General features: G+C 55.0%; 7 protein-coding genes, 1 long non-coding RNA gene and 1 pseudogene across 26 annotated transcripts; 2 read left to right on the top strand and 7 right to left on the bottom strand.

Moving 5' to 3' along the window:
- Positions 1-4,594, bottom strand: part of LOC132372130 (DNA polymerase epsilon subunit 3-like) — a 7,465-nt pseudogene extending 2,871 nt beyond the window's left edge.
- A 13-nt stretch (positions 4,595-4,607) lies between these two features.
- On the bottom strand, positions 4,608-15,658 carry POLM (DNA polymerase mu). The gene is given in 17 exon segments (XM_059932540.1): positions 4,608-7,751; positions 7,982-8,065; positions 8,134-8,194; positions 8,196-8,338; positions 8,341-8,408; positions 8,493-8,531; positions 8,534-8,586; positions 8,712-8,844; positions 10,182-10,300; positions 12,075-12,148; positions 12,778-12,955; positions 13,052-13,143; positions 13,871-13,917; positions 13,920-14,025; positions 14,027-14,060; positions 15,364-15,556; positions 15,649-15,658. Coding segments are annotated over 17 exon segments (1,530 nt in total). The 3' UTR covers positions 4,608-7,655.
- A 122-nt stretch (positions 15,659-15,780) lies between these two features.
- On the bottom strand, positions 15,781-16,932 carry LOC132371610 (uncharacterized). Its single transcript, XR_009504890.1, has 2 exons — positions 16,860-16,932; positions 15,781-16,392 (listed from the first exon to the last, which is right to left on the bottom strand). It is a non-coding gene; the product is annotated as an uncharacterized LOC132371610 (long non-coding RNA).
- Positions 16,933-32,755: 15,823 nt separating this feature from the next.
- On the top strand, positions 32,756-45,107 carry AEBP1 (AE binding protein 1). Its single transcript, XM_059934227.1, has 23 exons — positions 32,756-32,858; positions 33,472-33,571; positions 34,156-35,599; positions 37,247-37,603; positions 38,143-38,205; positions 38,333-38,404; positions 38,554-38,688; positions 38,766-38,831; positions 39,532-39,609; positions 39,747-39,830; positions 39,942-39,995; positions 40,634-40,743; positions 40,822-40,961; positions 41,299-41,383; positions 41,483-41,627; positions 41,730-41,815; positions 41,978-42,101; positions 42,370-42,566; positions 42,658-42,837; positions 43,050-43,401; positions 43,482-43,621; positions 43,769-43,868; positions 44,081-45,107. The coding sequence occupies exons 3-23, from the start codon at positions 35,347-35,349 to the stop codon at positions 44,686-44,688; spliced, it is 3,429 nt and encodes a 1,142-aa protein (XP_059790210.1). The 5' UTR covers positions 32,756-32,858; positions 33,472-33,571; positions 34,156-35,346; the 3' UTR covers positions 44,689-45,107.
- Positions 45,072-52,811, bottom strand: POLD2 (DNA polymerase delta 2, accessory subunit). Of its 2 annotated transcripts, none has more exons than XM_059934228.1 (11): positions 52,710-52,811; positions 51,178-51,451; positions 48,366-48,487; positions 48,053-48,176; positions 47,651-47,765; positions 47,288-47,486; positions 46,917-46,997; positions 46,622-46,779; positions 46,291-46,418; positions 45,690-45,791; positions 45,072-45,337 (listed from the first exon to the last, which is right to left on the bottom strand). In XM_059934228.1, the coding sequence occupies exons 1-11, from the start codon at positions 52,788-52,790 to the stop codon at positions 45,177-45,179; spliced, it is 1,545 nt and encodes a 514-aa protein (XP_059790211.1). In that variant the 5' UTR covers positions 52,791-52,811; the 3' UTR covers positions 45,072-45,176. The 2 variants fall into 2 exon arrangements, with proteins under 2 accessions (XP_059790211.1, XP_059790212.1); XM_059934229.1 differs by lacking the exon at positions 52,710-52,811 and adding an exon at positions 51,541-51,563.
- A 13,258-nt stretch (positions 52,812-66,069) lies between these two features.
- MYL7 (myosin light chain 7) lies at positions 66,070-68,716 on the bottom strand. Of its 2 annotated transcripts, XM_059932899.1 has the most exons (7): positions 68,526-68,716; positions 68,180-68,293; positions 67,918-67,993; positions 67,484-67,588; positions 66,991-67,069; positions 66,730-66,778; positions 66,070-66,243 (listed from the first exon to the last, which is right to left on the bottom strand). In XM_059932899.1, the coding sequence occupies exons 1-7, from the start codon at positions 68,526-68,528 to the stop codon at positions 66,142-66,144; spliced, it is 528 nt and encodes a 175-aa protein (XP_059788882.1). In that variant the 5' UTR covers positions 68,529-68,716; the 3' UTR covers positions 66,070-66,141. The 2 variants fall into 2 exon arrangements, with proteins under 2 accessions (XP_059788882.1, XP_059788880.1); XM_059932897.1 differs by lacking the exon at positions 66,070-66,243 and having other exon boundaries at positions 66,551-66,778.
- Positions 68,717-70,619: 1,903 nt separating this feature from the next.
- Positions 70,620-126,686, bottom strand: GCK (glucokinase). Of its 3 annotated transcripts, XM_059934232.1 has the most exons (11): positions 126,573-126,643; positions 118,350-121,483; positions 81,299-81,461; positions 80,567-80,721; positions 79,401-79,520; positions 77,686-77,781; positions 77,383-77,482; positions 74,069-74,252; positions 72,760-72,915; positions 71,974-72,207; positions 70,620-71,715 (listed from the first exon to the last, which is right to left on the bottom strand). In XM_059934232.1, the coding sequence occupies exons 2-11, from the start codon at positions 118,392-118,394 to the stop codon at positions 71,571-71,573; spliced, it is 1,398 nt and encodes a 465-aa protein (XP_059790215.1). In that variant the 5' UTR covers positions 118,395-121,483; positions 126,573-126,643; the 3' UTR covers positions 70,620-71,570. The 3 variants fall into 3 exon arrangements, with proteins under 3 accessions (XP_059790215.1, XP_059790214.1, XP_059790216.1); XM_059934231.1 differs by lacking the exon at positions 118,350-121,483 and having other exon boundaries at positions 126,573-126,686; XM_059934233.1 differs by lacking the exons at positions 77,383-77,482; positions 77,686-77,781; positions 79,401-79,520; ... (2 more) ...; positions 118,350-121,483; positions 126,573-126,643 and adding an exon at positions 77,063-77,235.
- A 5-nt stretch (positions 126,687-126,691) lies between these two features.
- YKT6 (YKT6 v-SNARE homolog) lies at positions 126,692-137,272 on the top strand. The gene is made up of 7 exons (XM_059934234.1): positions 126,692-126,985; positions 129,446-129,528; positions 130,741-130,841; positions 131,876-131,980; positions 132,270-132,335; positions 134,612-134,713; positions 135,540-137,272. Exons 1-7 carry the CDS (start codon positions 126,882-126,884, stop codon positions 135,573-135,575), a joined length of 597 nt encoding a protein of 198 aa, XP_059790217.1. The 5' UTR covers positions 126,692-126,881; the 3' UTR covers positions 135,576-137,272.
- Positions 137,273-139,710: 2,438 nt separating this feature from the next.
- CAMK2B (calcium/calmodulin dependent protein kinase II beta) lies at positions 139,711-235,346 on the bottom strand. 15 transcript variants are annotated; one of them, XM_059934236.1, is made up of 25 exons: positions 235,199-235,344; positions 234,807-235,079; positions 200,252-200,346; positions 182,630-182,689; positions 175,523-175,577; positions 171,723-171,788; positions 165,799-165,871; positions 162,324-162,426; positions 162,152-162,235; positions 161,354-161,448; positions 161,056-161,178; positions 160,513-160,596; positions 159,745-159,787; positions 158,745-158,819; positions 153,740-153,777; positions 153,502-153,573; positions 151,972-152,016; positions 150,360-150,408; positions 148,832-148,945; positions 148,409-148,489; positions 147,400-147,513; positions 142,376-142,451; positions 142,177-142,271; positions 141,770-142,004; positions 139,711-141,562 (listed from the first exon to the last, which is right to left on the bottom strand). In XM_059934236.1, exons 1-24 carry the CDS (start codon positions 235,321-235,323, stop codon positions 141,772-141,774), a joined length of 2,271 nt encoding a protein of 756 aa, XP_059790219.1. In that variant the 5' UTR covers positions 235,324-235,344; the 3' UTR covers positions 139,711-141,562; positions 141,770-141,771. The 15 variants fall into 15 exon arrangements, with proteins under 15 accessions (XP_059790219.1, XP_059790218.1, XP_059790220.1 ...); XM_059934235.1 differs by having other exon boundaries at positions 153,740-153,780; XM_059934237.1 differs by lacking the exon at positions 151,972-152,016 and having other exon boundaries at positions 153,740-153,780; positions 235,199-235,346.
- Positions 235,347-270,245: the final 34,899 nt, after the last annotated feature.

Here is a 270,245-nt window from a genome sequence, read left to right on the forward strand (position 1 = left end):
CACTACCTTTCAACCTCCAAGCACTCAACTTAGAGACGAACAAAAAAGTGCTTGAAGCACCAAATGGAAAGAGAAGAAAACTAGGAAAGGTCAACAGAGATACTTCAGAAGCAGTTAAAGGGGATGGATTAGGGGAGGAATTAGATTCCTGAGCATCATCAGATTTCCCTTATGGTTCAGAGAGGTTTACAAAATCATTTTTAAAAGACATGAGATTAGAACTAGGGAATCAGAGGAAACCACGCTTTGGGATATTAAGCAGGTCATCCAAGTTTCTGGATTGGCAGAAGTGAGAAAAAGAGGGACAGAGAAAGTGGGAATGGGGAGCAGAGGAGAGGCAGAACAGAGACAGGAGGTGAGAAGCACAGAGGGAGAAAGTTGTGCCTAGAAGAAATAAAGTCTGGAACTTGTCATGAATTGGAATAATGAAAAGCCAAGCCACAAGTCTATGAGATGGACTACAAGAAGAGAAAGCCTGGAATTTTATACCTTCCAGGAGGTGACAACAAACCCTGAAGCTGTACAGTCACAGGCAGAGAGGTGCATTTAAGACTAAACCATCTGTTTTACAAGAGTAAGACACTGGCAACCTTGCTTGACTAACTGTACTCTGTTGATTTAAAAGTGTTATGTGCCAAGAACATTGCCACCCAAGCAGGTAACATGCCTATAGGCAGTATAGAAGGGGTCCAAGCCAAGTGGGTCTGTAGAAACCAAAATTCAATTAATGCTACTGTCAAGTGAGGAGGCAATAGAACAGATTTCATTGTTCTCTCGAACCCTTATAGTAATTTCCTAAAGCTAAGCCATTCTGATCACCTGAAATAAGCTAGTATTGCCAAATACTGTATAATCAAATAGGCTGACCATGATCAAACCCCAATTTTTCCTGAGCTTTGACTCCCTCTGTGATCTGGAACACAGTCGGCAGCATGGAAGTTATGATTACTTTTTGGGGGGGTGGGGAGGGAACTGGGGATCAACAACTGCCTAACTATACGTGTAAGTAAACAAGAGAGATCAAATTGACCAATTAAATTGGCTGTTCAGAATCCCTCTTGCCAAAAAGTCACAACCTTGAGACTGATTAAGCAAAACAGGATTCCACTACTCAGATGCTCCGAGTCTGGGAAGCGCTGGTTTTGATGATAATCCTGATGATAATTCAGTTTTTATTTCGATCTTCTGCCTAAGACTACTCTGCCCAGCATGAAAAAGCTTCACACAAACGTGTACGGCGTTTCCGAGTGGAACCTTCCGAGCTGCGTCTCCCCATCCTCTTCAGTTGTCCACTTCCTCCTCTTCATTCTGTTCTTCTTCCTCCAGCCTTTCCTCATCTTCATCGTCGTCCTCATCCCTGCTCTTGTCTTGCTCTTCCGAATCTGTTTTTTTGTCTTTGTCTTTCTTCTTTTGCTCTGAAGCTTCCTTCTTGCCTTTTTTGCTCCCTCCTGTAAGCTTCCAGAGCTTCTTTTAAAGGGGTCATGAACCACTGCAACTCCATCTCCTGCATGGCGGAGAGCACATCGCTGGCATTCAGTGTCTTGCATTTCCCTTTCATCGCGAAGCTGTTGGCACAGGATGTGGCACACAGCACGAAGACGCTGGCAGCGCGGGAGATGGCGCTCCGGGCCTCCTTGGAGGTGCTGACACCGTCTGGGAGCGCCTCCTTGATGATCCTGGTGATGACAGCATTGGGCAGGTTTAGGTCCTCGGGCCTCTCTGCCATTGCCGCCCCTCATGAGAATTTCTAACTAAATGGACCCACCTCACCAAAGGCAATCTAGAATATCGATGGCCATTATGCGGAGCTTACTTTTCTTAAAACGGAATTGGACTGTCAGGGCCCTAAAATTTCCAAAACTGAATGGAATGCTTATTTTGATTGGTATTTTGAGGCTTCCAAACGTTATCAGCAGCCTAAAATTGACTTTCTGCAAAATAAGACTTTGAGGCAAACGAATGATTAAAAAGATGGAATTGCTCCCAAAGCCTCAGGCTCTTCTTCCTCGGCTGCTTTGTCCCAGGCTCCACCTCCAGCAACATCCTGTCTCCCTCCCTCAGCCCCTCGTGCTCAGGCCATGCCTCCAGTGCCATCTTCCTGCTCTTCTGGGCCACCTACACCTGCTCTAGCGCCTCAGTTCCCCATACTAATTCTCTCACTGAGCTTCCCTTTTTCTCTAAAACTCTCCCCACTCGCTTTTCCTCTAAAACTCTCCCCACTCGCTTTTCCTCTGAACTTATCAGAACCTGTCCCTTTAAAATTAAGCCTCCTAAGAATCCAGAGACTTACACCCTTAATTTCGTATATATATACGCCCTGGACTAAAGGTGAACTGTGAGCCACAGTCAAAGATTTTTCCAAAGTAACTGAAAATCCTCACAGACTTGCTGAGGAATTTAATACAGTCATTCAAACTCAGCAACCCGGTTTCTCTGACTTACGTCAGCTAGTTCATACGCTTGTCGGTGAAGGCCAGGCCCAGCATGGGATGAGAACTGCTACTTGGGAAAACCCTAAAAGGCCTTTAGAGTTACAACCGGGAGACCACCCTGCTAATTCATATGATCAGCCTCAGGCAATTGCTAGGCGACTTTATGGGGCAAGTCCTGTGGCTTTTCCAAAGCCTGGTGATTGGAACAAAATGCAGGCTTGCACACAATAATCTAATGAATCTGTTCATGACTATTAACAATTGACTTCAGATTGCTTTTAAAGAAAATTCTGATCTTCCTTCAGATGTTAATTCTACCCAGGCAGCTTTTAACTCTATGTTTACTAGTGGGCTGAAGCAGGACCTTTCCCTTCTAGCAAAAAGGAACAGGATGGAATGAAAAACTGTGTCCACTCCAGATTTAGTTAATCTTGCAAACCAGTTCTCTCACTTTCTTAGAGGAGTCACCTAAAAGGGAGACAGCTGAAATCCTTTATCTTCAACTCCAGCAAATGAAGGCTCCTAAATGAAACCAAAACCCTCCTAGTTTCTGCTATTATTGCAAAGAGCCAAGACTTCGGAAAAGAGATTTTACAAATTTAAGTGCTTCAGGCACCTTCAGTCTTCTAACCAGCTTTTCCACCATCCTCCCAATTCTCAACAACGGGGCTCTTCTCAATCCTCCCTCTTAACTGGCTTAGAGAAACATTTCTCCAGATTGGGTGGCGAATCTCTTCCAGTCCTAATTGACACTTGGAGCCACACTCTCAAGGCTCAGCCCCACTACTATAAAGCAGCCCCTGCCTCAGAGTAAACAGTTCAAATAGTGGGGATCGCCAATGAACCTCAACAGGCTCCTGTCTCTGAACCTATTCCACTTTGTTTAGGCCCTCTGAGAGATACACACACTTTTCTTCTTAGTTCCTCTACCTCTATCCATTTATTATGCCGAGACTTCTTAGAGAAGCATCAGGCCAGAATTTCTTTCTCCCAAAAGGGGGAAATAATTCCAGAATTTGACAGTAGTCATCAGAGTAAACAACAACGTGAATTAAACGACTCTTTGATATCTTTTATTTGCTCCATCTCTGATGATACTAGAGCTGATTCTGGAAACACAGATCATTTGTCCCTATTGAATCAGCTACCATCCTTTTTATGGGCAAAATCTCCACTGACAGTAGCAAAATTCACAGCACATCTCCCATCGAGATTCAAACAGATCTCTCAAAATCTCTTCCCAGAATTGACAATGTGTAAGTAAAGAAGCCATCCCAGGCATAAAGCCCATAATTGAAGATTACAAGGTTCAGGGCCTCATTAGTCCTTGTACTAGCCCCTGTAATACTCCCATTTTACAGATGAGGAAACCTAAAAGCCAAGAGTGTAGGTTTGTCCAGGACCTCCAAGTAATAAACAACATAGCTATCCCTTGACACCCTGTTGCTCCTTTCATACATTCCTAACAGTCATTCCCACAGGAGGTAAATTCTTTACTGTAACTTGATTTATGCAGTGCATGCTGTAACATTCCGGTTGAACCTAGCGAATACCTTTTTGCCTTCACTTGAGAAGAAAAACTATTCACCTGGACAGTAATACCTCATGGTTTTACTGAAAGTCCTTATTTCTCATAATTCCTGAAGGCTGATTTGGATGATACAAAGTTCCCTAGAGGTTCTACTTTGCTGCAACATGTGGATGATTTGCTTCTTTGCTCTTTCTCAAACCTCCTCACAGGAAGTCATCATCCACCTGCTAACGCTTTCAGCCTTAAAGGGACATACGGCAGTGAGGATAAATTGCAGTTCGTCCCAAACCCAGGTTCATTGTTTACGGCATCTGATATCAGAACAAGGGCTACACTTAGTTCCAGACAGACTTCCTGGTGTCCTAAGTTTCTCTAAACCCAAAACTAAGCACCAACTGTGAGGTTTTCTTGGGCTAGTTGGTTATTGCCAAAATTGAGTTCCAAATTTCTCTCTCATGGCCAAACCTCTGTATGTTTTACTGAAGCACAACTCCAATCCAATTTTATGGGAAGAACCAGATGACACAGATTTTAAGGACTTAAAGGAGAGTTTGAAGGACCCACCTGCCCTTAGGCATCCCAATGATCAGATTCCCTTCTTGTATACGAAAAAGAAGGGAATGCCCTTGGGATACTCACCCCAAAACATGGAGACCACCGTCGACCCACAGCGTATTATGGCCAGCAACTGGACCCTGTAACACGGAAATAAATACCCCTCTCGCCTAGAGCCATCACGGCCACCGCCCTTGTGGTTAAGGCCGCTGAGAAAATCATTGTGGGATCTCCTTTAATCATTTCTGAACCTCATGCAATAGCCCTCCTGAATTCTCATCACACTCAACTTTTCTCAGTCAGGCGTCTCACCTCCTTTGGAGTCCTATCGTCAGCTGGTCTTCACATAACTCTTCTACGTTGTAATAACCTTAACCCTGCTACTCTTCTCTCCTCTGTCACTGAGGAAGTCCCTCACAACTGCTTAACCCTGACAGACCACCTCCTGACTCCTCATAATGATCTCTAGGAAATTTCAGTCGGTAACACTGACCTCACGTTCACTGATGGTTCTTATTTAAAAGGGGACAATGGCAGATATTGTGCTGGGGATGTTACTGCAATTCTTTTGATGTTGTTGAGGCAGCATCTTTACCTACGGCTACTTTGGCCCAACAGGCTGAATGATATGCTCTCACACAGGCTTGTACTTTAGCCAAGGACAGAACTGCCAATATTTATATTGATAGTAGATACGTTCTCGGAGTAGCTCGTGATTTTGGAATGTTGTGGAAGCAATGTGGCTTCCTTATTTCCAGCAGAAATAAAATTAAAAATGGCCCCCGTGTTCAGGAATTATTGGATGCAACACTTTTATCCACCCTTGAGTTATCAGTAAGATTCCAGGGCATTCTAAACTGGACTCTCTGGAAGCTAAGGTAAATCACCTTGCCGAAATTTCTGCAAGGAATTCCACCTTTAAAGGAACCACAGCAGCTAAACTTCTGTCATGGTCCAAAGGGATACTTCCTCAAGTGATTCCTTTAAAAACTGGCTCGAGAAGCCCAAAAACTGGCCTCAGGAAAAGAAAAACAAGATTGGAAATTCAACGACTGTTGGTTTGATAAAAAAGAGAAAGCTCTGGTTCAGACCAAGTAACAACCCAGTTCTACCGGAGACTGTAAAATTCCCACTCCTCACTACTGTACATGCATTAAACCACTGGTCTACTGACAAGATGATAGCCTTCATGAGTCAGTATTGGTGGGGAAACACTAACAAGGCCACAGAAAGTACCTACTCATTGTTCCCCTTGTCTGAATTACAACCCAGGGAAGTCTGTTTGTACTGCTCCTGGACATTTTAAATTGCCTGATGGATCATTTGAGATCTGGCAAATGGATTTCATACAACTTCCTCCATTTCATGGATATAAGTATGTTTTAGTCATGGTATGTATGTTTTCACACTGGACTGGAGCTTTCCCTTACAGATAGGTTACTACCTCTTCTGTGACTGAAGTGCCTTGGATAAGATTATCCTACCTGGAGAACTCCTTTTCAACTTCATAATGATAGAGGAACCCATTTCACTGGCCAGGTGCTTCAAAAAGTCTGTGCTGTTTGGCCAGTTTTACAACACTTTCACTGCACTTCCCACCCTCAATCCTCTGGTTTGGTCAAACACACTAACAGCATTATTAAGACTCAACTGGCAAAACTTGTAGAGGCCCTCCAAATACCTTGGTCAAAAGCATTGCTGTTGGTCCTTCTAAATCATAGACCCACCTCTTTTGGAACTTTTACACCCTTTGAGGCAGTCACAGGATGCCCAGTGCACTTGGCTCCTGCCTCTTTTGACCCACAACTAATAAAAAGAGAGATACTCCAATACTGCAAAGGCCTAATTGCCTCTATTAAAAATAACCATGTTTTGGTAGGCAACCTTTTCAGAGTGCACTCTTGGGAGATGAAGACCTTAAACATCACACCTTGCAACCTGGAGATTTCATCTATTGGAAAAGACACCTCCAGAAGGACTCTCTTCAACCTTGCTGGAAAGGCTGCTATCAGGTACTGCTAACCAACCCTTGTGCTGCAAAACTCCAAGGAATACAACTCTTGGATTCACATGACACACCTAAAGAAAGCACCAAACCCTGTCTGGACCTGCAAATCATCTGGTGACCTGAAAGTAAAGATTTCCCTGAACTGAAGCAGACGACATCCGATGAGCCAGCTTTCCAAAGATATTCAGACTAGGCCTGTTGGAATTTTGTCACCAAACCTTTGATTACATAAGGCTTCAGATAATCTCTACCATTTAGGATCTTGGTAACACAGGGACTTTAGATAAAAAGTGCCTAAGAGTTGTCCCTCCTACTCCTCCTTGTTACTTAAATATGACCTCAATAGATCTCCAGTCTGTGCACTTTCCCTCTGATGTGGGACACTACACCCAGGAAAGGTCCTTCCTTGTATTGAGAGACAAAAAGACCCTGAAACTGGAAAGCCTGACTCAGATTAGTGATGCTTTCAGAGAAACATCTTGTTCGAAAGGGGGAGTGTAAAAAGATTAATAAACAGAAACCTCAAGAGTTGGGAGACCAGAAGGGGGAGCGCTCGTGCCCTGTGATGATAGCAGAGCCCAACAGAAAGAAGGATCTCCTCTTCGTTCCTGATGAGGACTCAGCCAATGAAAAGCCATGGACTCTTGTTTACTATAGCCCTCCCAAATTCCTTTTCCCCTCTGTAAAAGCGTTTTCCTTTCCATTTTTGCTGGGGACTTGCACATGGCTTGCCATGGTTGCAGACCCATTCTCTGCTGATCCTGAATAAACCCGTTTTTGTTGGAGAAATAACTGGAAGTCTATCTGTCTTAGGTCCACATCCCCCGCCCTCACCAGCACCCTGTAGCTGACCTCTGGGCAGAACCAATACCTATGCTCCCTGGTCACCCACACCAGCAACACATTCAGAAAATACAGCTTAGTTTGTTCCACGTGCTCATTTCATGACACCTTGAACTGGGTGTCTGTGGGGGACTGCTGGTCCACACAGACAGGGCTCCCGCTTGGGAGGCGTGAGGACTTGGGGCAGCAGTGCATGTTCCACCTGGAAACATTCAGGGACCACAACACCCATAGCGTCTGGCTCAAATGGCACCCTCCATTTCCAGAGAGTGGAAGTGGGGGCCAGCTAATAGGACCAGGCATTTCTCTGCTGGGGGGGAAGGTACTCAAGGCCCAAGAGTCTGAAGATGTCTTCCTCTGAAGCCACGTGGAAAAACGTCTTCTGCAACAGAGTGCAAGCACGAGCGCCTGGGAGCCACTCCACCACGGCGGCAGCTTCCTGGAGACAGGTGTGGCGAGGAGGCTGGAAGGGCAGGCAGGGCCCAGCCCCGCGGTGGGGTGCCTCTTGAGGGCCCTGTGGGTCCCAGGCTGGAGGGCCCCGGGGCCGATGCAGACTGTGGGCTGGGCAGAGAGCCGTTTTCCCCGCCCAGGCCTCCCGTCCCAGCAACACACCTGCCCCGGATCAAACAGACCACGGCTGTTCAGCCAGAGCCCCCTCTCCTTCCGGCTGAAGCGGCACAGCTCCCGCTCGAAACGCTGGGGGAAGAGCGACTGCATCAGCAGGGCCACCAACCCCAGACCCCAGGGTGGCCTACACTCCCTACCTTGGAGCCAGTCCAGCCGAGTAGCGCAAAGGGGAACGGGCTGATGGGGGTGACCACCAGGTGGTCAGGGTGAGGCAGGGCCTCTGGGCGCCCCTACAGCATCCCCTGGGGGTTGTGGCGGGTGGAGAATGCAGAAAGCCCCCTCGAAGGCATCCATGGTGTGGCTCTGCCGGGGCAGGTGGGTGGGGTCGTCTGCCTGCCGTCTGCCTGGTGCTGGCGGTACAGGACAAGGCCCTGGGGGGAGAGCAGACATGGCCGGGTACCGCCACGTGGGGCTGGGACAGGAGCCAGGATCCCGGCAGGACCGTCAGCGAGGGGAGCAGGAAGCCCCTCGCCTGCTTCTTCAGGCAGCACGGCACTCGGCAGCAGCCCGGCCTCCCGGCCCTCCTGGGGGTGGTGATGAGGAAGTCCATGTCGTGGCCCTGCAACTTCCCCCGGAGGGGGCCAGTCTGACTCTCAGCCTCCGTGTTCTCCCGAATCCCTTCAGTGAGGGAAGGCCCACCTTGGTGGTCCCGCCTCAGACGCCTTCACTGGGAAGGGCCTGGAGCTGAGCCGGAGGGCACGTGGAGCCCCGTTACCTCCGGAAGCCGCCGGTCAGCGCGACGGCGGCCCCAGGAAGGGCCTGCCCCCCGGCTGCCTCCACCGCCTGCTGCAGGGTCTCCACGTCTGACGGCAGGATCGGGGTGCTCAGGTCCTGGTGGTGCTGGAGTCCTGTGGGCAGCACAGCTCTCCTGACCTGCCCAGCCCGGCCCTCTCTAGCTCTCTCCCACTACCCCCTCCTCTCCCTTAAATATCAAACGCTTATTTTGAAATAATTGTAGGTTCACGTACAGTTGAAGGAAATAACAGAGGTCCCCTGTGCCCTCTGCCCAGTTCCCCCCAGCGGTAACATCCTGCAGAACTACTGTAGGTCACACCAGAATTCTGATGTTGACACAATCAAGATACAGACTATCCCTTTCAACGCCTCGGTTTTCCCATCCATAAAACGGGGCCGGGAGGTGATAAAGAGATGCGAAGAAGAGGGCTCCGCCGCTTAACAACACCTTGCTCTAGCCCACGTCCACCTCCTCCCCTGTCAGAGGGATCGCTGGGCCTTGCACACACACAGTTAGGAGAGGTTTACGTGTGGGAATAAATGGCCCCGGGCAGGATGTGCGCTCAGTCAGAGCTGCAGGCCTCTCCTCCGGGGAGAGGAGACTGAGCGGAACCGATGGGTGTCACCATAACGCTCCACTGGACGCACGGCTCTGTGGTCTCACTTCCTGCCGACCGACCAGGCGACTCTCCCAGGACCCCCAGCTGGCCTCCCCTCCCCCAGCCCCTGGGAAGATGTTCAATGAGGCAGTGAGTGCCAGGCTGTGGGGCTCCTTCAGCAGGGTCCCCAGTCAGGCCACACGGAGAAAAGTCTGCTCAACACCTGCGACCTGCTGGCTTCACGCCAAGGAGCTCACGGGATCCCGTGCTTTACAGAGAACGTAATTCAGGCTCAGAGAAGTCAAGACTCAGGGCCACGGTCTCCTACCTAGTAAGCAGCAGAGATGGGACTCAAACCCAGGCCTGACAAACTCTCAAGTTCACGTTCTCTCCACTGCTCGGCGCCACCTCCCCCTAGCAGGTTCCTCACTGAGCCTCTCCCCGCTGAGCACAGGTCCCCATGCCATCAGCCAGTGGGCCAAGGCGCCAGGCAGCACACGAGCAAGCGTGCCCGGGGCCCGGGCTGCTCTGACAGGCCCTCCCCTCTGTGGAATCAGGAGTAAGGGGTGCATGCTGGTCCAGGTACAAGTCTAACCGGGAGATCCTGAATGTCACGGCAGCTACTCTGACCGTTATCGTTCACTGAGAAGGGCCTGCACTGGGTCCTGACTCCACTGGGTCAGGAAGCCCGCCAAATAAAGATGCCCGTCTTCACACTCACCCCGCTCCCTGCCACACAGGCAGCCACGAGCACATGCCGTGCGTCAGAGCTAAGGGCTCCATGGTGTGGGAGGCTTTCAGGCACAGGTGCTTTGGGGAAGCCCAGGGCCCAGCGCTCTCAGAGGGCTCACCTGCTCTCTGCTGCTGGGTCAGTCTCTGGGGCTGCTCTCGGAGGTCGTCCAGCGTCCGCAGCCCCTCCCGGTACCACCGGTCAGCAGTCCTTACCCCGACCCCAAAGATCTGAGTGAGGTGCCGTTCGGAGGATGAGCACAGCGTGGTCAGGAGGCAGCTCTCACAGCGAGATGCGGATGACGACACTGAGCCGTGCAAGGCGTGCCCCAGGACAGCACCACTGCAGCGTCACACAAGTGGCCTCATTAAGTCGTCGTCTGGCCGGGCAAGTGGCATCCCACTCTCATCCTTCAAGTTTAAGCAACCTGCTCAAGGCCACACAGCGAGTGCACAGGCAGGACTCCATCCCCGAGCCTGGCCTACACAGCCCACCCTCACAGGGGACGGCAGGGAAAGAGCCCACGTGCTCCCTCCCCAGGCCTCGGTCCCCTCCTCGGCAGGGTCTCTCCCCAGAACTTGTACAGTTCTAGCCTATGATTCCAACACCACCAAAGCAGGCATCCTGACAGTCCGTGCATTCACCGGGAACACCATACCACCCCCACCCCACAGCAGCTAGGACTCATTACTGTGGCTCTGCCTCTTAACAGGCAGCAAAAACGGGCAGTTAACAGCCAGGGGGTTGTTTTAGCAGGATCTGGAAGGAACGGGTTAGGGCTGGCTGGGGCTCTGTTCCAGGCTCAAACACGACCATTGCCACTGCCTGGCCACGGGTCAGCAGAGACGTCCAGGCCAGTGGAAACTAACTACGCTGCTGGAGCTGACCTCTCGTGGGGTGGCCAGCTGCCCTCACACGGGCACCCCACACACAGGGTGGGCGCTAGCAACTCACCTGTTTCTTCCCTGACTATAGCTCGTTGGACAGGGGTGGGCACTTGCCCTAGGCCAGCCACTCAGAGCCCCTCCCCCGGGACTTCTGAAACAGAAGAGCAGGCCCAGGGGAGGAAGAACAGCTGGGTGGCACTCGTGTCCCTGAGCCCCGCTTCCTGCAGACCGGCTGTAGCCTGCCCTTTTGGGACTGTGCTGGCCATCCTTCCCTAGATCCCCTGAACCAAGAGCATGAACTGGATGGGAAAGATGCTGAGAATAACCTAATCACGTTGTTTATAACAGTAAACTTCTAATTGTTCACGTACTTCTCTCCTGGCCTGGATGCCTTCTGGGACTCAGGGCTACCCCGGGGGAGGTAGCAGATGGCTCTGCCCTCTCTCAGCGCTTCTCCAGCCACTAATTCCTTTGTTGCCTCCATACCCCTAAGCCCCCTGCCCCCCATCCTTCACACAGGGCTCCTCTCCCTTTTTGAAGCCACCCCCCACCCCCGACCAGTCGCTGATCTGACAACCTCCAGCCACAAAACCAGGGTGTCTAAGGAGCCCGACCGAGGCATCCACAAGAGCTCTGGCGGCTCCGTTATCAGACCGGAAATGGGCGGGACCAGCAGGAAGGTGCGCCGTGGACACAGGCAGGACGCCACCAAGAAAATGAGTACATGAGATCAAAGGTGGAGACACTGCGAGGGTGAGCAGCCCCACAGATTTAATGGTCCCCGTGGCACCCGGAAAAAGGTTCTGTTTTGTTCAGTATGCTCTGTGTAAAGGGCCAGAGCATGTGATATACTTGAGAATATGCCATCAATAGTCAAATAAGAACAGATGGTGCCGAGTGATCTAGAAAATTCCCTGTGCTCAAAACAAGCTTCTCATCCACCTCCGTTTGGCTGCCTCGTGTATATCGGGTGTCGGCTGAGCTGCCAGATCCTCAGTGAAACCTTCTCTGACCCCGGGTCGGGGGGGACCCACCGCCCCCCTTGCCGCCTGACATGGCGTGAACCGAGCTGTGGCTCTGGGGGAGGACCGTGGAGCTGCGTGCCCCTGCCGGGGGCTGCCCTGCGTACCTTCATGGCCTGGTACCTCTCCGAGAGCCGGACTCTCTCCCCCTCCTCACACACTCCGTGTTCCAGCAGCTCCTGTGGGAGAAGACAAAGCCTGACTGGAAAGAGGAGAGCCGGGGGCCCAAGGCCCAGCAGGGGGGCTTTGTGGAAGCAGGATCCCGGGGGACTTGGAAATGAAGACTGTGCCCAGGGAGCCTCCAAGCCCCTAGGGCGGGGAACATGGGCCACCTCTCAGATAAATAACAAGCCCCGGGATACGTAAACAACTGCTTTTAAAACATAGGTGAATTCAACAAGACTTCATTTAAAAGCATAAGTGAATTCAAAAGTCTCTTTTCCATCACGATATATTCGCTCAGTGTAAGTGTACAAAAGGACAGCTTCACATTTTGGGTCCTCAAATACTTCGCATTGTAAAAAGAGGTGCTCATGCCCAGGGGTCCTCTTCCACCATCCGGGACGGTCTGAGCTGATGCCAGTGGTGCCAGCTACCAGCCCGCCAGGCTCCCGGCAGCTCCCTTGGCTGAGTCCTCTCAGTCCCCCTAGGGCAGGTGCTGTGGCCCCAGTTTACACGTGAGGAATCTGAGTGAAGAGGGTGGCTGGCCGCCGCTGGGCTCTGAGCCACCAAGCCACCTGCCCTGGCCAGGCCCTGCGGCCCCCTCGCCTCCCCCCACCCAGCCCTGCTAAGTGCGGGGAGCACCGACCTGGACGACCCTGCGCGAGTGTTCTCCAAAGCGGGCCAGGCCACGCAGCTGGCTCAGGGCCGTGACCGGGCTGGGAAGGGCCTTGAGCACTGAGGCCGCTCTGCACAACGAGAGTTGGCGGCCCTCAACGCCGGCGAAGCCCGCGGCCTCTGCCAGCGTCTCCAGAGCCTCCTGCAGGGAGCGGCCCTTGGTGAGGGGCAGGGATGGCGGGGTACCTCACCCCCCCCCCCTCCAAGGCTGGGACAGGGGAGGGCCTGGCCCCATCCCAGGGAGGCCGGCGTCGTGGTGCGTGACGGGTGTGGGATGCTGGCAGGCACAGGGCAGCCCCCATGCTGGGCGTGGCGGCCCCTTCCTGCACACAGCCACCTGGGGAGGAGCAATATACAGGCCGCTTCGAGGCTGCAGGGTGGGCAGGAGCCAAGGAAGCCCCCCGGAGCCCTGCCTCTCCTGGGTGGTCACCTAGGGCTCTCGGGACAGAAGGGGTCGACTCTCAGAGCAGAACTGCCAGAGGCACGGGGCAGAGGCGGTGTCGCCCTGCAGAGGCCAGAGCAGCAGGAGTGGCACCACCTGCCACCGCACGTGTTGTATGTGCGCCACGTCCCGGAACCCTCTCAAGCAAGTGGGCTGGGGTGCCTGTCATCCCCACTTCACAGACGGGGACACCGAGGCCTCGTGGCTCACAGGCAGAGTCAGGATTTGAATGCAGGCAGCCCTGCTCTGAGCCCACACCTGAAGCCCCCAGCTGTGCTCACCCAGGAAGCACTGAGGTGGGCGGAGGCCATGAACCTCACAGCACCCCGAGGACGGCCTCCTGCTGGCCTCACTTGGGGTCACGGTCTCATCCACTTGATAAGCAAGAAAGGCCTAAAGATGCTAAAAATAACTGGATCTCAAGAGAGTCTGCACCCATGGTGAGAGGAGAAGCAGGAACGGCCTGGCTTCCCAGGGCCCCTTGGTGGTCTGGGCTGAGCCCTCACCGCCCACCTCACGTGAAGGACACTGAGGCACTGCTGCCGTGTCACCTGTCCCAGCTGAGCTCCGGCCTGCGCTGGGGCCTTCTCTGGGGCCCCACCCTCATCTTCACCCGGCTCACCTCCAGGCGGTGCCGGCACTCCACAGGGACAGGCTGCCGGCCGCCGTGCTCTCCGTGAACCAGCTTACATCTAAGAGCACTGGGCGGGTGCATCCTGGGTGAAGGGCCGCCGTCCTGCGCTTCTGCTCCTGCCGGCAGACGGCCTCCTCTGCTGATGGTCCCCTCCATCACGACGTGTGTCACCTCCGAGCTGGGCGGAGGGAAGAAGAGGAAGTGGGGCCCGGAGCCCTTTCCCAGACCTGCCATTCTTCCTGCTTCACTCCATGCCTCCAGGCCTTTGCTGTTACTATCCCCTCTGCCTGGTGACCACCTATTCATTCTGCAGAAAGACCTCCCAGCCCCTCCTCCTGGCAGACAAACATCTCCACCACGCCAGCATCTGCAGAGCTGTGTGTGGTTCTCGGCTCTAGCTATGATAAGACCAACCCTTTTTTGTGTTAACATGTCTGTCTCCCTCTCCCCCCAACCCCAGAGGAAGGAGAGGCCAGGGGCACAGGGGCCAGGACCAGGAGGGGGTCTTCATCGAAGTGCTGGAGACAGACTACTTGGGTTTGAACCTCAGCTCTGCCACACACTTGCTGTGCGCCCTTGGGCACATCACTGATCTCTGTACTTTGATTGCCTCATCCACAAAGCAGAGATAATAACATATCTACTTTGCAGGGTTGCTTTAAAGATTAAATGAGCTAATAAGCAAAACGGCTTAGATAGTGCCCAGTACACTCTAGGCCGTGGTCATCATCCTCTCCTGAGTGGGTCTGCTGCACCCCTGGGAATGGTTAACTAAGCTTTAGGGGGACTGGCTTCTGATTCACTTGCTCTTTCAACTTCAAAACCATGGGAACCCTCCTCCCTTACTTACAGCATTGCTTCTGTAGTGGTTTTGTTTTTGTTTGGTTTTCTTCTACTCTTTGAAGTAGAAGAAAAGTCACTTTCTCAGCCCTGAGGAGAGAAATCAGTTTAGCTAACAGGGCAAGATGAATTCACCTAAGGAAGGACTGTTAACCACCGCTACACTCACATGGCCCTTTATAAAGCCTCCGCCATACATTCTCTCCTTGTCCTACAGAAACGCTCCTGGCCCTAACTGCTAACACCCTTTTACAAAAGAGGAAATTGACAGGAAAGCTATATGACCATGAAGTGCCAGGGCTAACTTGGAATCCAAACACCTCAGGTGCCCCTCCGCCCCGGGGTCAGCTGCGTGGGAGTCGTTTCAGATCTCAATATCTTCAGCAGTAAGGAAACACCGTATGTGAAAGTGGCTGGTCAGCTGCAAAGTTCCGAGCACGGGCATCTGTGCTCAGGCCATCACGCCACTCAGCAGCGTCCCCCGGCCCACCGGGCGCGACGGCATGGTGATACCTATACGGGCGTGCCACGTTCCCCGGTGAGGCGAGGCCGTGGGCGCCGGACCCGCCCCGCGCCCCTCGGAAAGGTCGGCCCTAGGAAGGTGGCCTCGCCTGGCGGCGAGCTTCGCCACGACCGCGCACCTGTAGGCGTCCAGGACGCGGAAGCCCTTGGAGAGAGCCAGGCGTGTGAGGAAGGCCCGGCGGCTGCGGCCCATGCGTGGCTCAGCCAGGTAGACAGTGACCCCAGGGAAGCGTGCAGCGGGCGGCGCCCGACGAAGGCAGACGGAAACTGGACAGAAGCCGGAAGGAAGGCGGGCGGAAGGCGGGCGGAAGCCTCACGGAAGCCGGAAGCTAGCGGGCGGAAGCCAGCGGGCGGAAGCCGATTGGAAGGGGAAGTGGCGCCCGGCCCCACTCAAAGAGGCAGGCCCCGCCCCATGCAAATTAAGTCTCTGGGCGGATTTCGCCCCCAGGGTCGTTTGGAGCGAGGTAGAGGTCCCGGGGTTTCACCTGATTGGGTGTTCCGGCCTCTCAGCGCCAGAGTCCCCGCCTCTATGCAAATAGAACCAGAGCACACACCTTTTATTTAAATTACCCTCGCGGAAAGTCCCGTCCCATCGTTGGGACCACCCGGGAGGAGAGACTGGGGTGGGGGGTAGGGGGGTGGGGTAAAAGGGGTGCGGGCAGGAGCTGGGAGGGAGGAGGCGGGCGGTTAGGGAAACCTCGGCGCGGGCTTGGGGGCTTCGTCCTCGGAGGCTAAGAGGGGAGATCGAGGTGGGGGTATCAGGGGATCCGTCCTCGGCGCGTGGGGGGGAGGGGGATGTTAGTGGTGGGTCCTTGGCGGGTAGGAGAGGGATCCGTTCTCAGCAGGAGAGGAGTATCCGCCCCAGCCCCTGCTCTTCGCCCCTGCTATTCGCTCCCTCCGACTGGATCGGGCTGGACCGATGGGCCCCGGAAACCTGGCGGCGCGGGGCCCCTGGATCGCGGGCCCGGGCAGATGCGCGATTGAGCGTGCTGGTGGAGCGACCGCTTCAAACCCCTGGAAAGGGTTTTCAGTCTTTCTCAATCGAATGGCGTTAGGACGACTGGCCGGCCGTTTGGAAAAATGGAAGTTGGCTCCCTCCCTTACTGCTTAACACGGAAATAAAATCCAGATGGATCAAATATTCAAATCTAAAAAAGAAAAAAAAAATGTAATGGGGAGTCGATGAATGTTTTTATAGTCTAAAGTATCACAATAAAGCTGGAGACACTAAAGGAAAAGAATGATAAACTTGAAGACATACAAATTTAAAATGTATTTAAACATTAAAAGGCAAACCAGGGGAAGAGTGTGACACATTTGGAATTTAAATCTAATTCCTGTAATTATGAAATTGTCCACAGATTAATAAGGAAAAGACGACAAGCAAGAACACCAGTAGGCAATTTACAGAAGAAATGCTACTCAAAAACATACCAGATTGCCTGACTCGTCCAATCAGGGAAGGGCAAACTTAAATGAGAGTATCTTCACTTATTGCATTATCCGACACGTTTACAAAATTGATCACACATGAGGGAACTGGCAGATTGTAGGAGGGACTTTTTGGAAGCCAATTTAGCAACCATAGGCAACAAAATGAAAACAAAAATCTCACCCAGCAATTCCTTTTCCAAGATTGGTATTGTGTTGAATCCCAAGACCAGGTTGGGAAAGCTGACATCTTGACAACATCGAGTGTTCCTGTATGTCTCTCATATCTTCAGGCACTACGCTTTGGAATCTCTTTGTTATGCTATGTGATCTCCTCAGTCTTCCCTGGCTGCGGCACAGGGCTGAAGCAGGCTGGTGCCTCAGCCCAGGCCTCCTCTCAGCCTCCACACCAGCTCCCCACCTGCCCTCCCGGGCCCAGGACACACACTCTGGCTGGTAGGCCTGGGATGCGTCCCCTCTCTCATTTCCTGTGCTCGTTTCTCCTCCCGCCATCTGGGAAGGGGCAGCTCCCAGGCTCTCTGTAAGGAGTTGGAGTTCCCCATCTGTGGGTTCTGCCTTTCCTCAGAGAGCAGCAGCCTATCCCCTGAAACCATCTCCATTCTTCTTGATGGCCTCTGTCTCCATCCCGGGCACCTGGGTTCTCTCTTGGGGAGGCAGAGGCAGCTTTTAATGACCCATCGTGCCTGAATACTTAAAACACTGGGCAACTTGCAAAAATGAGGATTTCCACAGGACCAGGGAGGTTTTGTGAGGGGTGATCCTCAGTGCCCACTGAGTGGAGGCCTGGGCACAGGTGGGCAAAACCACAATATCGATGGTTGGCGTGCTCCTCTCCTCCCCTCCCTGGACCACCAGGTCACTGTCCAGCCAGCTGGGAAGCGGAGACCTCAGCCCTCTATCTCCAATAAACCTGGCTTGGGGTTCCCAGATGTCTAGGTCCCCAGCCCCCTGCTGCCCACGCTGAGACCACCCCCCAAAAAAAGTCAGAGTCTGCACAGATGATCTCCTGGCTGGGCCCTCTCAGCTGCCCTGGGGGTGGCAGTTCTCCCCTGTGTTCTGCACTGTGCTTTCTCATGCTGTGTTTTGGATTAGTTTTACCCAGATGTATGAGCTTGCATTTTTCCAAGATGAATCTCATCTAGCTATTTCCTGTTCCCACTTCCAGTTCAGAAAAGGCCCCTGGGGGTGATTTTTCAGTCCTCGTGACCTTCATAAAACCTCCCCATGGAGCACCGTCTTTGAAGTCCGCTTCAGTGCTGTTGGCGCCTGTCCTTGGCCTGTGGGGCCGGGACTCTGCCTGGCTCTGAGGCCCAACCCCCCACCGATTCCCGTCTCCTGCGGGTTACTTGCCAGCTGCATTCCGGAGGGTGTGCGGTCAGCCTGCTGATGCTGTCGGACTGGGGCTCCTGAGGGCCACTGGCCCAAAGTTCTGGCCTCTAGTGCTGCTCCCTGGACCTTCCTGAGCTACCCACTGCATCACTGTGGGTTTGGGCTATCTGGTGCCTCAGTCTGCTCAGGCTGACAGCACAAAATACCACAGACAGGGCAGCCTAAACAAAAGAAACATTTCTTATTGTTCTAGAGGCCGGAAATCCAGGATCAAGGTGCTGGCAGGCAGCTTTCATTCTGAGGCCTTCTCTCTTGGCTTGTAGGCGCCACCGTCTCTCTGTGTGCCCACACGATCTCTTTGTGTGCTCGTGGAGAGGGAGAGAAAGAGATCTCTTCCTCGATCTCTTTGTGTGCTCGTGGAGAGGGAGAGAAAGAGATCTCTTCCTCTTCTTATAAGGCCACCAGTCGTATCAAATTAGGACCGCACCCCTGTGACGTCATTTAACCTTATTACTCCTAAAAGCCCCTTCTCCAAATACAGTCACATTCGGGGTTAGGGCTGCAACATATGAATCTGAGGGAACACAATTCAGTTCATAGCACCTGGTGTATTTGGTCCTGTGCTGCTGTAACAAATTACCACAAACTGGGGGCTTAAAACAACAGAAATTTATTCTTGTAGTTCTGAAGCCTGGAATTCTAAGATCAAGGTGTTAGCAGGGCCGTGTTCCCTCTGAAAGCTCTAGGGGAAGATCCTTCCCACCTCCTCTAGCTCCTAGTGGCTCCTGGCATTCCTGGGCTTGCGGCTGCATCCCTCCAATCTCTGCCCCATCCCCAATGGCTGCCTTCCCTCTGTCCCTTCCCCTTTTCTTATATATATATTTTTTTTATTTTTTAATTTTTAATTTATTTTTACTTTCTGGCCGCGCTGCATGGCATGTGGGATCTTGGTTCCCCAGCCAGGTTCGAACCCGTGCCACCTGCAGTGGAAGCACAGAGTCTTAACCACTGGACCACCAGGGACGTCCCCCCCCCCCACACCTTTTCTTATAAAGGCACCAGTCATTGAATTTAAGGCCCACCCTTAATTCAGGATGACCTCATCATGAAATTCTTAATTACATCTGCAAAGACCCTTATTCCAAATATGGTCACAGTCTGAGGTTCCTCATGGACATGAATTTGGCGGGGGGCGGGGGGCACCATTCAATCCACTACCCTGAGTCCACACCTCCGACCCAGGCTCAGCTCTGGACTCTGCTGACAGGTTCCATGGCCCATCATGGATCTCTGCAAAAATCCATTAGAGCTGCAGGATTTAGTTTCTGATAGGAATAGATGTGCTCGTGCCAGGGACTGTGGCTTGCCATGGGCCTGCCAGGTTATGTGACCAAAGGAGATGCTTTATTTTTGAGAAACTATACTGTCTTTTAAGGAAGACGTGGGTCCCTGTGCTTTTTGGATGGTGTCTAAGTCCGGTCGGGCAGCTATAATGAATACCACAGACTGGGTGACTTGAAAAAAACAGACATTAATTTCTCACAGTTCTGGAGGCTGGACATGTGGAATCAGGGTGCTGGCAGATTCAGTGTTGGTGAGGGCCCGCTACCAAGCTGCAGACTTTTCACTGTATCCTCATATGTCAGAGGGGGTGAGACATGGTGCCTCTTTTATAAGGGCACAAATCCCACCTACGAGGGCCCTGTCCTCATGACCTAATCACCTCCCGAAGGCCCCACCTCCTAACACTAGCACCTTGGGCATCAGGATTGCAACATGTGGATTTGGGGGAGGCGGGACACAAACAGATGGGCTCTGTATAAGAAGGAGGTGGGGGGATTGGAGGCCTGGGGCAGGATCTGGAGCGGGAAGACTGGGCCAAGGAGTAGAGAAGAATCCCTGACTCCCTCCCACCATGGGGACTTGGCCTAAGAATGATGGAAAAGAGATAGATGTGTCCTTAAAATGAAGGCTCTTAGCGTTCATTTTTCCAACCAGCCCTGACTCAGCATGGTTGGTAATCCCTGGGGGAAGGGCTAAGTGGTCTGGAAGAACTACGAGAAGAGGGATGTTTGCTGAACTAAACTCCGTCACAAATTGACACAATTATCTACTCTTTCCACCACAGGTAATTCCATTGATATTAAGGCAGAATATGACATTATTACATTCTTGAGTGAACAGACCCAATGTCATTTAGGTATTTTCCAATTTACTACTGTTATTGAAATAAAACACAGATATGACCGTGGGGAGTTCCAGCTTATCGGCTTCAAGGAGAGCCCTGGGCTGGAAAGTTTGGCTGAACGCCCAAGGTTGTCATGGATGGTGGCCCACGGGGTGGAGGGTATTGAGAGGCCAGATACGGAGGCAGCAGCCTGCCCCAGGATATGGGGCAGGTCAAGGTCAGAGTCTGTCCTTCACTGGAGGAAAGGTGGGGGGAGCAGCTCAGGAGGGTGTCCGTGGTCAGGGCCACATGCAGATGGAAAAGGATGGAATCTGGGTATAGTGGGGCAGGGGGGATCCTAGACAGTACAACTACTGACATTTATGGAGGGCTTGGTATAGGCCACGTATTGTGTTAATTATTTGTTCTATTTCATTTTTATTCTCTTCCCAGTTGTATGGAATTGGTACTGCTATTATTTCCCCCATTTTACAGATAGAAGAACTGAGGCCTAGAGCCAAAGTACTCTTTCCAAGTTTACAGTGCACACAGAGGCACAATTATGATTTAAACAGTGGTTGTTTGACTTCTGAGCCAGCCTCTCAACCATTGATTCAACAAAATTGTGTTGCGCGCCAAGCCCTGCCCTAAGTGCAGGGGGTACAGCATATAAGACGCACAGAAGGACCTGCCTTCATTTCATTTTTGTAGAGGCAAGACAGACAGACAAATAAGGAGAATGCACATGGTGCCGGCTGGTGCCATGGAGCACAGAGGGCATGGCTGAACCAATCCCTTAGGCGTGCACACCCTTCTCCAGTCGTGCCTCTGATGCTCTCCCCGGCAAGAGGTGGGGTCTATCCCCTCCTCTTAATGGGGGGCCGGCCCTGGGACTTTCTTGGACCAACAGAAGGCAGCAGAAGCGACATTGTGGGATGCGTGGGCTCAGCCTGACGAGGGCTTGCAGCTTCCATTTCTGCCCTCTTGGAAGGCAACTGCCACGGAAAGAAGCTCAGGCTGCACTGTGGGTGCTGAGAAACACGTGAATAGAGAACCAGGAGCCCTTGGGACACCAGCTTCCGCTGACGTCTTAAAGCAGCGGTGCTAGATCATTCCTCACGATTCTGTGAGCAGACTCCTGCACGTGACATCAGCTGACTCCTCCCCCATGCAATGGCTCACAGAATGGTAAGGAATGATGTAGCACCGCTGCTTTAAGACAAATCAGCTTTGGGGCATTTTTTCACACAGCCACAGATAACTGAGAGGACGGGAGAAGGGCAAAGTGCCATGGAGAGAACTAAAGTCAGGGCGGGGGGAACTTCCCTGGTGGCGCCGTGGTTAAGAATCCACCTGCCAATGCAGGGGACGTGGCTTCGAGCCCTGGTCCGGGAAGATCCCACATGCTGTGGAGCAACTAAGCCCGTGCTGTACAACTACTGAGCCTGCGCTCTGGAGCCCGCGAGCCACAACTACTGAGCCCACGTGCCACAACTACTGAAGCCCGCCTGCCACAACTACTGAGCCCGCATGCCACAACTACTGAGCCCACGAGCCACAACTACTGAAGCCCGTGCGCCTAGAGCCCATGCTCCACAACAAGAGAAGCCACTGCAGTGAGAAGCCCATGCACCACAACGAAGAGTAGCCCCAGCTCTCCGCAGCTAGAGAAAGCACGCACGCAGCAACGAAGAGCCAACGCAGCAAAAAATTAATTAATTAATTAATTAATTAAAAAAGAAAAAAGAAACGTGGTTGAGAGTTATCATTCATAACATAGGTTATGTTGGAGCGAGAGAGAGGGATTGAGAGGCAAGCAGAGGGAGTCCTTTCTTTTAAAAGTACACAGTAAAATATTTCCCGGTGAAATCATATGATGTCTGGGATTTGCTTCAAAATCATGTCGAGGCAGAGGAAAGGGTGGGACACAGATGAAACAAGATGGGCCTTGAGTTGAGAACTTTGATGACAGAGGTGGAAAGTTCGGCATATCACCTCTCCACTTCTGGATATGTTTGAAATTTCAATAATAAAATGTTTTTTTTAAGCACGTGCACTTAAAATGAGATCAGCGCTCTCTGCCAGGAGCAGTTCTAAGCACTTTACACGTGTCAGCTCATTGAGGCCCAGGACATTCCTGTCACTGGATGACATACATGTTCCCATCTTGCTGGGAAGGAGAGAGAGGCACAGAGAGGTCAAGTGACTTGCTGGAGTTTGCACAGCTGGTGAACAGCAGCCTTGGGGTGCTGTCTTGGAAAAACACCCCTGTGTTCTTCTTTATTCTCACATGACACTTCTGACACTAGATGTGTGGGTTTTCCACACCCAGCAATTCTCCAGCACCAGCTGGGTGTCCTAAGTTCAACCCAATTCTGACACTGACCAGAGTTAGTGCAGACCCCCCTGGCCCCACCTCCACTTCAGATGCCAACATTGAGTCCAGGTTGTCACCTGTGCTTCTGACCAACTGGCCATAAGCTGGGGTTCCCATGAACCCCTTTCTCCAATTTGATAATTTGTTAGAACAGCTCACGGGACTCAGGAAAACAGTTTACCTACTAGATTACCAGCTTATTACAAAGGATACTGAAGGATATGAGTGAACCGCTAGGTGAAGAAATAGACAGGGCAAGGTCCAGAAGGGTCCTGAGCACAGGACCTTCTGTCCCCGTGGAGTTGGGGTGAGCCCCCATCATATGGATGTATTCACCAGCCAGAAGCTCTCTGAACCCCGTCTTTAGGGATTTTTATATAGCCAGCTTCATCACACAGACATGATCGATCATTAATTCCATCTCCAGCTGGGCTGAAAGTTCCAAGCTCCTTATCATGGCTTGATCTTTCTGGTGACCAGCCCTGATCCTGAAGCCATCCAGGAACCCACTTAGAGTCACAGAATTAGAACAAAAGATCCTCCTTCCACCCAGTAAGTTCCAAGGGATTTAGGAGCTCTGTGCCAGGAAGTGGGTTCAAAGACCAAATATTAGAACAAAAGATGCCCCTAGTGTTCTTATCACTTAGGAAATTCCAAGGGATTTAGGAGCTCTGTGCCAGGAACCAAGGGCAGAGACTAATATATATTTTTTCTATCATTTCACAGATGTGACCCAAAGAGCCTAGCTCCATCACAGAACTCCTGATCTATGTGCTTCCAAAACTCCCGGATGATTATGTCACAAACTGTTACTTGTTCTCTCTGGGGGATCAGACAGTTTGAAATTCAACAAAACTTATCATAATCAGTTTGTTATTTTGCCTACTTGTGTTTTCTAATTTTCCTGCAATGAGCACACACCGACTGCATAATAAAGAGATTTGTAATAAGAAGAGTTTTCTTTTGACCGTGCCACGTGGCTTATGGGATCTTAGTTCCCCAGCCAGGGACAGAACCCGTGCACCCTGCAGTGGAAGCTCGGAGTCCTAACCACTGGACCACCAGAGAAGTCCCAAGAAGAGTTTTCGATAGACCTAGAACCAGCAGCAATGAGGCCCGGTAGGGGTGCTTAGCCCAGGGCTCCTGACCGCAGGGGTGCAGGGGTGGGGTGGGAGTCACCCTGAGACTTCCCAGGCCCCACCTCTGTTTCCAGTGGCTCACAGCTGGCAGGGTTTCAGACCCAGCAGCCAGGTCGGCAGGACCGCCGTGTGTCCACCCCGGCACAGGCACTCGGGGCCCACCTGCAAGCCCTGCACGCCCCGTGAGGAGCACAGACTCATGTTGGGATGTGGCATCTCAAGGGGCAGGGGTCAGGGCAAAGTGGCCACCATCACATAACATCTGATCCTTTCATCAAACCTGGAAGGGTGGGGTCGCCGCTGTCCCACTCCCCACGCACTCCCTGGGTGCATCTGCCCTTCCCCTTCACCCCTCTGTCACTCCCACATCCACACAGCCAGGTTCACGGTCCCGGTTCCAGGACCGGGTGACCAGCTGTCCGAAGGGCAGGCCCCCATGCTGGTCTACCCCTCCTCTCCCTGTACCTACTTTCCTGTGGGCCTTCCTGGATTCCCACCCACCAGTTCCCAACCAGCAGTCTCGCTGGCTCCTCCGTCATCCACTGGGCCCAGGTCTTGCGGGTCCTGCCCCAGAATCTTCTCCCGCTTGGCATCCCTGCCCCTCATGGCCCCTCTGCCCTCCCCATCTCCACTCGGCTGCACGAAGTCCCACTGCCCACAGCACAGAACCCAAGTGCAAGTTGGCTTCCAGGGGTCTGCTGACCTACCCGGGCCTCACGCTGCCCTCAGCCCCCTGCCCACACTGTGCCTGTCCTGAGCTCCCCCCGGCTGTTCCCCTACAGCAGGGTCCTGGGTTACCGTCCCCTCCCTGCAGGGACTCACCTAGCGCATCCCACTCACTCTTTCCTCCAGAAGCCTCTGCTGGTCCCCAGGTCCGGGTTGGGTCCCCTGCATGTCCCCCAGCCCACCGGGCTGGAGCATCTGTCTCCTCTGCTGGAGAGAAAGCTCCCAGGGCACGGGCCCCCCCTGTGTGGACTTGGGGTGGCCATGCCCGCACACGGAGCCAGTCTACGAACACTTTCTGGCTGGGCGAGTCTTCCTGGCACTAAATGCGTGCATCCTATTCTTACTGCCCTCAGCAAGCGCTTCTTACTAGGAGATGACCCTGTGCCCGAGGTGAGCCTGTGAGGCCCGGGGCTGGCTCGACTGAGCTCATACATCCCCATGGGAGACCCTGAGGGCCGGCCTCGGAGGCCCATGGGATGGTGATCTCCCAGAATCCAGGTCTTTGGGGTTCTAGACATGGAGTCTGAACCCTTCTCTCTTTGGGATGGTGTTTGTGCAAAGAACTACCAGTGGATGATTTAAAAGGGGCGCAGGGGTCTGGGCCTATGGTGGGTGAGGGCTGCGTGGTGTGCACTGGGAGGGAACCTGTGCTGCAAAGGCCCCCACCATGGAAGCAGGGGAGGAGGACGACGAGCCAGCCCGGAAGGAGGTCACGACGGGGCCTCTGGTGGCTCTGGGTGATCCCTGGGGCCTGGTGAGAGTGCCAGGTGCAGGAACAGTTCCCTGGGACTGAGGAAGTGGAAAAATGAGTGTGAATAACTTCTTTGAGAAGCTTGGCTCTTAGGAGGAAGATCAGGATAGAGACAGCAGCTATGGGTTTCAACACAGAACTCTGGGCGCTGCAGCAGCCTTGGGGGCGTTCTGACACTCCGCGCTAATGGCAGGGGTTGAGGAGCTGAGGACGCACATCTGCTGGGGGTCCCCTTCCTCCTACAGAGCTGGTCAGCACTTCTTGGTTTTGTTGGCTGGGCTTCTGGCTCAGGTCTGCAGACAAATATGCAAGAATGTGAATACCTTACACACAAACTGATTACAAAGTGGCTAATACCACGATGTGTTTCTTATTCTTATACTTTCCTGGGATTTCAGCTTTCACACCTTCCTCTACCAGATGCTAGTTTTTTTTTTTTTTTAAACACCTTTTTAAGATCTTAGTAATCTTACCAGACACAAAAGTGAAAATAATATCAGCTGTAGCAAAGACTGTTAATTATTCCTCAGTATTTATTATCTCATTCTTCTTTAATAACAGAACTGACATTTAGCTGGCACAAGGCTGTCAGAAAAAAGACTACACTTCTCAGCTTCCCTTGCAGCTGGGTGTGGCCGTGACTGAGTTCTGGTCAAGGCCAATGGAATGAACTTGGAGCTTTGTGTGAGCTTCTAGAAGAAGTTCTTAAAGGAAGAGATTGTGCTCTACTATTCCTTTCTACTGGCTGGGACGATGCAATGATGACTGGATCTCCAGCAGCTGTTTTGCATCATGAGATGGAAGCCAGATGCTGAGAATAGAGGAGCAACAAAATGAAAGGAAGGGGACTCTGAGCTGGTCTTTGTCTTGAAGCTCACAGACAGGACCTGCATCAGTTATCGAGACCCCCTTGGTGCTCACCCACTGCCATTCTCTTCACCAGTGTCAGTACCACCCTCCACTCAGTTCTGACCAGCTCAAGGACTGTTATCTGTCTCACAAGATTCTGTTACGGTATTTATCCTGTATTTAGCCATTTAACAGATATTTACTCAGGGCCTCTGTGGGCCAGAGAGCTGTAGTAGGAAATATCACAGCCCCTGATCCCTTGGTCTTGTGACGCTGGCACTACTGGTAGGGAGACAGATAATAAACATCTGAGATAAGTGTTAGCTATTGCTGAGTAACCAACCACCCAACTCAGCAGATTAAGACAATCACATTTATTAGCTCACCTGCCTGCCAGCTGTCTGGGCAGCTCTGCCCATCTGAGCCCAGCTTGGCTGGTTTCGCTGGTCTCCCTCTTGTGTCCCGCTGGCTATGGCAGCCTGTTTTGCATGGTCTCAGCTTTCCTCCCTGTGGTCTTATCCTCCAGCAGGACAGCCCAGGTGTGCTCTCGTTGTTCTGGAAGGTTGTGGGGAAGGGGAGAGAGGATGCTTCAGGTGTTTTTTCAAGCCTCTCCTTGGACCAAGTTTGTTCCTGTCCAACTGGCCAAAGCCATCACATGGCCAAGCCTGTAGTCAGAGTAGGAGGGGCCTACAAGGTTACAAGGCACAGGGCAAAGGGCATGGGCACCAGGAGGCCACTTAACTGGAGCCATTAGCACCATCAGTATAGCCCAATGGGTCAATATGTCAGAAATAAAGTAGGGGAGTGGGATGGTTTGTTTTGGCAGATATAGGAGAGGGCTGAAGTTTTACGAAGGGCAGCTGGGGATGCTTCAGTGAGAAGCCGGGAAGGACACTGCAGGCAGAAAGAACAGCAAATACGTCCCCTGAGGCAGGACGTGCCCACCTGTCAGTGGGATTTCCTCCCACTAAATCAGGAACGTGTAGTATTAGTCTGAGGGCGGGGGGCCAGGGGAGGCTTTCTCAGGGGCTAATGCAGCACCTCATTCCCCGAAGTCCCTGTGGACAGGACGGACATCCCAGGCTCGTCACCTCCAGAGTCACATGCTTCACCCACCTTGAGGTCACAATGCACCTCAGGACAGGAGAATCTGTCCTCGGAGTGGCAGAGGGGTGCAGATGTTGGGGCACATGCTCATTTATGAGGCTGCCATCCAGTTTCCCGAGAAGATGAGCCCAGGGCCTACCCAGGCCTCGGGTCCTCTTCTGGCTGCGGGGGAGGTGGCCGGTGCAGCCACGTCTGGGCACACGGCCGACCCCTCCGGCAGCTGATTGGAATAAGGTATAGGGTGGAGTCCAGTTGCCTGGTCCAAGTCCCCTCTGGGAAATGCATCGAGCTGAAGTCCAGCCTGAAGTTCTGGGGTATGGAGGGGTCTGGGTGAACAGTGAAGGCTGGGCTGCGGGGGAACGTGGAGGCCCTCTGTCCTACCAGGCACCTGTGGGATTGCCTGTCAGGGCTCAGCTGCTTTAGAGGGTGTATCAGTCAGGAAACAGAACCCGCAGGATACATATACATGTATACAGAGAGACTTACTATAAAGGATTGATTCACATGATTATGGAGGCTGCCATCTGCCGTCTGCAAGCTGGAGGCCCAGGGGAGCCGGTCGTGCAGTTCAGTGCAAACCCAAAGGCCTGAGAACCGGGAGAGCTGATGTCCGAGGGCAGGAGACGGACGTCCCAGCTCAAGCAGAGATTGGGGCTACCCGCACTGGGGGGGGCCATCTGCTTTTCTCAGTCCACTGATTCAGATCAGCGACTCTTTTTCGGAAACAGCCTCACGGAAACCCCCAGAAATAATGTTTCACCATTGATCTGGGCATCCCTTAGCCCGGTCAGGGGACACACAAAATTACTCATCACAGTGGGGTTCCCGATCTCTGCAGCTGAATGATCCTGCAGGACAGTGCTCAGACAGTGATTTCCTGGTACCGCCTCCACCAGGAGGGTTTTTTTTTTAAATAATTTTATTCATTTTATTTTTGGCTGCGTTGGGTCTTCGTTGCTGCGCGCGAGCTTTCTCTAGCTGCGGTGAGCGGGGGCCACTCTTCGTTGCGGTGTGCGGGCTTCTCATTGCAGTGGCTTCTTTTGTTGCGGAGCACAGGCTCTAGGCGCGCGGGCTTCAGTAGCTGTGGCTCGCGGGTTCTAGAGCGCAGGCTCAGTAGTTGTGGCACACGAGTTTAGTTGCTCCGCGGCATGTGGGATCTTCCCGGACCAGGGCTCTAACCCGCGTCCCCTGCATTGGCAGGCAGATTCTTAACCACTGTGCCACCAGGGAAGCCCACCAGGAGGGTTTTAATCTTTGGGAATTTGATATTGGAGAAGTACTACTTAGTGTATTTTAATTAGCATTTGCATAATTTTTCATGAGGTCAACATTTTTGCATATGTTTATTAGTGGCATGTGGGATCTTAGTTCCCCGACCAGGGATCGAACCTGTGCCCCCTGCAGTGGGGGCGTGGAGTCTTAACCACTGGACCACTACGGAAGTCCCCACTTATGTTTCTTCTTTTGTGAATTGGCCTATATCTCAGGGCTCACTTTTAAAAATGGAAACAAGGTCAAATTAGCTTTAAAAATGTAAAGAATGTTTTCCCTTTATCAAAGAATTACTATTTTTCAGGCACAGCTTTCTAGATTCATCTCAGTGAATCCTTGTGCCCTTTTCACAAGGAGCGATAGTGTCAGTATTATCCCATTGTATGGAGGAGAGAAACTGAGGCTTGGAGAGAGGCTCTGAGGCCACGGGCAGCTCCTAAAATGTTCGCTTTCTGACCTAGGGGTTGTGGATCTATTTCCAGTGTTTTGTTTGCCTGTTAATTTCATTTTGAGGATATTTTGCTAGCACTTTTACGCAACCACAATTCTCCATCCTTCTACAGTTTCTGCTTAGAAAAACTTCCCCCACGAAGATTATAAGCACAGATTTCTATGTTTTCTTTTACTACTTTGATGGTTTCTCTTTCAACATCTACATCTTCAATCCATCGGAGTCAATTTAGATGAAGGTGGGAGGGATGATCAGCACACTTTTTTCCACTAGAGCCTGTTTGGAACCGGACAACCCTGGCTGATTGTCACATGACACTGCCACACGTGGCCCTTGTCCTCATCCCAGTCTGCGGGCTGCAGAATTACTCAGGCACGGGAAGCCCGCCTCCCGCCCCTCAGCCCATCAGCCCCCCTGCGGCTGCGGTGACCCCCCAGTCTCCCGGGGGCTGGGTCCTGCGGTGAGTGGAAGGAATTCGGGTGAACTCTGCTCACTCAGCAGTCCGGGCCTGGGGAGCTGGGCGGGGGCACCAGACTATGGAAAATCACATGTGGTTTTCAAGTTGTTGGAAACTTGAAAATCATTCTGCCAGTTGTGCAGAGAGCTAGACACTGTCTGGGAGACCCCAGGTCCCATGGCTCTGGGAACCACCCTCCTGGCGAGCCCGGGCAGACTTATCCCCTGGTAATGTCCAAACTGTAGACAAGAGGGCGTTTCCAGGGGCCTCCCCTGAGAGGGAGGAGCAGAGGGACCGGATGGGCCTGGGGCCTTCTCGCTTGGTCCCTTGAGGCCAACTCAGGACTCCAGGAGACTGGGAGGGGCTGGTGTCCAGAGGCCCGGCTTCCAGAGCCTTCCAGTTGCAACTCCGGCCCCCACCTCAGCACACACACTCATTTTGGCCAGCTGGGTCGTGTCTGAGCTGCTGCCTCGGAGGCCACGGGCGTCTTGGAGGAGCTCTGCCGCTCCTGCTCCTGGTCCCAGTGTTCTGCGGCTGCCCCAGTTAGAACTGGGACACACTGGTCCTTTTGGCAGGTGAGTTTCCCACCTCTGCCCAGGCTGAGGCACCAGGGTGGCTCCTGGTGATATTCGGGCCTCAGCAGGAGGGGCTGGTAGCCCCGTGGCCCGGTGGCCCGGTGCCAGATGCTGTGTAAACCGGGTGGAAAAGAGCATTCGGTCTGGCCTCATAGACACGCCATCACTGACATGCTGTGACCTGGACACATCACTTCTCCCTGGGCCCAGGTTTCCTTACTTGAAAATGGGGAAAGATGGCGTATATACTCTACAAGCATTAAAAGCACCATCACTGCCCAGCCCACCGTCCACGTGCTGGGGCCTGAGATGCAGGCGACTGACTTGAGGAGTCTGAGCCCGGGGGACAGGGTCTCCCCCGCCGGGATCCCCCTTCGCTTTCTCCCACAGGGCAGGACTCCACTTCCCGGGGTTCAATGCCCTCCCCTGTGCCCTCCTTTCCAGAGGTCCAACCACTCACATCCTGTTCCCTCTGGCCTGAACATCTTCAGAGGAAGGATACCTCCATGATTGCTGGGTCTCTGGGCCACGCTCAGGGCCGGACCTCGTTGAAAGCTCCGTGGAGACCTGCCCAGTGAACAAATGAGCCGCAGTCAGGGACACACACCCACAGACACGTGCTTAGATCGCTGGGGACCCAGAGTGAGGGGGCTGGTGCTGTGGCAGGGTAGGGGCGGGCTGGGGACTCGGAAGTGGAGGGTGATGAGATCATGGACTTTCAGGCTACAGTGACATGGGATGAGGCAGTCTCCTGCCGACGTGGCTGGCAGTCCTCGAAGGACGGCCTGGGGGCATCTTTTCAGGCACTCAGGAAGCTGAGGTGTGGTGTCCCTGGGTGCAGAGACTCTGCTGGAACCTTTAGAATGGATGAGTTCCCTGAGAGTCCCAGAGCACGGCTCTTCCCATTAGGGCCTGTTTTTAGGGAGAGGCCACCCAGGGTTCGGGGCACCCTCCTCCGGGGATCCCCTCATTCCCTGGACACGGAGAGTGAGTGCTCGGATGGGGCCACTCCATCATCTGTCCATCTCGTGTGGAGGTGTGGTCACTAGGTTTGTAGTGACCTCAGGGTTCCCACCCTGAAGTCTGGTGGGAGAGGGGAACAGGATCAAGGTCACCTGGGGCCCACCCAGGGACGAGACTGACCCTCATGCCTCCCAAGGCTCCAGCCAGAGTTGCCTCGAGATACAAGCTGTCTGATCTGCAAAGACAAGAGGCAAACCTCGCTTGACCAGGCCTGTCTGAATGGGAGACCCTTCCTAACAGGGGCGGGGGGCTGCTAGTGGTCATGGAGTCATTCCCCGCCCCCCCCGGCCTACAGCCTGAGAAAACCGAGTTATTCAAGGTCATAGTTTTAAGTGTGGCTTCTAGGATGGGCAGAAGGAAGCCGGAAAGCCCCTCTCCTTCCTGCTCCAGGTCCATCTTGGGTTCTTCTTTTCATGCAGGAAGCTGTCACATCTGAAAGCATTAACAAGGCAAGCCCGACCTACGCCGAAGCTTCGATGTCTCATCCCTGTGGAACTGACCCCCCCCCACAGTGGGAAGAGGGTAGGTTCCATTTCTGTTGAACCTGCTCAGCCCCCTCCCAACGCGGGAGCTTCTGGCTCCCCGCCCACCCCTGTCCCGCTGAGGGCATTACTGACAGGGGCAAAGCCCCCATGTGACAGCTTTGCCTACATGTCCGCATTCCCCAACCACCGTCGCCCCCCGCACCCCGCCCTTCGCCGCAGCCCGCAGGGCCTCTACACTGCACCATTCTTCCCAGATGGGTCTCTGCAGACCTCTGCAATGCCCCTGCTCCTGACCCCAAGCACGGGCACCTCGGCCCTCAACCAGGTGTCTCTCCTGGGGACCTCCCACCCTGGCAGGCAGCCCTCCTGGCATATGGTTCTTTCTCAATGGCCCTCAGAAGTGAGCTCTTGGCCCATGAGCTAAACAGGAACGACCCCAGCCTGGTCAGAAGTGAGAGTGCAGGCCACGCCCCCTCGTCTCCCCACCCTTGCATCTGTGGGCTCCACCAGCCTGACCCTCACAAGGCTGCAGGAAAACTCCACACGCACACACACACACACACACACACACACACACAGCCCATGTCAGGCTCCCCCAAGAACTCTGCTCCCCAACTCTGGAAGCAGCAAGGGTAGGTCCACCAGCGTGAGATGTCGCCTTGCCTCTGCCTGTAAGCCCAGTCCTGCTGCAGCCCCTAGGGTAGGCCTCACTCAGAAGGAGGGAAAGGCCCCGCCTTCTCTTAGGAAGCTGGAGGTGAGGGGACCCAGGACGTCCAGCAGACTCCCAGACTAGCTCAGGAGAGCCCTTGGACGTGGGGACAGACACCCCACCCGCTGGCAGGGGGCCGGAACCCCAGAAGGGTGAAAGGCAGCCACAGGAGGCTGCAAGCTTCCCACCTCTTGGCCTGCCTCTTCCCGGCCTGGGCTGTTGCCCTTGGGGAGTTTGGTTTAGATGACAGGTCCTGACGGGCCTAGGTCTGCGGGATTTCCAGAGTGCAGGTCAAAGCTAAGCGGAATGCCAGCCCTGCCCACCGAGGGAAGATACTGGCCCAGCAAAGAGAACAGGCACTGCCCCCCTCCACCTGCCCAGACTCTTGGGGGGGGGCCCCCAACTCCCTGCCCACCCCACCCCAGGCCCAGCTCCCCACAAGGCCTTTGCTCATGTTTCTGTTGGTGACTCACTGTGACTGAGGAGAAGGCTCTTTCTATTTCTTTCTAATGTTCTGAGGGCTTCTATTTTCCCTGGCAGAGGATGTGGAGCCCAAATCTGATCCATGTGTGAGCCAGCTGAACTCGGGAGCTGTTCCCAGGGAAGTGACGTTCTATAGCCGCCACCGCCCACCCCCCAGCCTTGGGCCTCCCTATTTGACACACTCAACTGGGGGCAACAGAACAAATTCCAAGACAAAAGTTTCAAGAGCGATGATTCAGAGGCTCGCAGAGGACATTTATGGGTAAGAGCTTTCTTCGTCCAACTGCTGCCAGGACCAGCCTGGGTACACACGGCAGGGCGAGACAGCGCAGGGACAAGGAGGCCCAACTGGGGGGTGGGGGGGTGGGGGGGTCGTGCTCCGAGAGCCCAGGTGGGTCTTGGTCTCCTAAGGGAAGTGACAAGAACTGGGAGCTGCTGGGTTGAGAGTGCGGAAATTGCGCTCGGCACAGCACGTGCAAAGTCCCTGTTTGGTGTGCGGCAGTGAGGCCGCGGGGAGCGGTGAGGTTACTTGCTGTGATCAGATGGCCAGGGGGGCGGAGCTGGGATTTGACTGTAGGGACCAGCTCTTGACATAGTCCCACTGCCTTTCTAAGTACAAACAACTGAGCCAGTGAACAGCGAAGGAAGGGCCTTGAAAGAAAGTGGTGAGAGAAGGCAGAGCCCCCTGGGTCCTGTCCCCAGTCCCGGGCTGAGCCAGCAGCTCCCACGACGCTCCCTGGCTGCTGCTTGTTCATCATCTCAGGCTCTCCCGGGTTTTCCCAACTGGGCCAAACCCTCAGACAACGTTGGCTCAGGGCTGACTGCTGCTAAACTTGACCCATGGGCTCCAGATGTGCTTTTTCTTGCTTCCTCAGCCCATCAAGGAGGAACGTTCTGGGAGCTCTGGCCTTAGGTGTCATGCCCATTTGGGGCCAGCCAACATTTGCCCTTGGGGAAGACTTAAGGAAACACCAGGTACACATGGCATAACTCCCTAAGCCAACACCCATGGCAGACATTACTAATCGAGCCTGGGATCCTCTGACTACCCAATCTACATGCCCCGGTTGCAGCTGGTCCATATGGTAGCTGGAGCTACAGTAAACACAGTTTTAAAAAAACTGGGTTCTGGTAAGAGGAAGGAGAGGAACGTCTGTTTGTCCTGGTTGGGATCTCAGCTGTTTGGAAAGCAGTGTATCCCTAGAGGTGAAGAAATGTTCGTTGCGGGGAAATAGTAAAAGAAACCGTAGGGGAGGGGAACCGACCGCAAACATCTGTGGCTCCTATTTGGGTGGTGAGTGAACTGTTCCTGTGGTAGGTCCCAGCACCCAGGTTCGTTGGGTTGAAGGTACCCATCCTCTCTTGCCAGCTGGCCCATGTCCTCAGGGGTAGTGTCTGATCTCCTATGGCTTTGTGGCCCCTACATCTTCCACGCGGAGCGGGGCTCACACGCACCGCCCCTAAAATGTTCCCTTGATCTGACCTGGCTTCACCTGAGGCTGTACCATCTGCTAGAAGGGGGCCACATAAGCCAGCCGCTGCCTCCCACCTCCGTGCAGGGCTCTTCATCTGGGATCCCTCCCTCTGTTGCTGGGAGTGTGGGGGAGGACAAGAACCCCCAGAGCTTGTATGGAAATTGCTGTGTGAGTGCTGAGTCCCTCCACACCCCTGACAGTCCATTCCTATGAATGACCCATACAGTTTAATACAACTTGAAAGGCATCTCGTCCCTCCCTGCTCCATCTCTGACCCCACCTCCAAACTTGACCTAGTATGTCAGTACCTTGGGAGGGGAGGGGCAATCTTACATGGGGGCTCATACCCCCAGCAGAGCAGTTAGCCTGCCTTGAGGGGCGGTTTTGCACCTGTCCCCCTCACTAGAGAGTGAATTCCCAAAGTGTGGTCCCTCCCAGGGGGACCAGCACAGGGCCCGGCTCTCATGGACCTGGGAGGTTAGCTGGATGTCTGAATGAAGGCTGGTGACAGTTCGCAGAGCTGCCAGGCCAAGGCTCCAGAGAGAGGAAAGGATAGGTGGGGACACTTCTGCGGGTCCCGAGATGGGGAGGGTCCCCGAGGCCTGAGTTCGTGGCTTGGCTCTGCCATCAGGGGTCCCGCTCACCTCCAGCCGGTTCTGGGGCATCTCGCCTCCAGTTCCCGTCCGGCTTGGGGGCGGTGTCGCAGACGGCGCGGGGCAGGGGCGTCGGAGCGCTCCGACCCGCACCCTCTGGACCTCGCATCCCCTCCGACGCTCCCTCCCTGCGGCCTTCCTTCCAAGGCGCGGGCCCCGGCCCGGGACACAGCCCGCAGTTCCCACTCCGGGAAGTGCCAGGCGCGCGCGGCGCCGGGACTGCTCGGCTCCCCCCGCAGCCCCTCCGTCCACGCCCGGCTCCTCCTCCTCTTCCTCCTCCTTCCCCGGGGGTGGGGGGAGCCGGCTCCGGAAGCCCCAGCACCCCCGCCCCGGCCGCCACTGGCGCTTTGGAGAAGGCGGTCCGCGCGCGGGAGCGCGCCACGCGGGACCTGAGCTCCCAGCCGCCGCCACCGCCTCGGAACCCCCAGACCATCCCTGAGCCCACACCGACCCCTGAGCCACTGCCCGTCCCGGAGCCCTCAGCGCCCCACCCCGGAGTCCCCTACCCACCCCGGAGCACCCCCCCCCACCCCTCCCCGGAGCCCCCGCCCGCCCCTCCCCGGAGGGCCCCCCTCCGCCCCTCCCCGGAGGGCCCCCCCCGCCCCCCGTGCGGGCCGCGACCATGGCGGTCCTGCGCGGGGCGCCCTTGCTCGGCTGCCTCCTGGCGCTGCTGGCACTGTGCCCCGGGGGGCGCCCGCAGACTGTGCTGACCGACGACGAGATCGAGGAGTTCCTCGAGGGCTTCCTGTCAGAGCTGGAGTCCGAGCCCCGGGAGGACGACGTGGAGGCCCCACCACCCCCTGAACCCACCCTTCCCGTCCGCAAAGCCCAGACAGGGGGCAAGCCGGGGGTGCGTCCGGGGGTGGCCTCAGAGGGTAAGAGCACCGGGTAGGGGTGGCCCTCGGTGTGATGGGGGGCCTCGGGGAGCCCTGCACCTCAGGCGAGGATGGCGGGCCTCGGTGGTGTCTGGCCGAGGTCCAGCCTGCCCAGCCTGAGGAATGGCTCTGTAAGGCACAAGAGAGCCCAGATATCTGGCGGGACACTGTGCCAGGCAGAGGTCATTGCTGGCTTGGAGCCCTTTGGGTTTGGAGACGCATCCAGCAGGTCCACTGCCCAGTGGAACTGGGTCCTCCCAATCCGTCACGCACAGCCCCAAACCCCCAGAGGGACTAGACATGAACTAACTGGGGACTTTGCTGCCCCCTGCCCAGGTCAGTTTGAACGGGAACGGCCCTGCCGTTCTAATGGGGCCACTCAGTCTGATTGTGGCACACACTGGCCATGCCCACACCACTGCCAGAGTCCCAGCCTCCAGCCTTCCCTGGGAAGGACCCCCAGCACCCTGCTGCCTGGCCTCCTACTCCAGGAGCACAGAGCCGGGGGAGGGCGTTGCAGAAGACCCTCGTCTCCACAAGGCTTCCAGGAGCACTGGGCAGTAGTCCTGGGTTACTGTGAAAATTAAACGAGGTGATGCATCCCCAAAGCATTTAGCCTAGTGCCTCTTATATAATCAGTTGTCAATAAATCTTAGCTGTTTATTGTGACCTTCCGGACGGTGGGCAAGGGTCTTGCTGATCTCTCTCCCAGGAGACTCCAGGGCACCATCCATCATTCCTGAGGTCAGCAGCCCCTCCCCTTCATCCTGCTCTGGATCTTTCCTGGCTCCTCCCTGGGACCCATCTCAGCCTCCCCCGCCATTCCGGTCGAGATTGGTGTCCTGGCCTCTTGCACGCTGCTGTGGCAGCTCTGTTTCTCCTGACTGTCTGCGTTTTGTAGATTTTCCAGTATTTCGGTCATGTGGCCCCCACTCCATTACATTTTCAACAGGATTTGCTCAGGGGCCTGGAGGATTCCTACAGGCAGCCCTAGGTCCTGCCCCTGCTTCCTCCCTCCCCCAGACTCCGAGATGGGCGAGCAGCTGCAGTGCCCACCCATCCCTCTGTCCTCTGTGTGGCCTCAGGACCCCCTATGGTTATGGCTTCCAACCCACCCCAGACTCCTTACCCCTGGATAGGGGATAGCCCATGAGTGTCCCTTTTCTTTGAAGCTTTTCTAGCTTCAGAGAGGCCCCGGGCCCATGCCCTTTACTTTGTGTGGCAGTTGGCAGGGATGAGACTGCCTCCCCCTTAGACGGGGCACTCTCCCCAGGCCTGGATGGCTTAGTCACCTCTCTGCCCCTTCTGTGCCCAGCACAGAATAGTGGGCCCTGACTGGCCAAGGGGCCGTACGGTGAAAGAGTGGATTGTGAGATGCTCCTCTGGAGGTTTCGGTAGATGGGAGGACGAGGGCCTACCCCCTGGGAAGCTGAGCCACCCAGGCCAAGGTGTGGTGGTGACAGAAAGCCACTCCCAGCTCTGCCATGACTGCAAGTGGCTTAACCTCTCAGTTTCCCCCATCTGGGAAATGCAGGACTAACAGCAGCCCCTCTGCCCAGGTTGTAGGCACCCTGCGGGGTGGGGGGGGGCACATGGGGCATAGAGGGGGTTCTTCATTGATTTTACCTGAGTCTGCATCTTGAACAGCACCTCCAGGAAAAGCCAAAGACAAAGGGAAGAAAGGAAAGAAGGACAAAGGCCCCAAGGCGACCAAGCAGCCCCCGGAGGCATCCTCCAGGCCACCCAAGAAGCCCAAGGAGAAGCCGCCCAAGGAGAAGCCACCCAAGGCCACCAAGAAGCCCAAAGAGAAGCCACCCAAGGCCACCAAGAAGCCCAAGGAGAAGCCACCCAAGGCCACCAAGAAACCCAAGGAGAAGCCACCCAAGGCCACCAAGAAGCCTCTGGCTGGGAAGAAGGCCCCCATCCCAACCCCCTCCGAAAGCCCGAAGTGGCCACTGCCCCCACTCACCAGCCCCAGCCTCGAGGAGCTGCCCCAGGAGGGAGGTGTGTGCTGGCTCTTCTGAGACTGTGGGGCTCTGACCTGCTGGGCTGCAGGAAGAGGGGGCTGAGGGCGGGTCCCTGAGGCCCTGCCTCTTGCAGACCCTCAGAGCCCCCAGACCGGGTGGGCGCTGCGGCCTCGTTGTTGTCCCTCCCTCGGTGCCGCCCCTCCCCTGGGGAGGGAGTGCTTGGCAGCCTCGTTGGGGGGGCTTGCCCTCCACCGTCCTGGGATCTGTCCCCTGGGCCCCATCCAGAGCCACCTGCCCACAGTGTCGCTGGGCTCCAAGCCTGCAGGTTGCCCGCCTGCTGGGGCAGCTTTGCGGCAGGTCCTCCCAGACAGCAGGGCCCGGGCTCCCCAGAAAGCCGCCCAGCTCTCTGGCCCCCTGGGAGCGCCAGCAGGGTGCTGAGGGCTGAAGCAGCCCAGGCCTCCCGGGAGTGAGCTGTTCAGGGGGCGTCGGCAGGGCCCAGGTCTCGTGGAGGCTCGCTGTGCAGCCCATGGTCAGGGCAGGCCTCCCGTCCACCTGCTCCTGGGGTTTGTGTTGCAGACGGGCCCCTCCCAGACCCCTGGCAGGGTCCAGCAGGAGAGACCGACGTGGAGCGCCAGCCTGGTGAGTGGGCGCCAGCCACCTGGCCTCAGGGTACCAACCGCCCTGGCTTGCTGGGTTTGCAGGGTGGGCCTGGGTGGCGGCGGCGGGGAGCATCTTCAATGAGGCGGCCACAAGCGCTTTCCCTCAGAGCCGGAGGAGGAGACGGAGCAGCCCACGCTGGACTACAACGACCAGATAGAGCGGGAGGACTACGAGGACTGTGAGTAGGGCCCTGCCCTCGGGGAGGCCGCGCTGGCCCCGCCTCCCCACCTGGGCCCCGCCCCTGGCCCCGCCTCCCCACCTGGACTCCTCCCCTGGCCCCACCCTCCCTGGCCTCGGCCCGGCTCAGAGCGCCCCCCTCTCCCCCAGTTGAGTACATCCGGCGCCAGAAGCAGCCCAGGCCGCCCCCCAGCAGGAGAAGGCCGGAAAAGCTCTGGCCTGAGCGCCCTGAGGAGAAGGCTGAGCCGCCCGGGCCGGGGTTCGAGGCCCCGGAGGAGAGGATCGGTAGGATGCGGGCAGACTTGGGGGGCGGGGTGCCAGGCGAGGGGGCTCTGGCTCACCCCTGCCTCCCACCTCCACAGAGCCGCCTCCGAAGCCGCTGCCACCCAACTATGGGGAAGGCTACGTGATCCCCGACTACGACGACAGTGAGTGCCTAGGGCCCCTGCCCTCTGCATTCCAAGGTCGGGCTGCCTGTACCTCCAGCTTGGTGGCAGTTACCTGGCCGCCCTCATCTGATTTCCCCCCTCAGGCTGGGTCTTCCTGGCTCCCGACTTCGCTCTTCCCCCCCATTGCCCTCTCTTCTGGCCTCTTCTTCCTGAGCCCCAGTGGGCTTCACTTTCGGGCCCTCCTGAGCTCCGGTCCTGGCCACCTCTCGCCCCTCGCCCCTCGGGACTCCCATGCCGCCTTCCTCTCCCTCCTGCTCCCGGTCCCTTTGGACCCCATTCCCCTCCTCCTGGCCTCGGTGCCCATCAACCCCTTGGCCCCAGCTCAGCCCTCCAGACCCCCGTTCCTGCCACAGGTGCCAGTCGTCCTTCAGGGCATGTCCGATGTCCATGCCCCACTCCCTGCCCAGCCTTTCCCCACCTTTCTCCGGGCCGCGCCCTGTTGGGGGGCCAGGCTGGTGACTTCCCCGGGGTCTCGCTCACCCCACCTGTGCCCAAGCAGCCTCCCCCTCCAGCAGGACCCTCCCTCCTCGTCTCAGCCCATCTGGACTCTTTAAGGCCCACCCTGATCTCACCTCCTCTCCTTGCGCGCCCCGTGCGCGGTCTGGCCCACGGGGCTCCTGTGGACCTAGGAGCCCCGGCTTGTGGTGGGCCATCTCATCAGGGCTCTCCCTCCCCACAGTGGACTATTACTTCCGGCCTCCCAGGCCCCAGAAGCCTGACCCTGGCCTGGAAACAGATGAGGAGAAGGAGGAGCTGAGTGAGTGGAACCGGGGAGCTGGCCCCCACCCCCGGCCCAGCCCCCCGGGCAGGCCTGACCCCCTCCCCACCTGACCCCTGAAGCCCCCCTTAGCCCGGGGCTGAGCCGACAGGCCCTTCCCACCTTCCACCCTCCAGAGAAACCCAAAAAGGAGGGCAGCAGGCCCAAGGAGGAGGAGACGGATGACAAGTGGACTGTGGAGAAGGGCAAGGACCACAGAGGTGTGTCTCTGGGGGCTGGGCCCGCACAACCTGGATCCCCGTGAGAGGTCAGCCAGGCCCCCGGCTGCTCTGGGGCCCTCAGCACCTCCTCCCTGCCTTTTTTGCCCCCAGGGCCCCAGAAGGGTGAGGAGCTGGAGGAGGAGTGGGCTCCCGCAGAGAAAATCAGTGAGGCACTGGGGGTATGGGGACTGGGGGGCTTGGGGCAGCGGGACAGGTGTGGGGGGCTGGGAGTGGGCGTAAGGGCTGCGAGCGGCGGGGGTGCCGTGGGCGTGTATGGAGGCTGTAGGGCGGGTGTGACGGCTCTGGGGCCGTGCCAGGGCCGCAAGGTGACGGTGATGGGGCACGTGACCCACCTAAGGCCACACATTGGTCCCAAACGCGGATTTCCTGTTGGCACTCCAGGCCTCCAGAGCCCCTTCCTGCTCTTAAAGCCCTGTGACGCGAAAGGGAGAGGCCCTGGAGTGTCTCTGTCCTGGGCCTGACCCCAGGGGACAGAGCTCGGGGCACAAGGCAGGTGTGCAGATGGCCCCGATGCAGACAATGCCTGGGACTGGCCAGGCCCTGGGGTGGCTGTCCCTGTGATTTCATGTGAGCCCCACGGCCCCTTGGAGCCTGGCATCATCAGCCCATTCTCCAGAGGGGGAAGCTGAGGCTCAGGGTGGGGAAGCACAGGCTGGGGCACAGCTGCCCTGACTGGTGCCCCCTGATGTGAGGGGAAGTGGGCGCTGGGCTCCTCCGTTCTGAGTTCGGTGGAGGGAGGGACGGAGCCAGGGGGCCACCAGCCTGGGGTGCCATATCCCCAGAGTGCCCCCCCATCGGGATGGAGTCGCACCGCATCGAGGACAACCAGATCCGGGCCTCCTCCATGCTGCGCCACGGCCTGGGGGCACAGCGTGGCCGGCTCAACATGCAGGTGGGTGTCGGGACGGGCCCATCTCCCAGCTGGGTAGGGGTTCCCTGCCTGCTCAGCCCCCCCTGCTGTCCCCGACAGGCCGGCGACACTGAGGACGACTACTACGACGGGGCGTGGTGTGCCGAGGACGACTCTCAGACCCAGTGGATCGAGGTGGACACCAGAAGGACCACCAAGTTCACGGGCGTCATCACCCAGGGCCGCGACTCCAGCATCCAGTAAGTCCGCCAGGCTCACAGGCACTTGGTGGAGGCAGGTGGCTCCAGGCACAGCTCTGAGTCCCGTTCAGAACCTTCCAGTGGGCCCTCCAGGGTCCCCCCCCCCCACCACCCGCCACTCCTCGGTTATGGCCGGTCGGTTCCCTGGGTCCAGATAAGCAAACCAATCGCCCACAGCCACGCAGTGGGCATAGCAGCCTCTCCCGACATGCGGGCCAACGCCATACACCTGCTAGCTCTTAGGTTCTTGGGCCCAGAAGAGGGGGCTCAGGCCGCCTGAGGGCCTGGACCTGGGGCGGGGAGAGCAGCCTTACCCTGACCACCATCTGCTCCCCAGTGACGACTTCGTGACCTCCTTCTTCGTGGGCTTCAGCAATGACAGCCAGACATGGGTGATGTACACCAACGGCTACGAGGAAATGGTGGGCACCTGAGCCCTCGGCTCTATATGTCCCTCGTCTGAACCACAGGTGGGCTCCCGGCTGGGGTTGGGGGCTGCTCTGAGGCCTGCCTCTTCCCAGACCTTCCATGGGAACGTGGACAAGGACACACCCGTGCTCAGCGAGCTCCCAGAGCCGGTGGTGGCCCGTTTCATCCGCATCTACCCACTCACCTGGAACGGCAGCCTATGCATGCGCCTGGAGGTGCTGGGGTGCCCCGTGTCCCGTGAGTGCAAGGGGCTGGCAGGGGCATGGATGGGCAGCTGGGGCAACCCACGGTGGGCTGGCAGGTGGCCAGCTCAAGGCCCTGCTTGCCCACCCTCTGCAGCTGTCCACAGCTACTACGCACAGAACGAGGTGGTGACCACCGACGACCTGGACTTCCGGCACCACAGCTACAAGGACATGCGCCAGGTTGGGGTGTTTGTCCTGAGCCCAGGGACTGGGCTCAGGGCTAACAGGGGAGCCTCCCCATAGAGCAGACCCAGGCCGTGGGAGAGGTGTGGTCACTGAGGGTGGGCTGGGGGTGGCGGGAGTAGGTGGGCTGCGTAACTCTGTGTCTTCTCTGGCACCCAGCTGATGAAGGTGGTGAACGAGCAGTGCCCCACTATCACCCGCACATACAGCCTAGGGAAGAGCTCGCGTGGGCTCAAGATCTACGCCATGGAGATCTCGGACAACCCCGGGGATCACGAGTTGGGTGAGGGCCCCGACAACTCCCTGGAGGCCTGGCCCTCCCCACGACCAACAGATTATAGAGGCAAGGCCCTGGCACTGCAGCTGGGTCTGCGCCGTTGATGTTTCCAGCTCACCACCTCCCACCTGTCTTTGGAGCCCCTTGCTGGGCCCTACAGTCCTCAGCCATCCTCACCCACCCTGGGGATGAGGCCGGTTTGGGTCCTTCCTCAGATCCCCTGGGCCTCAGGCCTCGGGAGGCTGGTTGGTTGCTGAGGCTCCTGCCCTTGCAGGGGAGCCTGAGTTCCGCTACACAGCTGGTATCCATGGCAACGAGGTGCTAGGCCGAGAGTTGCTGCTGCTACTAATGCAGTACCTGTGCCGCGAGTACCGAGACGGGAACCCGCGCGTGCGCAGCCTGGTGCATGACACGCGCATCCACCTGGTGCCCTCGCTGAACCCTGACGGCTACGAGGTGGCAGCGCAGATGGTGGGTGGAGGGAAGGGGGTCAGGGCGGGGCCAGGGTGGGGCAGGGCTGGGGGGGTGGGCTGCTGATGCTGACCCCCACCGGCTCCCCCAGGGCTCAGAGTTTGGGAACTGGGCGCTGGGACTGTGGACCGAGGAGGGCTTTGACATCTATGAGGACTTCCCGGATCTCAACTCTGTGCTCTGGGGAGCTGAGGAGAGGAAATGGGTCCCCTACCGGGTCCCCAACAACAACCTGCCCATCCCTGAACGCTACCTGTCTCCAGACGCCACGGTGAGGCTGCAGCCTGGCCAGCAGGGCCTGCGGGAGCAGCCCAGACCCTGGGGTCCTGGAGCTCGGGACCTGGGGGTGGGCTGTGGGTTACCCAGCCCGGGCGCTGAGACTGCAGGGCCTTGGAGGGACTGAGGGGGCGTGAGTACCAGTATGGGGTCTACATGGAGGGTGATGGAGGCTGTGGCCCACACCTCACATACTGGCCACCCTAGGTGTCCACGGAGGTCCGGGCCATCATTGCCTGGATGGAGAAGAACCCCTTCGTGCTGGGAGCGAACCTGAACGGCGGTGAGCGGCTCGTGTCCTACCCCTATGACATGGCCCGCACGCCCAGCCAGGAGCAGCTGCTGGCCGCGGCCATGGCAGCCGCCCGGGGAGAGGACGAGGAAGAGGCATCTGAGGCCCAAGAGACCCCAGACCATGCCATCTTCCGCTGGCTGGCCATCTCCTTCGCCTCTACCCACCTCACCATGACCGAGCCCTACCGGGGAGGGTGCCAAGCACAGGACTACACTGGCGGCATGGGCATCGTCAACGGGGCCAAGTGGAAACCCCGCTCTGGGAGTGAGTCAGCCTGGGAGGTTCGGCGGTGGGGCATCTGGTGTGGGCAGGGGTGACTGCGGCTCTGTGTCTGCCCTGCCCAGCTGTCAACGACTTCAGTTACCTGCACACCAACTGCCTGGAGCTCTCCATCTACCTGGGCTGCGACAAGTTCCCGCACGAGAGTGAGCTGCCCCGAGAGTGGGAGAACAACAAGGAAGCTCTGCTCACCTTCATGGAGCAGGTGTGGGGGCTGCCGGGGGGCAGGTGGAGGAGCGGGGCAGCATTTGGGGAGAGGGTGGTGAAGGGCGAGGGGACCCCGTGCACGGGGCCGGGCAGCAGCAGGCCCAGTGGGCTCTCCGTGTGGACACCCGGCCGGCCTCCCCTGCAGGTTCACCGCGGCATCAAGGGGGTTGTGACGGACGAGCAGGGCATCCCTATCGCCAACGCCACCATCTCCGTGAGCGGCATTAACCATGGAGTGAAGACAGGTACACAAGTGCATACCTCTACGCCGCTCCGCTTCCCGAGGTGGGGCACTGAATCTGTACGTGCCGTTGGCAAGGCAAGCCTGGCCTGCCCAGCACGTCCCTGCTCCTCTGGAGCCCCCCAGACAGAGGGAGGGGTAGGGGGATCTCGGACAGGAGGACTGGAGCCTGGGAGGGGGTACTCCTAGGCAGCCGAACCCGTCCTCCCTCTGCAGCAAGTGGTGGCGATTACTGGCGCATCCTGAACCCCGGGGAGTACCGCGTGACGGCCCACGCGGAGGGCTACACCCCGAGCTCCAAGACCTGCAACGTGGATTACGACATCGGGGCCACCCAGTGCAACTTCATCTTGGCTCGCTCCAACTGGAAGCGCATCCGGGAGATCATGGCCATGAACGGGAACCGGCCCATCCCGCGCATCGACCCGTCGCGCCCCATGACCCCCCAGCAGCGGCGCATGCAACGCCGCCGCCTGCAGTACCGGCTGCGCATGCGCGAACAGATGCGACTCCGGCGCCTGAACGCCACCACCAGCCCCTCCACCGTCCCCACGTCGCCCCCCACCCCCCCGACACTGCTCCCCACCCCCTCCTTCGCCCCCTCCGCCGCCCCGAGTTCTACCCTGGGGCCCTGGCACTTTCCACCCGAGACCACAGCTGACTGGGAGGAGTCAGAGACCGAGACCTACACGGAGGTGGTGACGGAGTTTGGGACAGAGCTGGAGCCCGAGGAGGGGGAGGAGGAGGAGAGAGAGATGGTCACGGGCCAGGAGATCCCCTTCACCACAGTTGAGACCTACACAGTGAACTTTGGGGACTTCTGAGAACAGGTCTGCCAACGCGCGAGCTTGCACCAGTAGTCACATTGCCTTGGCCTGCTCAGCGGCCATCAGCAAACAGAAAGACCCCCGGTGTGGACCCTGCCAGGAGGGGGCATGAATGTGATGGAGACCTAGGAGCCAGGGTCTGTGTCAGGCGTCTGCTCCACCTGCCGCTCTGCTGCAGGGCCGGGGTGGGGCAGCTTGAGCGAGTCCAGGGGAGGGGGGGCAGACGTCTCAACTATCTGCTCAGGCCACACCAATAAACCAAGCTCACGGCAGATGTGTCACTGACCGCTTGCCATCCTGACCAGCTGGGAGAGGGGAGGAGGAGGGAGGCTCCCTCCACAGGAGTGCCCTGGCCCACCACCAGCTCTGCCCAGCTCAACACCAGTAAACACTCACGGTTTATTTACAAAGCAAAAGCTGCCATGGTGCTGACGCCACGGGGAAGGAATAGCCGGGGCCTCTCTGGACAAGGCCGCCTTTGTGAGTCAGGGGCCCAGATCCAGGCCTCCCAGGTCCTCCTCCTCTGCCCCGAAGCCTGAGAAGCTGATGGGCTGGCATGCCAGGCTGCGCAGGTTCACAAGGCAGGCGGTCTGTGTGGCACTGAAGTCCGGAACAGCCACCAGCAACACTGTCTGGTCCTCGGGGCCTGCAAAGCAGCCACGTGGGAGCGCACCTTAGGTTCTGGGTGAGGCCTGTCTCAAAGGGAAGTCACCAGAAGTAAACAGGAGCGCCCCCATCAGCACCATGGGAGCGTGGACCACAGAGGCTCCTTGAGACCAGAAACGAAAAGGGCCAAGGACACCTTAAAGGTCCAAGGCTAAAGCCACACTGACCAGAATGAGCTCTGGTGGGGACAGTTTCAGTCCCTGCAGAGCCTGGGCTGTCCACCCGTGGGCGCCTGGACACTCCAACACAGGCTTTCTCTGAGCCTTGGCCCCAGCTGAGAGCGTGTCACTCGCGTCAGCCCAGGCCTGGGACCCCCAGCAGACAAAACTTACCTCGGATGATTTTGGAGCCAAAGCTGAGGGTGTTGCCACAAAAGTAGACATGAGGGCACTCCAGAAAGATGAACGGGTCGGTTTTATAGAAAGGGTAACAACCTGGAGAAAGAGGACCTACAGCTGAGAGTGGGGCTTCTCAGCCTCAGCACGGGGGACACCTACACATTTGGGGTAGGGCTGTCCCGTGTAGGATGTGGGGTGCCATCTCACACACGTGACCCTGTAGCAGCCCTGCAGCTGTCACAACAAAAACATCTCCAGACATTGCCACGTGGCCCCAGAGGCAGGGCAGTGTGCTCTGCTGCTGCCGCCTTCGCCCTTCTGGATGGGCACCGGGGCAGGGTGCAGTGCTCTGACCGGCCCTAGCTCCCAATATGCTCCCATGGCCTTCCGCCCTAAGCAGGGCCTTGGCCACGAACAGACGTAAGATTCCAGAGTAGCTCCCAAAACAAACGTCAAGCTTTGGGGCTTTTCCTTAAGACAGGTCACGGCTAGGCTGCTGGGTGCAAATCCAGGCTGGGAACCCTCCGAGCATGATAGGAGCCCCTTTGGCCTTCCCCGGCCCTTTGCTCCACACCACGTGTCTGAGTCCCAGTACCTAGGGTGTCAGGGGCTGTAGGGCTGATGTGACGGACTTGCAGGGTCCACTCCAGGATCTCCAAGTGGTCCTCCATGCTGCTGTACCGGAAGATGTCACTCACGTTCTGTCCCGACGTCCCCAGGAATCTGCAAGGCAAGGCTCGGCTGACCCCACCCCGGGGGGCCACCGTCTGCACTCCTCCCACGGCTGCCGGCCCAGAGATCACCTGGCACCCTCACAGGGAGTCCCGAGCCCGACTCCAGGTGAGCCCTCCACAGCCCTGGGCCCAACCCTCCCCTCCTGGTGCCACCGAGGCAAAAGGCCAGGGGTCAGCCTGGAGTGTGGCTACCTGACTCCGTCGATGGTGGCCTGGTAGGGGTTGGTGACCAGCTGGAGCGTGGAGTAGGCAGTGGCCAGTGGGAACATGCAGGGGTGCAGGGGCTGCTGGGGGAGCGTGTAGTTTGTTGGGTCAAATTCGCCTGGCATCACATCCACGGGCACGGAGGCCTGGAGGGCACAGGGGCAGGGGAGCTCGCAGGGCCCAGCTCCCTCCATACGCACCCCGCTGGAGCCCACCTTCCAGTGCCCAACTGCAGTGCCAGAGACCCCGATCCCGAGCCCTGGCCTGCCCCCAGCTCACTCACGCTCAGCTGCAGGAGGATCTCGTCCAGCATCTTGACAGCCTCCACGCTGGCTGCCTGGGTCTTCTTGGTTAAGTACTTGGCCTGGGAGTAGAAGCCCATACACAGGCTGTCAGGCCCCAAGGGAGGCTTCGATCAAAGGGATACCCAGTGCCCCCTCCAGGAGGGCTGAGAGCAGAGCAAAGCCCCACCCGCAGGGGGACAGTAAGAGTTCTGGGCCTCAGGCCCCCACCACCGCCCTCAGAAAGCAGGGCCTGAGGACAAGGCCGGGCCCCCAGGCACAGGAGATTCCTGGGTCACTAGACCTGCGAGACCCCGTGCCCGACCCTCCATGGGGAAGAAGGGGCTTGAATGCAGGCAGGGGGGTGCCATACCTTATTGATGGAATCCCTGCTCTGGGTGTTGTGGCTGAGGAGGTTGCCGGCGAGGATGACCCGGGAGACGTGGGCGGCGCTGCACTGCTCCCCTTCATCCCCAAGCTGCCCCGTCACCACGTCCACCAGCAGCTGGGTGCCCAGCAGGCTCTCGCCCCCGCCTCCACCCAGGCCCAGGCCGGACACCAGCAGCACAAACCTGCCGGAGAAGTCGGGGTCTTCCTGGGTGCTGGGAAAGCAGGGGGTCCCCCAGGAGGGCCGTGTGGAGCTCCTGGTGGGGCTCTGTCACCATCACAGGGGAGCAGGGGCCAGCGAATGTGACTCCCCTGGACCACTGGCCAGACCCGGGCCCCTGCTCCTCACCTGTCCGTGTCGAGGGGGCGTGTGGGCTTCTGAGGAGCAAGCCCTGCAAAGCAGTGGTCCTCCACCAGGAACTTCCCGTTGTCTCCTGCAGAGCCCAGCACAGCCAGGACCGTCCCTGGGGAGCAGCAGGGTCAGGCCCAGGAGGGGGGCCCGAGGGGCTACCACCCGCTTCCAGGCACCCAAATGACAAAACCAGCCAGCTCTCCTCTGCTGGTGAATTCTCACTGAGGACTCAGGACTGGGCATCTGCTTCCTGGAGTCAAGTGCCTTCGGGCGGAGGTGGGAAGAACTGACCCCTACCTGGGTCTCACCCACCACCTGAACCCAAACCCACGGCTGAAAGAATAATGCAGGTGCTCGCCAGCACCCAGAGGTGCGGGCCACCCGCTCCCCACTCCCCACCTGTGACCAGCTTTGCCACGTCGATGGTGCCCGCCAGTTTGATACGCTGCAATTCATCTTCCAAGATCAGTTCATCGTCTGCGTGGATGTATTTGCTCCGAGGAGGCTGGGGGAGCAGGTTGTGCTGGAATTCAAAGATGGGAGTGGTCATGGGGCCAGAGCCCACTATGGCTCCGGTGCCACATCAGTGAGATGGCCCTGCAGCCCCCTCCCCCATGGGCAGAGGCCCAGCCCTGATTCCCAGGATCCAAGGCACGTGGCCCCATCAGTGCCCCCGGGGAAGTATTCTGGGGGCAGCCCGTGCGGGCCTCACCTCTTCGCTGACCTCCCGCAGGATGGAGGGCTGGAGCAGCATGGCCTTGAAGAGGGTCCCTACCACACAGCACTTCTCCCCAGGCTGCAGCTCACACAGCTTCTTAACTAGGACTCCGTTGCCTGCGGCATGAGGGGTATGAGCTCAGAGACGAGCCCCCCTCCACCCCCTCACAGCCACGGAGCACTGCGGCCCTGGGGCCCTGGCCTCCACTAGGAGGGAGAGAACGTCAAATGCAAGGACCCCTTAGACCTAAAGGATCACTTGGCCCCAGGGGCACAGAGGGACTCTGAATGTGCCTGGGCTCTGGATGCCAAGTGTCCTCGCAGGAGAGGCAGACATGCAGAGAAGGCGACGTGAAGACGGGGCAGAGACGGGAGGGATGCAGCCGCGGGCCCAGCTGTGCCGGGGCAACCACCAGAAGCTGAAGAGGCAAGGAAGGACGGGAGGGAGCGCGGCACTGCCGACACCTGGCTTTCGGACCCCTGGCCTCCAGAACTGGGAGAGAATCAATTTCTGTTGTTTGAAGGCACTCAGTTTGTGGCTTTGTTGTTTATTTCAATGGCCACGGGAAGCTAATGCAGAGTTTCTTCACTTATACCTAAATTGTAACGCTGATCCTTAGAAAGAGGTATGCCAAGTCTCAGCACAGCCCTGCCCTAACAATATTACAGTTTCCTTTGAGAGTTTGGATTCTTTCATCCGCCCCACAAATGCCTCGTCATCTGAAAACAGACATACCCCAAATTCAAACTTCATATCCCCACCCACCCCATCCTGCTCCCTGTGGAGTCACCAGAGGGCCTGGGATCCCAGAGAACAACACACAGGAAGCATTAGGGACGGGCAGGAAGACAGGCTTGGGAGAGGGGTGGTATGCAGGGGTCACTCGGCTGGGCAGGAGCGAGGAGCCAAGTCCCAGAAGGCCTGAGGGTTTGTTAGTACAGACCCCAAGCCTGGAGAAAACGCTAACAGGAGGTGATGGGATAATGTGGACTCGGGACCAGCCCTTTCCTTAGCCCGGTGACTCCAGCACATGTCCCTCCTGCCCCGGAATAACCAGGAACATCCCACAGATCCACGCCCTAGGGAGCGAAGGGGAGTAATTCAAAATAAGATGAGGGCGCCAGCACTGGATAGAAATGCCAGACGCCAACAGAGACAACAGATGCCAAAGCCACAATGTCCACCAAGCCCTCACTCAGCCCCAGGTGGCCATGCCAAGCCCTGCGCTTGGAATTCTTCCACCCCCGACAACACGCCATTGGAGATATTATTACCCCACCACCTGGCTGAGGAAACTGAGGCACAGAGAGATTAAGGAACATGCCCGAGGCTACCCAGCTGAGATCCAGTGTGCATGTGTGAGCACCAGGTAGAACCACACAGCCCTGTGCTGAGGGCGGGACATCTGTCCATCTGGGCGGAGTGTGGGCGCCAGGCCATGCGCCAGCACCCAGAGTGAACCCGAAGGCCCATCCTTGCCCTCGCTGAGCTTCCGGCGCAGAGGGAGAGGCAAGAGCAGGAAACGCGGGATCTGCCGCTGGGACAAGTGCTGCGAACAGGCAGGAGTGAAGGCAGTAGATGCGGAGAAGGCCCTGCTGGCCCAGGAGGCCTCTCGAAGCACAGGATGTTTAAGTTGAGGTTGTGAAGGAAGCCTGGGGACAGAGTGTGCCGGGGACAGAGCGTGCCAGGCGCAGGGAGAGCCAAAGGTAAGAAAGAGCTTGAGGTGTTCAGGAAACTTGTGAGTGGAGAGGGATGAATTCTGAGATGGACTGAGCTCTGGGGAGGAAGCCTGGCCACGCAGAGAAGCCACGTAGTGAGTGAACGATGCTGCCTACTGTCAATCACCCAGCAAAGGCCCCATTCATCGTGGGCCCCACTCTGTGAACAGAATAAAATGGCTGCTTTCTGTCCCTGGGCAGCTTTGTTAGAAGAGAAACCTGGCGCGGATACGTATATACGTGTAGCTGATTCACTTTGCTGTACAGTAGAAACTAACACAACATTGTAAAGCAACTGTACTCCAACAAAAATTAATTAAAAAAAAAAGAAGAAGAAGAAGAGAAACCTGGTACCACAGCAGATGCTGCTGTAAAGAATCTAAAAGATGACATTGACCTTAGGCTCGAGGAGGGTGTCCTCGAGGACTTCAAGGAAAGTGAGCGAAAGGCATTGGGAGCCAGAGGAAGGAGACCCTTGTTAATGTGGCAGAGAAAAGGTGAATAACACTTTTTGGATAGGCCTGGGAGCCAGTGCTTCCCAAAGCTTTCCCAGTGGTTCCAATGTGCAACCTGGGCTGAGACCCAGCAAGCCTGGTGCTGGGCGGGGGGGCAGGCAATAAAAATGAAAAAGGCACGGTCTCACCCACAAAATTTCAGTTTAAAGACATAACAGATGAATTGAAAACTACGTGGAAAGCCACCCTTTTTGTTTTGGAATTTTGTTTGTTTGTCTGTTTGCACCGTGAGGCACGTGGGATCGCAGTTCCCCAACCAGGGATCGAACCCATGCCCCCTGCATTGGAAGCGAGGAGTCTGAACCACTGGACCACCAGGGAAGTCCCAGAAAGCCACTCTTATAAATAGTAACAATGGGGTGATGGGGCATCACCCAAAAGTTGAAGGTGGTGGGGGTCCTGCTTCATCACGAATAACTTAAAGCAGGAAAGATCACCAAGGAAGAAATGGGGAAAAAAAAGAAAAAGGCCTGCACTGCCTGGGCCACTTGATTAGGAAAGACAGACGACCCTAAGGGTCTGGAGATTCGTGCCCAACAAACCCAGAAGCACTTCCCCAAACTCATTACTTACCCCAGCGCTGCTGGGCCCGGCTCACCAGGAAGGGCCTCATCTGGATGAGGCGGGTGGCATAAATGTGGGCATACTGCCGGCTAAAGCTGCGCTCCCCCAGCCGGAAGGGCTGCGAGGAGTTGGTGTAAGTCACCACGGGCACCCGGGCAAAGGTAGCGTTGCTGGCTGATGGTGGGGACAGCAGAGTGTGGGCCCTCTGGGCAGCCTGCTCAGAAAACATGTCCGCGCTTGATGTGTCCAGACCGCTGTGGCTGGGACAGGGAGGAGGTGGTCCCTGAAAGAACACAAACGCAGTCCTGCAATCCCTGCAACCTCCACTGCACCCACAGGGCACTGAGGGTGGGGGAGACTTGTAGTGCACACCAGACTTCGGCCAGAACGGCACCTGGAACTCGACTGTGTTGGATACCAGTGTCTCACCCTGTAACCTGCAAAAAGGGAGATGAGGAAAGCTAGGAAATGCTTCTCCCACCTGGAGCTCTCCAAACCCATCTCAAGTGTCCACTGCCTGCTCCACACCTCAACCTGGACAATTATCAAAGGTCTCAAATTCCATGCCCCACATGGAATTCCTCATCTGCCTCCATCCAGCTCCCTGGCACCTGCCCCATCTCAAGGCATGAGGCCAGCCTTATTATTACACAAGCCTACCATAAAATAATTAGCCTATGATTAAAAATATAAATAAAACAAAACATAAATCAGTCACTTCTCTGCTCGAAACGCTCCAAAGGTTCCCCATTTCACGGAATAAAACCCCAAGTCCCTACAGTGGCCTATGAGATCTGTCCCACTGGTCCTGCCCTCCTGTCCCCCCCACCAGGAGACCTGCTCTTCTCCCTCAGGTCCCTCAAGTCTGCTCAAACCTCACCTTCTCCACCTGCAACCCTCCCCCGGCACTTCTTCTCCTCCAGTGTTTATTGTTTTCCATGGCATTTACCTTCCAACAAACAATACATTTTAAGTTTATTGACTGCCTCCTCTGACTAGAATAAAAGCTCCAGGAGAGCAGAGGTATCAGCACCTGAGCCCACTTTCCAGAAGCAGCCCGGAGCCCCACTGAGACGTACTGTAGACGTCAGATCCACAGCAGGTTCCAAGATCAGTGCGTGGAGCAGCTCAGTCATTTCTTTACATGCGTACAGGGACGATAATAGTTTGCATGGGATGGGTTAAAAAAGACGTGGCACTAAAACCGATTTCTTCCTCCCGCCTTTTTAGCACAGCTATTAGGTGGCTTGAATTCTGTCCCTATAGAACAGCTCTGGGCTGGGACGGTATCTGAATCAACTTTCTGCCCCAAAGTGCAGAGCGGGGGCAGCGCTCTGGCCGCAGTCTCGAAGGAGTCCCGTGGCCTGAATCCCCAGGCCACGGCCCCGGCCCGCACCCTGGGGCCGTCTTGGGGGATACAGCAGAGAGCCTGCTCAGACCTCCCTCACGAGATGCCTCTTAACCCGCCGCCACGCGAGGACACCCAAAGAGCCAGCCCCCCAAAGCATCCACGCGGCCCGGGGAAGCGACACCCCACTCACCTCGCCGCACGCCGCGTCCCCGCCCACAGCCGCGCGCCATCTCCCGCCAATCCGCGCGCCTTGCCCCGCCCACAGAGGCATCCCGCCAGTCACCGCGTGTTCCACCATGCTCATCATCGCGGGGACCGCCCGCCGCCGCGCGCCGCCTCCCGCCACTCCGCGAGCTTCGCCCCTCCCATGCTGCATCCCGCCAATGACAGCGCGCTCCACATGCTAATCACCCCCCCCGGGCGCGCCCACAGCCGCGCCCCGCCCCGTTCATTGACGCGCGCCCCGCCCCTGAGCTCTGCGCGTGCGCGGGGTCACGCCCCCGATTCCAAGGGAAACGCGGGGCGGGGTTGCAGTTTAGGGACTGGTGTGCACGCGTGTGCGCCGTGACGCCCCGACCCGGCCTTTCCCGGAGGCCTGTCCCTGAGGTCGCTGCGCCTTCCCGAGAGTTGGCGCCCCTTGCACCACCCCAGGACCCCGCTGGGTGCCCGCCTCTGCGGTGGACGGTGGGAGGGCTGAGGACGATGGTTGCACCGCCCAAGGGGAGCGGTTACTCTGCCGCAGGTCCGAGGACAGGGCCGGGCACTGGGATCCAGGACAGCGGGGGAGGGCTTAGAGTTAGGGTCAGGGAAGCAGACTGGCTGTCTGAGGCCCTCCGCACGGGGCCAACAGCCTTGCCAGCCTGCACCCAACACTCCCTGGTCTCTGTTGTCCTCACTGCCTCTCGTCATCCACACTCCTCCCTACCCACCAAGGATTTCTCGTGCCGTCCCGCACTTCGTGGGGGCTCTTTTCCACATCTCCACCAATCCACATCGCTTGGAATTCCTAAGCGAGCCCTAGTGGCCCTTCCCCATGACGCTTCCTCTCCACTCCCACCAGCGCCGGGATTCAGTCTCTTTAGCACATGCTGTTCTGCTGGTTCACTCTGCATCTGTTTCCCAAGTCCCAGTCTTGTCTCCGCAACAAAGTAGATAATAGTTATGGATAACACATAAAAGCCCTTGCTATGGACCTGACACTGTTCTAAATTCTTGACACATACAAATTCAGCTAATCCTCCAATAACCCTTTGAAGATGAGGAAACTGAGGCACTGAGAGGTCACACGGCTAGTGAGTAACAACTAGGATTCACTCTGAGGCAGCGTGACTCAGCCCTGACATTTATGTGTGCTGGCCCTCTGCATATGCAGGTCAGCTGAACTGCCCATCTAATTACCCATTACTTCACTTTTGTCCCTGCCGTTCAGACATTTGTCAAACATCCAATTGGACTGGATTGGATAAGTCTGCCCTCAGAGGATGTGCGGGAAGCTAGTCTAGTTCCCTTACCACAGTGCCTGGCACATGGAGACTCCCAGTTCAGCCTGTATTTGTTGAATGAATAGATGAGCACTTTTCGGGGGGCGGGCGGGGCATGTAATGTGCGAAGTGTCTCAAGAGCATTATCTTATTGAGTCTTACCATAGCCCTGTGAGGCAGGTACTATGATCTCCGTTTTACAGAAAGATTTATAGTTGCACAGGGTCACATAGCCAGGGAGCCGGGGGCTGGAATTGGAACCCACCTGCCTGATACTCCTACTCAGACATGAAGCTGGGCAGCCTCTCCGCTGAGGTCGGCTACTGGCAGGCCTGTGTCAGGCACGCACTTGGGGCAGGTGAGGGGGTGTGGGACAGACCCAGAGGCTACAGTCATAGTAGGAATGATGGTGGCTGGGAAAGGGGGGGCTGTGGCCAAGTGGGTGTGCTTCCATGGGCGGGACATCCTTCCCTAACTCTCTTCCCCTGGCTGTCTGCAAGGATGGAAAGGCTTAAGTGTTGACTTTCCCAGCCTCCCTGGCAGCCAAGGGTGATGATGAGATCAGGTCTGGCAGAGACGTAGGGGAAGTCTGGCAGGGATGGGGGCGGGGTGGGGGGGAAGGTTGGGTTTCTGAGAAATCCGGTTTTGTGATAAGAAGGAGGGGCACAGCCTACTGCCTTTCCCCGTTCTTTCTGTAGCGAATACAGTGCCTGGTAGTGTCCGGCAAAGATGCCAACCCGGATACCACTTAGCTACTGAACTAGGACCAGCAATTGCTAACTTCTTATTTTATTTTAGAAAAGGAACCCCTAATTTGTTTTCCCCACTTTGGATTTTCTGAACATGAAATGAAACATGTTTTTTTGTTTGTTTGTTTGTTCTTTGGCAGTACTGTGTGGCATGTGGGATCCTAGTTCCCCATCCGGGGATCAAACCCGCAGCCCCTGCATTGGAAGCACAGAGTCCTGACCACTGGGCCACCAGGGAAGTTGCCCAAACATGTTCTTAAGTTAAGTATGTAGGTATATAAAAGAGCAGAGGGGTCCCAAAAGGCTGAAGTGGTGTCTTTGGGATTGGGCCCCTCAAATAAGTACTAGTTTCCATTGAAAATAAGGGCTGGGTGGAATGGCATTACAGGGAGAGGGCCTTCTATGATGCTCACTAATGTGTTTTTATTTAAAAAATTTTTTTAATTGTGGTAAAATATATATAACGTAAGATTGACCATTTTAACCATTATAAAGTGTACAGTTCATTGGCATTAAGTATATTCACATTGCTGTACAACCATCACCACTGTCCATCTCCAGATGTTTTTCATGATCCCCAACTGAATCTGTGTATCCACTAAACGATAACTCTCCATTCCCCCTACCCTAGCCCCTGTTAACCTCTAATCTACTTTATGTCTCTGTGGATTTGCCTATTCTAGGTATCTCATATAAATGGAATTATACAATATCTGTCCTTTTGTATCTGGCTTATTTCCATTAAAATATCTTCAATGTACATCCATGTTGCAGAATGTATCAGAATTTCATCCCTTTTTATGGACAAACAATAATTCAGTGTATGTATAGAACACATTTTGTTTATTCGTCCATTGATGGACCCTGATTTGGGTTGTTTTCATCTTTTGGCTATTGTGAACCATGCTGCTGAGAATGTGGGTGGACAAGTATCTGTCTGAGGCCCTGCTTTCAATTCTTTTTGCTATATACCCAGAAATAGAATTGCTGGATTAAATGGTATTTCTATGTTTAATTTTTTGAGGAACCATCATTCTGTTTTCCACAGCAGCTGTACCATTTTACATTCCCACTAAGAATGCACAAGAGTTCCAATTTCTCCACATACTCACCAACGCTTGTTTTCTGGGGTGTTTTTTTAAAATATACATTTATTTATTTTATTTATTTATTTTTGGCTTCATTGGGTCTTCGCTGCTGCGCACAGGCTTTCTATAGTTGCGGTGAGCGGGGGCTACTCTTCATTGTGGTGCACGGGCTTCTCATTGTGGTGGCTTCTCTTGTTGCATAGCACAGGCTCTAGGCATGCGGGCTTCAGTAGTTGTGGCTCATGGGCTCTAGAGCGCAGGCTCAGTAGTTGTGGCGCACAGGCTCAGTTGCTCCACGGCATGTGGGATCCTCCCAGACCAGGGCTCGAACCCGTGTCCCTCGTATTGGCAGGCAGATTCCCAACCACTGCACCACCAGGGAAGCCCTTTGGGGGTTTTTTGATAGAAGCCGTCCTGATGGATGTGACATGGTATCTCCTTGTGGTTTTGTTTTTCTGTTGTTTTTTTTTTTTTTAATGATGCTGAAAGCTTGATGGTATTCACATTGCTTAATCTGTGTCATGCTTTATTTATTTATCTATTTATTCATGGCTGTGTTGGGTCTTCGTCTCCGTGCGAGGACTTTCTCTAGTTGTGGCAAGCGGGGACCACTCTTCATCGTGGTGCGCGGGCCTCTCACTATCGCGGCCTCTCTTGTTGCGAAGCACAGGCTCCAGAAGTGCAGGCTCAGTAATTGTGGCTCACGGGCCCAGCCGCTCCGCGGCATGTGGGATCCTCCCAGACCAGGGCTCGAACCCGTGTCCCCTGCATTGGCAGGCAGACTCTCAACCACTGCGCCACCAGGGAAGCCCCTCTCCTTGTGGTTTTGATTTGCATTTACCTGTTGATTAGTGATGTTGAACATCTTTTCATGTGCTCGCTGGCCATTTGTATATCTTTGAAGACATTTTCATTCAAGTGCTCTGCCCATTTTTAAAAATTGGGTTGGGTTTTGGGGGTTGAGTTTTAGGAGTTCTTTATATATTCCAAATATGAATCCCTTATTAGATATGTGATTTGCAAATATTTTCTCCCATTCCCTGGGTTGCCTTTTACTCTGTGGGTAGTGTCCTTGGATGCACAGAAGGTCTCAGCAGTGTAAGTAGGCATTGCAGAAATCAAACAAGCAAAAGCAGTAACTCTCTGAACACTATACGAACATTCCCCATTTCCTGTGTGGTCTAAGGGCAAGATTGAATTTCTTGACAATGATACTTGAAAAGTTGTTTCTTCCATAGAAACATGAAGAAATTAACATGAAATGAAGAAAAGTTATCACCATTGTATTGAAACATTTTTGTACTGGAGTGGTATGAAGTGGGAGCAGAACTGGATACACACCTGGCAGACTAGGTGGCCCTTGGCTTCCCCAGAAAGACAGGAGTGTCACTTAGAGGACACAACAGGCCACAGTAGGAGATAGGCTGGTTTGATGTCTGAGCCACGTGACAGGGTGTATAGGATGGGGCCACATCGCTGGCCAGGGCAGCCCAGGAGCCACAGTGGAGTAGGACGAGCAGAGGAAGAGCCAAAGCAAAGGTGAAGGCCCAATGGAGCAGGACTAGTAAGCCTGGAGGTAGAGGGCCCAGACGGGGAAATCTGGGAGGTGAGGTGGGGGACTCTGAAAGCCAGGATGCTTTCAGCCATTCTTTGGTCATGAGAAACCTGGCTCAAGGCACAGTGGGCATAAGACCAAGATGGTGGCCACCCTCATGGATGTGGGATGGCACACCCTGCAGGGGACTGAGGCCTGAAATGACATCCGGGCCCTCAAGTTGGGCAGACCCAGCTGCAGTTCAGTGAAGGTCAGGTGTATCACATGGTCGTGGCCAACTTAAACCAAAGGTAGGGGGACTTCCCTGGTGGCGCAGTGGTTAAGAATCCGCCTGCTGGGCTTCCCTGGTGGCGCAGTGGTTGAGAATCTGCCTGCCAATGCAGGGGACACAGGTTCAAGCCCGGGTCTGGGAAGATCCCACATGCCACGGAGCAACTAGGCCCATGAGCCACTACTGAGCCTGCGCATCTGGAGCCTGTGCTCCACAACGAGAGGCCACGACAGTGAGAGGCCCGCGCAACGTGATGAAGAGTGGCCCCCGCTTGCCGCAACTAGAGAAAGCCCTCGCACAGAAACGAAGACCCAACACAGCAAAAAAATATTAATTAATTAATTAATTAATTAATTAAAAAAAAAAAAAGAATCTGCCTGCCAATGCAGGGGACACAGGTTCGAGCCCTGGTCTGGGAAGATCCCACATGCCGTGGAGCAACTAAGCCCGTGCACCACAACTACTGAGCCTGCGCTCTAGAGCCCGCGAGCTGCAACTACTGAGCTCACGTGCCACAACTACTGAAGCCCGTACACCTAGAGCCCATGCTCCGCAACAAGGGAAGCCACTACAAGTGAGAAGCCTGCGCACTGCAACGAAGAGTAGCCCCCGCTCGCCACAGCTAGAGAAAGCCTGCGCGCAGCAACAAAGACCCACCCAAGCCAAATAAATAAATAAATAAAATTAAAAAAAAGAACACCAAAGGTAGTTGATTAGTTGGATATCAGTATCAGGGAGACACAGCATCGGTGGGAGGTTGGAGGACTGGGTTTGGGAACAGATGGGAACCACAGGAGGGCCATGAAGCTGGGAGCACAGCAGTCATCTCCTGTCTGGAGTTCTCTGATCTGATGCCAGCCCCCAGGGTTCCCTCTGCCCTTGGATTACTTGCTCATGAAACAGTCTGGGTAAGGTAGTCCAACTGGCTGGCCCAAGGGCCTGCTGCCTGCTGTGCAGATGAGGTCTGAGCCCCTCGCCTCTGTAGGGTTGGTTACCAGGAACTACCCCCATCAGGGCCACACACATTCTGAGAGAAGTAATTCCCCATGGGAATCAGTGCTATTAGAAGGCGGACAAGCACTGAGCTGGGAAAATGACCCCTGTCCACTGCAAGACAACCCCTTGCACTCTGGAAGCAGAAAGCTGTGGACATTTGCAGGGAGGGTCTCGGGGGTCAGGTCAGGCCAGCAGCTGGAGTCAGAGAGGGCAGGAGGATCAGGCTGGAGCTGGGCTGACCAGGGCACCTGGGGAGGCGCTGGGGAGGGCAGCCTTGTAGGGGCGGGAGGAGGAGGAAGTGGAGAGTTAAGGAGCGGGTCCGGGGGAGGATGGTGGGGGTGTTGCTGACGGCAGAGCAGGGCCGGCAGGGTTGATAAGGCTCTATTTTGGAGCTGGGTAGCTCTGCGCGTCAGCAGAGCATCCTGTGGGCAGGGGCAGGGCCAAGGCGAGTTGGCAGGTGGGAGGTCAGAGGCTGTTCCAGACCCCTGGGGTAACGCAGACGGGCACTGAAGGGCAGCAGGTGGCAGAGCTGGAGGGGACAGTGGGAGAAGAGCTGCCCCTTTTCCCTGCAGCCACAGCTCCTGCCCCTTTCCTCCGTGCTGTCTCCTGTGGCCGAAGGCCTGCCTGGAGAGAAACCGCACAGACCCACAGAACCTACAGAGCTTCCCGGGCTCAGGCTCCAGGAGTCGGGAGATTCATAATATCGCGATAATCATTCACGAGACATTCCCTGAGCACCTGCTATGGGCCAGGCTTGGTGCTGGGGATGGGATGATGCACGTCTCTAAGCTTGTGTTGCTGAAGCCGGGAAGCTGGGCTGACCTAAGGGTGGGCTGGACAAGCCGTAGGTGGAGCATGGCCCAGACCTGTGTCGGGAGATGGCTTCCTAGGGAGGTGGTACCTGTGCTGGGGCCTGAAGCCCAAGGAGGCCAGAAGGCCACATATGGGATCTGTGAGGGGGCGGGCACAGCCCTGAGGACCACCAGAGCTGTTCCAGCACCTTCTGGCTCAGCTCCCTCCAGCCTGGACTCTGAGCACCTCCATGCCCTGTGTCCTCCATCAGAGGAGCTGGTCTCAGTAAGTCTGTAACCAAAAACCATGGGTGCCTGGGGTACCAGTGAGCTGGGAGCCAGTTGGAGTGGGCCTTGTTTCCTGTAACCGAAGGTCAAAATGAAGGAAAGAATCTCAATTGTCAGTTAATCTTTCTTAAAGTTTTGGCAGTGCTACTGTTGGGACTCAGGGTGGGCCCCCCCAAAATACACCACAATGGCATATCGATTATTTTGAATTAAAGTTACTTAAGAAATGACCAATGCAGGAGGGACACCCTGAGCCTCCTTTCTGTCTCCCTGGCAGGAAATCATCTCTCTTGCGAAAGGTGGGCTCCCTACGCCTGGAGGGAGAAGGACACCCTTATTGCTAGAGATGGGAAATTCGGGCGAGAAGCCTGTATGAACACACCTTGTGACTTTTTAAATTTACAACCCCAAACCCAAATTCTGTTTAGATTCTTCCCCAATTGAGCCCTCAAAACCTCAGTTTCTTCGTGCTGTCAACTCCTCCCAAATTGGTTTCTTTGTCTATAAAGTATAAAAGATACCTGCTTTGGCTGCTTCTTAGGTCCCATTCCCATGAGACCTCCATGTGCAGGAATTAAAATGTGTTTCTTTTTCTGTTGTTAACTGGTCTTGTTCAACTTTATTATTGGTCCAGCCACAAGAACTCAAGAGGGGAGAAGGGAAAATTTCCTCCTCCTTGACATTACTTCAGGATATAGATAAGATGATGTACCTCTTATCTATGACAGTAAAACAAACCATCCCAAGTCTTACTGACTTAAAGCAACAATTTCCTATTTCTTGTGGTGCAGTGGGTGCCCCGACATCTCGTTGTCTCTTCCTGCCTGAGGTTGGACATGGCCATTTGACAGCGGCTAGGGGTCCAACAGTCTCAGTTCCAAGTCCAGCCTTGGGTGGGATGGCCGAGGGCCAGGCCTCTCTCTCACGTGACCTTTATCCTGGGCTCTGCCTTGCACAATGACCTCCCGTTCCAAGGAAGTGAGGACAGAACCACAGGCTGCTTGAGGCCAACGAGCTATGGGCCAGCCCAGATTCCAGGGTGGAGAAACAGACATGGCCTCCTGATGGAGCAGCTCTGCATGACCTTGACACACAGAAAGCCTTGAGTATGGTGTGATTGCCCCACTGTGGTGTGCAGACGAGCTGTGGCTCGCAGGGGCTCTGTCACCTCAAGACAGACGACAACTCCTCCAGCTTGCCACCCTTTCAAGGCCCTCACCACCTCCCCTCCCCCCTCCTTCCTGCTAGGAAACTGTCAGGTCACCTGTGCAGACAGCACCCATTAACTGTCTGGGGTACCAGCCTACCCCCAAGACATCTGCACTTTCCTCCAGCTGCACAGTGAATCAGAAAAACAAAATCAAGTGCTGCAGTGGCCCCCGCCCTGTGGATATGCCTGGTGGTCCTGAACTAAAACTAGTGTCTGTTGCAAGGGTCTTACTCTGGGCTGATCTCAGAAGAAGCTGGCTGGGTGTGGGTGAGTGCTGTTAAGAGGTATATATCAATAATTCACATGTTTTCATTTTCAACCCCTGGGTGTGTGTGGGGGGCCTGAGGATCTCCACGTGTGAGGACTCAGCCCGTCCATGGGCTCTGTGGGGCCACCTGTGGCCAGTTTATTGTCCTGGAGAGGAAGACCCAGACTTATAGCCTTAGTGCCACATGCTCTGCTCTGGGATCAGTCTGCACAAAGATCGACAGCAGATTCAAACTTGGCTGTGCCACCTCCAGGCTGTGTGTGGCTCTGAAAAGTTTGTTTAACCACAGGGTGCCTCAGTTTTCCTGTCGGTGAGGTGGGGATAATGGCCATACTGTGTTGGTTAGGACTAGGTTCTGCTATAAGTATAAAAAAACTCCAAATAATAGGGCTTTGATCACAGAGAAGGTTTTTTTTTCTTTTTTTATAAATTTATTTTATTTATTTATTTTTGGCTGCGTTGGGTCTTCGTTGCTGCGTGCGGGCTTTCTCTAGCTGCGGTGAGCGGGGGCTACTCTTCGTTGCAGTGCGCGGGCTTCTCATTGCGGTGGCTTCTCTTGTTGCGGAGTACGGGCTATAGGTGCGTGGGCTTCAGTAGTTATGGCACGTGGGCTCAGTAGTTGTGGCTCGTGGGCTCTAGAGCTCAGGCTCAGCAGTTGTGGCACATGGGCTTAGTTGCTCCGCGGCATGTGGGATCTTCCCAGACCAGGGCTCGAACCCGTGTCCTGTGCATTGGCAGGCGGATTCTTAACCTCTGCGCCACCAGGGAAGCCCGATCACATAGACTTTTATTTCTCTTCTTGTGGACAGGAGGTCTAGGTGTCATGTGGTGCCCCCAAGTGTCAGGGACCCAGCTGGGTCCACCTCACGCCCCCCCAACAGCCCTGGGGATCGTATGCCAGGAAGGGAGGTAAAGAGGGGCACACATCTGTCTCTTAAGGGCAAAACTGATACCCACTGGGTCACACCTACCGGCAAGGAGGCTGAGAAGTGTAGACTTTACTCTGGGGCTAGAGGCTGGCAATGAGGAGCCCGCCACGTGTGGCCCTGGAAGGTACCTCCACAGTGCCTGGTACAGGAGTGCTCAACAAGCATCAGGTGCTGTTCACATCCAGACCTGCCTCTCCTTCACAGATGAGGAAACCGAGTCCCAGAGAGGGAGCAGGGGTCGTTCAAGGTCACTCACCTACACACAGTGAGTGTGGCCCCCTGACTCCCAGGCTTGCTCCTTTGCTGCGGAGAAGGCCTCCCCCAGCACGGTGCCTCCCTCTGCATCTCCACATTCCTGGCCTTTCAGACCAGAAGAGTCTAGAAGGCTCACTGCAAAGGAGAGGCAAGTGTATGTAGACCTATTATTTACTAGCCTCTCCAGCGTAACTGCATCCTTGCTGCAGTGAAATCAGAGCAAAGCACCGACACTGAGATCTCTCGGATCCTCTCAGTCAGCCTGCTGGGAGAGGGCCTGGACCAGAGGGTGGGCGAAGTGGGCTATGAGGACAGTGACAGCCCACCAGGCCCTGTCGGCTAATTCTCCGGAGAGGCCACATCTTCTGGAGAAGCAGATGGATCGCAGATGTCTCATGCCAGGGCAGAACTGATAAAAGAGCCTGTCTCTAACTTTATCAGTGGTGTCAAAATGGCTAAAGAAAGAATGTGAGCCCTGCCTCTGAGATGGGGTGGAGGCAGGGCAGGGACTGGGGCCCGGGCTGGGGGCTGAACAGTCTCAGGGTAAAATTAGAAAATACAGCGAACAGGGGCCTGGACCCACCCTGACCATGCGCCGCACACCTGGCCAGCCCGACGAGGCCACTCTGCCCCCACCCTCCCATCCCCCCACTCCCCACCCCCTCCAGCGAGGCTGAGGCTCCGGTGGGATGGAGCTTCAGGCGAAGCTGGGGTGATAATTCAAAAAGAATCTCCTGCCAACCCGGAAAACCTCTCCACCAAAGTCACAAGAAAGAAGAGAGATGCGTTACTGAATAAGCACGAAGCCAGGACTCTGTGCTCGTCACAGAGATGGCAGAGCAGGAAGTAGTCTCACCCCTTTCATGCCAGTTCAACCCATCTGTTCTCGTCCTCAAGAGAAACAGAAGCCAGTCCTGAGTGAGAGGCCTGACAGCACTGTCCGTCACCCAGCTCACCCGCCGCCCACCCGCCCCGCCCCGCCCCGCCCCACTGGGGCTGAGGGGGCCGCCTGCGTTTGCTAACTGCCTTTATCCGGAGGAAAAGCAAACTTCTCATCTCTTTACAACTGGAAGCAGGCTTGCAAGCCAGGCCATAGAAATCAGGCTCCTACCGCCCAGGGCATCTGGGCGAGGGGGGTGCAACCTCTCTCCAGAGAGATGCCCCCAGGTCCTTGGGAGACGGTCCAGCGTTGTCAAACTGGCAAGAGCCTGATTTAGCTTTTAAACAGATTTACGCACACACAAAAAAAAAAAAATAAAAAAAGAAGGGAAAGAACTTACAAGTTTTCTAAAGGAAATGCTCTAAGGAAGGGGAGGAAAGTGTTTACTTTCTTTGCATCAGGGAGTATTAACTTTGTCTCATTTTTAATTTGCATTTGCCTTTACAGCCATCTCTGCTTGCACCACTCAAAGCCCAAGGGACTCAGCAGCACAGCGGGCCGGCCCTGGCTCAAGGCCCTCCTGCGAGTCTTACGGAGGACCCTAGCCTGAGAGACAGCTGCTCCGCGAGCTCCGAGGAACTGCTCTGAAGAGGAAGGGGAGAAGCCAGTTTACATACGATTTTTTTGGCCAGGAAATACGTGTAGTCAAGCGTACATCTTGGTAAAAGATTACTCCTAGTCACAAAGGACAGACATCTCAAGTGAATGATTCTAGTGCTTTTCAACGTATGGGAAGATGCAGGAATCTGGGGTTATTGGAATCCTTCCTGAGATATGCATCTAACTATCTAGGGCCGGTTATCCAAAGCACAGAATGCTCCCTCCTGTCTTCCATCCGGATGGTGGGCGACTGCAGTGGGCTGTGACTTGTAGAACTGGGTGGTGAACGACGCTTTTTGTTCTTTGTTCGCATACCCATGATCTTTTTGGTCCGTTTCAGAGTCTTTCACAACTTTTCCTTGAAGAGGCTTGAATTATAAAATCATCCCTTACTTCTTTTTTTTTAATTAATTAATTTTTAAACTTTATTCTTTTAATATTTGGAGCTTTTTATCAGTCATTTTTCTACAGTTATCATGGTTTATTTTATTTTAATTATTTATTTTTGGCTGCGTTGGGTCTTTGTTGCTGCGCGCGGGCTTTCTCGAGTTGCGGCGAGCAGGGGCTACTCTTCCTTGCGGTGTGCGGGCTTCTCATTGTGGTGGCCTCTCTTGTTGTGGAACATGGGCTCTAGGTGTGCAGGCTTCAGTAGCTGTGGCGCTCAGGCTCAGTAGTTGTGGTGCATGGGCTTACTTGCTCCGTGGCATGTGGGATCTTCCTGGACCAGGGCTCGAACCCGTGTCCCCTGCATTGGCAGGCGGATTCTTAACCACTGTGCCCCCAGAGAAGCCCCATCCCTTACTTCTTGAAATCAGTTTGTTGAACAAGCAGAACTCATGAGCTAGAATCATAACACCTGCTTGATGCTTGACCTTTGTTTTTGTTTTGTGTTAGTGTGTGGGTGTGCTGTGAGGCTTGCAGGATCTTAGTTCCCTGACCAGGATTGAACCCGGGCCCCAGCAGTGAAAGCACCAAGTCCTAAACACTGGACCGCCAGGGAATTCCCAACACCTGCTTGATCTTGTTCACCCATCTTCCCGGCAAGCATGCCGCGGGGGGTAGGGGGCAGAGTCGGGGAGGCTGCCTGCTCGCTGGATGAAAACTCAGGCAGTGCCATGACGTTTGTGATCACGAATAAGTAATAGAAAGCGCCATGATAACTTTAAATCTCAACGCTCAATGTAGTAATTAAAATTGCCAAGTCCCAGGTAAGCATCAAAACTGAACACCTCTCGGGTGAAATGCCTTTCCTCTTGCTTGCCTTCTGGAGGGAATGTGGTCAGTTCCTCCTTTCTCCCTCACCTCCTCCCACCTCCCCAGCTTGGGGATTGCAGCAGGGCCTGGAGGGAGGGGAGGAGGGGAGGCAGAGAGCTCTTACTCAGCGTTCCGGTTCCTGTCCAGAGAAGGAGTTCCTGTGTTCTGGGTCTTGCCCAGGTTCAAGCTGTCTCTCCCCACTGCCTCTTCCCTCCCCCTCCCTGCCGTGGGTGCTCTGGAGGTTGCCCTGCTCCCCCCCCCATTCCCCGGATGAGGCTGGGTGCCCCCCAGCTCCTGGTTTCTGTAGGTGAGGTGGGGAATGGGACACTAACAATGCCCTCCAGAGACACCCTCTCCCTCTCTCCGGCAGCCTGGTCCTTTCACCCCCGAGGCATGAGGCCAATTCCGGAGTATTTCCTTTGGAAGTCTGCGTATACTCCAGCCCCTCCTTTGGTGACAAGGCACCTCACCTGTTGTGTTTTCAAATGGGTCCCTCAGTGCCTTTCACACAGGGCCCAGCACATCACACGTGCGTGCAGAGAGGCCCACCTGAGCCCATGTGCAGAGATGGGGTCCCAGGAGGGCAGAGTCCCTGGGCCATTGGCAGATGTTTGCTGAGCAGAGGCCCATCGCATGGCTCGATCTGGGCCTGGTGGAGACGGGCATAAAGCTCTGGGTTTCCTCTCCTAGAGGAGTGGCCCTGGGCACCCTCGCAGGCCTCAGCGTCCTCATCTGTAAGCTGGGCACATCACGGTTCATATGTCACGGGACGGTGTGGGGTGAACGGAGGGGGCCGGTGAGGGCCGGGCTGGTTCTTACGGCGGTCCCCGTGGCTCCCCACCCCATCTGTCACAGACAGGCCACCATTGCGGATCTAATTCAGAAATAGCGTTTATTGAGGTGTCCCCACAGGCCGGCCCTGAGTCCCAGCCGCTGGCGCCTCGGGCTCACTCCTCCTTCTCGTCCCCATGGGTGATGATGTAGCACAGGGACTTGTAGTCGATGTTCCCGGCCAGGTCCATAGGCGTCAGGGCGAACATCTGCTCCACCTGGGGAGGCACTGGTCAGACTCCGCCCAGCCAGGGCGTCCTGGGGGCCGGTGCCTGTGACCCGAGGGAGGTCTGCGACCCTTCGCCCCGCCCCTGGGGCTGTACGCTGCCCCTTAGCATTTGCAGCCGGAGGTTGGGGCAGGAGCGAAGGGTGCCGTGGGTCACAGGGCCCACCCTGGCCACGGGCCCGGCCCCCCTCCCCCTCCCCCTCCCCCTCCCCAGCGTAGGAAACCTCTTCCAGATCCTGAGGTGCACTGCACTCCCACGCCTGGGCCTCTGCACACACAGCTCGCCCAGCCTGCACCCTCCTCCCTTTCTGATTCCATGTCCTTCACCCTCCAGATCCCAAGAGAGACGGCACCTCCTCCGGAAAGCTGGGCTCTAAGCCCACGAGGGCAGTGGGTCACCGAGACCTCCCCAGGGCCCTGCGGGGTGGGGGCCCTGCGAAGGGGCCTGGAGGGGTGTTGAAGGAGCCAGAGTCTTCACCTCGGCCAGAGAGAACTTGTCTGCCTGGGTCAGGAGAAGCTGCTTGAACCTGGAGGAGGTGGGGAGCAGTGGGGAGGGCCTGGCAGGGGCGGCCGATCCGGGAGGGGAAAATGGAGGCTCCCCTGGCCCAGGTGGCCACCCCCCCCAAGAGCAGAGAGGTCCCCAAGGTACAGGTGGCCACCCTCACAAGGGGACCCTCCGCCCTCCCTGCTTCCGTCCAACACGGTGCCCCCCGGCACTCGCCCTGCTGCTCCCACTTACTCGTCCCTGTTCACCACGCCCTTGCCGCTGGGATCAAACAGGCGGAAGGCGCTCAGGATGGCTTCCTCGGGGTCTGTCCCTGGGAGGCCGAGGGGGCCAGCTAAGCAGCCACACAGCCATCGTCCCGGTCCCACCCGGGAGGAACCCAGGGTGCAGGGGGAGTCCTCCAGTCCCAGAGAAGCGAGAGGCTGTTCCGACAGGAAGTGCCCCTCGGGGCTCAGAGGCGCCAGGACCGGCTGTCCTTCTGAGGTGGGTGAGCCTGGCAGGGAGACCAGGACTGGGAGCTGAGGGCGTATTTCCCAACCCTGAGACTCGGGCTGATCAGTGCTCATGGGTCTGGAATGCAGAGGTGGGCCCTACAGCCTCTGGGTGGGCAGGGCCAGGTACGGTATGGGAGGGGTCTGGGTGGGATTCAGGCCGGGTCCAGGCAGGGTCCAGGTGGGGTTCAAGCTCGCTGCCTGGCCAGGGGGATCCAGAGCTGCCCCAGGCTCACCGTTGAGCTTCTCTCCAAATAGTGTGAGGAAGACAGTGAAGTTGATGGGCCCCTTCCCTTCCTGCAGCATGGCATCTAGCTCCTCTTCTGGAACATTCACCTTCCCTGGTGGGGCGGGACGTGAAATGGACACAGGGACCTTGAGTGTCCCTGAGTAGGGCCTGGGCTGCTCCTCCCTCCTTCCCAGGGTAGAGAGTGAGAGGCAGCTCTGGGTGGGGGAGGTGAAGCGGAAGGAAAGTGTGATGGGGGAGGGGGTGTGATGGGGGAGGGGTGTGAGAGGAGGGGGAGGGTGAGCCGGGAGAAGAATACAGGCCGAGCGCTGCCTGTTGAGAGCCTGCCCATCCCCTCTCAGCGGGCTCCCCACAGCCCAGCAGCTCTGAGCAGGGACCCTGGTGCGAGCAGGGCAGGGCCGGGTGGGAGGTGGGCGCCCTCACCCAGCTGGGAGTAGGTCTCTCGGAGGTCCGACTTGCAGATGATGCCGTCACGATTCTGGTCGATGCAGCTGAAGGCCTGTGAGGTGCGGGCCACAGTCTCCAGGTGGGAACAGTCCCCACTCAGGGGAGGCGGGAGGTGGGGGCATCCTGGGTGGTGGGAGGAGCAAGGACAGGGGCCAGGACCACTGACCTACAGAGAAGAGGGGGGTACTGGGGGCAGGGTGCAGGACGGGTCCCAGGCTGTTGGGGGTAGGGCACTCACTTCCTTGAACTCCTGGATCTGGGCTTGCTCAAACATGGAAAAGACGTTGGAAGAGCCTCGCTGGGCCTGCTTGGTGGCCGCAGTCTTGCCCCGTGTCCCCGCCTTCCTGCTGGCCTGCAACACAGTGGGTGCGGAGGGGTCCTCTCCCCAGCTCCCCAAGGACTCCCTGCCACGGACCTCCCCAGAGCGTTCCCGGGAGAGCCCGGGTCAGGGTCCTCTTCCTGGCCCTGGAGACCGTCTCTCCGGGCCCAACACAGGCACAGAAGTCACTGGCTCCGCTCCCCCAGCCCAAAGGACAGCACCTGGGGGGCCGCTGGCCTTCAGCCCCCCCCCACCTGGCACTCACCATCGTCTCTCTCTGCAGCAGCCTAGTTGCTGCGAGGGGCCCACAGCCCCCTTTATGTCTCAGCCTTATCACCTGGAGCGCACCAAATAAGGACAGGAGGAGAGGATAGGCCCAAACTTGGCAGCCTCTGCCTGGGCTGGGGGAGGACAGGGCCCCCGAGCAGATTCCAGCCACGTTCCTGGCGACCTTCAGGCCCCCCCGACCTGTGACATCCGGGTGTCTACCCACCCTGACAGCAGCGGGTGAAACGCCTCCTGAGAGCAGAGTCGCAACTCTCACCACTCTCATGCTGAACGAGGGGGCCCCTGTAACCCCACCTGACCGTCCTTCCTGCAGTTCCAGCCCAGAACCCGCTCAGGCCAAGAGGACAGCAGCGGTGCGGGGGGCTGGCCCGGGGCCCCCACTGGGCTTGGGAGGGCAGTTGGTGGTTCTGAGGATGGTCTCTGGCCTGAGACCCCTGGGGATTCCCAGAGGTTTTGGTGAAGATGCTTGGCCCTGGCCTCTGGCCCCTCTGACCGAGGGGCAGAAGGCAGCCCTGAGCTGGCTGTGACCCCAAACAGAGCCTCCATGTGATGCTTTTGGAGCACGGAGCACTGCCTGGACCCCAAGCATCCCCTGGGATCCCCATGAAAGTGGGTCACGAGCCCTTCTTGCGGGGTTCAACCGCAGAGTGAGGGGCCCGGGCTCTGTCCTCTGTGCCAGAGCAGCAGCCTCGAGGCTCCTTGCGGGCCCGGGGCAGACAGGGGCTCCCTGAACCCGGAACAGGAGATGGCCCACCGGGGTGAGGAATGCAGGGAGGCCAGCTGGGAGGGCAGGGTTCTCATCCAACAGCCCCAACGTCCCTTTTGTATAGCAAGTAAGTATTTTATAACACCCCTTTTACTCTCCTGAAACGAAATTCATAGGCTATACAAGCTACCTCCATAGAGAATTGTAAAAAAAACAATACAATGCCCTGAACCATAACATGAAGGACAACTAGGAAATAATTTATGGTAAAATGAGATCAAATACTGTGGCTGAATGGTGGAACACGAGTACATTACTACTGATAATGAAGTCATCAGATGCTCACACAAACTTCTGATGCATAATTTAGACTCGAGAGAACTAAAGAGATCAGAAGTAATTCCACATGAGGCATACCAGAAAACGAGAGAGCATCTCAAGGAGGATGTGACAACTCAAAATCACAACTTTGGGTTAAGTTCTGAATAAAACAACACAGTTATTCCAGATTTGCTGGATAGTTTCTCTCATTGAAAAGTGAGTGGAATACACACTACTATATACAAAATAGATAATCAACAAGGACCTACTGTATGGCACAAGGAACTCTACTCAATACTCTGTAATAACCTATATGGGAAAAGAATCTGAAAAAGAATGGATATATATATATATATATATGTATAACTGAATCACTTTGCTGTACACCTGAAACTAACACAACATTGTAAATCAACTATAGTCCAATATAAAATAAAAATTAAATTTAAAAAAGATAACATCCAAAAACCTGAAAAAAAAGTGCGTGTATGTTAAAATCTTACAAATACGTGTTCATAAGTAACTGGTCTTAGGCCCTAGGCTTGGCTAACCTGAAATAGGCATTTCATTCAGGACCAAATTGGAAGGACCGCAGAAATCATGTGACTTCTTGTAATCCTGGCCTCCCACTGCAGTCACTGTCACAACCCAAGTGGCTCCAAGGATCCCCTGTTGAGACCGACCTGCAGCAGGACCAGTCCCAAGAACCAGCCGTCCCCCTTCCCAGAGCAACCCCACTCCTTCCCAGACACTGCCTTGGAGCTCTTGGAGACCTCAGAACCACACCCCCCATCCCACAGGCTGGTGGGCAGAGGCCTGGGCAAGTCCAGGACCTCTGACCACACCCCGCCACGCCACCCCATTCCTGTTCCTAAGGCCTGGTCTGTCACTCTTCACACTCCCCGGCATGGCTCTGTGGAGAGGATGGAAAATTCCAAAACACGCCTAGGCCTGCAGAGTGTCTGTGTACATGTGACCACGTCTATATGTTTATTGTCCCACAGTCTTATACACAGAGATCAAAGAACGGTGGACAAGGTCATGTTCTAAACTTTTAAAACTTTTAATTAAAAAAACCCACACAGTCCCAGGTTGGGCATGGAGAGGTTGGTGTGGTACATGGAGGTCTGGTGAGAAGAAAGAGGCCTGGGTTGTCCCTTGGGGGTGTGCTGAGTGCTGCTGGGGTTTCTGAGTGCCCAGCGCCGTGGGAGCCGAGGACTCGATCCCGGAGATGCTCCCAGGCCTGTCTGTGGGTAGGGGGACTCCTCCTCTTCCTGGGCCCCTCTGGGCAGGGGCTTTGGGGACTCTGTCTCTTGCACTTCCTGTGAGGGTCCATCCCAGAACCAGAAACCACTCAGGGATGGCAGGATGGGAGGGAAAAGGCTGCCATCTCCAGGCCTCGGGGTACCCACAGCCTCCAACATGGAGCTGGTCCCTTCCATTTCCCAGGCCTGGGTGATCAGCAGCTCCCCGGGGCCCCCTGTGGAACCCAGGTCTAGGTCTGGCCAGGTCATGAGGGCTGCCTCCCCATGTGGGTTGGGTTCCCAGGGAAACCAGGCCACAGTAGGGTCCAGAGGGCACCCCCTTCCCAGAGCCAGGGCTGAACCAGGCTGAAAGCTCCAAGAGGCAAGCAGTGCAGAAATGCAACAAAATCCTGAGTTAATAACTCCCTTCTGGGCCCTTGATTGCAGCAAGAAAGGCGAGGTACTTTGGGGGTTCTCCATTCCTGTTCATCTCAGCCCCCAACCCAGTCAGGGCCCTAGGGCTATCCTACCAACTGACCCTGAGAGAATAGGCCTGCCCAGGGCCTCACCGCATCCCCAGAGAAGCTCTCCCCATTTCCTGGGGTGACAGCGGGGATGGGAGGCATCCAAGGTCCTTACAAGGAGAAGCCTCTTGACTGGACCAGGTTGGGGGGACCTGTAGGGAGTGTGTCCCCTGGAACCCAGGTCTAGTAGCGGCCACAGTCTCCTCCTTGCCTTGCAGCCTTTATTCTCACTGGCCCAGCATGCAGGCCTTCTTACAGGCCACCGCGGAGATCAAGGCGGCACCCCGGCCGCTGCCCTCCTCCGACTCGATGAAGGTGATTTCACAGCTGGGCGTCAGCCTGCGCACGCTGGCGTGGAACCGCTCCTTGAAGCTGAGCAGGGGGCAAGCGGGGCTGCGGTTAGTTAACGCGCTGAAGGCAGGGCAGGGGGTAAGCCAAGGGGAACCTTCCCCTGAGTCTGTGGGCTTAGCGGGAGCGAGGAGATTAAGAATCCTTGGGACCTCGGAGAGCATCCGTTTCGGCCTGCATATCATAGATGGAGACCGATGCCCGGGCTCTGCCCTTAGGAGGCGAACTCACAAGAGGGAGGCTGGACCCGGCGGGGAGGTGCAGACGGCCGAGCGGGCCCACCTGGGGTGCAGCTTGTACACTGAGCCGTCCACGCCCACGGTGATGCGCATCACGTCCTCGCTGCGGCTCTCGCGCATGCGGTTGATGACGCCCGCCAGCCCCGCGGAGCACATGCGCGCGGCGCGGGTGGACACGCTCTCGCAGGCGCGGCGCACGATGTCGCAGTCGGTGGCCGACGGCCTCAGCCCCAGCGTGCTCAGGATGTTGTAGATCTGCTTGCGGTCGCCCGAGTCACTGCGGGGCGGGGACAGGAGGGCGTCGCGGGAGGGTCGCTTGGTCCCAGACCAGCCCGATCCCCACAGCGGCGGCCTCTTCTCCTCCCCCTGCCCACCTCTCCCAGGCAAAGCACTTTTGGGGCTCTGGCTAGCGAGCAGAGCGGGTCTGGCTCCGCCAGGGACCAGCAGTAATCTGGTCATTACTCCTCTCTCTAAACCCAGGGTTTCCGCCCTAACGTGGGTGACACTGCCGTGCCTCGGGGCTGTTGTGTGGATGAAGTGAGACGAGGTCCACAGCGGGTGGGGAAGCACACAGAGGACGCCTGGTCTCCGTCAGCTGCCCGACGGCGGGTTCCCCTGGGGGCTGAAGGCTACTCCCGCCGCCGTTGCCCCACCCCAGAACCTTATCCGGTCCTGGACTCCTGCCCCCTGAGTCCGGCCCCCTGACCTCACCAGGGTCCCGCCCCTGCCCTCTGAGCCCCGCCCCCACGCCCCGTGGGTCCGGGTCCAGGACCCCTCCCCGCGCACGCCACCACTGTACCCCACCCCTCGCCCCCGCGCGCCAGCGCACCTCTCCACCTGCGACACGAAGCGTGTCTCAAAGGCGCCGCGCGTGCGCAGCTTCTCCGAGGCCTCCCCGTGGAAGAGCAGGTTCTCGTCCACAAGCTTCAGCAGCACGAGCCGCACCAGCTCGCCCATGTACTTGCCTCCGATGAGCTTCTCGTACCTGGACAGAGAGCAGCCGGGTCATCCCCAGCAGGGAGGTCCCCACGAGCAGGCAGAGGCCAGCCACCCCCCCCCCCCCCCAGTCACGGCCACGAGGAGGCATGTGGGACGCTGTGACCACCCCCCGCCTTGGCAAAACCGGGTTCATGCCCGTTCCCGCATTTATCAACAGGGGCTTTGGGGCCTTGGGAGAACGCTCTACTGTGGGGCCTTGGTTCAGTCCCTCTGAGACCATCCTCAGGAAGGACCCTTGGGCCCACTTGGGTTTTCCCACAGCTGTGGAACGAGTGCTGTTCTCATCACCCAGTGTCAGTTGGGGAAGCTCAGGCTTAGAGCGGCTAGTGACCAGCCTGGGGCGGGCCTCTGCTCACTGGCTAGGGCTCCTAGGTCCCTGCGCTCCTGGAATCCACGGAGTTGGCCCGGTGGCGCTAGAGTCTGTAAACCTCCGTATTTTCATCTTGTAGTACATTGAATACTACCGACCTAGTAGAGGCTTATGAGAGCCCGAGAGGAAGCTCATGAAAGAATTAGCACGTGCCTGGTGCGCCGCAGAAGGCGGCTGATAAAGGAGAGCCCTGACTCAGGACAAGCTCTGGCTCTCCAGCTGTCCGCGAACCCGCAGCATCCCCCCAAATACTATGATTCATTCTGTGAACGTGTTCAGAGCTGTACTTTGGGGAACTCTGGGCTAAACCCAGTTAACGTTGCTGGGGGGCGTCTCAGAGCCTTCCTGTGCCAGGGGTCACCTGTCGGAAGCGAGGAGGTTCCCGCTCCTCTATCCACAGACCCTCTTTTTTTTTTTTTTTTTTTTGTAATCTTAGTTTGGCCACGCTGCGCGGCATGTGGGATCCGACCAGGGATGGAACCCACGCCCCCTGCAGTAGAAGCGCGGAGTCTTAACCACTGGGCCGCAAGGTAAGTCCCCATAGACCCTCTTTTTAAAGACTAATCCTTGGCATCTCTCACTGTTCCCGGTTCACAGAGGGGCACACGCGTACGAGCTGAAGGAAGAGAAGAGCCAGCTTACGAAGGGATTGTCAGTTTGCTTTTCCCCAGAGCTGTTTAAAAACAAGCCCATTATCTGCGGGCAGGCCCCATCTGCCGCCAGAGCGGGGCGGGGCCGGCGTGGGGGGAGGGCGAGGGGCGGTCCTTACAGCTGCTGGCCGGGGTTCAGGGAGTTCTCGTCCACCACACGGTCGTACTCCAGCAGGAACTCGTCCAGCTCGCCCGAGTCCCCGAAGGCACCCCACTCGGTGTTGACACACATGCGGCCCTCGTCCCCTTCCACCAGCTCCACGTTCTGCATCTCCTCCATGTAGCAGGCGTTGCAGCCCGTGCCTGCGAGAGGCCGCAGCGTCAGGCCCCACCTGGCGCTGCGCTTCCTGGGATGCCCCCCGGATGCATGGGTGTCATGCATGCCGCAGTGAAGATTCGGCTGGGTGCATCCCCCCGGCAGGAAGCCCCGTGTGGCCCTGTCTTCCCAGCTTCCTTGAGCCCTCCACCCCCAGCACTCCCTACATGCCCTGGAGCAAAGGAAACCAGCTCTCCCAAGAGCTGGAAGACCTGGGTTTGCGGTGTGACCTCAGGTAGATAAGCCCAACTCCCTGGGCAGTTCCTCTTCCCCAAGAGGGGTTGGTAACACCTACTCCTCCTATTACCTGGGTAGTTGAGAGAAGTGAGGGAAAGAACATGTGTCACAGTGCTTTGCCAATTAGAGATGGGTATGGGATGTTATGATTTTGTCTTGTCTATGCACCATCCTTGTGTTCTGGCACTTTCTAAGCATGTGTTTGAGCTTCTCTGTCCCAGGCTCTGTTGTGGGGAGGAGGCGGGCACCCAGAGGTGAGTAAGTCACAGTGTGGGCCCTTGGGAGCAGCACATGGGCCACTGCAGGCGGGCCTGGCTAAGGAATTTGTAATTTGTAGGGTCCCATGCAAAGTGAAAACATGGGGTCCTTTGTTCATAAACTGAGAGTTTCAAAATGGTGACAGCAGAGCTTCAATCTGAACGTGACTGCACACCCCTCAAGCCATCAGGGACAGCAACTCAGTCATGCCAACCTCACACCAGCAGTGGAGCTGCCTGGAATTCGGGCCCAGTGATGCCGGGCCTTCCAAGTTTTTGTGGGGAAAAAACAAAGAAATCCAGACTTTGATGTGGTTTCTCCCAATGTTTAGCTCTTGGTAATTATCATAAACATGTTTCTAAGCACATCAGGGCAGATGCGACCACGTGCCACTCTGCCATCTCTGCTCCAGATGGGGCAAGCCCAAGGCAAGCGGCTGTAGAGCCCAGGTGGTGGTGTCTTGGGGAACCGGAGAGAGCCAGGGGAGCACTGCCAGGGCCCCTGGAGCTCCTGTTTAGGTGTGGACTTAAAGAACTTTCCTAACTAACTCTTAGAGGAAAACATAGGCAGAACACTCTATGACATAAATCACAGCAAGATCCTTTTGACCCACCTCCTAGAGAAATGGAAATAAAAACAAAAATAAACAAATGAGACCTAATGAAACTTAAAAGCTTTTGCACAGCAAAGGAAACCATAAACAAGACCAAAAGACAACCCTCAGAATGGGAGAAAATATTTGCAAATGAAGCAACTGACAAAGGATTAATCTCTAAAATTTACAAGCAGCTCACGCAGCTCAATATCAAAAAAACAAACAACCCAATCCAAAAATGGGCAGAAGACCTAAATAGACATTTCTCCAAAGAAGATATACAGATTGCCAACAAACACATGAAAGAATGCTCAACATCATTAATCATTAGAGAAATGCAAATCAAAACTACAATGAGGTATCATCTCACACCGGTCAGAATGGCCATCATCAAAAAAATCTACAAACAATAAATGCTGGAGAGGGTGTGGAGAAAAGGGAACACTCTTGCACTGTTGGTGGGAATGTAAATGGATACAGCCACTATGGAGAACAGTACGGAGGTTCCTTAAAAAACTAAAAATAGAACTACCATACGACCCAGCAATCCCACTACTGGGCATATACCCTGAGAAAACCATAATTCAAAAAGAGTCATGTACCAAAATGTTCATTGCAGCTCTATTTACAATAGCCAGGACATGGAAGCAACCTAAGTGTCCATAAACAGATGAATGGATAAAGAAGATGTGGCACATATATACAATGGAATATTACTCAGCCATAAAAAGAAAGGAAATTGAGTTATTTGTAGTGAGGTGGATGGACCTAGAGTCTGTCATACAGAGTGAAGTAAGTCAGAAAGAGAAAAACAAATATAGTATGCTAACACATATATATGGAATCTAAGAAAAAAAAAAAAAAAGGTGATGAAGAACCTAGGGGCAAGACAGGAATAAAGGCGCAGACTTACTAGAGAATGGACTTGAGGATATGGGGAGGGGGAAGGGTAAGCTGTGACAAAGTGAGAGAGTGTCATGGACATATATACACTACCAAATGTAAAATAGATAGCTAGTGGGAAGCAGCCGCATAGCACAGGGAGATCAGCTCGGTGCTTTGTGACCACCTAGAGGGGTGGGATAGGGAGGGTGGGAGGGAGGGAGACGCAAGAGGGAAGAGATATGGGAACATATGTATATGTATAACTGATTCACTTTGTTATAAAGCAGAAACTAACACACCATTGTAAAGCAATTATACTCCAATAAAGATGTTAAAAAAAAAAAAAAAAAAAGAACTTTCCATCCGAAAGGTGAGAATGGAAGGAGGAGATGTGAGAAACTAGAGGAGAGGCAGAGAGCAGGCCCGCCCCTTAGAACATGTTCATGCAAGTGGAGAGGGGTCCTAAGAACACAGAAACCCTCAGGGCTGGCCCTGAAGAGGCCGTGGAAGCAAACAAATTTAATGCTGACTTTCTGGGAACCAGGGCCCAGAGAGTCCAGGGAAATACCCGCTCGCCTGTATGTCCAGTAAACACTCCTCAGTAAACACTCATTGTAAAGCCTTGGGAACTTCTGGGAAAGGCCCTCGGTTGGTGGGAAAGGGCCACTGGGGCCAGTGCTGCCTCCTTTCCTGGTACCTGCCTCCACTTCGGGCAGGGCAGACGGCTGCCCTGGGGTGTGGTAAGACTGTCCAGGGAGGGATGACACCACTCTGGTTTATCCTCTTCCACTTGGACAAATCTGTCCAGGTCGGTCAACTTACCAGATAAGGTGATTTAATTAAATCCTGATGGGCCAGGTGGACGTGCAGCTGGTACACCATCTGAGGCAGTGACTTGTGAGTGTTGAAATGCTTCCTACCAATAAACAGCACCTGTTTATTGGTACACCCAATACCAATATACATTGGTATACTGTCTTTCGGGACACCCCTGCTGCTCCCTAAGACCACCCTGGGCTCCAGCACCTCTGGGGTCCATGACTGGCACAGAGGCCATGTGCAGCCTGCTGAAGACGGGAAGCCTTGGCCCCATCTTTGGTGGTGGCCCAGTCCCCTGGGTCAGGCAGGGAGCGCATCCTTACCCACAATCATGCCAACCTCACACCGGCGGTCTTCGTAGTAGCAGGAGATCATCGTGGCCACAGTGTCGTTCACCATCGCCACCACGTCCATCTCAAAGTCCTGCCAAGAGGCACAGAGGCAGTGGTGATGGGGCTGGGCGGGGTGGGGGGGGGGATCTCAGCCTGCTCCAGGCCAGTCCAGCCAGGCGCAGAAGGCAGAGACCCCTTCCTGGGGGGACGCCCAGAAGGCCCTCCCTGGCTTCCCGGCAAGAGGTGGTGAGGGGGAGGGGGCCCAGGGCAGGGGCAGGTGCAGGTGCTACTCACCCCTCTCCGTTTGATGGCATCTCGCAGGAGCCCCACGATGTTGTTCCCTTCCGCTCCTGAGGCCTTGAAGCCCTTGGTCCAGTTGAGAAGGATGCCCTGGGGGGAGAGGGGGGCCTCGGTGGCTGCTGGATGCTGGGGGCAGGCGTGAAGGGACGGGAGCTAACTCGGACCACAGGGATGTGTACCCACTTTATAATTAACCTTTCTTTTAAATTAATTAATTTATTTTTATTTATTTATCCGGCTGCACCAGGTCTTGGTTGCAGCACGCGGAATCTTCGTTGCGGCATGCGAACTCTTAGTTGTGGCACGTGGGATCTAGTTCCCTGACCAGGGATTGAACCCGGGCCCCCTGCACTGGGAGTGCAGAGTCTTAGCCACTGGACCACCAGGGAAGTCCCTGTGCACCCACTTTAAAGCTGAGGAAACTGAGGCTCAAAGCAGCCATATAAGTTCAAGAAGTGTTGGAGATAATTTTCTACCAATATCTCATATTTCTGCAGGGCTGGGTCCCAGCCAATTTAAGAATGCTTGTGTAGTTAAGCCCAGAGTCGTCATCCCAGAGTGACGATGAGGTCCAGAGGGGTGCAGCCAGTATAAGAGTGGGGCTCCTCTCCTGTGCGCACCCTCTGCGTGCGAAGGTCCCACCTGGCCCTCAGTGCCCAGCGGGGACTGGGGCTTGGAAAAGCACTGTGAGATGCAGCTCCTGCTACTGCTTCTGCCAGGAGTACTGACCTGGCTTCCTCTCTGACCCAGAGGGCCTGTGTGTTATGTATAACTGTGCGTATGTTTGGATCATTTACACACACATGTACATATGTATGTATATTCAATGTGTGTAGGTGTGTATGTATCGTTGACCTGTGAATATATGTATGATTGACATGTGCATATATGCAAGCATGTATACTTGACATGTGTAAACATGCATGTGTAATTTACACATTTATATGTATGTATACTTGATATGTATGATTTACATGTATATATGTATGTATGATTGGCATGTGTAGATATATATGAATATATAACTGGCCTGTGTATATATATGTATGTATAATTTATGTACGCATAACAATATGCATGTACAATTTGTGTTTATATGAATGTATAATCGACATGCGTGCATGCATGTGTATAATTTAAATGTGCAGTGTGTACATTTATGTGTACATGTGTACAATTCACATGTATAATTTATGTGCATACATACGTATAATTTACACGTGTCTATGTGAGCATGTATAGCTGGTGTGTGTGTGTGTGTGTGTGTGTAACTGTGACAGGCTAACTTGCCAGCTGGAAGGCAGGGTAGACCCTCAGCCCCGGCACACTGCCACCTCTGCCACAGGCAGCGGTACAGCATAGAGATGACACACAGGTGTGTTGGAGCCTGTTTGCCTGAGTTTGAGCCGCAGCACTGCCACTTCCCACCATGGGCAAGCTGCTACACCTCAGTTTCCTAACCTGTAGTGGGGGTGATAGGCACGCCTCACAGGGTTGTGGGAGGCAAATAGTAAGAATCAGCTAATACGATCATTTCCCAGAGTCTCACGAGAGGTAAGAGATGGAGCCAGTTTGAATCCAAGGCTCTTTCCCAACAATGGGAGCTGCATTTGAAGGCAGCACAGGGCAGAGTTCATGGGTGCCTTTCTCTGGGGTGTCTGTCCATCCGTCCGTCCACCTCCCCCCACCCACTCTACACCTGGTCCCACCTTGTCGATGTCTTCGTGCCTCACAGGAAAGGAGAAGGTGAAGCCCAAGGGCAGCTTCTTGTGCTTCATCTGATGCTTGTCCAGGAAGTCGGAGATGCACTCAGAGATGTAGTCAAAGAGCTGGAAGATGCACACCGAGGTGGCCATCAGCTGCAGAGGCGAGCCTCCTGCCGAGGTGCTCCTCAGCCCTCGCTGAGCCATAGGGCCCCAGGGAAGCGTGGCCTCCGGGCCTACCCTCAGTCCCCACCTCCTCATCACCACTGCTTGTCGGGACTCAGGCCCTGAGCCCTGCCCCATGCCAGAGTCCCGCTGACAGCAGCCCTCGGGACAGGGCAACGCCAGGACGACGGGGTTGGTCCCTAGCCCAGCTGTGCTCTGTTAGCCTGGCCCTCCCAGCTGGACCCAGTGGACTCCAGTCTCAGGCTTTGGACAGAGGCGCATCCCTGGCGATAACTACGATTTCTGACTCCAGCATAGAGTATTCTTTGTTGCCTCCAAGTGTTCTGGCCGCCCCACCCTGGCCCTGCGAGGACCAGCTGCCGCCCCATTCACACAGGCCTATCCACAGACCTGGGCGTTACAGAGTGCCCTGCTGATTGACTAAGCTCCCTGATGGGCGCCAGCGTTGCTCCACGCCCAGACCCACGGCACGCGGGGGTGCGGCGAGGACCAGGCGGCCACTGGCCTCCTACCTTGAAACCCTGCCCCTCGCGGGGATTGGCTCTGGCTGCTCCCCACCTCCGCCCAGGGCTCATTCTACTTCTGTGGTCCTTCCCGAGTCCTCCCCGTGGTCAGATATTATCATTGCAGTCATGCCACTTGGCATCCATGCTGGTGGAGGGTGAGGGCGACACGTGGGGTGGAGATAGAACGACGGGCTGCGAGCCTGTTGGAGCAGCGTGTTCTCTTGGCTGCCCTGCCTTGTTCCAGATCCTTCTGGGAAACTGGGCAGGGGTGCGACCTTCCGGGGCCACACCCAGTGGCCGTCCACCTAAGCCTCTCAGCTCCCTCCTCCTCCTGCAGCAGGGTCCCCTGAGGCTGGGCCCACAGCTCCGCCCGCCCCTGGTGGACAGCTGGGCCCTCCCGCCAGGACTAGCCAAGCTCCGAGATCCTGGGTGGTCCTGACCGAGGCCCCTGGCCCCCCAGCCCTAGCCCGAGCTGCTCACCATCTCAGCAGTGCCCGTCATGGCGTCCTCGGGGATGGAGTACATCTGGTGCTTGGTTTTCACACTCCACTGTCCCTCCTCCCCTTCCCCCACCTTCACAAGCATCACCCTGAAGTTGGTGCCGCCCAGGTCCAGGGAGAGGAAGTCCCCGACTTCTGCAGCCACAGAGAGAAGCACATCAGTCTCATGGGCACCGCCTGGCAGGAGCCCCCAAGACTGGGAGAGGAGGAGGGGAAGGCATGGTGGGGGGACCAGAGAGCTGGACAAGGGGCCCCTGATGCCAGACATCTGGGGGACCCCAGGATAAACTGTGGCAAGGGTCAAAGGTGAAGTGGGGAAGCAGGAATCCCTTGCCTTGGGCCGAAGTCACCCCCAGCCCAGGGCCCACCTGAAGACCGAGGAAAATGGCCCAGACTCAGGATTGGGCTGGGAGTCCCCCAAATGACTGTGGGAAACCAGTGTCTCATTGTGAGATGAACAAAGCCAGTGTCCCGAGGCCAGAGTGAGCCTGATGGCCCCAGGGCTGGGCCAGCGGAGCAGAGGGTGAGAACTGGCTGGTGTCTGGGGCACAGCATGTTGGGGAGCTGACTCGGGGCTGCTGGGGACAGTCAGGGCGGTTAGGAAGGGGCTGGGGCACTTCTCCCTGCTGGGGCCAGGGGACAGCTGCCTCTGGATGAGGACCTGCTGGCTCCCATGTGAGCCCCATCCCCGCCCCGCCCCGGACCGCGGTACCTGAGCCTTCCGGGGTGGAGCGCACGTAGGTGGGCAGCATCTTCACACTGGCCTCCTCGTGGGTCTCCAGCCTCAGGCCTCGGTCCATCTCCTCCTGCATCCGCCTCATCACCTTCTTCAGGTCCTCCTCCTGCAGCTGGAACTCCGCCAGGATCTGTTCCACCTGCAAAGGGAGGGAGATGGGGAACAGTTGGGCGGAGGAGGGGCTGTGCAGTACGGGGAAGGGGGACCACAAAGTGGGTGTTTCCCCCACACACCGACGGTCTCCTTTTGCCCCCTGACCCTGGGTCCAGGATGACCCATCATTTCAAACTACCACAGTTACAACCAGTTGAAAAATTAAGACAGCACAGTTCCAACACCAGCTTCCAAACAAATGCAGCTTGGGGCGTGTTGGAGGGTGAGGGGCAGAGGGCAGACGTGGCACCTCCCTTGGTACCCCTGATCCAGGCCAGGGGAGGAGGGAGGCGCTAACCAGGAGAGTGAGTGAGACACAGGCTAGAAGAGCCCGTCTGGAGGGCGATGGGCAGCTGGCGTTACTGTCTAAAAGATCCGGTCATTCTACCTCTAGGAATCTATGCTAAGGGAGTTAGTGGGCCAGTGTGTACACATGTTCGTAAGTGATGGTCAAGACACGCTACTTAGAGGTGAAACCAGTTAGTTAGAGGTGTCTGGTGGACTAAAGCATGGCAGTCCATAGCCTGGAAGGCGCTGAGGCCCTCAGAGGGAGGAGAGGTCCCTATACATTGACGGGAGGGAGGCTGGCACACAAAGCTCAGGTTCAATACCGCCATTCCCGTGAGTATGGACGGCCTGGGTTGGGTTCTCCTCCCGCACCCTCTGGGGGAGTGGCCGCTTGCTCATCCCTTCATGGTGGCATGACATTGGGCTTAAACACCGTGCCCATGCCCACTAGTCCCCAGGAAGCAGGGACCCTGCTCTGACCTTGCGTGTGGACACTGGTGTGGCCGCCCTTTCCCCTTTGCACAATAGCACGTGTTCATGGAGAGAAGGCCACTTCGATTCCCTATATATTTGGACCAAAAAGGAAAGGGAGGATACTCGAATAAAAGCCGTGGGTCCACTCTTCGAAAAACTCATACTCTCTCGCTAGCAGTCTTCCATGTAAGCTCGGGGCAGGGTGGAGAAGCTCTGAATTCCAATCAGGAGACAACAGAGCTGCTTGCCCCTTCTTCCTCAGTTTTTTTTTTATTTTTTTTTTTATTTTTTTATTTTTCTTTTTCTTTTTTTTCTTTTTTTTTTTCTTTTTTCCTTTTTTTTTTCCTTTTTTTTTTCTTTTTTTTTTTCCTTTTTTTTTTTTTTTCTTTTCTTTTTTTTTTTTTCACACACACACCTTCCTCAGTTTTTAGAGCACACATTTTGGTGGGGGCCTGGGGAGCTATCACATCAAAGGAAGACAGCCCCTTCCCAGGCCCAGGGGACAGCCCATGACTGGGCTAAGCCAAGCCCAGCTATCTTATCCCCTTTTGCTGGTGATTTTGTTTAGAGATGGGCATGTGGCCCAGTTCTGGCCAGTGTCAGGTGAAGGGAAGCCTGATTTTAGCAGGAGGGGGGCCTTCTGGGAAGGTCAGTGCGCCTCTAACTTTGTGAACACAGCTGTATAAGGGTGTGCTGACCGGCACTGCAGCAGCTATCCTGAACCACGAGGAAACAAGGCTGAAGAGAAAAGGCTGTTAGCATATTATAGATGGCAGAGAAGAGAGACAGAGTGAGCCCAGCCCTGATGACATCACTGATGTGCTGAGCCAACCCTGGACCCACCCACCTCCAAGTACCGGTTGTGGGAATAGATACTAATCACTTAAGGCCACAGTCAGTCAGGCTTTTAGTTTCCTGCAGCCCAAAGCATTCCTAATGCATACAGATCCTTACTTAGGAGCAAATTCTCTTACCAAGACCTCACACTTAGAATTTAAATCCAGGGAAGGTCACAAAGGGATGGGGCTGACAAAGTCTACGACAAGACACACAGAATCAGACACCAGTGTTTGCTAAGCCATTCTGTAGCTCTGGGGTGAGCTACAGCCCCAGATGGGGTGAGGGTGCAGCCCAGCCCAAGGCTGTCCTGGCAGGACATACCCCCAGAGAGGCCCTCATGCTCTGTGAAACAATCCAGGCTGTCCTTAGAGGCCCATGCCTACAGCCTGGCCTCGTCTCTGTTTCTTTCACACGCTTTCAAGTAAAATGTGCCAGGGAGGAACAGTAACATTAACACTTGCTGAATCCTTCCAATATGGCAGGCTCTGAGCTGCGTGTGCTACACAAGCTGCCTTTCACCCTTGACACAGCGCGGGGGAGGGGCCAGCACCCGCTCATCTTCTAGGTGCAGCCACGTGCAGCCAGCGCACAGAGTGAGGCCAGCACCCAAAGCCATGCACTCAAGGGCCGCTGTCAGAAGTCCTCAGGAGGCTGCCCGGCGTCTCTCCCAAAACAGAACTGTAAGACATCACGGGCTCTTAACAAAAGCGATGCGGAGCCTGCAGAGGTCCAGCCCTCAGGCCCCGCAGGGCTCCATCCCCCCCCCCCCCCCCGCCTCCGTCATGGCAGCCCAACCAGTGGCCATGAGCCTGGACTCATGAGGGGCCGTGACCCAACGGCTTCACCCTCTGTGTCCAGGCCCATGTGGGCACAGTTTGGGAAGGGTGCTGGAAGGTTCCGTGGCTGCAGTCCAACACTCCAGGCGGCCACAGGCTGACACGGGCCTCCAGAAACCCTCCCCCGTGGCAGTGGGGAGCGTCCTCCATGGTGGGTGCGAGCCCCTTTCTCGGGTGCATTGGGGCCTGCAGACACCACAGTTAGCCTGCAACCCTGAGAGGAGGCACTCCGACCTCACCCCCCAGGCTGCGTGTCTAGGCGGACGCCAGTGGGGTTCAAGTCACGGGGCAGAGGTCTGCCTCACAGACCCCGTGGGAACATCCCCAGAAGCAGGCACCGTGCACCAGGCCCCGCTTGGGGCATCCCCAGTTCTCCCTTACGCTTAATCCCCCTGGAACCCAAGCATTTTATTATCTCCACTTCCTTTCCAAGGCCACAGATCTAGACAGCTCAGAGCTGGCTTTGAACCCAGGCGCTGGCTCTGAGCCCACCTCCCCTTCCTACCCCGCTGGGCTGCCCAGCCCTTCCCGGAGCCCAGGCTGGGTGTCCGTGCAAGCTGGCTTAAAGGTCTTGCCGAGCAGCCTAGGAACTGCGGGGTGCTGCTTGAGGAACCCCAAGAAGCCACCTGTCCCCCCAGGTCACAGAAGAACAAAGCACAGACAGAGTCTGTCCCCCCAGCCCTGCCCCCATAGCTGCACCCCTGCCTGCTCACCAGGAGGTCACAGGACACAGCATCAGGGCTCACGGCTGCACCCAAACATGGTGGGAGGGGGTCTCCTCCCGGAGCAACTCTCTTACTCTCCAGGCAGGGCCACTGCCACCCCCTGACAGTGCCACAGCCCCCCAGGACTCCGGCTTCTGGTGCCCCGGCCCGGGGCTTTGCAGAAGAGCCAGACTGTCCAGTGCCCTCTGGCTCTCCGGGGTCTCCCATCTTGGCTCTCCTGGGATCCTCCAGGAGGGTCTGAAGCTGGCGGGCTGGGGACCCACTTCCCCAGGAGTATGTGGCAACGGGCCCAGGGTCACCCACTGTGTGTACACAGCCATCCAATGGCCGCAGCTGGACCCACGCAGGGCTCATACTGCCCTCCAGGACACTGGGATGGGTTCTGGAGCTCACGGGGCACCCAGCGTTTGCCCAGGGGCCCCATGCCTTGGCCCTCTGGGGCCTTCCACTGCTGTGCAGGTGTGGGAGGCCCTCTCAAACCTTTCCCTGTCTCCTCATCTGTCAAATAGAAGCCCCACAGGATGTCCTGCCATCTTTCCTGAGCCCTTGGGGCAGGGTCCCAAAGCACTGACTGTGGCATAAATGGGGCAGGTGTCCCCAGCTGAGCCCCACCAGCCCCCGTCATCCCTGCCCGACCAGCTGGGCCCCTCGCACTTTGCTTCCAACCTGTACAGCCCATGGCCTTGTCCAGACCCGTGGCCTTAAGAACTGTCCTCATACTGATGGCTGAGTCCTAGGAGGGGAGGTTCTGCAGACTGAGAAGGGGTGGGTTGGGCTGGGGAAATCCGCCTGGTCTCTGCAGGCACGTTGGCGTGTCTGTTAGCCAAGGGGAGATGGACGCCAAGTAGCAGTTGAATAGTGAGGCCAGAGCGCAGGGGATAGCCTAGCACTGTCAGCTCCAGGAGCAAGTCCCCTAGAAGACGCTGTCCCTGGAGACCCCTCCTGGAGAGGCTGGACAGTGGGCATTGGGGGGGACCCGCTGCCTCATAGCCTCCGCACCTCTGTGCCTCCTTCCAAGGGGTCCAGAGTTGCCCCTAACCTCCACTCCACCAAACCACTTGCCCTACCCACACAGGAAGAACCTGCCCCAGCCGTGGCCCCGGGGACCACTCACCCTGGCTTTGGGGTGACCCTTACCAGATTCAAAGCTGTCTGGGCCCAGCTCCTTGTGGCCTCCATCACCATCTCTCTGAGGGGCCGAAAGGTAGGTTTGCGGGGAGGGGGAGACACTCCTGTCTGCGGAGGCGCAGGGCCGGGCTGCAGGCCGGGAGTCTGAGGCCCACCCGTGCAGGTGCGGGCCGCCTAGCCGGGGAGTTGCCCGCACAGGCCGCCCAGGGCCTCTGCCGAGAGCATTCAGCAGCTGGCTGTTGAAATACTCTGTCTACCGCCACCGGGTCAGGCAGGGCCAAAAGGGCAGAGGAGGCCTGCCTGGAGTGAGGGGTGACAAGAGCCACGGGGGGAGGGCTGTGGGGTGTGCCCCATGCCTTCAGCCCACCGGGGTGGGGATTCGTTGCCCAGAGTTTCTGCGGAGGGGGCAGAACCATTCTATACACGCTCCAGTCCTTGGATGTGCCAGGGTGGGCAGTCATCATGCTGCTCAGGTCAGGAAAGCACATTGACGAGCCGGGCAGACAGGGAGGGGCTGATGAGGGGCCGGCCCCACGCAGGATGGAGGGCTGGGCTTGGTCTCGGACCACGGGGATCCCTGGCTAATTTTCTCCTGGGGCCTGTCCTGTACTTGGGAGGGGAGAGACAGGCTGGTGGCTGGGAGGCCAGGCCCGAGGCCCTGAGCAAGGCAGACTCCTCGTGAAGCAGGGGTGCGGAGGGCAGGGACCTCCTGGGCTGCTCCTCTCCTGAGCCCTCAAAGGCCTGCCGTGTGGCCAATCAGGCTGCAGGATTGGTTGCGGGGGTGGGGGCGGGAGGGTGGTGGGGGTGGGTGGGCGGGGCAGGGTTGGGGGTTGCACAAAAGACCTCGGTTGGGTCATTGAGAGCCAGGCTCAGGCCCTGGGCAGAGGCGGGACTGGAGGGTGGGGGTGAGGGTTGGTGGTAGGTGGGGGATGGGGGTGGGGCCAGGAGGTGGTGAGGGGGAGGGGAGGGGGAGGGGTGGGGGAGGGGAGGGGAAGTGAGGGGGAGCAGATGGAGGTGGGGCACCACCTTGATGACTGGCCCCACCCCCACCCAGGGCCATCTGCCCCCACCAAGTAGAAAATGCTTGTCTTCATCAGGGGTCTTCAACTGTAAATCGTCAAAACCTGCCTCAAAAGGCAGGGAAGGTTATCCTTGGGTTTTGGGTCTGCAAAATCCAGGCCAGAGCTCGCTTTGAGAACCATTCCCCTTCCCCACTCCCAGTTCCCTGCCTGGGAGTGAACTTGTCCTGCCTGGACCTGCCAGAAGCTGCCAAGCCCTGCTAAAATTAGCAAGAGCTCAGGAGTGGGTGGGGTTGGGGAGTGGTAGCTTGACGGAATGCCAGGCTCTCCCGCCAATGGCCAGTGTGGCCATCCCTGAGGAAGACCTTGACATGATTGATCCCCTTCCCAAAATAGAACCAAAAGGGCTTCACCAAACCCACATGTGACAGGTCACTGTCCCACCAGCCCCTGGCTCTGAGCCTCTGTTTGCACAGGGTGGGCAGGGCTCACCCCTGGGTTTGGAGTTGGGGGCCTTCTGGACCAGCCAGGCCAAGAAGCAGCTGCTCTTCTCTTGGTCCAGGCACATAGCACCTGAGAAGACGATCAGAATCCTCCAGCTCTGTCCTCTGGGAAGTGGGAGAGGACAGGGCTGGGCACAGATCAGTGGGCCCCTTTCTTGTTTGCTGGACTTCCAGTGTCCTCTCTGGCTTGCACTTCGACCAGCAAGCACCCCTCCCCAGAGCCCTTTCCTGGGGCCGCCTCCTTGCATTCCCCAGCACCTGTGAGGGCAGGAAGGAAGGCGTCCAACAGCCCCACTTCCCCATACTAGTTAATCCTCCGGAGCCAGACTCTCATGCATCATGCTAGCTCTCCTGTGCTCCCACCACAAGAGGTGTGCCCTGTCTCACCGTTTCCTCTTTAGGTGAGGGAGTGACACCAGAGGGTCAACACTGGGCTGGAGTCAAGGATCCCTGTAGCAAGGGATAGACCTGTCCAGAGAAGAGGGGCCAGGAGAGGGAGGGTCTCAGAGACAATGGCTCCAGAGGGATGCCCAGAACATAATTAGAGTCTTCAATATCTCAAGGGTTGTCCTGAGGAGGTTGGATGAACGTGGTTTCTGCTTAGACTTTCCCCCCCAAAAACCCAGAACTGCACAAGAATGGGCTAGGATGTCTCAGCAGATAGTGAGCTCCCAACTTAACAGGGAGAGAGAGATGTGGGGCATCTGAGAGCAAGACCAGAGGGAACTTTCTCCATGTCCCAGTTGGTACCCTCATCTTGGTTGCTCAAGGAGCTGATTGACAGGCATGATTTAATTTTCTTTGTCATTTATCTCTAGGAAATAATCTGACAAATTCAGAGATGGATATTCCAGGTTACTCTTTCTAGGATCCAAAAATGGGACATAATCCTCACACCCAACCTTAGGAAATTGTCTAAATAAATTATGCTACATTTATATGCAGTCATTTAAAATGGTAAGATTGATCTGCCTCTAATGGCATGGAAAGATGTTCACGACATCCTGTCTAAAGAGAATGTGGTGGCTACCCTCCAAGAGGGCCTCCAATGAGCCCCATGTCTTGCATTCAAGCCCCCGTGTAGGCTCCACCCATGCTGAACAGGTCTAGCCTATGTAACTAATAAGCTAGTGCAGAAATGACGGAGTGTGACTTGTGAGGCTAGGCCATCAAAGACACTGAGGCTTCCGCTTTTCCCTCTATTGGATTCTTTACTCTGGGGGAAGCCAGCACCAGATCATGAGGACATTCAGGTTCTATTGGGAGGGCCACTGAGAAAAACTGAGACCTCCTGACAATGGGCATCTCCAACTTGCCAGGCAGGTGAGCGAGCCACCTTGGGAGCAGATCCAACAGCCACCGTCGAGCCTTCAGATGATGCCACCCCAGGCAACATTTTGACTAAAACCTCAGGAGAGACACCGAGCCAGAACACCCTAGCTGAGCCACTCCTGGATTCCTGACCCACAGAAACAGTGTGAGATAATAAAGGTAGGTTTTTTCAAGCCACTAAATTTCGAGGTAGTTTTTTACATAGCAATAGAAGACTAATAGAGAGGAAAAACAGTTATAAAATATAGCATGATCCCTTTTTGTCATGTATATGTATATTATATGTAATATACACATGGGAGGAAATATAGAAAAATGGTAATAGTAGTTATCTTGATGATGGAAATATGAGTGACTTAATTTTCCTCTTTGCTTATCTGTATGTCCTAAGTTTTTCTGCAATGAATGTGCATTAATGGAGTACTATTTTAAAATCAAGCTAAAAAATAAAAAGGTTGGGCCTTACCTGCTATTTTGCACAGAGGCTCTGATGCCCAGACTCTGAAGGATGCAGGCTCAGAGTTAAATGTGTCAAATTGCCGGCCCCCATATTCCAGTGGGAAAGAAAGTGGGGCTGGGAGCTGGAGAGCCCAGCATGCCAGCCCCTCCCCAATGGCCTGACGGCCCTCAGCACCAGCTGGGCAACAGTGTGGGCACTCCCTGACCTGATGCCATGGGGCCTGGAGGTCAGCATGGTGTTGCATGTGTTTGCCTACAGCAGGGTTGACTGGAGACTGGCTGTGCCCTTGTGTAAGGGCAGGCCAGGGGCCCGGTGGTGAGAGGGTGTCAGGCAATGTGGCCATGTCAGGGATAGAGGCAAGGGGGAGAGGAGCCAAGAGACAGCAGAGTGGGCTGGGGTCATGATGACCACAGCTAGTGGGTACCCAGTGGCTTCCACATGCTGGCTGCTGTGCTAGATGCCTATGTGGATCACAACTGGCCTGCAAGCCCAGGGCAGCCATTTTAAATGTGGGGAAACTGAGGCCCATGCGAGTTAAGGGAGTTCCAAGATACCACAGCCATCAGTGACTTAGCCAGGATTTGCCCACAGCTCAGCCTGACTCCAGGTGTACTGGAAGATGTCTTCCTGACTAGAGGGGGAGGGCTCCTTCAGGGCCAAGCACATGCTGAGGGTCAGGAAATAGCCTCTGGAGCTGCTTCCATGCTGGAGATGTTCAGAGACCTCAGCTTCAGCTGGTGGGGCTGGGAACAGCAGCAGCCGCCAAGGTCTGCATTGCATGGTGCTTGCCTCTGACAGTAGGTGGGCCTGGAGGCCTGGGGCCAGGTTTCAGGGGGACACCTAAAGGCTGTGGCCATGGGAGGGGCAGGGGAAGAGGGTGGGTGAGGAACAGGGAGTGTCCTGCACATTGGTTGGGGAGGGGGAGGCAGGCTGTGGGATCATCCAGGACCCAGGCAAGGAAGGCAGGATAACGCTGGGGTGACACAGGAGCATGAGGTCACCAGCCTGAGTCTGAAAACTGCAGTTCACTGGCCGTAGGACTTGGGCAAGTCCCTTAATTTCTGGGCCTCAGCTTCCTCATCAGTAAAGTGGAGGTAACGACTTACCTACCTCACAGGGCTATTGAGGAGATTCAGTGGGATAATGTAGATAAGACTCTTGGCAATACAAGTTGTTCAATAATTTGTAGCTATTTTTACTACCAAAGGATGCTTTAGCCCCTGGGTCAGAGTTTAGAATACAGGCCGTCCAAAGCTCTAGATCTATAGCAGGTCCTAATCCAAACTCCCACCCCCATGCCTGCTGATTATTCTGGTGTTCTAAGGAGACAGACAGGTGCCACAGCCTCTTGGATGCCACTCCCACAGTAAATCAATGAAGCTTATTGTCTGAAAAGAAGATGCCATCACAGAAAATGGTGGAGTAGGAAGCCCCAGAGATGAGTCCCTCCACCAAAACAAACACTACACTAGAAAAAAATGATCAAAATAAACCTGATTGGACACTTATAGCAACCAGGGGAGTGCCTGATGAAAGGAGAGTTTGCTGATGGCTTGTAAGTGAGCAGTGGACACAAACCAGCTACCACTCCCATTCCCCACCACGGCCATGGGAACGGCACCCATGTTCCTTGGGCAGTCAGGACCTTGGGCTGTGTATTTTGGTTGATCTGGTGGTTCCCTGAGGGCTCAGTACAGAGCTTGCCTTTGTTTCATCCTCCTCAGGCTGCAGCAGCCTCCCTGGTGGCATTTAGCAGAAGAGTTAAAGAGACATACATAACAGTTTGAATTTTTTTGTTTTGTTTTGTTTTTTGGATCCAGACATTTAAGGATTTCTCTGTCAGGTCACAGGCTGACTGCAGAGAAATCAGAACAGAAACCTCAGTGAACATATACAACAAGAAATACAGATTGTGCAAAAAAAAAAAAAAATAGCTTGGATAAGTCACTATACAGATGAACAACTGCAGTCCTCAACAAGCAACAAAACCAATCTTTACAGAAAGGGAGAATCTGACTTCCAGAGTTACCACAATATAGTACTCAACAAAAAATTAGAAAGCATCCAAAGAAACAGGAAAATATGGCTCATTCACAGGAAAGAAAAAATCAATAGAAACTATCCCTGAGAAAACCTGAACATTGGAATTACTAGTCAAACACATTAAATCAACATTGGAATTACCAGTCAAAAAAGTTAAGTTAAACATGCTCAATGAGCTAAAGGAAACCATGGATAAAGAACTAAAGGAAATTAGAGGAACAATGTATGAAAAAACAGGGAATGACAATTCCCTAGAACTTAAATTATAGAAAGGAACCAAATAGAAACTCTGGAGCTGAAAAGTACAATAGCTAAAATGAAAAAAAAAAAGAAAATGCTAGAGGGCTTCAACAGTAGTTTTGAGCAGGCAGGACAAAGAGTCAGTGAACAAGAAGATAAGGCAGTTGAACTTATCCAATCTGCCTAGCAGAAAGAAAAAAAGAATGAAGTAAAATAAGCAGAACCTGAGAGACCTGTGGGACACCATAAAGCATTCCAACATAAGTATTGTAGGAGTTCCAAGAGGAGAAAAGAGATGGAAGGAGGCAGAAAAAGTATTTGAAGAAATAATGGCTTAACAATTTCCAAAAGTATTTAAAGTATATTCCCCAAAGAGTTAAAAATAGGGACTAAAAAATATATTTGTATGCTAATCTTCATAGTAGCATTATTCACAATAGCCAAAAGGTAGGAACAATCTAACTTTCCATTAACAGATGAATGGATAAAAGAAAAGTATTATTAAATATAATGGGATATTATTCAGCCATAAAAAGGAATGAAGTTCTGACACACTACAACATGGATGGATGTTGAAAACATTACGCTAAGTGAAATAAGCCAGACACAAAATGACAAATATTGTATGATTCTGTTTACATAAAATATCAAAATAGGAAAATTCATAGAGACAGAAGGTAGAATAGTAGCTACCTAGGGAATGGTGGGGAGGAATGGGGAGTTACTGAGTTTTCTGACTGGGGTGATGAAAAGGTTTTGGAAAAAGTGATGATAGTTGCACAATACTGTGAATGTAATTAATGCCACTGAATTGTACACTTCAAAAGTGGTTAAAATGGCTAATTTAATGTTTTACATGTTTTGCCACAATAATAAAAGAAAGAATACTAACAAGCTGTTTATTTTTATGGTAAAAGCAAGTTTTTTACTGCCCCAAATGGAATCACCACTCAATCACCCTTGCACATTCATTCATTCTTTCAACAATGTTTACCAGCAGGTGCCTTGCACACTATATGGATGTGATATGGCTTATGAATAGGGTGAGGGAAGTGTACCTCTGGATTCCCCCCAAACTGGACATAAGCCTGAAGAAGGTTTTGAGAAGTCCCATTCAGTCATTTCTGTAAACAAAAGGACTCAGCCCTGTGACAAAGATTAATTCTCACTGTGATCTGTTGTTTTGGATGCCACTAAGAGGGGAATAGGGACTAAGAAGAAAGACAATATAAAAACCATGTCGAGGAGAGAGATTTCGGTTGTAGTTACTGCCACCATTTGTCTATGAGCAAATAGATGCGATGCCCTAAGTTTTTGAGGAATTGTATTGCTAAACCCCCCATGAACTTGGCCTGAAAAAGCTTTTGATGCTCAAGCCACAAGATAATCCTTGGGCCCCCAAACTTTATCAGAAAGAAGTAGGCTGTGAAAGGGTATTACGTCATAGAGGATAGTGGTCAAAGAAGAATCTCCCAAAGGGTGGGCCCTGGGGCTGCAGAGTCTCCCCCAGAGGGCAGAACTGGAGTCCTATGGAAGAACATGTCCCCACCAGGGCAAGGTCTTCCCCGACCCTGCCTGGTGAGGTTTCATCATCACTATGGATGTGACTTCTCTGTTTTCCGTTCTTCCCCTTTCCCAATAGGAATGTTGACTGTGGACACTCTGCCCGCTCCCCTGGTCCTGGAGGGAGGAAGGATGGACGGTGACTCATCTTTCCTTCCCAGACGATGGGACTGCGCTCAGCGTTACTTGCCTGCATCTCCCCCTGGATACAAGGACTGTGTGGGATCTTGGCTCATCACCTTTGGGGAGGAATGAATGTGGATTCTAAGTGTAAGAAGAAGGGTACCCATGGACTGTGGTAGAGATTACCAGCTGTGGGCCAAAATCCATGTCCTCTTTGTCCACTGTGATAAAAACGCCACGTGCATGGCTGGCCAGCCAATCCGTATTCTCAGCCTCTCTTGCTCTGAGATGTACCACCTTGTGCGAGCCTACCATTTCCTGGTCCAGGCTTTCAAACAGAGAGTGGCTTTTCTAGATTCTTTCTTACCTTTCTGCGGGCTTCATCACGCTGATGATGAGGAAGCTTTAGGAGGCAGTGGAGACAAGAAATGTAAGATGCCTGGATTCCTAGATTAGCATGTAGAGGACAACCTCTCAGCCAGCTCACACTTGCATTGACTATCATATGAGCCAGAAATACAATTCTGCTCTGTAGACCCATTTCCTGTTTTGGTGTTGGTTACAGCAATTAAGCTTGCCCTAATTCATACTCAGAATGATAGCACCAATGAGCAAAAATAGAGCTTGGGAGGGGACTGAATCACTCATTTATTTAACATTATTAAGCACCTAACTTGTGCTTAGTCTGAGGTTATGAAAATGACTAGTTTTTAGTTCTCAAGGAGCTTACAATCTAGCAGAAGGAACAAGCAAATAACAAATACAAACTGATACTGGCAGAGCTACAGAGTCTTGGGGGAACATGGAAGAGGCTGATGGGGTTTTCTGGAGAATAGGATTTCTCAGTACTGCTTCCTGCTGCCCTTAATGCATGAGTGGGAAGCGGCCAGCAGAGAAGAACATTCCAGATAGAGGGGCCAACAGGACAAAGTCAGAGGCATTTGGAGAAACACAGATACTTATAGTGGCTTGAACCAACACCCACAGAGGGCACACCCAGGAAATTAGATTGTTGCAAATGGCATTTGGGCTAAAGAGGTAATCTGAGTTGGGTTACAGATCCCTTTGAAATGCATAACCATGAGTGTACTGAAAATAAAAATTATGGGTAGGGACTTCCCTGGTGGCGCAGTGGTTGAGAATCTGCCTGCCAATGCAGGGGACACAGGTTTGAGCCCTGTTCTGGGAAGATCCCACATGCCACGGAGCAACTAAGCCCGTGTGCCACACCTACTAAGCCTGTACTCTAGAGCCCGCAAGCCACAACTACTGAGCCTGCATGCCACAACTACTGATGCCCGCGCGCCTAGAGCCTGTGCTCCGTAACAAGAGAAGCCACCACAATGAGAAGCCCACGCACCGCAACAAAGAGTAGCCCGCACTCGCCGCAACTACAGAAAGCCCACATGCAGTAACTAAGACCCAACAATGAAGACCCAGTGCAGCCAAAAAAAAAAAAGTATGGGTAGTAGCCAAAGCAATACTCAAAGGAACATTCATGCCCTTAAATGCACTCACAAAAAAATAAATGGAAAATCAATGAGCAAAGCATTCCTCTCAAGGTCTTAAAATCCCCAACACAGAGAAGATAAAGTAAACCTAAGAATAAAGGAATCAGTAATGATAAAAGCAGAAACAAATTGTACAGAAAGCATGCAAACAAAAACAATAGTAAACTTGATTAAGAAATCCCAAACCCAGATCTTTAAAAAGACCAATAAAATAGCAAACACTTGGTCATCTAATCAAGGATAAAAGAAGACACCAATAAATAACTTCAGGGATAAGAAAGAGACATAACCACAGATAAAGAGGAGCTTGAAATGTCTTATGAAAGTTATGTGTAAGACTTGCTTCAATAAATTTTTAAAATCTAGAGAAAAGGGATGATTTTCCAAATAATACGGATTATCAAAATTGACTCAGGAAGATAAGAAAAACCTGACCAGATGGAGAAAAATAGGAGAAATGTTAATAGATGTCAAAAAACTTCCCTTAACAAGAATACCAGGTCTTAGGGCTGCCCTGGTGGTGCAGTGGTTGAGAATCTGCCTGACAATGCAGGGGACACGGGTTCGAGCCCTGGTCTGGGAAGATCCCACATGCCGTGGAGCAACCAGGCCCGTGAGCCACAACTACTGAGCCTGCGCATCTGGAGCCTGTGCTCCGCAACAAGAGAGGCCGTGATAGTGAGAGGCCCGCGCACCGTGATGAAGAGTGGCCCCCGCTTGCCACAACTAGAGAAAGCCCTCGCACAGCAACAAAGACCCAACACAGCCAAAAATAAATAAATAAATAAAGTGCTTGTTATAAAAAAAAAAAAAAAAGAATACCAGGTCTTGCTAGGTTTTTTTTTTTTGTTTGTTTGTGGTTGCTGCTGTTGTTTTCATACGGCTATGGAAATGTCCAGTGCAAGGCCTGGCCCATAACAAGTCTTAACAAATGCTTATTTAATGAGATGATAAGAAGATAAGACTTATTTGACAGGCAGGGACAGTACGTGAGGAGCCCAAAAGTTGGGGATGTGTGTTCAACTGAGTCCTGCAGACAGTGGAAGGCCAGATGGTTTATGACAGCAGGGGGACAGGGGGAAGGGAGATGAGGTGGCAGAGGTGGGATGGATGGGGCTGGGAAAATAACAACAAACAACAACAACAATAATGGCTGTTTATGTGCTGTGCCAGGTACAGTCATCAAGACACAGAAAGGTAAGTTACCTACCCTTATCACCCTGCAAATATGAGGTTCAAACTCAGGCATTCTGTCTCCAGTGACTCTTAGTCACTGAGCTATCCAGCCCCAGACGAGCTTGGGGTGTCCTCACAGGAAGTCTGCAGTGATGGGTGAGGGCTGTTGCCCGGGGGTTCAGCAGTGGGAACAGAAGGCTGTGAACCCTGTTCATAGAAACATGTTACCACGTTCCTAATAGGATCCCTGTAGCTTTACTCTCACCGCTTGGCAAAACCATGTCTGATAAAATGCCTTGTGTCCAGAACATATAAAGAACTCTTACAACTCAATAAGAAGACAATAACCCAATTTTTTTTTTTAACATTTTTTGATGTGGACCATTTTTTTTAAAGTCTTTATTGAATTTGTTACAATATTGCTTCTGTTTTATGTTTTGGTTATTTGGCCCCGAGGCATGTGGGATCTTAGCTCCCCGACCAGGGATCGAACCCGCACCCCCTGCATTGGAAGTCGAAGTCTTAACCACTGGACCGCCAAGGAAGTCCAATAACCCAATTTTTAAAACCTCACAAAGAATGCCCAATAAGCATATGAAAATATATACCTCATTAGTCAACCAGTGAAATACCAATTAACACCACAATGTTCTGCCACTGTATACCCACCGGAATGACTAAAAGTTAAAAGATGGCCAAAAGCAAGTGTTGGGGAGGACATGAAGTTACTGGAGTCCTCAAATATTAGAAATGAAAATGGTACAGCCCACTTTGGAAAACAGTTTGGTGGTTTCTTCTAAGGTTAAACATACACTTGCCACCTGACACCACCTGGCACCACTCCTAGATATTTATCCCCCCAAATGAAGACGCAAGTCTACACAAAAGCTCGTAATTGAATATTCACAGCAGCTTCATTCATTGTAGCCAAACCTGGAAACCCCCCAAATGCCTATTAGCTAGTGAATGAATAAATGGACACATAGCACATCCCTGCAGGGGACCACGGCTCAGCTGCGGAGAGGTAAGAAGGACTGGCAGAGTGCTGATACGTGCACAGCATGATGCAAAGTCAAAGAAGACAGACGCAAAACACTGTATTCTCAATGATCCCACTTATATAGAAAAGGCAAAACCAAAGGGACAGCAAACAGACCAGTGGTTTCCAGGGTCTGGGGGTGGAGGAGGTGATTGACACCAAGAGGCTGGGTGCATGGCCACCATCAAAAAATCTACAACCAATAAATGCTAGAGAGGGTGTGGAGAACAGGGAACCCTCCTACTCTGTTGGTGGGAATGTAAATTGATACAGCCACTATGGAGAACAGTATGGAGTTCCTTAAAAAACTCAAAATAGAGCTACCATATGATCCAGCAATCCCACTACTGGGCATATACCCGGAGGAAACCATAATTCAAAAAGACACATACACCCCAATGTTCATTGCAGCACTATTTACAATAGCCAAGACATGGAAGCAACCTAAATGTCCATCGACAGATGAATGGATAAAGAAGATGCCGTACATATATATGATGGAATATTACTCAGCTATAAAAAGGAACGAAATTGTGCCATTTGCAGAGATGTGGATGGACCTAGAGATTGTCATACAGAGTGACGTAAGAAAGAGAAAAACAAATATCGTATATTAATGCTTATATGTGGAATCTAGAAAAATGGTACTGATGAACTTATATGCAAAGCAGAAATATAGACACAGGCTTAGAGAACAAATGTAGGGATACCAATGGGGGAAGGGAGGGTGGGATGAACTGGGAGATTGGGATTGACATATATGCACTACTATGTATAAAATAGATAACTAATGAGAACTTACGGTATAGCACAGGGAACTCTACTCAGTGCTCTTTGGTGACCTAAATGGGAAGCAAATCCAAAAAAGAGGGGATCTATGTATAGGCGTAGCTGATTCACTTTGCTGTACAGCAGAAACTAACACAACATAGTAAAGCAGCTATACTCCAATAAAAATTAATTTAAAAGAAAAAGAGGCGGGATGGAGGGAATCTGTTGGGTGCTGGGAAGATTCTGTATCTTGACAGTGATGGCAGTTACATAACCGTACACATTTGACAAAACTCATCAGACTGTAGACTTAAAAAGGTGAATTTTATTGTATGCATTTTATATCGTCATTTAAAAAAGAAGAGTAGCAACTGAAGTTGAAGAGAGTCAGGGATCCACATTAGAGGTGGAAAGACACAGGCGCCCGTGCAGAGAGCTGCTGCCTTCCTCAAGCCTCCCTCTGCAGCGGGTCTCTCCACCCCGAGGAGCCAGGACCCTGGAAGTCATCGTTCCAGCTCCCTCGTGGCACTTGCAGCAGGAGATGGGAGCTGGTGGACACTTGCTACCTACCTGACCTCAGACATGGGATTCATGCCTGCTCCTAGGGGTGAGGGCAGACACTGTTTCTTGCCCCCCACTGCTGGTTCCCCTTCTTTCTTGCTCACGGACCCTCCGTTTTGTTTGGGGATCAGGTGGTGACACGCCCAGCACTGGGGGATGGCCCCGTCTGGCCTAAAGCCCAGCCCTTCTGGAGCTGCCAGGAGGGAGGCACCTGGGGAAGATGGGGCAGCAGAAGGCCCACCCCTCTTGCATTTGGAGCATCACTGGGTCTGTTGGTGTCCCTTGTGCTGTGGCTGCACCTTGCAGCCATGAGGCGGAGGCGAAGACAGGCAGCACAGCTGACCCAGAGCCTGACATCAGGGTGTCACTGTACTGGGCTGAGAACCACTTCTGGCCTATTTATGGTGTGAGATTATGAGCCCTATCAGAGAACTCAGTGATAGTTGGGTATCTGGTACAGCCTAATGGACCCGCACCGCCACGGTGGGGACTAACAAGTCATTCGGCTCTGCTGCATGAGAGAAAGCCTAGAGAGGGGGAAGCAAGGGACGGCGGGACACCCACAGGTAATTACCCTCAACAGGGTGGCTCAGGAAAGCCCCCAGGAGGTGGGGCAGAAGCTGGACTTTACTCCCTTCAAGGTGATGGAAACCAGCGCTCTGCCGGAAAATGGTTAACAACTGGCTCTCCAGGGGAAAAGACCTGAGTGGAGGAATTGAACAGAGGCCCCCCAGCCTCCCTGGAACCTGATCCCCTGACCCTTCTGGGCCACCTCCCGGAGGCTGTGGTTCTGGCCGTGGCCATGTGACAACGGCATGAGGGGCTCTGCTACATGCTCCCCCCATCGCTCCGGCCCCACCGCCTGCAGACAGAGTTGGGGCTGTGTCTGAAAGGATGGAGGGAAACGCCCTGTCCTACCCTCTGACTTACTCCATGGCTAACGGTGCCGCTGGTCAAGCTAGGTCTGCTGCTCCCCACGTGGACTCCCCAGGTGGCTGAACTACACTCATGGCTTTGCAGCCACTTTGAAAACATGTTGGTGAACTAATTTCCAACAGCAAGAGCCTACATTCCTTGTTTTAAATGAAAAATAAATGATGCCATCCAAACACTCCATCTCATTCTCCAAATATCACTAAAACTCTCTTTATATATAGCAATCCACCAACAGTTTTTGCATACTATAAAGCATTCAAAACATCAACTACCTAATCATTGAACTCTTAAAAGAACTCAACGGTGGCTGTATTTGTATGGAGTACACAGTGGTCCTGTTCACGGCATAACCTATCACGTTATAGATGGTGTTGGTACCTGCCGCGATTCCCTTTGCTGGGCACTGCACCTGCTCCCCAGCTGCTCCGATTGGCTGCCAGCAGCTCACAGCTGGACCCTTCTCCTAAGACTTGTCTTCAGTCTACGAAGTCACCCCACCCAGAAATACCTGGAAGGTTATGTGCCTCCGGGATTGGCAGAGAAAATACAATGTGTCATGCAATATTGGGAACATATGTTAAAAATTTATTTGTTGTTTATCTGAAATTCAAATGTAACTGGGCATTCTGAATTTTTATTTGCTGAATCTGGCAGCCCTGGCCCCCCCACTGGGACCCGCAGCCAATGACTGCCCAGTACAGGAGCGCAGAGGCTGCCCGGCCTCAGGAGGGATGACTCACGACGCCATTCATGCTCCAGAGCTGCCCGTGGGATCAGGCTGGGGCTTGACTTCTGCTGAATCCGAGTCTGCCTCCACCCCTGTCTTACCCCAACACCCATGCACCTGGTCTCACCTGAGCACACTCTCTCACAAGTGACCGGCACCGGAAGCCTCATCACAGACCTTCTGGGACCCTCCTCCTAGGACCTAAGGTGGTGCCAGGCTGGTCTTAGACATGAGGTGGGGCTCTGGAAGTGGATTGTTTGCCGCGGGGTTGACGAGAGGAGAGGAGGGTCACTGGTGGCAGAAGCAGTACTGGTGGCAGACTTCCACTGATTCCCACGGTGAGGGCAGAGTGCTGATGGAAGGGAAGGCACCACCCGTGTGATGTCTGGCGCCGAGGGCTCTGGGGGGGGGGGGACATCAGCCTAAGGACTGTGCAACTGAGTGGCTGTGGATAAGTGTCACAATGCACTGAAAAGAGAAAATGCCAGGCTCGGATCTCTTGATTTAAAGCAAAGTGGGGGAGGAGGAGGGTCTCCTGGGCAGTATTTGTCTCCTGCACCCAAAGGCCAACAGAGTTGGAGACCAGATGCAGGACTTAATTGTAAGGGAGCAGTATTTGAACTTCAGAGAGGGCAAGCTTGCCCCATGAGGGAGGAGTGTGGGCAGTGGTGTGCTGGCCAATGGTTAACAACTGGCTCTCAGGGATGATGGAGGTCCTGATTGGTAGCATTTTCTTTCTTTTTTAAAAAAATTCATTTATTTTATTTATTTATTTTTGGCTGCATTGGGTCTTCGTTGCTGAGCGCGGGCTTTCTCTAGTTGCGGTGAGCGGGGGCTACTCTTCGTGGCAGTGTGCGGGCTTCTCATTGCAGTGGCTTCTCTTGTTGCAGTTGCAGAGCATGGGCTCTAGGCACGCGGGCTTCAGTAGTTGTGGCATGTGGGCTCAGTAGTTGTGGCTCGCGGGCTTAGTTGCTCCGTGGCATGTGGGATCTTCCCAGACCAGGACTCGAGCCCGTGTCCCCTGCATTAGCAGGCGGATTCTTAACCACTGCGCCACCAGGGAAGCTCCTGGTAGCATTTTCTGATTTTCATGGTGTAAGCCCTCCCTCCACGGCCGATTTCAAGCTGCCAACACGGCATCACTGAAGGAGGAGTTGGAAAGAGAGGCACGTGATTGGCTTTCCGAGTATGTGTAGATGAGCCTGAGAATTTTGAATTCCCAGATTCCCATGCAGCCTCTGCTCTGGGCTTACAGAGTAGCCTTGTTGTGAGAAGGAGGCCTTGTCTCCCTTGACGACAATGCAGAAGTCTCAAAGGGACGATGTATGTCCTTCTCAGGACCCGCCTCTGCCTCTCCCCCTGGCCATATGTACTAAGGTCAAATCTCAAAATGGCCAGTTGGGGAAGGCTTGGACTTGCTGAGGGAGGAAAAGAATGATATGCTGAGGTTTCTGCAGGCTCTGGCTAACATGTTCTGGCAGGAAGTGGGAGACTTGACCTTCACATGCTGGACCAAGGCAGGAAGACTCTAAGGAGAAGGGCGACTTTGCTGACAAGGGAGCATTCACCGGTGATGCCGGATTTAACACCCTGGCAAGGGTCCCAAGAGAGGGTTCCATTACATTGCTGGGGTGGCTCTCAAAGCTTTAAAAAAGCAATGACCCACATTAAAGGAGGTAGTCTCACTATATAGCACAGGGAACTATATTCAATATTCTATGATAATCCACAATGGAAAAGAATATTTTAAAATATATATATATATATATATATATGTATAACTGGATCACTCTGCTGTACAGCAGAGATTAACACAACATTGTAAATCAACTATGTTTCAATTTTAAAAAAGGAGGCATAGGGCTTCCCTGGTGGTGCAGTGGTTAAGAATCCACCTGCCAATGCAGGGGACACGGGTTCAAGCCCTGGTCCGGGAAGATCCCACATGCCGCGGAGCAACTAAGCCCGTGCGCCACAATTACTGAGCCCGCAAGCCACAACTACTGAGCCCACGAGCCACAACTACTGAAGCCCGTGTGCCTAGAGCCCATGCTCCACAACAAGAGAAGCCACCACAATGAGAAGCCCGCGCACCGCAACGAAGAGTAGCCCCTGCTCCCCTCAACTAGAGAGAGCCCGCGCGCAGCAACAAAGACCCAACACAGCCAAAAATAAATTAAAAAAAAAAAAAAAAAAAAAAAGCTTTAAAAATAAATAAATAAATAAAGGAGGCAGAGGTTCTTGAGTTTATATGGCAGACTGTGGAGGAAGTGATCAAAAGGATAAGAGAAATGGGTATAATAATGTTGATCTGCTCTGTAAGACTGGAAAACACACAAGGTGGCCATACTCCTTGGAAAAGTAGAGGGACACTCTGTTTTCCAAGGCTGCAGGGGACATGCTGATGAGGGGACACCAACGGAAAGGCTCAGAGGGGGCTGTCCTCTGTAGACCAGGGCTGATGGGGGGAGACGTTGTTTCACAACTACACTCCTTAGTAGCAGTGGGGATGCCCGATCCCTTAATGGCAGAGACCAGGAGCAAAGCAGGAATAATTACCGTACTGAGCAGCAAGACTGACAACCAGAGGGGGCTGGCCTACAGGGATCTAAGGAGAAAGCTGAGAGAGTGCTGTATCCTTCGGGCCAAGAAAGGGTGAGCAGAAGGCTGAGGTCAGCCACCCCAGTGGGAAGTTAAGATGGAAAGGCGTCGTTTCCAGACCCGAGCCTGTTCTCAGGTCCAGAACCCACTGACTGAAAGAGGGACTGAGTCTCCATGAGGAAGGAAGGACCCTGAAACACCACAGCAAGTATATATAATAGGGATATGTGGCTATATGCCTGAATACACATAATATTCAGATATTTCAATGGCTATTTCATGGCAATTGACATTGATATCTAGGGTCCCAATGTATGATCATGGCTCCCCTGTTAGCACAGGGGCATACTGGGGTGAGGGGATAAATAGGGTTCTGGCCCTGGTCTGCCTTATGTGGGATCTACTAGTTCCATGGATTCACTCAGTGGCCACTTCCCTGGATCCTGAACATATAATTGGAATGGATTTACTTAGCTATTGGAAGAGCCCTCACAGTGGTTCCTTGATCCATAGAACGAGAACATTTGTAATAGGAAAGGCCAAGTGCAAGCCCTTGAGATTGCCACACACACACACACACACACACACACCCCAGCCAAAAGAAAAGTGTCAAATCCTGGGGAAACGGCAGAAATGATTGCCATTCTTAATGACTCAAAGGGCGCAGGGTGTGGGTCACATCATATGATCATTAAATTCTCCAGTCTGATCCCTGAAAACTGAATGGGTCAGGATGGATGGCAGTGGACTGACTACCACAAATTCAGTTGTACAATTGCAGCTCAAGTGCTAGATACAGTATCCCTTCTAAAACAGATTAACACAGTTTATAATAGGTACATAGTAGGCAGCTATTAGTCTGGCAAATTTATTGTTATGGACTGAAAGTCCCCCCAGAGTTCATACGTTAAAGCCCTAACCCCCAGTGTGATGGTTTTTAGAGGTGGGGCCTTTGGGAGGTAATTAGGTTTAGATAAGGTCATGAGGGTGGGGCCGCCATGATGAGATTAGTGTCCTTACAAGAAGAGGAAGAGACACAGCTCGAGCTCTCTCCATCATGTGAGGACACAGTGAGAAGGTGGATATTTGCAAGCCACGAAGAGGGCTCTCACCAGAACCCAACCCTGCTGGTACCCTAATCTCAGACTTCCAGCCTCCGGAACTGTGAGAAATCGATGTCTGCTACTGAAGCCACCCATACTGAAGCTATGGTATTTTGTTATGGCAGCCCGAGCGAAGACATTCATTGTTTTACAATTCCCTTCAGGAAGGAAGAGCAGAAGCAGTCTGCACCCACATGAGATGGATAACAGTATTCAGTCACAGTCTTGCTCCAAATGATGTGAATTCTCCTGCCCTCTGTCACAGTACAGTCCCAAGAGACCTAAACCATCTGGTCTACACAGACCACAGAACATTATATTGACTCACCATATTGATGACACCATGCTAGTTGGACCCACCGAGCAAAAGGGGCAAGTACCATGGATGTCCTGGCGAGGTACACCAGGAAAAGACTCAGGGGCCTGCCACATCAGTGAAATGTGTAGGGGCCCAGTGGTCTGGACATGCCAAGGACAACTGCTTTCAAGTGAGTAACAAATGATCGTACCTTTTTCTCGTATTGCTAAGAAAGGTGCACAGTGCTTGATAGGCCTCTTCAGATTTTGGAAGCAGCATATTCTGCCCTTGGCAATACTGTTCCAACCTATTTACCGGATGAAACAGAAGGCTGATAGTTTAAGTGAAGACAGAGAAAGAAAGGGCTCTGCAGCTAGTCGGCCACAATCAGCCCTGACTCTGAGGCCATGTGACCTGGCAGCCCTGATACTTGAGGTGTTACACTATGTGAAGTGTGATAACCCCCCAGAGGAGGGTCACAGACCAGACCCCGGGCTCTGGACCAAGGTCCTGCCAACTGCAGCAGAGAACCAAACACCACTCGAAAGGCAGCTCCTGGCCTGTCACTGGGCATAGGTAGAGACAGAGCATCTGACCGTGGGACATCGAGTGACCATGTGGCCAGAACTGCCCGTCATGAGCTGAATGCGGTCAGAGCTGCTAAGTCATCAGATCGGGCAGGCCCCGCAGCCATCCACCGTAAGATGGAAGTGGGGCATCTGCAATCAGGCTCAAGCAGGTCCAGCTGCAGGAACAGCTGGCCCAGACCCACCTGTCACCTACCACTCCTGCACCGATGCCCCCGTGCCCCTCTCTCAGCTCACACAGATGGCCTTCCCTTTGCCTGGCTGCGGAGGAGGGCAAAACCCCACCCACGCCTGGTCCACGGACAGGTCAGCTTGGCCGGTTGGTACAAGCTGGGAGTGGACTTCTGCTGCACCGCAGTCCCACTCAGGGGTGGCCCCAGAAGACAGCGGTGAGGAGAAATCCTCTCAAGAGCCAGAGTGTGGGGCAGGGCACCCAGTGACGCACTTTGTGAGGAGAGAGAAGTGGCCCAAAGCTCAAGGTACCCAGAGACCATGGACAGGGGTGGATAGCTTAGCTGGAAGGAGAGAGATTAAGAGGACTGGGGACAGGAGAGGTGTGGGGAGGAGGCGTATAGATAAATCCAGGTGCGTGGGAACAAGTTTGAGGAGTTACTGCCTGTGAGAAACCATCTGCTAGAGAAGAGGCACTAAATAAACACATGGAGGACTGACCAGCAGCTCCTTACGTCAGCTCAGTGTTTACACGATGCCCTCACAAACCAATAACAGTGGTGGCGGAGGTGGAAGCTGCGTCTACACCCGGAAGCATAGGCTCCCTTTTGCCAAGGCTGACCTAGCTTTTGCTGCTGTCAAATGTGTGACCTGCCAGTATCAGAGACCGACCCTAAACGCCTGGTGTGACACTGTTCCTCCAGGAGACCAACCAGCCACGACTCGGTGACAGGTTGACTACCCTGGACCCTTCCCTCTCTGGACGGGGCAACAGTTCATCTGATATTCCAGGCACGCATCTGCCTTTCCTATGTTCAGTGTTTCAGCCAGTTCCACCAACCGAGGAACCACAGAATGTCTGATCTACTGATGTGAGATCCTCCACGACATGATCGCAGACGAAGGACCCGCTTCATGGCAAAGGAAGCTTGGCAGTTAGCCCACGGTCCACAGGATCCACTAGCCCTCCCACCTAGAAGCTGCCCCCCTTGTACAGTGGTCAAACAGCCTCCTGAAGGTACAACTGAGCTGTCAGCTTGAAGATGCTCCCCTATAGAAGGGGCGGGTGTCCTCCAGGGTGCAATGTCCTCTTTAATGGCCACTGGGTGATGCTGTGTCCTTAGAAGGTAAAATACACGGGTCTGGGAACCAAAGGCTCTTCATCACTCCTCCTGACCCATTTGGGGAATTTGTTCTTTCTGTACCCACAAGCTTAGGTTCTGCGGGCCTAGAGGTCCTGGTTCTCAGAGGAGGGCTGCTTCCAGTAGAGGTACAAGAAGAGTCCCACTGAATTTAAAGCTATAATTGTGACCTGCTCACCCATGCTCCTTGTGCCAGTAGCCAGGCAGGCAGAGAACAACAGCCAAGGCCAAGGAGCTCGACTGGGTACAGTGAAGGGCACTGGGTCTGGGGTGGCTGGAGTGTGGCAGCAGATTTCAGGCCTTGAGGCTATAATCTGGGCTGCCCTCTGAGGGTCAGGGTCTGGCTCTGTGCCGAGGCCACGGGAGGTTCTGTGCAGGGAAGGCACGCCTGGAATTGCGCTTAGATGGCTCACTCTGGAAGCAGTGGGAAAAGTGGGCTTGCAAGGCGAGGACCTGGAGTGGGACGGTCAGCGGAGCCAGGCGTGGGGGTGAGGATGGGAGGGCAGAAGGGCTGCTGGGGCCAGCTGGCCAAGGGGCACACGGCAAGGATGGGCTCTGCAAGACAGAGCCGAGCGCAGGCCTGTGAGTGTCTTGGTGAGTGGAGCTGGGCTGTGTGGGGGCCACGCTGCTGTTAGGACAGGCATGGATGGGGGTCAGGCCGGGTGTGCCCAGAACAGGGCCCTTGTCCTGTGTCCCTACACCAGCCCTCTGACTCCTGAAGGCTGCTGATTCTAGTGTCTCGGGCAGCCAGCGCCTCAGGCTGGGCCGGTCAGATTGCGCCCACCCTGTGGATCTCCAGTGGGTTCGTGGTCCCAACAGAGCCCCGAGGAGACCTTCCTGGGAATCGTATCTAGCAGGAACTCACAGGGAAGAGCTCTGCTTTCTCTCTGGTTATAAGGCTGTAAGGCTGTGAGCCTGGCGCTCCTATGACCGGGTCCCCATCGTCAGGTGGGGAGAGTGACGCCAGCCCCAGACAGAGGTGGACAGAGGGACCCTGGCCGCCTTTGAGTCTCAGATCCTGCTCCCCAAAGCTGCCCTCATCTCAGCACATGGAGCTTGGCCCATCAGGCCAGTCCAGCCCCTCTTTGCTTCCTCTGGTTCCATTGAGTTTGCGTTGCTTATGGCCAGAGATTCCTGACGATTCCCTGGGTGACCACCTGTCAGAGTGGCTGTGACCTGTGCTATCGAGGGTGGTAGCCACTGGCTACATGTGGCTCTGGGGCACCTGAAATGTGGCAAGTCCACATTGGGAGATGCTGTACGTGGAAAATACACATGGCTTTGGAAAGCAATATGAACCATAGCATGTGAAATATTTCATTAACAGTTTTTATGTAGATTACACATTTCAATGATAATTTTTTTTTTTTTCGGCCGTGCTGCGCAGCTTGCAGGATCTTAGTTCCCCAACCAGGGACGGAACCTGGGCCCTCAGCAGTGGAAGTACAGAGTCCTAACCACTGGACCGCCAGGGAAGTCCCAATAATATTCTGTTTATAGTGGGTTACATAAAGCATCATGAAAATTAATCTATTTCTTTTTACTTCTGTAACGTGCCTACTAGAAAATGCCGCGTTTCCCCTGGACGGTGACGTGCGGGGGTATGTGCCTGCATTGGAGGGAAGGCTGACACCTTGAGGGTCACCCATCAGACACAAGCAGAGCACTTGGCCGTGGACAAGGGGAAAGGCGGGGGACTCCTGGCTGTTCCTGGCGGTGCTGTCCCTTCATCCTCACGGACCAGAAGCGTCAAGTCCTTGCCCCTCCCCTAGGAAAGTGGTTTTCTCCTGTGCTGCAGGGCCTCGTGACCCAACGTTTCCCATCCTGAGTGTTCCTCCTGCCTCGAAACCCTCATGGGCACATCCCATCTGGGCTGGCTTCCCCCTCAGGCCCCTGTGCAGCATCCCTTCTCGCTGGCCTTCCTGGCCGACCCACCTGGAAAGGATTGAAAAGGAAGGGCGTGCCGTGCACCTCATCCCAAACTACCTAAGATGCCCAGGAGCCACCTGCCCTGGTTCTCAGTCCCTTCCTTCTGCTGTTTATGGGCCCTCAGCCCCTCCCCTAGCCTGGCCTCTCCTGCCCTCCACTGGGCCACGCAGGAGTCTGGTACCAATTCCTGAACGTAGGGAAAACGCAGGCTGTGACCTTGCACGGGTCTGGGCTTGGGCAGCCTCCTCTTTTGCCCTCCTTAGGGCTGCCCAGGAGGGGGAATAGCTCTGTGTGGTTTGTTTTATAAGATTTTGATGAAAAGTGTCAGAATTTTTTGTTTTGGCTGTGCCCCACGGCATGCAGGATCTTAGTTCCCCGACCAGGGATCTAATCCGTGCCCGCTGCAGTGGAAGCACGGAGTCTTAACCACTGGGCCGCCAGGGGAGTCCTAAAAGTGTCAGAATTTGATTAAAAGCGTGTGTGTGGTTGGGCGGGTGTGGGGGGGCGGATATCTACAGCTGAAAAGAAAAAGTCCTCAAAGCCAGTGAGCCAAATGGTGAGGCAGGCAGGCGGGGCTGTGCCCGTCACTGAGGTGGGAGGAGGGTGGCCAGGGAGGCAAAGCTACCGTCCCCAAGAATTCCTAGTCCTTGGAGTCTGTGAAACATGGCCTTACATGGCAAAAGGGACGTGGCAGCTGTTAAGAACCCTGAGACAGGGAGATGGTCCGGGATTATCCCGTGGGCCCAATGACATCATAAGCATCCTTAGAAGAGGGAAGGGGGAGGCAGGAAGGTCAGAGAAGAAGATGCAATGACAATGACGGAAGCAGAGATCGGAGGGACGGAGGACGCAGGGCGAGGACTCTGTATCTTCTGGAAGCAGGCGCATCACGTTCCTCCTCCCATCTGTCTACTTGTGGGACTTCTCTGCGCTTCTACTCACGGTGGAAGTGTTGCTCTGGAAAGGTCGGCGCTCGGTTACCTAGCATGAGGGCCCCGTCCTGCTCATGCCTGCGAGAGGCGCACACTCAGGGGCTCACACCCACACAGCAGCCCAGGGGGGCACTGTACAGGAGGGGAAACTGAGGTCTGGAGGGATTTCAAAGTCGCCGAAGGCCGCCCTGCTGGAAAGGGGAAGAGCGGGGTTGAGCCTCCAGCCCAGCCAGGCACAGGCCGGGAGCAGAGGGCAGTCCTTGGAGGTGGGGCTGGCCTCCTTCCCATCTGGGTGCCCAGACCAGTTCTGCTCTCTCTGGGGAGTGCTCACGAGGGAGGGTCTTTATCTCCTCCTGCCCCTCACCTCCCCTGGGGGCAAAGGATGGATCTGCTGGGTCCTTACAGGCCTGAAGTACTCCACCCAGGTCTGTTGCTGATGCCCTGTGAGGGACAAGATAGATGGGCTCCAGACTAGGCATTTACAACTGGCCTCTTGTTTACATTGCTTGGGGTGAGAAAAAGATGGGCTTCAGCCCGGACGTTTACAACCAGCCTCCTGTTTGCACTTCAAAATAGAAATAACAACAGAAACAAGGTAAATAGCCAGGCTTTGTCTCCTGAAGACACTTTAAGATAACAGTCATGGCAGGAACAGAGAGGGGCTAAACCCTGTTTGAGGAAAAGATCAAGAGGTCACATATTTCCCATCCTTGGGGCAAAGGAGACACTACACATGCGCAGAAAGTCTCCTTGGGGCTCAAAAAGGAGGGGGCGCTACCCCATAATATGTGATGCCAAGGCCCCCCATAGGCCTCTGGGCTGGAATCCATCATGGAAGAAAATTGCGCACGCATGTTGGGGAGGTCCTAGGGCAGGTCAGGTGCGGAAAAAGAAACCAGGTAATTGGCCAAAGGTAAACAAAGACCCGGAAGAACTGCCCTATATGAATGCTTTAACCGCCTCTTCACCGCGCTCCTCCTCATTAGGGGGGACGCCCACACCCTTGCTCTCCGGGTGGGCATCTCTGCCTTGCTTCTGTCTTAACTAAACAAACGGTTTCTCTGTGTGCTCTCCCACTTGTTGTACTGTGTCTCTAATAGTCAACTTGTACCCGTTTTTACAGTTTTTGCCTCCTTGAGAAATGCATTTTTCACTGGGGGCAAGGGCCAGGGGAATTTTGTTCCTAGCCTCTAGTCCCTGGTGGTCTAGCAGCTAGGATTCCTGGTTTTGATCCAGGCTGCCCAGGTTCAATTCCTGGGCAGGGAACTAGATCTCGCTTCAAGCCACCGCTCACTGCCGTCTCTCCGAGATCAAACAGGTCTCCTGCCTGGGCAGGGTGGCCGGCACAGTGGGCCCCCGAGGGATGGGCATGCCCAGGGTGCCCAGCGTGGAGGACCACAGCCCGTGCCGAGCTGGCTCACCACTCAACACCCAGGGGCCTGCCCAGGGCTCAGGGGTCTGCCGAGCTGTGTGTGGCAGGGGTGTGTTGGAAGGTCAGCAGGCGTCTACAGGCATTCACAGGACACAAGGCGGTGGTCCTGAATGTGCTTCCTGAAGTACACTATGCTAGGACACCTTGGAGGGGCGGGAGCAAAGGAGACAGTGTAGGCAGTGTCAACCCCGGAGCAGTGAGCAGAGGTGGCCAGAGCCCTGGGGCCTCTCAGAAGCTCCTGGTCCCCGCGTCCCCATCTGATCGACCTCCAGCCACACCTCACAGAAGTCTCCACACCCAGCCTCGGTGGCACACACTGCTATTGCCCCATTTTGCAGACCAGGCAGGTGAGGCCCAGAGCTGCCCAGATCTCAGCAAGCCTCGAGGGAGCTGGCTCCAGAGCCCATGCAGGCTCTGCCCTCTCCAGGGGCCGCCTCTGGGCTCACGAAGCTCCTGCCTAAGAACAAATGCTCTCACTGAACCCAACTCTCCATCACTCACCCTGTGTGACTTCAGCAGCCCACAGGGCTTCTCTGCCTGCAGAGCCCTCCTCTGTGAAATCAGGGGCAGGACAGCCTCTGAGAACCATCGCCGAGAACAGCCAGTGGTTCAGCAGCAGGCAGACCTGGCCGGCGGGGACTTGGGAGCAAGGGCCCATCGCTGGGGCTCTTCCCCTCGGTGAGACTCCTGCTTGGGTCCAGCACCAGGGGGGGAGACTTGGAAGACCTGCCCACTGCCGCCAGCTGGGCAGGTGCAGCACGGTGCGGGCAGCCGGGGGGGGGTGCAGAGCAGATATGGATTGAGCGAGACATGTGAAGAGCAAGTGCAGGGATGGGAAGGGGGCGGTGATCAAGAGCAGGGCAGGATGACTGCAGGGGGTCCTGAGGCATCGGGGCCCAGGGGGAGCCGGCCGCCCACCCGGAAGGGTGGGTTCTCTGGCACGGTCTGCCCGCACACCTGGCCCTTTGTCCCCCTTACCCTGCAGGACCGCTCTTGTTCTGGGTACACGCTCTGGCCTTCGTGGCCTCTGCAGCCCCGCTCCCCCAGTGCCCCTCCCAATCACCTCCCTTCGGTCTAGCACACGGCTGGGCTGTCAGCACCTGGCAATTCCCGCTGGTTCCAGCAGCTGGTGGGACCCCCGGCACCCAGGTCGGCGTCCGGAAGCTGCCCTGCTCTTGATCACCGCTCCCTTCCCATCCTCGCACCTGCTCTTCACATGACAGGGGAGCCTACGGGAGGCTCAGAGCCCAAGCACCCTGGCCCACCCCAGCCCTCAGGACGGGACCTTCTGGCATCAATGGCCGGAGGAGGGTGAGCCAGACTGGCTTTCTCCGGGGTCAGGGAGAGGCCTGGGCCAGGAGCTCAAGTCTCGTGGAGAGGAGAGCCCAAGACCCAAAGAGAGAAAATGTGAACACGTGTCCGAAAAGCAAAAAAGACCAAAAAAAGACCATCTGAATCAGGGGGAAGTGGTCCATATTCTGGGGTGGAAGGTTCATCTCTCCCCAAGTCAAAACCCCCATGGTGCTTTTTATGAAACTTGACAACTGGCTTTAAACTTCACTGAGAAAGGGGAGGCAGGAGCTGGCACCACAGCCGTATCTGAAACGTGAGTGGCTGCAGTGAGGGATTCCTTGGAGCAGAAGTAAACAAACAGAAATGGACCCTCATCAGGCACATGTACTTGCTGGAACTTAGTCCCATAAAGCTGGCTTCTCTAAACAGCTCGATGGCCTGTACACAAACTGGTCACCAGGAAACGGCTGCTCTTTCAGAAATAAAGGAATAGAATACATGGCGCAAGAGAGGAGATGGTGGTGGTCAGACGACCAGGGGCCTTGGTGGACGCCAAGAAGCTTCCCGGGAGGCCCCTGGAGGCTGAGGAGGGAAGTGGCCTGGGAGAGGAGGGCGTGGGCCCAGCAGGGAGTCCTGTGCTGAGCAGAGCAGGGGTGCCGAGGAGGGGCCCGAGGGGACTCCAGTCTGGGAGGAACCTGGGCAGGGGGCAGACCCAGCCCTGAGGGGGTGATGTGGGAGGCAGCAGGCTTGGGGGGGGCGAGGGGGCCTCTTCTCAATGTGCGCCCAGCCCGAGACAGAGAGAGGGACAGAGACACAGAGAAACAGCGAGAGACACACACAGAGACACAGTGACAGCAAGAGACACACACAGAGATGAAGAGACAGAGAGACAGACCAAGAGAGACACAGAAAGAGAGGGAAAGAAAAAGAGGCAGAAATAGACAAAGAGAGAGAGATAGGGAGATAGAGACACACACACAGAGACGCAGAGACCGAGACAGAGAGACAGGAGAAGGAGAGAGACAGAGAAACAGAGAGAGAGACAGAGAAACAGAGAGAGAGACAGAGAAACAGAGAGAGAAACAGAGGAAGAGCTGCGTCCTCCTGAGGATCAGCGTCCGCCCACGAGAAGGGAAGTGAGATGAAGGCGGAGGGGCCGGGCCAGGCTAGGCCTGACCCTCTGTCGCAGGGATGGGGGGACATGGGGAACACGCCTGGGCTGTCCCCAAAGGCTGCAGCGCAGCCCACAGCGAGGGCCCCAGAACCTTCCCTGGAGGGCCTCCCTTGAATGCAGCTCTCACCTCTCTTGCCTCAGGTGGCTGGAGGGCAGCTCTGCAGAAATCGGGGGTGGCCGAGAGCACTCTGTGCCTCTCCCCCGCTCCCACCCTCCGGTCTTGCTGCTACAGGAGCAGGCGTGGGCCTGGCTGGGTCTGCACTGCGTCTCACTGCCGGGTCCCCTTGGCCTGCTCCTGACCCGAGAAGCCGCAGACGATGACGCCTCTCCGGAGCACGGTCATGCTGGGGACTTTAACGTTCTTCCTGAGGCGCCTGGACCCTGAGGCCTGGGACGCAGGCCGCTTGCTCAGCCCTCCTGGGGCAGTCTCTGCTCCACGGCCTCCCAGCCCAGCCCTGTCACGGGACTGCAGCGACAACGTCTCACACTGCTCAGAGCCAGCGGCTCCTGGCCGAGAGGGGCCCACGGCAGGCAGGCACAGCCCCGGCCCCTGCTGCTGAATCCACACCAGCCACGGGGAGCCTGGTTCCCCCCACACTCAGGGTCTTATCACCGCTCTGTCAGTGGGGCCATCTGCTCCTCCCTGCGTAGGCCCCTTTCCCAGAACACCTGCTTGGGGGCCACCTGGAGCTTCGTGTCCTCCTGAGCATCTGGCAGTAGCAAGGTCTCCAAGGGGCTTGGGGGGAGGGGCATCTCTCCTGCTGGGGCCCCAGATCCGCTGGGACAAGTCCTGCCAGGGAACCTGGATAAGCATGCCTGCCAAGTGATGCAGACTCACCCCATCTCTGAGCCTTCTCCTTCAGCAGCAAAGTGCCCAGGGCAGCTGAGGGGGGCTGAATGGAGGGAGGTCAGTGCCCCCTATGGCTCTCACCCCCACCCCTCATGCTATAGACTGAATTGTGTTCCCCCAAATTCATAGGTCGAAGCCCTAACCCCCAGTGTATGGTGTCAGGAGGTGGGGCCTTTGGGAAGTGCTTAGGGTTAGATGAGGGCATGAGGGTAGAGCCCCCACAAGAGGAAGAGATCAGAATGCTCTCCCTCCCCCCCCGCAACTATGTGAAGACACAGCAGGAAGGCAGCCGTCTGCAAGCCAGGAAGGGAGCCCTCCCCAGAATCCGACCATGACGTCACCCTGATCTCAGACTTCCAGTGTCCAGAACTGTGAGGAAGCAATGTCTGCTGGTTAAGTCACCCAGTCCACAGTATTTTGTTATGGCAGCCGGGCAGACTAAGACACCTGGAGTGTTACCTTCCCAGCTTTCCTCCTGAAAAGTGCTCCCCAAACCCACCACACAAAGCAAACTGTACGGGCTCTGGAGCCCCCATCGCTCCCGCCCACCAGCAGAAGGGCGCAAATGAGGGAGGGGGAAGAATAGACCAGGAACTTCCAGGAAGAATAGGCCAGGACCTCGGCCTTTTGTCCTGTGAATACCTGTAGATGCCTGCTGACCTTCCAACACACCCCTGCCGCACACAGCTCGGCAGACCCCTGAGCCCAGGACCCAATTTCAGGTCTCCTAGAAGTTGTGCCATCAAGAGATAGAACTCCATAGCAACATAAATGTCCACTGACAGATGACCGGATAAAGAAGACATGGTACATATATACACTGGAATATTACTCAGCCACAAAAAAGAACGAAATAATGCCATTTGCAGCAACATGGATGGACCTAGAGATTATCATACTAAGTGAAGTAAGTCAGACAGAGAAAAACAAATATCTTATGATATCACTTATCTGTGGAATCCAAAAAAAAAATGGTACAAATGAACTTATTTACAAAACAGAAATAGACTCACAGGCATAAAAAACAAACTTATGGTTACCAAAGGGAAAAGGGAGGCAGGGATAAATTAGGAATTTGGGATTAACAGATACACACTGCTATATATAAAATAGATAAACAACAAGGACCTACTGTATAGCACAGGGAACTATATTTCATATGTTGTAATAACCGATAATGGAAAAGAATCTAAAAAAGGATATATGTATCTGAATCACTTTGCTGTATACCTGAAACACTGAAAATTAACTATACTTCATTAAAAAAATTTTTTTAAAGAAAAAGATGATATTTTTAACCCATTTACAGATGATGAAACTATGGGGAAAAAAAGAGAGATTTCCATGCCAAGGGAATGACTCAGTGGTGGGGTTCCACAGCCACAGTCTGGAGGGGAGGGGAAGCAGCATCAGTAGGAGCGGGCCTCCCCCAAGGAGCTCTAGAAAAACCATGTAAGAAGCTGCCATCCCCACGGGGAAGCCACTGAAAACGGTACTGAGGCCACACACTCTTGCAGATTATAGGGGGATGACCACAGGTGATCCGACAGGTCACAGAGGCAAGATGAACCAGAGAAACAGAAAGGGCAAAACCAGGACTACCCTGGTGGCGCAGTGGTTAAGCACCCGCCTGCCAATGCAGGGGACACGGGTTCGAGCCCTAGTCCGGGAAGATCCCACATGCTGTGGAGCAACTAAGCCCGTGCGCCACAACTACTGAGCCTGCGCTCTAGAGCCTGCAAGCCACAACTATTGAGCCCATGTGCCACAACTACTGAAGCCCGTGTGCCTAGAGCCCATGCTCTGCAACAAAGAGAAGCCACCACAATGAGAAGCCCGCGCACCGCATCGAAGAGTGGCCCCCGGCTCGCTGCAACTGGAGAAAGCCTGCGCGCAGCAGCGAAGACCCGACACAGCCAAAAATAAATAAATAAATAAATAAATTAAAAAAAAAAAAAAGAGCGAGCAAAACCAGCAGCACTTCAGTTCCCTCCAAAGCAACCTGAAGGCTCTCCTCCTGGGAGCCTGCAGTGGATACAGCCCCAGCTGACCACTCCAGGCTACATGCTGGCTTGGGGTGGGTGTATCACTTCCGGGGATGCAGGGCTGGACCTGGGTGGGCCTGGCAGCAAAACCTCAGATCCTTAGGATGGCCCTGAAACCAAGCTGAAGCGCCCCCGCCCCGCTCCCCCAGCCCCCAGACAAGAGGTGGGTCCTCTGGGCAGCTAGGACAGACGGGAGGAGCGTGGACGTCGCAACCCCACGCCTCCCTTGTCTGGCCCTGGCACCTTGCTAACTGGCACTCTAAGGGCAGCCGGCACAGGCCTAAGACAAGCGAAAAAAATCAGTAATACTCAGGCCCTCTTTCTTTAGAAATTTGGCATTTTGCTCATCGTAACTTTTTGCATTGATTTTGATTCTTTAGAATTTGAATTAGAATATTATTTATCTTGATGACTGATGGTTTTGGTACCCCCTAAGGCATGTGCCAGAGGCGGTGCCTCCCTCTCCTCTCTGCCCCGACAAGGCTGTCAGTGAAACACGCCCCCTCCCCCACCAGCAATCTGGAACCAGCCTGGCTGCTGAACTGGGGCCAGAACGCCGCACGTGTGGAACAGAAATGGTTTACCGCGTGGAGCATTGTGTCCCTGGGACAAACGAGAAGGGGGCGTGGGCCAGCCCCAGTCTGACGTGGTGGGCTCCCCACACCAGCTCCCCATGGCGAGCCACAGGCCCCACCTCTCACTGTCGCCACGCCAGCTCTCTGCTTGTGCCAAAGACCCCGCCTCCCTTCTCCCCAGCTGGCCTCCACGGCCCCCTCGCGCAGGATTTCTCATCCAAACTCCGGCCATCGCCCCAGGAACCAGCAGACGCGGGCTTCCTGCTGCCTGCAGCTGCGGGCACCCTGACCCAGGCTGGTTGTTTTTCTCCCAACATCATTAGCTCTGCCAGGAGCAGAACGAGCCCAGTGTTTATGCTGACCTCGTCATTTCACAGAAGAAGGAGAAGAAAAGACATGTGAGGAGGAAACCATGCCAAGGGGACTGGATATGGGCCCTCTCCTCTGCCTCCCCCGCCCCGCCCGGCTCGGGGGAGCAGGCAGGCTCTTCCCTCTGCCCTGGCACCAGCCCTGGCTCCGCTCACACACAGGGCTGGCTCAGAGGATGTCTGGATTTTTCTTTGCTTTGGAAAAAGTAACTGCTCTCCAATCCTCACCAGGAGCAACGGCCCTGAGGCTTCTTAGGAAGAGATTCCTGCAGGGAAGCGCAGGCACCTGAGACCTTTCATGATGTCTGTTGAGTCTTGCCTCATGCCTGGGCAGTTGGTTCTGCCACCAAGATCCCAGGCCCCAGGCCCCCAAGCTGGGGCTCTAAACTCCCCAGACCCTCTACCCAACAGAGGTCACCTCCCGGGCCTCCTGGCAGCCTGTGACTTCCAGGTCACAGGGCCGGAGTCTGGAGCAGCAGGGAGAGGACCTGGTCTGCCCAACAAAGTCAGTGCCTCAACTGGACAGCTACATGTAAAGGAATGAAATCAGAACACTCCCTAACACCATACACAGAAATAAACTCAACATGGATTAAAGATCTAAATGTCAGGCCAGACACCATCAAACTCTTAGAGGAAAACATAGGCAGAACACTCTATGACATAAATCACAGCAAGATCCTTTTTGACCCACCTCCTAGAGAAATGGAAATAAAAACAAAAATAAACAAATAGGACCTAATGAAACTTAAAAGCTTTTGCAGAGCAAAGGAAACCGTAAACAAGACCAAAAGACAACCCTCAGAATGGGAGAAAATATTTGCAAACGAAGCAACTGACAAAGGATTAATCTCCAAAATTTACAAGCAGCTCACGCAGCTCAATATCAAAAACACAAACAACCTAATCCAAAAATGGGCAGAAGACCTAAATAGACATTTCTCCAAAGAAGATATACAGATTGCCAACAAACACATGAAAGAATGCTCAACATCATTAATCATTAGAGAAATGCACATCAAAACTACAATGAGATATCATCTCACACCGGTCAGAATGGCCATCATCAAAAAATCTACAAACAATAAATGCTGGAGAGGGTGTGGAGAAAAGGGAACACTCTTGCACTGTTGGTGGGAATGTAAATGGATACAGCCACTATGGAGAACAGTATGGAGGTTCCTTAAAAAACTAAAAGTAGAACTACCATACGACCCAGCAATCCCACTACTGGGCATATACCCTGAGAAAACCATAATTCAAAAAGAGTCATGTACCAAAATGTTCGTTGCAGCTCTATTTACACTAGCCAGGACATGGAAGCAACCTAAGTGTCCATCGACAGATGAATGGATAAAGAAGATGTGGCACATATATACTACGGAATATTACTCAGCCATAAAAAGAAAGGAAATTGAGTTATTTGTAGTGAGGTGGATGGACCTAGAGACTGTCATACAGAGTGAAGTAAGTCAGAAAGAGAAAAACAAATATAGTATGCTAACACATATATATGGAATGTAAGGGAAAAAAAAAAAAGGTCACGAAGAACCTAGTGGCAAGACGGGAATAAAGACACAGACCTACTGGAGAATGGACTTGAGGGTATGGGGAGGGGGAAAGGTAAGCTGTGACAAAGTGAGAGAGTGGCATGGACATATATACACTACCAAATGTAAAATAGCTAGCTAGTGGGAAGCAGCCACATAGCACAGGGAGATCAGCTCGGTGCTTTGTGACCACCTACAGGGGTGGGATAGGGAGGGTGGGAGGGAGGGAGACGCAAGAGGGAAGAGATATGGGAACATATGTATATGTATAACTGATTCACTTTGCTATAAAGCAGAAACACACCATTGCAAAGCAATTATACTCCAATAAAGATGTTAAAAAATAAAAATAAAATAAAATCATTACCAAAGTCAATGCCTCATAATTCACTCCCAGCAGGTCGTCCCTAAAGCACCTGCACATACAATCAGATACTGAGGCACAAACACTTGGTCAAGTTAAACAAACCACTGAATACAGGAACGAGTAAGAAGCACTTCTAGAAAACCGAATGCAGCAGAGAGCTACCTTTTCCTTCTTGGCGATCTCCATCCTGGCTCTGTCATCCAGCATTTGTACCGCAGCCCGCCCGGGGGAGCTGGAACCCCTCAGTGTCCCCCAACGGGCTTCCAAGGCAGAAATTTCCCCAGGCTTCTCCCAACCAAGGGTCACGGCCGGCCCGAGTGTCTGGTAGAATATGGTCCACCTTCTGGCTGGCTTCTGGCTTGAGGTTCAATCACAGAGTTTCCTCCTTTTCATTGTTCTCCAGCAAGCCTGCCAGCCTTCTCTTCTGGGTCCCAGTCGGGACCCTTCCCCACTGAGGCCTTGTCAGGCCAGGTATGGTCGAGGCAGGGCCATTGCCGGGCTCCAGAGCTAGTCAGCACTGGTCAGCTTTCTCTCCGGGCTGTGCTGAGCTGTGACGGCGTGGTATTCTCTAGACAGACTCAGCAGAAAAGGTCCTCCTTCCTCCTGTGGCTGGGGGACAGCTTTTGAGTAATTAAGCTGTGGGCGACTGTTCTTTTCTCACACCCCAACCTGCTTCCCTGAGGCTCAGTCACGGCCCAACACTTCCTGCTCTGACCAGGTGTGGAGTGGGGAATTCTCCTGCAAGGGCCCACGCTGCCATGGCAACCAGGAACAGGCCTCTGCGCTCACACCCTCCAGCCTCTGCAGGGCTGACCATCCTGTCATTAGAGCTGCCATGCAGAAAACTGGGGCTGATGGCAAAAGGCCTCCATCCCCATCACCATAGCGACAGCCCAATCGCCTTATCACCGCAGGCTTTGCCACTTTGCCACTTCCAGTTCCACGGGCAGGGTCACAGGGTCTTCCAAATTCATGTCCTAAGGAGGAGAGGCCCCCTTGAGTCTGGGAACCAGAGGAGAGGGAGCAGGTGGCTTAGCCAATGGCATTGCCACTCGTGCCCAGGCCACCCTCAGGCTTTGGTCACTGCCTTCCCTGACTACCATCTGGAAATATGAGCTCTGCTGGGATCCAGCAGAGGGAGAAAGAAGGAGTGGCCAGTGAGACCTCTCCAAATGGATACGCTGAAATATTTTTAAACCAATTTCGTATTGATGGTCATCTGGGCAGTTTCCGTTTTCCCCTGTTATAAATCTTGGCCTTTTACCAGGGTCAACACGTGCATGTGTTTCTTCTGGATGCTTCCTAGAGGCTGAATTGCTAGGTCCAATGCTGGGCACATTTTATGATTGTGCAGACAGGACTACATTGGCCCCTTCAAATGGCTTCACCAATTAATCCTTCCAGCGTCATTAGGAGTTTGACACCATGCTGGGCAGTCCTTGAGATGATGAATCTTTATAACTTTTGCTTATCTGTCATCTCACTGTCATTTGAATTGCAAAGTGCTGGACACCTTTTCATATGTTTATGGTTATTTGTATTCCTTTTCCTAAGGATGATTTGTTTATATTACTTAACTGTTTTGTTATTGAATTGTCTTCTACTTTTCAATTTGTATAAACTATTTTTATATTCCATCCATAATATCTATTAATCCTTTTCTTGTTGAATATGCTGTATTACCTATTGCTAAACATATGGCTTGATCAATGGTGTCTTTTAACACACAGAAGTATTTCTTTTTTATGAATTTGTCTTGCTTTCTTTTTTTGAAGCTCGTGTCTTGTTAAGAAAAGCATTTCTGGGGGCTTCCCTGGTGGCACAGTGGTTGGGAGTCCGCCTGCCAATGCAGGGGACACGGGTTCGAGCCCTAGTCCTGGAGGATCCCACAGGCCGCGGAGCAACTAAGCCTGTGAGCCATAACTACTGAGCCTGCACGCCAAACTACTGAAGGCCGCGTGCCTACAGCCCGTGCTCCGCAACAAGAGAAGTCACCGCAATGAGAAGCCCGCGCACCGCAACGAAGAGTAGCCCCCGCTCGCCGCAACTAGAGAAAGCCCGCGTGCAGCAACGAAGACCCAACGCAGCCAAAAATAAATAAATACATAAAATAATTTTTTAAAAAAAGAAAAGGATTTCCCACCCAAAATTAGAAAAATGTTCTCCCACATTTCCTTGTAATATTTTTCCAATATTTTAAAAATGTTCAGCACTTTGGCCCCTCTGGAATTTGCTTGTGTATAGTATGAGGTAGGAGTCTAACATTTGTTGGCTATCTTTTCCCCACTGATTTGTATTGATAACTGCACCACAGTTTATGCTCCATTATTGTTATTTCTCTGTTGTGAGGGAACGGCTCTGCTCTGGTCACCTTGCAGGTGTCCTCAAAGGCCACCAGGCCAAGTCTGGGACCACAGCTAACCTGAGCCTGTCAGAACACTTCGTGATGCTCCAGGAACTGAGGCTGGACTTGTGAGGAGCTGCTCTGAGGCCACCGCACACTCTCCTCCACATCTGCCCAGGAGGCATCAGGCGGGTTTCCCCGCATCCCTGGTTCCCAGATGTGGGGCTTTCTGTCCCTGCCCCCAGGGTGCAGCTGCCATCTAGAATGGGCTCCCAGCCAGAGGTGATGCCTTGCGGTGACTTGAGGTGCAGGCATCCAGCTCTCTTTGGTTGGGTGGCATCCTTTCTGGTGCATGGGACAAAGATGGGAAGTGGCACATTTGGGTGCTTTTTCTTTCCTTCTTTCCTTCCTCCTTCCTCCTTCCTTCCTTTCTTTCCTTCCTTCTTTCCTTTTCTCTCTCTTTCTTTTCTTTCTTTTTATTTTGCTGCCTCTGTCAGCAACGGACTGTCTGAATGTAAAAGTGGCTGTTGGTACTCTGCCTGCCTTGGCCTCAGCTCTGTCTATGAGCTGGATGTCTCTCTGTCCATTCCTGTAGATACTGCATTCTTTCAGTTGGCACTTTTCAGTTTTTTGATATCTGGTGGGAAGGGATCCCTTCCTTTTATTTTCCTACAAAATTTTCTTTACCATAAGGCTTTTATCTTTCATATAAATCTTAGAATCTACTCTTCCCATTGCACTAAAATAATGCTGTTGATAATTTCATTGGAAAGGCATTGAATTTGTGGATTTGGGGATCCATTTTAGACGACAGACATCTTTATAATGCCAAGTCTTCTCATTCAGGAATGTAGCCAGTTGCCCTGTTTGTTCAGGTCTTCTTTTATGCCCTTCAGGTGAGCGTCATTATTTTTCTCTTATAGGTCGTATATATTTCTTATTAGATTTATTCCTAAAGAAAGGAAATATATTTATATGGAGGAGAAATTGTCATTATAATTATACTGATTAAAACATTTATGATTCACAAAGTACTTTTGTATTCATTCTGTCATTTGATCAGACAGTCTTGGGGCAGTAGGCAGGGCTGGTATTATTTTTACCACTTTCAAATGAGTTCATTGAGACTGGGGATGTTGAAGGATTGGGCTGCAAAGGCTCACCATCCCCCAAGGACAGGGGCCAAGGCAGTCCTCATGCAGAAGTCCCAGGTCCTGCTGCACAGCCCTGTGGCCTCCCTGGCCACAGATGACTGGAATGTCACCTGATCCAAGGGCAGCCACACTGCACACAGGTCAGAGCCTTGGGAGTGACCTCACAGGAGATATTTACCCAACAGAGACTGCCTGAAACAATAGGTGATCTTATGGGGGCCTCAAAGTGGCAGAATCTCTGAACATTCAAGTCTCCATAGGAAAGTCCTGCATCTTCCTCCCTGGGGTGAGGCAGAGGATGGTACATTCCTGGCGGAAGTATCTGTGGTGCAGGAGGGAGGGAGCCTCTTCAGGGCTCCCCTTGCTTCCTCCCCCCCCCGATCCCTGCAGCTCTGGGACCTTGTGCTTCAGCCCCTCACTCTGCTAAGCCCCCATCACCCCGCCTCTCCCCAATTTAAACCTGCCTACCCTGGTTAGCCTCTTACTTTTTGCCGTTCTCCTCCTGCCCTCTTTGTGTCATTCTAGTGGAGTTCATATAAACATATGTATTTCATCTTCTATGTTTAAGCAGAAGTTTGTACCGATACTGTTTGGGGTTCGCTCACCTTTTTAATCTGGGCAAATCCCATTGCTTCTCCCAAGCGTCAAACACAAAGTCCTGGGCTTTGCTCTAATTGGATGGCCTACTCTGCCACTGTGGGGAGAAGGTCTGCATTGATTGGCTGAGACGTGGGTCAGGTGCCCATCTGTAGACCAATCTCTGAGGCAATAGGGATGGGACTATGTTGATTGGCTCAGACTTCCTGGCACGCATGTGGGAACAGGGATTGTGGGGCTGGAATGGGCTGGGGAGGGGACTCTGTCGCTTGCACTTTCAGATTCTTAGTCGTGACTTTTCCTTTACGATGACTCCCATCCTGCTTTCTGCTCTCAGAGGTCCTGGGGACCAGGCTGCTGTGAGGCCCAGACTCCTCTTTCATGGTGGCCGGCTCTGCCCCTCTCCCAGGGCCTCTGCCTGCCCCACTTACCCCCTTCCTATTCTGCAGACTTTCTCCCACCTTCTGTGCAGGGCAGCACCACAGGAGTAAGGGTGCCTCAGATCAAGTCACCTTCCTAAGTGACCATGTATCCAGAGTGGGCTACACATCCATCCCTAGATCCGGAGCAGGGGAGGGGTTCCTGGTGGTACAAATACAGCTCCTGGGAAGCTCCTGAAGGACAGGCAGTTCTGAGGGTGCCTGTCCTTCTATTTCAGGGAGCTCCCAGCTGCCTCCTGTCTTCCTTGGCTGTGATCTCTTCCTGCCCAGTGCCTCCAGGTAAATCTTACAGTATACCCGGTCCTCTCCTGCTCTGTCATCTTCTGGTCCCTCCCTGCTGGTGGCAGAGCCATGGCTGTGCCTGTCTTCCCTGTGGCCTGGAGAACCGAGTGGGAGCATAGGACACGTGGGTAAGCAGCGGTGGTAGCGAGCAGCCTTCCTGGGGGCTGGGTCTGCTAGTAAACCCCGGTTGATGGCATCAAGTCCGTGCTCCTTAGACTTGGTGAACTACTAAGAAGGTATAGGGGAGGAATAATTCTCCTCTGCCCTCTTTGGCTCTCCAGCTGGGCCTAGGAACTAAACTGACATTAACAGGAGAAAAGCATACAGGTTTTACTTAAATTTTTACCTGTACAGAGGCGCCTTCACGAGAGAATGAAGATCCAAAGAAGTGACCAGAGAAAAAGCTTTTATACTTTTATAAAAAAACAATAAATTTGTGAAGAATTGACAGGACAGCGGGGTTGGGGGTCGGGAGAGTAAACTGCGAAGAAGTGACTAAGGAAAATGAGGGTTGGTTCAAAATAATCAGTATGTCAAAGCAACACATTTAAGGTGACATGCTCTGAACTCCTTTGGAGGCCTGACCACTTGGTGGCCCCTTTCAGGGCCCCTTTCCTGGGTAGGCTGCGGAGGCTGGTGTTAGGCTTAGAGTGAAAACAGCCCTGCTGCCCTGGCCTTGACTGGCCGGACAAGGGGGTACGGGGACCGAGGCCACTGAATGGCTGGTTTCCCCCCAGGGCTGGGCCTCCTGGAGTATGCCCCTCAGCCAGCTTTTATCCAGCTCCCTAGAGGGTTCCACTGTGCAGCTACATCGAGCGCCTTCTGGGAGCTGAGCAAAGCCTCGAAGGTGGGTGGCTGCCTGCCTTGCCCAGTGGGGGTGAACTTAGAGAGCCTCAGCCATTTGTCATGGGCAGCCTTGTACCAGTTCTGTCTGCAGGGCCCAGCAAACGAGGGGGGCCAGGACTCGAGAGAAATGTGCCATCCCCACAAGTGTGGGTGCTGCATGCATGATGTCAGCGCCCTGCCCTACAATCTTTTCTATCCCCATAATTGCAGACTTACAGGACAGCTGCAAGAACAGTACAGGGAAACTCCTGGATACCCTTCGTCCTGACTCTTTAAATTTACCACATTTGCTTTACCCTCCATATGTATTATAGATCTGAACCCTTTAAAAGCATGTTTCAGACAGGATGTCCTTTTACCCCTGAGTACTTGGGTGTATTTCCTAAACACAAAGAATTCACTTACATAACCACAACACCATGAGCAAAATCAAGAAATTAAAACAGATACAATACTAATCTGCAATCTATAGACCTTCCTCAGATTTCAGCCTACCATCAAATCTCCACTTCCCACAGCCAGCAGGACACCTGTAACCCACCATGACCTCTCCTCCTTTTTGTCATGAATGATAGCAATACACGTAATCATCACTGTTGTTAAACATCTACTATGACTAGGGTTTGGAACATAATGTCTTATCATTCCCAGCAACATGCTTACGGAAAGGGTATTTTTCCAGTTTTACAGATGAAAGAGAGAAAGAGACTCAGAGGAGTTAATGGCTTGTTCACTTTTGTGGTTTTGTGGTTTGTGGAAGTGCTGGGACTGAATCCAAGTTGGGTGACAGCTGGGGTGTTGGAGTGGAAGGTGGGCCTTGCTACTCAGTAAGATGGATGAGCTTGGGGAGTTGGTAACCACATAGGCCAAGCGAGGCTTTCTGGGGTGATGGAGGACAAGCAAGGCCAGAGAGGAGGGAGAGCGCTGCTAGAGCTGTGAAAGTTTGTTACGTGTTTTGGTGTTGACGTGTGCCTCTCAGGAGCAATTTCCTTAACCTGAATCTCAGTTTCTATGTCTGTAAGGTGGTAATAATATTTTCCTCTGTTTTTGTGAGGATTAAATGAGGACGCATATGGAAAAGTGCTTGGTGTAAGGGGAACTTCAAGACAATTACTATTATGTGTCACGTGAATACATTTAAATCTATTCCAACCCAACACTGTCCTCCTGACTCCTCCTTTTGTACGACTTTTAGTGGCAAAGGAAAAGGGACTTTGAGAACTGTCTTCAGAAATGGCTCTCAACCGCCCCCTAGAGGTCAACTATGTCAGCGCAGTCAGGATGGGGCTGCACTAACAGCTCTCCACCATCCCGTGACACTGGCCTGGCGTTGGCTAAAGTCTGTTCTTAACGTTTAGTACCAAACTGGAGGGGATGTGGGAAAGCTCTCTCCACCCTCTGCACTTGGAAATAGCCAGGGAAGAGGGCCGGTGAGGAAGGTGCTGAGTGAAAGCAGGTGGCGGGAACTTCCTTCAGCCACAGGAATATTTAGAGCAATGGTTCTCTAAGCCACTGCTCCCCAGGGTGCATTTGGCAACGTCCAGAGACATTTTTGTATTTTTATTTTTATTTATTTGTTTGTTTGTTTATTTTTGGCCACACGGATACAGGATCTTAGTTCCCGACCAGGGATCGAACCCGTGCCCCCTGCAGTGGAAGCTCAGAGTCTTAACCACTGCACGGCCAGGGAAGTCCCACCAGAGACATTTTTGGTTGCCAAATGGTCGGTGGGGTGCCACCAGCATCTAGTGGGTAAAAGGCCTGAGATGTTGCCTGCAATGCACGGACAGCCGCCAACAACAAAGAATTATCCAATCCGAAACAGCAACAGTGACAAGGTTGAGACACCCTGATTTAGGGTAATGTTTAGAGTGATGCTGTTGGTTTTTCAACTATTACCATCTCTTTCCCATCATTTCAGATCTGGCTGCTTGTAGCATGATAGTTGTGTAACCTTTCTGCCAACTTCCAAACACCAAGGTCCTTTCACCTCTGTCCTGCAAGATGCTTTCGGATAACAAACCATTTAACAAACAAGAAGCATGAAAGATGTACTACCCTTAGGGAACTGAGCCTCATTCATCCCCATCCATTGAAAAAGCATTATTCCAACATCTCAAGCAAAATGAGGTTTTCCAAGTCACGGTAAGCCAAGCTGCTCCCTCAGTTTGGAGATGAATTTCTGCCCCTTTTGAGGTGAAGTGGCTCTGCTACTCTGTGAGGTCAGCAGTTTGGCTCCCAAAACAGTGGTTAGACATCTGGTTTCCCAGGTGGTGGGCAGGCCCAGGAGCCCTCACCCCTGCGGGCTTGTGCTGAAGGGACCTGTGTGACCAGGGACTTGCTCCCAGGCAGGCAGGAGGAAGGCATGGGAATGGCAAGAGAGAACTCAATCATCTGAAAATGAGAGGCATGCCTTCACTTCCCGGCAGGTCCCTGCTCTTCACTCAGAAAGGAGATATGATTCGCAAAACACTTTCCAGGGACAGCAGTTCGCCCATAAATCAAAGTCCCTCGTGTGGGGTTTACAAAGCCCTGGCGTGTGGGTGGGACTCTGGGTCTCACCGTTCGGAGGGAGGACAGCGCCGGGGGACACAGGCGACCCTACAGGACTCAGAACGGACCGGGAGGAAGCGAGGGGACCCTGGGAGAACTCAGGACGGCCAGGGAGAAAAGGACAGGCCCTCGCAGAGAGAAGGACAGCAGGGGAAGGCTAAGGACTTACGAGCAGCGAGCCAGCCGGCCTACGAAAGCCCGGGGGGCGGGGACCGACCTCAAGCGCACGCGCAGCACTCTGCCCCGCCCCCTCGCCCGTGCTTCCGGCTGCTCCTTTCTGCATCCGGGGCACGAAAACCCTTCGTTAGGCCTCGGGCGGCGGCCCGTGACCGGAGCCGGAAGTGGACCCAAAGCCAGGCGGAGGAAGCCGGCGGTCGACCCGTCCGCAGCAGGTGGTGGTCTCGAGGGGCGGCGCCGCGCTGCTCCGTGCGAGCCGGTCCCGCGGCCAGGCGGGTAGCCGGCCCGAGGGCGCGGCGCCATGAGGCTGTACAGCCTCAGCGTCCTGTACAAAGGCGATGCCAAGGCGGTGCTGCTCAAAGCCGCGTACGACGTGTCCTCATTCAGCTTCTTCCAGAGGTCCAGGTAGGCGGGCCCAGGCGGGCGGCGCCCGGGCGGGGAGGCCCGGGGTCGGGGTTGGAGACGGCCCCGGAATCGGGGGAGGGCCGGGGCTCGGCCTCCCGCAGTGGAGCCGGCGGGGGCCTCTTCCTCGGCCTGTGGACTGTGCCTCTGAAGAATCATGTTTTTTTCGATCGCAAAAAGCTTTATCCCACCGTAGAACGTAATGCTGTAATCAGGGTTTTTCCAAATTTTTGTCGTATAAAAATTATTAGGGGGCTTTGAAAAAGTGCAGATTCCCTAGGTTCACTCAGATTCCTGGGTCCAGTGGAGGCCCAGCGATCTATATTTTAAACCAGCAACGCCCACTTAGTGATGCTGACCTAGGAAGCTTACGTGCCACACCTTAAGAGCCACGTTTGTATTATCTGGTGGGGCTTTCCAGCAGTTCCGTATGAGAGATATTGGTATACTGTCCCATCTTATGGGTGAAGTCACTGAGGTCCCAAGAGATGGATACCAAACCAGCCAGGACTCCAGCGCAAATCGTACGCTCTTTATGGTTGGGCTTTCGTGGTACAGAAGGGTTCTACGGTGAAGATTTGGAAGGAAGCCTGGGATTTGTAGGGCTTACAAGCTTTTGAACATTCGTGAGGCACTTTAATTTAATTAGAATTACCACAGACACTTCCAGCCTGTTCGTGGGAGGGATGGGGGTGACTTAGGCACAAAAGGAGAAGGACCCTACGGAGTCTGGGTCTGTGGTCATCCAGTCTCCGGGTCTGGGGGAATCTGCAGTCTGGATTCTGTTTTCTGTTTTCAGCTGCTTCAGTGCGGCTGTTTTGTTCTTGATGAGAGTGGCTTATTGGCAGGATCTCAAACAATTCCTCTTGTTATTTTGTCGAAACTTTCTGCTTTTTTCTGGGTCCTTCTTGGTACTTCTTAGCTTTCTTTATCATGACCTCTAGTCTCTGTTCTGTGTTGCTTCTTTTCTGTGATCGAACTTTGGGAGCTAACTTGGCTAATTCTGACTCTTTCACTTTTTCTTTTTCCCCTCCCCATGTATACTGAATATCCTCAGAGATTTCACTGTAGGACTTTCACCTCACTGGTTTGCGATACCCAGGCCAGTTTCAGATGATTAACACAACTGCGATACTGTCGAGACATCTCTACCAGTGCCTCTTAAAACAACACGTAGTCCAGCCGAGCTCATTGGTTTCCTCATAAGTCCTCTTCTCTTACATCCTGCCTGCCTCATGATTATCAGAACCCAAGCCTCCAACCTTCAAAGGGTTTTCCAGCTTTTCTGGCCCTTGTATGCAGACTCTCACAATGAATGCAGTTCTTCATTTGTCTAATTATAGTCCTACTCTAAGCTCTGTCGCTTTACTGCAAGGACTTCCTTATTTTCAGACTTTTTTCTAAGGGATCATTTTGATCCTATCACCCTCTCAAGATAATAATAACAAGTAATACTGTGCACCAGACATCGTGCTAAGTGCTCATCTAATCATCACAGCAAATCTCGATTTACAGATGAAGCCTGGTGCAGTAAGTACCTTGCCCCGGAGGTCACACGTCTCATAAGTGGTGGAGCTGGGATCCCAGCCAGGGAAGTCCACTCCCGAGTCGGGAGTCCTCACTCATCTGTGTGGCTGTCCATGCGGTTTCAGAAGTATCCACATCTGCTGGGGCTAACTGTGGATTCCACAAGTCAAGGCCCTGTGCTGACGGCCCTTTACATGGCATTCCCAGTCGGAGGCTTCTTGTTAATTCTGCTTCCTCCAGCTGGACCGTTGTCACCTGGGACCCTTCCATGCCGGCCGCATGTCTCTGTTGGGCCCGTGAACCTCCTCCTCCCTCTCAGCCTCTGTGCAAGCCATTTTCTGTTTCCTCGTCTTGGCTGAGCTCTTGCCCTGCATTCCTTCCAGAGTGCCCCGGGCTCGTACGGTGGATTTGCCCCAGCAGACCGGAGGCCTTGTTCTCTCAGAGCCAGCAGTCACTGCGGACATGTGTCGCATTGCATGGTTCAGCCAGTGGCAGCTGCCATAACTGACTGTGCATCCGCCGAACAGTTTTTGCCACTTAATGTGATTCTGTCACAGATTTTACTTGTCCCCGCTTCTCAGAAGTTAGTGGAGCCTTGAAAACAGGAGCTGGCTTTTGCTTCTCCACTGTGCCCCAAATCATACACTGACCAAAATGTTAAATTAAGGATAACTTGTAGAAAGTTCCCCAGAAGTCTGGAAGTGGTTTGTTTGAGCGAGCTAGGTAGCAAGCAGATGTGGTTTGAATGGTCTTGGTGATTTCTAATTACCTGTATTTGTGATCATTGACAGGGTGTTTATTATTTCTTCCTAAGGTTGGGAGGGAAAGGAATGAAACCAAGAAACAGCGTCTCCTTAGTGTATACACTCAGAGGTCCCTTTCCACTGTGTTGGGGACAAGGTGACAGGAACAGGTAATATGTGTTGTGTTTCTTAGCGTTCAGGAATTCATGACCTTCACAAGTCAGCTGATTGTGGAGCGCTCCTCGAAAGGCAGCAGAGCTTCTGTCAAGGAACAAGGTAAGAGGACCTGCTGCCTTGTGAGTGTGTGCTGGCCTGGCCGCCGCACCTCGGGCAGCTCGGAGCTCCATCAGCAGGAGCGGTTGCCGCGTGATGGAGAGGGCTGCCAGGACCCCGCTCCTCTGCTAGCTGCTCTCTTCCCTCCTCCTCGTTTTCCTGTTACGCAAGATTCTGTGCCCACTGTTGGTGTCGAAGTTGCCTGGTTAAAATCACCCCCAAATGCTTGGGCTCCCTTAAGATTAGGGTCCGCCTCTCGGAGCAGTAAGCGGCCTTCCTGCTGTGTCCTCTTTCCCCTCGGGCGTTGTAGACATCTCGGGAAAGGATTTCCACCCAGCCCTGTGGAGGTAATACTGTATTCTGTGCTGCTTAGATTTTTGCCCAGGAATCTGGAAACTCATTATTTTTTCCTCTTGACCTTAGTTTTTTCTTCTTCATGATTCAGGTTTCCTGTAAAAATTTTTAGGCATTTATTTTAGAGGCACTTATTTTAGAGGCATTTGGTGAGCTGTGTCATCTCTGAATCCTTTTAAAGTGACAAAAATTAATTTCAGGGATTGTGACTATTTTGCAGAAGCCCTTGTATAGACTACCTTTTGATAATTTGATGACTGCAGCACATGCTTGAGACACCAGCCAGTCGTGGCTAGTTTTTTTCTGGATGGGTTTTGTCTCCTCCTCCCGTCCTGCCCCGTCCTGCCCCGTCCCCGCCAAGGCCCACCACAGAGTGGAGCAGGCTAGGTTGCTGTAATGAGGAAGGCTGAGGCCCTGACAGGTGATTTCTAAGAAAGTGGAGGCTGCTTGGCTTGGCCAGAGTTCCATCAGCTTGGGAGCGGAGCAGAGCCCAGCCTCAGAGGGCTGCAGCTTCCCAAGATACAGGCAAGCCTGACCTAGAGCTCAAGGATGTGACTTGGACATGTACCTGGGGCCCTGTTACCTGGGATGTTTCTGCACCACTGGTGCTCCTTTCGACCCTGGCTTTGCACGCTGGGCCTTGGGGCATTCACTCGCCCTGCAGCAGGTGTTGGGCCGCGCTGCCGTCAGAACTACACGCGCTGTCCTATGTTCAGGGCCTCACCATAAACCTCACTCAGAGCCGCTTCGTTGGCCCAGGAGGCAGGAGCCCAGCACTGTAACACTCTGACTGGTTTTGGTGGTGAGAAAGTCTAAAGCCCTCACATCACCCTCTGTGTGTCTGGCCTCTTGTCTCCCTAGAATATCTGTGCCATGTCTACGTGAGAAACGACAGTCTGGCGGGAGTGGTCATTGCTGACAATGAATACCCATCCCGGGTGGCGTTTACCTTGCTGGAGAAGGTGTGTCTGCAGCTCGGCTGGACTGTACTTGGACAGACGAGTGTGGACTGGGGCCGGGAGTGACGACAGGGCCCAAGGCGGAAGGGGCGAAATAGTGTGTCCAAAATCAACCTGTTCTCAGCTTTTCTCCTCACCCTAAACCAAGAGAGAGTCTGGGAGCCTTCCCAGTCCCGTCCATCCCACCCCACCCTACCCCCTGCCCCTGCCGATTTCTGCTTCTCACCCTACTAGTGTCCCTGGTGCTGCCTTGACTCTTCTTGTTGGCCACAGAGTCACAGCATCTCTCCTTCCGGCAGGGGGCCCTCGGGTCAGCTCCGGCTGTGCTTTTGCCCCCGTCACTCCTCTTGCTGGCTCTCTTCCTGCCTCTGCCCTCAAAGTCATGACTTTCATTTCTTTCTGAGCCACGCTAGACTGCATGCTCTCCCCTCCTCCCCTCCTCCCCTCCTCCCCTCTTCCCCTCTTCCCCTCTGCCACTCCGACAGGCCCGTCCAGCACACACCGGGCCCCTCCCCACCTCTGTGCCTCTGCTCGAGGAGTCCCCCTGCTGGCCCATCGTGCAGTTACAGCAGCTTCTCTCCCGCTGTGGGGCTAGCGCCGCCTCATTCTTCAGTGTGTTTGTGTGGTGCTAATGATAAACTCCTCAAAGGCCCTGGCCTCACATCCCCCAAAACACTCATACACTTACAAGCACATGAAATCTGGTGGCTGCTTAAACTCAAAGGACCTAATTACCTTTCTGAAGAATTGTTTTGGAAAATTAGAGGGCCAATATCCTTTGTTCTGGAAATTCGTAACCTGATAAAAGTGGAAATCTGTAGTTTGAAATTCTAATACTTTTATCATTCACCAGATGAGGTTCATATCAGGCTAGGCATCCTTGGTTTTTAATTCCCAGAATACTGAGGAAGGAGGAACTTGAGCTTAGGTTTTCCCCTTGCCGTTAGCCATCCTCCTCTACCCTCCTGCCTGGGCCATCTCTTTCGGATGAGCGCAGCAGAGGGGAGGGCGTGTTGCTGAGCTCCTCTGTCCTGCAGGTACTGGACGAATTCTCCAGGCAGGTCGACAGGATAGACTGGCCAGTTGGATCCCCCGACACCATCCAGTACGCAGGCCTGGACGGTCACCTCAGTAGATACCAGGTAGGGTGTAAAGACTGTGTGGCCCAAAGCTGCGTGAAACAGAAGAGCCGGCGGCCCTGGTGGCTGGGGCTCTGGGCGATGTGGATGTTGCTGTCCTTTTGAAAAACGCAGGGACCCACATTAAGCCCTGGACCCGAGCTCCTAGGCAGGCTTTTGCTTCTCCATCATGTGGTTAAACAGCCTGTGGTTTTTCACTTCTGGAAGTGTGTCCAGCTCACTTGGTTTTGAGCCCTGTTTCCAGGCGGCCACTCCGGTCCTGACATCATTTTTATTGTTGGTTCTTTCCTAGAACCCCCGAGAAGCTGACCCCATGACTAAAGTGCAGGCTGAACTAGATGAGACAAAAATCATCCTGGTAAGTAAGTAAGTAGGAGAGCAAGTCCCCAAACTGAGGGGCAGAAAGATTTGCCAGTAGTCAAGCCCGCGCAGCCGACACTTGTTTTAGTTGTAGTCGAAGCGCTTTTCTTAAAGTGGTGTTTGCCCACCTGTCCCCGTGCATCAGAGGCCTCAAAGCCAGACTCACTCAGACAACCCCAGCAGGATCCCTCCTGCGCCCCGTCTTGGTTAACGGCACCCGTTGTTTGAGGGACCCAGCATATTCCCATCCCCACTCCCTGTCTGGGTAGTTACTGGGTTCGGCGGGTCTGAGTTCTGTGGTCCTGCCTCTGCGGTGCCTGCCTTAGCTTGAGCCACTGCCCGGCAGGCGCCTCCCTTTCAGGGTCTGGGTCTCGGCGCAGACTGAGGCTCACCCGCTCTGACTAAATACAGGCCCAGAGTTGTCAGAATCAGGCCTGTTTTAGAAGAGCGGGAACCCTGCATTTTTAGCTGAAATCTCCTGGTTTGTAATTGCTGCTTCAACTTTTTTTTAAAACTCTGAGCTACCTTTGGCCCTCGAGCAGCACTGGCTTTGATTCCTGGGGCCTCTGTCTCTGACTGGACCCCTGGCTTCCCACCTCCCTCCAGTCTGTCCACTAGACAGTAGCTGTTGATCTGTCACTCTTCTGCCTGAAGTCCTTCAGCAGCTCCCAAGTCAGCTCCAGGATAAAGTGCAGGCTCCCTGACGTGGTCACGTACCCTGGGCCCTCCCTCCCTTTCCTGCCTGCCTCCTGCACAGGCGCCCCGCACTCAGGCCACCAGGGTACTCGGAGGCTGTATGGGCCCTTTCCGAATGTCGCTGCATTGTCACTGCACGTTTACGTGAAGCCTGACTCGTGTGCGAGCTCCCAGGACTGGGAGCTTATCCTGATCTTTACGCCCCTGCTCACAGGTCAACGCCCGGCTTAGGCTTAGGGCGAGGGCTTAGCCGGTGCCCGGCAATTAATGGACGCCTAAGTAGATGGATATAAAACCCAGGAAAGGGGACTTCCCTGGCCGTCCAGTGGTTAGGGCTCCGCACTTCCACTGCGGGGGCACAGGTTCGATCCCTGGTCGGGGAACTAAGATCCCGCAAGCTGCGCAGCACGGCCCCCCAAAATTAAAATAAAACCCAGAAAAGGTGCCGAGACAAATACTACCCCAAATATAGAACTCCTACCAACGCTGGCTCAGCTTTCATGCACGTCTGCGTCTCCTGGGGTTGGACTCAGGTCTGGGGCAGGGCCCAGGAGGCTGTGTTCTATAAAGAGCATCCCAGGGGCTCCAAGCCTAGGTCTGCTAAACCACGCCTTGGGTAACGTTTTGGGACTTTGGAATGAAAGTTAGATGTGACAGTTTTCCGGCACTTTTCTGTCTTTCGTGACATGTTTCTCCACGTTTCCTAACCGAGCCCTGTCTCTGCCTTCTGCTGCTTCAGAACCTGCGCATGTGAGCACCACAGAGCCGGGGGACACACGCTCTCTTTCTTTCCTTCTCTCTCCACTGCACAGAGCAGATGGGTCCTGGACACCCAGCCCATTCTGGCTGCAGTGATAAAATCTGGATTACTGGTTATGCTACCTTTTATCCCATTCATGTCTTGAGCCAGTTAACTTTTTATGGTGGAAATCTGAGTTGCTCAGCTGTGTGTAGAGATAAAGGACATTTTTGCTCACTCCTCATTCTGTGCCGTTTCACATGTGCAAAGCTAGGTTCGTGCCACTTGCTCTGAAGAGGCCTCTGAGGGCCTTGCAGCTGCCCTAGCAATGGCCGTCTGGGGTGGGAGTGAGTCGGCCACTTCCTGATGGTCCTGGCAGCGGGGCTGGGGGCTCTTCTGAGGGCCTCCGTCCCTTCACCCATTCAGAAAGGGTCTGTCTGCACTGCCTAAGTGCAGAGGTGCTCTCACAGAATTGACAGTGATGCGATTTAGACACAGTTCCCCTGGGGGAACAGGAAGCGTTTTGTGCAGTAGGAATGTGTGTGTATAAATACAGGCGTAGGTGATCCCTCCTGGACTGTGGCTGTCTGAGCCTGTGCTGCGGAGGATTTGGGGGAAGTGCTTTATGTCCCAGTTAGAACCTTCTAGATTCTCCAGGAAGGTCACTAGGTCCTGTTTCCTCCACAGGTCTGGGACGCTGTGTCTTGATGCGGTGTCCCAGTTATGGGGGAGGGGCCCAAAGGAAGTGCTTTCCTGTGACTGAGCTTCACGGGGGGGCTGGCGTCTACTCACTTCGTGAACAGAGCAAAGTGTCCTTTTCTGTTTTTCTTCTTGTCCAGCACAACACCATGGAGTCTTTGTTAGAGCGAGGCGAGAAGCTCGATGACCTGGTGTCCAAATCCGAAGTGCTGGGAATACAGTCTAAAGCCTTCTATAAAACGGTGAGTACGGCCCGGCTGCTCCCGGGCACCCCTTCCTGAGAGCAGTGGCCGCGTGCTCCCCGCTAAGCAAGTCTTCCTTGGAACGGTCAGTCACGTGGCCGGTCAGTAGCCGCAGGTTCACTGGGGCGCTGTGGGAGCCCAGGCGCGCAGGGGCCTTGCCCCGCCCTGCCTCCGGGCCCCTCCCCCGGGAGGCCGGAAGGGTGGGCCCCGCATGCCTGCTGTCTGCCGAGGAGCAGCAGTGCACCGCCTTCCCAGAGAGTTTCTTACGTTCCTAGTTAGCTTCCCTTCAGCCGAAGGATTTCAGTTTGAACAGCGGGGGCGCTGCGTTTACTTGCTCCATCCACACACACACGTTTGCTCACGTGTGCCTTGGAGGGCGATGCCAGTGGGGCTAGGGGGCACCTGCGAACAGGAGGCGAGAGGGAAGGTAACGGAGGCCCCACACACCAAGTGTGAACCTCTCTGTTCTCTGAAGACATCCTCAGTAAGAAACACCCCTGTGGGTTCAGATAGCTTTACGGGGAGATGGGGCCGGAGCAGAGGAAGAGACTCAGCCGACCCGACTTACGTTCCTGTTCTTTGTACTTGGCTTAACAACAGGAAGTTTACTTCCTTACTGATAGCGTTAACGGAAGGCGGACAAAATAACGTCAGGGGTATGAACTGCTCCTGGACAGCTTCGCTCCAGGCGTCGCGGACGGGCCGGTTCTCTCTCTATCTCCTTGCGATTCCCGGAGCCCCCGGTAAAGCCGCCCGATCCCCGCGGACCTCCCAGTGCTACGTGCGCCGAGGTCCACCTCTTCAGCTCTTCTTTGTCTCTTTCCAGGCCCGGAAGCAAAACTCGTGCTGTGCGATCATGTGACAGCAGCCGGCAGAGGCCCCTGCGCTGGAACGCCACTGTTACTCACATCGGAACTGCAGCCCCCAAGGAGCAGACCCGCCGTGGCACGACCCGAGTGGGACAGACTCAACTTTGGCTTTGGAGCTTGTGGGAGGAACCGAAGGGTGGAAGGGACCTGGGGGTGGGGAACATTCAGATTCACATGTCTAGTAATTTGAGGCCCCCTAAACGTGTATTTTGGGGCCGAATGAAACCATAAAGCTCAGTGACTCCTGTAGATGCTGCAGGGCTCGTTTCTAATCCCCTGGGAAGGACGTGTGCAAGGCCCACAGTGGGGTCAGAGCCAGCTCTTTGTTGATCTTCAGTACACCTTTGGGTTTTATCTGTACGCTAGCTGTGTTAACACTCCTGTGAGTGGGGTGCCCTGACCACAGGGCTGGGGCGGGACAGCCGCTGCGGGCCACGGTGGGCGTTGGGGGCGCCGATGGGGGCTCGGGCCAGTGCGTCCACGTTGGGAGGACACAGCCACTGGGCTTCACAAGTTCTGAGACCTTGTTTGCGCTCCTGCTGCGATTGACTTTATGCAGTGCCCGTCCAGCGAGTTCCACAGAGATGCCTTGGAAGTGGGGGAGGGGCGCCTGCCCTGACTTGCGGTTTGGCTTTGAACATCTGGATCATAGCAGGGTGTGCTGTAGGCTCTCATGAACAGGTTTCACTTGCCTTTCTGGTGACAAGACTGTCCTGACAATCACCTGGGACTTAAACATGTCTTAGCAAGTGACCTTTACTGTGGCCACCACTACCAGGCACCAAGAGAAGGTGCCAGCCAGCCCGGGGGCTGCCAGCACCCCACTTACGGTCTGAGCCTTCCACACTCCAGCCCAGCCCCCTGCAGAAGCACTGCTAAGCCCGCACCCTCCCCCCACCCCAGCCCCCAGCAGCTCGAGGCCCATGGCTCTGAGGCCCAACCCTGGAAACAGACACGCAGAGCAGCCCAGGCAGTGGCCCGGGGGGCTCTGGGCCCTTCTCAGCCTCTCTGGTCCCTCGGGCCCTACTGCCATGTTCCAGACTGCCTCCTGGGGCCCTGCTGTGCTTCTTGAGGACACAAACTCGGGATGCCCCTGCAGGACTCAGTTTCCGTGGAAGCCCCTGCTGAGGTGGCGTCAACCAGTGTGGTCTCGTTCCTGGGTGTCCTTCCCCGCGCACTCTGTTCTTGCCCTAACTGGGAGGTCCCACTGCCCCGAAAGGAGGTGCCAGCGGCCGCGAGTTCCCTCACTTGGGCCAGAAGGTGGGATCCGCGTGGCTTCCGAGGACCCCAGCTGAAGAGATTGACCTGCCAGCTGCCCTGTTTCTCCGGGCGTTACGTTGGCCAGAGGACTTTGGCCTAAAAGCAGCCTGCCCGCGTGAGTCCTGCTGCCGCGGGTGCCCCTGAGACGCGCACACCCAGCCTGCTCGCTGGCGTCTGAGGCGGCCGTGACGTCCCCTTAGGGACGATGGAGCTTTGTCTGACTGGCTCTCCTCCCACTTCGGAGGATACTGGGGAGGAACTGGGGGTGGGGCTGGCCGAGACCCCGCATCCGGCATTTCCCGAGCTCCTCTTGTATTCTAATGTTAGGTCGTTTGGCAAAGTGTATTTTAGTAACTGCCGCCTAACTTTTTCTCTGTGTTCTGTTTGAAAGCTTCCTATCTGGATAAAGTTGACTTTTGAAATTCCAAAATAGTCCTGTGCTTTGTTGGAGCCCCAGGGACCCCTTTCCGCGGGAGCCCTGCCCCTCCGTGCTGTGCGCCTGCAGAGCTTGGGGTCCCCCCTCTCCTGGGGCAGTTCCTGTCGGGGGAGACAGCATCTCCCTTAACCCACCATCCCCTGCTCCCCTCCCCGCCAGGCCCAAGCGGTCATCTCCCCTCAGACTTTTCTAGCAAGAAGTGGGTGACGGAGCCACAGAGCAGAGAGAAGCCCTGCTCTGAACCCTGTGACCTGGTCCTCGCTACCCCTGGGAAACCTGCCTGGGAGGCTGCCTCAGCCACAGAGCCGGCGCCACGCAGACGGGAACTCCTCCAGAGCGGGGTGTCTTTGCTGGGGTGTGGGAGCTCCCCGTGCTCCCCGCATCCTTGCAGGCCTGGGACTCTCGTCCTCGTTTAGGGAATGTCCTCGGCAGCTGGTCATTAGATGGTCTGCAAACACTTCTCAGTCTGTCTCTTCGCTGGCCTGGGGCCTGTTTTCAGCCTTACTTCTGACCATCGGAATAGGGAGCAGCGTGGGCATTTCCTGCTCAGAGGACCCGCCAGGGCAGGGGATTTACCCGTGGCCCAGGGGGCTTTGCCCAAAGCAGGTGCTTTTTAAAATGACAAGTGAAAGGCCCTCTCATTGACCTCCCTCTGCCCATCCTGCCGGCCCTGCTCTGGGTTTTGGAGTCCTGGCACGCCTCAGGGTTCAGAGTCCGCAGTGGGCGGGGTAGGGGGAGGCGGTGGCGGGTGCCCTGAGGGAGGCCTGGCCTGGAAAGGCTCCTCGGATTACAGCTGATAGGTGAGTGGAGCCCTAGATACTGCGGCGGCGGGGACAGACTCCACTCGCGGGCTCTGTCCTAGATTCTCTGTGCCCGGCTCTCGGATCCTCCGAGGTGCTCCCTGTGCAGCCCTCCCTCCTGCCTGCACACCTGAGGGCCCCTGCCGGGTACTGCCCACGGGGCCGACAAGCTGGCATCGAGGGCCTCCTGGCCCATCTGAAGGTGCCTGCAACCAGATGCCGAGGCTGGAGGAGGAGACCTGTTCTGTCCCAGTGGACAGGACTGAGCTGGCCTGAAGCGGCAGCCGTCTCATCAGAAGTCACTTGGACCCCCTGGGTGGGTGCGTTTGGTGTATCAGATTGTTTTGAAGCCTGTATTTCTGTGCTGAGTAAGCTCGAGGCGTAAGGTACAGACAGGCAGCAGGGCCTGGGGACCAGGCGTGGAGGCGAGGCTGCCCATCTCCACAGGAGGGTGCCTCTGGGGTACCAGCAGGGCTGCCCAGGGTCTGCCTGGGAGCGAGGTGGGCCAAGAGGCCTGCGGGAGGGACAGCAGAGCACAGGCAGGCCCCAGCAGCCCTCGCCCGGCGGGGCCTGAGTGTGTGCGGCCACGAGGGCAGATGTCCGGAGGGCCAGGCGACCGTGTATCCACGTGTCCATGCAGCAGTGTGGTCATGCGGCCACGTGGTCAGACAGCCGCGGGGCCGGGCTGCCATGCGGCTCTGTGGTCAGGTGATCAGACAGGCCAGGCAGCCACGTGGCCAGCACTCACTCAGCCGCACAGGCTGAGGGTGAGTGTTCCCGAGGGAGGCCCAGCAGGCTTTTGTGTCCCCCGCTGTAGGGGTGCCATGGGCAGCCAGGTGACGCGTCCCTCCATGCTGGGGCTGAGCTGCAGAGGGAAGGCCTGGTGGGGACCGCCTGGCTGTGCCGACCCTGGGCCCTCCCTCTCTCCCTCCCTCCCTCCCTCCCCTCAGTCTGGGACCATCTGGGAGCCTCTGTACCTGGCATCCTTCTGTCTCCCTGGTCTCTCCTCTGGGCTCCTGCTGTTCGGGCCTCCTCGCAGAGCCTCTCCGGGCCCCCGTTGTCATCGCCTGCTCTGTCCTCTTTGCATCTCAGCAGCCACTGCTCTTCTGCTTCTGACGTCAGTGTCTGACATCCACGCTGGCCTGTGTGCCATCTACATGCTGTCTACACAACTCAGCGTGAGGGCCCACAGGAGCAGCCGGGGTTGGCCTCGGGCACCGCGTGTTCCAATCAACGCGCCCGAAGAACGGATGGGTGGAGGGAGAGACCGGACAGGGCAGCAGGCCTTGGTCCTGCGGCTCTTCCCACATAGATCCGCTCTCCCGGCCTCATCTTCAGAGACCACTAGGGTGATGGGAAAGGTTGGGGGCGTGGGGACTCAGGGGTCTGTCCAGGGCCGACAGCAGCCTCAGTGGAACCAGAGGTTGGGGTGGGGACAGCTGGCAGAGCTTGACCTGCAGCGGCACGGAGAGGCCCCACCTGGGCATGCCGTCCACCGAGACGGGCTCAGGAACAGACGTCTGGCCTAGGGTTTCTGCAGCCTGGCCAGCCCGGGGCCCACACGGCGAAGGGACCTGCCGTGAGGTGAGGGGTAGGCAGGGTCCTGGCATAGAGCACGCGGATGCACTTGAAGCAGTTTGTCCTGTTTTCCTTTTATTTGCAGTTTCCCGAGACAGAACAAAATAATAATTTTGTACACTTACAAGGCTCAGAAAGAAAAGACAATGAAACTCAGCAAAAAGAGAGAAGAGGAAAGGCCGGCCAGCACCGCAGGCAGCCGACCCTCTGCAGGGCGGGCTGGCCGACGCTGCCACACCGCGGACATCTAGCTAGAAGAGCGGGTGTGGCTTGCTCATGAGGGGTCATGCAAAAGAACTATCCCCCAGAAAAAAAAATCCCCAAATTATCCCAGACAGGCAGCTCTGTGGAGAGAAGGGGGAGAGGAGGGGAGGAGGCCCCAGGAGGCAAGGGTGGCCGGGCCACACACTGTCCACGGCGGGCCCTGCCACTGCCCGAGGCCCAGGGAGCCTGGCGGATGTTCACCCCGCGTCCATGGGTGGGGACAGCTGTCCTGAGCACAGCCGCGGACGGGCAGGTGAGCATCCACTCTGAGTGTCTGTCGATGGACAGTCCCCTTGGAGACCAGCATCCTGTGTCCTGTTCCCCACTCCGGGCCCCTCCCTTGGCTTGATTGCGGGGGAAGATAAAGAAAATCCGTGTTGAAAACAACATGAGTTGAAGAGGGCAGGTACTGGGGCAGGGGGTCCTGCACCTGCGATCACGGCCCCTGCACCCCCCAACCACGGCCCAGCGGGCCAGCTCAGACCCACTCGCACACCCAGACGACGGCCCTTGGCTCTCTCTGCCACCCCCTGGCCACGTGGCCCATCCCGGAGGCTCGCCACAGTGCCCGCCAGCACGCAGGGGGACCCCAGGTGAGCCCAGCCCGCCTTCTCCCAACCCCAGGGGTCCCTGTCACACGCAGCCCCGTGCGGCCCTCCGCTCCCTGCTGCCCTGGGCCCAGACTCCGAAAGCGCAGCTTCCTTCAGCAAACACCTGCCTGGACTCTGCCTCGGCCTGGGAGCCGAAGGCACCCACCCGCCTCTGGCCCCTCTCGCCTTCCTGCCCCACTCCCACACGGGGGGACGGGGAGGGGGGCAAAGAGGGAGAGGTGCCTGAACAGAAGGGAGGCCAGCCCCGGGGTCCCCTGCACACTGGGCCGCAGCCAGCAGCGTCCTCTCGGCATGTCTCTTGCCAGGCGTGAGGTCTGAAAATAAGGGGTGACCTCCCTGCACCCCCTGCCCGACCCAGTGCACCTCCCTGGCCCCGACAGGGCCAGAGCTGGAGCCCTGGGCCCGCGGGGCCTTCTCCGAGGGCTCGCATCCTCCCAGAGGGGCTGGCCCAGCCTCTGCACTGCTCACCCATGCCAGGGACACCGGGAGCTCGCACCTGCGCCTTCTCGGGGAGGAGAGGAGGGAAGGGAAGCAGGAGGGAGGACAGCCATGCTCAGCCCCCCCAGCCCCTCCCCAGACGACACCTGACACTCCTGACAAGGAGCCATGCGCGGCAGGGAGGATGCAGACGCGTGGGGGTGGGCGCCACCTAGCAAACACCGTTCCTTGGGTGGCAGGCCCCTGCAGACAAGTTCACTGCCCCGGCCGGTCCCTGGAGGAGGCCAGGAGCAGACGGACACGTGGAGCTTGGGTGGGGAGCGGCCGGAAGGTTCGAAGCCCCACAAACGCCAGGGCTTTTTACAGCTTTTTCCCTTGTTTCGTTTTTTTTTCCGTTTCATCCGACATCAATTTTGTGTGTGCGGCTGTCGTCTTGTTTTTAAAAAGAAATCACATCTGGTCTTGGTTTTCTGCAGACACAGGCACCAGGGGAGGAACGAGGCAGACACAAACATGCGACAGGCAGGCCGTGCGCCCGAGGGCAGCTGGGCTCCAAACACCGAGTCTGTCCCGTGAAAGCAGCCGCAGCAGCTCTGAAACGGGGCGGGCCGAGGGCGGGCAGGTCAGCGTCGGGCGGCCGCTCTCCGTCTGACTCGGGTTTGGTGTCTGCAAGGTGGGCGCCTGCGGGGCCGCCCGGAGAGGAGCCTGGAAGCCCTGACCCGGCGCCCCCGCCCCCTAACACCACGCTCGCTCGCCTCGCCACCGCTCTCCGCAGCCCCGCCTCCCCCGAGGGCGCTCACCTTCACTGCAGCGGGGCCACGGGCGCCCCCGAGCAGTGGAAGTGCACGTTCTGCCACTTGCCGTCGCGGCGGTGCCACACGCGGGTCTCCTCGGACTGGCTGGTGCGGGGCCGGCCCTGCCCGTCAATGTACTGCGTGAGGCGGATGTAGGCGATGCACGCAGCGTCCTCGCCGATGACGTGCACGTGCGGGTTCAGGATCGTTGTGTGGATTGGCTTGCTGTTCTTGGCGAGCACTGTGGGCGGGCAGGGGCTTGGCACCACGCCCCCGGCGCCGCTCCGCCAGCCCGGCCACCCCTCCCCCTCCCGGTGGGGCGAGGACGGGACAGGGCTTCCCTGGGCGCCTGGCTGGGGGCCCGTGGGCTCCCCGGGGGTGCCGCCCTCTTCCTGCCGCCGCCCCGCACTCACAGTTCTCGAAGTAGAATCTGTGGAAGTCCATCCCTTCAACGAGGTTGCCCAGGGCTTCGGGCTCAAACGAGGTCAGGCCTGGGTCACAGATTTTCCTGGGGGGCAGACCCAGGTGAGGAGGGGCCCCTCAGAACCCGCCCCTTCCGTCCACCCCCTCCCACCCCGCGGCCCCAGGATGGGCCCAGGAGCCCTGACTCACGCATAGGCCTCAAAGTCACCGTTGTTGACGGCCTCGATGAGCTGCTCCGTGATCTTGATGATCTCCTGCTTCCGCGCTGTGGGGGACAGCCGCCCAGTGACCCGCGCGCCGCCCCCCTGCAGCCCCGGGGGGGTCCCGCGCAGAGCGCCCCCGCCCCTCCCCCTCCAGGAGGGACCCCGAGGCTGCCCGGCTCAGACTGTTCCCTTCAGGGCCACCAATGGGGTCCCCATTTCCAAGTCCAACAAGCTTCTGTCTTATTTGTCTTAAATACAACATCCCTGAAAGACGGAAATACTCCATCCAGAGTACAAAAGGTCTGGAAGAGGCAGGAAGGGGAAGCCAAGCCTGCCATGTCCCAGTCCCTCCGGCTGTATCCCCTGGGCCCTCGGCAGCTGCAACACTGTGACCAGCCTTCCCAGCTCCTGCCCGCCCCCCGCCACGGACATTGCTCTCATAGTCCTTCTTGGGGAGGCGGCTGTCTGCTCAGGGCGGGCTCACAAAGCAGGCAGGGGATTGAAGACTGCAGGGCCGGGCCTCAGTGCAAAGGCCAGGGAGCCGGGCCCAGGGGAAGGCAGAGTGCAGGCCTCACTGCCCTCTCTCCCTGGAAGGCCGCAGGCTGCCGCCTGGCCTTCTGCCTCTTCCAGCCCCCACCTGTTTGCGGTCCTGGGCCCCCAGGCCAGTCCTCCGGCATCACCTTTCCATCCTGCACCCTCCACCTGAGGCCCTGGGCCGGCAGCCTTCTCCGCGTTCCTGCCCACTTGACCTCTGGTCCTAGACAGACCCAGTCCCCCGGGTGCTCACCTGGGGGCCCCTTTATCTCTTTAACTACCATTTATTTTCAGGCAAAACATTTTAAACACACGGAAGAAGCAGAAAGAATAATACAGCCCACAGCCTGCTGATTCAAATCTGAACCATTTTCATACTTGCTATAGATTTCTTTTCAAGAAATAAAACCTTCCAGATAAAGATGCAGATGTCTGTGTTCCCCTGAATCTTGTTCTTCACTCACTCTCCCCAGAGAAGTACCGTTCTGAGTGAGGTGCTTAACCACTTCTGTGCAGATATAGAAACACCCAAAGGCACACAGGAAACACACACGAGCGTGCACACAGGCATAAACGCATCCACACGTGGCGATTTCTTAAAGCAGTGATAACGTGCCAGTGATAAAACTCAGACCCGAGAAGGCCACCGAAAGCACGATCCCAGGAACTCTGTCCCACAGTTCCCTCCCCAGTCACAGCCACACCAGCTGCACATGTCTGCGCACTCCCAGCATGGGTATTCGTGTCCCCCCTGCTCCCAGCAGCACATCGGGACCACAGACTCTCTGCACGGCCACTCCTGTGGGATGGGCATCCCCACTCAACCAGGCCTAGTGATGGACATCTGTAGGTCTCCAGTCTTCAGCTGCCAGAGCAGCCGGGACCAGCACACGCGTGAGTTGATCTGCAGGCTACATTCCCAGAGCGCGTGTTGCCAGCTCCAAAAGGGCACAGTTAGCATTCTGAAGCATGTGCCCACGGCCCTCCCATCAGCGCCTTCGGCTGTCTGGGTGCTCACTTTCCCAGGCACCCAGCTAGCAGGTGGACAGAGTCCACGGTAGAAGATGCTGCCTGCTGCGTGCGAGCCCAGGCGTGCCCGTGTCTGAGCTGGGAGCCTCAGCTCCCAGTGCCGCACCGGCTCTGGACAGTGGCTGCAGGGTGAGCTCCATGACACCCAAGGGTGTCATGGTTGAGTGCATGCATGAGCATATGTGTGTGTGTGTGTGCGCGCACCTTCGTGCACACGTGCGCAGGTGAGAGTGTGGGCACATGGGCATGCGTGTGTGTGTCTGCAGTGCGTGTATGTGTGTGCACACCAACCCGCAAGCACGCGTGGGCTTCCCCTATCTAAAAGACACCCTCTCTCTGGACCTGGCGGCGCTTCTGCTGGTGTCCTGTTTCTGATCCTCACCGAACTCCATGTCTGGACTATAGCAGGGTTTGGGCTTAAGGCTGTCGCTGCAGAACCCGAGCCCCACCTTGTCTGGTCAGCCCTGGAAGCTGGCCTCCAGGAGGCGGGCTGTGGGCCCAGCTGCCCTGATGCCCCACGTCCACCTGCAGAGCTCTGTCCCAACACAGACACGTGCAGGCCGGCCTCTGTCCTCACCCTCTGGATGTTTCACACCTCCACCCACACACCGCTCCCTCCCTCGCCCATCCCATCACACTGCGTCTCCCCTCTCAGTGCTTCCCCCGCAGCCTGCCCACCTCTCCGCCTTCTGCCTGGGCGTTTCCCAATTCTGGGCAACCCTCTCTCCTCTGGGACCTCATCCACCCCCATCCCCAGTTCACCTGTCACCTCTGCAGAGGTGGCCTCGAGCTTCAGGCTCTGATCGCCCCCCAGTGCAGCCTGGCTCCCCCACCAGAGCCCGCCCAGAGGGCCGGGCCTGGGCTCGTCCGAGGGCAGCAACCAGTCCCTGCCACTTCCGTCCCTGCCCAGGGCGGCCCGTCACCCGGGACCTCGCCGCCTCCCGCCTGTGGCACCAGGTCCAGCCCCTGCTCAGGAGCCCCCACCTCCCACCTGCGATTTACTCCGTCAGCTCCGGGCCATCCTGCTGATCTTGCCAAGAGGACGTCTGCACACCCCGACACCCCGACACTTGTCAACCCCCCTTCTTCACAGATGTCGTGAGCCACCCCCGCCCCACGTGAGCCCTCAGCCAACAGCCTTGCAGCTGGAATTGAGTGACTCTTTTTCTGTTTTGTTTCCCGTGTGCTCTGATTTTACAGTCACCTACTGCACTGTGGTGAGCCGAATCTTCCACTTAATGAAGTAATATTGAGCGTTTTTAAACAAAGCGTAATTAAAAATGGAGTCAGTATAAAGAGAAAGAATTAAGTAAATAGAAACCTAGGGTCACAGCACACATTGCAAAGTCTGAAGTTTAGGAAACAGCCACCACGTCCATTCTGCAGATGGGAAAGCTGAGGCCACACGAGCCCAGTCACAGCCCAGGAGTGGGCTGGACGCTCCTGACCCTCGGAGAGGCTGCCGCCCACGTCTAACCCCACGCTTCGGAGCAATCCTTCCTCCCCCAGTGGCATGCTGTGCAAAGGGACTCCTGGGGGCAGCGGTGACGCTTGTTATTGAGGACAAGTCTTCCCCACCAGGCAGCTCCGGCGACGGAGCTGAGGTCTGGCTTGAAGTGCAGCCCCCATGTCCCATCCAGCTCTCCTGGGGTGAGCTAACAGGCCAGGGAGGCCCGGCCACCGGCAAAGGTCCAGGGGGACCCCAGTGACCCCGGGTTGACCCCAAGCCCTGTCCCTCAGCAGCTGCAGGGGCACCAGGATGCCCCCAGCCACCCCAGGGAGGCAGCTGCACAGGATCAGCCTGGATTGTGCGTAATCCCCGATCATGGAGAACACGGCCCCGGCCAGTGGGCACCGACCCCATTTACACGCTGAGACAGCTGGCGGGGACGTTCCCGGGAAAGGAGGCTACTCACGACCCAGCCCAGGGATGGCCCTCTGCAGCCCGGGCCTCGGTGCTGGGAGGGGCCGATCCCTGGTCCCAGAGCTGGAGCGGGGGCACCCCGGCTCTGGCACTCACCCACTCAGCCCACTGAACGCCAGATATCACCCCGCAACGGCCTCTCAGAAGTCCCTTCTCTGGGCCAGCCCGACCCACGTTCCTTCACCCGAGGACCCTCACACAGGCCTATGGAGCTGGGATGCTGGGAACTCCGGGTGAGAGGAGGGTGCCCATCCAGGCACGAGGACCCCTCTCCCTGAGGGAGACTGATGGGGGGCCCCCCTGCCCTCGGTGCCCCCCAGGGCTTTGCGTCTGCCCCTCCCTTGCACCCTGCAGGCCCGGCCACACCTGCCGAGTCCAGGCCCCTAGGCCCCCTCCATTCAGTGCTGGTCACAGCACCTTCTGTGGCCGCACCTCCTGGAGTCAAGCTCAGGACAGACCCCTAAAGGGGCGAGCCAGTGCTGTGGGCCCCCCGGGTCAGCCTGGGGTGCTCAGCACCCGTGGCATGCCCTGTCCTCAGAGGTCCCCACCTGGCCTGCGCACATTCCTAGGGTGGGTCACAGCCCTGGGCCGAGGTCACGCTGCACGTGGCCCCCTTGGGCACAACCCTCCGCATCTCCTCCCCTCAGCGTTCTCATCTGTGAAAGGAGGGGCCGCAAGGATCCCAGAGATGGGGACGTGGAGGCCTCTAAACTCGGATAAGACGCCGCACAAATGGGGAAGGGGATCTGCCCACTCCCACGGGCTCCGCTGTGCGCCCACCCGCAAGACCCTGCTCCCTCACCTAGGACACTCGCCTCCACTCCCCTCAGCCAAGCCCGGATTTAGGCCACAGTATTCAGGCCTCCGAGCCTCCCCGACTGCTCGCAGGGCCTCCCTCCCTCTCTCCCTCCTCTCGGCCCAGCCCCTGGGGCTGGCCTGCAGCAGGTGGGCGGGGGTCAGCACCCTTCCGGCCCGGCACTCACCCAGCCTCTCCCCCGCCATGCCCGGCCCCCGGCCCCGCAGCCTCTCCTGAGAGCCCGGTGTCTCCCCGGAGGTGGGGATGGCTGCCGCCCTGGGGTGTCATCCATCCCTGTAAGCGATACCGGCGGGCGGGCGGGCAGGCAGGCAGCAGACGGGCTGCGGCGGCTCCTCCCTGCCTGGGGAGGTGGCCCAGCCCAGCGCCTGCCCGGCCGGCCCCCGCCCCTAGCATCACCAGCGGGGGAGTAACCCCAGGCACCACCCCGGCCGGCACCGGTCCCATCCTCGCTGCGGAAGAAACCCACAGACTGCAGACCCTGGGAGCGTGTGGCTGTAGATCATGGGAACCTGCTTCCTGGTTCTCCCCACACGTGCATGTCTTTAGCCAAACGGCAGCTCCACGTGGAATTCCCTGCACCCCATGTCCCCCTACCCGCGAGCCGGCCCCTTCCCAGAGCCAGGGGGCGGCGCACCGCAGCCAGGGGTCTCCACACCCCTGTGAGCCCCCAGGAGCAGCCAGCAGGGCCACTCAAGGTGCTACTTACACAGGGTGGGTGGGGAGCCTGGGAGAGCCGGAGGCGGGCAGGGTGGGGGGCCCTGGGCTTCTGGGGTCCCCGAACCCCTCCTCACCGTGTTCAGGATGTCAGAGATCCTGAGGGCTGGGGCAGACGAGAAGTGAACACGAGAAACACGAGGCAGGCGGGGAACACACAGAAGACAAAACCTATGAGCGGATGAGCCAAAGCCAGAGAGAGTGGGGGGGACGGGGGGGTCACGAGGGGACATGGGGGGACATGGGGGATGGAGGGGGACACGAGGGGACATGGGGGATGGAGGGGGACACGGGGGGACATGGGGGGATGGAAGGGGACAGAGAAGGGTGTGGGGCACAGGGGAAAGCTTCAGGAACGTTCAGGTAGCTGCACCTGCCTGACCAGGTCGGTGGGGGCGCGTGGAAAGCTGCTGCGGGCGGAGGGTGCCCTCATTGAAGGGCAGCCTGGCCCAGGAGGGGACAGAGGAGGCAGCCCAGGGCAGGACAGGCCCTCGGGCGGCGCCCGACAGGTGAGGAAGGGACGAGCGAGTGGAGGAGGAGCAGGACGTCCGGCCCTGTGCGGAGAACCCAGTTCTGCAGGGAGGCCGGGCCCTTTCTTCTCCCCTTAAACCCCAGGCCTGTGCTGGAGAGGATTTCTGTAACAGCTCCTTGTGCCTGGGCTCCCCGGGGCCCACACGGAGTCCGCGTGACTGGCAAGGGCATGGCCCAGGGCCCGAGGGGCAGGGCACGTGGGTGGGCGGCCTCAGAGGCGCCCTGCCGGCTGCCCTGGGCCTGGGAGACCCTCTGGGGGAGAGGCCTGGGGCCCCAGACAGCAGTGCGGGGAGCAGTGTGGGAGGTGAGGGTCGAGGAAGCGGGGTGGGGGGGAGTTAGCGCGCGTGCCCCCCGACGGCCAGCCAGATAGCCAGGCCTCTGCAGCCCGGCCTGGGAGCAGCTGAGGCCGTGCACGGCAGGACGCAGGAGCCGCTGGGCGGCAGAAGCAGCAGGCCTGGGGCACTACTTACATGGGGTGGGCAGGGGGCCCTCGGCTTCCGGGGTCCCCGAGCCCCTCCTCACGGAGCTCAGGATGTCACAGATTCTGGGGGCTGGGGGGACAGGAGGCAGACATATGAGGAGGCTGCCGGGCGAGGCTGGGGGAGGGGAGGCAGGGCCTCTGCTCTCTCCCGCACTGGGGCCTGTCTCAGCATCAAGGAGCCCTGGCCCTGACACCCAAGCAGGATGGTGGACCGGGCGGCCCCCCAGGCCAGTGGGGAAGGCCCTCACGGAGCGGGGCTTGAGGGGCAGAGACCCTGGGGAGCCTCAGAGGGGGGCTGTCGGGGGCAGGCTGGTGCCCAAGCTCGGCCGGCCCTTGGCTCTCGAGCGCCCCTTCAGAGGAGCTGCAGGCCCTTCAGGGAGACCCCCGCAGCAGCAGGGGCCCGGCTACTTACATGGGGTGGGCAGGGGGCTTATGGGAGCCGGAGGCGGGCAGGGCGGGGGGCCCTCGCCTTCTGGGGTCCCCGAGCCCCTCCTCACGGAGCTCAAGATGTCAGGGACCCTGGGGGCTGAGCAGACAGACGAGACGTGAACACGCAGGTGAGGACACGCAGGAGAGGAGGGGGAGTGCAGGAGAAGGACCAGAGGGGCTAAGCTGGAGAGCCACGCGGTGGGGTCCAGGGCTCCTGGAGCGCCATCACCCCCGCGTGCCCAGGGCTGTGCGATCACAGCAGGTATGTGAGGCAGACACAGGACCACGTGCAGGGCTGGACATGGGGCCTTTGAAGGCCGGGCTCCAGGTGGGAAGGTTGTGTGCCAAGGCTAGCAGAGGCCAGACCTGGGCCCACTGAGGCTTCTCTGCATCTGACGGATGACACAGCTGAGGTGAGAGGCCCCCGGGGCCCCTGTCCCTGCCCTGCCCTGCCCCACGAGGCCCCTCGGGCATCTGCCCACCCTCTCCCAGCCAGACAAAGGGTTGGGACGAGGCTGGCCAGGCTGGCCGGTCTGGCCCTCTCCCCTATGCTCCCGCAGGCTCGGGCCGCCTCAGGCCCCCAGCCTGCTGAGGCAGGGACAGAACCGCAAGAACAGGGCCTGGGAGAGGTCTGGATGACCTCTATGCTCCACGCTGATGGTTCGGGGCCTGCAGTCTGGAGAAAACACATGAACGTCCACCCTCCCTGCGTCCAGAGGCCAAAGCCTTATGCTCGCTTCCACTCTGGGGCAGGGAGGATACTCAGGACAGGGTCACTGCATCCCCCTAAACTGGCAGAGTGGCCACTGCCCAGCCCAGGGGCAGCCCTGAGGGCACCCAGCGCTCATCTACACAAGCGTGTGGCCCAGAGGGTCAGGCGGGCCCTCCACGTGGGGACGGGCGGCCTGGCCTGAGTGGAGTGGGGACCAGATCCCCTCCCTGGGGGCAGCTGAGAAAGCCGAGGGTGGAAGAGGGGGCCCTGGGTGAGCACATGGCGCCCGGCACCCTGGGGCCCTTGTGGGGCACAGACAGAGCATGGCCCAGCTCGGCCTGGGAGCCCTGAGAGTGGGTTGGAGCTCGAGTCTCTGCAGCCCACCCCCCCCAATCCCACAACGAGCCCAGGAAACGCCCCTTGCTGCCCGTCCACGAATCAACTGCCAGCCGGGCAGGCACAGGTTTAAGGACCTTTGAGAGAAGAAACAGCAAATTCAACCGTGGGAACTGGGTGCACAGCCCCCAGAGCAATCTGGGGGCCCGTGCAGAGAACCGGCCCACCCTGGGCAGCGGCTTCCTCGCTGCTCAGGGCGCCCGGGCCCGTCAGGCTCTGCTTGGATGCTATGCCGGAGACTGCCCGGCGCCGGTCTGTCCCCAGGCTCAGGTGGGACTGCAGCCCTGAGCAGGGTCAGCCCTGGGGGACACGCCCGCATCACAGACCTCGGCCTTTCTCCATCCCAGCTCCCCACCCGCCAGTGGCCCGCCCCGCTGCCCCCGCAGGCGGGGAGCTGGGGTACCTTTTGTGTCTTCGTCCTCTATGGTGGTGTGGGTGCTGTCAGATGACTCCTGGGGAGACACGGGGAGACAATGGGTCAGGACGTGGCCTGAACCCCAGAAACCCACAGGCAGCGCTGGAGCTTCACACCAGCCCCAGGGGTCACCTGTCCCCAGGCTGGGTCGCCATGTCCCCAACAGCTGAGGACCCCAACTTCCCCTTCTCCCCACAAGGCACACCCAGTGGAAAGAGTCCGTGTGCTCAGATGACTCATTAACAGGAGAGAAAAACAAGCTTTTTGGAGTTCCAAGACTCCGGGCGAAGCACAAAATCATCCACAGCCCGTGCATTTTGGCAGACAGGGCGGAAGCTTCCAGTAGGTGCTCAGGAACCCTGGCCTGGCCCAGACAGACTGCAGCAGTAACCACACCTCCTCCCCAGGCCTGGACCGTCCAGCCAGGCCTGGCCTTACCTCTCAGGTGGCCTTAAGGGCAGAGAGGTGGCCCCAGCACCTCCTACCTCACTCTTGGCTTACTGCCCTTCAGATACAAAACCAGGTGCCAGCCACCTGTCACCGAGTCCCCAGAAGGCCTGCTTGCTCCTCAGAAGGAACATCTTAACAGGGTCCCCAAGGGACCCCCCCCGCCCCCTCCAGCCCCCTCGCAGGACACACTGCTTTGGGCCCTGGGCCAGGAATGGGGGTGTCTACAGGTTGTAGGATCAGGGCTCACACCACAGCCCCAGAAGCCTCACTCCAGACACAGCGTCCTAGGAATACCCATCCCTGGCCCCGAGTCACAGAGGACACCCAGGCTCTTCCTAGCACCTTGAGCCTGGGGGTCGGCCCAGAGCCAATTGCCCAAGGCCCCCTGGTCCTGGCCCATGGCTGGGGTGTGTGGGGACCCTTTGAGGATCCCAGGCCCGGGTAGAAGTCTGGTTCTGGAAACATAGCGTGGCCGCCCACCCACCCCTCCCCCCACCCCAGAGAGCCAGCCCCTTCCCTGGCCCCGGGGTGAAGATGCCGATGGGATGGGAGCTGATGTCAGAGCAGAGAGGAGGAGCAGTAGGGGGGGTCAGCTCAGCGGGAAGCACCGGGCGCAGCGGGCAGAGGTGAGGAGCAACGGGTGAGGTCGGGGGGAGTCTACGCTCCCTCCTCCCCGCCCCACACTCGGGGTCACGCCGGGCAGCCCACGCCGGCCCTTCTCCCCTGGAGCACGCAGCCCTGGCCACGCATCACGGAGGGCACCCAGGCTCTTCCTGGCACCCTGAGCCTCTGAAATGGGCCCTGCATTCGGCTGCTCCTGGCTAGGCTGGGCCTGGCCATCGCCAAGGCAGGCGGGAGAGGGTCTGAGAAGTGGACCCTGCTCAGGACATGAGGAGGCCCAGGCTCCTGTGTCCACCGTGGACTTGGTACAACCATGCCTCCAAACAGGGCAGCACCTGGGGCCTTTCCCCAAAAGGGAGCAGCCCGCGGACTTGGGGGGCTCTGTCCTGCCTTGGGAGGGGTCCCTTGCACAGTTGTCTTGGCACAAATGCTTCCCCGGGGTCAACATCCCAGAGCTTCCCCAGGGCCAGGGGGTCTGCCTACTGCCTGAGCAGACGCTCCCAAGAGGGTGGCGAGGAACGCGCAGTACCTTGATCCCGTCCACTGGGTTATGAATGACGGTGCTTTGAGGTTCCTACAGAAGAAGGAAGCACAGAGGAAGGAAAGAGGGAAGTGAGAAGAGGAGGAGAGCGGAGGCCCCCCAGAGGAGAGGAGAGGAGAGGGTGGGAGCGCAGCAGGACGGCGGCAGATGGCCAGCGGGGAGCAGAGCAGCTGGAGAGAAACCTGGGACGATGTGGATGGAACAAGCAGACCTGCCCAGACCTCGCGGGCGCCTGCGACGGGAGGGAGGGCGATGGAGAGCGGGCGCCTGAGGGCCGTGGCGAGAAGCCACACGCTGGGTGCCCTGCCTCAGGCGCCCTGACCCTCTCTTTGCCGCCGGACCCTCTGCCTCGGCATGGGCGGGGCACAGATTTGAAGATGTCATGGGGGTGTGGTGGCACATGGGATGGACGGGGTCCGAGACGGGGCTGGCTGCGAGGCCGGCACGTGGGACCCTCCCCTCCTGGGCCAAGGCCGCCCTCCCACTCGCTGGATGGCCATTCAGCAAACCCAGCCTCCCCACGGGCGGTCCAGGGCTCACTCCCAGAAGCGCGGCCCGGGGCCTGCGGGGACACCAAGTGTGCTTTCAGCAAACTCAGAACCTGTGGACCAGCAAACCCCAGCCCCTCGGGATGGCCTGCTCTGTACGAGACACCACAGGCGCACAGCATCCTGGACAGGAGGGCCGGTACCCGCTGGCCACAACCCTGAAGCACCAGCTCCGTCCCCTGGACAGGACCCTCCAGGTGAGGGCTGGCGCTGGCGGGTCCCTCTGACCTCACGTCCGCCCAGCCCTCCCCAGCAGGAACCCCTGAACCCTCCGGGCAGCCACAGGCCAGCACAGCCATAGAAGTGTATCTCCCCCCACCTGCCTCGGGGCCTGCAGGACACAGACTCTGATGGGAAACGCCACGGCTGCTGCTGCCCTAGACCCGACAGCTGCTGCTGGGCCGTCACCAGGGAAACCACCAAGGGGTCTCTGTCTCCCTCCAGATCACTGGGCTCTGAAGCTAAGGTCAGGCCCACCCGTTCTTCCTGGGGAGAAGCCAAAGGCCCCCACCTCCCAGACAGCGCAGGCCTGCAGCACCCGGGAGAGGGGTTGGCGGGGGAGTCCCCACCGCCTAGCCTGTCCTCACCCCCGACCCCGGGCCACTCCCCCTGCAGAGCCTGCCCGGGCCGATCTCTGGGTCAGCCCGTTGCGAGCAGAGGAGCCGAGCAAGGTTGCTGCCCTGGATCCTGGCTCTCAGCCTCACCGGCTCCCTGACGGGCTCTCACTGCTGAGCCACAAGTCAGCAGGGGCCTGTCCGCTGCCCCCAGAGGGGCTCTCCGGCACGGCCTGAACTGGGGTCCACCCTCACTCCCACACCCGAGCGGCAGTGGGGCCGGAAGGGCTAAGTGTCGTCTGTCAGAGACAGGCTGGCAGCCAGACCCCAGCTTCACCCCAGGCCTCCCGACAGGTGGCCACCACACAGCCAGGGTACGGGAGGGCCGAGAAGCGGGGGGCTGAGGGGTTCAGTACCAGGGCAGCTGGAGGAAGCGTCCCCTTGGGGCTGGTGGCAGCTGCACTGTTTTTGGTGCTATTCGTCTGGGGCTGCAGAGAGAGGAAGAGAAGCCATTAGGGAGAGAATGAGGGGGTCACACCCCTTCCTTGGGAGGGGAGGAGGCCCAGAGGGAGCTTCGGGGATTGGGCAAAGCTGTAGGCTTGAGACGGGGGAGGGGGGGGACCCAGACCCCCAAGGGCCAAGGCAGCGCCTCACCTTGACTCCGTCTGCTTTCTTGTTGAGTAAACTCTTGGCTGCTGCATTGGAGGAAACAGACATGATGAGTGAGGGGCCCGGGTCCCACCGCAGCCCACCCCTTCGGCGTGAGGCAGCCTCGGGGACCTGCGCGGAGCCTGGGCTCCCCAGGACCCAAGGTCCCAAGGCAGAGGTAGCTTCTGCGCCCAGCTGGGGACAGAGTGGGCCTGTGTCCTATGCCGAGCAGGGCCGCCCTGGGGAAGGCCTGGCCAGCGCTGCCCGAGGACCCTCGTCCCCGGGACAGGGCCTTCCCCCGGCCATCTGCCATGACCTTGGAGGACACCAAGGTTTCTCCTCCCACCTGTGACCAGCAGCTTCCGGGAGGGCAGCATGCGGGTTCCCCGAAAAGGAAGGCAGGGCGCTGTCCCTCACCCGAGATGGGAACACAGGGCAGGACAGCAGATTGGAGTGGTAGGCACCCCCGTGTTCTCAGGCAGGGGTGGGTGGGCTGCAGCTGGCCACCCACAAAGGGAGGGCCTCGTCCCAACCCCAGGTGCCTGCTCTCAGCCTCCTGGCCCCCCTCCCTTGGCAGACCGGACGCGGAGCTCTGCTCCCACGGCCAGGCCTCAGGCCACGCCTCTCAGCTCAGAGCCCCCGAGGGGCAGCCTCACTCTCCCTCTTAAACCACCCCGCAGCCCGAGCCTTGGGGCCACTGCTCGGCCTTGCTCTGGCAGCGCTGACTGGGCCAACCAGGGCCTCTGTGCCCACCTACCAAGGACCTTAAGCTCTGAGTGACATCAACAGGATGACACACCTGGGTGAGGGTCCAAAGAGCCGCCTGCATCCCAGGTTCCCACCACCCCTCAGACGCCCTGGCCCAGCAGACGGCCCGTCTCACCCCAGCCTTCCCCGCGCCCCCGGGGAGGAGGTCGGGGGCGGTCCGGCTCTGCTTCTGCCTCTCTGTGCGCCAGCTTCAGAGGCCCTGACCTGCCACACCCCACAGGCCCTTAGCCCCCCAGCATCTGCACCCTCTGCAGTGGTTAGTTTTAATTACAGAACTTGAAAAAAAAAAAAAGAGAAAAAAAGGAAGTCAGCTTACCTTATGGAAAAGGAAAGGTGAGGAGGGGAGGAGAGGGAGTGAGGAAGAAAGGAAGAGAGAGAGAAAACAAGATTTGTGGACGTTCAGGCAGGGAGTGCAAGTCTGCAGCCCGGGACTCAGCAGCTCCTGCCTCACCCGCCCTGCCCACGCTCACGCCAAGCGGTGCCCCAGGACAGCCGGTGTGGATTAGAGAAGCAGCCCTGGGGTCGGATGCCTGAGGGTGGGGTCCCTTGTCCTGGAAGGAAGGTGGCACAGTCCCCACCGCCGGCTCCAAAAGCTCTGGCTGGCCAGCCCTGAAGGGGAGGCCGCCTGCCCAGAGGGAGGAGGAGGGTGGCCCCCAGCAGGCCTGCGCGGGGACCTTTCCTGCTGGGAACATCCCTGGAGACCGTTGACTCGGCCGGCACATCAGAAAGACCCAGAGAGCTGCAGTGATTCTCAAAGTGCGGTCCCCCTGGACCCCACCCCAACCCCTGCCAGCAACATCTGCATCGCATCGCATCACCTGGGCCGCCCCAGACCTCCCGAGGCAGAACCTCGGGGGTGGGCTCAGCAACAGTTTAACTGTTCATCTGCTCTGGGGGATCCTGATGCTGCTTCAGTTCGAGAACCACTGATCAAGGTCCCCAGTGCAGTGACCAGGCCAGTCCCAGGTCGCTGGGCCACCCCCTGCTGATTGCCTTTCCCTGTCCAGGTGGCCATCGCCGCCCTCCGGGCTTTGCTTTGGCACACAGGTGGCTGCCCCCAGCCAGAGGGCCCCGTGGGGTCATCGGAGACCTGCTACACTGGGCGCAGCTTCCGTTCCCAGCCTTCCTCCCCAGCGGACCCGTCAATTCCCTCAGGTTTCCCTCCCAGGATCCACAGGCCAAAGTTTAACGAGAAGCCTGACTCCTGGCCCAACCCTGTCGCCCGGTGGGCTTCACCCCGTGAGAAGCATCACAGTACCCCAGCGAGTGAAGGGACCACAGGTCATCCCTTTCCTCGTCCCCCAGTTCATCCTCCCAAGGGCGAGGCCTCACCTGGCGAGGCCGGACTCAGGATCACACCCTGATGCCCTGGCAGCCCTGCTCCGCGGGCATCCAGGACCAGAAATGCCGCCTGCTCAGGGCCACAACCCACTTCCCACTGCGGGGACTGTGAAAACCTCCCTGGTGGCAGCTACGTCCGCCTCCCTGTAACTCACCACAGGGGAACAATCCAGCCCTGCAGACATGGGAACTCCCGGGCCTCGAGGGCCTGCAGCCTCACTCCTGACCAGCATGGCCCTAGCCTCCCTGCTGACCCCGAAGTGGGGGTCGTGCTGTGCTCACAGAGCCCAGGGACCCTGTCTATGCTGGCCGCCCAGCTGGCCGGACACAGCTGGAGGAAAGTGGGGTCCAGCCCGTCTTGAAGGCACTCGTCGCGAGAGCTGAGAAGGCGAGGAAGCTGACCCCCAGCCCCCAATTTAAGGTGGGCAGTTTGGAGAGAGTCACCTCCCAGTGCCACACAGCCTTGGCCAGCGGCATTCCCGGCCGGCTGAGTTAGAGCCAGTGCACGCCAGTGCTGGTCTGAGAAGTCCGGCCAGGGCCAGCCCAGTGCCCTGGTGGGGGCAGAGTCAGCTCTGCCTGGTCTTCCCCTTGGGCAGGAAAGGGGGGGCCCCTGGGTCAGACCCTGGGACAGTCCTGGGTCGCAAGAGGGTTCCCTTCAGTCCCTGATTCTATCAAAACCCACATTCCAGACCGTGCTACACGGGACGGCACCAGTTCCGCTCCCTAACAAGCCACCCCTCCGGGGACTCAGTCGGCCACCACGGCCCAGGCTCCAGGAGGCCCTGCAGCAGACACCTGTCCTTGTAATCGACTCCCAAACACTCCTCCTTGGGGACCCCTGTAACCTACACCTGCGTGTCTGGGTGCAGCGTGTCTGGACACACAGCTGCCGTCTTCCTGAGTGCAGCTCCTGGCCGCCGTGTTTCCTGGAAATTCACATCTCTGTCTGAGAATAACTCCAGAATCCTGTTGACTCCCGTCTACACTAGCGGTCAAAGGCATAGGGAGTCTCCTTTGTGTTTTCTCAAGTCGAATTCAAATCGAATTCATTACTACACAGCAGGAGCCAAGGTGGACCAACCAGGCGCCCTAGACCCCCGGAGACAAGCAGAGACCCTCTGTCCCACCCCGGCCCGGGTCCTTGGGGCCAGGCCATCACTGCCACCCCAGAAGTTTGCCTGAGTCTCCTCTTGGTGAAGGCCAAGTGGGACTGACCAGGCCGCCTTGATGAACTGCAAGAGATCTACAAAGACACCCGGTCTTTCGCTGGCCGAGGGCACTATGTCACCCCAGAGGCCGTCATCCACAGAGAAGCGACGGCCTTGGGACTGAGCCCCCTGCCTGCCTGTGTCTGCTGGGTCCAACGCACTGGCTGAGATGGGCTGACCTAGCAGGGATGGGGGGCTCAGGCCACAGGGCCCAGCCTCTACCTCGTCCCCTAGCTCGTCACTCAGGGACAGCCATGCTGGGCTCCGTCCACATGCACGGACCACCCCCAGGACAGAGTGGCCCTGGGCGCCGGGGGCAGAGCCGCACATGCTCGCGGCCTCATGCACGGACGCTCCGCATCCCCTTGCAGGCAGCGGGCATTGCAGGTGGGCGCCTGCCTCGCTCACCGCCCCCCTGCCCCCGGCTTCACCAGGAGCCCCTAGTCTCACTGTCCCGTGTCCCTCCGCCCCTCCCTCCCTCTCAGGTGCTCCGGAAAGGCCCAGAAAATGAAGCTGACTCAGGACGACCCCCGGGGGCCTGCCTGCTGGACCTGTCACCGGGCTCACGGGAGGAGCACAGGCCCTCCTGCTGAGGACAGCCCTGCCCTGAAAGCCCCAGGAGGCAGCGGCCGGGGTCCTCTGGGTGGGCAGGCGGGCCTGCGCACCCTGCGGGGTCATGGGGTAAGAGCTGGGCTGGATGTGCAGTAAAGAAAGGGCCCGGGCTTGGTTGGGAGGGGCTGGGCGTCTGCCCTGTCCCGGCCGACATTCGAGGCACTGGCAGGAAATGCCGGGCTTCTTCTAGGCCCCTCAGCTGCAGCTGGCTCTGCCCGCCCTACACCTGTGCCATCCTCAGCTCGGGCTGGGGCCATGGGCCCACTAGGAAGTCTTGGGGTCCACTAGCCTTATGTGGTCCGGCCAAGGTCATGGCTGGATGAGCGGGAGCTGGCCTGGGCCTCCTGGGAGGTCTGCCCCTCACAGACTGGGGCACAGGTCAGCAGAATGAGCCTCTCCCCTCACAGGTTGGGGATGAGGTAATGGGGGCCTCGTAGAAAGAAACCAAGAGGAGGCCTTCAGAGTCATTCTCTGGGTGGCCGAGGGCCGCGTCTTGGGGCTCACGGGGCAGACGTGCGTGTCTGGGACTCAGCACAGACCACCGGCTCCGTGCGAGCGGCTGGGAGCGCAGGGCAGGGCCCTGGGAGCGTGTGCGGGCCAGGTCGGGGGTGGACGGGGTGGCGAGTGGGCTCTCACGGGGCAGGGTCTCTGCCCACGCCCTTCTGCCCAGGGCCCCCACTCGGGATCCAAACTCCCAGCAGCAGCCCCGAGGCTTCCTGGGGTTGGTGTCAAGGTCATTCTGAGCGGGGGTCATGATGGACAAGTGGGGAGTGAGCCTGAGACAGCAAAGGGCTCTGACCAGAGGGGTCTCCTGACCCCCAGACTCAGGGACCAGGACTGGGGAATTCCGTCAAAGGCATGGAGGGCACCTCGGCTCAGGGGTCAGCCAGCCTGGCCCCTCCTGAAACAGGTGGGGTCTGAGGCCGCTGGGACAGCTGGGACTGCCTCCCTGCCCACAGGGGCTCTGGGGGTGTGTCCGGGGCGGGAGCAGAGGCTCCCGGGGCCTCTGAGGAGGCCCTCAAGGCCCAGCCAGCGGCTGCGTGCAGTGAGGGGACCTGCATGCCGACAGGCGGGACATCTACCTTGTTCCACCAGCCCCATGGTGGTGCCGGAGGCCGCGGTGGACATTGTGGCTGGAGCGGTGGTCTGTCTGCCCACTGTTAGCACCGGGTTAGAGACGAGGGGAGGGGCGGACACAGACGAGGGGTGGGCGAGGTGAGGGAAGAGAAGAGACAAAGGAAGCAGAAGAAGATTAGAGTCAAAGTTTAGGTGACGGATGGTTCCAGAATCCCTTTCACAAGAGCGTGAAAACAAGATGGAGACCGATTGACACTGGAAAAGCATTTGCCTCCTTTCTCCTTGGAAAACCCCAGCGGGGCCTTCCGGGCGCCTGGCTGGGCGTGCGGACAGGACACGTCCTGTTAGTATTGGTGTGACGGCATGCCCCCCCGCCCGGCAGCACAGCATCACAGCAGAAGTAACAGGATGGGGCGCGTGCTGATGTAGACGGACAACGAGGACGGACCACAGACGCTCCCGCACCAGCATCGCAGGCCACAGACAAGCCACAGGAGCGCCAGGGGGCAGCCGCCCCGCTCGGGTGACGCCGTCCCCGCCGGGCCCGCCTGGGCCCATGGCCTCAGGGTCGCCGACAGCCCCCCAGAGCGGCCGCACACCCCCAGCCCTGCCCACCCTCGGTGCCCGGGTGGGCGGCCGCCAGCCCGAGTATCCGGAGCCTCCTCTAGCCGCCCCCTAACCCACACACAGAACGGGTGCTCCGAGGATTCAGGACAACAACGAGGCCACAGAGGTGCCGACCAACGCCTGGACAGACACACGGAGCTGCGGCCCGGCCGGCGGGCAGCTCAGACACAGACCCAACACGCAGGGACGTGCCCTCGCGGGGCCCGGCCGGAGCCCAGGCCTCCTCTGTGGCCCGAGGGTCTCAGAGGGAGGAAGGTCGGGCCGGGCCAGCAGCAGAGGAGGGGACAGTGGGGTGAGGACACGGCAGGCAGCTGGTGGCGAGTCGTTCCCCAGCCTTCCCGCCGTAGGCCTGCTCCTCCTGGAGAAGGCTGTACTCACCTGAGAAATTCCGCGTGGCCAGCATGGTGGTGAGGATCGCGCCCTGGGGACAGACACACAGCTGAGGCCAGGCGGGGCCCCCCGCCCGGACCTCGAGTCACGGCCTCGCAGAGAGGCAGCTGCACCCAGACATGCCACCCATGTCCAGCATTAAAACAGGGACGCACCCCAGGCCCTAAACTGCCCACTGAGCCCAGCTCCTAAAGGCTTCAAGACCCCCCGGGGCTGCAGCTGGGGGTCTGCCTCTCCCCACGGCGCCTCCTCTCCCTGACAGGCACGTGCACGCCAGCCGCCAGGCCTGGGCACTCACTCCCAACACAGAGCAGCCTGTAGGGAGGGCGCCCCCCTCCCTCCCTCCCGACCTCCCCCTGCCCGCCCAAGCAGCAGAGCTCGGCGGATCTCCTGAGCAAACCTGCCCCAGGTCAGAAGCTTCTCAGCCGGCTCCCGCTCAGAGAGCATGACCGACCACAGGGCGCCTTTCCCCCCAGGGAGCCCCAGGAATGCCTCATGGGCGGCGCGGGCGGCTGAGGAGGGACCAGCTGTGCACATGGGGGCCAGGCCCACGTCTGGGCACCTCTGGTGTTGTTGCCACGGGGGGGCTAGTCTGGGACGGCGCTGACAAGCAGCCCGTCCTAGGTGACTGGGACCCCCACAGGCCTGCCTGAGCCCCTCCAGCTGCTCCCAGGGCAGGGCCCTCGGCTCCTCTGGGTGGGTGAGCGCGCGTGCCTGGCGTGGCACCCTGGCCGCTCGCTGGGGTCGGCGTCTCACCTTGAGCTTCCGCCGGGCATTGAACTTTTTCAGGCACTCCACGGTCTCCTGCCTGTGCATCATGGAGGCCACAGTGGAGCGTTGCTGTGGGGAGGGGGGCAGGAGGAGGGGGTCACACTCTGCAAGGAGCCCCGAGGGGCATCAGCTCTGTCCCCAAGGCAGGGCTCAAAAGAGGGGGCTCGGGGCAAGGCTCAGGGCAGCAGCACCCCCAGGGCCCTTGTGCCAGGAGCTGCCAGCCGCCCACTGCAGCCGGAGGCCACCTGTCCCCGCTGCCTGCCTAACCCCCCAGCCCGTCACCCCTCATGGCCCGTCCGCCCCCCCACCTGTCCCTCACCCGCCTCGCTACTCTATCCCCTCACGCCCTGGACTGGGCCTCCTCTTCCCACGGAGCTCCTTAGTCTCCCAGGGACTAAGGTCTTTACACCCGCCAGCCTTAAAGCCACAGGCCACGCAGCCCCCGGGAAACCAGGGGACCCACTGGATGCGAGGAGCGCGCGCCAGGGTCGACGCGCCGGGGGGCGGTCCGAGGCTGGGGCGACTTACGCAGACCCACGGGTGCTTCAGCGCCTCGTGCGCCGCGATGCGCTTGGCAGGGTTGATGGTCAGCATCTGGTTGATGAGGTTCTTGGCTTCAGGAGTGACCGTATCCCACTCCGGGGACGGGAACTAGGAAAGGAAGCCACGCACAAGGGAGCCTAAAGCCCCCTTCCCAGGCAGGAGACAGGATTCTCCGGGGGGGGCCTCATCCGGAAACGGGCGGCATCACCCCGCTCCCTGCCTCTGCCAGCCTGCCTCCCCCGGACAGGGAGGGGTCGGGGGGCGGGGTGGTCCCGGCACTCACGTCGTAGGCCCCGGCCTTGATCTGCTGGTACAGCTTGTGCTGGTCCTCGTCCCAGAAGGGCGGGTAGCCCACGAGCAGGATGTACAGGATCACCCCTGCGGAGAACCGCAAGCGCAGGGCCTCGCACTGCCGCCCACGCTGCCTGCGCCCGGCGGCTCAGCCCCGGCCCACGGAGCCCACAGCGCAGCCACGAGCCAGTGGGCGCTGCTGCGTGGGGTCAGCTGTGTGACCCCCCCGGCGTGGGGGTCAGATGCCCAGCTCTGCCGCCTGACAGCTAGGGGACCCTCAGCCAGTTTCCCAGCATCAGCTAGGGTCGGGGTCACTGCCCGAAGCCAGCAAGCCCCATGAGGATACCGGGACCCTCGAGGTCCAGTGGGATGCCCCCCGGCCCCTGCAGCCAGCGTCAGCAAGTGTCACTGTTTGGAGACCCTGACGGCGGAATGGCATGAACATTTCTTTCACCTCTGCTCTACCCTCACCCTACTTCACAGGAGAGGCCTGAGGCCGGCCCCCTCCGCTGCGCAGAGGACGGGCCCCGCCAGGGTGGTGTGCACGGCCTCCAGACCTCCTGCATCCATCCACCACCCGGGCACCTGTCGCTCCTTCTCCAGACCGCTCTGCGGAGCGCAGGGCAGGCGCTGGGGTGGTGGGCTTCTCAGCAACAGCCAGGATCGCATTAGCGACTCCAGTCTGGGTGGAGAGGGCGCTCCTAGCGGGGGGTAGCCCCGTGAGCCAGCCCAGCGGCGGGTCCCTCACGGTGGCCCTGCGGCCCTACCCCGCCCTGCACACCAGCCTCACCGCACGCCCAGATGTCCACCGGCTTGCCGTACGCCTCCTTGCGCAGCACCTCTGGGGACAGGTAGCCCGGCGTGCCAGCGAACCCTAGCGGGAGGGGAAAGGGCCATGTGAGCGGCCGCGGGGGCAGCTGACGCCCCCAGCCTGGCCCCCGGCCGGCCAGCCGGCTACTCACCAAACCACGCCTGCTGGTCCCCCTGCACCTCGATAGCCAGGCCGAAGTCTGCCAGCTTCACTGCGGCCCCTTTGCACTTGCTGGCCAGGAGCAGGTTCTCGGGCTGCGGGGAAGGTGACCGGCCCGAGAGCGTGTGGTTCACACCCAGGGGTGTCACGGGAGGGAGGGGGGACAAAATAGTGCTTTGCAGACAGGGGCGCACAGGTCTGACCCGCCACCACGTGGGTGTCCCCCCAGCACAGCTGACACCCTTGGCTTGGGCGTATCCCAGAGCTCTGGGCCCCCCGGGCCTGCAGCCCACAGTCTGTCCCTGCGCCCCCACTCCCCGGGGGCAGGGACAGGCGCCCCAGAGCTGAGGGAAGCTGGCTCCCAAAGCGCAAGCTTGTGAACTCAGGGCGCTGGGACCAAAACTGAGCACACCGTACAGGCCCTGGCAGGCCGTGCGGGGGCCCGGGACCTCCCCCGGCAGAGGGGCTTCCCTCCCCTCACCACGACTGGCGGCACAGGCAACTGCCTGCTGGAGTGCTCAGGCACTTCCTGCAGGACGGCAACCCTCAAAGGGCAAGAAGGAACAACCGAGGGCCCCCGAGAGCCGGGCAGCGCAGGACGTCTGCCCACCAAGTCCCACCGGCCCCATGCTGGGCAGAGGGGGCCTGCCTTGACCGCTGCCCATCCAGCGCCCACAGGTGGGAAAGGTCCCATGCAGAGTTCCCTGAGTCGGGGAGCAGCGCCCTTGCTCAAGCTGGAAGGACGTTCATCCCTGTCCCACTGGAGCGCCAAGGCTGCTGCCCCCTGACTGGGGACACTTGGCCCCAAAGGCCCGAGGGGGGTCCCTGTCCACTGTGTCCTGTGCGCTGGGCCCCTCCCATCCCAGCCTATCCCACCAGCCTCACCACCTCCCAGCGGTCAGCGCTCAGAGCTCAAAGCCGCCGGACTTCCTCATCCCTGACTGCCAGGGGCCTCTCTGGGCCCTCGGCCCCCCTCGCCAGGCCACCCTCCCGTCGGGAAGGCCCGCTGAGACCACACTGCCACTTTGCTGCCACCAAGAAAGACAGACACCACCAACCGAACTGAGTTAACACCGCTTGTACACCTGGGGTGTTAGGACGAAACACGTGGAAGAGGTGAAGCACGCCAGCCCCACACGGCAGAAACCAGTCCCTCCAGGCCCACAGAGCTGGCTGGCCGAGGCGCTGTCCCTCCAGGTGATGCGTGCTGGGGACACTCAGCCCTGTCTGCCCAGCGCGGCCTGGAGGCCTCTGAACATTTTATTTTTTGATTATTGGCCTTTTTTTTTTTTTAAATACTCCCCTTTCCTTCCTTTTTCAAAGTTTATTTCTTAATGCACGTCCCATCAACTTTTTTGGCCACAGCGCACGCCATGTGGAACTTCCCCGACCAGGCGTCGAACCCGCGCCCCCTGCATTAGAAGCACGGAGTCTTAACCACTGGACCACCAGGGAAGCCCGCCTCTGAACACCGTGATTTTGCAAATGTGCGTGGGGCAAGGGGACCCCAACCTCTCCACACACCCCACATCAAGAAGTCTGAAATAAACACAACATTGTAAATCAACTATATTTCAAGTTTTTAAATATTAAATGAAAAAAAGAAGTCTGAAATCGTAGGGGTCAGGGACTGCAGCTGTGGGCTTGACCTGACTTCTACAGGTCAGATACCCCCACCCCGAGGAAACAAACCAGCACTCCTCCCCAGGAAGAAGGAGCTAAGTGGACTTGGTCCCTGGGAAGAAGTGGACGAGAAGGCCCGGGGCCGGGCGGTAGGGAGAGGCAGGGGACCCAGCGGGGCCCGAGCAGTGATGCCCTGCCCCCGGGCTCCTCCTGCCTCCCTCGCAGCCCCCTGAGATGGCACCAACCCCCTCTGCTCTCTCCGCCCTCCACGTCTGGGCTGAGAGGACACCCACCGCAGCACCGCTTCTGGGGGGCTGTCTCAGTCAAGACGGCGGGGGCCTCTCTAGAGGAGGAGGGACAGTCTGCCCCCCGACACCTGGCAGACTCCTGCCCCCTCTTCTTCTTTCCAGCAAGGGTTCTGTTTGCCCCCAGGGCACACCTGGGCTGGGGGGAGCATTCACCTCCATTTGCGTGCTTTGGCCTCAAAGTTACTTATACATCACGGGGCCCATAGTCAAGGGGGTATGGGCGTCCACTCCCCTGTGGCCCCTCCTCCCAGAGGCCTCCAAATGAGGCCGATTCAGACAAGACACAGCGCCAGAGGGGGACCCACAGGACAGGCAGACACGGCGGGCCTGGGTGGGCATGTGAAAGGACAGGGGACCACACGGCACAGGCAGAGAGGGAGCGGGAACACAGGAAGGGCACAGGAGAGGGTCCTGGGCCTGCTCCTGGCAGGACAACATTCCAAAAGCAGCCCCACAAAGATCAGCTCACAGACACACACCCCTCGGTGGCCCAAGGAAGGGCGTGACCCCATTCAGCCCAAGCACCCATGGGAAGGTTGGTCTCAAACGCCACCAGCAGGTCTCTTAGCAGGGATGACAGGCCCAGGGGTCCCCCCACCCCCCAACAGAAGAAACTGACCCAAACCCAGACTTGAAGAAAGCTAAAATCAAAGAAAGGAGGAGAAATTGAGAGGAGGAGGAGGGCGGAGGGGGAGGGAGGGGGAAAGGAGGGAGGGGGAGAAGGAGGGAGGGAGGAGGATGGGGTGTAGCTCCTCCTGAAGACCCTCCCACCGCACTGAGCCCTGTGGGTGACAAACCTTGTTTTAAATGCGCTGTGGTCACTTTGCCCAGAGCTGAGCCAAGGGCCACAGAGACTAGAAGAAAGGGCTGGAAGTTTGCAGAGACCACCCAGGCTGGTCCCTCACCCCCTTCTCCCGAGGCATCAGCCCCACCTACACGGGCATCACCTGTGTCCCACCTGCCAGGTCTGAATCTCAGCCGGAGCCCAGAAAGCGAGACCCCGCGTGGACATGTGTTAATAGGCTGATTTTTGACAACTGTCCCCTCTCAGCCCTGGAGCCTAGAGGTGCTGGGAGGGACGTGTGCAAATACATGCATGCACACACACAAACACCACGCACACACATGTGCACACATGCATACACATATTCTCACATATGCATGAACGCACATGCATGCGCACACAATGCTCCCACACACATATACACACATGTGCATGTGAGCACACATACACCTGTGCCCACACAGGCACACACACACACACGTGCACACAGACCCACATTCTCACATGCACGCACCTTCACACACACACACACACGCACACACACGTGCTCATACACGTGCTGGTGCACACACACACACACTCTCACATGCATGCACCTTCACACGCAGACACACATGCACACGCACGTGCACACGTCCCACGCACACAGTGTCTCCTGGCGCTTGCACTGCCCCAGCCCAGAGCCTCCTGTTAAACACAACATGCAGTTACAGACAACAAACACCTGGCACAGAGCGCGGTGGGGGACTCACCTTGAGGTCCCTGTGGACAACCCCCATTTGGTGGCAATGCAGAACCGCCTCCAGGATCTGCTGGATGCAGTGACTGCAGCAAACAGCAGGCGCATTAGTGCGGGTGGCCCCCGAAGAGTAGGCGGGGGTGCAGGAGCAGGGTGCTGTGTGGCACCGGGGTGGGGTCCCCAGCCTGGCAGGGGGCCGCGGGAAGCAGGGAACCAAGGTGCGGCCAGGCCCCCTGCGCCCCCCACCCTGCCTTCCCCTCTGGCCAGGCCCTTGGAAGTGCTGCTCGGAGGAGACATGCCTGGCCCCAGGGCACTCTTCCCCAGGCTCATGCTGGCCAAGCCTGGACCTGAGCTGGGCGCCCTGCAGGAGGGAGGCCCGGCCTGAGCCCACACCCTGCAAGGCAGGCTGGAGATGGGGGAAGCCGGGCAAGGAAAGGGCAGAGGTGAGAGGGCAGGCCAGTGCCGCAGTGTGGGGTGACGCCCTGGCCACCAGGGCCCCCCTCTGTTCTGGGGCAGCGCTAATGCTGCAGCCTCCAGTCATTCACGGGCTAGAGCAGGAGTCATTTCACTTGAATAAACTTGAACCTCCACACTGGCTGCTGGCCGCCGTGCTAGACGGCTCAGCTCCATAGCAGCCCTGGGGTCGCGGACGCGCTCCTGGCGAAGAGGCAGCCTGGCACAGCCCAGGGCGCCACGCCGGGGGCTTCCCTCCAGATCCGGGAGAGGTCCCAAGCCCTCCAGGGCATTACTGGCTGGAGGGAGAGACCCAGCTCTCCTCAGGCGCCTCCAACACCTGTGCTTCAGCCACGTGCCCTGAACATCAGACCTAGATGCCCCCAGCCCCTGTGGCCTGAGCCTGCCTCCCCCAGGTGGCCCCAGGGGACTGGGAAGTTTCCAGCTGCCCCCAAAGCCAGGCACAGACCCTGGGCTCCCACAGCAGCCCTGCAGCGTTACCAGCCACGGGAGACAGGAGGGCCACAGGCTCCCTGGAGCTCACCCCCTGGGGTCTCCGCCACAGCCCCTCTGGGTGGGGACGAGGGATGCACAGGCAGATTCCCTCAGGACCCTTCCTGCCATGGCTGGACCCTGTGGGGTGACTGAAGGTCAGCTGGAGGGGTGGGCTTCGTTTTCCTAACGGCAAACTCAGAGAAGGGATAGGGGACCAGGCCTCTTCCTCAAATACCTCTGGCCACATCTGGAGACCACCTGCTGCATAGAAAAGTAAACCTGAGTTTCCCCCCTGCAGAAACCTAGACCTCAGAATCCTGATGATGGATTCCTGAAGTTTGCAGGGGTCAAGAGGAGCCGGGCCCAAACCTGTGGGCGACAGTCCCCCAGCACCCCCTGCCCTTCGGTGCCTCTAGGGGCTGGAAAGCCCACCCCCACCCCACGCCCTGAGCTCTCCTGCCTGACCTGCTCCCAGTGCCTCCCTCCCCACTCCTGCCCCTCCCACAACGTCCTCATCTGCCAGGAACAATCCTTTGTGGTCCTCACCCCCATCCTTGCATCCCCAGCTCCACACCCAGCCACCACCAGCCCTCCCATGACTGCAGACACGGGCTCAGCACCCCTCCCGCCGCCCAGGCTGACCCACCCAGGGGCTTCCCTCCTCGTGGGCAGAGCTCAGCCGTGAGGTCAGGGAAGCTCTTCTAAGGTCAGGACAGGCCGCTGGGTGGAGACAGAGGCCAGATAAAGGCCCAGCACTTGTAGCTGAGGCCTCTGAGCCAGGGCCCGGGGCAGGGGACGCTGGCTTTCCCAGTCCCCGGGAATCTGCGGCTCCCTGGCAAACCCAGAGCCCTGGGGAGGCACGCTGGGGGCATCACTGCCTCCTCACGGAGCTCAGCCTCGAGCCCCTGGACCACCCGCACGCTGCAGCACCCGACCCCATACAGGGGCTCGGGGACCCTGGGGCAGACCAGCCCCCGCCTGTGCCGCTGCAGCCAGACCCTGGTTCTGCCCTGGGGGACACGCGTCCCAGCCGTGTGCCGTGTGCCCTGCCATCCCCGTGGTACCCTGCCCCTCCCTCCAGTGCATCAGCAGCCCTCACAGCCCACAGGCTGGCATCTCCTGGCCCAATGGCCACTCCCCGAAAGCCCTGGAATGTTCTGGCTCCAAGCTCAGGCCTGCTGAGACCCCTGCAAGTCTTGAGCTTTGGGTCGAGCCCCTCTTCTTCCTCCACCCTTGTGAGCTTGCCTCCGCTCTCAACCCCAGGACGCTCTCTGGACTCTCCTCCGTGTTGAGTGAGCGTGAGGCACCCACGTCGTCCCCACTGCAGTCACGCGGCGGCCCTGCGCTCTGTGTGGGCGTCTGGGCAGCGTCCGTCTCTGCTCCGGACTGTGGCCTCCATGACCACAGGGACATGTCGGTTCTTTCCTCTCGATTGTGTCCTCAGGCCCAGCCTTGTAGGAACGTGTTCCCCAAACGTCTCTTGGACCCAGGGATCCATCGGCCGCAGCACCGATTGATACGTTGGCTCAGATGGGGGTGGGCTGTGCCCTCTGTCCTCCCCCGCGCCTCCTCTTGGGGATGCAGGGCCCCAAACCAGCGCCAGAGATGGGGTGACTGCTCCTGCTGAGCCAGCGTCTCTCCCCGAGCATCACAGAACTCAGCCCACTGGCTGAAGTCCAGCCCTACGGCTCCGATGCAGCCCCTGTCCGCCCATCCCGCAGGCCCTGCTCAGGGCGCTTCGTGGCCGCCCTGATGGAGAGATGTGCTGGCTTAGCCCCCAGTGCTCACAAATGAGCTGGCCAAGCAAACCACGTTCCCCAAGAGAAAACGGTGCAGGTCTGCTCACCCCCTCCCCACAGCCAGGGCGGCAACGCTGCTCGCCTGTCTCCCGGGCCTATTCTTCACAGCATCTCTGGGACCGACGTGGGAGTGGCCTCTGCGGCCTGCAGGTGGACGGGACACCCACCTGCCTGGAGAGCGGCCCATTCCAGCTAGCCCACCCTCCAGGGACCTCTGGGGACCGCTCCCGGGGCCCTCCTCACCCTGCTCTCACCCTGGTCTCCCGGCTGAGACCACGGCCTTGGAGGACATGAGGCTGCCTGGCCAGTCATGAGGTCCTGCCTCCCTTCTGCCTGCCATTTACATCATACCATCTTCCTCGTGGGGCCTTTTTTCATATTCTGAACAACTTAGAAAGTCACTTTTGTGGTCAGAATTGTACCCAAGCGGCATTCCAGATGCTGGCCGGGTCCTGGACGTTATTCTCAGGGTTCTGGGCTCGGCTGTCACCTCAGATGTGCTCCTCCCCCTCCTCCTCCTGCTCCCCCTCCAACTCCCCTCCCCCTCCCCTCCCCCCACTCCCCTCCCCCTCCCTCCTCCCTGGGACAGCCAGCCTTCTCATGGGCCCCTATAAGCATCCCTCACGAGCCATATTGCTTTTCAGGGTTTTTAAAAATGGGCTCTAAATATTCTGAACTTTGCTTTCCCAGGTTTGAAAAAGACCCCTCCTTTTCCCCACGAACTCCAAAATAAAGATCCCACTTCTACCTCAGAGCCATCTCCAGCCTTCTTGGTTAGAAAAAGGTTCAGAAAAGCAACTCCTGCCTTGCTTCCTCTTCCTCTAGAGATGTGACACGTTGGAAATTCATCACTCGCTCCGCTTTGAGCAGCACGGCCCCGGGCAGGCCGCTGGAAGGGTGGCTGACGCACTTGGCGGGGGCCGGACCTACACCCTGGCCAGGAAGGTGCCCAGCACCACGGCCGGGCGTCTAGGGCTCCAGCCTCAGCAGAGCCCAGGCTCCTTTCACTGGGGGTCCTGGGGGCACACCCTCCCAGGGCGGGAGAAAGCCTTCACCCCATCTGCCACAGCTCCTGACGATGCCCGTGGGAGACCCACCCACGTGGGCGTCCACAACGCTCTCTCAGGCCCTCCTGCCCGAAGGCTAAGCACCAACACAAAGGTCAAAAGCACGCTTCCAGGGTCCAGGACTCCCGGGAAAAAGGGCAGCCTGAGGTGCGGGTTTAATGAGTGAGGCCAGCTGGAAGGGATCCCCGAGAGTGTCCCTCGTTCCCTCTCGCCCCCGTGGCAGTCTGGCTATGAGCAAGGTGGAGTCTATGAGAGGAAACTAGGCATTTGTGGGTGGGGCCCCAAACGCCAGGAGAGCCTCCCCAGGGGAGGCCCAGGCAGGAAGGTCAGGATGCCGGCCATCCGGCCAGGCAGGAGGGAGCCACAGAATTGGGGGGGGGGGGCGGGGGCAGAAGTGGGCATCGGAGAAGACGAGGTTGGAGGCAGGTAGGAGGTGAGAGTGGGCAAGGGAGGAGCTCCGAGGACACAGGTGTTGGGGGGCCTGGGAATGCGTGGGGGACGTGGCAGGGGAGGGAGTGTGGCCGTCGGGCACATGGGGAAGGGGCAGGCACTGGGGGCTCCCAGCCAAGAGCGGGGCTCTGCTGTGGGCCACGTCCCGCTCCAGCGAGACCACCAACCACAGAGCGCAGGAGGCTGCCAGGCCCTGGGCCGTGCCCAGCGGTGGGTGCTGAGAACCGAGGAGCCCTGGCAGGATGCTCCAGGCGGGGTGGGGGGGTGGGGGTGGGAAGAGGACAGTGAAGGCAAGCGCGGCCCCCCGAGGCACCCCGGTACCGCTGGAAGGCAGCCCTCCTGGTCCCGGCGCTGCCCTGGCTGCGGGCCCTGGGGCCCGACCTGGGGGCAGCCGCTGGGGACCTCCTCTCCTGTCCTGCCCTGACAGATGTCAGGACGGCCCGGGTCTGGGGCTCTGGCTCCACCCAGCAGGCAGGCACGCATACTTGGGACGTTCTCGCCCGAGCATCTCAGAGCAGGAGGAGGTGCCTCTGCTCTACTTTCTACTTTTCTTGTAAGTAGGAAATAAAAACGGAGTCTTCCTGCCCTCGAAGGGAACAGGTCGTTCCCAGGCTGCTGTGCAAAATGAAAGCCCTTCCTCAAGGAGCCTCAGAAAAGCAGCCAGTGCCCGTGCGCCCTCGGGCGACGCCCCAGCTCACCCCGGCTCCAACGCCCCACCCCAGCGCCCGCCAGGCCCCCAGCCTCCTGCTGCCCAGCTCTGTGGGCGCCCGGGTGACACCAGGGACCCACTCACATATTCTCACGGGGACCCAGGCTGTCACCGACAGGCAAGGTTGCCTGGGGGTGCAGAAGCAAGTCACAAAAAGCTACTTTTTAAAATAACGTTCATTTTCTTGATTAGAAAAGGAATACATATTCATTAAAGAAAAATTTTAAAATAGACGAAGAAGATTAAAAAATTAAAAAGCATCCGTAACTCCACCGCCTAGAGAGGGCCACTGTCGGCCTTTTTTCTTTTTCTTTTAAACGCGTGTCTCCTTGGGAGCCGGGCGGGCCAGGCTGGGTGGGCCGTGATTGGTGGCCCGCAGCCATCTCCAAGCTGAGACGCACTGTCAGTAGTGACATCCCTGTCACGGGTCGGGGTGGCATCTGGCCAACAGCACGGGCCAGAGCAGGTCACGGGGGGCCTACCCTTCTGGGGGGAAGGGCCCTGCTATCTCCCAGCAGACGCACTGCAGACGGTATCTCTGAGAAGGTCGGTCCCCTTCGACCACCATGAGGGCTGACCAAGTCCAAGGGAAGGGCAGGAGGACGCCCACCACCACGCTCTGTCTGCTCTCCCCCCACCGGCCACCCCAAGGGGGGCCCCTCTGTGGGCCAGTTCCCACCCACCCCGGGGGAGACGGGGCAGGCCTGGGCCCTCCCCGACTCAGGACACACGAGCCGCGCGCCCCCGCTCCTTGGACCTGCCCAGAGGGCTCCCAGCAGGGCTGGCCAGGGCGTCCGCCAGGCGGGCAGCCTGACACTTCTACCCAGCTGACCATCGGCCGGGGCCACGTCAGGGACAACGTGCATGAGAGCAGATGTGGGCCAGAGGCGCAGGAGCCAGGCTTAGAGAGGGGAGGCCAGGCAGGAGAAGAGGGGCCGGGACGGTGTGAGGGCTCTGCACCCACCTGGCGTCGGCCTCACTGTAGTACTCTCTCGCCACGATGTCCTCAAAGAGCTCCCCACCAGTGACCCTGTGGGAAAAGCACACAGAGGTCGCCCTGTCACCGCCATCACCACCTCCACCGTCACCGTCTCCACCACCTCCTGCTCGTCATCACCGCCGCCAGCACCACCGTCTTCACCTCCACAGCCATCAATACCACCATCCTCACCATCACCACCACCACCTCCGCCCCGTCTCCAGCGTCACCCGGGACTGACAGCTTACCGAGTGCTTACTCACATAGGGTGGTACTTCACATTTTAGCCTTCACGCCCCCTGCATGACACTGGTACTCTTAAGCTCAGAAAACTGAGTTTCGATGATCTCAGGGACTTTCCCAGAGTTTGGGCTCAGGCAGCCCAGGAGTCTGAGTCAGGCCTCTTCACTGTTACCCAGGCCCTGCGACTAATTCCAGGCCTGAGAAAATCTGGTTTTCCTTTGCCAAACCCCCCAAGGCCAGAGATGCGGCCCACACACAGAGCAGAGGGGCCAGAAGAGACGTTGCCTGGATCTGGCCTCCCTGGTGGGCAAGGTCACGAGGTGTTCAAAGCCCCATTTCCAGAAGGAGAGTGGGACCTCTGTCCACACACCCTCTTGCCACGTGTCGCTTGCCAAAATGACTAGATCCCCTGGGCTGGGAAACGTGGGCGTGGACAGCAAGGTGAAAAGCAGGGGTGAGGGACGGACGCCCAGGGAGCAGGGAGGAGCCATCCCTGGGTCCGCCCAAGCCCTTCACTCCACCCGGCAAGCTCTGAGTCCACCGGAAGTCTCCATCTAGGGCTTCTGTACCCCTGTGTGGTCCAGAGTCTCCCTCCCGTGTCCTGTGGGGACACCGAGGAACACTCCCTCCGCAGCCACACCCTCCTTCCACCTGCAGCTGCGCTGGCCTCATGCGCTATGATCTCTCCGTTTGCATCTCAGTTCCCATTAGCTCTCGGAGTTGGGGCTTGGGTTGGCTTCATTTTGTGCCCAGCACTCAGCGACCACGGGCATGGGCCCTGCTGAACAGTGGCCCTGGCGTGGGCGGGCTCTCTCTCAGTGTTAGAGAAACACAAAAACGAGGATGCGTTGGGTGTTGGCATGCTCCCACTCGAGGCTAGATGCTGGCCCTCAGATCCTGTCAGACTCCCAACAAGCCTGGGACTTGGGGGAGCTTTTAGGGTCCCACTCTGCCACCTGAGGCGGCTCAGGCTAGAGCAGGTGACCGCCCGAGGGAGCAGAGCCTCATGTGTCCGCGTGCACACGTGTGTGTGTGGAGCAGGACGGGGCTCTACGTCCAGCCCAAGCGAGCGGGACTCACTGTTCCTCTCTGCACACACAGCTCACAGGTCAGGCTCTGCAGACCCTGCGTCCAAGCATAGGGCAGAGGGGGAAAGGGCACAGGTATTGCTCGGGGCTGTAGCAGGGACACAGGGAGCCCCCCAGGAGGCTCCACCTGGGGCTGGGGACAGGCCCTCTGGGTCCTTGCATCCACAGGAGGCTCCAGTCTGTGCACCTGGGGCCTTGTGGTCCACAGCTGTAGGTCAGGGAGTTGGTTGCAGGGGGCTGGCGTCTCGAGCTGGCCGGGAAGGGCCTGGTCTGGAGGCCAATGTCCTCCCTTTCCTCAGGCTCCGGCCAGACAGCATGGCTAGTTCTGGGCTGCAGCCACAGCCCCTGGGAGAGCCCTTTCCTCTGTTCCCAGGCCTGGTCCCCAAGGCCACGTGACATTCTGAGGCATGGGGAGTGGGGAAAACTGTCAATCTCCAAATCCACAGAGCCCCCAAACTGCCAAAGGGCCTGGGGCTTCCTGAAGGTGATGCCAGCCCAGGCCAGAAACGTCTCCCCAGTTCTGGGGCTACAGAGTCGCAGAGGGGATGCAGAGTGGCACAGGAGGGCTGTGCGCAGGGTGGGGGCATCTCCACGCCTCCACTCCTCCCCCTCCCTCAGCAGCCCCCCACGCAGGCCTTCCCTGCCCCCCCCAAACAGCTGCCTGAGGCCTAGGGCTGTCCTGGATGCTGCAGAGCGGGAGTTTCAACAGGCCTGGGGGCCACAGAGGTTTGGGGGGAGGATGTGCAAGGCCCAGGTCCTCCCTCCTCGCCACCCTCTCCAAAAACCCCAGCCAGTTTCCTCTCGCCAGCCCCGCGCAGAGCCTCTCCCCACACCTGCCTGTTGTGGGGGGGCAGCGGATTCAAGACCCTCTCACACACGTGCACGCACTTACATGCACGAGTGTGCACACACGTACACACACACACGTGCACACCATTCTCTCCCACCTTGTCCACTCCTGAATCACACACACCCACCCACCTGTCGGCCACCAGGGGCCCGGACATGGCCACCCTCCAGCCCGGGGGCCTCTGTATTTCCTGGAACAGAGGCTGGTGGAACTGGGTGGGTCTGGGGGCCCACGGGGGTGACAGCAAGCCTGCCACCTCCACAGGGGCCAGGGGACAGACGTTTCAGGGCACAGCCTCGGCCCAGCAGCGGTAGCTGTGTCACAGGTCAGCCCTGGTCACCTGGCTGGTGACTTGAAGTGGTGTCTTGTGGGACACGGGGGACCAAGAGGTGGCCCAGCCCCTGCAGGCCTCTCCTGGCCATAGAGGCCGAGGCTTTTGTCGTTTGAGGGAGGAGCTTCCCATGGAGACACGTCCTGCCCCCATGGCCACAGCCCCTAAGCTGGGCTTCGTGGAGGGCACACAGAGCCACCCCGAAGCTACAACCCCTGCCCACCCCAGGGTCCCGAGCTGTGCTGACTCACAGACAGCTAAATATAGCACCACTCAGCCGGAGCTGTCGGGAAGCGAGGGGATGAGATCACCGCTTCTAAATCCAGCAGGAAGTGAGAGGCAGCAGAGGCCCCAGACACTCTCACTTAGCGCCACACACGCATGCATGTGTGCACACACATACCTATGTGTATCCACTCCAAGTCACATATGTACATGTGTACACACATGCATGCGTACACCCCATAAATCATGTGCACGTGTACACGGACACGCACATGTGGGTGCACATGCACACCCACCAGCCACATGTGTGTGCACACATGCACCCATGGACATGTACACACACATACATGTCCACACCCCATGTCCACACCCCCAACTCATACACATGTTCACACACATCCACACATACACCCATGCACACAAACCACACACATACACGTGTTCATACAATCACGCTCACATACGTGCACACTGAAACCCACACATGCACGCTCATAAACACACACACGCACACATGCACTCATAACACACAGGCAGTCTTGTGCACACCCTTCCACAAATCACGTGCACGTGTGTACACACGTACACGCCCCCACAAATCACACACACACATGCCCATTCATCAACATACACAAATGCATCCACGCAATCATAAACCCAGAGGCACTCTTACACACACATGCACACACGCAAATGATCACGCCAGCCGGTGGGCCCCAGCCAGGGGAAGGAGGGGGAAGGAAGACCAAGGGCCCGTTCTTCCGGGGCTCCTCCCCTCCCTCCCTCCCCTCCGCCCCAGCCTCCAGCAGGTGTTCTGTGGGGGGAGGGGACCAGCTGGGCAGTCCCATCCCCCTGGGACTCCGTGCTGTGCGCCAGCGCAAAGCCAACCAGCTAAGAGCAGAGCCGAGGGAGGCTGGCCCACGCAGCTGGGGGCGAGGCTACCCAGGAGTCGGAGGACTGCCCGCAGGGGCTGGGGAGACCAAGGGTCCCAGCCCGGCCCAACGCTGGGAGCAGATGAGAGCACAAGTCCCTGGGCTCCGGCACTTACAGATCGAAGACCAGGTAGTGGAAGCCTTCCTCGGAGATGCTGTCGTGGAGACGCACTGTGGGGACGGGAGAGGCCGTGAGCGTGGGCAGCAGCCCGGGGCCTACCCACGCCGCCCAGCCCGCCTCCGACCAGTCCAGTCCCATGGCCAGTAGCACAAGCGCCCCAAGGAGGGCCCACCCACCCCCCCCAAGGGCCTGGGGCTTCCCACAGCACGGACTGGGGAGGGCCCGGGTGGGTGCTGCAGGCAGAGCCCGAGGGGTGAGCCGTGGGCCCTGCAGGCCGGCCGGCCCCAGGCCAGCATCCAAGGGCCTCAGGGGTGTGGCCTTTCCTTTCCTTTCCTCTGCCAGAGGGAGACCCTGACCCCTCTCAGCCCCCGCTGGGTCCCCTGCTCCCAAACGCAGCAGGGGTGGGGCTAGGGGTGCAGGGACGAAGGCCCACACCACCAGGTCTGGAAAGGAGCCGTCCAGGGACTTCATGGGAGAGGAGTGCGGAGGGCGCCATCGCCAACCTCTCGGGCCAGGCTGAGGGGGCAGGGACCCCCGGGCGGAGGACCACCTGCCCAGGGCCCAGTGCGGCATCACTTTCAAAGGTCAGACCCTGAGCTCCCATTCCAGAACCGGCATGGTCGGTAGGATGGCGCCACACCACGCACGCCCTCTCTGCTTTAGTCCGTTTTCTTCATCTCCCTGAGCCTGGAACAAGGGCCCGGCCAGTGTCGTGCTGATTAGGGGTTGATGAACGAATGAATGAGGGAATGAATGAATGAGTGAACAGCGAAGTGGATGTCAGCACAAAGAACACAAGCCCAGTGCCTCCTTTTCCTTGAGGTGGAGACGCGCCCAGCACTAAACAGCAGGTATTTCTAGTAACGGCTCATTTGGACACTGCCCCCCACGTGACGGATCCTGCCTTCTGTGTCAGGAGCCTGCAGTGCGCTCATCCCGAGAGGTTACAGGTGCGGAAGCTGGTGCACAGAGAGGGTAAGTTACTGGCTGAGGGTCACACAGCTCGCACAAGGCCAAAGCAGCAGTGTGGACGGGGGCTCGGAGCCCCCACAGAGCTGCTGCTCCACCAGCCTCGGCCCGCTCCGCCCCTCTGCTCCTTAGGCTTCACTCCCCCCTCCCCCACCACCACGAGGGATGGGGCCACCAGCACCGAAAGGGTGAAGAGCAGAGCTCCTCCCGGGGCCCACAGCCCCTTCCTCACGTCCTCGAGGCTGCCCTAGCTCCCAGCTTGGCTGCCAGCATCCTCCCTCTCCCAGCTCCGGGCTTCCCAAGGGCCCGGCCAGCATTGTCCTCACACCAGGAACCCCAATCTGGCTGCAATGGCCCCTGACCTCGGGCCACGGCCTGGCGCCCGGGGGGCAGGCCCCTGCCGCAAGCAGTCAGGGCATCTGGTCGCCAAGGAGAAGCGGCATGGGTGGCTCCGGGGGCGCCTCGTCTCACACGTCTGCTTCTCTCACCATCTCCCCCTCCCATTGCTCGCTGTGATCTCTGCTCAAGGACCCGGCGTCCAGCCTCACCCCACCCAGGTCCGCCCGGACCCCGACTCCACCCGGGCGGGTCTGCATCTCCCTAACACACAGCAGAACCCCGGCTCACTGCGACCTCCTCGAGGCCCCTCCTGCAAAATCCCTGAGGGACCAAAAGCCCTCCCCCTGCTGACTCCTTTCTGCGGGGAGGCCCAGCACATCGGCCCCTCCGAGCAGCCTCCCCTGGAACTCCAAGCAAAGAAAGGCCCGGGGTAGAGGGGCGGCATGGAGGGGAGGGGTCCACCCTCCACCACCCCGCCAGCCCTGCAGACAGCGCCCCGGAGGGACCCCCCCTGGGGGGCCTTTCTCTCCTCCCATGCAGGGGAGCCCCCTTCCCCAGGGGAGCCTCAGGGGTCCATAAGTCTGGGGTGCTGCTGGGCCTTCCTCCTGGCGGAGGCCACCTGCCCGCAGGCCCCGCCCCCCGAGCAGGTGGGAGGGGCTCAGGCTCCCAGGTCCCGTTGGCAGGGCCCTCGGCCTCGCCCTGGGAGACACTGGGGATTCTGCATGAGAGTCAAGGCCACGCGGGCGTACACACTCTTTTTAGTTAAACAGTTTTAACATTTAAAAGATAGTTATGTATTACTTTAATGGTTTGGAAGAAAACCTACCTAGCACATCAGACCCGTGATTTCACAGGCAGGACTAAGTCAAGAAAGGAATTGTCATAGAATCTTTTTAAGTAAAAACAGTAAGTAAATAACACTGTGGGTGGCATACAGAGGCGGCAGATAAAGTCCCAGTAATACCTGAAAGAGTCTGGCCTGGGAGCACTGGGTTAGGGGGACAAGGGGGTGGGGGGAGCCCAGAGAGGCGCCTCCTGCTGCTGGGGCCACAGCTCCTCCAGGGACAGGACCCCGAGTCCCAGGCCAGGGGGCTCTCGGTGGGGGGTCCTTCTGCCCCTCCAAAGCTGCGCCTGAACCCCTCCCTGGACCCTTGTGCTGTGAGGGTGGGCAGGGCCCTGTGACCCATCACATGATGGGCTTTGGGAAGGGAGAGCTGGGGAATGACAGCATGGGCCCTGAGCGTTTGGAGACTGGAAACCTTTCACCTTCCCCTCCTGCACTGGCCTCCTCATCTCGGCAGGAAATCCTCGCAGGGCCATTGTCCCCCACGGTGCCCACCTGCCCAGCTCCTGGGTGGACCATCCTGCAAGGGAAGCCAGTTCCAGCCCCAGAAACCAGGAGGTGGGAATTTGCCATCAATGAGCCAGGCCCAGGAGAGAGAGGGTCAGCGTGCAGAGAGGAGGCTGACGGGGGGCTGAGGGGAAGCTGGGGGGAAGCCAGAGAGAGGCTAAAGGGAGGCTGAGGGGAGGCTAAAGGGAGGCTGGAGAGAGGCTGAGGGGAGGCTGGAGAGAGGCTGAGGGGAGGCTGGAAGGAGGCTGAGGGAGGCTGAGGGGAGGCTAAAGGGAGGCTGGAGAGAGGCTGAGGGGAGGCTGGAGAGAGGCTGAGGGGAGGCTGAGGGAAGGCTGGAGGGAGGCTGGGGGAGGCTGAGGGGTGATGGGAGGCTGAGGGAAGGCCGGAGGGAGGAAGAGAGGAGGCTGGAGGAAGGCTGAGGGCTGCCTGCTGAGTCAAGGCCGATGGGCTCTGCTCACCGCCCAATGGGGCCCGTTCTAACAAGGCTGTGGAAGATTCTGCCTGCCATGGGCTCTGCTCAATCTCTGTCACCCACAGTCCCTGGGGGCAGTGTGGGAAGTTTGGGACACCCTCACGTGCTGAGCAGCAACCTCTTGAGGTGGCTACAGCCCACCAGTGAGGTGAGGGTGGAGGTGACCTTGCCCTCAGCCGAGTCTCCCGCTGGCACGGGGTAGGTGTCCGTAAATATGCGCTGACGAGGGGATTCCTGAGACCCCAGGTGGAGGGAGCCAACCTCATGGACAGTCGACTACAGCACAGACGTGTCTGTGGAGGGCACGTGTCACGTGGAGGGCACGTGTCTTGCGGGTCATGCCCGTCCCCAGACGCCCGGGCCTGCTTCCTGGGAGGGGCCCACACAGGGCACTGCCAAGGCCGGCCCACACCTGTCTCCTCTGCCCAGGTGCCCCCTGGTCTCTGAACAGAAACTAAAGCCCCTGGGAGGGGAGCTTCCCCCCGGGGGCCTGACTCCGGGCACCAGCTCCTAATGCTACAGCCCAGGCGGCAGCCAGCAGCCAGCATGTGCCATCGTGCTGATCGTGAGAAGCATTCACACCCTCTGATGGGCCCCCTTTAAGAGGGGAGCTTGGCTCCTTCACTCTCGTGTGTGGCCTTCAAACAAACAGAATAAGGCAGGGTGACAGCGTGATCCCTCCCAGACTGGATCATAACTTCAAAAATTAAACAGAGAATCACCATATGGTCCAAGAATCCACTGCGAGGTATACCCCCAAAGGACTGAAAGCAGAGACTTGGACACCCATGTTCATGGCGGCATTAGTCACGATAGCTAACAGGCCAAGTTCCACTGATGGATGAAGAGATACACACAATGTGGAATATACACACAGTGGAATATTATTCAGCCTTAAAAAGGAAGGAAATTCTGACACCTGCTACAACACGGATGAACCTTGAGGACATTAGGCTCAGTGAAATAAGCCCATTCCCAAAAGACAAATACTGTATGGTCCCGATATCAATGAGGTTCCCAGGGTGTCAGATTCATAGAGACAGAAAGTAGAATGGTGGGTGTCAGGCGCTGGGGGCGGGGGGGGGGGGGGGAGTGGTTAGTGTTTAATGGATGCAGAGTTTCCCCTGGGGGTGATGAAAAAGTTTTGAGTACAGGTGAGGGCGATGGTTACATAACATTGTGAATGTACTTAATGTCACTGAACTGTACACTTAAAAATAGTTAAACTGATAAATATTGTTATGTATATTTTACCACAGTTTGGGGAAGAAAAAGCACTGTGTTCCTTGTTCTCCTTCCCTCTCCATCTCTGTCTGTCTCTCTGTCTCTGTCTGTCTGTCTCAATCTCTGTCTCTGCCTCTCTCTGTCTCTCTTTTTCTTTCGGTCTGTCTCTGTCTCTCTCTGTCTCTGGAGCCCTGGGCAGGGCCAGCTCATGGCCAGGCCACCTGTGTAGCTGCCCCAGGCCCCAGGCTCCAGAGGGCCCTGCCCTGCTGTTGCTGTTTTGAAATTCATAATAATTTTTGAGAAAAGTCCCCACATTTTCATTTTGCACCGATCCCACAAATTATGTGGCAGCCCCCCCCCACCAGTCACCCAGCTGAACTGCTCTTGAACCCACAGAAACAGAGAAAATCAACGCTTGTTGGTTGAGTTCTGGGGTAATTAGTTGCCAAGCCTGGACGACTGACACACTTGTGAAGCACGCCTAGTCCACAAACAAGGAGACTGTGCCTCAGGGAAGTTCAGTGGCTGCTGTGGCTTTTGAGGGGAGAGGCGGGGCCCGAATCCAGGTCTCTGAGCTCTGAACCTCAGCACACTGCCTCGGAAAGGGGGGCTTTCACAGCTCCCGCCTCTGCAGGGGAACCCTCTCGGCTCTTCGCAGGGGGGTCCCTGTGAGGAAGGCGGCAGCATCTCCACCTTCCAGACGGGCAAACTGAGGTTCGTCCCCTGCCCACGGCCTGAGCACAACTGCTTCCCGAGTGAGCCAGGACAGGAAGGGGAGCCCCTCCCAGAGCCCCTCCCCCGCCTCTATCTGAACGTGGTCCTGCTTCCTCTCCCGGGGGTGCGGGGCTGGGAACACTTTCTGTTCAGAGATGGGGCTGGGTAGACACAGGCCACGGAGCAAGGGGCTCCCCTCACCTCCCCCAAAAGTCTCCCCCACTACTCACTCCTCAGAGAGCCCCTCCTGAGTCTACAGACAATGTTCAGCTGAACCCCACAGTCTCAGCTCTGCCTCCCCTGTGTTCTAGAATAAACCCCCTACGCGGACTTCAGGGACCACTCAGAACCCACCCAGAACCACACAGGGTATGCAGGCAGGGCAGGGAGGCTTCTTGTTGAAGAACTGTCCCCAGACACCAACCCAAGAACACCTGGGTCTTCTCCCTAGTACCGGGATTCCTGAAAACCACTCAGAATGGGGGACCCACGCTTGATTGGCACTCAGCGGACACAGGGGAGGCAGCTGGCATGGGAAGGGGTGTGGGTAGAGCTGGCGGTGAGGTGGGATCAGCCAGGAGCACCAGGAGAGAGGGTCCTCGGGCGCCTGGACCTGGACGGGCAGAGGGGCAACAGCCCAGGGGTGAGGTCGGACTGGAGCCCGCCTTTTGCCAAACATGCCCCAGCCCAGTGAAGAGGGGGCTGGGGTCCCTGTGGACACCCACCTCAGAATCACCCACCAGGCTGGCTCAGATTCCGATTCCTGGGCCCGCTCTAGGCCTCCGAGCCAGGCTTTCCCGGGGGCAGGTCAGGAATCTGCGCGCTGTGATTCCAACAGTCTCAGCCTTGAGAGTCCGTGATTAGAAAGAGTATGGGCCCAGGCATGAGGGCGGCAGCAGCCCTGGGGCCGACACCGAGGGGCCCGCCTAGGAACGGGAGATCTGCCTTGCCCTGCACCTCGCGCCCAGGCTGGGCCAGCTGCACAAGAGCCAGTGGCCTGGAGGGGCCACAGCCACGGAGGCAGCAGCTCCCACAACCAGCTCCGAGGACCCCGAGCCCCCCTGCGGCCCTCCTGGTCCCGCGGCCGAGGCCCTGGTCTGGGAGTGGCACGGACGGGGCTCCTGAGCACAGCCTGGCATCCCTTTTAGCCAGAGTCCTGGGCACCGTCCCGGCACAACTGAGTCAGAACGCGGGCAAGAGGGCCCGGAATCCACCCTGATGAGCTCCCTGGGGGCCTCTGAGAATGCGGGCCCACCCTCCCCCCGTGCCACCCGGCTGCTTCCCGGTGTGGTCAAGAGCTGGGTCCTGGGCTCCTCAGGAGTCCCTAAAGGGACCAGAGGTGGAGAAGACAGGCAGCTGTGCTGCGCGGACAGGGGCCGCTCACGGCTGAGCGGGGCAGGCGGAGGCTGACAGGCCCCGGGAGATCTGCACCAGCTTCCGGGGTCTGGGGTCCCAGCAGCTCCTACGATTGCGTCTGGACTGAATCTCTACTCAGTCTGGGGTTTCACAAGGAAGCGACCTACCGTGGGCAGGGCACCCACACTCCCTGAGGCCAAAACCCGGGCTCCTGGGGCTCCACATGCCCCCAAGGGGCAGCTGATCCCCGACCCAGATGGCAGTTCCAGGGGCCCCGGGCTGGGGGGACGGCAGAGGTTCTCCAGAATCAGACCTCAGACCTCAGGCCTGGGGCTGTGCCTGGTGTGGTCTTCGGTTTCCAAACTTTTTTCTCTGTAATCAGGCCATCTTGTGGCTTTTCTGAAGCCACGGAACGTGAGGCCCCTGTGTGTTTTCACCAGAATCATGGATCAGACTTATAGAGTGGTGGGCAGGGACCCGTCCAGGAGGAGCCCGGCCTTGACCTCCCCCAGAGGGTTGCCCCAAAGTCCCTGAAGGAATCCCTCCGGGTCAGGAGGAGGAGATGTTTCCAGGGGCCTGAGGGTGGGATACTTCAATGGAGAAGGAAAGGGACGCCTTTGGGGTCCCCCTGCTGGCTGTACGGGAGAGCTGGGACCCCTACCCCGAGAGCTACTCACCGATGTTGGAATGCTTCAGAAGACGGCAGATTCGAGCCTCTCTCTCCAGCTTCTGGTGATCTGGGGACAAAAAGGGACACGGCATCACCTCGTGGCCCTGCAGCCAGTGACACCCCGTGCCCCTCGACTGCATGCTGGACAGACTGCCAACCACGAGACTCACGGCCAGGAGGACTTGGCCACCACCTCCCTCAGTGTCCACCCGGGTGACCTCTGCCTGCCCAGGGGACACGTCACGTTGTGTCCCCCACCCCCACCCCGACCCCTGGCTGGCAGCGTTGGGCTGGAAGAGGCTGCCCAGTGCCTGGAATGAGAGGTCCACGGGAGACGGGAGTGGGGCTCACTCGGGGCCCAAAGTTTCCCCAGGTGATTCAGGAAGAGAAGATGCCACCTATCAGCAACAGAACGGACAGCACCAATTTAATCCTTCACTAATTTGGCCTAATTCCAGACTCTGCAGAGCTTTCTGCTGAGGCCTAATTTGTTCTTCAGAGGCGGTTGAGGGGCTGGCAGAGCAGTGCTGTCGGCCCGCTGGGGGCGTCCAACCAGCGTGCGGGTCAGCAGGGGCCTGGGCCGGCCTCTGGCTGGACATCCGGGCAAAGGACGCTCGACCTGACCCCTACCCCCACGCACAAACCTACAAAACACACGCCTGAATTTTGCCGGGCCCTGGTGTTTATTGCAACGTCAGCAGGAAGAAGAGTCAAAGCCTCAGAGAGAAGTCACCCCAGGTATCCCTAAACTGCCCTTCCTCCCTCCAGCCCTGTGTCCCTCCTCCCATCCCCAAGAGACACAGGACCTCAGTTCCAGAGGCCGGCCCCCCCAAGGACCGAGCGACTTATCAGCCAGAAATTTTATCTTTCAAACAGAGGTGCCAGGAGGATTTTAAAAGCTGATGGAGATTGTCACAGTAAAAAACTGAAAAAAACACATTTCCACTGAGCGGAGAAGGCAGAAATAAATCACACAAAAGAATACACCCATCAACGTGTGCATATCACCCCAACCTCCCAACGTGAGGCCGAGTGGAAAAAGCTGCTCACAGAGGAAGACCCAAACCGTGCATCATTCACATGGAGGCCAACACGCACGGCGCTGGGCACACGGGTGGCCGGACGGTGAAGAAAGGTGGGGATTCAGGATGGCAGCTGCTCCAGGGCGGGAAGTGGCTGGGGAGGGGGTGCCCGGGGCCTGGGGAGGACATTAATACACCAGACAAGACCACAGGACCGCCTGATTAACCAGGGAACTCCTGACAGCCCTCACTAGCGGGACACAATTAATGTGCTAATTACAAAATGTCCTCAGAAGCAGTAAAGCCACTTGGTAGGCCTCCTCAGACCTGCCAGCCCATCCCTGCCTCTTCCTTGGGGGAAAGGACCCTGCCACCAACAGGTCCTCCTGCAGGAAGGGAGCCCGCTGGCTAGTGTGTGGTCAGCTCTCCCTGGGCCATGTGACAGAGGCTGGGAGAATCAGGACAGTCCTGAACACGGACATACCTGTAAACACACATGTGCCTCTCCTGAACGGGAAAGTCATGCCTGTAGACAGGAATCTCTCTGGGAACACCTGGGGCATCCAGCTGGCTCTCCCTCCTCTCAGGATGGGCACTCAAGCCTCCCGGAGATACTAACACCTTCCTGAGCTGCCCACCCGGCTCCCATCTGTCTTGCCAGGCCCCTTGGCCCTCGGAGGGCTCTGGCAGAACCGCAGGGCAGGGGCTGGGCGTTCGGGACAGACCCTCGCACCTTCACCTCCACACCCAACGCAGCAAGCACTCTTGTGGCCCATCCTGCCGGGGGGTGGGGGGGGGGGTGGGGAGGGAAGGGTGGGCGGGGCAGCTACAGCATCAGCAGGCAAGATGCAGCCCAAGAGTCACCATTAGGAGGGATAAGTGGAAAGTGGCCGCGAAAGAACACAAGCGGGGTGGCTTTCGCTTTTCTGTCTGTATGAAGCTCAAAAACAGGCAACACTAAGCATAACCAGGCGGGGGGCGGATGGTTTTCCATATACGTGAGGCCCACTCTAGAGAAAAGCAGGGGAACGGTTCTCGCAACATCCAGGACCGCAGCTCGCTCGCAGGGTGGAATTAGGAGGGCTGGATGTGCACGGTGGTGGGTTCGTGGGTTGTTTTCTTCTTTCATAGTGTTTTTTTTTTTTTTACATTTATTATTCTGAACATTTTTCAAACTTAAAGTTGCAAGAACAGTACAAAGTACTATTGGACCGCACTTCTGTATAATCTCTGTCCTTCCTATACATACACTTACCTCCTCTGAAGCATGTGAAAGTAAGCCCCGCATTTAGTGTCCTTTTACCAGGTAACACTCGGTGTGTTTCGTAAGCACAAGGACGTTCTCTTACATAATCTTGGGGCAGTTACCCCACTCACTAAATCCAGTGCAGATACGATACTCAATCTAACCCACAGTCTACATTCCAATTTTGTTCCTGTCCCCATAATGTCAGAGCGGATTCCTCCTGATGTGGATGGTACCTGAGCAGCTTACCCTCATGAGGATGGGGCCAGAGCAAGGCTGAGGTCAGAGAGAGACAGGAGGCTATAAGGCGGTGGGAGCAGGGGTAGTTTTCTCTGGAAAAACTGCCTGATTGCAGTCATAAATAAAAACCAGGAGAAAAATCCATGTGGGACTCCATCTTTGGGAAGCAGATAACAAACAACTATATCTTTTTACTGAATCTTGTCACCAAGGACAGAGAGCCTCATCCAAAAAATCTGGACCTACTCCGAGGCATGTTTGGAGGGATAAATTATTTGTTTGGGGTCAAGAAGAGACACCATTACTCAGCCATAAAAAGAAACGAAATTGAACTATTTGTAGTGAGGTGGATGGACCTAGAGTCTGTCACACAGAGTGAAGTAAGTCAGAAAGAGAAAAACAAATACTGTATGCTAACACATATATATGGAATCTAAAAATAAAAATGGTTCTGAAGAACCTAGGGGCAGGACAGGAATAAAGACGCAGACGTAGAGAATGGACTTGAGGACACGGGGAGGGGGAAGGGTAAGCTGGGACGAAGTGAGAGAGTGGCATGGACATATATACACTACCAAATGTAAAATAGATGGCTAGTGGGAAGCGGCCACATAGCACAGGGAGATCAGCTCGGTGCTTTGTGACCACCTAGAGGGGTGGGATAGGGAGGGTGGGAGGGAGGGAGACTCAAGATGGAAGAGATATGGGGATATATGTATATGTATAGCTGATTCACTTTGTTATACACCAGAAACTAACACAACATTGCAAAGCAATTACACCCCAATAAAGATGTTAAAAAAAAAAAAAAGAAGAGACACCAGGCTGCCCAGCCCAGGTGCTGGTGTCCACCCCATGGCCAGGCAGGTCACTGACGCTCCCGGCTGTCCCCTTTCCGTATTGGGCCCAGCAGTACTCAGCCAGAAGCAGCTCTGAAACTCTGCATCACAACACGTGGTCCAAGCTGGTAAGAGTCCAAGTGTGTACATCACATCAAGATAGTAATTGCTTCACTCTGGGTGGCAGAATTACGGGTAACTTTTATTCTTTATATTTTTTCCCCAACTTGGACAACAATCTTGTGTTACTTTTATCATAGGGAAAAATATTGGTTTTTTTTTTTAGAAGTTTGATCCTGTCTCCAGAGAGCACAAAGCCACTGGCTAAATATGATGAGGGTGTGTCATAAAACCCGCTATGGTAACATTTGCCCTGGAAGTAAAAAATCTAAGCTGATATTCCATGACCTCAGATGGGAACCAGAAGCCACAAGAAGGGGCTGGAGGAGGAGGCTGCCCTTCTCCGGCCCAGGAGGCCCATCTCGGGCCCGGCACGTGGCCATGTGAGGAAGAACCCAGCATCCTAACTCTGCCCGCATCCTATGATTTTCTTTCTACAAAGTTGAGGCATCATCTCTGAATGTCCAAAGGAACATCGTAAAACCCACCATAGACATGGTGGGTTTAATTTAACCCAGTCTGGTTGGCAAGAAGTGTGTCTTGGCTCTACACCACCAGTGGGAACCTGGGAGGACACCTCCACCCCACCGCGTCCCCCGGTGGGCAGCAGCACGTGGGACCGGCCAGCAGCCCTGAGCAAGCTCTGTGACCTCTCAGAACTGCCGCACCCGCTCATCCCTGCCAGCCTCCCTCCTTCCCGAGGCCCTGGCCCCAGGGACCTGCCTGGACTCAGAAGACCACGGCAGTGACCACCAAGCAGGCCCGTGGAGAGAACGCAGTCAAAAGGCTGCCCATCCCACCCAGGACCCATCAGCACCCCGGGCACCCCAGCCCGGTACCCCCTCCTGAGGAAGGTCCCAAGAGTCTTCCTGAGCAGCCAGACCCTGCCGTGCCCACTGCAGTGATGGGCAGGCAGCGGGTGACCCCAGGAGGGGCCAACCAGGCACCTGCCAGGGCTGTGGAGGCCACGGTGCCTCGAGCCCAGCCAAGAGGCTCGAAAGGGCCCTCCCGGGGCTGTGGCCTGGTGCCCTGAGGCTCCGGGTGCCCGGAGTTGCCCTGAGGCCCAGGCACCTGCTGCTCGTGGCCCTGCTACCACGTCGGCTGGCGTTTTGTTATGGAACATTGGTACGTGTCTCGGAATGTGTGCCACGCCTGTGCAGGTTTGAAAGCAAGGACAAGTGAGCCCCGAGAATCCACCCCACTGACACCCCCACGCATCCTGTCCCCAGAGGGCGTTGGGCCCCCTTTCCAGGGTCGGTCCCTGCATCACCCCTCACGTGCCCTGCCTCTGGGGTCTGAGGGTGACCTCTGAAACAGGACATGGAAAAACGGGGAGCCAGGGATGAGGGCACAAGCTAAGCTCCCCGCCAGCCTCCAGAACCCCACCCTGTCACGGCGAGACCTCTCCGCCCTCCTCCCCGCCACGGACCCAAGGCCAGCACTGACCGTGTCCTGGGGACCCAGGGGACACCGGTCCTGGGTCCCAAGGAGCAGGTGCAGCAGTGCCGTGAGCCCTGAGGACAGCAGACGCGGGGTGCGGGGGATGGTGCTGCCTGAAGGAGACTCAACGGGGGACACCGGAGTGGGGTTTTGGAGGAGCTTGCCATTCATGGGGGCACAGACTCGGTTCTCACACCCCCTCTGATGTGAAGCTCTAGGGAACTCCTGAGTTCAGCCATCTCTTAAATGCTCGGGGGCCTTACGGATCCGCACCCCACATGGAGACCAGCCTAAGTGCCTGCGGGTCTGTAGCCAAAGAGTGACTGTCTTGTTGCATCTGGGGCAACCTGACGTGCACGTGACACTTACACCTGCTCCCGCGAGGGGGTCGGCAGAGGCAGAAACAAGCTATTTATTTCTCCTAGCAGAGAAACACCCCACCGATAAAACACAGCATTCACTTATACGCTATAAAAGCGCTTATCAAACAAAACAAAAAGCACTTTACTCAAAGACACCAGCTACACTGGACCTGCCATCACCAGCTGTCACCCGCCTGACCTCCTGTCACAGCCCCTGAGGCTCCATACCCTCAGCTCTGTAGCCCGTGCCCCAGCAACGCGGGACCTGGAAGCTTCTGGTTGATTCTGCCTTGATCTCTGTGCAGGCCTACCCTGCACTCTGGGGGTCCCCGAGGGGTGGCGCCGGGTGACCCGGGAAGGGAGGTGACCCCGTGCAGCCCTGCACGCCTCACGCTGGGTGCACACCCCACACAGGATGGCAGTTCCCAGACCCCAGGGGCCCCCAGGAACCCCTAGGAGGCGGGGAGGGGCCCTCTTGGGGCTGGCACTGTGCCGTGGCTGGCACCCACCACCGCGAAGGGAATGGGTCAGGGGACCCCAAGGGGCAGGAAGAGACAGGCGCTGCCAAACGTGACCACAGGGGGGCGCTGTCCACTCACTGTAAGCATTAACTTTGACTTCAATAACTCCCTGTGGAACGGCAGAGAGAGACTCAAACCGGCTCTTCCCCACCCCGAACTAACTCCTCAACAGGGCGGGTCCTTCCAGGCAGGGTCCCCCAGGCAGGGACCCCCAGGTGGGGGCAGCCCGAGCTGAGTCAAGAATGAAGAGGTAGCTGCTGAGGGCAGGGGGGGAGATGCAGCCCTTGGAGGTGGGAGAGGATGATCGCGGGCCCTGCTGCACCCTGCAGGGTGGGGCACACGGTCGAGAAACAGGCACCCAGAGGAGCTCAGAGTCCTGAGGCCAGGACTGGACCCGAGGCTGGTGGCCTCCCTCACAGCCCCCCAGTGACGGCCGCCCGCCCAGCCGCCACCTGCTCCCCGGCTGTGGGTGACTCACAGCAGAGCGGGGCGGTTGGGGGGTGAGAGGAGCCAGCAGAAGGGCAACAGGAGGGACGTGGGTGGGCGCCTGGCCCCTCGCCCGCTGCCAGGAGCAGCAGCAGTGCTGTCACCGGCAGAAGGACACCCGCGAGGCGCCGGGCACGGGCAACAGGAAGGACGGGGCGGCGGGGGGAAGACAGGAGGCCCGGCCGTGAGGAGGGGCTGCCACCCCCTCCCCGGGGCTCGGCCTAGGACAAGTGCGGCCACGTCCCGGGAAGTCAGCAGTAAGGACAGGTCAGGCTGGACCGAACATGAAACCCCGCGTGGAAAGCCCACACCGCCTGGCACGTGGAGGGGTTCAGGGACACTCTCTCCTCCCCGATGCCTACTGGACCCCCCTAGCACCTGGGGCCGGGCGGGCTGTGTTCACTGGGGAGACCCCACCTGCACAAGGGTCTCCGCGGGCTTCTGCAGTTGCCCCCCTGCCCACCCTGGCTGGAGGACGACCTGGCCAGGGAGAGCTGGGGACGAGGGGATGGCAGAGGGCTCTGCTGGGGTCCTGGCCTGGGACATAGGAGGCTGGGACATGTCAGGGAACCGGCTGGAGATCGTGGGCCACCGTGGCTGCTGCCCAGGACACTCCGCCAAACTCAGCAGCTCCTGGACACCGAGTCGGCAGGGATCTGAGCGTCAGGTTGGGGTCAGGCCCCCGCCCCGGGGTCACCATCCATTCCCTTGTGGCCAAGGCCCCAGGGGAGAAGGATGCCCACAAGGAAGGGGTGGACAGGGCCGGCCGGCCCTCAGGCTGTGGGGTGTGGGAGTGTGCGTGTGGCCAGGCCCCCGAGGGTGACATGTCTACAGAATCACCTGCCGGAACATGCAGCATGCGGGTGCGGGTGCGGCTGGAGGACGGCGGCCGCGGGGAGTTCAGGCAGCAGCCCCTGCCCTTGGCTGCCTCGCCTGTCCTCACCCGGGTGGGTGTGACCAAAGCCAGGGGTCCTGCACCAGCAGAGACAGTGCCGCCCCTCCCCCGGCGGGGGGAGGTCAGATGCCCACACTGCCCACCTCACGAGGTCCGAGGACAGCCGTAGCCTGCAGGGCCGGGGGCAGCTCCCACATCCCATCCTGGCTGTCCAGCTGTTGGCTCCACAGGGTGGGGGGCTGTCCAGGCTCCCGTTCCATCCAGGCTGAACCAGCAGTGAACCCAAACCAACATCGTCAAGCTGGGGCGTGGCAGGCTCACCTATGGGCCAGGCTCGGTGGCCACGGGGACACTGGACACAGGGCCCTGAACGGGACCAAGCCTTGTTCTCTGAGTCTGTTTCCCATGTGTGAAGAGGGTTGGGGGGTGTTCCCAGGGAGAGGCCACGGAAGAGAGGAAACCCCAGCTGCCGGCCCCTCCCCGCTGCCTGCCCACAGAGCTGGGCACCTGGCCTGTCATCCTTGCTGCTTTTCTTGCTTCCCTCCTCCAGCCTCCGTCCAACACGACACTCAGGACCCCAGCAGTTGTCTCCTCTCCAGGGGCTTCAATTCTTCCAAAGAGAGGTGGGGGTCCGCGGCTGCGTTGGACAAGGGCAAGGACCCATTGTCCCCAGGTGACCCGCGCCACTGGGCCCCGGGATGCATCATTCGGGGTTCCCTCCTCTCCTTCCCACTCGTCTCCACCGCCTACGCCATCGGATGGCACAGAGAGCTTTCTAGAATCTTCGGAGGCTCACAGATATCCACATCCCACTTCATGCGGGCTCATGCTATTCACCGTCCAGCATCAACTCCTTAACTCAACGTGTCCCAAAGTTTTCAGAGTCCAGAGGAACAGAGCACGGGAACACGGGCCGGAAGCTCTTGTGGTTCCAAGCTGCCGAGTCAGACTCTGATAGAACATCCTGGACATTCACAGCACCCAGCGGAGTCCACAACAGAGCCCACGGCACCCTCCAGCCTGCGCACCTCGCCCTACCGCCTACAGTCCTGCCCTCAGGGTCCCAGGAAGGGGGTGAGCAGGCCTGGGGGTGGGTGGACCAGGGCAGACAGAGGCCAGTTCAAGTGTAAGCACCGGCACCTGCTGACCCTGGAGGCTCCGACCTCAGCTTCATCCCCTTTCTGGGTGCAGAACGGACAGACCGCAGGGGAAGACAGGACTTTCGGGAAGGACGTCACCAAGCCGGGGCCTCGGTGGCTCTGGCCTCCTGACAGGGCTCACGGGGCTGGCACATGTGGGAGCGACACCCCAGGGGCAGTGCAGGGTCCTGCAGCAGGGCCTGACCATCCGGTCACTGTCAAGGGGTGCAAGCCGGTTGAGGAGCTGGAGGAAGGTCACGGGGGAGCGTTGCCCTGAGATGCTGGTCGTTCCCCTGCTCCACAGCACGAGAGCGTCTGCGGGTCGCCTCGGATTAGCCTCTGCTGCTTGCTCTTGGGCTCTTCACAGGCCCCACAACCTGCCCAGGGCTCCTCGCGAAGTAGGGCTGTTATTAACATCGCCTCCAACTTTCAGATGGAGGACGGGGCACAGGAAGGCCGCGGGGTAGGGCATCGGAGCTGGGCCACCAGCCAGGGGGGCTGGCGTGGAGGCCTCAGCCATCCTACGGTCTCTCTCCTGGGGCTTCTCAAGCCTTCAACGGGCTAACATGCTTGACCCCAGCCTGCTCACCCAGGGAGCATCTAGGGCCCTGGGGGCATCCCATCCTGCTCTGCATCAGCATTGGGGTCCCCAGGAAGGTCTAGTCACGCTTCAGCCCCTGGCGGGCACTGGCAAAGCCATGACTATGAAAAGAGCGGCTCCCGTGGTAGCTTCTTGTATGTGTTTTGTTTTTAAAAGGCGGCACGCCACCAGCAATGATCACACCAACGTCACCCGGCGGCCACACAGCCTAGGGAGGGCACCTGTGTGGGTCCTGCAGCTGCCACTGCCTCGTTGGGACAAAGAAAGGGCTCTCGAGGGGCACGGCAAGCCGCCAGGTGCATGCGAGCTGGGCCAGCGACCTGCCGCTCCCCACTCCGCAGCGCTGAGGCCTCTGGGCTGCCAGCTGGCCACGTGGTCCCCAGAGCCCTCACTCTGCGGTCCCTGTGGCCTCTCAGCTGCTCCTCCATGGGAAGAGTCGTCCTTTTCAGGCTCAGAGCCATCATCACCCAACACGGGGCACAGATCAGTTTTGAAACAGACGCGGCATTTCATGATGTAAGGCCTGAAACTGAGGCCCCGTGTGATGTGCTGCCCTGATGTCCGGTGAAACCGGGAGGGCCCGAATGGCCTAGCTGTAGGCTCCCCAGCCCGCTCACCCAGCCAAGTGGCCCTCCTCCCAGGCAGACCAGGAGCAGAGCAGACCTATCCCCAAGTGGTGGCCTCGGTCCCCTGCCAGCAAGGAATTATTCAAACAAGCAACCACATCCCCCCGGGGGAGCCAGGGGCACCCCACTCTCTGGTCACCACGAAGCCTGCCTCCCTCAGTCTGCTGCTCACTTTGCCCCGAGTGCACCCGAAGTGGCCTGCGTGACGTGCAGTGTCCTCCCCGGGCTCTGAGCCTGTGTGATACAGACTGCTGTCCATCTCAGCTGTCCGGGGTCCCCATCCTGTGTTTGGTCATGCCCACGACCCTAGGGCGGGCTCCCACACTGACTAATAGGCAAAAAGGAGGTGATGTGAATAAAAATGACTATCCTCTCGAGTCCTCAGTTTTGTCAACTGTAAAATGGGACAGCATCACCCTCCAGTGCAGTAGAGCATGGTGACAGCAGGAGCCCACCATTGGCCTCCTCCTTTCCTGCTTCCTTCCCCAGCCCCAGTGCAATAGGTCTTACGCCGGGGGTAGGGTCTCATCACAGCCCACCCCAAGATAGCACCCGTGACACTGCCACAGCACGGCGTGCTTTCCAGGCTAGGGCATGGCCCCCAGAGGGTGCAGGGTTTATTCTGTCAGGGTCCTACTCAGACTCAGCAAGGCCTCTGGGACACCTCCCTCCCACCAGCCTCCTCCTGCCATCTGTAGTTACTGGTGGCCCAGACCACCGCCTCCCAACGGTCCCCTCCTCCAGCTCAGTTCTTGAGTTGAAAGCGCTCTGCTCCCCCCACCCCTTCATCATGTTCATTAGGGACCTACTGTGCGCAGGGGAGGGAGACCAAGAGGCCCCTGCACCCCACCCCGCCCCACCCACCCCAGAGCTGGGAGACAGGCTGTGCGGAGACAGAGAGCCAGCCTACTGGGAGCCGGGGGCTGCCGTGCTGAACAAGAGGGCGGGGGCCAGGAGGCTGCGGTCCTCAAACCTGCGGCTGCCCCTCTGACCCTACGCTCACCTCCAGGGGGGCCCTTGGTGCATGTGGGGTGCACAGGGCTGCCGGTAAGGACCCCCCCAGATCTGGGGAATGACAGGAATGGCTGATAAAACAACCCCACGAGGGCCCAGGAGTTCGTGGAGATTTCCTCCCAGTAACCCTGGACCAGTCCACCTTTTAGGCGCTGCCACCTCCCCACCCCCTTGACCCTCTACAGCTCAATGGGGTGGGCACTGCTGTGGCCTGAGTTCACGGAGCACCGGTCTCAGGCCCCCAAGCCCGTGGGACTCAGGGTTCACAGAGGCAGCCGTGCCCCAGAAACAGACACACCCCAGCACCAATGAACAGGGCCACGGAGCTGCCACACTCTCCTCCTCACAGGTGAGGCCACCAAGCACACGGCGGGGGTGTCCACCAGGACCCCTGCCCACACAGCCTGGCCTCCACCCCTTTTCTTCTCCTCTCCTGCCTTCACCCCAGTTTGGGGAAGTTTTGACTTAGCCTATTTGATTAATGAATTAATGACAAAGACCTCTTCTCTCAACGACTCTGTTTGGCATTGCCTGATAAAACACAAAATGACCAGTTAAATCTGAATTTCAGGTAAGCAACAAGTTTTTTTTAATGTAAGTATGTCCCAAATTCAGATAAACAAATAATTTTCTAATACAAGTATGTCCCATGCAGTTTGGGACATATTTGTCTTCAAATATTTTTCACGGCCTATCTGAAATTCAAATTACTTCTAAATCTGGCCATCGCAGCCGGTTCCCTCATTGCTCCCCCATCCTCCCCCTGGCATGGGACTGGGGGGGTCCCCCTCGCCCACAAGAGCCCCCAACTTTTCTTCTTACTCCCTCCCCACCTACAGGTGGTGCCCCCAACTCCGCAAAAACCCAAGTCCTGGCAACAGAACCCGGGAGGGATGGGTGTGTCCAGTTAAAGACTGACCCTGGGGCAAAGGAAGGGACCCTCCTACTCCACCCACCCTACGGGTCCCTAGGAAGACCCCTCCCACTGCCCAAGGTCCCCTGGAGCCCCGATTCGAGAGCAGCGTCGACCAAAAGCTGGCTGGGGGTTTGGGACATACTTATTCTAAAAAAATATTGTTTATCTGAAATTGGGACATTATACAGCGAGGCCCTGACTCCGCCCCTGGGGCGCTGGGAGCTGCCAGGGAGGGGCAGGGGCGGGGCCGCGGAATAGGCGGGAGGGGTGCCCAGGTTGGGGAGGGGTGCCCGAGGGGGGACAGGGGAGGGGAGCCCAGCGCCCGAGGCGCATGCTCAGCCGACCCTGCAATGCGGCGCCGCGTCCTCCGGTAACCCGGTTCCGCGGATTCCCCGGCGCCCGTTATCCTCTGACTCGGTCGTCTTCGCGTTTGTGGGTCGCGGGGGGCCGACAGGAAAGCAGCAGCGCCGGCTGCAGCAGGAGAGCCCCCGGTTCCTGCTGGGCGAAGGGTTCCGGGCGGGTTTGGCCGGGGTGCAGGCTCAGCCCCAGGGCCCCTAGAGGCCAGACAGCTCCTCCCTGTCCCAGCTCCGGCAGGGGTGCCTCCCAAGGCAGAAGGGGCCACACAGGCCCTGCGGAGGGGGTGGCCCCAGGCGAAGGTAGCTGGGGGTAAACTGGGCATCAGCCTGGGGGCGGGAGGAGGCTCAGAAGTGAGCCCCAGATCTCATCGTCGGTGGCCTGTCTCCTCACCTGTGTGCTGAGTCCCTCACCCGTGCCGTGAGCCCCACCTATGAAATCAGCCTCCCACCTGTGAGGTCAGCCCCCCGCCTTTGAAATCAGACCCCCACCTGTGAGATCAGGCCCCTACCTGTGAGGTCAGCCTCTCACCTATGAGGTCAGCCCCACCTGTTAGGTCAGCCTCCCACCTGTGAGGTCAGCCTCCCACCTTTGAGATCAGCCCCCTACCTGTTGAGGTCAGCCCCATACCTGTGAGGTCAGCCCCCCACCTTTGAGATCAGCCCCCTACCTGTGAGGTCAGCCCCATACCTGTGAGGTCAGCCTCCCACCCGTGAGGTCAGCCCCCCACCTTTGAGATCAGCCCCCTACCTGTGAGATCAGCCCCATACCTGTGAGGTCAGCCCCCCACCTTTGAAATCAGACCCCCACCTGTGAGATCAGGCCCCTACCTGTGAGGTCAGCCCCCCACCTGTGAGGTCAGCTCTACCTGTGAGGTCAGCCCCACACCTGATCCACCCTGGGTCCTCCGCAGCTGGGTGAAATCTAGAGCCGCCTGTGGCCCAGGCTCTGCTCATTACAGCTGTGGGATCCTAAGCAAATCTCTGCTTCTGTGGGATTTGGTTTCCTCGTCTGTGGAATGGGGCACCCACCACCGACCTTGTGAAAACTGCTGCTGAGGGTCAGGACACAATAAATGCCTAAGCCCTCGTTCCTGTGCAGGGTCCTTCCCCCGAGTTCAGCCGCAGACCGGGGTCATTTCTGGGACACCTGCTCCCTGGACGCTGGGGGCCAGTAAGTGCTAATGGAGCTCAGTGCATGGGGCTCCCTCCAAAGGCCAACGAACCAGCCCCAAGAACAGCCACTTAGTGCGGACAGTGAGCGAGGGGAGCGGGAGGGGGACACAGGAACAACAGGAAATCTTTTTAAGACTCATGCGCCTGATGGTCTCCTTATCCCCCCACCCCGTCAATTAATTTTCCTCTAACTGATTTTGTTAACAGTAGTTTAATAATCTCTCATTATTCAGTACATTCACAGACTCTGAATGCCTCACAATCCTCTATTTAATTAAGTATTAAATTTTAAAAATCTAACTCTTACTGCCGTTGGCACAAGCTGGGTGTAATCTGCAGTGTCCTCGTGGCCCCAGGAACTGCCAGTTACCGGGTGGGACAGTTTTTCTGCGTCCAGCACCAGCGGCCTCCTCCTGCTGCTCTACCATTGGAGGCCTTGAAGGACCAAGCCTGTCTCCTCAGCCCAGGAGGGGACACCCTCCCCGCAGGGCTGAGCGAGCCCACTCCACACTGCACTGAATATGAAGCCGGCACAAGGGGGGCCTCCCCTCCGGCCTCTGGGTCCAGTCTCCACTTCCTCACTCTCCCTCTTTCTAGGGCACTTGGCCTGGCATCCTCCTCCCCAGCCATGGGCCGCTCCCCTCCACCCGCACCTTCCAGGACAACAGGTGGGGCAAGCATCTCTGAAATGGCCTTTCCGGGAAGGGAACCGGTCTGGCGTCAGGACTCTCTGCTGGGAGCATGTCTGACCCTGCAGAACACAGGTGCAGGCTGCACGTGATCACCAGGATTCAGGGAGGAGCGGTGGGCTCCAGGCCTCCCCTCCCTGCTTCCCGACCACCCTCAGGCTTCACCACGGAACTTCTCCTGAACTTGGACCTCCCAAATGCTCAGGTGCTCAGTGACCAGGGGCCTCCCCTGCAAACCCGACCCTGCAGCAAACCCTCTTCTAGACCTCACTCGACCCAGTCCCTATCCCAACTTCACACCTGGGAGACTAACCTCACTCCAGCACAGACTACCCATCTGCTCATTCAAAATCCATTCACTCAAAACATTCATTCATTCATTCAAAAACATGGAGAGCTCACCACCTGTCAGGGCCTGAGCAGGGTGTGGAAGACACAGTGGTGAATGAAACAGATGAAGTCCTGGCAGTCTCGTGGGAGAGACAGCCATAAAATAAAAACAGGGTGCTTAGGTCCCAGATTCCCACTGGAGGCTCAGGGGAAACCCCTCTGAGGAAGTGTCATCAACAGGAGTTAAGCATTTCCAGAGAGAAGGCAGGTGCAAAGGCCCTGGGGTGTACAGAACCAGAAAAGACCAAGTGCCTGAGCAGAGCTGCTGGGAGGGAAGGAGAAGACAGGGCCGAAGGCTGAGTGTCAGGCCAGATAAGAACTTTGGGTTTTATGGGGCCAGCCCCCAAAGGGTGGTAAGGAGAGGGTGGGATGTTCCTACGTGTGTTTTCCCAGGCTCTGGGCTGGGAGCTGGGAAGGCGCAGAGATGAACCCACTGCATTTGCCCTCAAGGAGCAAGTGATCAATGACGACATGCCTAAGGTGACTGCTTCGGGACCTGGGGGTTTCCAAGCTGGATGGGAGGACCCAGGGAGGCTTCCTGGAGGAGGAGTCCTGGAGCCTGCAGGCTGGGCAGGATAGTCTGGCAAGAAATGGGGAAGAAGGCAGCGGGTGCCCTGGCAGCACCACACTCAGCCAGCTCCTTCCAAGCACCTTAGTTCTTCTCTCACCCTCACAATGCCCCTCTGAGGTAGATAGCAGATTTATTCCAATTTTACGGCTGGGGAAACTAAGGTACAGGGCGGCTAAGTAATACGGCCAGGGTCATACAGCGAGGTGGTCAGGGCCGTGCGGCGACGAGACCAAACCCAGCAGCCTGGCTGCCGCATTGCTGGCCCACACTCAGCGTAAAGATGAGCGTCGGGGGCCCAAGACCCTCTCCCCTCACCCCTTCCGCTGCCCGCTCAGCTCGGAAAGCCCCAAAAGGGGCTGGAGAGGATCAGAAGATCCCTGGGTCCCTGTACAGGGAGGTGGCCAGTTGTTTTCCGAATCCTTTTCCGTTACAGAAACATGCTGAACACTATGGGTGAAATGGTGGCCGGTCTGGGATCTGCTGCAAGATATATGGGCAGGGGTGGGAGATGCGGAGGGTTACAGTTGAAAACAAAATTGCCTGGGAGATGAAAACTGTTGTGTCGAAGCTGGGGGCTCCTTCTATCATTTTTTCTATATTTGGGGATGTTTGAAATTTTCCATAATAATGAGGTAAACAGGGGGAAAAAATGCCCAAGACGTCCACAGACCTGGGCAATGCAGGGGCCCAAGAGTAGAGGCAAAGCAGGGGGTGTCCTGGCTTCCCTGGCCCGGAAAGTGGTCCCGAGGGAAGGTGACAACAGACAAGGGCTGGCTGCTTCGATTCCAGACCAGTCCTGGCTGGCGGCGCCGCCTGCCACCATCCAACCCAGGCTGCACCCAGCCAGGAAGGAGACTAAGGCCAGGCGCAGGGCTGACGGAGCCTCAGGTCTGCACAGCTCCGCGGAGGCGCCCTTAGCAGGGGTCTCCGGGGGCCCAGCCTCCGGGACTCAATGGCAGAAAGCAGGCTGGCTCTCAGGAAGTGGGCAGCAGGCCTGCTACTGCAGCGGCGGAAGAAAGAGCAGGTGGTAATTGTGGAGCACGCAGGGCATTTCAGACTTCCACTGCCCTTGATCCTCCCGATGTATAGAACACTTTGAGGGTAGAAACAGGGGAGCATGAGGTTCCTTGAAAGGAGCTGCGTGATTCCATGGAAACATACCCAGGTGGTTTTCTGCCTGAGTTTCACACACTCCTATTCATCCTTCAAGACCCATCCAACCTCCCTGTTCTGTCCCCTGTGCTCCCACCCCTCGAATGGGGCTGTAGTGGCTTGTTTGGGTGTGTTTGCTCATCACCCCGTCCTCAGTGCTGGGCACTGACTGGGAGAGGCTAGGTAAAGCTGGTGGATGAGTGAGGGTGTCCCTCATTAGTCCACGGGACCTCTGAAGGTGGGCTCTCTCTCCTCCTGTGGCCTGGTACCAGCCTATGGAATGAAGCGGAATGTTCCTCCTGCTTTAGAAACTCCACATATGCAGACACATCCCCCTGAAAACATGACACTGGTGGCTCACCAGTGCCGCCCATCCAGTGTCAGGGAACACGGAAGCTGCCCTGCATCTGGCGGCACCATGCGTACAGCGAACGCTCGGTAAATATTAGCTTGTGCATTATTATTATGATCACAGTTTAGCTGCGGGATCTGAGCTTTCCCAACACACAGGCCCCAGGGCTGTCTGGCTCGCAGACTCTTGTCTCTGTGGGGCCCTGCGTCATCCTCATCACCCGAGCACAATCAGCCCCTCGGCTAGGCTGGGACAGCAGCGCCCGCCCCTGGAAACACTCAGCCCCGAAGGCCTGGTACACAGCAGGCGCCCAAACAACACCTACACGCAGCTCAGCGAACCGCACAGCGGGCTCAGCCGCCTGCCCACACAGGCCGCCAGGCTGGAAACTGCAGACCCTACAGACGGAGGCGTTCTCAGCACCAGCCTCGGGGAGGGATTCGGGCCAGGACTGCCTACGGTCAGGGCCTCTTTGCAGAGAAAGAGCCTCTCTGTTGGCTCACATTTGTGTCTGGATGCTAAGTGGGGTCATGGGTGTGCCTGGAGGTGGGAGACCGTCAGGCCAGGGGCTTAGCTTAGCTCCCTCTGCCAAGGGGGTCACCCAGCCCCTCCTTTCTGAGCCGGGGGCTGGAGATCCGTGGGCTCCCCCCAGCACAGGGGGCGGCAGTGGTGCTGCTACCTCACTGGGATGGCCCACGCCTCCACACCCACGCTGGAGGCCCCACCAGACCCCCTGCCTGGCTCCCGGCCCCCTGTCCCCTCGGTTCTGTGCTCTGACATCACCTGCTCAGAGCGGCACCTCCACCTTGGCCTTGTCGCCCCATGTCATCCCCTGCCCCGACGTCCCGCCTCATCCCCACCACGTGGAACTCCACTGGATCCCACGAGGGCAGGGGTCTGTCCGTCTGCCCAGAACGGGCCGTCCCCCAGCAAGGGCTCTGGACGGTGCGGGATGGGGTGAGGCCACATGCCCCGGGGCCAGCACCACGCCCACCCCTGCAGACCCCCGAGCCCTCCCCAGCCTAGGCAGATGAGCCCCCACGTGCATCCCTGCATCCGGAAGACCGGCGGGGGCTGAGTTAGGAAACGTGCCGTTCATGCCGCCCCTCAAGCATTGCCCTGTCACCCAAAGTCTTCAGGTCACCGAGTCCCCCTCTGGCCCACAGTTCTTGGGCAGACGACCTTACCTGATCACTTCAGCCACCTGGCCGCACGCCTCTCCCCGTCCAGCCCTGGGGAGGTGAGGCAGGGGCTCCGCGAGCCCCCAAACCAGAGCGACTGTGCAATTCCAGATGTGAGGGTGTGCGGGTGCCTCTCCCTCCCGGCCCCATTCAGCCACGGGCACCGTTCATGTCCCACTGCGGCCACGAATCCCGCTCCATCTGTGCCCCCCCGTGAGCCACAGGCCGAGCCCTATCCCTCAGCATGGGCTCCAGCCCCGGCCCCCGGCCCACGCCAGCCAGCACAGCCATTCCCTACCTCTGGCGGATAGCTTCTTGGTGTTGATGATCTTGGCTGCATACTCATGGCCGGTGCAGAGCTTGACACAGCGTCGGACCACAGAGAAAGCCCCCCTGGGGGAGAAATGGGAAACAGAGGCAGGGAGCCCATTAATCCCCCAGTGAACACCCAGCACCCGGTCATGAGGCCCAGCCTCTGTGCGAGGAAGGGGCGCCCCTCCCCCAAACGACTCCCAGCCCACCCCGCCCAGTGCCAGCCCGGCAGGGGCCCCTTTCCCGGCAGCTGGCAGAGCCCAGCCAACCGGCACACCCAGCTCCTGCGAGACCCCCCACCTGGGCATCCTCATGTGCCAGCTGGACCGAGGGCCTCTGGGCAAGCGTCCTCCCTCACTCTATGCCCAGGCCTATGAGACCCAGCGAGTCCCCCCAGAGCAGTGAACCCTCGCCCAGCTCCAGACAGCGGAATAGGTTGGTGCAGCCTGCGGGGACTCGGTGAAGGTTCTGGAGGGAGGCAGAAGCATCGCATAATTAAGTTGCAAAGCTGGAGGCAAAGGCCCCCTCCCCCGGATCCTCCACCAACACTGCCCCAAGTTACAGCAGAGGCTGCAGAGTCCCATAGCAGAGGAGACATTTACACGCCCACAGCATTAGTGCTTCTGAGAGGAGAGGGGACCAGCCTGGAGAGCCAAGAGAAGGGAACCCAGGAGAGTGGGTGACCACTGCCAAGGCCATCGAGACATCCTGCATGTGGCCCCGAAACAGTGACCCTTGAGAGGAGGAAGGTTTGTAGGAGGCGGCACGGCAAGCCAGAGCCCAGAGAACAGGCCCGTGTGGGTCCAGGGCAGGCGTGGGGCACAGGCCAGAGGGAGCCTGGGGCCCATCAGAAGGTCCTCTGCGGTATTCAACCTGTCACCACCGTCGGTTTAATTTGATTTGAGATCATCTTCGAAGAACATTAGACACAGCACGTATGAGACACAGCTGGAACGGGAAATGTCTTGGGAAGGGTCCAGACCGGAGGCCGCCAGGGAGAGGTGGGCACAAAGGCCACAGGTGGTTGAGCACATGGGGCCAGGGGGGCTGGGGACACCCCTGACCGCATGCCCCTCCCCCGCCTTCCCTCCCCAGAGGCCCTGCAGGCACAGCCTCCCCCCGACCCCCTTCATACCGCCACCCCGGAGCCCTGCCGCCCACGCAGCCTGAGAAGCCCACCAGCTGCCCGAACCCGGACTCTGGGCCACAGGAAAGCAGCGTCTTAAACAGAGAACACTTTTTTGCTCTAATCCTGTTTGAGATTAAAACTTCATTAAGACAGACTATTCACTTCCTTGGAAAAAAAATAAATATTACACTAAATCTATTTGAACATTTTCTTAACGACCCAGGTCTTTATGATCCCTAGCTGTGCTCAGAGCTATATCTCTGCTTTTCCAAAATCAGCCAGGGAACTGGGCAGCGGCTGCCTCTGCGGGACGGGGAGCCGGGGGTCAGGCGGGGGGCACACAATTCACTCTACATCCTCTGTCCTGTGTGATTTTCTCACTATGTGCATGGGTTACGTTCTCAAAATATTATTATTTTTTTATTTTAAGAAAAAAACGTAAAGAAAGGATGACTTTTTTTGGACCGGTGAGACTAGCTTGGGAGAGAGCATGGTGAGGGGGAAAGGCCACAGGCTTCGAGCAGGTCTGGGTTCAAATCCTGCTCCGCACTGGGTTGCACCCTATGAGCCTCAGTTTCCCCATCCATCTAAGGAGCAGGAAAGGCTCTCAGAGCCACTGCGAGGGCTCAGCAAGGCTCCCACGTGGCTGTCTGCCCGAGGCTGCACTGGCCTCATCCTCACCAGCCCAGCCCCAGCCCACCCCTGGTCTTCGAATCCGCTTCCTGCCCAGGAGGGCGGAGGGTATCACACGTACAGGGCTGAGCCGCCACCCTTCGAGCTCTGGCCCCCAAAGGGCACGGACAACCAAGCTCTGGCTCACAAGCCTCCTTGGGATAGCGCTTCCTATGCCAGAATCCGACCCCACGATGCTGGAAGTTCCAAACAGCCAGAGGGCTGCTTTCAGCATAGTGGGCACCAGGCGAGGCACCAAGGGGCCCTAAGGTGAGCTCGTCCCTGGAGGGGGAAGGGACCCACACAGCCTGTCCACGGGCTGCTGTCCCGCCAGGGTAGGTACAGGACTAAGCGACAGGGAGCCGGGAATCCTCCCTGGCGCACGGCAGGATGCGCGTAAATAAAAGTGAACGAGAGCCGACAGCCAGATGGACGATCCTGGACAGGCTGCCCCACTGCCCCACATCTTCCAGTTCCGACCCTGCTCTCTCCTCCGTAGAAGGCTCTGGATTGGTGATGAGGGCAGCGCCAAGCGGGCAGGAGCCAGACGCTGGAGGAAACCAGCAAGGCGGCAGGCACAGCCCCCAGCATCCAGCAAGCGCTCAAAAATGGCGCTCACAGGTAGCCCTCAGGCTGGCACAGGGCCTGCTCTTGGACGCAGGCCTTCCTCTCCCGGAGTCCTGCCTGCCGGGTGCGGGGGAGGGCACCTCTGGAAGCCCCTCTGGGGTAGGGCTTCTCCTGCCCCTGCTGCCCGGCCTGAAGAGAAGTTCTAGAAAGAGCTGCCCGACCCCCGGGCCCGGCCACCCCACCCTGGTCTGCCACGGGGCACCTGCACTCCAATGCCCGTCAGCTATGAGGGGGAACCTGGGCCGGCCTGGGGTGAGGCTGGGCCGGAAGCAGGGAGGAGCAGCCGGGCCCCTGGGGAGCCCTCAGAGCTCAGTCTCCCAGCTGCAGACACGTGGAAGTCGCCAGGAAAGCTTGGCCAGGCGCCTGGGGAAGCTCACGAGTTAGAGGGTTCTCCGTGACTTAACTACCCGGAGGGAGAGTGCAGGGAAGAGGCTCTGCCCCCGATGACCACCGCCCCTCGGGCAGCCCCTCGGCTCCCCTCTTCCATCCTTGAAGCCAGCCTCTCGGTCACCACCATCCCCCAGTCTCCTCCCACCCCCACCCCCGGCATCCGCCCCCTTCCTGGCCGCTCTGCTAGATAGTCGAGGCCGATCACAGGGAAGCCCCCCAGAAGTGCCAGCGTGCCAAAAAGCATGTGCCGTGCGGGCCATGTGCTGGGGGCCCCCGACACCTTGAACATCACAGACAACAGTGAGGCCACTGTGACCACCTTCCCTCAGAACTCACAGCATCTGCCCCCCGGAAACTTACAGTCACTGAGACAACAACACAGACAAAGGGCCCGGGTCTGTATCCTAAGCACATCCCCACGGCCACCAGGCAAACTCCTTCGCATCCTTCAAGACTCAATTCAATACCTCCTCTCAGAAATCTTTCCCAGCTCCCACAGGAAGTCAGCTTGGTCTCCTCTGGACGCCAGATGCTGCTGCACGTGTCTCGGCTCACTTTGCCCACTTTATTATAATTATTCATCTGTCCGTTTCTGGCCCTACGCTGTGGCTCTCCACATGCAATCGGAGATGCTGGGGTCAGGCACAGTGTCCAGACTGTGATAAGAGAGTAAGGACTGACCTACAAGCACCACCAGTCGACTGTGGAGAGTGGAGATGCTGGACCTCAGCACGTGTCAGGCCAGCGGGACAAGAAGGGGCAGCCTTCTGGAAGGACAGGGAGAGCCCGGGATGGGGCAGACTGTGGACCGCAGGCCAGCAGGAGAGGGTCACCTCCCGAGGCTTCCCTGGATGAGTGGGGGACATCTGTGGAAGGGTGGGAGCGTCTGTAGGTGGGGGGATGTCTCCTACGGAGCGGAGGCCATGGGACCCCTGATCAAAGCAGGAGGCTCCCCACCGTACCCACAGATAGGCTGGGATGAAGATGCAGAAGCACAGACAAGACAGGGCGGACAGTGGACTGCATCCGGGTGGGCCCTGCCTGCGCTGTCCGGCACTCCGACCGTCCACGAACGGCGTGGCGGGTGGTGGCCGGCTGCAGGGTCAGGAAGGCCACCTGGAGCAAGGCCACCCAGCGCAGCTGGCGGGGGAGAGGCCAGGAAGTGGGGGTCTGGGTGCGGGTGAAGGTCAGGGAGGAGAGTGGGGAAGAGGGTGGGCCTGGTGGGGGCACCCCCTGAACCTCGAGGTCGCCACACGATGCCCGGTGTGGCACGTGCTGCTGCACTCGGGTTTAGAGTGGTCTGAATAACGTGTTCAGAGGAGGAGGCTCCCGGGCACCAAGCATGTCATGGGGCTTTTAAAAATCAGGTAAAGCTAATGAAAGGAAGAAAACACTCTTTCAGTCCTTGCTGGCTGGCGGATCAGAAAGCTCTCTCCTGTCTACTGTGGGACCACAACACCAGAGAGGCCGGCCAGAGAGAGGGGGAAGTTAACTCCAGAGCTGCCTGGGGTCTGGTCTGCTGCAGGTGGGCGCCCAGCACTGCTGTGGCCGCGTGGACCCACGGTGGCACTCGAGGGTCAGTCCCTCGCCAGCGAAAGGGGTGACTGGCTCCTGCACACCGGGCAGACGCAGTGAGCCAGCCAGTGGCTCCCCGTCCCCTTTACTCTCTCTTTGCTCCCTGTCCAACCTGGGGCCATGCCTCTGAGCTGCCCCCGTGCCCACCCACCCACCCGCCCGCTGCCACCTGGAACTTGCCCCTGACATTGATTACCTACAGCCCCCAAGGAGGCCCCCACTACGCCTGCTTTGGGGACCTGTCCCCTCCCTGCTCTGTTGGCCGAGCCCAGCTGCCCAGCCTGCCCTCTGCCCTCTGCCCGCTGAGCCGAGCTGGTGTTGGTGGGAGAGGCTGATGGGGCGGGAGGGTCCGGTCTCGCCCTGTCCCCGCGGTGGGGACTGCAGAAGAGAACGCGGAAGCGCTGACCGTGGATGCTGCTCTCGGGACCCTGCATCCTGGTCCTGGGGCTGCAGGGCTTCCGCACGAGCGTCACACGCAGCACGTGCAGAGGTCCTGGCACGGAGCGGGCGTCAGAATCGTGTAACCCGGGGAGCCCCTACCTCTGCTTCTCAGCGGCCGCTCCGCGCTTGCACTGCCGTCCCTCCCGGTAGACAATCCAGGGACGCGGCAGCTCCTCCCCACCGCCCCCATCCCTGGCTCCAGCCCTGCACCCGACTCCGGCTCTCTCCTCCCAGTCCCGGCCTCGCAGGCACCTGCCTGCCTGCCACCAGGGCTGCGAGCTGTTTGCACAGCCCAGCGGCAGACACACCCGGTGGCCAAACAACCCGGGAGATCCCGTCCACACTCTGCTAACTCAGATGCTCGGGAGCGGGAATTCCTGACAGCCAGCCAGAGCCAAGGGCCCACGGCTCAGACCCGTCCACAGCCCCAGAGCCAAGGGCCCGCGGCTCAGACCCGTCCACAGCCAGCCAGAGCCAAGGGCCCGCGGCTCAGACCCGTCCACAGCCCCAGAGCCAAGGGCCCACGGCTCAGACCCATCCACGGCCTTCTTAACCTTTAGAGCCAAAAGCAGCCAGGAGTCCTGAGGGAAAGAAAAGGACCAAAGCCTCGTTTATCTGTTTTGTAAAGGCTCCCACACAGGTTGAGTGCAGGGGTGCCCGCTCAGTGAAAACAGCCCTCCTGGCCCCCGACTCCCCAGGCAGATCCACACAAGAAGATCTTTCTGGAACAGGCGGAGCAGGTGGCAGAGGCACTTGGCTGGCCCAATAGTTTTATTTACCGCGTTAATTAACACATGGATGTTCTGAACCAGCCTGAGGCCGTGTACGTCCATTCTGCCCAGCCTGGGCCGCCCCAAGTGGGCTCGGCTGACGAGGGTCTGGGGCTCAGGGGCAGGGAGGGGGGCTAGCGGGGAGGACAGCCCAGCAGACACGCTCGCTCACCACACCAGGCCCTTTGCTTGCTTGGATTTGTGGATTTAAACTAAATCAAGCTGCTGCTTATTTGTGTGTTAGCAAAAATTTTTTTCTACCTTCGATTAAAATGACGGGGGAGGTGCCTTTATATTTTTAATCTGGACCTAAGCAATTTGGTAGAAAATAGGAACTTCTACATGAGGTTGTTGTGAGTTTTTTTTTTTTCCTGCTTATAATAACAATTTTAAAAACAGAATCCCTGCTCGCAGCAGAAAATGGAGTAAACAAGTGGTTCCAATAGAGCGAGTCGAAGCCGCCTCCATCTCTGTAACCCGTTGCTGGCGTCCCACGATGTTCTGATGTGTCTCCAGTGAGGTCTACACCACAGGAAGGCCTTCCTCTTCAACACTCAGGAGCCTCTTGCCGTTTCCATTCTGCTTTTCCCTCTCACCACTTTCCCACCCTGTGAACGACTCTTCCACGGCACGATCTGGCAGCTACATACTGCTTCACTGGTGGACGCCGTCCGGGGACACCAGGAGGGCGTGGGACCCTCCTCAGGCTCCCCGGCCTCGGGGTTAGAGCCGGTGAGGGGAGTGTGCTGGGGATCTGGGCAAGCACGTGCCACGCTGGGCAGGAGCATGAGGTCCCAGTACCAGAGCGATGTCCGGAGCGCAGGCCCATGAGGGGTGCCCAGCATCCGCCAACAGGACGGCACACAGAGCTCAGGGGACCGTGTCCCACTCCTGCCCAGGACCCAGAACGTCCTGGGTTCCACAACAGGGCCTGAGGTAGACAGACTAGAGACCGACACTGGACAACATTTAATCCCTGTGGTCTCTGCAGCATCCTGGCATGCCTTTTGTCCGCGCGTGAGTTCCTGCTTTGTGTTTGGCCTCTTATATTTAACATCACTTCACACGCAATTCCCACTCTCTGACCTAGATCGCATACTTGTCATCTTCACTGTAGAGAACGTTCCTTCCATGGGTAGCCGAGTGCTTCCTTGATTGGCAGGCATTTGGGGTATTTCCAATTTCCCTGCTTGTAAATGCCTGCCGTAAACATCTCGGTTATTTCTGTAGAGTTTATTTCCAAAGGCACAATCGCTGGGTGATTTACAACCACACCAGCGATGAAAACGCCAGCTCTTGCCACTTCCCCAAAGTCCGACCCTGGCCTTTCCAAGGTCCTTCCTTGGAATCCTGGCAGCTCCCCGGTCCCGACCTCTGAGCCTGGGCCAGAAATTCAAGTCATAAGTCATCCATGCTGTGCTAGGGTACTGGGGCCACCACAACACAGTACATGGGCTGAGCAGCTGAAACAACAGAGATTGTCCCACAGTTCTGGAGGCCAGAAGTCCAAGACCAACGTGCTGGCAGGATTGGTTCCTTCTGAGGCTATGAGGGAGACACTGTCCCAGGCCTCTCTCCAGCTTCTGGGGTTTTGCTGGTGATCCCTGGGGCTCCTTGGCTTGTAGAAGTATCACCCCCATCTCCGCCTTCATGTTCACATGGCATTCTCCCTGTGTCTCTACCCAAATTTCCCCTTTTCATAAGGACACAGTCCTACTGGACGAGGGCCCACCCTCCACCTCAGCTTAAGTAATTATGTCTACGACAACCTTATTTCTACATGAGGTCTCATTCTGAGGTATGGGGATTAGGAGTCAACATCTGAATTTTGAGGAGACATAATTCAAGCCATAGCACATGCTGACCCCCAACTCTGCCTTATGGAGTCTGCCACTGTGTGGACCAAACATTTCCCAAATGACCATCATCAAATATTAGCTCCACAGGATGTTCACAGATGTTAGGTACATCTGTGAAGGGGGGTTCTGTGGGCAAAAAGGGGGTTCTGTGGGCAAAAGGGGTTTAGAAACCAGTATGTTAAAATGTTTTCCTTCCTTCCTTCCTTCCCTCCTTCTTTCCTTCCTTTTTTACTGCAGGACTTCCCAGGGTCTTTAACATGGTCATCTGTACTGTGAATTTCCAACCAGTAAGTATAAGGTACAGGCTTTCCCTGACTTCTTTGACCGGAGAAATCTCTTTTTTTTTTTTTTGGTCTTCATTGTTTTACTTTTATTTTTTTTAACATCTCTATTGGAGTATAATTGCTTTACAATGGTGTGTTAGTTTCTGTTGTATAACAAACTGAATCAGCTATACATATACCTATATCCCCATATCTCCTCCCTCTTGCGTTTCCCTCCCACCCCTCTAGGTGGTCACAAAGCCCCGAGCTGATCTCCCTGTGCTATGCAGCTGCTTCCCACTAGCTATCTATTTTACATTTGGTAGTGTCTATATGTCCATGCCACTCTCTCACTTCGTCCCAGCTTCCCCTTCCCCCTCCCCGTGCCCTCAAGACCAGAGAAATCTTTACCCAAACAAGTCTCAACTGGGCCAAGAGCCGGGGGCAGGGAGGGCTTCTAGTCTAAGGCTCAACTCCGAGTGCATCCACCAACAAAGAAACAAATGGCCAGCGTGGGACAGAAATGCCACCTGAGGACACCCCCCCAAACACAAGAACAGCAGCGCTGCCCACGGAGTCTGTGGGTGCATCTCAGATGGAGGAAACCCCAGCGTGGCCCCCTCTTCTCCCTGCCTGCCCCTTGGAACAGGGCACCCAGGCCATGGCGGCCGCTCCTCCCATCGGAAGCCCCCTCCCCAACCACATGGGCATCAAGGTCCCCCCACTGCCCTCCTCCTAGACACCCTGGGGAGCAGGGCTTCATCTGGAAGAGCCAAGAAGGTCAGCTCAGAGAGCACGTTTTCTTCCATTTCTGACAATGCTGGGAGCAGGTGGAACGCTCCGTGAGCAGAGTGGGGAGCCGTGTCCTGACCACGTAAGGCTTACGACAAAAGGCACCCTACATCCTAATGAGATTTAGATATAAATGACCACAAAGGGTAATCCTTTCACATTTCTCATGCGTTCACGTCATCACTGTTACTTCATACAGTCACGTCAAGTTTGTGCGTCCTACACAGATGAGAATAGCCCGACTCTGACGCTTGTCCACGACACCATGTTGCTCTTAAACCTCTCGGGCCTCACACCCCACACGGTCACCCTCAGTACCGCCCAGATCCACCACCCCTCCCCGCCATAGCGGGGTCGCCTGAGTCCCCGTTCCACCGGGTACAGACATCCTTGAGAAGCCTCCTGGGGGGCTCAAGGCAGCAAAGCCAACAGGAACAAGAGGGTGGGCACCAGCCCAGGGGACACAGTGGGATGTGAAGGAAGTGGGACTCACTGGGATTACTGAGTGTGTACAGAGTTATTGTTTGGGGTGGTGAAAAAGTTCTGAAAATGGGTAGTGGTGACGGTTACACAACACTGTGAATATACCTGACGGCACTAAACTCTACATTTAACAATGGTTAAAATGGTCAATTTTATGTTATGTATATTTTACCACAATGAAAAAAAAGTCAAAGGATGCAGAAAGATATACCATATTGATCTCAGACAGAGCAGACTTGAGCAAGGAAGGTTACCAGGGCCAAAGAGGGATTTCACATCATGATAAGGGGGTCATTTCTCTAAGACATAACAATCCTTAGCATGTATACCCCCAGCAGCAGAATGACAAACTACATGAGGCAAAACTGAAAGACCTGTAAGGAAAAGTAGGTGAATCCACTAGTACACTTGGAAACTCCAGCACCCCTCTATCAGAAATGCACAGACCCAGCAGGCAGAAATTTGGGAAGGACACAGTGGAACTGAAAAGCACCATCTATCAACTGGATGTAATTAACATCTAGAGATGACTTCATCCAACAACAGCAGAACACACATTCTTCTCAAGCTCACGTGAACTTTCACTAAGATAGAGCACATTCTGGGCCATAAAACACCCTTAACAAATTTATAAGAAAAGAAATAATACAAAGTATGCTCTCAGATCACAATGGAATTAAATTGGAAATGGAAAACGAACAGATAGCTGGAAAACCCCAAAATACATGGGGATTAAACAACATACTTCCAAATAACACAAGAGTCAAAGAAGAAATCTCAACAGCATCACCTCTTGGGTAAGGAGGCTAATGATAGAGGGATATGAATCAGGGAAAAGGTCAGTGGGTCAAGTTTACCTTCTTGTCCTGGGTTTTTAGGTGCAGGGGTGTTTCACATTATTTTTTAAATGGAAAATCTTCTACGTGTAATATTTTACAATTTACAAACATTTAAAAATAAAAACTATGGAATAAATTACACAGTAAAATAAAAAAGAAGAAATCTCAAAAGAAAATTTTAAACATTTTAACAAAATGAAAATGAAAATAAAACTTATCAAAATTGTGGAATGCAGTAAAAAAAAAGTGCTTAGAAAAAAATTATACCATTGAATGCATATATTAGGAAAGAAGATTTTAAAATCAATAATCTAAGTTTCCACCTTAGGCGACTAGAAATAAGAAGAGCAAATTAAGTCAAAGTAACCAGAAGAAAAGACATAATAAAAGTTAGAGCAGAAATAAATGACATTGAAAACAGGAAATCAACAGAGAAAAATCAATGAAACCAAAAGCTGTTCTTTGAAAAGATCCATAAAGTTGACAAGCCTTTAGCCAGGCCAAGATAACAAGAGAGAGGACACAAACATCAGAAATGAAAGAGGGGCCATCACTACTGATCCCTTGGAAATTAAAAGGATAATAAAGAAATACTATGAACAACTCTATGTCCACAAACTTGATGAAACCTAGATGAAATGGACCAATTCCTTGAAAGACACAATTTGCCAAAACTCTCACAAGAAGAAATAGACCAGAACAACAAATACTGTATTATATCGTTTATGTGTGGAATCTAAAAAATAAAACAAACAAATGAATATAACAAAACACAGATTCACAGATATAGAGAACAAGCTAGTGGTTACCAGTGGGGAGAAGGAAGGGGGAGGGGCAAGATAAGGGTAGGGGATAACAAACTACTGTTTATAAAATGGATAAGTTACAAGGATATACTGTACAGCACAGGGAATACAGGGAATACAGCCAATATTTTATAAGAACTTTAAATGGAGTATAATCTGTAAAAATTCTGAATCACTATATTATACACCTAGAACTAATATAATATTGGAAATTAACTGTACCTCAATTTTAAAAAGTAAAACAAAAATAAAATAGACAATTTGAATAGACCTATACCTATTAAAGAAGTTGAATCAATAACATTACAAGAAAACTACAGATCAGTATTTCTCACGAACATAGATGCAAAAACCCTCAACAAAATATTAGCAAATTGAATCCACCAATGTATAAATAGAATTATACGCCATGACCAAGTAGGATTTATCCCAGTTGTGCAAGCCTGGCTGGTTCAACATTTGAAAACCAATTAATGTAATGTATCACATCAACTGACTTAAAAAGAAAATCACATGATCATATTAATAGATGCAGAAAAAGCATTTGACAAAATCCAACACCCATTCATAATAAGAACTCTCAGCAAACTAGGAATAGAGGGGAACTTTCTCAACTTGATAAAGAGCATTGTATTAGTCAACTCAGGCTGATAACAAAATATTATAGACCGGGTGGCTTAAACAAGAGAAATTTATTTATTTTCTCATAGTTCTGGAGATTGGAAGTCCAAGATCAAGGTCCGGCAGGGTTTGGTTTCTTATGTGAGCTCTCATCTCTTGACTTGTAGGTGGCCACCATCTTGCTGTGTGCTAACCTGGCCTTTCTTCAGTGCGTACGTATGGAGAAAAAGCAAAGTGTCTGGTGTCTCTTCCTATAAGGACACTAATCCTATCAGATCAGGGCCCCACCGTTATGACCTCTTTTAACCTTAATTACCTCCTAAATAACCAATCTCTAAATACAGTCACATGGGGGGGGTAGGGCTTCAACCTATGAATTTGGGGGGGCATACAATTCAGTCCGCAGCAAGCATTTACAAAAAACCTACAACTAACATCATATTTTTGGTGAGAAAGTAGGTGCTTTTCCTCTAAGTTCAGAAACAAGGCAAGAATGTCCCTTCTCACCACTCTTTTTCAACATCATACTGGAAGTCTCAGCTAATGCAGTAAGACAAGAAAAGGAAATAAAAGGTATACAGACTGGAAAGGAAAATATAAAACTGTCTTTCTTCCCAGATGATATGATCATCTATGCAGAAAATCCCCAAAGAATTGACCAAAAAACTCCTGGAACTAATAAATGATTATAGCAAGGTTGAAGGACACAAGATTAATATACAAAAGTCAATTTCTTTTCTATATATCAGCAATGAGCGAGTGGAATTTGAAAGTAAAAACACAATACTATTTACATTAGCACCAAAAAATGAAACACTTAGGTATAAATCAACAAAATATGTACAAGGTCTATACTGATGAATGAAATCAAAGAACTAAATAAATGGAGAGATATCCCATGCATGAATAGGAAGACTCGATATTGTCACAATATCTGTTCTTTCCAAGTTGATCTATACATTCAATGTAATCCTAATCAGAATCCCAGCAAGATATTTTACGGCTATGGACAAACTGATTCTAAAGTTTATACGGAGAGGCAAAAATTGCTTCTCGGCCTTTTGGCTAAGATCAAGTGTAGCAGACAGAGAGGCAAAAGACCCATAATGGCCAACACAATATTGTTGAGAAGAAGAAAGTTAGAGGATTGACACTACCCGACTTCAAGACTATAAAGCTACGGTAATCAAGACGGTGTGGTTTGGTAAAAGAATAGACAACAGATCAATGGAACAGAATAGACAGCCCAGAAATAGGCCCACACAAATAGTCAACCAATTTTTGACAAAGGAATAAAGGCAATTCAAGGAAGAAAAGATTGTCTTTTCAAAAAATGGTGCTTGCTATGGACTGAACGTTTGTGTCCATGCCCACCCCCGGCCCCCCACCACCAAATTCATATGTTGAAATCCTAACCCCAATTGGACAGTATTAACAGGTGAGGGCTTTGGGAGGTGATTAGGTCATGAGAGCAGAGCCCTCATTAACAAGACTAATGCTTTATAAAAAAGACCCCAGATAAATCTTTCCATCCCTTCTGCCATGTGAGGACACAGGGGAAAGATGACCATCTAGGAAGCAGGTCTCACCAGACCCTGAATCTGCCAGAGCCATGATCTTGGACTTGAAGTTCCTAGAACTGTGAGAAATAAATATTTGTTGTTTATAAGCCACCCCGTTTATGGTATTTTGGCTATAGCAGCCTGAACAGTCTAAGACAGTACTGGAACTACTGGACATGCAGATGCCAAAAAATGAATCTAGACACAGACCTTACACCTTCCACAAAAATTAACTCAGAATGGATCATAGGCCCAAATGTAAGATGCAAAACTATAAAAGTCCTAGAAGGTATCACAGGAGAAAATTTAGGTGACCTTGGGTTTGGCAATGACTTTTTCAGATACAACACCAAAAGCATGATCCATGAAAGAAAGAATTGATAAGCTGGGCTTCATTCGAATAAAAAACTTCTGCTCTGTGAAAGATGGGGTAAGCAAATGAGAAGACAGGCCACAGATGGGAGAAAATATTTGCAAAACACATATCTGATTAAGGACTTGTATCCAAAACATACAAAGAACTCTTAAAATGCAACAATAATAAAAAGCACAACCAAACAACCTGATTAAAAATAGGCCAAAGACCTTAACAGACACCTCACCACGGAAGGTATACAGATGGCAAATAATCATATGACAAGATGCTCCTTATCATATGTCATCAAATCCAAATTAAAACAACGAGAGGGCTTTCCTGGTGGCGCAGTGGTTGAGAATCTGCCTGCCAATGCAGGGGACACGGGTTCGAGTCCTGGTCTGGGAAGATCCCACATGCTGCGGAGCAACTGGGCCCGTGAGCCACAACTACTGAGCCTGCGCGTCTGGAGCCTGTGCTCCGCAACAAGAGAGGCCGCGAGAATGAGAGGCCCGCGCACCGCGATGAAGAGTGGCCCCCGCTTGCCACAACTAGAGAAAGCCCTCGCACAGAAACGAAGACCCAACACGCCATAAATAAATAAATAAATAATTCTTTAAAAAACAAAAAAAACAAAAAAAAAAACAACGAGATACCACCGCAAACCTATTGGAATGGACAAAATCCAGAACACAGACACCACCACGTGCTGGTGAGGATGTGGAGCAACGGGAACTCTCACTCACTGCTGGTGGGAATGCAACATGGTGCAGCTGCTTTGGGAGACAGTTTGGCAGTTTCTAACAATACTAAACATACTCTTACCATACGATCCAGCCATCATGCTCCCTGGTATTTACCCAACGGAGTTGAAAATTTATGTCCATACAAAAGCTTGCACACAAATGGTTAGAGTAGGTGTATTCATAATCGCCAGAACTTAAAAGCAACCAAGACATCCTTCAGTAGACTGAATGGATAAATAAGCTGTGGAAACTCCAGACAAGGGAATATTATTCAGCACTAAAAAGAAATGAGCTATCAAGTCACAAAAAGACATGAAGGGAACTTAAATGCATGGTACTAAGTGAAAGAAGCCAATCTGAAAAGGCTACACACTGTATGATTCACAACTACATGACATTCGGGAAAAGGCAAAATTATAGAAACAGTAAAAAGTGGTTGTCTGGGGCTCTGGAGGATGGGAGGGGATGAATAGAGGCGCACAGAGGATCTGAAATACTGTAATGATGGATGCATGACATTATATCTTTGTCAATCATGTAGAACTGTGCAACACAGAGTGAACCCTATGGAAACTATGGGCTTCAGTTAATATTAATGTAGGAATGTTGGTCATCAATTGTAACAAGTGTATCACGTCTGAATGCAAGTGAGATGGTTACAGGAAAGGGAACTGGGGCCTGGCTGTGAGGTAAATATGGAAACTCTCTACTTTCCATCCAATATTTCTGTAAACATAAAACTGCTCTAAAAAATAAAGTCCATTAGGTTTTTTTTTAAGTATAAAGAGAAAACAAAGCATCTTTTTAAGACAGGGGTGGGAGTTGGGGGATTTTTTAACCACATGCAGAAAAGCATAAGGAGGGACTTCTCTGGTGGTCCAGTGGTTAAGAATCCGCCTTCCAATGCAGGGGACGCGGGTGGTCAGGGGCACTAAGATCCCACATGCTGCGGGGCAACTAAGCCCGCGCGCCACAACTACTGAGCCCACGCACTCGAGAGCCCGCAAGCCACAACTAGAGAGAAGCCCGCAACAACAAAAGATCCCGCATGCCGCAACTAAGACCCAACGCAGTCAAAAAAAAGAAAGAAAGAAAGAAAGAAAGAAAGAAAGAAAGAAAGAAAGAAAGAAAGAAAGAAAGAAAGAAAGAAAAGCATAAGGAAAATTCCGGTATATCTGAGTCACACTGAAACCTTGACACCCCAGCGCGACCAAGGATGTGCACAGGGTGAGGAGGATGCTGGGGGTGTCACAGACTCTCCATATCTGATAGCACCGGGGACCACCCTCTACAGCTTCCAAAGTGTCTGCCCCTGGGCTCTCAGGACCCCTGTGGTAGATAGGAAGGGTGAGGGCACCAAATGCCTTGCTGAGCTCACGGCACTGTGGGTGGCAGAGCCAAGACCTAAACGCAGACACCCCTCTGCACCCTTCCTGCACGTTCGCCTATCAGGTGCCCTCTGTTGGCTCAGAAAGAATAGGGGGTTGGGCGGGAATAGATGGAATATTCCAGTGGGGGCGGAGCAGGAGCAGCTGAGTCTGGGAAGCTGAGCCAAGCAGAAGTCTAGCAGAGCCACCCCAGCATGGAAAGGAGGGGCTGGGGGCTTGCGGTCTGAGCAGGGGCTCAGCTGCCAGGGCTCCTTCCGGGTCTGGCTCACAGGCTGGCTCTTACTGGCTACAGAAAACCAAACGTTGTGGTTGATGTCATGCTGGTAGTTTGACATTCGACATGACGGGGGTATTTACACCACAGGGATGGGCAAGCACTATGGGTCAGGGTCCCCCCAGCCCACCAGTCCAGTTGTTAACGTTTATCAGGCGCCTCTAGAAAGGGGACCACGACGGCGAACGCCACCACTCCCTCCCGCTCTGTGGATGGGGTGCAGTGTGGAGGAGGGGTGGGGTGGATGAGATCCTGGCCAGGCCAGAGGCTTGCTGGGGGCGGGTGGTCCAGGCTGTCCCAGGGGACAAGAGAGAGAGGGGCCCCTGGGCAAGAGCTGGTCTCCGCTAAGGACTCCCCTCAAATCCAGTCTGTCGCGTGCAGCCTCCGTGGGCACACGCCATTCCTGGGCTTCCTGTAGGACCAGGCTCACGTCTGTGTGCTCCTCACTCTCGCCCACCCCTCCCTCCCCCGTGCCGTGTGGGTGTCTGTCTCTCTCTTTCTCCACCCTTCTCTCCAGTACACTCTTCAGTAGCAACGACACTGGGCCCTGCCCCCCCCCCAGAAGCCATGGAGATGACCCGAGTACTGGGTTTGCATTAAGCAAAGGCCAAAATAAGGACAGAGGTGGGACAGGAGGGCAGGAAAGCCCCAGCACCACCCTGGACCCCTCGGTGCCTGGTGCCCCTTCCTCCCACCAGGCCAGGGCACGGCCTGTGGGTCAGACCCGGCGGTACGGCCTGCGGTGGCCTCTGCAGAGGCTGGGGGGCAGCTAACAGGAGCGCTATGGCCCCGCTTGGCCCCTGGGGCGGGGCTATGGCGGGAGGACAACCGGAGAAGGAGCAGGAGGAGGGGGGTGAGCAGGGCCTCCCGCAGCTGGACAGCTCAGCCCGGGCTGGGGGATGAGGCACCCACATCTCTGGAATTCCTCTCCTGCCTACGCTGTGGGGCCTCAGCCCTTCCCCAGCCCACCCACACCCAGGGCCTCTGTTCATCAGCTTCAGGAAAGCTGAGCCCAGAGACTGATCGAGGTAGCCTCATCAGCCCATGGGCCACCTGGAAGAACCGTCTCATATCTGAAGCCCGAGGTGAACTCAGGAACAAGCGAGCACTGGCTCTGGTTTAATTTCTATTCTTCATGTTTTCATGGGTTGAAAGAACTTCCATTTCATTTTCTGTGAACTGCCTGCTTACACCCTTCATCCGTATTTCAGTTGGAATTTTGGCTCTTTTCTTATTGACCTGTAGGAGCTCTTTATATATGAAGGCAACCCCCACCCCTTCGCCACCTGCAGCCCCTGTGGCCCTGTGTGTTACATGCTCAGGAGAGAGGGAGCAAGGCATGTTTTTGTTTGGCCCCTAAGATAAACTTGGAGCCTTCAAGGGCAGCACTTGTGTCTGCTCCTGTTTGCCCCCAGAATCCTGACAGCACGGGATTCCAGCTTGTCAAGGGAAGCTGGCAATGATCTGGGGGCCGGGGATGACGTTGGGATGGACAGGAAGGTCTCACCAGGCCTGGAGGGGCCCGGGGTTCCCACTACCCTGTGTGCAGGTGGCACCCCACTCGGGGCCCTCATCCTGGATCTCTTGCCCTCCTCTCCTCAACCCTGGCCCCGTGCCCCGCCTGGGGTGCCTGCACGTCCCCCTCGAGTGCCCACCAGGCAAAAATCAACTCACCCTGAATTATCAGAGACCAGGGACCACAGAGGTTGCCGGAACCGTTACTGACTTTTCCTCTGTTTTCCATCGTGAAGAGCCAGCTCAGAGAGAGGGCCCTGGACTGTCCTGGATACCCACAACCATCCTTGCTCCAGCCATCTGGGGCGCTCTGGACAAAGCCGGGGTGTCACATCATGGGCCTCCCTTCTACTGACACTTGGACAGAGAGCACCAAGCCATTTCACCAGCAAATGACTGCAAACACTTTGATATTTTCACAAGCATGAACATGTTATGGGAAGGAAGCGAATTCACCTCGATTATAAAGATGACAGAACAGTGTGGTGATGGAGGTGCTCAGCTGGGGGACTCTGGGAGCTGCCTGCCCGCCCACCTCACCCCAGAGATGCAGAGACCTGATGCCTCTCCACAGGGGTGCTGCGGGATGTTGAGAAGTCGTGCATGTGAACCCTGAGATTTCTGTTCCAAAAGGAAAACTGCAGTTGGGAATGTCAGAGAGAACCCCCCAAGGCCAGAGGCCAAGGACACATCCCCCCCACCCCCGGGAATCTGTCCATGGTCAGCTGCCCGCCACTGACGGCCAGGCCAGGAGGGCCCAGGAGGGCCCAGCAGAGGCACCGAAGGAGCTGGTACAGGAGGTTCCGACAAGGAGCAGCTCGCACTTGCTGAGCTGGGGCCGGATGCTGGGGTCCAGGTCAGCCCACTCGCCCACCTCGGGCTCAGGGTGACTGTCCTGATCTGGGGACACTGACATCACTTCCAGGTCACCGTGCTCTTAACATGGCCCCCCAGAACCTGAGCCCAGGGCCCGCCCCAGCTGTACCCCCATCTGCCACCTTCACACTCAGGGGCCACCCTGGATGGGGACAGAGCCCGGCTCCAGTCTCCACATCTGGGATGCACCCAGCACAGCTGGAAGGGCCAGTGCGCCCCGGAAAGCAGCCCAGTGGCTGCCCTCCCAGTGCGACCGTGGATGGACCTGAGGGCTGATTCGGGTCACAGGACAGCTGATGCACACCCAGCCGCAGCGGCCGGGGACGGTCCTCCCAGCCCGGGTCTGTGAGCGAGGGGCCCGCAGAGCCACCTTCAGAGGCAGCTCTCCAAAGCCGCATCCATCCCCCTCGTCACGGTGCCAGGCAGTCACCGACAGGGACAGCACTGAGTCAACCCCCCCGGGGGCCTGAAATCACTGCTGAGGTCGCGCAGCTCACGGAGGACAGACGGCGGAGGAGGGACACCGACCGGAAGGTTCGGCGGCCCTGGCAGGAGGCAGGACATGTGGGCGGCGTGACAGCAGCACCGCCTGCCGGGACAGGTGCTCCAAACAGAGACCGCGACGCGCCACCCGCAGTGGCCCAGACCCGAGGGCATCTGGAGCTTAGGACAATGGGCTTCGTGGCCATTTGATTCTTTTTTCCTGCAAGGTGTGTATCCATTAAAGCTCTAGGGGTTTGTTTTTGTTTTGCGTTTCAGGTCAATTCTACTCCATCCCCCTTAAGTTTTATTCTCCGGGAATGCAGATACCTGTGTGATGGGCCTATGGACCCCCAAGCATCTGACAGGTGAGCTTTGTGGCAAGTCTCAGAGGAAGGAAGTGGGGTTTCCACAGAGCCAATTCGTGGAGACATGAGGGACCCCACAAAGTCATTTGACCAACCCTCCTGGTTTATAGAGGGGGAAACTGAAACCAGAGAGGTTACATGGTGGCCCAAGGCCACACAGCCCAGTGTTGAGAAGCCATGGCCAGCGGGAGGAGACCATGTATTCTGTTCTTTAAAACAGCCACAAGAGGGACTGCCCTGGCGGTCCAGTGGTTAAGACTTCGCCTTCCAATGCAGGGGGTGCGGGTTCGATCCCTGGTCGGGGAGCTAAGATCCCACATGCCTCACAGCCAAAAAACCAAAACGTAAAACAGAAGCAATATGGTAACAAATTCAATAAAGACTTTAAAAATCGTCGACATCAAAAAAGTCTTTAACAAAACAATAAATAAAATTTAAAAATAAAGAAAATAACCACAAGAGCCAAAGTCCATTGACAGGTGAATGGGATAAGCAAAATGTGGTCCACCCACACAATGAAATATTATTCAGTCTTAAAAAAGAAGGAAATTCTGACACATGCTACAATATGGATAAAACTTCAGGACATTATGCTCAGTGAAATAAGCCGGACACAAAGGGACAACCGCTGTATGCTTCCACTTGCATGAGGTACTCAGAGTAGCCAACTTCAGAGACAGAAGGTAGGATGGTAGGTGCCAGGGGCTGGGGGGAGGGGATGGGGAGTCAGTGTTTAATGGGGACAGAGTTTCAGTTTTGCAGGATGAAAACATTCTGGAGATGGATGGTGGTGATAATAACACAACAACGTGAATGTACTTAATGCCACTGAACTGCACACTTTAAAATGGTTAAGATGGTAAGTTTTATGTTATATATATTTTACCACAAAAAACAAAAAATCTCCTGGTAGGATATGCAGCCGTATCTCTAAGAAATCATTAAGAAAAAAATGGAAGAAATTGGTAACTTGTCATGCTGACTTTAAAATCAGGTTTTTGGGCTTCCCTGGTGGTGCAGTGGTTGAGAATCCGCCTGCCAATGCAGGGGACACGGGTTCGAGCCCTGCTCTGGGAAGATCCCACATGCCGCGGAGCAACTGGGCCCGTGAGCCACAACTACTGAGCCTGCCCGTCTGGAGCCTTTGCTCCGCAACAAGAGAGGCCGCAATAGTAAGAGGCCTGCGCACCGTGATGAAGAGTGGCCCCCGCTCGCCGCAGCTGGAGAAAGCCCTCGCACAGAAACGAAGACCCAACACAGCCAAAATAAATTAATTAATTAAAAAATTAAAATTAAAATCAGGTTTTTAAAAAGAGCGCCTTTGGAACCACATGACAAATCAAACCTTAACCTCTGCTGACAAACAAGAAAAATTTAGAGAAAAAAAAGCATAACAATCCCAGACAGAAAGCCATGAGCTGAAAGGGACGAGCAGCTGTGATGGGCCCAGTCAGGGCCCAGGCACAGGCAGGGTCACCGCTCTGCGGGTCAGGCCGTGGCAGAGACCACCCACAGGAGACGACTGCCTCACCCATGGGTGCCCTCCTCATCCCACCCCGCCCTCCTTGGTTTGGGCACAGAAAAGTGGCCGGACCACAGTGCCAACCACACTGCACTGGGCGTCCTGGAGGGCCCCCTCTTCGGTTCTGAGCTGTGTCCTCCTTAATGGTCACCCTGGCCCCTCCTCCCCCCACCTCCCAGCCCCAGGCCCTGGGGTGGGACGCAGGGCAGCCGTGCACGGGCTCTGCCCTCCCTGCCCTGCCCTGGGAAGGGTAGCCACGTGGCCGGCTCCCTGCACTGCGTGCGTGACTAACCTCATGATGACACACCCCTTTCACAGATGAGGAGACTGAGGCGCTAAGAGGTGACCCTCCTTAGACCCTGCCCGGGGGTGCAGCACCGACCCAGCCTCCCCGTCTCGGCACACTCTCGACTGTCCCCTCCTGCTGGGAAGGACCCACCTTGCTGCCTCTGCCGCACAGAGCCCAGGCCTCAGTGTCCGCTCGTCCAGGAGCCCCAGGCTGATTTGGGTGCAGCGGGTGCAGGGGGGTCCACGCAGACTGCGCCCCAGTGGGGACCGAGGCTGAAGACCCCACGCACCCTGAGAGGTGAGAGCACAGAAGTCCCCAGCAAAGCCGAGCCCTGGCCCCCCACCCAGTGCCAGCGCCAACCGTCCCTTGGGGCGGAGGGACACAGGTCGTGGGAAAGCAGAGGGGAGCGGAGCTCAGACGATAGCTCGATCCAGAGGGAGGAATCACCTGCATTTCAGCGCGGAGGAGCCTGAGGATGGGGAGGTAGGAGAAGGCGTCCCCAAGACAGCATCAGGAGAGACCCCTAAGCATCCTTTAAGTGAGGGGAGAAAGGAGAGGAGAAGGGGAACGGAGGGACCAAGCCAGCCCCCCAGCCTCTGCTCCACGGGGTCCCGCCAGCCAAATGGGGGGAAGGCCCGTCGGTCACCACACCAGGAAGAGCCTGGGCACAGCTGAAGGAAGAAGGAAAGAAAAGTCTAAGCTTGAAGTGGAAAAGAGAGGTTAAACTCCCCCAGGACAGGCCATCCTCGGCAGCCTGCCCCGCAGGCAAGCCGTCAAGACGAGCATTTGTTCACGGATCAGAAAATAAAAATGGAGGGATACGAACGCGCCCACTCTCAGGCCTGAATCGTGAAAAGCACCGCCTTTCAGGGACCACGCTCTGCGCCCCAGAAGTCTCACTGCTGCTCTGAGGCACCCCGCCCCCCAGACTTGAGGGGCCACAGACCCTCGAGGAAGGAAAGAGCACAGATGAGGAGACGCCAGGGCCCAGCCCACGCTGGAACGACGGGGACACCGGAGCCCTGGCTTCAGCACCCAGGCTCCGGCCCAGGAGTCTTGGATGGGACAGTCCCGAGGGGGTCACTGAGGACAGAAGCAAGTGGAGCCCTGGCATGTGGGGCAACGCCAGGGGCAGAGCTCGGAAGCCAAGGCACCTACTGGTCCCTAGAAGTGGGACCCCGAGCTTGAGGCATTAAGCTTGCATTGAGGTGGTGTCCTCCCCGACACCAGTCTTCACAAGGGGCTGGAGGGCCCTCACCCCGTGTGGCACTTGTCTGCTGGGTTCCTGGCCAGGCCCTGCTCCTAGGGGCTCACGGGTTCCTGGATCTGCCTCGGCCAGGGAGCTGGGGACGAGGCCAGCGGGGGTCACAGCCCAGCCCAGAGGGTGCCCCAGGGGACAGAAAGAGTGGGAGACACGGGAGCCTGGGGAAGGGGCCTAAGGAGAAGAGGAGGTAAGGAGAGGTGCGGGGAGGAAGGGAGAAAGAAGGGCGAGCACCCAGCCGAGGCGGTGACGGAGGTGTGCGGGCCCGGGAAGGAGGAGACCAGACTTCCCAGAATCACGGAGCCCGAGGTTCGGGGTTTGGTCTCCACCCACACTCCAGCCCTTCCCGTCACTGCCAATCGCGCTGATAGCCTGTCCCCTTCTGCCACGCACGCCCGTCACCACACCCGCTGGGACCCACCACTCCTGCTCCCAGAGGGGCCTCACCCTCCAGCACCCATCCTGGCACAAACCCCTCCCCCAGTCAGGGCCAGGAGAGGGGCGCGAGGATGGTGCCTTCCGGAACTGTGTCCAGGCGCACGATCCGGGCCGGGGGCAGGGTGGGGATGTGGCCTCTTGTGTCCCGCCATGGCCTTGTGTCCACTCTGAGACCACTCTGGACCCAAAGCCAGTCCAGACCATGGTAAATGAAACACCAGGACTTGGGGGAGTAAGAGGAGAGGTGTGCGGGTGTCCCCTCCCGGCCTCTCACCCCCTGCTGTCTGTCCCACGCCAGTCTCCAGCCTCCGGCTCCCAGGCGGCTCTCAGCGGCTTCTGGGCACAGTGACAGGTGCCCCAGTGTGAGACGGAGCGAAGGCTGGGGCTAAGGAACATGGGGGATGGCTCACTGCGGCTTGGCCTCGGCACTTTGGACCCTGCCCTCAGGCACCACAAGCCATAATGTACTCCATTTCTTTTTATGCACGAATAATACTCCAGTGTGTGGATATAACACATTTTCTTTATCCGTTCATCAGTTGATGGACATTTCGGTTGTTTCTACCTTTTGGCTATTGTGGATAATGCTGTTATGAACAAGTTTCTGTGTGGATATATGGGTTTTTTTTTTTTTCACAAGATATTGAATATAGTTCCCTGTGCTATACAGTAGGTCCTTGTTGTTTACCTATCTTATATATAGTAGTGTGTATCTGTCAATCCCAAACTCCTAACTTATCCCTCCCCCACTCCTTTCTCCTTAGGTAACCATAAGTTTGTTTTCTGTGTCTGTTAATTTTCTTTGTTTTATAAATAAGTTCATTTGTATCATTTTTTAAGATTCCACATATTCCACATACATAATATCATATGATATTTGTCTTTCTCTGTCTGACTGACTTCACTCAGTATGACAATCTCTAGGTCCATCCATGTTGCTGCAAATGGCATTATTTCATTCTTTCTTATGGCTGAGTAGTATTCCATTGTATATATATGTGCCACATCTTCTTTATCCATTCATCTGTTGATGGACATTTAGGTTGTTTCCATGTCTTGGCTATTGTAAATGCTGCTATGAACACTGGGGTGCATGTATCTTTTCAAATTAGAGTTTTCATCTTTTCCGGGTATATGCCCTGGAGTGGGATTGCTGGATCATCTGGTAGCTCTATTTTTAGTTTTTTAAGGAACCTCCATACTGTTCTCTACAGTGGCTGTATCCATTTACATTCCCACCAACAGTGTAGGAGGGTTCCCTTTTCTCCACACCCCCTCCAGCATTTATTGTTTATAGACTTTTTGATGATGGCCATTCTGACCGGTGTGAGGTGATACCTCATTGTAGTTTTGGTTTGCATTTCTCTAATAATTAGCGATGTTGAGCATCTTTTCATGTGCCTATTGGCCATCTGTATGTCTTCTTTGGATATTTGTTTTCATATCTCTTGGGTACATACCTAGGAAGGGAACATTTTGAGGAACTGTCAACTTGTTTTCCGTAACAGCTGCACCATTTTACATTCCCACCAGCAGTACATGAGGGTTCCAACTCCACATCCTCACCGATCCTTGGCATTTTCTGTCTTTTTGATTCTACCCATTCTAGTGGAAGTGAGGTGGGATGTCATTGCGATTTTGATTTGCATTTTCCAAAGATGTTGAGCATCTTTTCGTGTACTTATCGTCCATTAGTATATCTTTATTGGAGAAATGTCTATTCAGGTCCTTTGCCCATTTTTGAATTGGGCCATTTGTCTTTTTACTGTTAGGCAGTGAGTTCTTAAAATATTCTAAATATAAGTGCCTTATCAGATATATGCTTTGCAAATATTTTCTCCCATTCCGTGGGTTGTCTTTTCACCTTCCTGATGGTGTCCATTAAAACACAAAAGTTTTTTAATGTTAATTAAGTCCAATTTATTTACTTTTCTTTTGTTGCTTGTGCTTTATGGTGTTGTACCTAAGAAACCGTTGCCAAACCCAAGGTCACAAAGACAGCTTCCTAAGTTTTCTTCTAAGAATTTTATGGTTTTAGCTCCTATAATTAGGTCTATGAGCCATTTTGAGATAATGATGTTGAGCATCTTGTGTGCTTACTGTCCACTAGTACATCTACTTCTGTATCTGGTGTTAGGTAGGGTTCCAACTTCATTCTTTTGCATGCGGATATGCAATTGTCCATTGGTTGAACAGACGGACCCTTATTCTTTCCCCATTGAATTGTCTTGCCATCCTTTTCAAAAAATCAACACAGACTATTGATGTATGGGTTTATTCTAGACTCTCAATCCTATTCCACTGATCTATGTGTTTCTCCTCTTGCCACACTATGTCCACCTTTATACCAGACAATACCCACTCTGTCTTGACTGCTGTAGCTGTATAGTTAGTTTTGAAATTGGGAAGTGTGAGTCCTCCAACTTTGTTCTTTTTCAAGATCATCTGGCTCTTCTGGGTCCCTTGCAGTTCCATATGAATTTTATTTTTATTTATTTTTTTTAAAGGCAGCTGAGGGACTTCCCTAGTAGTCCAGGTCGTAAGACTCCACACTCCCAATGCAGGGGGCCCGGGTTCGATCCCTGGTCAAGGAACTAGATGCCCACATGTGGCAACTAAGAAGTCCACATGCTGCAACTAAAAGATCCCGCATGCCACAACTAAGACCCAGTGCAGCCTAAATAAATAAATAAATAAATAAATAAAGGCAGCTGAAATTTTGATAGGTATTACACTGAACTTGTAGATCAACTTGGAGTGTACTGCCATTTTAACAATATTAAGTCTTCAGATCCATGAACATAAAATGTCTTTCCATTTATCTAGATCTTCTTTAATTTTTTTCAACAGTAGTTTGTAGTTTTCAACATTCAGCTCTTGTATTACCTTTTAATTTCTTACTATGTATTTTATTCTTTTAGACTATTGTACGAAATTGCTTTTCCTAACTTTATTTTGGGATTGAACATTGCTAGTATAATGAAATATAATGGATTTCTGTATCTTGATCTGTATCTTGCAATTTTGCTAAATTCATTTTTTAGTTCTAGTAGCTTTTTCAGGGATTCCTTGGGATATTCTCTATACAAGATCATGATATCTGTAAATAGAGGTAGTTTTACCTATTCCTCTCTTATCTGGGTGCCTTTTATTTCTTTTTTTTTGCCTAAGTGTCCTGGCTAGAACCTCCTGTACAATATTGAATAGAAGTGGAGAGAGCTGACATACTTGATTGTTCCTGGTCTTAGGGAGAAAGCATTCAGTTTTTCACCATTAAATATGTTAGCTGTGGGGTTTTCATAGAGGCACTTTATCAAATTGAGGAAGTTCCTTTCTAATCCTAGTCTGTTGAGTGTTTCTAGCAGCAAAGAGTATTAGATTTTGTCAAATGCTTTGTCTGCATCTATTGAAATGATCATATAGTTTCTTTGTTTATTCTGTTAATATGGCATATCACGTTGATTGAATTTTGTGTCTTGAAACAACTTTTTATTCCTGGGATAAATCTTACGCGCTCCTAATGAACCCTTTTTATATGCTGCTAGTTTTGTTTTGCTAGCATTTTGTTGAGGATGTTGCATCTATATTCATAAGGAATATTGGTCTGTAGTTTTCTTAAGATGTCCTTGTCTGGTTTTGGTATCAGGGTAGTTCTTGGCTTCACAGAATGAGTTGGGAAGAATTCCCTCCTCTTCTATTTTTTGGAAAAGTTTTTGAAGGAATGGTATTAATTCTTCTTTAAATGTTTGATAGACTTTACCAGTGAAGTTATCTGGGCCTGAGGGACTTTTCTTTGTAGGACATTTTAAAACTTTTAATTTATTAATTAATCTCTTTAGTTGTTATAAGTCTATTCAGATTTTCTATTTCTTCTTGAGTCAATTTCAGTCGTTTGTGTCTTTCTAAGAATTGGTCTGTTTCATCTAGGTTATCTCTAACTTGGCACACAATTGTTCATAGAATTCCCTTATCGTCTTTTATTTCTATAAGATTAGTTGTAATGTCCCCTCTTTCATTCCTGATTTTAGCAATTTGAGGCTTCTCTCCTCTTCCTTGGCCTACCACCTTTTTTATAACTACAACCTTCCTAACTGGCACTCCTGAGTTTCCTTAATTATTCCCAGAGCAGAAGTATTAATCACCTAAGAACCTGATCATATAACTTGTTTAATGTTTATTACCTGCCTCTGCCACCAGTATAAGCTCCATGAGGGCAGGCACCCTCGGTTTTGTTCACTAACTGTTTCCTAAGCACCCAGAAAATGCCTGGCAAATGATCAGTGTGCAGGCAGACTTGCTGAATGTGCGAAGAGCAAAAGAAACCAGAAAAGTTGCAAATAGTAATAATAATGATAGAAATGACCTTGAAACTCTAGTTGTGCGCTGTCCAATACAGTAACCACTGCCTACACGCAGCCCTAAGAACTTGAAACGTGGCTGGTCCACACTGAGATGTGCCATATGTGTAAAACACACAACAGATTTCAAAAACATAACACTTTTTAAAATATAAAGTAGCTGAACAATAATTTTTGTATTGATTACATGTTGAAATAATATTTTGGATAAACTGACTTAAATACATATACTATTAAAGTTCTTTTCACCCGTTTCTTTGTTTAGTTTTTTGTAAGTACTAGAAAAGTTTGAATTGCACTTGTGCCTGACCTTTGTGGCTTAAGTTTTGTTTCTTCTGGACAGGCCTGCTCCAGGTGACTTGGATAGGGTCAGGGGGAAATTTCGTTGAGTGTTCAGAAAAAGGAAGGCAAATTCCAAACGCGTGGTCAGGTGAGGCTCTCACAGAGCCCAGAGACGGAGCAGGCAGGCATGGGGGCCTGGCCTGGGGTGCAGAGGCTCCTGCAGGATCTGTGTCTGCGCTGCCCACTGGATCACCACCGTCCTCCTCGTGTCTGATACAGCTGGTCTGAGGTGGGGCCTGCCAGGTGCAGCCGGGGGCTGGGACCCACCGCCCTGATCGCCTTCTTCAGCAGGTGCAGCTCCTAACTAGACCGGACTTCTTCACCCAGAAAGCCCTTAACAGACGGCCTGGATCGAAACAACGGCTTTGAAAATCAGGCTGCACCTCAATGTACAAGAACAAAAGCCACGTGAAGAACTTTATTAAGAGACGGGCAGAACGCTGCAGACCCCTTGGCATCAAGCTCCGTGGCCAGCACCTAAGTCATGCCACCCTTCGTCAGGTGACAAGACAGATGGCCACTCAGGCCGCGCATCTGACGACCTCCGAGACCACCAGCACCTTCTGCCCCCAGCCACCTACAAGGCTCCCATCTTTTAGAGGGTGACACGAAGCCACTCTGTTGGGTGCCTACTGTGCACTGGGCATGCTTCTAAGCCCTGGAATTCAGCGTGGGCTGAGTGACAGGAAGGCAGGGGCTGCCCCTCGGCTCCTCGCTGAAAATGGGCACCGACTTGGATGTGCCCGACGCCATGGCGGGCGTTACATCCGAGGACAGGACACGCTTCCCGTTTCGTGGTAACGGTCACAGCATCTCTTCCCCCCAGTGCCCACTGGCTGCTCATAAAGCGGGGAAAGGTGGTAGTTCTCAAATTAGGCCCGTAGAACAGCGTGGGTTATGCGTCCTCCAAAAAAATGTTCTTAAATCTATGCCCGGCTATTGCCAATCTGTTCCAGAATCCAACAAATGCTTGTATCTGGCTTAACAAAGAATCATAACTTCAGTTATTTTAGGATCATTATGTCAATGCTAAAAGAACTATGTCCACCAGGAGTTGCGGCCACTGAACGAGCTGGTGACCCTCTAACCTAGGAGACAAAGGCCACCAGAAAGTTAGGCACCTAGGAGCACCACTAGGATGTCTTCATTTTAAATAGATTTTAAATAGATTCAGATCCTTATATGAATAAAATATACATTTCTATGTAACATGCCAGTATGATAATTTTTGGAAAACCAAGTTATACATAATGCATTTTTACGTTTCTACACTAACAAAGTGACTTGCAGCTGTGAAAGATGCTTTAAAAATAACCAAATCAGATTCCATTTTGAGGGGAGGGAGAGAGAGGGAATTAAACATTTCGAAAATATATTTGACATCTCCAGAAAGGCCACGTCTCTTGCTGTGGACCAGGTGGCCACAGAGAGCAGTGGGAGGGACAAGATGTTTCCAAGGAGCAGACGCCGTTCATGTCACCTCCCCTTGGTCTTTCTTTTTCTTTTTTTTCCCTTTTTTTTTTCCCCCCTTGGTCTTTCTTATTAAAGCACTTGGTAAATTCCAGGCAGCTCAGTATGGGCTCTCTAAGGGAACCAGCTCTGCTAGAATTTCGTTTTAAGTAGAAGAAAGAAAATCCGACATGGCATCTCTCTCCCCTAGGCTCTTGGGGGATCCCCTAAATTAAAAAAAAAAAAGGAGGGGAATACGGTCTTGGCTTCTTTTTGAACAAGACCCCTGTGCCCCACCAAGAACAAAAGTGTTCCTTCATCCACTACGATCATGCGTTCCTGATAACCCTGGGAGCCCCAATTTCAAACACAGCATCCTCTCTTCCCTCTGTCGTGCTTGTCATGGGGCCCCGTGTTTGGTTTTAAAAATATGGCACCACCTATACACCCATCTCTGCTTCTAAGAGAACTGGCAGGCCCTTAGCTGTAAGAAAAGTCCCTCTGACATGGAGGGATCATCATGAAAAAGTGTTAGAGGCAAACGAACTGCAGAATCACAAATATGGCGACTGCATCCGTGTTTTTAAAACCATACATGTGACGTGTATAAGTGTGAGTATACATACCTGCGTCTATATACACACACATATATCCTTATACTGACATTAAAATTGACAGTCCAGGGGGCTTCCCTTGTGGCGCAGTGGTTGAGAATCTGCCTGCCAATGCAGGGGACACGGGTTCCAGCCCTGGTCTGGGAAGATCCCACATGCCGCGGAGCGACAAGGCCCACGAGCCACAATTGCTGAGCCTGCGCGTCTGGAGCCTGTGCTCCACAACAAGAGAGGCCGCGACAGTGAGAGGCCCGCGCACCGCAATGAAGAGTGGCCCCCACTTGCCACAACTAGAGAAAGCCCTCGCACAGAAATGAAGACCCAACACAGCCATAAATAAATAAATTAAAAAAAAAAAATAGACAGTCCAGGTTCTTCTGGGGGATGAGGAAACTTGAGGGTGGAAGTCACATTTACTGCACATACTTATGTATTGGTTTTTCTTTATAAGATACTATCCTTGTTGTCTGTTTAATCAATAAAATAAAATTTCAAGCCTTGCCGGCCTCAAATGGGAACAGTGTTGGTTGTCACAGAGGGATGACCAAAGGAAATGACGTTTTTACAAAAAGGAACCATAGGGTAGTGCCTTTGTGCTGGTGCTGGAAAAGCACAAAGGAGGCTTGGTGAGCAGCCTGCTAAGGACAGGTGAGGCCCTGAGGAGCCCAGGGTCAGAGGAGACCACAAGCGGGCCATGAGTCAGCCAGTGGAATAACAGCATTTTAAAAACACAGAATGGAGTAGGGTCATGAGCTTCTGAGAGAAGCAGAAGGTGGATTCCAGAGTCAACTGCCTGGATTCAAACCCTGGCCCCGTGTGGAGCTTCTCTGAGCTTCAGGCACCTCTTCTGCAAACTGGGAGTGATCACGGTACCTATTTCACAGATCAAGCACCTTAATGTAATAAGCACCATTTAACTGTTACCAGCAGAGAAAGAGTGCAAGTCGCAAGCACAAGATATATTCTTAGCTCTCAGCAAAGTAGGTTATGGTATAAAAATACCGTTCAATAGTAACTAAACTAGCCTCACCTTCATGTGCATCTCACAGCAGCCTCAACATGTGCGACTTCTTCTCTAAATACCCTACATTAGGCATCCAGACTCCAGCGCTGGGGGCCAGCCTAGCAGACAGAGACCACCGGGTTCACTCACCCCTTCCTCACACGTGCAGGAGACCCCACTGTGGGCAGGACCTGCCCCCCACCTTGGTGTCAGATGGTGCCAAAGTGACAGGGGAAGACAGAAGTGGGGAGAGGTTGAGTGGGGCAGGAGGCGGGAAGGGGGCAGGGGGACCTCGCTGAGCAGCCAGGGGGATGACCTGTGTGGCCATCAGAGGAGGAGGGAACAGCACTGGCAAAGGCCCTGGGGCAGGAAGCACCCAATGTGCCTGAGGGCGGAGAAAGCAAACACAGCGATTCCTCCCCCACCTGAGTCCTGTCTTCCCTGGCAACCAGGCTTCGGAGCTCAGGAGGCTCACAGTCGATTTGCTCTGAATTTCCTGAGTTTATCTATTAACTACTTAGCAGGCCGCTCGCTAGTTGAGAGGACGCCGAGAAAGCACGGAAGGCCGATGGCGATCCTCCTGGCGAGGGGTCACCCTCCGGGACAGGACCTGCTCTCCCCCGACTGGGGCACGCTGGATGGAGCCAAGGACATGCCAAGGTCAGCTCGGGGCCTAGCTGAGGTTCGGGGGAAGCTGGGAGGGACAGGGGTGCCCTGGGCTGGAGGTGGGGGCCTTCCCGGCTGCCAGGGCAAGTTGCCCACCCTTCCTGAGCTGCAGTTCTATACCTATAAAATGGGGGGAGAGGGGAGGGGGGATTCCCCGGCAACTCGAATCAAATAAAATCAAATGTTCGAAGTGATGCGCCCCTCAGAGGTTGTTACAACCTTCCGCCAAGGGGAGGGAGGTCCGTGAACCCCTGAATTATATCCAAAGCCGTGTGGGAGCTGCTTTCTCCCCGGGGGGAACCACTCATATTTTAAAGGGGATGACTCCCCAAAGTGGAAGCTTTGGGAGCCTGAACACAAAATGCAAGACTGCTTCTTACCCAACAAACAGCCAGACAAATCAGGCTGGCACCGAGCCCGGGGAGGGGGCCGGAGGGAGTGGGCCCAGGGGAGCCGCAGAGAATACCCGGACCCCCGCTGGCACCCCCAGCAGGAGGGACAAACCCTAGAGAAACCCTCACACCTGCGCGCCAGCAAACCCGCTGCAGGAGTGGAAGAGAGAAACGCTGGAAACACCGAGACTGCCATGAGGAAGGGAGCACAACGTACTACAGATACTACGGTCACTACACACCAGCAGCAGCGAAAGGTCAGAATGTGTCCCCATGCACAGATGCCCAGAAGACTAAGCTAGGTGAAAAAGCAAGTTCCCAAATTTTTATGTAAAGTTTAAAGAAAACACACCAAAGAATCCTATGTATTAGTTGGCGATCCTTCTATCTGTGCGTAAATGAAGCAAAAAGAGTCTGGCAGGATAAATTCCAAATGCATGACAGTCGGTTTGGAGGACAATGGTTCCTTAACATTTCTTTGTAACACTTTATTTCTTACAATTTAAAATAAAGGACTTAAAGCCAAAATGACAAAAGAGGAACAGTTTCCAAGTCCGGGTAGAAGAGACACAAGTGTTTGTTTTACTACTCCTGGAAGTTTTTTTCCATTTAAAAAAATCTATCCAATATGGAAACATTTTAAACCATGTTGCTAGCCCGTCCGTGTTGGGCCGAGGGCTTCACCGCCCTGACCTGTGACTGTCTGGGGCTCAAGGTGACTCTTGACCCAGGACTTAGGCCTCCAGGCTGGTGTCGGGGAGCCCTGCCCTGGCCGGGCAAGGAAGGGCAGAGCCCCAGAAAAGAGCTCCTCCTGGCCCTCGGACCCGATGCCCAGGTCCCCAGGGAACGATCCCACACAGAGGCAGCAGTGGCGAGGGTGGGACAGGTGGAGAAGGGGACAGGGCAGGGAAGGGACAGGCCGGTGACCGCGTCATGAGAGCAGCTGTGGGCCTGTGGCCCGGCCCTTCCCGGGCAGGGAGTTTAGTGTTGCCTGACTGGTGCCAGGGGCTGCAGCTTTAAATAAACTTGGACGCATCCACCTGGGCCGGGAAGCAACACCAACTGTGCCTCAGGCCGGCCAGGCACTGTCAACAACCACCGACATGGCCACTGCAGACCTCAGCCCCGGGCGGAGACGCTGGCCTGAGTGCCTAACCCTCCCTCCTGACCACCTGCCCCGCTGCAGCTCACCCTGCACTGGCCCAGCCTCCTCCCCCGCCCCGGGACGCCCCAGCAGGGCTGTGACAGGCCCCTGGGCATCCCACACTGGGCCTGGTGCCTGGGGGCCCCGCCAAGGGGTGCTGGGCTGGCCCAGCTGGTGGGGTGTCTTCCCCTCCTCTCCCAGGCCCCTGGGCCCCCCGACAGCTAGGCTTCCTCACCCACTCCCCCTCCAGGCCCCCAGCTCCCTTCCCGCGGCTGCTCACGTTCCTGCCGACTGGAGAGGAGCCTGGCCTCCACTGCAGGGTCCGCCACCCCTCCCGGCCTCCCCGAGGGCAGCCCCAAGGACCTCCATCCCCCAGTGTGGGTGTGGACGGCAGCGACAAGAATAACCAGTCGCTGCTGCTGCTGGAACCGGAGGCCCGAGGTTGGTCTGACCACCCTACAGGGCCGCTGGCCCAGGGAGAGTCACAGAAAAGCGAAGGAGAGGTCAGCAGAGCCAGCTTCAGGTTGAGGAGACGGGGTGAACAGGAAGAGGCATTTCTGCCAAAGGGCCAGAGGGCGCCTGGTGGGAGGGCCTGGGCACAAGCAGAGAAACGACAGGAAGGTCCCCTAGAACGGGGTAACCTTCCCCCCACTGCTGCCCTCTGCCTAGGACAACCACCTGCTCCCACCTGAGGACCACCAGCCCGTCGCCTGTCCTCACAGGCCTGCTCCCAGACATACCCCGGAAGCTTCCTCAGGGCCTCCGGGATGCACACAGTTTGTGTGCTGGACCCCTTCTCGGCTCTCCAGGTCCCCCTGCCTTGGGGACAGGCACTCAACCAGCCCCTACCTGAGGGAAGGGAATTTTGGGGTCCCCAGGGCCCAGCCTTGCCCGCACCCTGCCATGGGCTTTCTCCACTCCACCCCACTCCCTCAGCACCCCCCCAGGCCTAACTGGCATCGTCCCCCACGTGCAGGGAGAACTGGGGAATTCACACCCCCCCCCCCCCCCGCACTCCTCCCAGCTCGCGCCCACAATTATCAGTGATCAGCATCCCTCGCCAACACAAGGTATCACCACAGACGTTTCTTAATAAAAGGAAAAAAAAGATCTGCCGCTGGATGAGTAAGAGGAAACCTCGCCAGCGCCCCTTCCACGGGGGTGGGCTGGAGGAGGATGGACGAGAACGGGGCTCTGGCCGCGCTGGGCTGGAGCCAGGGCTTCAGGAGTTCTGGAGCCGGACGTGGAGATGCCAGGTGCAGCCACCCTGATGCACAGAGTGGAGACCCGCAGGCCAGAGAGGAGCCGCCGACCCGCTTCGGGGTAGAGCCCGGCGGCAGAGGCAGGTCTAGGGCCCTACACGGCTCCTGCTGGCGAGCAAAGCCCAGGAGCCACCTGTTCCCCGGTGAGGCCCTACCTGAAACGAGCTTTCAAAGTCCCTCCCATCACCTCCCCGCAAACAACTCTCCAGAATCCAGCCCCCACCTGCCTCCATGACCCTGAAGCCCAACAGGCTCCCACCTCACGCCCTCATCTTCACCCCAGTGACCTGATCCAAGCTCCCTGACCTCAGCCCCCAGCTCTCCAGACTCCTCTTTCCAGAAGGATCTGGGGGAAAATCCTCCAGAACCCCGATTCCCCTGGGCACCCACAGCAGAGGCTGTTCCCACGCGGCACGGAGCGCAGCTGGCACCCCCCGCGCGGATGGAGCCACGCGGAGAAGCAGGCGCAGAGCAAGTCCTGCCGCCCCCGCGCCCAGCCGCTTGTTGGGGGTGGGGACAGCACGGCTCGCGCCGGGGACGACCCTCCCGGCTAGGTCCGCCCCCTCCCCCGCGCTCCAGGCCCCGCGGCCGCCCCCGCGCGCCGCTCCTCTCCGACCTCCGGCCGCCAAATGCGTCACGTCTGCCGGGCGCTCCGGGGACACCTGCTGCCGCCCCCGCTGCGCCGAGCGCCGCGCCTCGAGCCGGGGCCTCCGGCCGGGCGGTCGCGCTGGACAGGGCCCGGCAGGGCCGCGCGCGCCGAGGTCCGGCGGCTGGGCCCCGGGGGCCCGGGGGTCGGGGCCGCGCGGGGCCGTGCGCTCCGGGCTCGGAGCCGGGAGGAGCCGGGGTCGCGCGGGGCCGCAGTGCACCCGGAGCCGGCGGCGCAGAGGATCTGTGTCTCCAGGGTCCCGGCCCTCGGAGCGCGGCGCCCTCCGGGGTCCCCGGCCCGGCCCGCACGCGCCGCGGCTCTTACTTGCCAATATCCTCGTAGAGCTGGTACTCGTCGGTGAAGCGGGTGCAAGTCACCGTGGTGGCCATGGCGGCGACGGACGGGCTTGGCGTGCGCTCTGCTGCGCTCGGGCGGCGGCGACTCCGGCTCCCGCTCGCGGGCACGGCGGCGACACGGGAGCGGGCGCGGGCGACACCTCGGCTCGCGGCGCCGAGCGGGGGCCGGGCTGGGCTGCGCCGGGCGGCGAGCGCACGCGAGATCTGCGCGCTCCGTGCCCGCCAGGAGCGCGCCGCACACCTACGCGCGGGGAGCGCGGGCGACGCTGTCAGCGCCGCCGCCGCGCCCGCCCCGCCCGCCGCCCCCTGCACGCTCCCCGCGCCCGCAATCTCGCCCTGCACTCGCACCCGCACACGCACCTGAGTCCTGCACCTACAGCGGCGCCCGCGCCCTGCACACGCTCTCGCACCCACTCCTGCTCCCAGCATTCGCACCCGCGCCCTGGCCCTGCACATGCTGCGCTGGCACCAGCACCCGCGGCCATGCGCCTGGGGCCAAGCACACAGGGAACCGCTGGCTCCCTGAGCCTGCTTCTCCGATGCCTTCTGGCGACTCCCTGCACGCCACACACACACACACACACACACACACACACACACGAGACTGCACACAGTGAACCCAGCCCCCTCTCTCCCCTGAAGGCCAGCCTTGACCTGGACCTCAGGAGGGGCCTCAGGTGCACATGGGGGAGGGGGGAGCCCTCCCTCCACAGACTCATTCCTCACACCCCCAGGAGGAGAGGCTACAGGACCCCTCCTGCCCGGGTCTCCACCACTCCACACACCGCACAGTGCAGCCCCCTGGCAGAGCTGCCCAGGGGCCTCCCAGACCAGGCCTGCACACTGGGGACACTGGGAGTGGGAGATGAAAGGGTGAAGGCTACCCCCTCCCCCACGGTCCTAGCCCCTCCCTCCCTCCCTCCCGCCTCCTAGCGCTCGACACTGGGGTGTCTGGAACAGAGGTCCCAGGAACAGACATGGCCAGTTCGGGCAGCGTGCCCTTGAATCAGGGAAACAGTGGCTGCTCCGTCTGCATCTTGGGGTCCTGAGAGCTCTCAGCCCCCCTGCCCAGGTAGGGGCACACATTTTCCCTCTCCCAGGCCTAGTCCACCTGCCTGCTCCCAGCCCGGGCCTGGAAGAAGCGGGTCCATCTTGAAAGTGGCCCAGGAGAGGAGGAGGAGGAGCGAGCGGGGGGGAGGGGCAGGAGAGGCTGGGCCGACCCCGTTTCCCACAGAAGAGCCTCTCCCAGGGCCACACCTAGGCTGCCATCTAGAACCAGAACTTCAAATCCAGTGAAGACAACCCACTGGGCTCAGCACCCCCATGCTCCTCAGAGAGGAAGGGGCCGGGGTCCGTCCTGGGGAGGCCCTGAGGAAATGAAGTTTCCAGCAGCCAGCTCCGGATTTGGGTGGTTCAGGCGGCCCTGACAGGAGCCACTTGCTGTACCACGGGCTCCCCAGGCAGAGGGTCTGGGCCCGTCCTGCTCATCTCTCTCACCTTGGTGGCCAGCCCAGGGCTGGCCCCAGAAGCCACAATAAATATTTCCTGGAGAAAAGATCTAATGCAGGGATTCCAAGGCAGGAGTGGGCGGTGGGGATGGACCCAGGGCCCCCCCGACCAGGATGCCTTTGACACATGGCTGTCAGGCAGGTGAGCAGACCAGTGGTGACCAGTCCCCAGTCCTGCGTGGTTCTGCAGACCCAGCTTGCACCCAGGAGACAGCTGGAGGCCAAGGAACACTCGGGGTAAAGGCCGGACCCGGACTGGGGGCAGAGGGGGCCCTGTGGAGGATGTGGCCTTGATCTCTGCAGGGCAGGGCAGACGGGGAGACCACCTTCAGGGCTCAGTGCTGGAACCAGAGCACCCCAGGTGCCTCCTCATGGGCAGGCGCCCACCTCTCCTGGGGCAGCCAGGGGAGGACTGGAGGCCCCTCACCGACCAAAAGAGGCTTGCTCTTGCGGTTGTGTTCTGCCCCACAGGAGCCTCTCCCCACACATGCTGGGCCATCTGCAGCGGAAAGAGAAGGAGGCAGTCCCACACAGTAGAATACAATTGGCAAACAAACAAAACGAAATTGCAGCCCTCAGTAAACCAGGCTCTGTGGAGGCTACAAGCAGACCCTGTGCGCTGACAGGGTCACACACGCTCCTTCCAGCGTTGAGTCCGCGCAACGACACAGTGGCATTAAAATCACGGTGACCAGCAGACACTGACTTGCTTATATGCATTCTACATGTATTATCTCATTTAATTCTCAAGCGGTCCTAGGAGACATATACTGTTATGATCCCCACGTTAGTAGCGGGGACAGCAGAGAGACAGAGAGGTGAAGCAACTTGCCCAATGTCACACAGCCAAGAAGTGGCTGGGACTCAAACCTTACTGCCCCATTAAGCCTCTTTTCTCTTTTATTTTCACACCACACACATACAAACACAAATACACGCTCACACACATACACATACACACTCACACAATACACACATATACACAACCCACACTCACATACACTCATATACCATACACATATGCACACACACTCAAACATACACTCGCACACTCACATACACACACACATATACACTCACTGCACACTCACACACATGCACGGCGTCCTACAGGCCTGGGCAAGGACACAGCAGCACTCTGGGTGTCTGTTTTGAGGTCCCTTCCCCCGGGTGGGGGGGCTGCCCAGGATCAAGTTTACATGAGAAGTCAGGGTCACTGAAAGGGTGTGATCTGAGGCCACCGTTCTACTCCTGTTAGCTCCTGAGGTCAACAGGGCAGCCCCTCCTCTGGGCTGGAACATTAAAGGCATGACACCGAGTGACCCTGAGGAGAGCAGGGAGGGCAGGGTGATCAGGGCACCACAGTGAGGAATGACTGAGCTACCAAAGGGACCCAGAGGGTCCCTGCCTAAACAGCCCAGTCCCTCAACTCCACTCACAGGACAACCCACTCCCCACCTCCAGACCCAGAGGGTTCCTCCCAGAAGAGTGGAAAAGCTGGAAGGGAGAAGGGCTACCAGCTATGATGCTTTCTGGAGTTCCAGACCCCAGAAGCCCTCTCATCTGGCTTTGGCCTCTCACCCCTCCTGCAGGAAGGGCCCTCTTCTACCTGCACCTCCACATCATCTCCACCTCCCACCTTATCCTTTCTAGCTGGTTTTCGTCAGTGAGGAGGGCTCTCTCTCCCAGGTGGCAGCTGGGGTGGGTGTGGGGAATATCAGTTCTGGGAGGTTATTGTTAGGACGGTCACCATGGCAGCAAACATCACATCTGCACAGCCAAAAGTGCTGCACATGGGGCTCATTCTCCCAGGAAAGCCACGGCCTCCCCTGTCCCCCTTGCCTCCAGGGGTTGCTGTCATGGGAGGGATGTCACTGCCACCACCTCTCCCAGGCCCAGCCATCTGCCTGGAAGAGCAGGGTGCCGTACCCCAGAGCAGAAAGACCCTAGTTCATCAATCTCCAATCACCTGGCCCTGACATGGCAGCCCATGCAGGACACTATGGCAGGCATGTGGGGAGATGATGGTAGTAGTGGTGGGGATGGTGATGATGGTGATGGTGATGATAATGATGATAGTGGTGGGGATGGTGATGGTAGCAGTGATGGTGGCGATGGTGACAATGATGGTGGTGATGTTGGTGATGGTGATAATGATGGTGATGATGGTGGTGATCGTGATGGAGGCAATAGTAGTGATGATGAATGATGGTGGCGATGGTGGTGGTGGTGGTGATGGTGGTGATGTCGGTGATGGTGATAATAATGAGGTGATGATGGTGGTGATTGTGGTGATGGTGATGGAGGTGATAGTGGTGATGATGAATGATGGTGGTAATGATGGTAGTGATGGTGGTAATGATGGTAATGATGGTGATGGTGGTGGTGATGGTGGTAATTGTGGTGGTAATGATGGTGATGGTGGTAATGGTGGTGATGGTGGTGGTAATGATAGTGATGATGGTGATGGTGGTGATGGTGGTAATGATGGTGGTAATTGTGGTGGTTAATGATGGTGATGGTGGTGGTAATGATAGTGATGATGGTGATGATGGTGGTGATGGTGATGGTGGTGGTGATAGTGGTAATGATGGCAGTGATGGTGGTGGTGATGATGGTGATGATGGTGGTGATGGTGGTGGTGATAGTGGTAATGATGGCAGTGATGGTGGTGGTGATGATGGTGATGGTGGTGGTGATGGTGGTAATGATGGTGGTGATGGTGATGATGGTGGTGATGGTGATGGTGGTGGTAATGATAGTGATGATGGTGATGATGGTGGTGATGTGATGGTGGTGGTGATAGTGGTTAATTATGGTGGTGATGGTGGTGGTGATGATGATGATGGCGGCCATAGCTACAAGTTACAATGTAACCACTACACTATGGAAACTCTTCTAAAGGTCCAACTCCCACCACTTCATATAAACTTCATAACAACCTTGCAAGATAGGGACTACAATTAGCCTCCTTTTACAAATGAGGAAACCAAGGCACAGATCTGTAACTGGGCTCAGATCACACAGCTAGTCTATGGCAAAAATCAGTACTGGTTTCCAAAGTCACCTGACTTTATACTTGGTGCCTTTAATCACTACACTCTGCTCAAGGGTGACTACTGGCCTTGTGCATGCAGTTAGTGTGTGCCAACTGTGTCCAGCTCTTCCCAGGCACTGTGTCACACCAGGGAACAAGATGGGCAAGGTTGCCACCTTCACAGGGCTTACACCCAAAACCAACAAGAAACAAACAAGAAAACATTGGGTAGTGATATTTGCTCTACACAGATTTAAAGCAAAGAGGGTGACAGGGTGACAACTTCAGAGTGGGTGCCCAGGAAAGTCCTCTCTGAGGAGGTGACATCATTTAAGCTGAGATCTGAATGGCAGAGAGACACTAGGATAGGGGGAAAGGGCATCTCCGGCAGAAAAAGCAGCCGTGCAACGGCCCTGTGGCCAGAACCAGCTGGTGTGTTTAAGGAATGAAAAAGACGGAGGAGAGAGTGCCTGCAAAGGCACTACCACATCTGTCATTTTTTCATCTGCACATTCTGCTTGGTACCTCAGTCCTCCAAGGGAGTCTGAGCCACCTGAATGACTAACAAGCAGAGTAATAAAGCTAACCAGTAGGACGTGGGCAGCGTCCTCTGGCCTGTCCAAGGGCTCAGCCCACGGACATGAGGGCACAAACCCTCCAGACCTCCTTCTTTCTCACCAGGCATCCAAGCACAAGGTGGACAGCACGGTCTGTCTGGGAGATTCACACTCTCAGGGTGCAGGGACCCCTTCTGAGCCCACTCCCAGGCCTCTGGCTGGCCGGTGTTCCCGCCCACATGCTCACACAGGTGTCTCCATCAACCAGGGCTGCTCAGGCCAGCAGGGGCAGGCAGCATGACACCAGGGTCCCAAATGGCCAGGAGGGGCCCGGGAGCCATGCTCAGCTCATGTTTCCCTCGCCATGGACACCAGGGACTTGTCATATGGAAACTGCCTCCTGGCATGAGTCAGAAGACCCTGCACTCAGGTCCCTCCTGTGCTCACCTGCTTGCCCTCCACCCACATGCTTGAAGGGTGTGCTGAAGTGGCTACAGGCCTGGGATCCCCAGCACCAATGCAGAGGACCTGTGTGCATCAGCTAGGGGCTGACTTGAAACAGACGTTTGTTCCCTTCTCCCCAGGCACCCAGAGGTGGCACCCCTGGTGGTCACGGTCATGGCTGCTCGGCTCCATGTAGCCTTCAGGGACCCAGCTGCCTACAGCTCTGCTCCACCACTAGGGGCAGGCCCTCTTCCTGGGACCCCAACATGGAGACCCAACCATCAAATCCGTGTTCCTAGTGGCCACATAACAAAAGGGAGGATGGACAGAGTGCCCTTGTCAGCTTTGGCCACATGACCCTCCCCATGATGACCCGTTGGCCAGAATCTATCACATGAATTCACTTAGCTGCAAAGGATGCTGGGGAAAAGGTCTTGACCCTGCTAAACTGTGGGGATCTATCACTGAAGAAGAGGGGAGAATGCATCTTAGAGGGGGGACAAGCAGTGGTCTCTGCCACCTTACCCGTGAGCATAGCCCACCAATTCTCCATGTGTCAGTCCTAAGGAACCAATGTCTGCAGAGCCCACTGCTACAGAAAGAGCAGGGGCCTGAGTACACACCAGCTCGGGGATCTAATTCTGATCCCAACTGGGAGTCTCTGCTTTGTGACAGGAGCTAATACCTAATAGCTGTTAGGATTTACTATTGTTAACAGATGCAAAGCACTATAGAAGAAAATGTGCAGAAATTAGAGACAGCCACTTTGGAGAACTGTTTGGCAGTTTCTTACAAAGCTAAACAAATACCTTCCCTGTGACCCACTAATCCCGCTCGTAGGTATTTACGCAAAAGAAAAAAAATGTATGTCAAAAGAAAAAAAAAGAAATTTGTACAGCAATGTTTATAGCAGCTCTATTCATAGTAGCTGAAACTGGAAGCAACATAAATGTCCATACACAGGAGGGCAGGTAAACAAATCAGTGTATGTAAATAAGAAGAACTACTGATACCCTTGACAACATGGGTGAATCTCTTGGAACTAAAGTTGAACAAAAGAAGCCAGACACAAAGAACACATACTGCAGGATACGATTTCTACAAAATTCTAGAACTAACCCATGGTTATAAAAATCAGAAAAGCGGCTGCACTGCTCAGGCAATGTGGGGATTGACTCCCAGCAGCCCGAGGGAAGTTCCTGGGGTGGTAGAAATGTTCTGTATTTCTCTGTGATTAGACAAGTGTATACATTTGTCAAAAAAGTAGCAAACTGTACACTTAAAATCAGTGCATTTTTATGTGAATGCAATTTACATGTGTGACATGTCATTATGTATGTAAATTACTCCTAAATTTTTTTAGCTTTATAATAGTATTGATTGATTATTTTTATTGAAGTATAGTTGATTTACAATATTGTGTTAGTTTCAGGTGTACAGCAAAGTGATTCAGTTTTATATATATATATATATATATATATATATACACACACATATATACACACAGATATATATTATGTATATATGTATATGTATGTATGTATTTTTCAGATTTTTTTCCCTTATAGCTTATCACAAAATATTGAGCATAGTTCTCTGTGCTATACAGTATAGGTCCTTGTTGGTTATCTGTTATATATACAATAGTGTGTTTATGTTAATCCCAAATTCCTAATTTATCTCTCCCCCCTTTCCTCTTTGGTAACCATAACATTACACAAAATGTTGGTATCACGTGTGGAGAATCCATGTTCTTCTAATCACATGGAACAGTCTCAGCGATTGGCCAAGTATCAGCAGACAAAGGAGGGTCTCAAAAAATTCTACAAAAGCAGGAATCAGTGACAACAGTGCAATAACATTAAAAATAAATAACTACAGGAAGCCAATTACATCCACTCAGCAGGAAATTTAAATTATAAACTACAGAAACTACAAAAATGAAACTTATAAACGGACACAAGTGACCACCATGCCTCACACGCTGTGAGATGCAGCCAAGCAGTGTTCAGAGGAGATAAGCCAGCTTGACTTACTAGAAAACAAGCGAGATTGAGAGTAGACTAAGATTTACAGCTGAAGACACTGGAAAAGAATAACAACCTCAAGAAAGGTAAAGGGAGGAGTTTGATAAAGCCAAACAGAAATCAGTGAAATAAAAAACAACCAAGAGTAAAACTAACCAGTAATACAAAAAGCTGGATCTTTGAAAAAATTTTTCATAATAAAATAGACAAATTTTTGATGTCTGGTCAATAACAAGTCTAAAAGGTAAAAATGGGGGACAAAAATGAAATAAAGAGATAAAGATTACAAAAGAACACTATGCACAGAATTTCACCAATAAATGGAAAAACATAGTTGAAATGGAAAATTTTCTAGGAAAATACAAATGACTCGTAGAGACTGAAAAAAAAAAGTAAAATACCATAGAAGAAATGCAAAAACTATGGTGAACTTTGCACAATAAGAATGTTTTCACTTATTATATTTGTACTATTTTTAAAAGTCAATGAGAATATGAAAAAAAAAAAAAAAAAGGTAAGCAAACAAACCCAACAGCCCTGACCAGGAAATGACCAGGGCCCAGGGCACTTGACAGCCTCTGCCCAGGTGCACGAGGAGCTCATTCTAAATTTAAAGGACTAAAACATCAGAAAATACTGGGTGCTCCTTCCTTTAGTTTTTGTTTGGTTTGTTTATGCCCAAGAACCTGGAAGAGGCTGCATTCCTGCCCCTGGTGCCCTTTTGTCCACTTGCCAAGCGACCGTCCATAGAGAGGGTCTACACGGCGCAGGTGGGACGCGCCGGGAAGCAAGGAGGGTTTGGAAGGATGCGCTCGCTGGGCACCGGTTATTCAGGGTTTCGGAGGAGAGAAGGATTTGTAATAAAGACATGCATAGCAGTGCTATTTATAACCCAGAAAACTGGAAGCAACCCAAATCACCCCCCGCTGGGACTGGCCTGGCAGATACGCGGAGGAGGGGATGGAGATGCCGGGCCACGTGACACGTGGGGAGGGAGAGCTCCGTGGAGACAAGAGCCTCGTGCGTGGGGGGAGCCAAATATAATGCAGTTTGCACACAGCCACCGTAATTATGGGCCACTGCAGGCATGCGCTCCCTCAGAGGTGTCAGGCCACGGCCAGGCGGCCAACAGCCAGAGTAACTCAAGTGCTAGCGTAGCCGTGGCCCTCCGTATGCGGGCACGTGGTCACCTCTTTACGAATGAGGACACTGGGCTCTGAGCTGTAGGGCCGGCAGCGGTAAGGGTGGGGGGCAGCCCAGCCCTCCCAAGGCGTAGGGGCAGGTGACCCAGCCGGTCGGGCAGCGCCACCCGAAAAGGGTCCAAATGATGGAAACAGAGCTTTAAGATCACAGGTCTTAGCCCCAGGGAAGCAACGCCTACCTCTGAGCGTGCTGCCTTCTCGCACACCCCGGAAACGTGGGTCTCGGGTAGTGGAGGGGAGGTAACACTTTAAACTCTCCCCGGAGGGCCACGTTCCCTCATCCTGCCAGGACTCCCCCCGGCCCTCTTCTGAGGTGCCCCCCACCCCCGTGTGCAGGGTCTCCTGCTCTGGCAGTCATCACATGGGGGTCTCCCAGGTTTCTGGGCTCCCTCCACCCAGGGGTCCTGAGGACAGTGGGTGGAAGAGGGGGCGGGTGGACTCTGCCAGGAGGCCGGCAGTGTAGTGGCCTCACTCCTGCCCAGGCCCCAGCCCAGGGTGCCTTGGCCTCTGCCAGCTGCTGCCTGCATCTGGCCTTCCTGGTGGATCAGAAGCTTACAGCCCTCCTGCCCCTTTCCCCGGTCCCTGGCCCTCCTGCACGGCATCCCCCCAAGCCTGGCAGGCCACTAGGGTTTGAGGGTTCTGATACAGGACAGTCACAAGAGGAGGAGGCTCCTTCTCCCTCAGGAAGGTGACTACAGAAACCCTCTCCATACAGCTGGAGGGCAGGACCTCAGCTGGGGTCTCGGCAGACTGGCCGGCGGGCCTGGACCCTCGTAGCAGTCAGTGTGCACAGGCTCCAGAGCATCCCCGACTGCGGTCGGTCCCCAGGCAGGCTGCCCCTCACACCACCGCAGCTCCCTTGTTCCTGCCTGGCTGAGTCTCTATCAAAGTGGCTGGTGCCCAGGGCTTTCTGCCCAGGGTTCTGCAGCGGGGCCATGTTGATCCTGGTCCTACCCTAGGACCCAGGGTCTCCTGAACCCTCCTCACCTTCCCCTTTCTCTCAGCTCCCAAGAGAAGCTGCTAGGGCCCACACTGTGGAAACTGCACATCTCACCTTCTTCATGGTGTTAATGTTAACAATATTAATAATAGCTACCATTGTTGGCAGGGGGCTAGAAGGTACCCATTTGGAATCGGGACTTGGTGGCCATTGCAAGGGAGAAGTGAGTAGGGACGGGGGTGGGGGCAGGGCTGCATGACCACTCCTGCTGAGGGGGCAGGGTTGGGGGAAGACACGAGAGAGGAGCAGCTTTGGGGTAAAGGCATTAAGTTCCACTCAGGGCCTCCTGGCACCACCACCTGCAGCATCAGGTGAAGATGGACTTGCAGGCCAGAGCAAAGATGGAAACTGAAGGTACAGACCAGGGAATCATCAGAAGGAGGAGGGTGGGAGCCATAGTGAATGTCACCAGGAAGAGAGTAAAAGGCCAATTATGGGTCTCCGGGGGAAGCCTGCATTGAGCAGATGGTCTGAGGAAGGGGTGATCAAAGAGATCAGATGGAGCAAGCTGAGGGTGAGAGAACTAGGAGAGGAAAGAGTCCTGGAAGCCAGAGTTGAGAAATGTCCAGGCAGAGAACGCTGGTGGTGGGTCCAGTGGCTGGGGCGCAATGTCTCAAGGAGGGTGTGGGGGCAGGGGGTGGAGACAAGTGCCACTTTCTCCATCAAGAAGCTTACTTGTGACTTCCATGTCTAGACATTATGGATGAGCTGGGACCAGACTAACCTTTCTACCAGAGATAACCATAAAACTGGATGAAATGTTTGAGACAACTGTTTTCAGGCCATAGGTGACAGACAGGCCAGACTTGAATCCCTGAGAGAAGGACAACTTACAATCACTCAGCTCTGTGGCACAGAGCACTGGAGCACAGAGGTCACATGGACCTGCTGAGGTAAAGACCAGATCAGGCAGAGAAGCAGTGGGAGTATGTGGGACAGGATGCCGGAGAAGAGGGAGCTGTGTGCGGGTCCCCAGAACTCTACATGGGGACCTGCAAGTCCTTGGCCAAGAGCCAGGCTGTGCATATAGGCTGGGCAGGATCGGGTCATGCTAAATTAGAGGGCCTTGGGAAACACCTTGGATTTTCCAGGATCTGCAACAACAAAGCACAAAACCAAGGTCATCACCCAGTGTGACTGAACTGCCTACAAAGCAGGAGTCAAAATTCTTCAGAGCAAATTAACAGAATCTTGAGTTTTACAACATATTAGTCATAATGTCCAATAGTCAATTAAAAAAAAATCACTATGTATACAAAGGAACAGGAAATATGATCCCCAGGAAAGAAAAAAGCAATCTACAAAAACTGAAAAACTGAACACAAAATGACCCAGATGTTGAACTTAGAGACTTTAAGGCAGCTATTATAACAGTGTTCAAAGAATTAAAGAAAGATATGGTCTTAATCAGTGAATGGATTGGAAATTTCAGTCCCCAAACGTAAAATGTGTATAAAGATAGATCAATGGAAATGATCTGATCTGAGGATTAGAGAGTAAAAAGGCTGAAGGAAAATGAATAGTGCCTCAGAGACTTGTGGAACAATATAAAATGATCTCACACATGTATAATTGGAGTCTCAAAGGAAAGAGTGTGAAATTGAGGCAGAATGAATGAAAACACAATGGTCAAAAACTTCCCAAATTTGATGAAAAACATCAATTTACATACCCAATAATCTCAACAAACCCCAATCAGGATAAATATAATAAGAACCACACTCAGACAGACAAAGTTCTGAAAACCAAAGAGAATTCTGAAAGCAGCCAGAGAAAAAAGACACGTTGCTTACATGGGAATGATTATAAGAATTATAACAGACTTCTCACCAGAAACAATGGAAGCCAGACAACAATGAAATGACATCATCAAAGTGCTGTAAGAAGAAAGCTATCAACCCCCCAAAATTCGTATCCAGTAAAAATGTCCTTAAAAAAAAAAGGTTGAAATAAATTCACATAAACAAAACTAAGAGAGTCCATTGACAGAAGACCCACACTACAGTTAAGGTAAATGACACAAGATGGAAACTCAGATCTACAGGAAGGAATGAAGAGCACAGGTGGAGAAACCTGGCAGACACAATCTTACCCACACAACAGAAGTGAGCATCACCAGAGTGGGACAAATTGACATTGCAGCATTACCTCTGCATCATTTATGAGGAACACAGGGGAAGTAAAACAAACGAGACATTCTACAAAGCAGCAGACCTGAACTCTTCAAAAATTTCAAGGCCCAAAAGGAAGGAAAGACTGGAGAACTGCTCTAGGCAGAAAGAAACTGAACACACACAACAGCTAAATGCAACACGGGGTCCTGGGCTGAACACTGAGCCTATAAAGGACATTATTAAGACCACAGGCAACATTTGCATGGGATTAGATGGTGATATTGGAGCAAGAATAATTTCCTGATTTCAACAGTTGTACTGGGTTGATGTAGGAGAGGACGCTTGTTTTGCACAGGGGCATGGAGGGATAATGAAGAATCATGCCTATGGCTTATTATCACATGAGTCAGAAAAAATACATAGAGAAACAGATTTATAAGGCAAATGTAGTGAAGTGTTAACAACTGGGGAAATTGGTTGAAGAGCATATAGGTGCTCTTTGTACTATTTTGCAACTTTTCTGTAAATTCGAGATTATTTTTAAAAAAACATTTAAATAAGAAGCATCTTCGTTGGGGTAAAAAGGAGGAAGAGACGGCAACAGAATGGGTCAAAGTTCAAGAAAGATAATTATTTTAAATAATTATTTTCATTGAGGTATCACATATATACAGAAAAGTGCACAAATCACAAGTATGTACACACAAAAAACTTCCACCTTCACCCAGCACCCAGGTTAGGAAACAAAACAATGGCTGTATGCTTCCTATCCTCTCCCAGTTACGACCCCCCCACACACACTGTGGCAGCAGCTATGGCGACCTTTGCCAACACAGATTAGTATGGACTGTTTGTGGGGTTTCAACAATTGGGAGTTGTGAAGCATTTTCTCATTTGTGTCCAGGTTTTTCCCCTCAATACCATGTGATTTGTAGAAATTCTTGAATATTCTGGATCAGAATCCTTTGTCAGATATATGCATTGGAAGTATCTTTTGCCACTCTGTGGCTTGGCTTTTCACCTTCTCGCACATTATTAATAGTATCTTTTGATAAATATAAGTTCTTAATTTCAGTGTGATTAAATGTATCAATTTTTTCCTCCGTGGCATTATGCTTTTTATATCCTATTTAAGAAGTTATTGCCTACCCCCAAGTTCATAAAGATATTCTCCTACATCTTTTTTCTACAACTTTACCGTTTCTCCCTCTGAATTAGTTCTACAATCCTTATGAATTAAGAGTGTGTATGTGCGTGTGCACATGTGTGTCTGTCTGTGTGTGTCTGTGTGTGTGTGTGTAATATAAAGTAAGCATCAAGGTTTTTTTCCATACGTGTATTCAATTCACCCAGCAGTAATTTTGGAAAAGACTCTTCTTCCCCCAATTTATAAGCAAGTGTTAACGTTGTCATACATGTGTGGGCCTGTTTCTGGACTCAGTTCAGTTCCATTGGTCTATCTGTCTATCTTTGACTAAGGCCACCCTGGGTAATTACTGTAGTTTTGCAGCGAGAGCTGATGATGCTGGTAGACCCCAGTGTACACAGTTTAGAACTTTTCAACAGGTTCCATACATCTCTTGCATTATTTTCTGTATTTTCCATCTTTTTTACATCTTTGTGCATCAGCCTTGATATTTTCTACTGTCCTATCTTCTACTAATCCTATCAGTCAACTTTCATTCATTCTCTGTTCTCTCATGTCCTATCATAAACACACTGATTGTATTGTAAATATCAATTATTGTGTTTTCAGCTCTAAAATGTATATATATATATATTTTTTTTGTTTTTGTTTTCCTCTAGTGAAATTCTTCATCTAATCATCTATTTTCTTTAAAATATTAAAAAGTTATTTTAAAGTCTGTCTGATAACTCCAAGATCTGAGTCATCTGAGGTTTTCTTGGTGTGTCTATAATTTATAATTGAATGTTGGACACAGTCCATGACAATTTATTGAGGTTCTGGATTCTTTTACCTTTCTCCATAGAGTGTTCATCTTATCCTCTGGAGGCAGCTAGAGTGTGGGCAGACTATCATAATCCAAAGTAACAGGAGGTAGGATTTCAGTCCTTATGCCTCCTTCTATCTTTGGTTCATGTCCATTCCTAGGGTGGAGCCCTCCCCAGGCCCCAACCCAGATCCTAAATTCCAATTTTTGTCTCTTCATAACCGTTAGATTGTTGAAAATTCCACTCTTAGCTTCTTAGTCTCTCATCACGTGTATTAGATACATAGGCAAATGCTTCAGGGGCAACATCTGAGTTTGGGGCTTCCAGCCTCTTGAGTGCTGGCTATTTTGTCAGCACTATAATTAAAATTTTCTCTGTTTCTCCATGAACTTGCTCAGAACTCTGCCGGCTTCCTTGCCTCTCAGCAGTAGTAGCCCTATGCTAAGATTCTTAGCCACTCTAAGCCAAGAACTGGTTCACACCTGGAGATGTAAGTGGTGTGCAGAATATGAGCTCACATCTCTCCAATTCTCTTTTCTTTGGAAACTTGGCTCCTCAATTCATGGTTGTCTGCAGCTGTCTGATGCCGTCAAACCAATTTTTTCATCTGGATTTTCTACTTGTTCTCAGTGAGGGCAGTGGTCCAGCCAAGTCCTTCACCATAGCTGGAAGTAGTAACTCGAGGAAGGGATGGCATCAAACTGGAAACTGAACAGGTTTTTCTGTCTCTCTCTCTCTCTCTGTCTCTCTCTCGTGTACACACACACACACACGGTAACTAATGATGACCGCTCCCCCCTAAGAAGCCCTTATCATGTGCCAAACTTGGTGCTATGTACTTACATGTGTTATGTCATTTGATTTTTACAGCAACCTCATAGGATAGGTGTTACATCCGGTCCCGTTTTACAGATGAGGAAACTGAGGCTTAGAGAGGCAAACTAACTTGTCCAGGCAATCTGTCTATCCCCTGGAACCGAAATACATAGAAAAAAGTTTAAGTTGTTTTTATTGTAATATATATGTAATATAAAAGTTACCATTTCAACCATTTTTAAGTGTACAGTTCAGTGATATTTAAGTACATTCACAATGTTGTGCAACCATCACTACTATCGCTTTCCAAACTTTTTCATCACTCCAAACAGAAACTCTGTAGCCATTAAGCAGTAACTCCCCATCCCACCACCATCCAGCTGCTGGTAACCTGTAATCTACTTTCCATCTCTATGAATTTGCCTATTCTAGATATTTCAGATAAATGGAATCATACACAATTTGTCATTTTTTTCATCTGGCTTATTTCCCATAGCATAGCATTTTCAAGTTTCATTCATGGTGTAGCATGTACAGTAGTCCCTCCTTATCCACAGGGGAAACATTCCAAGCCCCCCAGTGGATGCCCGAAACTATAGATAGTACTGAACACTATGTATATTGTGTTTCTTCCTATACAGACATACCCATGATCAAGTTTAATTTATAAATTAGGCACAATAAGAGATTGACAACAATAATAAAATATAACAATATACTGTAATAAAAATTATGTGACTGTGGTCTCTCAAAATATTTTATCGTACTGTAGTAACTCTTCTTCTTGTGATGATGTGAAATGAGAAAATGCCTACATGATGAGATGAAATGAGGTGAATGAAGTAGGCATTGTGATGTAGCATCAGGCTACTATTGACCTTCTGACCATATGCGAGAAAGAGGATCATCTGACTAGAGTGATCCTGGAACATCGAGCCATGATGATGTCAGTGGTTGAATGTCAGGAGCAGACAATGTCAATGATTGGGGATCTCGGGCAGAATGGCACAAGATTTCATCACACTACACAGAATAGCAGAAATTTAAGACTTATGAATTGTCTAAAATTTTTCCATTTAATATTTTTGGATCACAGTTGACCATGGGTAACTGAAACCTTGGAAAGTGAAACCATGGATAAGGGCGAACTGCTATATCAGAAATTCATTCATTTTTATTTCGTTGTTTGGATATACTACACTTTGTTTATCCAGTCATCAGTGGATGGACATTTCTGTTCTTTCCACCTTTTGGCTATTGTGAGTAATGCTGCAGTGAACAATGGTGCACAAGTATCTGTTTGAGTTCCTGTTTTCAATTCATTTGGGCATATATCTAGGAGTGGAATTGCTTGGTCATATGGTAATCCTATGTTTAAGTTTCTAAGGAACCACCAAATTGTTTTCTACAGAACCTGCACCATTTTACATTCCCACCAGGAATATGCAAGTGTTCTAATTTCTCCACATGCTCACCAACACTTGTTATTTGCCTTTGTAAAAAAAATTATAACCATCCTAGGGGATAGGTGAAGTGTATCTCATTGTGGTTTTTGCACTTCCCTATTGAGTATTGACATGGAGGATCTTTTCATCTGCTTATTGATTATTTGTATATTTATTTTGAAGAAATGTCTATTGAAGTCCTTTGCCCATATTTTAGTTGATTTGTCTTTTTGTTGTTGAATTGTAGGAGTTCTTTCTACAGTCTGGATATTAAAACCTTATTTTCTTCTACTCTGTATGTTATATTTTCACTTTCTTGATAATGTCTTTTGATGCACAAAAATCTTTAATTTTAATAAAGTCCACTTTATCTAGTTCTCTTTTGTTGGTGGTGCTTTTGGTGTAATATTTAAGAAGCCAATATAAAATCCAAAGTTATGAAGATTTATGTTTTCTTCTAAGAGTGTTATGCTTTTAGCTCTTATATTTGGGTTGTTAATCCATTTTGAGTTAATTTTTGTGTATGGTGTGAGGTAGGGGTCCAACTTCATCCTATGAAACAGGCAAATTCATACAGATTAGTGGGTGATTAGGCCTGGGGATGGGGGGGTGGGATTAGGAGTGACTGCTAATGGGTATGAGGTTTCCCTCTGGGGTGATGAAAATAGTCTACATTTAGATAGTGGTGATTGTTGCCTAACTCTGTGAATACATTAACAACCACTGAATTGTACACTTTAAAAGGGTGAATTTTATGCTATGTGAATTATACCTCAATAAAGCTGTTATTAAAACAAACAAACAAAAAGAACAGCTGGTGGCCCGTAGGAGGGGGACAGGCCTGGCAGCCCCGCCTCCTGCTTCTAGGAGAGCAAACATGCTGCCCTCCTGTGGCCTCCAGTGGCTGCCGGCCAGACTCTTGCACTGCCAGGGCTGTGTTCTAAATCAAACACGTTGCCCAGGCCCAGGATTCTTTCTCCTCTGCAGTGTCACATTTTAGGGAGCCCTTCCTGCACTTGGAGGGGCAGGGTGTCAGCATCCTCCCAGGGGCCCTGGAGAGGCAACCTTAGTGGCCTTCCTAGGCAGAGGTTGTTGACAACCGGGGCCAGAAAGGAGAAGGCGGCAGACACGGGGTGAGGACTGTGCCTGACAGACCGTGTATGGGTCCCTGGGCCACCCCCGGCCCCCTCCGTATGACCCAGGCTCTAGGCTGGGAGCAGAGGGCGGGAGCCAGTCTGGTTGGTGCCACCGCTGGGTAGCCCCCAGTGGGCCTCTGCCCGGGAAGCTCAGGTTCCCCACCAGGCCCCAGGGGCCCTGAGCCCTCTCTGACTTCGTGCCTCCCAGCAGAGCAGGGGCCCACAGGAAGCAGAATGCAGCTGGGTGCGAATGCAGGCGGGGGAAGGCAGCTCCCTGGTGGTCCAGTGGTTAGGATTCAGTGCTTTCCCTGCTGGGGGCCAGGCCACGCAATGCGGCCAAAACCAGCAAACCAACAGACAGACAAAGCAGCCTGAGGAGAAGGTCCTACAATTGTCCCCGTGAGGTCCATGAAGCCAGGAAGGAGAAGGACCAGAGTGTAAGCTCCCAGGAGGGCATGGCCCTCCCCCTCCTGGCCCAGAGGCCCGAGAGGCCCGCGGCCCCTGGTCTCAGGCACTTGCAGCTCTTCAGCAGGATTCAGCAACCACCTGGCCGCTACAGACCCGCCTTGGCATTTTAATTACAGTCATTAAGATGCCTGCTTTTGCTGTGGCCATGTCGGCAGTTCCAGGCCTTTCTGTGCAGAGCACCTCCGCCTCATCCCCTCCCCTGGCTCCTAACCCTCTCCCCTGCCCCTCCAGGGCTCACAGTCCCCTAGGGCTTCTGGTGCCCGGGTCCCACGTCCTCAGCTGGAGGGGCTGGGTTCTAGGCCGCACCTCACCCACCCCGCCCCCTTCCCTCCACCCTGACCATCTCGGGAGTCAGGCCTTGCGCAGAGGCCATGGTGACTGGCAGAAGCCCTTTCCCACAAAAGGTTCCCTCAACGGTGTCCAGGTCACCTGTCTGCCTTGTCCCTCTGGCCTTGGGACCTCTGCCCAAGGGTGCTCACTGCAGTATCCCCTGCCCCCAGCCCCTCCCCATTGGGAGCCCCCAGCCCCGTGTGCTGCCTCCACACAGACTCCCCGTGGAGTGGGGACTCCTCCACGGGGCCACTGTCCCTCCACAGTTTGGGTGTGACACACACCCTGTCTGTTGGTCTGTCCCCTCGCAAGGCTATGAGCAAAGCGCCTGTCTCCTTGTGCCCCCTCTAAGACCTGGGCCTGTGTCTGAGTCTAATTCTCAAGAAAAGCTGTTCAGCCAAACTTAGCACAAAATGGCAATTCTGGGGTTGAACTCTACCTAGCAACAAGATTAGCAGCTGATTTTGCAAACTGGTATTTTTATCTCTGGGACTGGAACAGCTGAGAAAAGAGCCCTCCTCCTGCACCACCTGGGGACCCCGCATCCCCAGACGCTCCTCCTGGCCCCAGGCCCGGCTCTGCCTTCCCTTCTTGCTTGCAGGGGTCCCTGAGCCCTGGGGGTGGGGACGGGGATCGTGAGAGCCTCCCGCGAGGAATGTCAGCCCCCAGGTCCGTGAGGAGACGCTGGGTGGATGCTGAGGCTCCCGAAGCAGCCTGGCCTCCTGTCCTCACTCACTGTCTCCCTTTTCCTTTTCCTCATCCCTCTGTCCCCCCATCCCAGATCATTTGCACTTTCCACACTGTGTTGTGCCTCGTGCCCCATCAGACCGGGGTCTGTGGGGCCGGGGTCACAGCAGGCTGGGTAGCTGCAGGATGCTCTGGACCACCTCCTCGCACCCCTCTCCCAGCTCCTCTCTGCCTGCCTTCTCTCCGCCCCTCACAATGATGGGAACCTTCCGGCAGCCTCCAGCCCCAGTGCCATTTGTGTGGGTTGCCATCTGCCAGGCTGTCATCTAGCAGCCATCATGGCTCCTCGTTTTAGAGAGAAAATATTGTGATGGTAAAACGTCCCGGAACTGGACTTCCAGTTCCAGAACAGGATGGATGGCGTGGACTCCCTTTTCCAGCTCCTCCTCCCTGGACATAATCCAGCAGACACCCATTAAAGGATCCTGAAAGCTGGAAAGAAGAAGGCAGGCAGGCTGGGGCCATGGGACTTGAGAACAACATGTTGTATGTCCCGGCGTTGCTTTTTATCTCCCACATACCCAGGGCTGGCGCAGGGGCCTGCAATCTGAATCGCCACTAGGCATCGACCAAACAGGCAGACAACAGGAAAGGCTGCCCTTGGACCAAAGGATGGGAGAGGGGAGGCCCAACAGAGCTGGTGCTGTGGGCTCCCCCACCAAACACCTAAGGGAGAAAGCGTCATGGAGCCCTGCGTCTCCCCATCTCCAGCCAGTGCCATGCAGAGCCCCAGGCCCAGTGGAAGCACGCTGGCCTCACAGGCCACGCTACCATGCAAGAACTCCTAAAACTAAACCTTGGAACCCTAACCCATAAAAGGAGGCCTGAAAGTATACATTAAACCTGAAAAGGGTGACTTCCTGCAAAAATAGAGGAGTTAAATAAGATTAAGACTCATAACATAATAACCAAAATATCCAGGATACAGTTGAAAATCCTTCGTCATACCAAGAACAAGGAAAACCACAATTTGAATGAGAAAAGACAACCAACTGAGGGCAATGACAAGCTCAACTGGCAGTTGGAAGTATGGGGCAAGAATTTTGGAGCAGCCATCATAAAAATGCTTCAATAAGAAATTACAAACTGTCTTGAAAAAAATGAAGAAATGGAAAGTCTCAGCAAAGAAGTTTTATGTTTTTTTATAAAAATTTTCTCTATAAAGAAAAATATTTTCTACAAGGTAAAAATTGTACCTACAATTGTTGAGTTTTTATCATAAATGGATGTTGAATCTTGTTAAATGCTTTTTCTGAATCTATTGAGATGATCATATGGTTTTTATCCTTCCTTTTGTTAATGTGTTACATTGACTGATTTGCAGATGTGGAACCATCTTTGCATCCCTGGAATAAACCCCACTTGACCATGGTGTATGATCATTTTAATGGATTGTTGAATTCAGTTTGTTAATATTTTGTTAAGAATTTTTGCATCTATGTTCACCAAGGATATTGGCCTGGAATTTTCTTTTCTTGTGGCATCCCTAGCTGGTTCTGGTATCAGGATATTGCTAGCCTCATAAGATGAGTTTGGAAGAGTTCGCTCCTCTTCTGTTTTTTGCAAGAGTTTGAAGAGGATTGGTATCAATTCTTCTTTGAATGTTTGGTAGAATTCACCAGTGAAGCCATCTGGTTCTGGACTTTTGTTTGTTAGGAGATTTTTGATTATGGATTCAATCTCCTTACTAGTAATCAGTCTGTTAAGATTTTCTATTTCATCATGATTAAGTCTTGGCAGGTTGTATGTTGCCAGGAATTTATCCACTTTTTTCTAGGTTGTCCAATTTTTTGGTGTATAATTGTTCATTCCTCTTTCATTTCCGATTTTATTTATTTATTTTATGTATTCTCTCCGTTTATCTTGGTAAGTCTAGCTAAAGGTTTATCAATTTTATCTTTTCAAAGAACCAGATCTTAGTTTCATCGATCTTTTTTCTGTTGTCTCTTTAGTCTCTATTTCACTTATTTCTACTCTTTGTTACTTCCTTCCTTCTACAAACTTTGGTCTTTGCTCTTCTTTTTCTTGTTCCTTGAGGTATAAAGTTAGGTTGTTTGAGACTTTTTTTTTGTTTCTTGAGATAGACATTTACTGCTCTAAACTTCCCTCCTAGCAACGCCCAGCTGACCACGGCACTACAGGACCCAGCGGCCAGCGTGGAGCAGTGGAAGAGGCAGTTCTCCCTCTGCCACGATGAGAACGACCAGCTCTGGAACAAGATTTGATGAGCTGGAAGAGCAATGCAGTGAGATAAACAGAGAGAAGGAGAAGACTATCCAGTTGAAGAGAAGAGTTGAGGAGCTGGAATCAGAACTCTGAGAAAAGGAGACTAAGTTGAAAGACCTCCAAAAACAAAGTGAAATCATTCCACAACTCAGGTCAGAGTGTGAATACATCGCTGAGAAATTAGAGGCAGCAGACAGTCAGAACCTAGAAGACAACGTGTGTTCTCTGAAGACAGACACTGAGAAGAGTAAGTACTGACAGCGCCACCTGAAGGTGGAGCTGAAGAGCTTCTTGGAGGTGCTGGATGGGAAGACTGACGACCTGCACGACTTCCGCAGGGGCCTCTCCATGCTGGGGGCCAACAACTACGGCCATTCCTGAGTCCCCAGTGTGTGCGTGAGACAGAGTAGCACTAGGATGTCCTCCCATTCGCGTTGCTTCTGTAAATGCAGGTGCAGGTTGTCTTGTTTCCAAACCAGGGATGCCGTCCACTCTCTCCTCTCCAGAATAGAAATCTCCCCTCGCTTCTCTGGCCTTGCAAGTTTGCAGACAACTGGACAGTTCTGACTCAGGAATGCAGAACTAGGTCTACCTTAAACGTTTATGCAGTCAGGGCAGGGATGTTTACATCTTTCTTAAGGGCTGTTGCAACCATATGAACTGAAAGAGTATTTTCTAATCCAAATATAAATACCCTTTCCACCTCCTTTTTTTGAGTAGCATTCATAGTATTTGAATGTCCATCAGGCCTCAGTGTATGGGGGTGTGGTGACAGCAACTTCCCTCTCAGTATATACAGAGATGCTTTAAAACAACCACTTAGCAGAGACTTGTCCCGAGAAAGAAAACAAGTTTCTGGTGGGTGTGTTTTCTGGCACGGGAATTGCCTATATGCACTCCGCCTGCTTCCACCCGCCCCCAGTTTGTAGGGTTGTGACAACTTTCCTTTTCTTGGTTTTAATTTCTGAGATTACCATGCTGTGTGGACAGCATGCAGTGAGGGTGCCTAACACAGTGCCTAGCACAAAGTAGGTGCTTAATAAATATTTGTTTAATTGAACGTATTTTTAAAAAAAAACACTTCCCTCTTAGAACTGTTTTTACGGCATCCCATCAATTTTGGTATCTTACATTTTTGTTTTCATTTGTCTCAAGGTATTTTTTGATTTCTTCTTCAACCCATTGGTTGTTCAGTAGCATGTTGCTTAGTCTCCACATATTTATGAATTTTCCAGTCTTCTTCATGTAATTAATTTCTAGTTTCATACCATTGTGGTCAGAAAAGATGCTTATATGATTTCAATTCTCTTACATTTATTAAGTCTTGTTTTGCAGTCTAACATACAAGCTATCTTGTAAAATGTTCCATGTGCACCTAAGAAGAATGTGTATTCTGTTGCTTTTGGATGGATTGTTCTATAAATATGTTAAGTCCATCTGCTCTAACATGTTGTTTGAGACCAATGTTTCTTTATTGATTTTCTGTCTGGATGTAAGTTGGGTATTAAAGTCCCCTACTACTATTGTGTTGCTGTCTATTCCCCCCTTTAGGCCTGTTAATATTTACTTTACATATTTAGGTGCTTCCACATTCAGTGCATAGGTAAATGTTATAGCCCCTTGTTGGATTGGCCCCTTTTTCATTATGTAACACCCTTCTTTATCTCTCATTACAGTCTTTTATTGTCTGTTTTGTCTGATATAAGTATAGCTATTCCAGCTTTCCTTTGGTTTCCATTTGCATGGGATATCTTTTTTCATCTCTTCACTTTCAGTCTGTGTGTCCTTACATTTAAAGTGAGTCTCTTGTAGGTAGCCTATAGACGGGTCTTGTTTTTTTTAATCCTTTCAGCCACTCTAAATCTTTTGATTGGAGAACTTAGCCTACTTACATATAGGGTAATTATTGATAGGTATATGCTTATTGCCATTTTGTTAATTGTTTTCTGGTTATTTTTACAGTTCCTCTCTCTTCCTTTCTTCTTCTTTTTCCTCTTCTTTTCCTTCTTCTTCTTCTTCCTCTTCCTTTGTGACTTGATTTCTTTTGTGGTATGCTTATATTCCTCTCTCTTTATCTTTTGTGTATTTACTGTAGGTTTTTGCTTTCTGGTTATATGAGGCTTACATATAACAACTTGTAACAGTCTATTTTAAGTTGATAACAACTTATGTTTGAGCCCATTCTAAAACTCAACATTTTTACTCCTCTCCACCCCCTGCTTAATGTTCTTGATGTGACATTTTACATATTTTAATCTTATGTATCCCTTAGCTAATTACTATACTCATTATTACTACTTTTGTCTTTTAATCATCATACTAGCTTTATAAGTAATCAAACCACTACCTTTACTGTATATTTACCTTTACCAATGAGATTTACACTTTCATATGTGTCCTTGTTACTACTTAGCAGCCTTTCTTTCAGCTTAAAGAAGGTTCTTTAACATTTCTTGTAAGGGTAGTTTAGTGGTGATGAATTCCTTTAGCTTTGCTTGTCCATAAAACTCTTTTATCTCTCCTTCAATTCTGAATGGTAACTTTGCTGGGTACAGTATTCCTGGTTGGAAGTTTTTTTTGTTCTTTCATCACTTTGAATATATCATGCCACTCCCTTCTGGCCTGCAAAGTGTATGCTAAAAAAAAAAATCTAATGATGGTTTTATGGGGGTTCCCTTGTATGTGACAAGTTGTTTTTCTCTTGCTGCTTTTAAAATTCTCTAACCTTTGACACTTTAATTATAGTGTGCTTGGTGTGGGTCTCTTTGGATTCCTCCCTTTTGGTAGTCTTTGGGCTTCCTGGCTCCAGATGTTTGTTTCCTTCCCCAAGTTAGGGAACTTTTCAGTCATTATTTCTTTCAATAAGATTTCTCCCCCTTTCTCTCTCTCTTCACCTTCTGGGACTCCTATAACACGAATGTTAGTCCATCTGGTGTTGTCCCATAATTCCCTCAAGCTACCTTCACTCTTTTCATTCTTTTTTCTTTTTCCTGCTCTAATTGGGTGAGTTCCACTGCCCTGTCCTGAAGTTGACTGATTGTTTTTTCTGCTTCATCTAGTCTGCCGTTGAACCCTCTGGTGTATTTTTCAGTTCAGTTATTGTATTCTTCAGCTCCATTACTTCTTCTTGGTACTTCCTTATATTTTCCAGCTCTGCTGAAATTCTCACTGTGTCTATCCATTCTTCTCCCCAGTTCAGTGAGCATCTTTATGACAATTACTTTGATCTCTTTACCAGGATAATTATTTATCAGGTAAATAATTAAATATCATTTAATTATTTCATTAAAGTTTTCTGGGGTTTTTATTTTGTTCTTTCATTTGGAAACTATTCCTCTGTTTCTTAATTTTACTTGACTCTTTGTGTAGGTTTCTATCCAGTAGATGAAACCACCACCTCTCCCAGGCTTGAAGGAGTAACCTTGTCTAGAAGATAAAACTTGTTCAACCCTGCCCCAACTCTTGATTTTCCCTCAAATATTGTACTTGTCCAAACAGCCTATTCTATTTTTAATAGCTCCCAGTAGTTAAGAATGTGCCAAGACCTGTCAGTGTCCCAAAGAAGAGGATCTCAGTACCTAGATTCATGCTCATGCTGACTGGAAGTCAGACCTTCAGGCAGCAGCTTTTAAAGTATGCAAATATACACAGTCCTGTGGAACTGTAAGCGTAAGCCCTGCTAGCCACCAGAGCCAGGTGATCTGGAGTTACCCCCTGGGCCACAGTTACAAAAATCAGGGCTCCTGATGAGCATAGCTCTTTTCTTGGTGATACCAGTGAGCTGGAGCAAGGCAGATGGAGAGCACCAAGATGGTGTCAACAGCCTACACTCCTTGAGAGTGGCTCTATAAGCCACTAACTGTGTGCCAAACCTGAAGTCTGCCCCTCAAGCTGATGCTCTAAGATAAGCAAAGAAAGCTTCTTCACAGAAAGACTGGAGGGTATGCCTCAGTCCACTGTGCCCAGGGGGTGGCAGCCTGCCAAGAACCATCTCTCCAGTTGCCACAGTCCTGTGGGACTCATGAATGCAAGCCCTCCTGGTCCTCAGAACCAGGTGATCAAGGGGTGTTTCCTGGGTGGCAGCCGCCGAAAAATGGGCACCACACAAAAAAACCAGGGCACCAATGCAGGGAAAGATCCCCTCCAGAAGACATGGCACTCTGTAGCATGGCAGAGGATAAGCAGAAAGATAACATCCACCCTCTGAGGTCTCTAGAAAAGATTATAATTAGCCCCTAAATGCATACCTAATTAGAAGCCTGCCCCTCAGGCCTCAGTCATGATGATTAGCCAATAGGCCTTCTTCATAGAAAGACAAAGCTCCTGGGTCTGTTACTTCTTGCTATGTCTGAGGATGGCTGTTTAAGAACTCCTTCTCCATTGCTTACAGTCCTGTGAGACCCACGAGTGTACACCCCACTGGCCGCCAAAGCCAGGCAATGTGTCAGTAGATGTGTCTCCTGGAAGCAGTCACAAAAATCAGGGCACCAGACAAGGGTATGAGCTCCTTTCTGGGTGACGCCGGTTACTACAGTCCTGTGGGACGAGGAACGCAAGCTCTCCTGACCTCCAGAGCCAGGTGATCAAGAGGCATCCCCTCGGCAGCAGCCACAAAAATCAGATGTGTGTAGAAGTTCCCTTCCAGGAGATACTGGTGCTCTGGAGAGTGGCAAAGGGAAAGCACAAAGTGCCACCAGTCTCCATCCCCAGAAAGTGTTCTAGCAGGCTCTTAAGAGGTGTGTGTTAAATTAGATGCCTGCCTCTCAGGCCAATGCTTTAATATAAGCAGATGAGCCTTCTTCACTTTAAGTCTAGGTGTGATCGGTTGCCTGTGAGCTGGGCCCTAGAGTGTGTGGGTCCAAGTGCACAAGCCCTTTATAAGAGTCGCCACTCATATCATTACAGTCTTGTGGGTCTAGGGATGTGAGCCCCATTGGTCTTCAAAGTTAAATGTTTTAGGGACTCGTCTTTCAAGTGCATGTCTTAAAAGCTGGGGTGCCTGATGTGGGCACCTCTCATGAGAGAGAAGCTCCAGGTTTTGAGTTCCTTCCCAGCCGCTCCTACGCACTTCGATGTGGTTTTCTTCTCATTTGCTGAGTACAGTTATCACTCAGCCAGCCCTTAGGTTTTTCTAAGGGGAAATTGTTCCATATATAGTTGTAGAGTCAGTGTTTCTGTGGGAGGAGGGGTGTTTAGGATCTTCCTAAGTCACAGTCTTTTACTGGAACCAGGACTACATCAAACTAAAAAGCTTCTGCAAAGCAAAGGAAGCCATCAACAAAATGAAAAGGCAACCTACTGAATGGCAGAAAATATCTGCAAGTCAAACGTCTGATAAGGGGTTAATATCCAAAATATATATAGAACTCATACAACTCAATAGCAATAAAAAATAAATAAATAATAAAAATTTAAAAGTTCGATTTAAAAATGGGCAGGAGATCTGAATAGACATTTTTCAAAGAAGACATACAGATGGCCAATAGGTATGTGAAAAGGTGCTCAACATCACTAATCAGCAGGGAAATGTATATCAAAACCATGATGAGCTATCACCTCACACCTGTTAGAAAGGCTACTATCAAAAAGAGGAGAAACACAAGTGTTGGCAAGAATGTGGAGAAAGGGGAACTCTTGTGCACTGTTGGTAGGAATGTAAATTGGTACAGCTACTATTGAAAACAGTATGAAAACTTCTCAAAAAATTAAAAATAGAAGTACCATACGATCCAGCAATTCCACTTCTAGGTATTTATCCAAAGAAAATGAAAACATTAACTCAAAAAGATATATGTTCCCTCATGTTCATTGCAGCATTATTTACAGTAGCCAAGACATGGAAACAACCTAAATGCCCACTGCTGGATGAATGGATAAAGAAATTGTGGTATACACATACAATGGAATATTATTCAGCCATAAAAAAGAATGACATCTTGCCATTTGTGACAACATGGATGGACCTCAAGGGCATTATGCTAAGTGAAATAAGTCAGACAGAGGAAGACAAATACCATATAATGTCTCTTATAAGTGGAACCTTTAAAAAAAAAAAAAAAGCTCATAGATACAGAGAACAGATTGGTGGTTGCCAGAGGTGGGGTTAGGGGTTGGAGAAATTTTTTTTTTATTTAAATAAAATAAATTTTTAAAAAATAAATATTTTCTATAAAGTAAAAAGTATAGGGGACTTCCCTGGTGGTGCAGTGGTTAAGAATCCGCCTGCCAGTGCAGGGGACACGGGTTCAAGCCCTGGTCCAGGAAGATCCCACATGTCGCGGAGCAACTAAGCCCATGCACCACAACTACTGAGTCTGCGCTCTAGGGCCCACGTGCCACAACTACTGAGCCCAGGCGCCAAAACTACTGAAGCCTGCGCACCTAGAGCCCATGCTCTGCAGCAAGAGAAGCCACCATAATGAGAAGCCCACGCACTGCAACGAAAAGTAGCCCCCATTCACCGCAGCTAGAGAAAGCCCACACGTGGCAACGAAGACCCAACACAGCAAAAATAAACAAATAAAATAAATAAATTTATTTTTAAAAAAACAAAAAAATTATAGAACTGAAAAATATACTAACCAAATTAAAAACTTTGCTGGATGAACTCTCTAGTAGACTGGAGATGACAGAGGATATAGAATCAGTAAACTTGAAGAAAGATCAATAGAATTTACTCATTCTGAACAACAGGAGGAAAACAGACTGAAAAATAAAATGAACAGAGCCTCACAGATTTATGGGACAATGACACAAGATCCAACATTCACATCATATCATTCATATCATCTCAGAAGGCAGGGAGAAAGAATGAGGGGCTGAAAAAGTAATTAAATAAGGTCTTCAAAAAAATCCCAATTCTTACAAAAGACATAAATGTACAGATTCAAGAAGCTGAGAAAACCCTAAATAGGAAAAACCTAAAGAGACCCACACCAAGATACATCATGATTAAACTTCTGAAAGTTAAAAGCAAAGAAGAAAATCTTAAAAATAGCCAGACAGAAACGATATATTTATAATAGAGGAATACCATTCAAATGATAGCAGATTTCTCACTGGAAACCCTGGTGGTCAGAGGTGAGTGGCACAATATTTTTCAAGTGCAGAAAGAAAGGAATAGTCAATTGCAAAATCCAGTGAAATTATCCTTCAGGAATGCAGGGGAAATAAAGATATTCCTAGATGAAGAAAAACTAAGAGAATTTGTTGCTATCAGACCTATCTTTAAAGAATGGCTAAAGGAAGCTCTCCAAATAGAAAATAATAACAAAAGAAGGCTGGAAACTTCTTCAAGAAAAGAACAATGGAAAGGCCAAATATAAACAGGGAATTCCCTGGTGGTCCAGTGGTTAGGACTCTGTGCTTCCACTGCCGGAGGCCAGGTTAGATCCCTGGTCAGGGAACTAAGATCCTACAAGCCACGTGGTGTGGCCAAAAAGTAAATAAAGATGAACACAATAGACTACTTCACTTCATGAATTTCTTTAATCACATTTTATGGCTAAAGCAAAAATCCTAATACCATCTAATGTGGTTCCTCAACGTAGAGGAAGTACTGAAGACAGTTGTATTTTAAAATTTGGAAGGATAAAGAGCCATTAACAAAAGTGTCTACACTCACTCAAAGTGATAAAATGTCAACACCAATGGACTGTGACCAGTTATATATGTATATGGAAATACCTAGTGCAATCACTAAATAAAAGTATACAAGGCAATATACTAAAAAATGTTACAAATAAATCAGAGTGGAAATTATTAAAAGAGGTTCAAGAAATCCAAAGAAAGCCAAGGAAAAAGAAACAGAGGAATGAGAAACAAAGGGAAAAAACATAAAATTTAAATAACAAATAAAAGCCTAACATACCAATAATTGACTATATATGGTCTAAATACACCAATTAAAAGACAGAGATTGGTAGAATGGATTAAAAAAACATGCCCCCAACTACATACTGTCTACAAGGAACTCAGTTCAAAATATAATGAAAATAAATGGATGGGAAAAGTATACCATGTAAACATTAATCAAAACATATACTTTTTATTATTTTTATTATTTATATTAATATAGCAGGAGTGGCTATATTAAGCTGAGATAAAGCAGTCTTCAGAGCATAGAAAATTACTAGGGACAGAGATGGACTTTACCTAATGATAAAAAGATCTACCAAATAGGTATAGCAATCTTAAATGTGTATGTATCAAACAACAGAGCTTCAAAATGCATGAAGCAAGACTGGTAGAGCTGAAAGGAGAAATTGACAAATCCAGAATTAAAGTTGGGGACTCTCAGGGAATTCCCTGGCCGTCCAGTGGTTAGGACTCTACACTTTCACTGCCAAGGGCACACATTCAATCCCTGGTTGGGGAACTAGGATCCCGCAAGCCACATGGCACAGCTGAAAAAAAAATAATAATAAAGTTGAGGACTCTCAGCAATTGATAAAACTACCAAATGGACAAGGATATAAGAAGTGAACAACACCATCAACCAACAGGAATTAATACTTATAGAACACACTCTACACCCAACAACAGCAGAATACACATTCTTTTCAAGTGCCCACTGACACCCACCAAGACAGACCATATCCTGGGTCATAAAACAAACTTTAACAAATTTAAAGGAATTGAATCACACAGAGTATGCCCTCTGACAATAATGGATTTAAAGTAGAAATCAGTAGAAAGACAAGAGTTTGTAGGAAACTCTACAAACACTTGCTTGGAAATTTAACAACATATCTGAAAGAGAAAGTCTCAAAGAAAAGTAAGACATAGAAAACTGAATTTAAAAAAAAGTTGTTGGAAGCAGCTAAAGTAGTGCTGAGAGGGAAATTTATAGCATTATGCGTACATGAGGAAAGAGGGAAAACTGCAAATTAATTACCTAAGCTCCTACCTCAAGAAACCAGTAAAAAGAAGAGAAAAATAAACCCAAAGGAAGGGGAAGAAAATACAAAGGATAAGAGCAGAAATAAACAAAATAAAAAACACAAAGACCTCAGAGAAAATAAATGAAATAAAAAGCTGATTCTTAAAAAAAAATCAATAAAATTAATAAAACTCTAAGATTGACAAGATAAAAAGAGAAAAGACACACATTACCAATATCGAAAATGAAACAGGGGATATCATAACAGATCCTACAACCATTAAAAGGATCATGAGAGGATGGTATGAACACTTTTATACACATAAATTTGACAACTTAGAAGAAATGGACCAATTTCTCAAAAATTACAAACTACCAAAACTCAGACAAGATGAAATAATAACCTGAATAGTCCCATAACCATTAAAGAAATTGAGTTGTAGAGAAAGACAAATACCGTATGCTAACACATATATATGGAATCTAAAAAAAAAATGGTTCTGAAGAACCTTGGAGCAGGACAGGAATAAAGACGCAGACATAGAGAATGGACTTGAGGACACGGGGATGGGGAAGAGTAAGCTGGGATGAAGTGAGAGAGTGGCATTGACATATATACACTACCAAATGTAAAATAAATAGCTAGTGGGAAGCAGCTGCATAGCACAGGGAGATCAGCTCAGTGCTTTGTGACCACCTAGAGGGGTGGGATAGGGAGGGTGGGAGGCAGACACAAGAGGGAGGGGATATGGGGATATATGTATACGTATAGCTGATTCACTTTGCTATACAGCAGAAACTAATACAACATTGTAAAGCAATTATACTCCAGTAAAGATGTTAAAAAAAAAAAAGCCAATTTCATTTCTATATACTGAAAACGAACAAGAGGAGAGGAAAATAAAAGATGCAATACCATTTACAACTGACCTAAAGAATACAAAGTGCTTAAGTACATATGTCATTGACATATATACACTACCAAATGTAAAATAGATAGCTAGTGAGAAGCAGCTGCATAGCACAGGGAGATCAGCTCAGTGCATTGTGACCACCTAGAGGGGTGGGATAGGGAGGGTGGGAGGGAGACGCAAGAGGGAGGGGATATGGGGATATATGTATACATATAGCTGATTCACTTTGTTATACAGCAGAAACTAACACACCACTGTAAAGCAATTATCCTCTACAATAAAGATGTTAAAAAAAATACTTAGGTACAAATCTAATAAAACACATGCAGAATCTATATGAAGAAAATTACAAAATGCTGATGAAGAGATCAACGATGTAAATACTTGGAAAGACATACCACATTCATGGATTGGAAGATTCAACATAGGAAAGATGTCAATTCTTCTTAAATTGATTTACAGGTTTAGTGCAATTCTTACCAAAATCCCAATGAGATTTTTTGTAGTCTAGACAGGCTTATTCTAAAATTTATATGAAAAGGGAAAGATCCTAGAATAACCAAAACAAGTATAAAAGAGAAAAAGATTCACAATGTCAAAGCTGACCATATAGCTACAGCACTCAAGACAGTGTGGTATTGATGGAGGGGTAGACACATAACTCAATGGAATAGAACTGAGAACCCAGAATAGATCCACTGAAATATGTCCAATTAATTTTTGATGAAGGAGCAAAAGCAATTCAATGGAGGAATGATAGCCCTTTCAATAAATGGTGCTGGAGCCACCAGGGGGTAAAAATAAGAACCTCAGCCTATACCTCACACTTCACACAAAAACTAACTCAAAATGGATCATGGACTTAAATGTAAAACATAAACTATAAAACTTCTAGAAAAAAAATAGAAAATCCTTGAGATCTAGGACTACATTAAGATTTTTTAGACTTGATACCAAAAGCATGATTCATAAAAAAATTTTTAATAAATTAAACCTCATCAACATTAAAAACTTTTGCTCTGAGGGAGACTATGCTAAAAGGATAAAAAGATTAATCACAGACTGGGAGAAAATATTTGCAAATCACATATCCAGCAAAGGACTTTTTACCTAGAATATATTTTAGAAATTTAAACCTTAACGTTAAAACAATCAACCCAATTAGGAAATAAGCAACACACTTGACAGACATTTCACCAAAGATATATAGATGGCAAAAGGCACATGAAAAGATGTCTACCATAGTTAGCCAGTGGAAAAATGCGAATTAAATCACGCTAAGATACCAGCACCCACCTATTAAACTGGTTAAAGTACAAAATATTGACAGTGCCTGTATTAATTTCCTACTGCTGCTTTAACAAATTACCACAAATTTAGTAGCTTAAAAAAACACAGTTACTTTCTCAGAGTCCTGGGAGTCAGAAGCCCCAGATGGGTCTCGTGGGGCGAGACTGTGTCCTTGTGGAGGCTCTGGGAGAGAATCCTCTTCCTTGCCTTTTCCAGCTTGTAGACCCCACCTGCATTCCTTGGCCCACGGTCCCCTCCACCTGCAACTGCTAGTCACGTCCTTCCATCATTACAGCGCTCTGACACAAACTCTTCTGCCCCCCACTTCCAATGCCTGGATGCAGAGGGAGCCCGTGGTGGGCAGTGCAGAGTGCTGGCGTTGCAGTATCTGACTGCCCACCTGCTACAGCCATCGCCCAGATCCCATCTGCCTGGGCTCCCAAGCTTTCAGGAGAGCCAGGAAACTGAGACTTCTGTAAAATCTCATTTCCAATACCGGCAATGAACTTTAAAAAAAAAAATTTTTTTTTTTGGCCACGCCATGCAGCATCGGGGATCTTAGTTCCCCGACCAGGGATCGAACCCGCGCCCCCTGCAGTGGAAGCGCAGAGTCTTAACCACTAGAACACCAGGGAAGTCCTTTAAAAATATTTTAATGGGTATGAAGTTTCACTTTGGGGAGATGAAAAAGCTCTGGACATGGACGGTGGTGATGATTGCACACCAAGGTGAATGTACTTAATGCCACTTCAAAATCGTTAAGATGGTAAATTTTGTGTTATGCATATTTTACCACAATAAACATGTTAAAGGATGTGGACCTCCTGACTGCCCTGGCTACCAGGTCACCTTCCCACCTTGAGGTCAGGAGAGGAAGGGAGGCCTGAGGAAGTGGGGAGGAGAACAGAGGGAGGAGGGAAAGAGGGATGGGAACAGGGGAGATGAAAGCAGAGGGGAGAGAGGAGAGAAAATTGGAGGTGGGGGAGTGGGACGGAGGAAGGGGGGGGAGAGGAGCAGAGGGGGGAGGGGTGGGGAGAGAAATGGAACAGAGTTAAGAGGGGAGCAGAGGGGGCCTGGCCAGGGACTGTCCTCCCAGGGCTGGGGCTCCTTGAAGGAGGGCAGGGTGGTGACCTTTGTCAGGGTCTCTGAAGGCAATCGTGAGGGGCCAGCCAAGGCCAGGAGAAGTGGGGGGATCTGCAGGTGCAGGGTGGGCAGGAGGCCTGGCTCCAGGAGGCCAGGGGTGGCAGGTGGTGCTCCTCCCCTGCCCCACTGCTGACCCCCCATGGGGTGGTATCCCAGAGGGGCTGCAGGCACCAAAGGCCCTTTGCAAGCATGGGTCATTCTGCAGCTGAGGAAACTGAGGCACAAGGAGCCAGGCACCCTCCACCTCCCAGTGGTGGCCTCCAGCCTGGGGCAAGGTTGGGGAGACCCGCAGGTGCACCTCCAGGCATGGAGGTGATGGTGAGAGGGGGGCAAGCTAGGGGGATCCATGGGGTTACGATGCCCCTGGAGGGGTCAACAGGTGCCTTTTCAGGACCTGTCACCCTGCACACCTGGGCCCAGGCCTGCACCTTCCGCCAGCACAGGGTTTCAAGTTTCCTGGTGGAGCAGGTCACAGGCCAGGATCCTGGGACCATGTGAGGTGAGCTGGGACCAGGTGGGTCAGGCGGGGAAGTAAGGAGGGAGGATTGGAGGGTGGGGGTAGGTAGTAAAGGAGGGAGGAAGGGAGGCAGGTAAGATGCAGAAGCTGATGGGGGCTCTAAGGGGCCTGGCCGCCACCCACCCCTAACCCACTCCCCTTCCCCAAGCCTGCTCCTCTTCAGCACACATGAGAAGCTTCTCCCTGCTCGAATCCTCAGGAATTTGGGGTGAAATCCAAGGCATGACCCTGGCCTTCAAGACCTGGACTCACTGGACGCTCACTCCCCCATCCCTGGCCCCAGGCCCTGGGGTATGCGGGCGTGCTGTGGGCTCCACCTGGCCTGCCGAGTCCCTCCTCAGGCCTGCCCGCCCCAGATCTCTGTTTTTTATATGGGTCACTAAGCCAGGAAGTTGGGGGTTCCAGAGGCCACGCTGTCTACATCCCTCGTAAACACCGGGTGCGCCGTCCTGGGACTGGCGCCGGGAGGTGCTGATCCACAGAGTCCGAGGGGGTACCCAGGATGTGCTGATGCCGTCCAGTCCAACACACTGCAGTGGAATGCTCCAGAAACACCACCTGCCTCTCCCTTGACCAAGGGTTAAGGGCTCCCCCGAGGAGTTGGCACAAACCTTGCACCTGGGAGACTAGGGGTGGCCCGTGTTGGTGCTTTGCGCTCCCAGACACGGATGGGGCTGTTCACCTTGAGGACACACAGGATGTACGGGGCCCAGCAGGGCACGTCCTCTCCCCTCCTTCCTGCCCCTGCTTCCACTTCCCTTTGCTATCCTTCGCCCTCTGCCAGCACCCTGCACCCTGGCCCGTGGTCTCCTGCCCCTGCGCCCTCTGCACGGGCCCAGCCCTGACAGGTGGTCATTGAGGCTGCTGGCAGCTTCCCCACCTGAAGTCCCCGCTCTGCAGCCCTTCCCTGGCCTCTTGTTAACCCCAAACCCTCTGTGAGACGCTGTGTGGGCCAGGCACACCATCTTTGGGGCCTCAGACTTCCCGTGCTGCAGCTCGGCGGTCTTCCCAAGTCCTGGCCCACCAGGGGACACTGCCCTAACCCTAACCGTAACACGACGCTCCTGACCCTGGTCCCTGCAAGGTCATAACCTGGGCAGCTTCCCAATTACCCAGCCCCTCAAGGAGCAGGCTCGCCATCCCTGCAGGAGGGACCTCCCCCAAACCCCTGCTGCGCCATTGCTTCACCGTGACCTCCGGTGGCCCTGTCCAGAGTTAGCCGGCCCTCAGGGTCCTCCTCTGCCATGTCTGGGCTGATAGGGTTTCAGCAGGCGAATGCTGGGGGCCTTCCCCCCTCCTTCCATCATCCACCTGCAGAGCATCAGCCAGGGCCAGGCCATCTCCGGGGTGACGCTGGGAATGGGGCCAGGAGCGGGGGCCCAGCTCACGCCTTGGGGGTGACACTTCCTCTGTGACCACTGCACAGTGGGGGTTTGAACCAAAACGTCCCTAATGCCCCATCCAGCGCTGGCCAAAAAGCCTAGGATCCCTCCCAGGAGGAACCAGGACAGAGGTGGTGGAAGGCCTGGCCCGAGCTCCCTGGAGAAGCCCTGACTCACTCTCGGGTCCAGGCACCTCTCTCACGAGGGCCTCCATCTCCAGGGGACAGGCTCGGGCCTGCCCTGCAGGAGGATGGCCGCATCAGGCCCACT

Source organism: Balaenoptera ricei, chromosome 9, assembly GCF_028023285.1.
Source record: "Balaenoptera ricei isolate mBalRic1 chromosome 9, mBalRic1.hap2, whole genome shotgun sequence".
NCBI classification, from domain to species: domain Eukaryota; kingdom Metazoa; phylum Chordata; class Mammalia; order Artiodactyla; family Balaenopteridae; genus Balaenoptera; species Balaenoptera ricei.

What these genes read in the sequence shown, in the direction of transcription:
- AEBP1 (XM_059934227.1), top strand. Translation starts at nt 35,347, where the DNA reads ATGGCGGTCCTGCGCGGGGCGCCCTTGCTCGGCTGCCTCCTGGCGCTG. An exon ending in GGCCCCGGAGGAGAGGATCG is followed by an intron (nt 38,689 to 38,765) that starts GTAGGATGCGGG and finishes CCACCTCCACAG; the next exon opens with AGCCGCCTCCGAAGCCGCTG. An exon ending in TAACCATGGAGTGAAGACAG is followed by an intron (nt 43,869 to 44,080) that starts GTACACAAGTGC and finishes CTCCCTCTGCAG; the next exon opens with CAAGTGGTGGCGATTACTGG.
- POLD2 (XM_059934228.1), bottom strand. Translation starts at nt 52,790, where the DNA reads ATGCCTCTGTGGGCGGGGCAAGGCGCGCGGATTGGCGGGAGATGGCGC. An exon ending in CGCCCCCTCGACACGGACAG is followed by an intron (nt 47,487 to 47,650) that starts GTGAGGAGCAGG and finishes CTTCTCCGGCAG; the next exon opens with GTTTGTGCTGCTGGTGTCCG. An exon ending in TGGCTCCAAAATCATCCGAG is followed by an intron (nt 45,338 to 45,689) that starts GTAAGTTTTGTC and finishes GCTGCTTTGCAG; the next exon opens with GCCCCGAGGACCAGACAGTG.
- MYL7 (XM_059932897.1), bottom strand. An exon ending in AGATCCAGGAGTTCAAGGAA is followed by an intron (nt 67,994 to 68,179) that starts GTGAGTGCCCTA and finishes CGCACCTCACAG; the next exon opens with GCCTTCAGCTGCATCGACCA. An exon ending in AGAGACCTACTCCCAGCTGG is followed by an intron (nt 67,589 to 67,917) that starts GTGAGGGCGCCC and finishes CCGCCCCACCAG; the next exon opens with GGAAGGTGAATGTTCCAGAA.
- GCK (XM_059934231.1), bottom strand. Translation starts at nt 126,686, where the DNA reads ATGCAGAAAGGAGCAGCCGGAAGCACGGGCGAGGGGGCGGGGCAGAGT. An exon ending in TGACGGGCACTGCTGAGATG is followed by an intron (nt 79,521 to 80,566) that starts GTGAGCAGCTCG and finishes TGCATCTTCCAG; the next exon opens with CTCTTTGACTACATCTCTGA. An exon ending in TTCGTGTCGCAGGTGGAGAG is followed by an intron (nt 72,208 to 72,759) that starts GTGCGCTGGCGC and finishes CCCGCCCCGCAG; the next exon opens with TGACTCGGGCGACCGCAAGC.
- YKT6 (XM_059934234.1), top strand. Translation starts at nt 126,882, where the DNA reads ATGAGGCTGTACAGCCTCAGCGTCCTGTACAAAGGCGATGCCAAGGCG. An exon ending in GTCACCTCAGTAGATACCAG is followed by an intron (nt 131,981 to 132,269) that starts GTAGGGTGTAAA and finishes GTTCTTTCCTAG; the next exon opens with AACCCCCGAGAAGCTGACCC. An exon ending in CTAAAGCCTTCTATAAAACG is followed by an intron (nt 134,714 to 135,539) that starts GTGAGTACGGCC and finishes GTCTCTTTCCAG; the next exon opens with GCCCGGAAGCAAAACTCGTG.
- CAMK2B (XM_059934235.1), bottom strand. Translation starts at nt 235,323, where the DNA reads ATGGCCGCGGGTGCTGGTGCCAGCGCAGCATGTGCAGGGCCAGGGCGC. An exon ending in CTCTACGAGGATATTGGCAA is followed by an intron (nt 200,347 to 234,806) that starts GTAAGAGCCGCG and finishes TTTCTCCCCCAG; the next exon opens with GGGGGCTTTCTCTGTGGTCC. An exon ending in AGAAAGCAGACGGAGTCAAG is followed by an intron (nt 153,574 to 153,739) that starts GTGAGGCGCTGC and finishes CTCTCTCTGCAG; the next exon opens with CCCCAGACGAATAGCACCAA.